At 34.0% G+C, this 288358-nt stretch overlaps 1 protein-coding gene across 1 annotated transcript; it reads left to right on the forward strand.

Annotated features, from left to right (window-relative positions):
* The first annotated feature begins 17030 nt into the window (after positions 1 to 17030).
* Positions 17031 to 237481, forward strand: EFHC2 (EF-hand domain containing 2). Its single transcript, XM_051984989.1, has 15 exons — positions 17031 to 17208; positions 80617 to 80805; positions 98815 to 98965; positions 125330 to 125553; positions 132526 to 132777; positions 134776 to 134886; positions 135267 to 135405; positions 155642 to 155807; positions 160673 to 160815; positions 163323 to 163519; positions 166005 to 166138; positions 198409 to 198606; positions 199821 to 199913; positions 220960 to 221062; positions 237156 to 237481. The coding sequence occupies exons 1-15, from the start codon at positions 17167 to 17169 to the stop codon at positions 237255 to 237257; spliced, it is 2244 nt and encodes a 747-aa protein (XP_051840949.1). The 5' UTR covers positions 17031 to 17166; the 3' UTR covers positions 237258 to 237481.
* Positions 237482 to 288358: the final 50877 nt, after the last annotated feature.

Genomic DNA, 288358 nt, shown 5'->3' on the forward strand with positions numbered 1-288358 from the left:
GGACTAAAGCTCAGACCATTGACATGATTTCCTGGGAACCAAGTACAAAAGCTCAGCATACAAGAGTTTCAGAAGCTGACTTCATCAAGAAATTCTGCCTCTGTTGCAAAATGTAATTAGTTTGTTGGTCAAACATTAAGGAAAATAATACTATAATATGTACTTGGGGACATATAGTAATGATTAATAGTAATCTCTCTGTTTTTGTAAGGCTCAATTTATCTTTGACTTCCATAATCTTGGGCATAGGGATGTCTGAGAGAGAAAAAGGAAAGGACTCAGAAAGCATTTCCAAAGATGTAAAATAATTAGTGACTTTGTGACAAAGGATCTTGATTGCCTAAGTTTTTTGGTATATCCTGAGATTTCTAATGACATAGTACAGTACAACCCATGAGACTCCTTTCGAACATACATACAACAGAAGAGAACATTGACACAAGATAATGCAGTAGAAAGTATTTGGATTTGGGTTCATATTTTGAACTACTCAAATAGTCTGAAGTAAGGTATTTGACCTCTTTAGGCCTCAGTTTTCTCATCTATAAAATGAGGGAGTCTGAATAGATAGTCTTTTAGGTGCTTTGAACTCGTAACTATTCATTATGTTACCTTTTCATGTAGAGCAATTTAGTGCTAAAAAAGGCATAAATGGTCTTTTTACATAGATAAAAAAAATTTAAACAAACTATTAAGGATTTAAGATGTTACTGTTATTATTTTGATGCCTGAAGAAAGTGAAAAATGACCTTTGTTTTAATAAAAACTGCTAATATATGTATATGAAAAAACTTTGCTTTCAAATGGAAGTTGAACAGAGAATGAATTACAGTATAAATATAAAGCTTCAAATCATTTTGTATAGAATATAGGATAATGGCGCATTCAAATATGAATAATTATATGGTTTAAAGGTGCAGAGGGAAAATAGCCTTTTTTCCCCCAAAAAAACTAGTGAAATGTATATGCAAAGAAACAAGTTCAAGGCTATAAGAAGTGATATTGACCATGTTGAGAACTTAAGAGATTCAGGACATTGTATTTCCTTAGTTTATATCCACATAATTGTTTTATGACTTAAGAATATAAAACTAAACCAAAAAAAAAAAAGAGAGAGAGAGAGAAATTCTATAAATAAATATTTGTAGACTAAGTAAGGATTAGAAAAGATAGGGAAAATTTGTGAGTTGTTAAGTGAAAGGTGAGTCACTGAGATAGAGGAGGGCTCTGCCTTGTGCTACTGATAGAGGTATAGAAAGTGAAACAGATGGTCAAGACTGAAGAACCTGGTAGAAGAGAAAAGAAACAGCAGCAGGCTAGGAAAAAACATGTCTGTTAGACCTATGTCTTTGAAGAAATCAATAGAAGAAATCAAGAATAGAATACCAGGCCTGGAGTTAGGAAGACTCATCTCCCTAAGTTCAAATTTGAACTCAGACACTTACCCAAGTGTGTGTCCCTGGGAAAATCACATAACTCTGTTTGCCTCAGTTTCCTCATTAATGAAAATGAACTGGAGAAGGAAGTGGCAAACCATTCCAGTTGCTTTGCCAAGAAAACCTCAGATGGGTCCACAAAGAGTTGGACACAACTGAAAAGTAACTCAGCAACAACAAAACCTCCCATAAATATTGATTGCTTAGAAAGAAGTTCAATCTAATCGAACAAGGACTTTACTTCCAGACATTGCTCCTCAGTTTTAAAAGCAATGAATGGAGTTACTTAGAAGTGTATGTTACTCTTTGATGCCTTGCTTTGGTTTGATAAAGAAAAGAACAAAGGGATATACAGGTGTTGTGTCGCTTTTGTCCTCTAAGAAGGGTTAGAAAGGATGGTGTGGTGCCTTGACTAAGAAGGTAATCTTTACTGTTTAGACTGTGCTATATTTTGGATAATGAAGCATCCAGCTAAGTAAAGAGTTGGTCTGTATAGCCCAGAGATAGCCAATCTGATGAACTTTGACAGTTGTCTGACTTAAAGGAAACTACTATTTAAATTAATAGCTAACATCTTCTAAATACTCCCCATTTAAAGATGATTTTAAGTTGAAAGAACCATTAAATACTATTTTTGAATACAGAGTAGAAAAGATCTGTCCAATTGGACATCAGTGAGGATCAATAGATAAATAATTATTGGAGATGTAGTTTTGTGCAGTGCAAATGGCTATGAATGAACCAATGACATAAAATTCTGAAGTTCAGAGTTGTAAAACAAATTGAGTCTATGCATTTTCTCTTCTCATGTGCTTTCTTGTTAGTGTGAGACCTGTAATCATATGGCTACTCTGTTTCATAAATACTGGGCACAATGGTGGGAGAATATGACCTAAGATTATGTGTAGATTGTGATTTGCATTTTTTTATTTCTTTGATATGAATAACTACAAATTTATTATTTTTCTGCTTTATTGCTAAGTAAATGGCTATTAATATTTTAAAGCATCTTTATTGGGAATGACTAATTTGTGTATTCAGAAATACATTGGTGGGGCTTGAGAAGGAATGGTGAATAGAAACAATGTATTCCCCTTAAACGAGATAATATAGTATATCCTGTGAGAATTTAAGTGTAACCAAATAGTGATGAAATATCTCTGGAAAACTAGATCTGTGAATGTGAGAATGATTTGGAATGAGCAAACTGACTAGACACAGAATTGGATTTGGATATCCAAATATGGTGAAGATGATGACACTACCGTTGTTCTACAGGGACATGCAGAGATACAAAAAGCCTGGCAATTTAAAGAGTTCACATATATAGCTGCTCTTCTCTGCTACATAGAATATTATTCTTTGGTTCTCAGTTCTGATGGTATGATCAACCCTATAGAAGAAAGTATAGTTAAAAACTATCAGCCCCAAAGCCTGAGCTTTTTTAGAAAGGTGGTTTAGGAATCTTAACTTCCACAGAGTAGCTATTAATATTCTCTAAGAAAGAAAGAATAATCAGTGTTCTTGTCAGGTTTATTGCCAGCAACTCTTCTTTTATTGCTTTACAGAGCAGTTGTCTTGTCTTCCAAATTTTGACAACACTCTTAAGGAATCCAGTGGATTGTTTCTCAACCCACCTGCCTGTAAACTGGCACCAAATTGAAACAATTTCTTTTTTAATCAGTCTGCAAAACTAACTTCTAATTCAATTTCTGCCTAAAAGTGTTGGCTTTCTAAAGCCCGCAAGTTAGGATGCCAAAACATACTATGCTTTCTAGAGCCTCACGTTGGGCGCCAAATGTTGTGTGTTTTCTAGAGCCCCCAAGTTGGGGGTACCAAAATGTACTATGCTTTCTAGAAATCCATGCTGGGGTGCCAAAATATACCATTTTAGTGGAGGAGTGATGAGGCAGAAGACCCATGAGGATGATAGAAATATGGAGTCTGTTTTTTCCAAGTTCTTTCACCCTTATATACCCTAACACCCTTATATAACCAAAGCAATACTGTACATATACTGCACATGGGACCACATTAAATAACTTGCAATTGTATGTTGATGACTCTTTGCTACCTGGTATCACTCTGCTTCAATCACAACACAGGTTGTCATTGCCTCCTGACTTCTCAAGAAAGCAAGTTCCCTCTGAGCTGAAGGATCTTATACCTCATCTAAAGTTCCCCCATTATCTCTGGCCCTCTACATAAAAGGAAAAAAAATGGCTTTTGACCAAATGTACATGATGCTTCAAAAGTCCTAGGACCTTCTCAAACATTAGTAGCTTAAGTAGCTTTGTCTTATTTTGACCTATATCAGAGGAGAGATTGACAAGACTACATTTGAAATGTTATGTCAAATACAATTGTGAAGGCAACAAAACTTTCTTGATTTATGAAGACAAAGACCAGAATTTAAAAAAAAATTAAAATAAAACTATTAGATTTTTGATAGAGAATTTCAAGAAGTAAAGTGCCCAAAGAATTATTTTAAAAAGTGTTTATTAATTGAAAAATCACTTGTGAAATTTTCATTTTTAAGTTGCTTTTAATTGCTTTTAGAAAGAAATCATTTTGGCAATAACAAACTCAATACAAAGATCTAAGAGGTGTCAGATTCTACTCTATGTCTTATGAACACATATTTAATTCTAAGGTGGGTGAGTAAGTGGATTTAATGAGAAAAAAAGAACAACAATTATACTCATTTTCTATTTCTAAATTGTAAATTATCCATATTTTATATGAAAATTTTGTATCTAACCTTTAAATATAATAGTAGGGGAAAAATAGTCTCAAGTCCACACTTGAAACAATATGCAGGGATAGTTGAGGCGTAAATTAGCTTAGATAGTGGCACTGATAGTAATTACTAGTCCTTATCATAGATCAGGGTTGTCTGTAAGAGAGTTAAGAATTCATAAGTCTCTAAAAGACAGATTCCTTCTCTTATGGCCTTGGTACATTTTTGAGATTTGAATCATATAATGATGATGATGATAACACTTACATAATACTTTAATTTTTATCTAATTTTATTGTTTATTTAATTTTATTTTGTCTGCCCCCCCTTGGAGGTAGCCACTACTATTATTTCAACTATTTTCAGATGAGGAAACTGAGGCTGAGTGAGGTTAAATCACTTGCTCAGGGTCACATAGCTAGAAAGTATCTGAGGCCAGATTTAAACTTAGACCTTCTCTAACAAAACTTCTTCCTCAGGATGCTGGGATTTTGATTGTTGCACCGAGTCCCCCTTCTCCTGCCCCAGCCCAAACCCCACCAAAATCCTTCAACACTTGATGACAGATGCAGATCTACATGGTCTGTAACCACATCATCCATCTGGTTTAGACATTAAACATATCACAGAAATCAGCTAATACTAAGAAAGTGGTACCAACAGGATGTAAAACAGGACATTGAATCCCAAACCTCAATAAATCTCCTCACATGGCTCCTATCCTGCACACTATCCCTTTTTTTTTTTTTTAACTGTCCTTCCAGTGAACTGTTGATGAAGTTAGGCTAATATTAATAAAAAATATTATTACCAAACATTAATATTTCTCTGAGTGATCTTTTTTGTATGTACTTTTGGTAATCACATGCACAATTCCATCAAGGCTTTGGGACCTTCCTATATTAGCAAGCTATTCCTGTAGTCTCAAAATCTTTTTATCTTTTGATATAAACAGATTCTATAATTTTTGTCTTGCTTTGCTCCTTTTTGCTTTGGTAGCTCTTTAAAGGAACACAACCCACTCTCAGTTTGTAATTCTCAATAAATCGTAATAAATGTCCTTACTTGATTTGGAGGCACCTGAGTCCTGAATTCTTTTAGATGTTACTGCAGATCCAACAAGGATCTTGAATGTAATGCCCAATATTTTCCACTTAGAGAACTCTGTTTAAGGAATGGCTTCTGTAAGTATTAGGCCCCATTGGACTGACACTAAATTTGTTAAGGAATACCTTTCTTCCAGTTAAATTCACATTCACCATATATATAGAGGCAGTTTCATTCCCCTCCACTCCCCATGTCATAAGAAAGCAAGGTACCTCCCAACAATTCTACATCATGGTCTTCCAAGCTTTTTTTCTGGAAAGGAATTGTTTGAACCATCCTAGAGGGAGAAAAGACATACTAGTTGAGGAAAACTGAATCCCAGTTCATCCTCTCTTGTCTTTCCTTATTCTACTCTCTGTGTTAAGTTACCAGGGATTCAAGGTCCCTGACCTCTCAAGGGCTCCATATACACTAAGGAAATAGGTTTGATTCTCCTCAACTGTGAATTTCTATCTTATTTCAATGATTTAAAAACTAAATTTCAAAAATTGGAACAATTTTTCACTATTTATTAATTTGAGATATTATATACCTATCTAATTTTAGCATTCCATGGTTAACAATACATTGATTTATGATAGATTTCTTTAATGTTAACACATGCCATTACGCTCTATAAACAACAACAACAAAAAACATTTTTGAAGGTTAACAATTATAAACAATTTTTAAAAGTAAAGTTGAGGCTATTTGAGTTTTAATCTATTTACCCATTTCTTTTCTTTTTTTTTTTTTTTTTTTTTCCTATCTCTGAAGATCACAGATATCAAGTTCAATAATAGGGATGCATCTCTCTAGCTGAAGTGAATTCTAATCTAACCACCTGGGGGAGTTCATGAATGAGAGTAAGCACTCCTATCATTGCTGGTTTGCTATGGTAGCAACACTAGGCAACCTCACATTTATGTTTGGTTTTCTCCAGGTAGCCTACACTTGCTAAAGTCATTATCTTCTGTTCCCTCTAGAGATTAGCTTCTTTGAAATACACGTAGGAACCACTTACTGAAGAGATGGGGAATGGTTTTCTCCACCATGCTGACTTTCTGAGCTCATTATTTCTTTTGTGAAAGTATCCATTTCATAAAAAGGATATTTTAAAATATTTAGTCCCCAGATGTTTCTGTAATATTTATGACATGTAACACCACTTTCCTCACCTCAGTTCTAGCCTCCTTCTTAACTCTTGCTGAGCAAAGAACATATTCTTCTTCATGAAGCAGAGAAATTGTTCATCTTCTCTTTTATCTACTCCTGTATATTAAATAACATACATTTTGAGTCTTTTGGTGTCCCAAAGTTTTATTGTAAGATAATGACTTAATACTGAAAATAAATACCTAGATAACTAACAAGTTCCCAAATCTTGCAGCTACCTTCAGTAACAGTCTAATAGAGTGAAGTAGAAAAGGGAAAATTTTAAAAGAGAATGAATAACCTAATTTGACTATTTCTAATAGGAAAGCAGTAGAGAAGAAGAATCACTGTTTCTTCATCACAGGTTAGCTTTGTTCAGCAACTAAATTTATAGACACCTAGGATGTCTCTATAATCCTATGACCCAGGTCATCATTCTGCTCATACTGTCTCTTCCCAGTAGTCACTTGTGCCTTTTGGAGTTCTTTCACCTGAGATGACTTACTCCTTTCTACTAGCCTGGTACAGATAAAAATTAGGGAAGACTTCAGAACAAGTAATGTTGGATAAACTATCCATGCAGCAGAGGTCAGTTCCTGAGTTACTAACTTCTGAGGGCATAACCAAATACAGACTATACATAAATAGGCCTATAGGGAACCTATATGAAGAGTCAATCATAAAAATATCTATGTTCCCTGTAACAAATTGAGAGCTATCTTTGCCAAATTCATCCACTTAATTGCCTTAATATTTAACATCTTTTGTTTGTTGGGAGGTGAAGTGGGGAGCAAAGAAGTATATACCTGGTCTTTGATGAATTGATTCTCCTCCTTAACACCAACCAATTGATGTAAGAACAGAAAATAATGGGATAGATAATAGAGGCAAAGTAATATTAATATATTAATAGAGTACTAAGACATTATTACCCTATATCATTCCTTTATGAAATATAAAAAAGTTTCTCCTTGAAGGAATTATTTTAAAGAGTTTTCTTATTTTATTATGTGTTTTCAAAATGAACAGGCACAAGAAGAATATGGTAAAAGATTTATGCCAAGTGACCTGACAGGAGAATGTTATCAAAATAGGAATGTAAAAATGGAAGGCTATCTCTGAAATCTTTTATGGGTCATTGTGACTCTCCTAGCAAAAAGACACTTGTCTGGCTTCACACCCAGGTGATTCAATATAAGATACTTCTATCCTTTATTATTATTTTCAGGGTAGGAGACAGTTCTGATTTGCCAGGATAGTATAGGATTAATAAAGCTCTTTTTTTTTATTTACAAGTTATATGTATGGATAATTTTACAGCATTGACAATTGCCAAACCTTTTGTTCCAATTTTTCCCCTCCTTCCTCTCACCCCCACCCCCAGATGGCAGGTTGACCAATACATGTTAAATATGTTAACATATAAATTAAATACAATATTAGTATACATGTCCAAAAGTTATTTTGCTGTTCAAAAAGAAAAGGACTTTGAAATAGTGTACCATTAGCCTGTGAAGGAAATAAAAAATGCAGGCAGACCAAGGTAGAGGGATTGGGAATTCTATGTAGTGGTTCATAGTCATTTCCCAGAGTTCTTTCACTGGCTGTAGCTGGTTCAATTCATTACTGCTCTATTGGAGCTGATTTGGTTCATCTCATTGTTGAAGAGGGCTAGGTCCATCAGAATTGATCATCATATAGTATTGTTACTGAAGTGTATAATGATCTCCTAGTCCTGCTCATTTCACTCAGCATCAGTTCACGTAAGTCTCTCCAGGCCTTTCTGAAATCATCCTGTTGGTCATTTCTTACAGAACAATAATATTTCATAATATTCATATATCACAATTTATTCAGTCATTCTCCAATTGATGGGCATCCACTCAGTTTCCAGTTTCTGGTAAGGCTCTTATTTTGAGTGAAGTAGGACCTTCCATGGCCCTTTCCCTTAACCCAGGGTCCTACCCCTCTATCAGGGAGTCCTTCTTTAATCAGGGATAAACGAAGACAGTTTACTCTTTCTTCCCACTTCAGAATTAGGATTTCTCTTCCTTTTCTGCTTCTCTACATTTGAGACACTTAACCACTGAGCCTTAGTGAAGGGAGGAAGGGGGCATAAGGTTAGTGGGAGAGTTACATCTTTTATCCACTTGAGATAAAAGGTGATTTCTAGACAAAATGGATTTCAGTTCTAGCAGGAGACTGCTTACATCCTGACTTTCTTTTACAAAGTGAAGGCTCTTAAAAACACTGAGTTCACAAGTTATGCAACAGGAGCTAGAAGAATTGAACCACTAAAAGGAAAAGCTCTTCACTTTTTGGGAAGAAGAATTGATTTTCTCTTCCACCTTCTATAAGCCATATACATCACATAAAATAGAGTGAAGAGAAATATAGAAACAGCAAGGAAGTAACTTAAAGCAGTGAGACCCTTAACTAGAAATGGAAACTGAGAATCAAGCTTCAAAGAGAAGCAGACTTTAGGAGCTAAGCTGAGAAACCTGCCTAGAAGAGACATTGTATCTTTAGGGTGTTATATGAGGACTATACAAAAAGTTAAAGGAAATTGAGGCCCTGTATTTAATCAGTTCAATTCACCACATCTGTTTCCTACTTGGGTGCCTAAATATAATTGTATTTTAAATCTATGCCTACTTTATTTTTCATAGTAGTTGTGTATATTTGTGGGAGAGTGTATTCCAGACTTATGGAAGAGAAGGCTAATTTTTTATAGTTATTGCTATTAAACTTCAAGTTATTTGTGTCAATTGGCTACTCTTAAGGAGAAACTCACCAATGGGGGTTCATAAACTATGGGTTTAGCAATAGAAAGTCATAGGTATCCTACAACCTGAAAATAGCAGCTGCTCTTTGGGGACTCAAGGTTAGAGTACAAGTTAGAGAATAGCCAAGAAAATGAGTGTAATACTGGAATTTGCTAACTACCTTGAAATTTTGATTTTGGTTTCTCAATTCCACTTTGAGCCTTTTAACATTATAGCTCTGTGATCTGTGTCCTGGTTATTAACCTATTAGTTGTTTTTGTTTATTTGTTTGTTGTTTTGATATGTTTCTAGTTCCTATGTGTTTAGGTGTCAGATTCTGGGGATACCAGCAATAAGCAAGCAATGCCAAGGCTATGTAGTTGGGTATACAACTGATTACAGATATCAATAATCCCCAGGAGCCTTTACAAAGATTAAAGGATTCTTTTGATGTTAATGATGAAATAGACATCGTAGCACAGAATTGCCCTGAGTGTGATATCAAGAGTATGACTTATTCTCTTTAAATTTATTCTGTATGATGATCAACTATGAAAAAATTGGTTCTTCTCAACAGTTCAATGATCCAAGGCAATTCCAATAAATTTTGGATAGAAAACACCATCTGCACCCAGAGAGAGAACTATGGAGAATGAATGTAAATCAACACATTTTATGTTCACGGTTTTTTCCCTCTCTCATGTTTTTTTCCTTTTTGTTCTAATTTTTTTCTCCCAACATGATTCATAAAAAAATTAATGCACATATATAACCAGAAAAAACAATAAAAATTTGTTTAAAATAAATGTATTCTGTATGCACTTAATTACATACTAGTTCGTCTCCCCATAAAAATGTAAATTCCTTGCAAGTAAGCATAACCTAAGAGTTTGCTGTATCAGATTAGAGGTCTGATGAGACAAATTTAAAGGGCTCCCAATTCATAGTAATACTGTCCATGGAAGAAGTGTAAGTATAAAATTTAATAGATTGCAAGATTCCTGATTAGACTGTGAACTCCCTGAGGGCAGGGATTGTCTGTTAGTTTCTTTGTACCCTCATAATTCATCACAATGCTTAGCATATTGTAGGTGGCAAACACTGTTAAGTGATCCAGGGTCACAGAGCTAATATCTGAGGTCAAATTTGAATTCAAGATCTTCCTGACTCTAAGTCTAGCACTCTATCCACTGCACCACCTATTACATCTCCAATCAAAAAATGAAAACTCTCTAAAATAGATTGGGGGAAGGAGTTTGAGAACTGAACCCTGTACCAGGAAAGGTAACTTTTCTTTTCATAACCCCCAAAACTGTCCTGAGCCTGATGTTTAGAACAAAGGGAAAATGGAGATGCAAAGGAAAGAGTCAACTAGAGGTGTCTATGAGAAATTAAGTTAGATGCAATCTTTAATGGACTAAAAACATACACTTAGAAATATATGTTAGTTGTATTTATAGTAAATAAAACAGGAGGTGACCAGGAACCACTATTTTCTCCATATCTGTTTTTTTTTTTTTTTCTTCTCTCAGTCTCCAGTCAACAGTTTAAGTAAGCATTCTTATTTTAAACCATAAATCTTTATCTTTTCCCTTTTAGTTTCTTTCACTTAGATTTGAGGAGTAGATATGCTGATGTCACCACATCACACTGTTGTTCCTTATTGCAAAGAATACAATCCCACAACCTCTTTTCTCTCTGCATATTCTTTTTCAGAACTAAAACTTTCAAGGTAGGGGAAAAACCTCTACTCTCTAGTCCTAATCTTGAGTTAGCTTCTTCTCTTCCCAAACTACAAGAAATGTAATAAAGATCTTCAGTGATTTAGAGCCCTCTTGCAAGGCAGTTAGTGAAGCCTCACCAGAAGGACCATTAAATTTCTTTCTTCTTCTTTTTTTTTTTTTAACCTATCTTCTTCTTCTTTTTTATTTTTAATAACTTTTTATTGATAGAACTCATGCCAGGGTAATTTTTTACAGCATTATCCCTTGCACTCACTTCTGTTCCGATTTTTCCCCTCCCTCCATCTACCCCCTCCCCCAGATGGCAAGCAGTCCTTTACATGTTAAATAGATTACAGTATAGCCTAGATACAATATATGTGTATAGAACCGAACAGTTTTCTTGTTGCACAGGGAGAATTGGATTCAGAAGGTATAAATAACCTGGGAAGAAAAACAAAAATGCAAGCAGTTTATATTCATTTCCCAGTATTCTTTCTTTGGGTGTAGCTGCTTCTAGGACTATTAAATTTTAATTGTTTCATTCTTTATATTTGTATAGCCAGTGCCTAGCACAGGAACTGCACATAAATTTAACACATTTAAGAAATATATGAAAATATTCAATCAAAATAATGTGATTAAAGTAAATTAATATTTTAATTAAATTAAAATAAACTAATAAATTTTTGTTGATAAAGTGAATGATTAATTCTGTCATCTCTGTTTTTCTCAAACTGATAAATTGGGATAATTCTTTACTTCCCAGTAAGGTTCTCTGTCCTCTCAAAATATTTATTTTAAAAGAAGCTAAATAGTTTTTGAGCTAGTTTCAGTTAAACCTACTTCTTCACAATCACAAAATTGAATAACCAAGATAATTTATCACAAGAGTAGCAGTGATTTGAATAGGAAAGTGGGATATATACTGGACTACTTGCTCGAGAATTTTTATCTGTTATTATTGAATAATTTAGATTTTTTAGAAGCAAGTCCTTGAGTGGCTTCTTTTTTTTAAGTTTGTAGTTTTAATAACACTCACACCAGTGGTATTATATATATATATATATATATATATATATATATGTGTGTGTGTGTGTGTGTGTGTGTGTGTGTGTGTGTGTGTGTAGCTAACAGCGTGATGAGTAAAAATATATATATATATCTAATCTTTTGCTAAAGTTGTGAATTATTTCTAACAGCTTTTTAGTAGAATCTCTGGGGTTCTCTAAGTATACCATCATATCATCTGCAAAGAGTGATAATTTGGTTTCCTCATTACCTACTCTAATTCCTTTAATCTCTTTCTCAACTCTTATTGCCAAGGCTAGGGTTTCTAATACAATATTGAATAATAATGGTGATAGTGGGCAATCTTGTTTCACTCCTGATCTTACTGGGAATGGTTGCAGTTTATCCCCATTACATATGATGCTTATTGATGGTTTTAAATAGATGCTCCTGACTATTTTGAGGAAAAGTCCATTTATTCCTATACTCTCAAGTGTTTTTATTAGGAATGGATGTTGGATTTTATCAAATGCTTTTTCTGCATCTATTGAGATAATCATTTTTTTTAATTTGGTTATTGATATAGTCAATTATGCTAATAGTTTTCCTAATATTGAACCAGCCCTGCATTCCTGGTATAAATCCTACTTGGTCATGATGTTTTATCCTGGGGATGATTTTCTGTAATCTTTTTGCTAATATTTTATTCCAGATTTTAGCATCAATATTCATTAGGGAGATTGGTCCATAATTTTCTTTCTCTGTTTTCAACCTACCTGGTTTAGATATCGTACCATGTCTGTGTCATAAAAGGAATTTGGTAGAACTCCTTCAATCCCTATTTTTCCAAATAGTTTATATAGCATTGGAGTTAATTGTTCTTTAAATGTTTGGTAGAATTCACATGTATATCCATCTGGTCCTGGGGATTTTTTCTTATGGAGTTGATTAAAAACTTATTCTATTTCTTTTCTAAGATGGGACTGTTTAACCAATTTTCTTCTTCCTCTGTTAATCTGGGCAAGCTATATTTTTGAAGGTATTCTTCTATTTCATTTAACTTATCAACTTTATTGGTGTAAAGTTGGGCAAAGTAACTCCTAATTATTGCTCTAATTTCCTCTTCATTAGTGGTGAGTTCTCCCTTTTCATTTTTAAGACTAACAATTTGATTTTCCTTTTTCCTTTTTTTAATCAGTTTTACTACGGGTTTATCTATTTTTTTTTTTTTTTTTACTTTCAATTTTATTAAAGCCTAGCTTCTTAAACTGTGGTTCCTGACCCTAGATGAGATGTCACAACTGAATGTGGGGATGGTAATCTTAAAAATTTCTTGGGTAAAAATGGACTACAAGTGGAAAAAGTTTAAGAAGTTCTGGTCTAGAACATACATGGTGAGAAGTTAAGTGATTTGCTTGGGATCACCAAGCTATTACACATCAGAAACAGGCTTGAATCCAGGTTTTCCTGGTTCTAAAGTTAATTTTATCCACTCTGCCACATTGTGATTTAAATAGTCATTATTATTTGCATGATAAATTTAAATTCAGATACATTATAGAACTAATAAAAGAAAAAAGGTAGTTTTAAAAACCTAGCCACTGAGCTTAAATAATTATTTATTACTCTTTAATTCTAGAGTTCTTTCAAACCTAATTTGTGAATTTATCTTGACATTTCCTAAAAAGTGTTGCTCTAGATTCAAAAAAGTTTTTATCTTATTTTTATTGATATCTTCTTTGGTTTTGATATCATATTTGCTTCCAAATATATCTCTCTCCCCTATCCAGAGATCTATTCCTAAAACAAAGATTTTCAAAGAAAAAAAAAAAAACAAGCATTCAACACAACTAACCAATACTTTTATTCTATCTGATAATATATGCAATATTCCACATCCACAGTCTTCAACTCTGCAAAGAGGAGAGAGAAATATATCTTCTCAACTCTCTGAGGTTAAAATTGGACATTATAATGATATAATTTTCATTTTTTCTTTTTTGTTATTTTTGTTTACATTATTATATCATTGTGTATATTGTTCTGCTTACTTTCTCTTTTAGCATGAAGTTCATATGTCATCCTATTTTTCGATGAATTCTTCATATTATCATCTTACAATGCAATGATACTCTATTATGTTAATATATGACAATTTTTTCAGTCATTTTGTTCCTATCATTTGACCATTGATTCATTGGGTAAATGAGTTTTGGTTTTATATATTTATATTAATTCCTTATATAGCTTGACTATCAAATGCTCATTATAGTTATTGCCTCTTAGCAATCTAAATGAATTTTAGATCCATCTCCCTATATGTGCTTTTCTTTCTATAGTCCAAAGAGAACAATTTCTTCCTGAGCATTTTTATCCTGGATAGTTAAGAGGAAAAACACAAAGAACCTGGTGTCATATGCTATATCATTTCCATGACTATCTCATGATGGAAAATTTATTTCAGCACCTTAGCAGCCCAACAACAGTGCTATGGTCATTTGAAGTCACATGTCATCTCCCTTCTTGATACATGAATTTTTGGCCTAGACCTGAGTTTTTATTAATCCTGCAAGAGCATTTTATAACTCTGGCTTGCATCTTTTACACATTCTTTTACACACACACACAAAACAAGCCTTTTTTCCTGTTGAACATTTGGCACATAGTAAAACAGTTTAAAACAGGATATATGGTGGTTTTGTTACAGGACATCATGTCATCATTACCTAACAAATATCACACCCACACACCCACACACACACACCATCTTTTTGTAAGAAGTATTAGGAAACTTTTGATTCTCATTCCACTTGTCTGTTTTCTCTTTCTGATTTCCCTAAGTGGAAGTGAGTTTTCCTAAAAAACATTTCTTAACATTTTGTACTTTAAATTTACTTTATTCTATATTCTATATAGTATTTATTTCTTTCACATATATTTAGAGATAGCAATAGGGAAAGATTGATTGAGTGAATCAACCAAATCATTCAATCCCACTTAAAAGTGATAAGATGGTATGCTAGACTATCTTGAAAGTCTTTGAAAATTATTAAATGAGTTAGAATGACACTGACAGAAATATTTTTTTAATGACTTAATCTATTTGAGCATACATACCCTAGTGAGCTTGTATAAAAAACCAGAAACTAATTCAGAACCCTAGAGATTTGTCTTTTAGCATCTTTGGTTCAAAATTCAGTTCAAAAACTACCTTATACAGTAATAGCTCTGCTTGTTTTCCTCTGTTTCTAGTACTTCCTAGAGAAATTATTTTTGCATATTATATTATTTTGAACATGTTTTATATGTGTAAATATTGTTATACCTATTAGGATACAGGCTTCTTAAGGATAGGGCTTATTTCATTTTTTGTCTCAGCAAATGCCTCAGTAACCTCAATGCCACAGTAACTGGTTTATGGTACTGTGTTTCCCCAATAATAAGACCTATCCCGAAAATAAGCCCTTCCCTTACTGTGTAAGATTCTTCTAAAATAAGCCCTTCCCCGAAAATAAGCCCTATTGAGATTGCTACTGTAGTGAAGGTGATCCCCTGCGCTAAATGCTACATTACAGTACCCCTCTGTATGCATCGCCCCCCTTCCCTCCCTTCCCTCCCTTCCCCCCCCCCCCCGTGACATGCACATGGCGCTCTGAGCTGCATCCAATCAGAGCTGCAGCAGTGAGCCCATCATCCTGTTCTTCCCCAGTGATTTGCTTGCTGGCGCCATTGAGAGCAGTGCTGCAGAGGAGAGCTGAGGCAGGACAACATAAAAACCTGGTATGTAAGCAGGTTACCTGGACAAGACATGTTCATTTAAAGAGAGCTATATTGCTGGACATGACAGATTGGGTCCACTTCTTCTGAAGGAAATAGAGGCGCAAGACATCCAGGACGGAATTCAGGGTATGGACACTTATGATGATGTTGTTGAAGAAGATGACATGATCATTATTGAATAAAGGTACTTTTCTTTGTTCACATTTACCTGTTTATTAAAATTGCTGTCAATGTTCATTAAAATAAGCCTCTGGTGTTTTTCTCTCCAAAAAAATTAATAAGACAGTGTCATTATCGGGGAAACACGGTAGGAGTTTAATAAATGTGAATTGATCAATCAGGGAACAATTAAAATAGTCTAGGTGAAAGGTAATGATGGATTGAACTATGGTAGTGAGTATATGGAAGGAGAGAAAGGGAATGCTTCAAAATCATGGCATTTGGAAACTGATGAGATATAGGAGAGGAAGGGGAGGGAATGTGAAGAGTCAAAGAAGATTCTGAGCTAATTTAGAAAGAGGGATGGGATTTATGGGAAATATAAATTCTGTTTAGTAATATTTTCAGTTCAGTTTGAGCTGCCTATGGGAGCTCCAGTGGAAAGAATTCAATAGTTGGCACTGGAACTCAGAAATGCCCAGAACTGGATTTATTAGATATGCAGCACTTTTGTGTATGTGAAAGATGAAACTCTTGTGATCACATGACATGTATCTATGCAAGTGGAAGTTGGGGATCTTTTTATACATACAGAGGTTATATATATGTGATTAAAGTCAGTCAATAAACTTTAAAACTACAACAACCTACTATGTATCAAGCAATGTGCTCAAGTCCTTGATCAAAGAAGGGCATAAAGCAACCCATGCTCAATGAACCATGCACAATGGAAGAGAGAACATGCAAGAAATTATGTACAATCAAGCTATCTTCAGAATAAACTGGAGATAATTAATAGAAAGGCCTCAGTGAGCATTTATTAAGAGCTTTTACTACAGTGCACACGCATATAGATAGATACAAGGCCTGAATGTGTTTGCAAATTTTGGAAGTGTTACTGGAATGAATAAAATGAGAAGATAATGGCATAAATGAACACATTTACACATCATGTGAGGCATTAACATTTACACATTTATAATAACATTTACATATTTTAAGGTTTACAATAAGTACACTAAGGTGTATTTCTATGGAAACATTTGTGAACATGGATAAAGCAGACAGCTGTGAAAGTGAGTTGCGGAGTGAACGCGGAGTGAACATTTGAGCCATGCAGTAAGAACAGTCTCATGAATTCATCCGCGCCCTGCCAGTCTTCGGGATTAAGGGATCAATCTCTCAGAATAGGCGACGCCCCTTCCTTCCTGGTGACGTCAGATTTAGTTTCTAGGCAACGGGACGCCAACCACCCCGGGCCTCTTGGGGATCCTCTTTGCAATCTCCTCCCGGCCCTGCTCTGACCCGGCGCCATGTCCCTTCCGCAGCTGCCGGGGTACAACTTGAACAAGAACGTGAGTAAAGCTGGCGGGGGACGAAGGGGCAAGACGGGCCGGGCAGGCTGCGAACTGGAGCCGGGAGGAGCGAGGGCGTAACTGGAGGGCGGCGAGGAGTCGCCCCCCGCAACCATGCCTGCGAGGACCGCGGGCGTCTTACGGCTGCTACTTAACTCCCGTGCCCGGGAACGGTTAATTGCTTGGGGATGACATTCACTCAGGTCCTGCAGCTGGCCCGCTTTTCAGGACCAGGCGCATTTATTGGAGTGCGTTTTAAAAGGGGCGTGTTGCCTGTTTTTTAAAAGATCTTTCAGTTTCCTCCTCTCTCCCAACGCCGCAGCGCCCCTCCAGGCACAGGGGAAAACATAATTTATGTGCGGAAGGCGAAGAGAAAATGTGGAAGGGGGATACCTGGTGTTCCCGGTCTCCAAAATCTGCGTCACCTTTATGTTGGTGTGGTCCCTGATACCCAAGCAGCACCATCTCTCCCACCTCTCGGAATACATTAAAATAAGAGGGGAAAAAACTACTTTGTCTTACTTTCTCCCCCCCTTTCTTTTTTTCTTCCCTCCCTCCTTCCTTCCTTCCTTCCTTCCCCTTTCCTTCCTTCCTTCCTTCCTTCCTCCCTCCTTCCTTCCTTCCTTCCTTCCTTCCTTCCTTCCTTCCTCCTTCCTTCCTTCCTTCCTTCCTTCCTTCCTTCCTTCCTTCCTTCCTTCCTTCCTCCTTTTCTCCTTTCTTCCTTTCCTCCTTTTCTCCTTTCTTCCTTTCCTCCTTCCATCCTTTCTTCCTTCTTTCCTTCCTTCCTTCCTTCCTTCTTTCCTTCCCTCCTTTCTTCTTTCCTTCCTTCCTTCCTCCCTCCCTTTCTTCCGTCTTTACTTCCTTTCTCCTTCTCTTCCCCTTCCTCTCACTCTTCTTCCTTCCTTCCTTCTTTATTTCCTTCCTCTTTCCCTCCTTCCTTCCTCTCACTTTTCCTTCTTCCTTCTTTGCTTCTTTCCTCCTTTCCTTCCTCCTTCCCTCCCTCCTTCCTTCCTTCCTTCCTTCCTCCTTTTCATTCTCCTTCCTTCCTTTTATCTCTTCTTCCTTTTCTTCCTCCCTCCTTCCTTCCTTCCCCTTTCCTTCCTTCCTTCCTTCCTTCCTTCCTCCTTCCTTCCTTCCTTCCTTCCTTCTTCCTTCCTTCCTTCCTTCCTTCCTTCCTTCCTTCCTTCCTTCCTTCCTCCTTCCTTCCTCCTTCCTTCCTTCCTTCCTTCCTTCCTCCATTTTCTCCCTTTCCTCCTTTTCTCCTTTCTTCCTTTCCTCCTTCCATCCTTTCTTCCTTCTTTCCTTCCTTCCTTCCTTCCTTCTTTCCTTCCTCCTTTCTTCTTTCCTTCCTTCCCTTCCTCCCTCCCTTTCTTCCGTCTTTACTTCCTTTCTCCTTCTCTTCCCCTTCCTCTCACTCTTCTTCCTTCCTTCCTTCTTTATTTCCTTCCTCTTTCCCTCCTTCCTTCCTCTCACTTTTCCTTCTTCCTTCTTTGCTTCTTTCCTCCTTTCCTTCCTCCTTCCCACCCACTTTCTTTCCTTCCTCCCTCTCTTTCTCCTTCCTTCCTTTTATCTCTTCTTCCTTTTCTTCCTCCCTCCCACACATTTTCTTCCTTCTCTTCCTTCCTTCCTTCCTCCTTTCCTTCCCTTCCTCCTTTTCATTCTCCTTCCTTCCTCCCTCCCACCCTTCTTCCTTCCTTCCATCTTTCTTCTTAACTCCTTTCTTCCCTCCCTTCCTTCTTTTTCTTTCTCCCACCCACTTTCCTTCCCTTCCTCTATTCTTTCCCTTCCTCCCTTCCTCTTTCTATCTTCTCTCCCTCCTCCCACCCATTTTCCTTCCTTCCCTTCCTTCCTTTCCTTCCTCCCTTCATTCCCTCCCTCCTTCCTCTCATGCTTTCCTTCCTTTCTTCCTTCTTCCTTTTTTCCTCTTTTCCTCACTCCCTTCCTTTTCTTCCTCCTTCCTATCTACTTTCTTTCCCTCCCTCCTTCCTTCTTTATTTTCCTCCCTCCCTCTCTCTCCTTCTTTTTCTCCCTCCCTCCCACTCATTTTCCTTCCTTCCTTCCTTCCCACCTTCCTTCTTTCTTCCCTTCCTCCCTTTCTTTCCTTTCTCCCTCCCACCCATTTTCCTTTCCTCCCTTCCTTCTTCCTTCCTCCCTCCCTCTCTCTCTCCTTCCTTTTCTCCCTCCCTCCCACTCATTTTCTTTCCTTCCTTCCCCTTTTCATTCCCTCCCTCATTCCTCTCTCCTTCCTTCTTTCCTTCCCTGTCACCTTCCTTCCTTCCCTCCCTCCCCCTCTCTCTCCTTCTCTCCCTCCTTTTTTCTCTCCCTCCCACCCATTTTCCTTCCTTCCTTCCTCCTTCCCTCTTTACCTTCCTTCCTTCCTTCTTTCCTTCTCTCCCTTCCTTCCTTCCTTCCTCTCACTCTCCTTCCTTCCCTTCCCTCCCTTCCTCCTTCCCTCCCTCTCTCCATCCCTCCTTTCCTTCCTTCCTCCTTCCCTCCAACCCTCTTTTCCTTCCTTCTTCCTTCCCTCCTTTCCTTCCTTCCTCTTTCCCTCCTTCCCTCCTTTCCTTCCTTCCTCCTTCCCTCCTTCCCTCCTTTCTTTCCTCCTTCCCTCCCTCCTTCCTGCCCTCTTTCCTTTCTTCCTTCCTTCCTTTTCTCCTTTCTTCCTTCCTTCCTTCCTTCCTTTCTTCCTTCCTTCCTTCTTTCCTTCCTTCCTTCCTTCCTTCCTTCCTTCCTTCCTTCCTTCCTTCCTTTCCTTGCTCCCCATTTCATCTTTTCTCTCTTTTACTTTCCCTAGCTTCTTTCCCTCTTTTCCCTCTTCCACTCTTCCATCCCTTCTACTTCTCCATCTTCTTTTCCACCTCTTTTCTATCCTCTTCCCACTCCTTTCTCTTTATTCTTATGGCCAGGGGTAAAAGGCCTATATAAACCACTAATCTCTATAAAAACTCACGTTAGAAAGATTTCAACTTGAAACATTAAGATTTATGGTTTATGGGAAATGTGTTGTAGCTCTTGGGTATACCAATACTTGCTTTAATACAGTTATCTGGTTCTGTCCTATAATTCATTGTCCTCTTCAAACCTCTGTGTATATAAAATGACATCCTGGAAACTTCATGAGCCTTCATTTAAGCTTAATTAAAACATCCATTTCAATAATAAGAACCCAGAGCATGAAAATAGATATTGGGTCTAAAATGTCATTTTAATAAAAAATGAAAACACTTTCCTTCAATGATAATAACATGAAGTTATTATAGATATCCTCCAGGTCTGTTCTAGCCTTTAGAGATGTTAAAATATATGGAAAGGCAAAGTGTTGTTGGCCAAGATTAAAATTAAAAATAAAATCTGCAAGCCTTTAGTAAATTTGATTTTTTAAAAAGGCATTACTTTTTTTGCTTAAGGCTAGTAGGGTTTTATTGTGGGCCTTGGAAATGGGAGACTACTTCTCAGATGTTTGGGGGAATTAATCATAAAATATAGTCAAGCAGTCAACAAACATTTATTTAAGTACATACCTCCTAATTCCCAGGAACTATAGTAAGTGCTGGGAATGCAAAAAGAGGCAAAAGACAGTCCCTATCCTTAAGGAGTTTACAATCTAACATATTTGTTAACTACCCATTATTTGAATGTATTTGAATATTTATTTCTCTATCCTATTATTAAATATATTACTATATACCTTTTTATATCTTTGGTAGTATTTATAAAATTTCTATTATGATTAAAGTGACTATGTGACTTAGTAGAAAGAATATTGAATTTGGAATGATGATCTCTGGTTCCTGCCTTAGATACTTATTAGCTAGTGGTTTTCCTGGTTTTTCTTCATCTATAAAAGAGGGGGAAATAACATTTAATATTAAAGATGAATTACTAAGGTATAGAAGTAAGCCTTCATCATATAATGGCTAGGAGATTAAGGCTTTTTATTATTATCAGTAAATGAAAAGCCTATGGCCTCCTTTATGCAGCATCATTCTGATGTATGGGTTTAAAATTAGAAACAATGCCAATATATAAAGCTTGTTATTTTTAGGAGAGGTAAAAAACAAAACAAAACAAAACAAAAAACCTCTGTGATTTCATCAATGTGAGAAATGTCCTTCAATTCTATAAGTGATTTAGCATGGTGAAATGATCAGAGAGCTGAATCTGGAGTTGAGAGACTGAGTCTGGGTCTCGGCTTCCTCAGTCTCTCCTATTTTTTCAGAGTTTTGTGGAGCAATCAGAAGTGAAATGTTTAAAGTCACACAAGCAGTGTATGCCAGATGATTATTTGAACCCAGGTTTTCTTGACCACAGGGTCTGTTCTGTATCCATTACTGCCTTCTAAAAATAGTAATGCTAGCAAGAATGTATATAGCACTGAATATCTGCAGAATGCTTTATAGATATTATGTTACTTGATCCTCACCACAACCCCTTGAGGTAGGTATAATTAATTATCCTTATTTCATAAATGAAAGAAACTGAGGGAGAAACACAGTAAGTCACTTTCTCAGGGTCACATTGATAGCAAAGAGTCTGAACTGGGTAGAGCTGGAACTCAGTTCTTTTTTGTTCCCAAATCCAGCCCTGTACCCACAGTACCATATAACATGTATATGATGATGAATTTTTTGCCAGTATGCGCATAGAGATTCAATGATAAAATTTTGGTCCTAGAAATATTTTACCCTCTGAAAAATTCATTATACCATTGGAAATGTCCCTGGGTATTTGAAGGCTGTCAGTAGAGTACAAGTTCTAATAGATTTTACCAAGCTGGAAAATACTTTTTGTATTTTATTTTTTTAAAAATAATATTTTATTCTGCCATTACATATTAAAACAGTTTAAAACATTTTTAAAAAAAAGTTTTAAGTTCCAAATTCTGTTTCTCTCTCTGTCAACTCCCCCCTCCCCTGAGATGGTAAGCAATCTGATATAGATTATACATGTGCAGTCATGCCAAACATTTCCTTGTCAGTCATTTTATACAAGAGGATTTGAACCAAAACAAAAGGAAGGAAGGAAAGAAAGAAGGGAGGGAGGGAGGAAAAGAGGGGGGAAGGAAGGAAGGGAGGGAGGGAAAGAGGAAGGAAGAAAGGGAGGAGGAGAGGAAGAAGGGAGGGAGGAAAATGAAGAGGGAAGGAATGAAGGAAGTCTCTCTATTCAGACAATATTAGTTTTTTTCTTTGGAGGCAGCATTTTTTTTTTTTAACATGAGTTCTTGGAGTTTATTTTAGATCATTGCATTGCTACAAATAGCTAAGTCATTCACAGTTGATCATCATCATGCAACAGTGCTATTACTGTGTACAAAATTTTTTTGGTTCTGTTCACTTCACTTTGTATCAACTCATGTAAGTCCAGGTTTTCTGAAAGCACCGTTTGTCATTTCTTATAACACAATATTATTTCATCACAATGCTATACCACAATTTATTCAGCCATTCCCCGCTTGGTGGAAAATCCCTCAATTTCTAATTCTTAGCCACAACAAAAAGAATTCAAACTGGAATTCCCCCCCCCCCCCCCCCCCCCCCCGAGGCAAGGGGTTAAGTGACTTGCCTAGGGTCACACAGCTAGGAAGTGTTAAATGTCAGAAACCAGATTTGAACTCAGCTCCTCCTGACTTCAGGACTGGTTCTCTATCCACTTCACCACCTAGCTGCCCCAAAACTGGAAAATTTTTAATTAATGGCCTAACATACTTAGGATGAGCCAAGCTAAGTTCGGAGAGCCTCCTCACCAGACAACTTATAGGAGAGATACTGTACCTAAGGAGAGCTACCAATACATACTGTAGACTCTACTGTAAAGTCAGTATAGGTGGAAAGCATATCTTTGGGGGGGGGGGGGGAGGCTTTTTAAAAAATTTCTTAATAATTTTTTTTATTTTCAAAATATATGCCAAGATATTTTTCAGCATTCTCCTTTGCAAAACCTTATGTTCCAATATTTTCTCCTTTCCTTCTTCCCACTCCCCTCCCTTAGATATGTTAAATATGTGCAATTCTTCCATATGTATTTCCACATTTACCAAAGCATACCATATACAAAACATATCATTATTTTTTCCCTCTAGATGATGCTTTATTGATCAGACAGGTTCATTAAAATATATTTTATTCTGCCATTATATATTAAAACAATTTAAAACATTTTAAAAAAAATTTTAAGTTCCAAATTCTATCCCTCCCTCTGTCAACTCCCCCCTCCCCTGAGATGATAAGCAATCTGATATAGATTATACATGTGCAATCATGCCAAACATTTCCTTATCAGTCATTTTCCCAACCCACCCAACAAGTTGAACACGGAAGAGAAAGGACTTGTCTGTCCTTCCCTTTTATCATACTTCCTTCTGTACAGAGCAAGGAAAAAAAGAGTTCCTAGTACCAGTCCTATCACTGATAAATCAATAGGGATGCTATAAAGGGGAGGGAGGAGAATTAAATATAAAAGACAAAGAGATATATTAGGAAGTCACTAGGTTCAGAAAGAAAAAAAGATTAGATTTTTGCAAGTTAGAGATGGGAAAGACATTCTCCAAGAAGGAATGTCAGTTATGCCTGAAATATTGAAGTTAGTACAATATAGAAAATTGTATGTTTCAGAAATACTTATTGCATATGTCAATTTTCCAATATTAGGAAAATAACAGGCTTAATTTTCTCCATTTGGCTTCAAATGATTTCTGTTTATGTCTTGATATTGTATATCCTTAGACTCTTTGAACCAGCATTTATGGGTTCTGTTTATCATTTATTATTGCAAGCTCTACAGTTTTTCTGTGGTGGTAGTTTGGGATACCAAACTAAAGAATTTCCACCCCTGACACACAACCATATATTCTAATATGAATTATCATTTATGTTGCTTTGATTGTACTGCTAATGACATTTTATAAATAAAATTTGGTATGTATTAATAAAGATACTAATATATAAGTCTGACTACTCTCTAAGCAACCTCATCAGTTGCTATGGGTTCCATCATCATTTTTATGTACATGACTTCCAGATTTGTATGCCCAGCCTTCATTTTTCTTTTGAGCCCTAGAAATCCATCATTAGCAACGATTTTTTGAACTTTTCAAACTGGAAGCCTCATAAGCATCTCATCAACATGTCTAAAATAGTTTTGATTATCTTTTCCCCAATACACTTTCCTCTGAACTTCCCTCTTTTTGTGGAGGATACCACTTAACCAGAGGCACAACTTCAGAGTCGTCCTTCCCATCCCTTGTCACTTAGTTTTCCATAGTTCAATTATTTGCTGTTCTCTTTGTTGCTAGAGTGATGACCCAATTGACTGACCTCTTGTTTGAGCAAGAAGATTGCTTGAGCAATCTTGCCCCATAATCTCATTATTATGAATTGGATTGAGGAATTTCTTCACCCCTCCTAGAGGAACTAAGAAGTTTAAACGTCTTTGTTTCCTTCATATATCACGTTTATATCATACAGTCTTTTTGTCCATTAGAACGCAAAATTGAAGACCTGGCCTGCTTTTTTTGTTTCTCTTCAGAGACCATCCAAATGCCTGGAGGCAGCTATTTTATACGTGCAAGTTGATGGATCCTTTATTTGAATTCTGCTTGTAGAAACAAAAAATTTTATTCATACCAGCTTAATAAGTATTAGCCACGTCATGAGGCTGCTTTATTTACTAAACTAAACAGATATATTTTTTGTGTTGTTGTTGTTTAGTTATTTCAAGCCTGAATCTTTATGACCCCATTTGGAGTTTTCTTGGCAAAGATTTTGGAGTCTTTGTCTCCTCTAGCTCATTTTACAGATGAGGCAACTGAGGCAAATAGAATGAAGTGACTTGCCCACTTGGTCAGTGAGGCCAGATTTAAGCTCAAAAATCTTCTTGACTTCAAGCACAGCACTTTTATCAATTGTACTACTTATCTACTATCCCCATGTTTTTATAAGACCAAACTTTTTAAACAGATATATTATAAATGGGCTATCACCTAAATCCATGGTAAAACAAACATAGCATATTCAACAGTAAGATGGGAATTCTTTTTCTTTGTACTTGCAAAGTAAAATTAAAGTTCCAGATCTTATTTTCTTCTCATTTACCCCCAACTACTCCTTGAAAATAAATGTAAGTTCCATGTTTTTGACCACAAGATAGTTGCAGCTTTGATGATTGTGCCATCTCTGTCTTCATCTCAAGTCATAAATAAAGGTGATATACAACACAGGACCAAGCACAGAATACTTGAGGTGCTCTAATGGAAACCTATTGCCATTAAAATCTGTTCTTTAAATCTTAGCTATCCAATCAGTTTTGAATTTGTCTAATTCTGATATAATTCATCTAATACCATCTCATCCATACCTGTCTTTCCCACAAGAATAGTATAGGCATTTTATCCAAAACCTTGCTAAAATATAAGTGGTCTGAAATGTTCTTGATGAAGGCATGGTGACTCAGGGTACTCACCACTTTCTGTTCTAGCCAGTCATCTTTTTAGTGACCTGTTACTAGAATTTTGCAAGGAATCCAATTCAAACTCACTAGTTCATAGTTGGCACATTCTTTTTTTTTTTTTTTTTAATTGGAATAACAATCTTGTAGTTCCTTTCCCATTTCCCACAATCTTTCTGTTATTACTTTAAGTGCCTCAGCAATCATTTCCCATTTGGGCAATAATTGACATACATCAGGTGACCTGAATTGATTGAGGTTAGTGAAGTACTCTTAGCATCTTCTCCTTACTTATCTTGGGGATCAATTTCCCCTTGGCCATTTTTGTACTTTTCTTTTCCTAGGGTAAGTGTCATTCTCTTTGACATAGAAAACAAGTAAAATAAGGTTTGAACAGCTTTTTCTTCACTCTGTTGTTATCAAACCATCCACCTTGAGCTTTGCTTCTGTCCTCCCATCAGTTTCCCCTCTTTTTTCCCAGGATAGCTTTAGAAAATATCATTTTTTGTTTTCTTTCATTTCCTTTGTTAACTGCAGCTTATTTCTCAGCTTTAGCATTTTTGATGCTGTTTTTAATAGGACCACACTTTTATATCCATCATTTCTTACCTGATCTCACCTCTGCTTTTTGTATATTAAGAAGCAAAAACAAAAACTGAAAACAAAACAAAACAAAACAACCCCCCAAACTTAAAGTTGACACTAAACTGGGTATAATAGCTAATAATTAGAAATTCAAAAGGGATAAATATAAATTCCACATTTGGGTTCAAAAAGTCAACTTCACAAGATGAGAGAGGTATGGTTAGATTGCAATTTTTCTGAACAAAGATCTAAGTTATAGTGGACTTTGAGCCCAGTTAAAATAAGCATTGGAATACTACAGCCAACAGAACCTGGGGAATATGATTCTATTGAGAAAGCCATAGCTTCCAGGACTAAGTAGGTTAGAGATCCTTTGAACTTTGATCTTGTGTGATCTTTTCTGGAGTAATATGTCAAGTTGTGGGAAGCATAGCTTAAATAGGACATTGATGGGATGAGGAAAGTCCAGAGAGGGGCAACAAAGCCTGAAATCCATGTCATAGGAGTTTTAGCTAAAAGAACTAGGGATATTTATATCCTGGAAGAGATAAATCAAGGTGAGGAAAGGGCATAATTATTGTTGCTCTTGTTCAGTTAAGTCAAACTCTTTGTGACCCTATTTGGGATCTTCTTGGCAAAGATACTGGAATAGTTTACCGTTTCCTTTTCCAGCTCATTTTAGGGATGAAGAAACTGAGGCAAACAGAGTTCAAGGACTTGTTCAGAGTGACACAGCTAGTAAATATCTGAGGTCAGATGGAACTCAGAGAGAGGAGTCTTTCTGACTCTAAGCCTGCTACTCTATCCATTGAGCTACTTACCTGCATGATAATTATATGAAGTTTTTGAAGAGGCATGGTATATAAGAGGGATTAATTGGCTTTCTACTATTTAATTTCTAAAAACAGAACAATGGGAAATATCTAAGAAGCAAATTTAGATTTGATGTCAGGAAAAACTTCCTAGTTAAGAGTCCTCGGAAATTGAATGTGCTTCTTCAAGAGCATAAAATGAGTTAATATTTTTTAAAGTGCCTTGTACAATGCCTGGACATAGTAAGTGTCATATAAATATCATTCCTTCCCTCCTGAAAGAGTTAGTGGGTTTCCCTTTTTTGGAGGTCTTCAACTGAATGGTAATTGACTCCTTGTCAGGTAAGCTATAGTAAATTTTGTTCTTTCATGTTTGGATTGGATGACGTTCTGGCTGAGTTCCCTGTCAATTCTCAAAATTCTGTGATGCTGTGAAGATGAATTACTGCCTGCAATCCCCAGTTACTAATTTTTTTCAAGAGACAAAATATGTAATTATGAAAAATAGTTTAATTAGACCTTTATATAAGATCCTTCATTATAAATGCTATTTATATATGTAGACAAATCACTGAATGTGAGAAATATATAAATTAAAAGTTGGCTTTACCATGTGCTTTGTGGAGTAGCTCACCTTTGATTTTGTTTGACTAAAAATTATAGTATAATTATAGAGTTGTCAGTCATCATATAATGAGACCTTCATTCTAGGAGAAATCTCCTTATCGGAAATTCTGCCTTTAAATCACTAGTTTATATTTTTACTAGAAAATATAGTAAAATTGCCCATTAAATTGAGACCCAAATGGGAATGGTTATTCAAAGTGCCTTAAGCTGCTTCTTGAGCCATTCAAAAAAAAAATTAATTTTCTGAAGGGCAGAGACTGTTTTTTGCCTTTGTCTCTCCAAAGTTTTAGCAAGACATTTACTAAATTCTTGTTGAATTCGATTAAATTGAAATTTCTCAAATTGGCAATCAATACTTTATATCATTTGGCTCCATTATTTTTCTTCTTTAAAAAAAAAAAATCTAACCTTATATTCCACTGGCCTCCATGCTATTCTTTGCACTATATAATTCACGTCCTGACTTGGGACATTTTCTCTGGTTTTTCCCACAGCCTCTTTTTTCCCCCTGCTTCCCACCTGCCTGAAATATTTTCTTTTTTCAATTCTACCTTCAGGCTTCCTGCCTTCCTTCAAGTTCCAATTAAAATCCTTATCTCTGCAAGATGCATTTCCCATTCATTATTAATTTTAGTGTCTTCCTTCTGAGGTTATCTTCAGTATATCCTCTGTACATCTTGTGCATAATTCTTTACATGTTGTCTCCTCAATTAAACTGTGAACTTTTTGAGAGCAAGGTTTTGGTTTTGGTTTTCGTTGTACTCTCAGCACTATATATATATATTTAGCTTGGCATATAATAAGTATTAAGTTCTTATTGACTCCTTCCAGAATCCTCTACTCTTTCTTGAACCCTTTATTGGTTATACCAATCTCTTCACTGTCCCTCCACATTTGCAAAGCTCATTTCTTTTCTTTATCTTTGTTTCTGGTGTTTCTGGTGATCTTTCTAAAACTTTGACCCCTTTCTCTTCCTCCTTCTCCCCCCCCCCCCTCGTTTTCAGAAGCTTTTCTCTCAGAATTTCTAAAGCAATTTCTAAAGCATTTACAATCTAATACAAGTTAGCATTTGAATAGTACGCAATCTTAAAAATCAGAGGACTTGGACCTATATTTGCATATGTATTACAAATAGAAAAATGACATATTTGCTGCTCTTCAGGAGCCCCCATTCTAATTAGAAAAGATGAATTTAAAGGGCTATTGATCATTTTCATTTGTCTTGCATTTGAAAACTCTTTGTGCTGGTTCTTTCAAATTACAATGTATTCTTTGAGAGTAGAGACTCTAGCTCTGCCCTGCCCCCCTTTTTTTGTATTTCTGATACTTAGCTCAGCTCATAGAAAGTGATAGATATTTTTTTTTCATTAATTCATTCACTTAGTCAATGAAATTTTTCCTTCTTGGATCATCATCTTGTGTCATCTACAGGTAGGTACACCTTGTCAGACTTAGGCTCCCTTCCCCCATCCCTGTTTGATATCATCCTATTTTTTCTCTGTTTTGTGGCTAAATTTCATGAAAAAAAAATCAACTATAATGGGTACTTTCACTTTCTTTCCTCTCACCCTCTTCTTAACCCCTTCCAATCCAGCTTCTATTTTCATTTTTCCACCAAACTTCTCTCCAAAGTTACCAGTGATCTCTTAATTGCTAATTTTAATGGCCTTTTCTCAATCCTTATTTCACTCAACTGCTCTGTGCTCTTTGGCTTTGCTGGTCACTCTTTCTTCTCTCTTTTCCCCCCTAGATTTTCAAAACATCACTCTCTCCTGGTTATTCTGCTATCCATCAGACCACTCGTTTTTGGCCTCCTCATCCAGATCACTTCCACTAATCATAGATGCCATGTCTCACATTGTTTTGTCTTTGACCCTTTTTTTCTTCTCTCTCTTCATTGCTACTCTTGATGATATCACCAGCTTCCTATGCTGATGACTCTCAAATCTAACTTTCCAGGCCTAGTTTCTATGTTGACATCTCTAACTGGATGTCCAATAGACATCTTAAACTCAATGTGTCCAAAACAGAACTATTATCTTTCTCTTTGAACCCTTTCCCTCCCGATCCTTCAGGTTTATAACCCAGAAGTTATCCTTGACTTTATACTAAATCTTTCATTCTCCACATCCAATCTGTTGCCAAGACCTGTCAATCAGTTTCATCTTTGCAATATCTCATGAATTGATTCCCTTCTCTCATCTGACATTGCTATACTCTAGTGTAGACCCTCATTACTTCGTGGCTCAATCATGGCAATAGTCAGCCTGTCTTTACACTCTGACCACTGCAATTCATTTTCCATCCAGTTACCTTCTATCAAGAGTTATCTCATCCTCTGAAATAATTAGTGGTTTTATGCTATTCCTTATTTGAACTTATTTTCCCCAATACAGCTTTTTGTAGTTTCCTTGTAAATCTTAGTTCATTTTGAGCATTGGCACTCCTGTTATTTTTTTAAATACTAGGCCATATTTTTTTGGATGTATTCTCTGTTACCTGACTTTGCTTTCATCTTCTGTACATAATTTTTTGAAATCTAAATTTCTTAAGATCTTCATGTATCTGCATCAATATGTTTGTAACTCATTCCAGAATTTCTTTTCATCACTTTTCTTTTCAGAATTTCATTTTTGAGAATTTTTACATTGCTTCTGGACTGACTTTGTAGTGTTTTAGTTGACAGAATTTTATCTAATTCATGAGATATCTCTTGTAACAAGAGATTAATTTTATGATCTTATGACTGTTTAGAACAATATTCTTATTTAAACAACAGTGAATTGTATGCCTCAGGATTTTGAGAATGAAAAACATTTTTTCCTGTTCTCCATAAACTTGTAGTTATGACAACAGACATGTAATCTTTTCCCTCCATCTTTTTATTTCTCTTCCTCTTTTCCTCTTCTCCTCCCTTGTCTTATCTAAAGCTCCTTTTCTCTCTCTCTTTTAACTCACCAGAAGAAGGCATTTCACATTAACCAACAAGGTGATTTCCATAAACTTTAGTATTGTAAAGCTTTTATGTTTCCAAGGAAATGGTTTTATATGAAGAAAATGGGAGTTTACCTCAGTCATAAAGCATGAGGGTGAACAAAGCTAAATATTTTTTAAGAAGCTACCTATAGCATTTGGAAGTAGAAGAAAAGAGTTACATGAGTTTTATAATACCTGGGTACCTACATGGCTACCATTTAGTATTCTAAATGCTATATTTTGAAGTAAGCATTACCAAACTATTAATGTATTAGCTGGGGCTAGGATACTCTCACTTTACCTTTTAAGGAACCTATAGTTCTTGACCCAAATATATAGATGGGATTCAGTGTGCTGGGGTGGGAGGCTGAGCTCTTAAAGATAGGGATTCAACCTTTCTTGATCTCTTTGCCTTTTTATACCACTAGCTCAGACCTATTTAAAACTTAAATTTGGCTTTTGTTGAGGGTTGCCTTAAGCAAGGCATTCATATACAGTGTAAATCCATTGTAGAACATCTATTTTTATCCTCTCTATGTAAGATATTCTAAAAACAAAGTCACAAGTACACATTGGCAAAAAACTGCAGCAGTAAGACTGGAGCAACTAGGTGGTATAGTAGATAGACTACCAAGCTTCAAATCAGGAAGACTCACCTCAGATACTGGAGATTACTGTATGATTCTGGGCAAGTCACTTCACCATGCTTGCCTTAATTTCCTCACCTGTAAAATGAGCCGGAGAAGGAAATATCAAACTATCTTTGCCAAGAAAATCCCAAATGAGGTCACAAAGAGTCAGATGTGACTGAAATAACTGAACAACAGTCAAAGTGTGGGCCCTGAGCAAGAGCATTAAGAGTTAGGGATTGTTTTTCTCTGCCATTAATTCATCCATTTGGGGCCTTATTGGTACCTTGTCCTGTGGAGACAATTTCAATCGCTTTACCTCTTATACTTAATTTTCACATTGGAGAGTTTTGATCATTATAAATAAATACATGATATATTTTTTGCAGAAGTATTGAATTGGTATTTCACTTTTACCTCTGCATTATACTATTCAAACTGTTCCCTTGAAGGTGATAGCTTCTGGCAAGCCAGGTCAGGAATTAGGGCTTAACCTCTGGCTATTGGTTTTCTCCAAGAGACCTTCTAGTAGCTGTTTAAGGCTCCGCTCAGGAGTTCATTTGATAACATTTGAGGTGCCACACTGGCACCCAGATTTCTAATACATCTAGAAATGTAGCATTTATCCTCATGAAAGAAACAGAATAGCAAAAGCAGCCCCAAGACTCGGAATCAATATTGTATAGACAGGGCATATGTTTTCTGCTGTGTGCTCACATCCTTCATATCGCCAAGGTTGAAGGACAAAGATTTTCTGTCATTGGAAATCCCAAATAGGTATGCTTTCATGCTATTTGTTCTGGGAAAAGGAAGGAAAAGAGAGTGTTCCCACTTTAAAAGATTACTGGAGTGAGTAGCTCTTCCTGCACCAGGGACCAATCTGTTTAATGCAGACCTTCCTTCATTATCTTAAAGTGCTTGACTACATTCAACCACCTGGAAGTAGCCAGAGTAGTTCAGGGTGTGTTCCATGGGGATTTCCTTTCAGTCCCATCTCCACACATAAGTATCAAATTTATACCAATTCAGTCCTCATTACGTTGGTATGGGCTGCTACTGTGTAAAAAGCCTACCAACTTGATTAGAGGAATACTGAGATCATTTTCCTTCCTAGCAATAGTTGTAGCATTCCCCCAATAGAGTTATTATTACAACCATGTTTTTTGTTTTTGTTTTGGGTCTATATTGGCTTCAATTTAATCTGGTTCCTCACTTAAACAAGTCTGGTATCTTAAAACATATTTATTTTAGATTGAGTTAGAGTTAATCTATTTTATTGGCTACATGGAATCACTTCTATCTCATTTAAATATAGTTTTGTCTTTTTTTCTCATTCATTTTTCATGTGAAAATAATAAAAACAAATATAAAATAAATAATGATAATAATCTATAAAATAATTGGGATGGAATTAAATAAATAGATTAGTCGGTAAAATTGACTTTTTTTTTATTATATTGGCTTTACCAGCCCATGAACAATAGTTATTATTCCAAGTACTTAAATCTGACTTGACTTGAATAAAATGTAGTTTATGTTTATATTCATGTAATTCTTATGTCTGTTTTGGTAGGAATACTCTTAAGTATGTTATAGTATGTAATTATTTTAAATGGTCTAAAACAATGTTGACTAATATTGGTGATGGTATAATTTCCCTATTTTAAAAATTAAATCTACTTTGATTTTAACTTTGTATGAAATCATGAGTATTATCCTAGCCATTTATTTTATCCTTGTATCTTTCATTTTATTATTTCCTGGAAGCAATATATTACTAAATTCAGATTTTTAATCTGCTGTTCTTTTTCATTTTATGTGTTAATTCATTCCATTCATATTTTAAGCTATAATTACTGGTTGTATATTTCCCTTCTTCACTGTCCTTATCATCTTATTTACCCTGTCTCTCCTCACTCCTCTAATTTACTTTTATCTACTATCTTACCATTCTATTGCTTAACTTATCCACCCCGTAAAAGTTCCATCCTTATCTTCTCCCCCAACCCTATAACCTCACCCTCTTATTCTTTCTAAATTTAGAAGACTTTTATACCCTTTTACATATATGTTGTTTCTTCTTTAATCCATTTCTGATGAAAGTAAGGTTCCAGCACTACCTACCCTTTCCTTCCCCACTTGCTTCCTGCCATGCATTTGTATGAGACACTCCTTTTTATTTCTCCCTGCAGTTTTTTTTTTTTTTAGAACCCATCATAAATTGCTTAGCCTGAGCTTTTCTTTCAAACTACTCAAATAAAATGACAGTCCTGACTATTAATAATTTATATCTATATCTATCTGTATCTATAATAATTCATATCTATCTGTATTTGTGTATATTTATATTTCCATATATATGACATAATATAACAATATAATAGAACATATAAACTATTTAATCTTATTGAATCCCTTTTAATTGACCTTTAATGTTTACCTTATATTCCTCCTGGATCTTATATGTCAAATTTTTCATTAATTTCTTATGTTTTTGTCACAAAAAAGACTGAAAGTCTTTCAGTTTGTTGTGTTCATTTTTTCCCTCATTTAGGATTATTCTTAACTTTGCTGGGTAAATATATCTTGGTCATAATTCCAGCTCTTTTACTCTATGAAATATAGTGTTTCAAGATCTATTATTCTTCAACATAGGAACTGCTAGGTCTTATATAATCCTTATTAATATTCCATGATGTTTAAATTGTATTTTTCTTGTTGCTTGCAATATTTTCTTCTCATGCTGGAAGCTTTGAAACTTGGCTATGATATTCCTGTAATTTTTCTTCCTTGGATTTCTTTCAGGTAGTGATCAGTGGATTTTTTTTTTTTTTATTTCTGCTTTACCTACTTGTTCTAGAACTTCAGGGCAATTTTCCTTCATAATTTCTTGTAATACTGTATCAAGATTCTTTTTTAAATCATACCTTTCAGGTAGCCCAACTATTCCTATATTTTCTCTTCTTGATCTGTTCTCCGGATCAGTTGTTTTTTCTGATGATATGTTTCACATTCTATTCTATTTTTTTGTTTTGATTTTATTTTACTAATTATTGGTGTCTTATAATGTCCTTAGCTCCTTCTTGCCTATTTCTAGTTTTCAAGAAATTATTTTATTAAGTTCTTGATTCTCAATTTCTAGTTGGTTAGCTTTATTTTCATAATTTTCTTGATTTTCTTGGGTTGCTCATATATATATGTGCATATACACAACACACACACATTTATATAAATAATTTCCCCTCAATCTCTGTTATTTTATTCTAAAGTCCTTTTAAAATTTTTCCATAAAGTCTTTTAGGGCTTGTGATCATTTGATGTTTCTCACTGATGAAGGAGTGGCTTTTTAAAAATTTCACTATCTTTTTCTGAATATGAACCCAGATCTTCTCTATACCCATAGTAGCTATTTACTGTTGAATTCTTTCTTCTTGGCTTACTCATTTTTATTTTTATTTTATTTTTAGTAGTTATTTTATTTATTTATTTATTTATCTGCTAAGGCAGTTGGGGTTAAGTGACTTGCCCAGGATCACACAGCCAGGAAGTATTAAGTGTTTGAGGCCAGATTTGAACTCAGGTCCTCCTGATTTGAGGGCTGGTACTCTATCCACTACACCAACTAGTTGCCCCTAGTAATTATTGTAATCAAGTTCTAATCCTGAGGTGTAGGGAATGATGCCCTAAGCCACAGATCCTTCTTACTTATGTTCTTTGAGCTCTGTGCTGGGGGACCAACCTTGGATACTTCTCTCCACCCTGAAGCCATACTGTCCATCCTCCTGTAGTGCCTCTAGTGGTTGTAAATTTCATTGTCCTTTCTGTCCTTAATGTAAAACTAAGAATTTTGTTTTCCTGCAAATTTCCTCTTTCCTATCACACTTAGTAGGCAGGTGCTAGCTTCTTTTCCCCCACAGCCACAGCCTGAGACCCCATCTGTTCAACACAGCTGTCCTTGTATCTATCAACAGTGATAAGTCCTTCCCAGCTGTCTGACTTCCACACTTTCTGTGAGGTGAAAATTCCCAAGACTGAGGTTTCCTCCAAACCAGCTGTCCCCAGGACTTGTTTATTGATTCCACAGAGTCAATCTGGAGATGCTTGTACATCATTCAGACTGAACTTTTGTCCACGGAGTTTGAGTCTTTCCTGAGATCTCCTCAAGTTGTCTTAGGAGGACAACTGCTCTTCTACATTCACTTTTAGGGGATATTCTGTGTGTGTGTGTGTGTGTGTGTGTGTGTGTGTGTGTGTGGAAGAAATGTAGAGAACCAAAAGCTTTCTAACCTACTCTTCCATTTTCTCACATGTATCTAGCTCCAACTTCAGTAAGCTGGTCTTTATTTTTCACTCAGAAATGTGATTAAACAGAAAACTTAATCTAAAAACAAGGACTCAAGCATAGAAGGGTAAACAGGGGGAAAATCTATATTATTTAAAGGTTAAACTGTTTATATCCCTAGCTGTGAAAATGATGTCTATAACTCTTGAGAATTGTATCTGTCACAGGGCTAGACAAAGCGGGGAGGGGCATCACATGGAATGAAGATGTGATTGTGAATGGACTCTGATGTGATGACATCAAAGAAAAAGATATTAAGGAGTGGAAAAAGATCTGTACTGGAAAAAGAGGAAATGGGAGGTATAATGGGAGGACAATTAGGTCACATGAAGAAGCACAAAAGACCTATTAACAATTAAGGGAAAGAAGGGAGGGAGATGAGCACTGTGAAACTTTATCTCATCAATTTTGGTCTAAGAGGGAATAACTTAGGTTACTCAGTTGGGTATAGAAATTTATTTAACGCTATAAAGAAGTAGGAGGAGAAAGAGGAAAGAAAAGGCAAGGACAGGATAGATGGGAGAGCAGAAACACTAGGAAAAAATATAAGGAGGAAAAGATTGATAGAAAATAAAGTAGTGGGTGGAATGGTTTAAACAAAACACTTCTAAGAGAAGGAGGAGGAATGATAGGAGATAAAGTAGTGGATGTGGTGGGTAAAAAAACTACTATTAAAAGAAGGGGAGGAGTGGTACAAAATAATGTAGTGGTTGAGATGGGTAAAAAAACCCAACAAAATAAAACACGATTAGGATAAGGTGGAAAGAGAGAACAAAAGTATATACAAGGGAGAAAATAGCATGGAGGAAAATACAGAGCTGGTAATCATAACGGTGAATGGGAATGGATGAATTCTCTCATAAAACAGAAGCAAATAGCAAAGTGGATTAAAAAACACAATCCTACAATATGTTGTTTACAAGAAACACATTTGATACAGAGAGACACATGCAGAGTAAAGGTAAAAGGCTGGAATAGAAGTTTTTTGCTTCACCTGAAGTGAAAAAAGCCGGGGTAGCAATTCTGATCTCAGATAAAACAAAAGTAAAAATAGATCTAATTAAAAGAGAAAAGGAAAGAAAGTACATCTAGATGAGAAGGGTACCATAAACAATAAAGTAGTAATGATACAAAATGTGTATGCACCAAGTGATAAAGCAGGTAAATTCCTAAAGAAGATTTTGAGCCCCCTTTATAGAAAGAAATAGACAGCAAAACTATATTAGATGGGACCTCAACCTTAGAATCAAACAAATCTAACCACAAAATAAACAGGAAAGAAACCAGGGAGATTAATAAAATCCTAAAAAAACTAGATATGATAGACCTTTGGAGAAAATTGAATAGGGACAGAAAGGAATACCCTTTTTTTCCAGCAATATGTGACACCTACATAAAAATTGATCATGTATTATGGCAGAAAAACCTTATAATCAAATGCTGAAAGGCAGAAATAGTAAATGCTTCTTTTTCAGACCACAATCAAATAAAAATTATATTCTATAAAGGGACAGGGAAAGATGCACTAAAATCCAATTGGAAATTAAATAATCTAATTCTAAAAAATGAGTGAGTCAAACAATAAATCACAGAAACAATTCATAATTTCATACAAGGGAATGACAATAATGAGATGCAGCCAAAGCTGTTAATAGGGGGAATTTTATATCCTCAAATAGCTACATGAATAAAATAGAAAAAGAGAAGATCAATGAATTGGGCATGTAACTAAAAAAGCTAAAAAAAATAACAAATTAAAACCCCCTAAATAAATATCAAATTAGAAATTCTGAAACTCAAAAGGAGAGATTAACAAAATTGAAACTAAGAAAACTATTGAACTAATAAATAAAACTAAGAGTTGGTTTTATGGTAAGAACCAACAAAATAAAACACGATTAGGATAAGGTGGAAAGAGAGAACAAAAGTATATACAAGGGAGAAAATAGCATGGAGGAAAATACAGAGCTGGTAATCATAACGGTGAATGGGAATGGATGAATTCTCTCATAAAACAGAAGCAAATAGCAAAGTGGATTAAAAAACACAATCCTACAATATGTTGTTTACAAGAAACACATTTGATACAGAGAGACACATGCAGAGTAAAGGTAAAAGGCTGGAATAGAAGTTTTTTGCTTCACCTGAAGTGAAAAAAGCCGGGGTAGCAATTCTGATCTCAGATAAAACAAAAGTAAAAATAGATCTAATTAAAAGAGAAAAGGAAAGAAAGTACATCTAGATGAGAAGGGTACCATAGAAAATAAAGTAGTAATGATACAAAATGTGTATGCACCAAGTGAGAGCAGGTAAAGTCCTAAAGAAGATTTTGAGCCCCCTTTATAGAAAGAAATAGACAGCAAAACTATATTAGATGGGACCTCAACCTTAGAATCAAACAAATCTAACCACAAAATAAACAGGAAAGAAACCAGGGAGATTAATAAAATCCTAAAAAAACTAGATATGATAGACCTTTGGAGAAAATTGAATAGGGACAGAAAGGAATACCCTTTTTTTCCAGCAATATGTGACACCTACATAAAAATTGATCATGTATTATGGCAGAAAAACCTTATAATCAAATGCTGAAAGGCAGAAATAGTAAATGCTTCTTTTTCAGACCACAATGAAATAAAAATTATATTCTATAAAGGGACAGGGAAAGATGCACTAAAATCCAATTGGAAATTAAATAATCTAATTCTAAAAAATGAGTGAGTCAAACAATAAATCACAGAAACAATTCATAATTTCATACAAGGGAATGACAATAATGAGATGCAGCCAAAGCTGTTAATAGGGGGAAATTTTATATCCTCAAATAGCTACATGAATAAAATAGAAAAAGAGAAGATCAATGAATTGGGCATGTAACTAAAAAAGCTAAAAATTTCTAATGCATGAAACAATAATCAAGTCCTGTAGTCTAGTATTTGAAAAAACCCAAACTCCAGCTTCTGGAATAAGAACTCATTATTTGACAAAAATTACTGGAAAAATTGGAAAATAATATGTCAGAAACTCATTATAGACTTATATCTCATATCCCAATCCAAAATAAGGTCAAAATGGATATATGATTTGGGCATAAAGCATGATACCATAAACAAATTAGGAAAATAAGGGATAATTTACCTATCAGATGTTTGGAGAAGGGAGAAATTTATGACCAAAGAAGAACTAGAGAATATTATGAAAAGCAAAAGGGACAACTTCGATTTCTTTAAATTAAACAGTTTTTGCACAAACAAAACCAACAGAAACAAGATTAAAAAGGAAGTACAATGCTGGGGAAAAATTTTTACAGCCAGTGTTTCTGATAAAGTTCTCATTTCTAAAATATATAAAGAACTGTGTAAAATGTGTAAGGGTACAAGTCATTCTCCAATTGATAAATGGTCTAAAGATATAAAAAGACTATAGTTATATGAAAAAAAGTTCTAAATCACTATTGATTAGAGAAATGCAAATTAAAACAACTCTGAGATACCACCTTACACCTCCCAGATTGGTTTAAGATGATAGGAAAAGATAATGATAAATATTGGAGGGATTGTGGGAAGAGTAGGACACTAATGCATTGTTGGTAGAGTTGTGAATTGATCCAACCAATTTGGAGAGCAATCTGGAACTCTGCCCAAAAGGCTATAAAACTGAATTTATCCTTCGACCCAGTAATGGCACTGGGTCTGTATCCCAAGGAAATCATGAAGGAGGGAAAAGGGCTCACATGTGCAAAAATGTTTGTAGCAGTTCTTTTTGTGGTAACAAAAGCAGTAGATGCCCATCAATTGGGAATGGCTGAATAAAACATGGTACGTGAAGGTAATGGAATATTATTGTTTTATAAAAAATGATGAACAAGCTGGTTATAGAAAGTCCTGGAGAGATTTACATGAACCAAGGCAGAGTGAAACAAGCAGCACCAAGAATATATTGCACACAATAACAGCAAGAATGTGTGATGATCAATTATGAAAGGCTTGATTCTTTTCAATAATTTCCAATAGACTTGGCACAAAAAATGTCATCTGCATCCAGAAAAAGAACTGTGGAGATTGACTGTAAATCAACATATGCTATGTTCACTTCTGTTTTCTGTTTTTTTTCCTTTCCTGTGGTTTTTCTCTTTTGTTCTGATTTTTCTTCCCAACATGATTCATATTAAAAATAAATAAATTTACTAGAAGAGTAAAAAGAAAAAAGAGAGTGGAGGGAGATGAAATGCAGTCACCTATTGTAGATTAAAGAAATTATTCATGATATGCTGACATTTGATTTCTATGTAATTGTTCTATATATACATAAATATACATATTAATAAATATAAATATATAATATATACTACACAATTACACTATATTGTTATCTATTATAATTCTATATGATCACATTTCCTTGTGTATTTTTGACATATTATGATGAAGCCATTAATGTATAAATTAATTTGATAGAAAAAAAAAAAGAATGATACTCTGACACTTTGCCAGATACCAGAGGAGTGAAACAGGGCTGTGTTCTTGCTCCTTTGGTTTTTTAGCATGAAGTTTTCAGAAATGTTGTCAGATGCCTTTAATGAAAATGGTTAATCAAGGTTAGCTGATGGTAAACAAGTTAACTTGAAAAGACTAGAAGCCAAGAGTAAATTAGAGGAGAGTGGCTGTATGAAGTTTTGTTTACTGATTATTGTGTGCTCAGTGGAGCTTCTTGAGACTTAGATGCAAGAGATTATCAATCAGTTCTCTATAATTGGTGCTAATTTTGGCCTGAAAATTAATACCAAAAAAGAAAAAAAAAGAAAAAGTTCTTCAACAAGCAGCACCACACTACCTATGTTGTGAGAACCTTTGGTTATATAGCACATGGAAAAAATTTGAATGCTATGGACAGTATTCTTTCCAGGGAATGTCCACAAAGATGATAAGGTTGATGCACACATTGCCAGAACTAGCTCAGGGTCCCCAAGTGTGGGAGAAAAGAGATTTTAGGCTGTGTACCAAACTGAAGGTCTACAGAACTATTGTGCTGACTTCACTGTGAAACCTGGACAGTATACCAGCACTATGCCAGAAAATTGAACTGCTTCCATTTGAATTGTCTAAGGAAGATTCTGAGTATTACCTGGCAAGATAAGGTACCTGACATTGAAGTCCTTTCTCAAACTGAATTGTCAAGCATTCAAACTTTGTTGCAGAAAACACAATTCCATTGGGCTGATTGTATATAGTCTGGATATCAAACATATATTTACCTGAAAGAATTTATTTACAGAAAACTTGTACAAGGTAAGCACTCAGAGGTGAGAAGTGACAAAATGATACTGTAAAGGCCTCTCTGAAGAATTTTAGTATCAATTGTGAGACATAGGAAATGCTGGCAAAGGGTCATGCAGCCTGTTTCAAAGAAGATGCTGTGCTCCTTTGCTGAGCAAAGCAGAGTCATAGAACAAAAGAAATGTAAAATGAGCAAATCTAGAGATATCTCCATTTCAGATATTTAAATGAACTATTTGTGCCTGATTTGTGATAGAACCTTTGGATCAGCCATAGTCAAACTTCCTGTATCTTGACCCCAATATTGTGATATCATTTGTCCTCTTCAAAGGATGAACAACTTGTACCTGTATAATATATCCATATATAGATGATAGATAGCTTTTTTCTTCCCCTATCTTTTCAGTTTAAATTCCTTTGTGTGTACATATGCACATATTTCTCCATCTACATAAATATGTGTATGTATATATTTATATACCATAGGTAGATGGATTTTTATTTACCTATACCATTTTGGTTTAAAGCCCTCTGGATTGGATTGGCAAGATTTGGGACAAATCCATTTTTGTTATGTGCACTCCATCCATGGCCAAGAGTCTGTTCTTGTAGTTTAGTATGCACACCAGAAATTCAAGATATCACCTTTTTAACAAGATATTTGTATTCTAATTTTACTTTTCTCATCTGAAGCTTTTGCCTTCAATTGTGGTATAGGCTCTTCTCTGAATCCTCTTGGATTAGGTTCACTGTTGCTTTGAAACAGGTAAACATATGTTTTATATTCATTCTATACAGCCAGTCCATTGGAATTGTGTTTTCTGCAACAAAGTTTGCAGGCTCACCAATTCAGCTTGAGAAAGGATTTTTAGGTACCTTATCTTGCTAGGTAATACTCAGAATCTTCCTAAGCCAATTCAAATGGAAGCAATTCAATTTTCTGGCATAGTGCTGGTATACTGTCACAGTAAAGTAAGCACAATGGCTTTGTGTCCATAAATCATTAAATATTTAATAAATGAAGTTTACTTTCAAACCCTAACACAGCAAGAATATGCAATGAGTGGCCCTTAGCTTCTCTTGAAGTGATTTTTCCTCTACCCCTCCCATTCAGGAAATATGTGTGGTCAACAAATCATCAGAATTTTGTACCTTGCATGGTCTTAGGCACCCACCAAGTCTGAAAGGTCCACACTCCAAATGGTTGGGACATTTGACTGCTTTAGGTAACTAGGAAGCTATATCAATGAGGGCAAAATCAATCAGACTGATTTTCTTGGGCCTTCTCCATATGGGCTGAGGAGCTGGTGAAAGAAGCCATATTTGGGAAGCTGAGACCAATCAGGTCCTATTTGCAGTTTTGTCCCATAACGGATTGGGAGCAATGAGAAAGCCACAATATGTGTCTCTAATTTCTTCAATTTCTTGCTAAAGACTTCATATTCCCTTGAGCGTCCTTCTAGAACATCATTTAGGGCCATATGAATGTCGAGAAATTATTTGTAGCTCAGGATGCCTGTATGCAGCTCTCATAAAAATGAAATTCAATTTATTTCACCAAACATTTTTTAAGGCTTATTATGTCCAAGGCATTGCGTGAGGTGTGCAAAAATAAAAATGAAATCTACCCTTCCCTGAAGGAACTCACATTCTATTGGAAGGATATATTCCTATATAAGCAAATATAAAATATATATCTAGTAAATACAATTGATTCCTTTTCAGGGGAAGGGACTTTGGAGGCTGTTTGAGCCACAAAAATTATCAGCTCCTCTCAAAACTCTGTTTTTTTGTTTCTTGATATATTACTGACCTCTTCATTTAAGTTGCTCTGGCAACCATCTACCATCTTCCCTTTTCCATTTTCATTAATCCCTTAGATCTTGGACTTCTAAATAAACTCACTTGGCCTTTTGGTTTGTGCTTCCTTGTGTCGCTCTCCCTGAACCAGAGGGAGTGTCCTATCCCACCTAGATCATTGGTGGTAGTAATCTCTAGTCCTCCTTCTTGGGAGCAATTTTATCTCAAGGACATGAATAAGAATGGGGTTGAGGTGAGATAAGCATATCCTCTGAGTGAATGTTTGGTTTTCTTTCTCTCTCCCTTCCTTCCTTCCTTCCTTCCTTCCTTCCTTCCTTCCTTCCTTCCTTCCTTCCTTCCTTCCTTCCTTCTTTATTTCCTTCATTCCTTCCTTCCTCCTTCCTTCCTCCTTCCTTCCTTCCTTCCTTCATTCCTTCCTTCCTTCCTTACTTCCTTTCTTCCTTCCTTCCTTCCTTCCTTCCTTCCTTCCTTCCTTCCTTCCTTCCTTCCCTCCTTCCTCCCTCCCTCCTTCCTCCCTTCCTACCTTCCTTCTTCCCTCCTTCCCTTCCTCCCTTCCTGCCTTCCTTCCTCCCTTCCTGCCTCCCTTCCTCCCTCCCTTCCTTCTTTCCTTCCTCCCTTCCTTCCTCTTCCTCCCTTCCTTCCCCTTCCTTCTTTCCTAATCTCTAGTCCTCCCTCTTGGGAGCAATTTTATCTCAAGGACATGAATAAGAATGGGGTTGAGGTGAGATAAGCATATCCTCTGAGTGAATGTTTGGTTTTCTTTCTCTTTCTTTCTTTCTTCCTTTCTTCCTTCCTTCCTTCCTTCCTTCCTTCCTTCCTTCCTTCCTTCCTTCCTTCCTTCCTTCCTTCCTTCCTTCCTTCCTTCCTTCCTTCCTTCCTTCCTTCCTTTCTTCCTTCCTTCTTTCCTGCTTATTTATTGTTCTGTTTGAGGTAACTCCACCTTCCCAACAATGTACCAGGATTTATAACTGACTCTTTGAAAATATTTTGTATTTTAAAAATTGATTGGTATTATGAATTGAATTATTTGGAGGGGGAAAAAAGGCAAGCCTTTCAGAGAAAAGGTTGCCTATAATATAACTTTTATTGTTTTACATTTTTCTTTCAGTTTTACTGATTTAAATATATTATTAGATATATTAAATTATTCTACTATTATGATTGTGCTGATGGATGAAAACTGTATGTAATTGTCCTGTATTAGATTTGGAAAGAAAAGGAAACTAGCTGAAAAAAAATCACATTCATGAAGAGAATTTGGGAAGGCTATTCTATTTACTTATTTTAGTTTACTTTTCAAATAACTTCACTTCATTAGTAAGTAATAATAACTTTCATGCTCTTGTGATCTTAAACATCGAAGTCTCATATTGTTTTAGGCGATTTCTTCTGTCATTTTCTCTGGTGGCTGACAATACTTTAACAGTTTTAAAGGAAAGAAAACTGACAATACTTTAACAATTTTAAAGTAAAGAAAATGAATTTCTCAAATACATTTAATACCTAGGGAAAAAAATATTCAAGACACAAAATGATTCTGATCACAAACTTGAATTGGCAGCAGTATCTCATAGTGATTACTTGGGATAATTTTATATTCAACTTGCTATTTTCCCCCAAAAAGTAATTTTTTGAAAGATGAATTATTAAAGTGTAATGTCTATTCCTCACAGAAAAAGCACAGTAGTATATATGTTGGTTTAGCTATTAAAATGCATTTTAGTACTTTTTCCCCCCAAGGATCTGTCATTTCCTTGTTATACATCTCCTTTTCATTGATTCAAACTGCAATTCTTTATGTCTTAGTAAACAATATTCAGGAGCCTTTATGGCTGAAAATGTCCTACCCTGAAATCAACTTGATCAGATTCTCTGAATTTTGCCTCTTGTACTCCTAAAACATGAGACATGTAGTATTTTGCTGGGTTCATACTCAGAGTCTTCCTAGCTTGATTGGTTGGTAGTACTGTTGATACAGCCCTTGGGAGCCCAAGGTTGGCTTGATGAAGTATCATAGGAAGATTGGATTTGGAACCAGAGAGCTGGGTTCAAGTTCCATGATCTTGAGGAAATCAGTTTTTTTGGAGTCTTGAGTAATTTTCTCAAATGGGGAGAATCTACCTCATAGTATCTACCTCACAGTTGTGAGGATCCAAGATGTCAGAAATGGTTTCCACATTTATGAAAATAAAATTGGAGGAATGAAAATTAAATTAGAAAATTAAAACTTACAGGTATATTGGTGGGTGGTCAGGCTGAAAGTTACTCCCCCAAAAGTATGTAAGAATGTAAGCTCCTTAGGGAGTGGGTTTTGTAATCAGAAGATTTGAAAATAATCTTTTATTTTTTGCCTTCCCCTTCTAGAATGGAAGTTCCTTGGGAACAGGGACTGCTGGATTGAGCGGGAAACACCCTGTCTTATTAAACATTTGGTAGCCTCAGACTTTTTAAACTCATATTTTTAGAAACTGCATTTTGAAAATGCCAGCCAGTGGATAAAGGAGCCAGGGGTTTGGGGAGGGGAGCTCACATTAGGAAATAAAAAGGAACTGCCCCTTTACTTATGTGTGGATGTGTGTTTCTCAAACCATACTTTTCCTGAACTCATACTTGGACTTCTGATTATTTTAGTGGCTGCTACTGTCCCACACAAATATATGGAAAGTGCTCTTCAATCTTTAAATATACTGTTACATGTACCAAACATTCTATCTCCTACCTGTTTGCCTTTTTACTCATATGCTATTCCTGCAGACCTCTCTTTTGGAATCCCAAGCATCCTTTAAAGTTTATTTTATGGATAACCTCCTAGAAGTCTTTTTTTATTTTAGTAGTAATTATGGTCAGTATCCCCTCTACCAGGCATTATGTATTTATTTTCCACATATAATATGCTTTTCTGTGAAAAATAACACATTGTTCTAGTGCAAAGTGTCTTAAACTGTGGGTTGCTGAAATAGCGATAAAGGTGCCAGAAGTGGTAAATATATTTGGGAGAGCACAATTGTAAAAGAATATTATAAAAATAATACAACAGAGATTCAGTTTCAGCATAAGGAAATTGTCATAGGCATCTGTCATAGATTACAAAGGTTTGCTTTTTTATTTTATGTGTATAACACATGGGCTCAAACAAATACAATTAGGCAAGGTAGTCATACTGAATAATCAGCTAAATTTTGGGGAACAACTTTTAAAGTCTCAGAGAAGCAGAAGTAGGATCTAGAGAGTAAGGGGAGGAACCAGGGAGGATAAAGGTGGGATCAAGGAAGAACCAGGTGGAATTCCAAACCTGTCTAAGATATTCCAGTCAAGATGGCAAAAGTTGATTGACTGTCTTTAAAGATGCTAACTTAGACAGTCTTAGTGGTTGGAGTTCTAAACAATGGAAAAATGGATGACTTTACACAAACTAGACAATCTGGAAGAACTGGCCTGATTATGAGAAATTCCTGAGAATAAGTTAGATAAGATTTCACAATATCATGACCCCATATGAGATCATGTAACTGATTTCATGAAATCATGAAATTATGATTTATTTTCAATAAATATTTCATTTGTATTATAATGATTTCATAAAACTTGAATTGTATAAAAATTTCTTGGGCAAAAAGAGCTCACAAGTAGAAATAGTTAAGAAGCTCTGTAAAAAGGATTATTACTTTTTTCTATAATCTCAGCAGTATCTAGCACATAGTGTGTGCTTAATATTTGTTACTTGATTGAGCAGAATGAAGACATAACTATTAAACTCTTAATCTGCTTTTGTTTTCTCTACTAAGAAGAATGATATTTAGAATAGGAAGGTTATTACAAAAAGACTTATGAGAGAAATGATTATTTCTCTCTTAAATAATTATTTACTATTGGGGAAATCCAGAATTTTTTGCCTTCCTGTTTCCTAGTTCTGTGTTTGGTCAAATCAGTTCCTAAAGAATAGGTTTGATAATGAGATTGGATTTAATAGTTATCCTCAATCTTGTTTAGATCCTGATTGTGTTCTACTCAGGCTTGGATGGAGGTAGGGGAGCAGCTGAGATCCTTTGTCTAGATTACCTGAGGATGAGAGTAGTCTGGGAATAAAAGTGACATTATCAAAGACACATCTTTCCAACCTCTCATTAGCCTAGGTCCATTTATCATTCTTAATTGTAAATCAATCAGAGTTGATTGCCACCTGTCAGGAATGCCCAATCCTCCAAGGGCATATAGACATTAATAGGCTACCATCTTTGATTCATGAGAGATGGCCAAATGACCAATCCTTCTATTAATCATTCTCTCACCATAATTAATAAAATAATTAGTTACTCAGAAATTATGTATCAACCATTTTATACATCATATTTAGTAGGAAATTGAAATCCAAGATAAGTGAGGACCTAGTAAGAGAGACCTGTCTGCCCGCAAGGAGTTCAGATAAATAGTCTAGAAAAAATTTAATTCCAGATCATGACTGTCATTGCTGAGCCACTGACAACAATCTTTTGAAGAATAGAAAAAGGTATTAGGACCAATAAAAAGCAAATGTCTTGTTTTTCAGAAAAGGATTTTTTTTTTCATCAAAGCCAATGAGCTTGATTTTGATTCCCATTATGATTCCAGAGCATTTTAATTTGGTAGTTTGTGAACATTTACAAAGAGATGCCATCTAGTCTTATCAATGTCTTTTTATATTAGTAATACCTAGAACCATGCATGCTTTGAACATAATAGATACTTAAATTCTTAGAGGTATGCTTCTTTTATGACAGTGTTATTTAGTTATGGATATACTATAGAGAAAGCATATCTGGATTTAAGCAATGTTTTTGAGAAAGTCTCATCCCGTCCTTGTTGAAAACTATGAAAAGTAGATTTGGAAGTGGTTGTATAGTTAACCCAAAGAATAATCAATAGGCTAACAAAAACTTGTAGATAGATCTCAAATGGAGTTTCAAGGTTCTGTCCTTAGATTATGTTATTAGGCATTTTTGTCAGTGAGTTTCATGACTGCATGCTTCCTAAATTTGCAGGTGATACAGATTAAGAGGGAGAGTTACATAATGGAATGAGTTTCAGTCAAGTCAGGAATTGAAAAGTTCTTGACTTTTAGAATGGTGGGACAAATCAAATAAAAGAAATTTAATTGAGATTCATTACATTTGGATTAAAAAATCAATCACATATATTTAGGATGAGGAGGGCGAAGGAATGCTTAGACAATAACCGATATGAAAAAAACAGAAACAAAAACTGGGGATTTTAGTGGATTGCAAGCCCAATATGAGTCAAATATATATATGAGCTTTTTATTAGTCCTACAATACCTTTTTCTATTAAAAAGATTGTTGTCAGTGGCTCAGCAATGACAGTCATGATCTGGGATTAAATTTTTTCTAGACTGTTTATCTGAACTCCTTAAAGGCAGACAGATCTCTCTTACTATGTCCTCACTTATCTTGGATTTCAATTTCCTACTAAGTATGATGTAAAATGGTTAATATCATCTTAGCTCATGTTAAGATTTGAATGTCTAAAACAAGACAAATAGTGTTTTCACTTTCTGTTAACTTTCTGGTTAGGCAGTATGTGAAGGATTGTGTTCACTTTTGGATGCTAAAAAACAGCTTTGCTAAGTTTGAGCATATTGAGAAGAAAACTAGATTTTTGAGGGGGGTTGGAGATCCTCTACTAAAAGGATCATTTAAAGCAACTGGGCACGTGTAATTTATAAAATTTAAGTCTTTTGGGGGACAAAATTGCTTATTTTTATTTTTGTATCCTTTTACACATCACAGTTGTTTAAATGAATGTGAGATGAATTGAGGGGAAAACTTATGGGGGCTATAATAACTATCTTCAAATATTTGAAAGCCAGTAATAGAGAAAAAAAATAGATTCGGCCTCCTTGGCCCTGAAAGACAGAATATTATGATCATCATGTGAGAATTTTAGAGATAGATGTTGGCTCAATGTCAGGAAAAACATCTTAATAATTAGAATGAGTAGACAAACTTAGAAGTCAGTGGCTACTTTAAAGTGGGGATTAGTTGATCAATCTGGGACTATTAAAGATGCTAATTCCTGTTCAGATTGGATTAGATTAGGTAACACTTAAATTACCTTCAAATTTATATATTCCATGAGTCTGTGGAAGAGGTAGCTGTACCTTGCAAAGCTTAATATAACTTGGTTGTATGCATGTAGAAATAGAGTGGGCAATATGGCAGCAAGACAAAGGGAAGTGAGAGCAGCTAAGTATAAGCTTGGAATTTATTTCAGGATGGGGAGAGATGATCTTTGTTGCCATTACATGATATTCTGTATTGTATCCTTTAGGTATCATCCTTATTCTTTTCTTCCTTTTGTTGTCATATTTTGGAAATCTACATTTTTTTTTCCATTTCTTCAGTTTTCACTAAATTCTTAATTATACTTCACTCCCTCATCAACTGAAACTGCCCTTTTGTTGGCCACCAAATCCAGTGGCTTTTTACTAATCTTTACCCTCATTGATCAATTGCATTTGACCTTAGTGATAATTTCCTCCTCATTTTCCTTTGCTGGATCATGAACTATATTCTATCCATGTGTTTTATTTCTGGGACCGGTCCTGGATCCTCTTTTTCTTGCTATACACTCTGATTTTCTCAGCTCCCTTGGGTTCAATTATTAATCTCCATGCAGATTTACATATCCAGTCCTAATTTATTTCTCCTAATCTCAATTTTTACATAATTTAAGATCAGCTGCATACCCCTTTAATTTGCCCACTGCCACTTGAAATTCAGCATGTCCAAAACTGAAGATATTTTCTTTCCCCTAGAAACCTACCCCAGCTTTCTAACTTCCCTAGTTCTATTCATATTGTATTATATCTTACATTATGACGTTCAGATTTTTTGACTTATGCTTTTCTGGAAGATTTATCATCCTTAATCGTCTCTTTACACCTTGTCTTTAATATCAATTTATTTTGCTTGTAGACAGATCATATGTTCTTTTGATGTATTGCCTATTGCTTTTTTTTTTCCACATTGTCTCCTTCATTTCTATATATTTGTATTCCTAGTCACTTATGCTCTAGTTTGCTTCTTTGGAGAGACCATTGTGGATTTAAGTTTTTCAATTCTAAAAATTATATCTTCTCTGTAGTCCATGAATTCTGCCATTTGCTTCCTTCTAACTTTTTCTGTCAAGATTTTATTTTTCTCTTGAATTATTCTGAAAGATTCTGATGTAGTTCCATATTGTCTTGGGAACTTACAGTGTTCTTTGCATCATTAGGTCTTGGTTGATTACTACTGTTTTGAACATTTAGAGGTGTTTGGATTAATTTAGATATTTTAATAGCCATCTTTTCTTCTACTTCAGTGTCTTCCCTGTTGTTTTTATCATCATATTTTCTAGTTTAGGTTCTGAGATCCTTAATAATTTTAATTTTTTCCCTCACTTTCTGACTCTTTGTTCTTTGAAGACAAATACTTTGAGGCTTGGATCCCTACTTCTTTCTGTGTTGTGGAATTCATTTTTTGGGGGGCTTCTGTCCCTGACCTATTTGACTTCTGGGTGGATGGGGAAAGAGATAGAATTGGTCCCAGGAAAATGTCATTCTCTTTCTTTCAGGTCTTATCCTCTCCAAGTACTGTCACCTTGCTTCAGTTCCTTCTTTTACAGTTTTCTGGGTTAGTATTGCTGCTGCATTACACTACCAATCCAAGCAGAACATTGGTTATTTTTTCTGTACCTTTTTCTCTTCTCCAAGGGGAATGGGCTAAATTGAGATCTGCTTCTTCTTGCCACAGAATGATGGGGAGATGTTAGGGGAAGGTATGCAGGCAAAGACTGACACATCAGCAAAGAAATCACTGAGTGTGTACCAGAGAACAAGTTAGTGAATTCAGGTTGTATCACTCTGTTGCAGTGTGGGGGCTACTAAGAGAGGGGATACTGAATGAGAGCATGAAAGATTAGGCATTATCTTTGTCATTAATTCATCCATTTTTTGACTTATTAGGGTTTTTGCTGCCTTACTCTGTGGACACAACTGTTATTGCTTTATCACTTGTACATGATTCTCATATTAGGGAGTTTGTGAGGGCTAGAGAAAATAATAATCTTGGTCTTGTCAACCAACTCAATTAATTTGTTATTTGACTCAAGTTCTCTCTGTATACTGTCATATATTCTTTGTAAAAAGCAATAATTATCTTTTCTATTTGCCTATGTTTATTTCCTCGATTTCTTTTATTGCTATAGCTAGTATTTCTAACACTAGTGATTGTGGATCTCTTTGCTTTATTTCTAATCTTATTAGAAGAGTCTTTAAGCTTATTTCATGACATATAATGCTGGCTCTTGGTCTCAGATGGGCATTACCCATCATATTAAGGAAAGGTCCATTCTCAATAATCTTTTAATTTCGTTATTTATCTTTAGTCTCTGCTGCCTTTTATACATTAATTTTAGATTATTCTTCCTTAAACATCACTTTCACAATGTTTCATCCTTCTCACTTGAATTCCTATAGTGCTTGCTTTTAAATACTGCTCCTACTTTTGATTATAATGCATTTCTGCTAACTATATATAAGGTGAATTTTTGTTTTTTCCAAAATAATAATGGAGGTTGTGATCTTGACCAAAGATTCAGCCCTGAATAAATCATTGATATGATTAACAGTGTCATAAGAGCAAAAAATGTAACCAGAAACTTTAACAATCATCTAAAATGATAAAATCATGTTCTAAGTGTTGTAATATGGTCTTACATGGACTATACATATTGACAATAGCATACTGCAAGTGCAATTAAGTGTACATATAGCAAATAAAATTCTGCTCTGTCATAAGTGTTACTTTTAAGAAGAATAGAATCGTTACAGCATGTGTTATATGACGGAATAGATAAAGCATTGGATTTAAAGTCAAGATGAATTAATTGAGTTTGAATCTCACCTCTGATATTGTGTGAACATGTTCAGGAGATTTAACCTTTCCAAGTTCCAGTTTTCTCATCTGAAAAATAAGATAATAATGTCATAGTACTTTTTCACTGAGTTATAATGAGGTTTAAATGAGAAAAAATATATAAAAATTTTGTAAATTGTTATTTCATTAAAAGTAATTTTATTTAGTTCCTTATATTGTGGGTATGAGCTCACAAGCTCCCATATGTGGTTCTTTTTCACTAGCCAAGTAGAAAAAACATTAATTCTAAATTAAGGGCATTAAATTGTAACATGTATGTTATCTTCTCACTTTCTAAGTACCAGATGAATGTCTCTTTTCTCTGCTGTTGGTTCAGGTCTCCACCAGCTTTGTTCTTTTCCCCAAATATTTAGGGGTGATGTAACCACACCTCAGTTTTATTTGCCCACCTAACTTCTATTGAATTTTACAACAAAATGTTTACTTCAGAATTGTAATAGGAACAAATAAATGCTCAAAATTTTTTTCAACCACAAGGACATAATTCCCCCAATATTACTTAAGTCTCTGCAAGGCAGGAAGGAGGAGGATTAGGCTCAAAATAAAAACAAAATCAAACATTTTTAAAAAGACTTTATTCAGTTCCTACATAACATTGGTTCCTTCCAATTTCATATTGAAAGAAAGCGTTACTCCTGGATGAGTCCTTCCTTCCTAAAAGTCACTTCTGAATATTATTACTCTTTGTTCTTTGGGGCATCCATGGCTTATACAGGCTACAGAACCCATCCTGAATTCTGATTCAATTCACATGACTTGCTCTTCTGACCTGAAATTCCTAAGATTGGAGACTTTATTCTGAACACTCAGAATAGAAAAAAAAAAAATTTTAAGGCCAGAGAGGCCTCATTTCTTAGGGATCTTTGGTCTTTTTATTTGCTCTTGATGCAGAAAGTAGAATATCTGGCTAGGTCAGTCTGACAGCCACAGCTACAGGGATATAGAGTTCAGAAGCTAGGAGGGATGTCTTTACCAGTCAGGCATTAAGGCTTCAAGGAACAAGGATTCAGCATTTTGGACATTAACTTGGTGGAGTTTTGAGCATGATTTGTAACAAGCCTAATATTCCCCTCTACTGAGGTATGGTATATGGGGGAATTATGCAAAAAAAAAAAATTAGGGACCTCTACTTTAGGCTTCCTCATCTCTTGGTCCTAGCTAGCTTATATGTTTAGTCCTTGTATTAGCAGTAGAATTTTGAAAAGCTGCCAAGTTTCTGTGAAGATTCTTTGCAACACCTGAACTTTTGTGGTGACCCCCTATCCCTTCCTATTTCAAATCCTGTAAGTAACCCAAGTTCATTTCTTGAACAATATTGCCAACTCACAAGTTGTTTTCAGAGCCATTAAACATACCCAAAATCTTACCTAGAGAATCTTATTTAATATAGTCAAGCATCTCTTGTCTCAGTGTATCAGCTTTGTTGAAGAAAAAAGGGGAAAAATATATATACAAACTTTTTATTATTTCCTGATACTTAATTTTACCCCCAAAGTATGCATCTATTGATGTAGTGCTTACAACTCAGAGTGAGCCCCTTGGACAAGATGCTTAATGATGGTTGTTTACTCAGGCATTCCCAAGGGCTTGATCTTCCAGAATCCTATCATTTTGTTGTTGTTGTTCAGTTATTACATTCACATTCGACTCCTTGTAATGCCATTTGGGATTTTCGTGGCAAAGATGCTAAAGTGGTTTGCTATATCTTTCTCCAGCTCATTTTAGAGATGAGGAACTGAGGTAAATAGAGTTAAATCCAGAATCCAGAGGTAGTAAACTATAATTGTCTGAGGCCAGATTTACTCCTGAAGATGAGTCTTCCTGACTTTAGAACTGGCACTTTATCCATTGCATCACCTAGCAGACCCAGTATTAATTTTATGAGGTCAAAAATACTCTGTGTGTGTGTGTGTGTGTGTGTGTGTGTGTGTGTGTGTAGAATGCCTAGCATGATTCCTAAAGTGAATAGATAATTTTTGTGCACTCCTTTGTTTGAGGAATAATGAGAGAGTATGTCCTGATTATATGGATGGGAACATTCATGCTTTGTAAGCACAAACTGGTCACACCAGCTCTTTTCCTCAAGAAATGGCTTCCTCAGAATCCCTGGTGGTTCTATGAGACCTGTGACAGAAACCCTTCATTGAATAGGTAAAAGATACTAGACATGAAGTAGAGTTATCAGTCAGCATTGAGTAAACAGAACGGGAAAATGGGAAGTATTTTGAAAAAAAAAATCATTCATTCTCTAGTCATTTACTGGAAAGAACACTGATTTGGAATCAAAAGACCTGGTTTCATTTCCAAGTTTAACATTTGCTAACAGTATGACTCTGGGCAAATTCAATTAAGCTCTTCCAGCCTTTGTTTCCTCATCTATAAAATGGGGTTTATAAAGTATCCCACAAGGTTGTTGCTACTTTTAAATGTAAATTTTATTTGAGCCTCCACTGATAAGTTTAGATATTCATATGAAGATGAAAGTATAAAAACAAGCAAAGAAAATTTTTTTAAAATTGTGAGTTGAAACAAAAACAAAACCCAAGCGATGATTACATATATATATATACATATATACACATACACATATATTTGTTTCTGTTTCCTAATAGTTAATTTTACCCCAAAATATATGTTGATGTGGCACTCACAACTCAGAGTGAGCCCCTCAGACAAAGTTACCACAGGTTCAAGGTACTCTTTGAGTCTGCATTCACTTAAAACTCCAGAATGCATATCTTAGGCAACATTTAAGGAGACACACATAAAGGGCATATCCTGGTGGCCAAGGTACATGTGTAGAGAGTCACATATTATTGGGAATGCATGTTCTCAAGTCATATATGCAGAGGGGCAATTTCTTTTTGATACTCCAGGGGGTTAGGTCTTCTGTTAAAGTCATACATTTCTCCTGTTGGTTTGGTCATAGATGACATCTAGTTTCTAGTGGGCATATATAATCTCTAGTGTGTATTTATTGGCTGGTTATTTAATTACTTTTTTCTTACTGCCTGATGAGTATGAAATTAGCTAGCTCCTTTCTGTTTCTAGATTCTGATTTTGGTAGAGATATTGATTACTGTATTGATAGTTAAATTATCTATGGTGCCTTTGATTTAGGTTTAATGTAGTTTCACTGTTTATTTCTTTTAACAGTGTCTATTTTCTGAACTCATGTATGTCATACTATTTTGGTTTCAACTAATAATGGATTCTACTTTATCTTTCTTATTTAACTTTGTGAATCAATATGTCTTAGGAGTGTTTCTTTCTTAGAAAGGATTTGTTGTTAGATTTTGTTTTCTAAATGTAATTTTAAACAGGTTCTGCTACTCTCTTCTGTTTGATGGCTGGGTCCATCTTATTCACATTCATGATTATCTTTGTTAAAGTATTTTTCCTCCATTATATCTTATTCTAATTTTTCCAACTTAACTTCTTTCTATTTTTTCTTTTTATGTAATCTTTTTTTTTGTTTTAAATTTAAAACATCAACACCTCCCACAAGTTTGTACACACAAAACAAAAAAGAACTCTATAAATTTGTGATTTTACATTTCATGCTTCCTTTTTATTAAAAAAGAACATAATACATCATTTCAAAATTTTCTTGTTTTTGCTTCCTTCTGAAATTTCTCTGTTTTATGCACTTTTTGAAAAAAAATTTATAATAACTTTTTATTGACAGAACCCATGCCAGGGTAATTTTTTACAGCATTATCCCTTGCACTCTCTTCTGTTCTGATTTTTCTCTCCCTCCCTCCCCCCTCCCCTAGAAGGCAAACAGTCCTATATATGTTAAATATGTTGCAGTATATCCTAGATACAATATATGTATGCAGAACCGAACAGTTCTCTTGTTGCACAGGGAGAATTGGATTCAGAAGGTAAAAATAACCCAGGAAGAAAAACAAAAATGCAAATAGTTTACATTCATTTCCCAGTGTTCTTTCTTTAGGTGTAGCTGTTTCTGTCTATCATTGATCAATTGAAACTGAGTTAGGTCTCTTTGTCAAAGAAATCCACTTTCATCAGAATACATCCTCATACAGTATCGTTGTTAAAGTATATAATGATCTCCTGGTTCTGCTTATTTCACTTAGCATCAGTTCATGTAAGTCTCTCCAAGCTTCTCTATATTCATCCTGCTGGTCATTTTTTACAGAACAATAATATTCCATAATATTCATATACCATGTTTTGTGCACTTTCAAAAGTGTTTTAGTACTTTCCCTTTTGGGCATCAATATTGCTAATCCTCCTTCTTCCTTCGCCCTCCCTCCCCCATTAAGAAAAAGAAAATAGAAAAAGTCCCTGCCTTGTAAAAATTAGGAAAGTCAAACAAAATGAATCCACATAGTGGCCACAGTCCAAAATGTATGACTGCACTTTATATCCATCACCTTTCTTATTATATCAGGGTCATGTGCTTCATCATAGTTTTTTTGGAGATATGGATAGCCTTTTTCCCTCCTAATTTTCCCCCATTTTTAAATATGCTAGAACCAAACTGGCTTGTTCCTTGCAGCACTGATAAGAATTAAATCTTTCAAAAGTTGTCTTTCTTTGCAATGTTGCTGTCTTTGTACAAATTGTTCTGCTGATTTCATCTAGCCTCAGTTCATATTGCCCATTATTCTCTGAAATAATTTCTTTTGTCATTTTCATAATGTTTTCCCCTATAATAATGTTATGGCACAATAATGTTGCTTTACTTTCATATGTCAGTTTGTTTGACCACTCACTAGTTGTTTGCAGCAAATTTAAAACATTCTCTTAAATTCTAGTGTTTTTTTTCTTTCTGTTTTCCCTTTCATTAATGACCTTATTTAGGATCAGAAAATTTCTTTTGCTTATTGCTATTCTGCCCCCGGTTTTATTTCTCCTTTAACTCTTCCCTTTCATCCAGAACTTTTGCTTGTTTCCTTATTGAATTTTATATATTTCCATGCCAAACAGTTGGCCATATGTGCAATCATCCTTTGTCTTCTTCAGATTTTACTTTGATTAATCTGATGTCCATTTTCCTTATTCCTTCCTCCATTTTATCTATTCTTTTTATGTATCCATTTCCAAGAAACAATAAGTTCTACTTTTGCTTTCTTCATTTGCATACCAGTGTATTTCTCATTTTACTCTTCCTTCTTTTTTCACTATTGACAGAAGAAATTCATGCCCACGACTTGTGTTTTTCTATTTAGTTTCTTAATACCTTTGTGGACATTAAGGTTCCAAAGGGACACTTCTCCCCAATAATAATCCTAACATTATATCATCATATAATTCCTATAAGTTGCTCAAAGAAATTTATTTTGCTAGGTTTTTTTGTACTCTTACTTTTATGTAAAAATTCTATTCAGCTTTTTTTAAAATCAGAAATCCTTTAACATACTCTGTCCCATTAAAAATCCTTACAAATTTTCTGTAGGATTATACTCATCTTTGAATGGTAAATATTCTTATTATCAGCCCATATATTTTGATTTTTAGTTATTGTTGTTCATCATTCTTGAAATGGACCAATTGACATTACAAGGGTGATGTCTTGACTTGTGCATGAATTGGATTTAAGTGCATCAGAGATGTGCAAAGTCATAAACTTCACTCTCTCCTCCAGAGTCATTGGGATCCACTGGTAAGACAGAAATCAGGATGACTACTGATGACACAGAATGAAGTGCGTAACCTTGGTCTTTCTAAATTAAGATATATCTCTGTCTAAAGCAACCTGTTCAGTGCTAAGGATTAAGAAAGAGACAAAAGGTCCTTAGTCCACCAGTCATAAAAGGATCAGCCTTGGAGGTGAAAACCCTCAGAGAAAGGAACAGGTAGAGGTAGAGGAGAGGGAGAAGGAAATGATCTATGGATATCTTGGGTCAAAGATATTCAAGCAGAAATAATGGTAAACATCTCAAAATGTGACACTAAATCTCAGAATAGGAGTAAATGGGATAGATTTAGGAGACATCTGAATAGAAATGACAGCTAATCCCATGTGAGTAAGAAACTCTCCAAGGGAAAGAACACAAAAGAGAAAATAAATAACATAAACACACATATGGATCAATTCTGTGGTGACCTAGGTTAAATATTTTGCTGAGAATAAGAAAAAAATCTACTTTTTAATTTTTTTCAGAGTAGCAATAGATGAAATCAGTCCTTCCTAATCTAATTAAAGTCAACAGAATTTTCTGTGTGCTTAGAATTATGCGAAGCACATACAAAGAAAGGCAAAAATAATCCCTGCCCTCAAGGAACTTACATTCCAAAAAGGGAGACAATATGAAAATAATTATATAATAAATACAATATGTAATATATAACAAATAGTACACAAAATATATTTATATAAATTTACATAGTTGTAATGTATATTATAAGAATATATAATACTAATACATAAAATATAAATTATAATAGACACAATATGTAATGTACTGTAAATAATGTTTATTCATTTTATATTTGTATTATATATTATATTTTTAAATGTAAATACTATATTTTCTGTTAACAATATAATCATGATATTTTATATGTAATTATATATTTGTATTATATATTACAAGGATATATACGTAATACAAACAAATAAATAAATACATAATATATAATAAATCCGCTATTCTGGGTAAATTGGAAGTAGTTTTAGAAGGAAGGCACTAATATTGAGAGGGATAGGGAAGGGGAGAGATAGCTAGAACAGAGTATTTGGGAGGAGAGAAGAAAAAAAGGAAGGTGCCAGGCTATAAAGAACTTTAAAACCAAATAGGATTTTCTGTTTGATCACACAGGATTTTGTTGAGTAGAGGAGTGACATGGGCAGACTTGTGTTGGAAGATAGTCTCTCTGGCAACTAAGTGGAGCGTGGATGGGAATGGGAGAAACTAAGACCCAATCAGAAATCTCTACCAATAGTCCAGGTGTGTGATGAGGGTCTGCACCAGGATGGTGGCTGTCATGGAAAACAAGATTGTGTAAACGAGAGATAGTCTGATTGACAGGACTTGGCTCACAGACAATACATACTCATGTGTCTCCATTCCATTATCTCCATTCTCCAGCCACACTCCTGACTCTTTCCAGGGCTTTGTCTAAGTTGGTAGCATTAGGTAAAGTTCTTTGCTTTTTAGAATATTGCATCCAAGGCCTATTTCTGAAGCTGCAAGGCTTTGTGTGATTCTGACTAATTTTTTGGTACTAGAACTGTTTCTTTTTGATGGTTGCATCCAAATGCAGTATTCTTTGACCTGGGAATATTTCTCCTTTGAGAACTTCTTTTGGGAAGTGATTAGTAGATTCTATTTTATGTTGGCCCTCTGGTTCTCATTGCCCCGGGGCAGTTTTCATTTATGATTTTGTGAAACATTGTATCCAGGTTTTTTTTCTTTATGATGGTTTTAAGGAAATTTAATGGCTTTTAAATTCTCTCTCCTTGATATGTCTTCTGGGTCAGTTATTTTTAGTTATCAGATATTGTGTGTGTATGCACAAACATATATATATATATATGTGTGTGTGTATATATTATATAAATATACACATATGTGTGTGTGTGTGTGTCTTTTGAGCCTGTTTTACTATTTCTTGGTATCATATGGAATCACTGATTTTTGTTTGGTTCATTTCATTTTGAGTTTTAGGGTATATATTTCTTAGGTAAGATTTGCCCTTTCCTTTCCTTCTAATTTTTTTCTCTAGAGCTTTTATTTCACTTTTTAGCTCTTAATTTATTCCACATACTTATGTGCTCTCTGTGAAAAAACAAAATATTTTCCCTTTGAAACTCTTTGAGTCTGCTTTCAATTATGTATAGTTATATTTTCAATAATCGTATATAGTAGTCAGGATTTTTTTTCCCAATTTCCTTATCTCTCCGAGTTTAGTTTCTAAATTAAGTTTTTGTACCTGTGGTAAGTTTCACCTCTTGCAATTGTGAATGGTGTGATAGTCTCTGCTTGATCTTGCCCTGAGTTTTCATGCTAATCATCTCCAGGGGTGAAACTGCTCTGGATGTTTGAGGTTTGAAGTGTTGCATCTTTGAGATCCTTCTTGGCATCTCCGGACAAAGAGGTAGGATTTTAGAGCCCTTGAGTTCAGGCTGTCTGGGTCTCAGTATTGTGGCACTATGCTGTTCAAACCCAATGCTGCTCCCTTGGACTTTCAAAGTCCCTACCTTTGGGCTTTGTGTTCACCTTGGGGCTTTCTCAGGGAAGTCAAGTCTGCTCTTGGTGTGGGCTGTATGTGCCTTGTCTTTGTCTCACTGACACTTAATTTGCTTATGCAGGGGTAGGGGAGGAGCAGGGGGGTGTCAGGAGGGGGAGGTGGTGGTGGTGGTGGTGGTGGGAGACCAGGGCCCTTTTCTATTATTAACTATAGACTTTTGGATACTTTTTGTACAGATACATAGTAGAAGAAGTCACTTATAGATTCTCATTGGATTTTTTGATCCTTATTTTGATCTGGTTCAAACTTCGGGGTTTTGCTGGAGTAGGTAGAGGGAAACTGGGAAGCCTGTCTCCTAGCCATCTTGGCAAGAAATTCACTTTTCCCTTTAGAGAAAAGGGAAGAAAGTGTAATGCCGGAGAAACTGAGGCAGGAGAGAGATTAGGAAGTTTTTAATATTTTATTAATGGGAGAGTAAAATTGACTGGACAGGACTCTCGTCTCAAATTATTCAGTCAGACAGAGATAAAGATATACTGGGACCAAGGAATCCATGTTGGTCCCAGGACTGGAGGAGACTGTCATCCCAAAGAATCCAGCGTCCAGCATCCACCGCCAGCCGCCATTCTCCAGCAATGAATGGAAGAACCCCAACTTCTTAAATATCTTTTCTCTAAACAAAGGAAGGGGTAAGAAGTGAGGGAAAACCTCTATCAAGATGGGGGAGGCCACAAATTCTAAGAACCCAGAGACAGGATGTCTGAATACAAAGAAATAAAGATATCAATGAGATATCTTGGAGTATTTTAGAGGGATATTGTAAATCCTTGAAGACAGAAAAGAGTCAGGAGGTCTATTCTCTTGTTTATCTTGCTAATTTATAACCTTAGAGCAAATAATCCTCAGTCTTACTGGGTCAGAGGGGGATTTACAACTAAAGAGATTGAGACAGAACAGTTAAGGAAACTGAGACAAGGGAAACTCGTACAGGGAAACTGAGTCAGGACAGTTAAAGAGAACTGTGGCATAACAGCAGAAAGAAGGAAATGAGACCAAAATTGGAGTGGCCTGAATTTAGTCTTTTCTGTTTCATCTTTTCATCCACTCTAGCCCAATATCTTACCATTTATCTCTCAATCTCCTCTTTATAATGATACCTTTATAGCTGAAGTTTGTTTTGCTTATCAAACCTCCTCTTCACTTTCTCTGTCCTTGACCACTTCCCTTTTTATTTTACTCCATTTCTACACTAAATATATGTATGCGTCTGTGTATTCAAGCTTCTTTGCCCAGTTCAGATAAGAATGAATTTCATGAGTTTTCTATTCCATCTTCATTCTCATGTTAGAATAATCTTCTTCTGATAGTTCCCACTTATAACAAATAAAGAATTCTTTCCTCTTCTTCCCTATTGTGTTCTTTGCCCCCTTTCCTTTACCCTTTTAAAACAAATGAAACAAGAGAACCATTTCCTCAATTTGTTTTTTTTTTAATTTCTTTTTGTGACCTTTGAAAACAGTGATATTCTGAAGAGAAAATGGTCATTTCTTCCCTTAATGATTTGACCATTATTTAGCTACTTTAAATAGCTTAAATGCATTTCCCTTTCTAGGTTTCTCCGGTCTCATGTTTGAATTTCAAAGATTTTGCCCACCTCTGGTTTTCTCAGTAGGAATGCTTGAAAGTCATTTTGTCTGTTAAAGGTCAGTTTTCCCCATGTGGGATTATATTCAGTTTTGTAGAGAAAACTATTCTTGGTAATATGCCACTTTTTAAAAAAATATATATTATCTTCTAGTAATCACTGCATAATCTTCTGTGAATCCTGACTCTGTTACCTTGGTGCTTAATATCTTCTTTCTTTGTTCCTTCTGACATTTTCTTTTCTTTTGATTTTGAAATTCTGAATTTTTTTTCTATAACATTTCCATGTGTATTTGAGGTTTCTTTTCTAATGTTGATTTATGTATTCTTTTCATATTTTCTTTGTCTTCTGGTTCTAAAAGTTCTTAGATGTTTTCTTTTATTCTTTTTGAAATATGATTTTTTAATTACTATTATTACTTTTTAGTAGTATCATGGTTTTCAAGGATTCCAATGATTCTTTAACTAAGTCCCCTCAGCCTACTTTTCCAGGTCAAATGTTTTTAGTAGTAAATTCCTCTCATATCCTAATTTTTCAAAGTTTGATTTTTTTCTAATATTTCTAGCTGTATTCTTGAACTTCAAAGTTCTGTTTTCTCCTTTTTGTTTTTCAAACTGCCTACTGCTTGGATAACATCATCTGCCTTCTGCTCTAAGCTATTTACTTTTCTTCCAAATGCCCTAATTTTACTTATTGTTTCTTATTTCAGCTCTTTGTTCTATTTTCCCATTTGCTCTTAGAGTCTTTATGTCAATTTATTTTCTTCCCTCTATCCCCTTATCCTCAAGGTTCTACTTGTAGCCATTGCAGAAATATTTTTTCTTTTGAAATTTTGTCCTGAAATTCTCTTAATACTTAGTACTTATTTCCATTAATTAGGAGTATTTTTTTCCTGTCTACTTGTTTCTTTAATCTCAGATTCTTTATTGGAACTTTGTGCTAGATGAGATTTTTGCCTTCACTTGTACTCTTAGATAAAGTTGGCTAGAACCAAGGCTTAACTGCCATTGTATTTCTGGAGTGAGAGAAGTCTGTATCTCAAGATCAAGTCTGCTTTCCATTACAATGCTTAATACTATTGCTCTAACAAAGTTCTAGAAAATATTTGAGTACTTCTACTACCTCTCATTCTGTAGCCCCTGGTTGGGAAGTGTCCTTGGGCCATATTCTGCCTTCTTTAGCCTTTAATTGGAACTCCAGAGCTGAGTCTAGTTCCTTTTCACTGCTACAGTCTGTAGTTTTATTCCCAGACCCACTTCCAACTGGCCTTGACCTATTTTCTATTGAAGTCCAGATTGGAGCCCTGTGCAAGTTTCAGGCATTGTGCTTCCCCACTCAATCCCCCACCCAATCAGGTGTCTTCTGTTTCCTGGAGACCTATAGGTTTCAGAATGTCTCCTCATGCCCTTCTATAATGTAAGAAAAGGCTTTCTCATGTTTCCTTTTATTTTTGTTGTATCTTTGTTTCATCTGGCATTTAACATTTATAAGGTAGTTCTTTGGGGAGCTTTTTCTAGCTGGAAACTTTTCTGTTGCCACCTTTGTCAGAAATCCATCTGTAGCATTTTCTCTATTCACACTATCACAACCTTACTTCATCTCTCCTTCTCATTAGTCTTACTGATTCTCATCTCTCACCATTTTAATCCAGCATTCTAAACAACTGCCAAAATAATCTTTGTAAAGCACAGGTTGGAGCATAGCATTCCTCTTCTTAAAAACAAAAACAAACCACACCAACAACAAAAAACAAACTTTGTTACAAAAAGCTTTCTGCCATCAGGTTCCAGCTTATCTTTTGCAAACTTAGTTCATCTTATAATTCCCCTCATGCACACACTATATTCCATCCAAATTGGTACATTAATTGTTTCCCAAACACAACATTCCATCTGTCTTCTCTGTAGCTTTATTCATGTGGTTTCCTCATATTTGAAATTCACTCTCTTCTCACTGCCACCTGTTAGAATGCTTAGCTTTCATCTCTAATTACAAGTATTTCCTGATACTTCCACACTCCCAGTCATTAATGTTTTCTCCATGCTCAAAATTACCTCATGTTTATCTACATGTTTCATTCCCCCCAGTAGAGTGTAAACTATTTGAAGATTGGCTCTATTTATCTTTTTGGTTTTTCAAGTGCCTCCCACCTTGCACAAAGTAGAATTGAACAGAATACTTTGCTATGCATACCATGTGGATCTGTTGCTTATATTATTGTCTTTAACTACTGAGTTATAATTACTGTGCATAATTTCAACCACCAGGTGGTTTTGGTAGCCACTAATTGATTCCCATTGGGCAAGATTCAATTTCTGGGCTTATGCCATGCTTACCTTAATGGCTTGGCATATATTTGTAATCTAAAGGACCAAAATAGTGAACAAGTGATGGGTCTTTATGGATCTTGGAGAATCAATAACTTGTTATCACTCAGTTTTGCTTTTTTTTTTTTTTTTTTTTTTTGGTGAGGCACTCAGGATTATTTGACTTGCTCAGTGTCACAAAGCAAGTAAAATTCTAGTATCTGAGGATGAATTTGAACTCAGGTTCTTCTGACTACAGGGCCACTGCTCTATCCATTATGCCACCTAATTGCTCCTTGCTCTGCCTATTTTGAGGGTCAATTTGCTATCCAGGAGCAAGTGAGTTTGTGAATATACCCAACTGGAATAGCTCTTGAGCTCCTCCTCCATTTCCTTGACCCCAATATATTTCATGGAACTATAGTCATGTAGCTTTGCCATAATTTTCCATAGAAGCAGACAAATTTGCACTGTATACAGCATTTAATTTTAGCAAAAGAGCAATAAAAGCAATTAACAATGCATGGCAAGAACAACAATGCATTAAAAAAAAAATCCACTGAGCAGCAACAAGCCCACTGCTCTCAGGGACCAGAAGTATTTCAGACTTTAGAAGTTGGGGCCAGTATACTTTACATAATAATATTATGTATTGAATTAGAAAACTACATACTCATATTATCTTTGTCTTGCTGTATTTTAAAAAATAAATTTAATGTTTCCCAATTTAATTTTAATCCGAATTGGATTCTACTCAAGAACATTGTGGGTTGCATATCATTCACCTCTCTAAAACCAATAAGTTCCCAGATTGATGCAAATTAATGAACAATCAAACTCTCAATGGCATTGTACTAGGTCTTTCGATTATAAATACAAAAATGAGATAAACAGTTACTGTCCTCAGGGGGCTTATACATCCTGCTAGAGGGAGGCAATACATTCAAAGGCAAATAGTGGATATATCCACAAGAAATTTTGGTGAGACATATATAACTGGAAGAATTAGGAAAGGCCTGTTGAAAAGGGATTCTCTTCCCAGGGTGTCCTCATTGTCTTTTCATTTCATTCCATCAAGTTTTATTATGGAACTTTTTTATATCTCCTAAAGAAACAAAGAAGGGCAAATACTTCTTTGCATTTCCTTTATAGAATTTTTTTTTCTGAACATTTTTAGGAAGTGCTTTCCTTAAACTAACCAATATGTGGGACGTCTTATTATTTGCAATTTATAGATGATGAAATTGAAATTCAGAAAAGTTAAATGATTTTTCTACAGTCATACAGCCTCTTATGTATGCATATTTGGATACAGATTTCCTGACTCCAAATTTCAGATCTTCTCTATTACATCATGCTTTTTTTGTGGGAATCTCTCTTCTTCCCTAACATTTTATTCTATTCTGTAGAATAGAATGTATGTATATATGTATGTACATGTTTGTGTATACATATATGCATATTTGTATGTATCTGACTTTGATTAACATGCAAATATATTTGAATGTATGTTTAATAAAGTCAGATTTGAAACAATTTTTATACTATCACTTTATTATAGTTCTGCCCTTAACGTATAGACATGATTTATCTGAACTGTTTTCCTTTCTAAATGGTTTTTGTAAGAATCATTGCAGGCCAAATTTTTATTGTTAGCCAAGGACTGGGTAACAAAGCTATAGACTCTTCATGGGGAATTCTTCTTTGGGACTTTGGGAATCAGATTTTTAAAGTGATTTGCTTGGTATCAAACACCAGGGAGTTAACTTGAAAATACTTTTTCCCCATGGTGGAACCCAAACCATAAAGAGCTATATGGATAAAAGTCTACACTTGGATCTCTGCCAGCATGCTGGCACAAGATACTGTAGGCTAATTTACAAAGATGTTACATTCTCTGTTTCAGGATCTATTTGGCCCTGGAGTTGATAAGTTTGCTTTTCTGTGGTTAGATCAGAACTGAGTCAGCCTTCTCAGATGATTGTAAGGAGGAAATGTAGAGAGAAATACACACACAGAGCTTATTTTCTCCTCTGCTCTTTCAAACCTACACTAAACAATGTTACTTCACTATCCTTAATGAAGCTGAGATGTTTGTGAGGAGAATGACTAGCCAATTGACTCATTATAATGAGATGTCAGTATCTTGACATGATTACCACCAACTAACTTATAGAGAAACATTTATGAGGCTCTAGCTTTATGTTAAATATTGGAGATACAAAGTACAAAATGAAAAACCTTGCCTTCAAGGAGGTTACCTTCTGTTGGGGGATAATATTTTTCCATATTCTGATCCTTAGTTTTGCAGGTTCAGGAACTTTTTTTTTTGTGGCAGTTTGCCCGTGATTTATATCTGGAGAATTTATTCATAATAACAAGCTTACAAGGGACTTCAGTCCCACCAAGAATATTGGATACCAGTGATGACTAGTCAGAGCATTCTCTACCCTAAAGTAATATAGATTTGAGTACCGAACATTATAGATCCAAATGATCTATAGCTGAACTGAATAATCTTCATGATGGCAGTATCAAATCTATTTGTAAGCATTTTTCAGCATCTTATTTCTGATTATTAATTTCCTATTCAAAAATCTTCAATGTCTTCCTATTGCCGTGGAATAAATAAAATAAAATACAGAATCTTCAGTGTGGCCCCAGATACTTACTAGCAGGGAGAACTCAGAAAGGTTACTTAATCCTGATTTCTTTCCCCAAAATGTTGTCTCATCTTGCTTCCCCCAAAATGTTGTTTCATCTCTCTGCTTTGCACAAGTGATCCCTCAGGTCTCTAATCTATTTCTTCTTTATCTCTATCTCTTAGAATCCCTTACTTCCTTCAAAGCTCAGATTTCATCTTCCTATGGAAGATTTTCCTCATCTCCTTGTTTTTAGTACTTTTTCCCTCTTGAAATTATGTGGTATAAACTTGTTTATATTGTTTACATTATATAAATACATATTACAAATATGTTTGTAGTTTATCTTTATGTATTTATATATATTATATATATTTGCCTATCTATCTGTGTACATGATTTATTCTGCCTCCTTTCCTCTCTATTAGAATGTAAGCTCCTTCAGAACAGGAACAATTTAGTTTTATGTATTTATGAGCAGTGCCTAACATAGAACCTTGAACATATTCCATGTATATATTTGTTGAACATTGAGTTCAATTTTCATTGTCCATCCCTCTCTGAGGTTTGGGAAAGGCTCGGATATCAAGGATGTAGCTGCCGTGAGCCTTGTGACACAATGTTGTCACTTTCAAACACCTTGGTACATTTTGTGCCTTACAAACTTTAACAGTTTACAGTGTGCCTACTGTATAAGGCTCTCCCCAGGGACACACATATACATGCAGACACAGAGGGAAAGCCTCCTAGGCAACCAGACTCCCCTGGGCTGCCCTGTTCTGTCACAATGAGATTGCAACTGACTTTTGTTATCCTGAAGAGTCAGAAAACATTCTGTCAACACATTGAGCTTTAAGTTCACAATATAAGTGTTAGAAGAGGGAACAAAAGGCCAGAGGTCTGGTCTGTTTTTTATTTATTTAAACAAACAATAAAAAACAACCTGTTTATTGTTAAGGTTATTGGTAGCAGTTACTGTCTTTCTCTTAAAAAAATTTACATTTTTTATTGATGTCTTTTGCTTTTTTAAAATTTTACAAGTATTTCCAAGTGTATCCCTTCCTTCTCTACCATCCAGAGAGCTGAATAAAAAAGACAATAAGAAAGAAAAAAATAGTTTAGAAAAACTAACCAATATGTGAAATAAAATCTGATATATTTTATGATTATAGTTCCCTACCTTTGCAAAGAAGCAAGAGTTATTTTCATATCATTTGGACAAACTTGTCCATTATAATTTTGTAATATTCAGTTTTGATTGTTTTGTTGTTCTTTTCTATCTGTTGTAGGCATTCTCTCTGTTTATCTCTCTCTCTCTCTCTCTCTCTCTGGTTCTGGGTGGTGCAAAGTTGTGTTTAGAGTGAGGAAAATCTGAATTCAAATTTGACCCCAGACCTTAACTAGCAATGTGATTGTGGACAAATCATTTAAGTTTTATTTGCCTCACTCTTTTCATCTGTATAATAATATCAAGGTTGTTATGAGAGTCAAATGAGATGTCTCTCTCTCTCATTCTATCTTTCTGTCTCTCTTCCCCCTTCTTCCCCCATTCCCTTCTTCCTTCTTTCCCCGCTTCCTTCCCCTTTCCTTTCCTCTCCCCGTCTCTTCTCCTTCCATTCCCCTTGCCCTTGTCCTTCCCCTCTCCTACTCTCTCCCCCTCCCTTCCTTCCCCTTTTTTTCCCTCCCTCCTTTCCTTTTCCTTCCCCTTCCTCTCCCCCTCCCCCTCCTCCCTCTTTCCCCCTCTCATCCTTTCTTTCCCTCCCACTTTCCCTCTCTTCTTCCTTTCTCCCTCCCCTATTCCCCCCTTACCCTTATGTTACATTGAATCACTTCCTTTAAGTCTTCCCATGTGGCATAAAAGCAATATTTCCTACAGCTTTGCTATGTAAACTAGGCTAGCCATTTTTTAAGTCATTCAGGTCAGGATAGTTCTTTTTCTTAAAAGTTTTTTAAACAGTTGTTGAGTCTTGATTGGGCCCTAAGGCTTGGGTTGCTGATGTAGCTTTTCTTGGTCCAAAGTCAAAGGAACTCCAATACCCTGTCTTGGATTTCTGATTATGGACCAAAATCATGACGAACAGCAGGAAGCTATGTTCAGCTGAATCAGTTGTAGTATCCTCAGTGAATATCTTTTCCCTGTTATTGCTAAGTACATTCCCTTTTGTTAACTGTTAGATGGATTATGAATGTCTTATTTTATTTCAGAGTAAGACCAAAACTACCAGTCCTGAATCAAATCTCTACTACTACTGACAAGGTCCTGGGTAATTGGGTGGGGTTGGTAGAGAAAGCTTGAAGTACTGATAAGATTATAACATTCTGGATCTAACATGAATTTCAACATATTTAACATGTATTGGACTACCTGTCAGATGGGAGAGGGGAGGGGAAAAAGGGGAAAATTTGCAACAAAAAGTTATGCAAGGGTCAATGTTGGAAAAATTACCCATGCATATGCTTTGTAAATAAAAAGCTTTAATTAATAAAAATTTTTAAAAAAGATCAAGTAGGGAAAGACAATGATGGGGATCAGTTCAGCCTTATAATCTCATACCTGGGGAGGTCTTGAGAAACCCCACCTTACTGTATCCAATCAGAAAGTCGTTATGATGTCAAACCAAGGTTAAATTTCCCTTATAAATCTGCCCATGGCAGATTTATTTTTGCTAAATCCCTTTTGGGGTTTCTTCTCACCTCTTCCCCCATGCTTTATGGTGTTTTTCTCCTTTTTATAACAAACTTTTTTAGGGTGCTAAACACTTATATGGATTTATTTAGTCTACCAATTAATGGCATACTCCCACCTAATGGTATATTCCCTTTGTCCTGATTAATTGTGAGTTTCACTAGGAAACTTGTCTTTTCCATTGTTAGTTGTTTAAAACTCCTTTCCTTGCTAACTATAATTTTTTTAATGCTCTTTCTATATTATGTCATATTTATTACTTCTCACGTCTATTTTACATTTTCATTTTGTCTGTAACCTCTTCTCATAAATAAAGGTACCTTTTGGCAAAGAGAATGCCATTGTAAATTCTTCACATGTGCCTTGTGCCTTGTGCCTCATATTCAAACTAGGAATTACTATTCTGACCTTATCACCACCAACCCCAGGCTTCTATGTTCTCTGCAGCACTGATAAAGTGAAGTTGGTAAATAGGATTATTCATTTACTCCAATTTGCCCCCAGGGGGGTATGCTAAGCAAGATCTAGCACCTCTGGTGTGATGGTTTGCCAAGCCCTTTTCTGGGCTACTTATTCACCATGAGTATTTGCCTTTCACCAATTTCTACCTGTGGCTTAATGAAGCTATAGCATGCCTGGTGGCCGTACTCCATAAAACTAACTTGGCAGAAAAGCTAAACCAATTTGAGGGTAAGGTCTCAAATCCATTGATGAGTTGCGGGATCTTTACACCAAAAGTGTGAAGATTTGCCCGGATGGAAGAGGTGGATGAGAAGAAATTGTTCCAATCATCAAGAAGGTTGAAGCAGGTGTTTGGAGTGCTTAGAGTTTGATCAGGCATTGCAAATGCCAAAATCATGCACTGCATCCTAGGCATTTGACTGTGCCTTGTTATTGGACTCCTATGACTGAAAGAGAGAGTAACACTGACCACTTGGTATAACTGCTTCACTTGATTCCAATTCACACAAATCAAGTCATTACATCCCATGATGTCATTGGTCCTTTCCAAAAATGAAAGACAAACAAGAACATTTGTCCTCATTAGTCTAAATTTGATTTATTGCCTAGGTAAGATAATAAATGTTTTTTTTCTTCAAGGATATAGTAACAAAAACATTTATGGTTCTTTCTCCTTCACTCTGAACCCCCTGTCAGAGATCTTATTATGACAAAACATTCCAGTATTAACTCTTCTTCTTCATGGATGCTTCATTTCCCCCATTGCCTCCTTCCAGGTGAATTCTTAAATTCAGATTACAAATCTGTGATCAACAATATTTATGAGGATAAAGGAAGCTTTTTTTCTTTTCCTTTGCTTCAGACTTTCATATAAGTCCAAATGGATGGATACAGGAAATTATGGAAACTACCTTAGGTTCCATGAAAGAATGTATCTGTGCATGCATACACATGGATAGAGAGAGGGGGAAGATCAGCTAATGTTTCAGCAGCACAATATATGTCCTGTTCAAGTGATCAGAAAAAGATATCTTTGAGTTTACAGGCAAGTACAATGCTGAAAACTCAAATTACTCTGACTTTTTTTGATTTTCCAACAATAGATGCCAGTTAAAGCCTACATGGTCATTGTTTGGGCCCAGATTAGATCCGAGTGAATATAAATGTCAATCACTTCTATTTTGGCCAGAAATGCTAAGGGTCTTCCCAGTCCCCACTGTTTATCTATATCTACAAGTCTATATCTATTTTAGATATATAGAGATATCTATATCTATGACTAGGTAAAACAGGCCATTCATTGACTCATTTCTTACCTATTTTTAATTACTAATTGACCATTGCCTCAGTTGAACTGAGACCTGTTAATGACCTTAGTTTAAAAAGACCATGATCTCCTACTGCATCAGGAGCCATCTCCAGTCATCCTGATTTATATTTTGCCACTGGATCCAGATGGCTCTAGAGAAGTAAGTGAACACAGTCTTCCCACACATCAGTCCAATTCAGTTGCATGTCATAGTATATCACTTCCCTGATGTTGACAACAGGTCCTGTTGGATCCCATACCTTGCTCCTAGAGTCCTGGTTCTGTAATGCTGGAGAAACTGAGGCAAGATAGAGATTAGAGAGTTTTTAATATTTTATTTAGAGGAAGAGATTGCTTGTCTCAAAGTATGCAGCAACCAGCAATTAATTCCAGAGACTTTTATAGGGCTCCAGTGATCAGGGAAATAGAAGTAGGGAGAGGGTGAGCACTGATGAGGAGGAACTTCCAGAAATGGACCATAAATTCGGTTCTGACAGATTGGGGGTAAGAAAGGATCATAAATTCTGATAAGTTGGGAGGATTAGGAGTCACTGAGTCTGAGATAGGAGATATACCTCCATCTGCATTTTATGACTCTTTGAAATGCTAGGGTAGCCAAGATTCATAGCCCTAATTATCTCAGTTCTAATGGTCAGGAAGAGGAGTTGCCATCAGGAAGATTGAGGCAGAACAATTCAGGGAAAATGAAGACCTATTCAAGGAAACTGAGGTAGAACAGTTCCTTTGTGATAGATACTACTTTTTATAGATCTATTTTAGATCTATTCCTTAGTTGAGCTATAGTCTTTCAGAAAGAATAAGGAATCCATAATTTAGAACTGGTAGAAGTTCTTTTTCTATAGAACTGATAGAGTACAGCTTCTAGGGGAAATATAGCAGTGATCCTGAGGTCTTCTGACTTTAGAGTGTTATTGTTCAACAATCTGTCTGTCAATGATTCTAAAGCCTTCTGACCTTGGCAATATAATAATATAGTTATATATCTCTTCCCCTAGACTTTAGGGAAGATATAGCAGTGATCTTGAAGTCCTCTGACCTTAAAATACTTCTAATAATCAAAAGTCTTCTGTTCTTAGGATAGTCCTACAAACATTTCCAGCTGTCAGATAGATAATCTGCTGGTCAATAATAACCAAGTTCCTGAGACAACACTGAATATGTTGAGGTTGAGAAGGGAGAACCCCAAAAGTCCCAGACTGATGTCACAAGGTCTCAAAAGAATTTGCAGGTTTGAACCCATTTTTAGTCAAGGGACAAAGTTTACTAAAAGTAATATGACGCCATTACCAAATGGACTGAATTCTAAGAGTATCCAGTAAAGAAATAGAACCAAGGAGAGTCATTTTATACAGCTTCTACTATAGATATATTAATTCTGTGGCTCAAGATAGGAAGGAATGGTTTCCAGAAGGAGTGGTTCTCAGTTGATCAGATTATTGCTGACAAGATTACCAGGCAGCAATGTATTGAAGAGTGGTCTTATTCATTATTGTCTTGGGAGTTTGATCTGTAGGAGATTTCTGAAGCCAGAAGCTATCTGGTTAAGGAGTGATCAGAATCAGATAGATTGGGTGTGATCAATTTCCTGAGGCAGATTCCAAAGCCAGAAGACCCAGGACTACTGACCCATTGGAACAGAATCAGCAAGGTCAGGGGACCACCAAAATCACATTACATCAAATAGGCCACCCTTCAAACCTACCTGTAAGCCATAAAATGATCAAATAAGTAACATGAAGCTTTGGTCTCTCTTTGTCCTATAAATTTATCTTCTTTCTCCTGGTTCTTTGTTAAATACTTTTGGAACTTAGCCTGCTTTAATTGGCCTTATAATAAATTACTATAAATTTGGCCCTTGACTTGGAGATAAGCTCAAGTTTGCAGATTCTTTTGAGATATCTTGTAACACCGTTCTGCAATCCTAACCTTTTGAGGTCTCCTTTTGAAGCTCAACAGAACCTCAGTTCTAAAGCTGTCTTCTAGGTTGGAGGTAGGAGATAGGAGATAGGAGGCAAGAGAAAAGGATGGTAGATTTGTCTTTACAAGCTAAAGCTCTTTAGAATCAAGTGTTCTATCAGCAATTCTTGGCTTAAGGTTAGATCCCTCCTAGTGAAAGACCTCATCCTAATTTATGGTGACTAATCAAGTATATTCCCCAAATTTTAATTTATGCAAGATAGCCTAATCAAGCAATGGCCAATTTAGCTAATAATCACCAATAGTCTGAGGGATTCAGAAATCTTCAGTTTTTAAAAATTCTTAAGTTTTTCTTCTGGGTACATGCAAATGACTGGGTTTGGAAAAGGGATGGAGGCAATTTGCCCTGTGGGCATAATTATCTCTCTTTTTTGACCAGCTGCTTTCCTAGCTTTTCATATGCAGATTAGCTACTCAAAGCTTTACTGCCCTTTAAACCATTCAAATTAGCCTACTGAAAGTTTTAATCCTTTATGAAATGTGAAATAATCTAGCAAATCTGTAAGGGGCTCACCCTTTCCATTGTATTCATCATGTTTTATTTCATTATATTTATGTGCTATGCTTTTTAGCCATTCCCTAATTGATGGGCAATTACTTTATTTCCTATTCTTTGTTACAATGGAAAGGTTATATCTTGGTGTATGTGTGATCTTTTTTTGTCATTTTTTTGTCACTAAGGTATACTTCTTAATAAAGAGTATAGTTTTAGTCACTTTCTAATTTAAGTACTGTGTTAAGTCCTAGGAATACAAATACAAAGAAGTCAAGACAATAAAAATTATTATATATTTAACGATAAGAAAAAGTCCTTTTTTCTAAAGAAGATCGCATTTTAAAAAGAGGCGATAATGCATATAGAGTAGTGGTGTCCAGGAAAGGGTATTTTGGTTTGGAGAATCAAAAGAATGGTAAATTGAAGAAATCCTTTCCAGTAGCAATAGTCCTTTGGCTAGGAGTACAGTGTTTTAAGCAAGGAGGTGGTAAGGATGAAGGCTGAGGTTGGAAAACTAGATGGAGTATGATCTGTCCATATAAATGTAAATATAAATGTTATAAATATAGCTGTAGATAGGCAGTTAATAGATATAATAGGCAAGGTAAGTTTAATTTGCACTTATTCAATTAGGGAATTCCAAAGATGAGTAGATTAATTTTCCTAGAGACAAAGATTATGGATTTGGAAGATACAGATTATGACTGTCCATGTGGATAGGTTGAAAGTAGTAGAGTATTTGACAAATGCCAATTTAGCCCATATGACTAGATGGGAGTAAGGGAAGCCTGTGCTTTTGGTGACTATATAGTCCTTAGTAATTGTATTCTTATGGATTTGGTCTGGGCTTACCTATTATTTTATATATAGATGGCACAAATGGCAAGGAACCAACTTAATTTGGAGTATTTTGCTGAAAAACAAAGGTTTAGAATTCAGAATTTATAGTTCAAATTGAAGGCCTCCAACTTTTTTTGGATTCTAGAAAAAAGTTATTTTATGTTAAATATGTCTCTCCCTCTCCCCCCAAGTTTCCTATTATAAAATGGTTAAAAGAATGTCTTATTACCCTAGGATAGAACATCATTAGGAATAGTGAAAAGAGAAATATTTCAAGACACCTAGTGTTCAATGAGTTCTGCCTAAATGTAAGTTCTAGGAAAGCTTGATCATAGAAGATATCTGAGTGATGAGAGAAAAGGGAATTAGCTCTTGGTGAATGGCTTGAATTTTAATGATTGCTTAATGACAATCATGATTAATGAGGATGATGATTCATAAATTAAGATAAGTACTAGAGAACTTTTTTGATAGAGTGATTAATTCTTGGTAGTAACTTTGAATCATACACTTTTCAACAAATGAATAATGGATGTTCAGTTTTGAGGCAACAATTTGTTAATCACCTCTTTGGCTGTAGTGTAGAGAACGTTGATGAGAGGAATCTCTGGATTCACTTTTCACACACCATCTCAGTCAACAATCATCAAAAGCTATTGCCTTTGGCAAATAAGGCATTGTCAGAGATACAACTGAAAAAATAAAAACAGATACATATATACACAAACATGAGTATCCCTTAAAGATAAAAATACTCAAGAAAGACTAACAAGCACATAAAACATAAGGAAAAATCAAACCTAAAAATTCAGGTATCTATTTTGATAGAATACAGAATTAGATTATAAATATCTTTTTTTTTAGTTGATAAATTTTGTTTTGACGTGGCAGACAAAACTAAAGAAATACACAAATAGACTATCAACAATCTGTATTTTCCTCTAAATAGCTAAGCATTGTAGTGCAAAAGAGTTTATTGTGACTGGTAGTTCATGTGTAGCAGGCATGCAGAAATTTTCATTAAAACATTTCTCAATCCATCTGACTATACTAACATTTAGCACATCTCTTCAACTTGTCCAAGCATATAATAAGAAACTTAGTCAGATGTGTTGCTAAAATACTCATAACTACATTTCCCTTTTTACAAGTGAAAGCAGGAAATGCAGTTATTATGAAATTACTTATTTTTTATGAAGCCGGGCAGTTTTAAAATGATTGCTGTTTTATTTTCTCATATACTGTTCATTTAATCATGCATATTAAAGAGTTTTGCTTAGGATTTTTAGTAAGTTTACTACTTTATGGTGGTTATAGTCTTTCTTCCCCTTTGTAAAAATTGAGGGCAACATTTTCTGGTTTCTAGTTCTGGGTGATCCTAATTTCAAAGATTTTTCACAGATTATTATAAATGGCTCTCTAATAAATTCCACAAGTATCTTGGGAAATACTTCTATTGATGATTTGAATTCATTGGGAGCAATTGAATACTGCCTAATGCATCTCCTCAGATAATATTGATTTTTTATTTCTTGAATTTTTCTTCCTATACTTCCTAAGATGAAAGTCATTCTTCTTATTTAAGAAGAGGTAGCAGGTCTTCCAGTAAATTGGTAAAACAAGAGGTCACAAGAAGAATGAAGTGAAAAGAGAATGGGACTGAATGTTAAAAGATATATGTTTTGTCTCTGTTGTCATTTTGAAAACTCAGTTAACCTTTGCAGGCTTGTTATCATTATAAAATGACTGGATTGGACTAGATGATTTTTATAACTCTTGAATTTTAAAATCTGTGATATTATGATGTCTAGGTTATTCTCAGTAAAAATAATTTTTTAAATTAACTGATAAACCAAAAGCTAATGACAAATTTAAAAATCACCAGAATTAGAGCTAACTTAGCAAAATAGAAAACAAATGAATAAATAAAACTAAAGAACTTGTCCTTGCAAAGAAATAAAAATCATTAGCAAATAAAAAAGCTTAGAATAAAAAACCCACTAAAACCGAAATGGGAAAGGGAAGATACTAAAGATAAAAAAGTCTTTTATACTTCTGTCAAGAAAACAGAATAGACAATAAATGAACGAACATTTATAACAATATTCATATTGACAACATAGGGAATAAATAACCTAAATAAACCAATATCAGAGTGAGAAATAGAACAGATCGGTGTTGATTTTCCATGTTAAAAGATACCAAGACTAAGAGGCTTGACAAGTAAATTCAATTAAGCATTCAAAATGCAAATAACTTCTACTATAGTGGTACTCCATTAAAAAAAATGATAACCTTATTTACATAAAAATCTCATGGACCCTTACCTACTTGAGAAAAATATATGATGATAAGAATTCAGTAATTTAGTTTTGAATGAGTTTGTATTTTACTAATTACAATAGCATTTAATATACATATGAAAAATGGTAATATATGTGAGTGCATACTGTTTTTTTCCATTTACTCCCTCATCTGATACAGAAATATTAAAAAAAAAAAACTTTTTTTTACTTATATTAAGTTTTACTATGTTGTTTTAAGAGAAAAGGGTAATTCTGACTTATAATTTAATTGAAATATCCCCCTCTGATTCTGTTGTTGATCTGTCATGTCCAACTCATCATCACCTTACTTGGGATTTTCTTGGAAAAGATACAGAGGTGGTTTGCATTTTCTTCTCTAGCTCATTTTATGGATGAGGAAACTGAGGCAAATAGGGTTAAGTGACTCACCCAGTATCACACAGCTAATAATTGTCTGAGGCCAGATTTGAAATCAGAAAGATGTCTTCCTGACTATAGGTTTGGTACTCTGCACTACAGTGCCACCTCATTGCGTCCCTCTCCCCCCCATAATTCAGCAACCTTTCAATAACTTCAAAGTCTTACAGTTGCCTGGAAAAACTGAGATTGTGACTTGTTTATTGTCACATAACTAGTAAATTTAAGAGGTACAATTTGAGCCTGGATGTTTCTGACTCTATGGCTGTTCCTGTTTCCATTATGCTGTTTCTCTCCTCGTATTTGATTGGAGCTAAATACAAATCAATCTAATAATGCTTGGCATGTATATATGTTTATACACACATGTATATATACATACATATATACATACATGCAAACATACATACGTATGTATTTTTAAGTCTCCCAGCTCCATAGAGCTTCACAATTGGTGGCCAGGGCAAATTGGTCTCAACTATTTTCTACATACATATTTTATTTCCAGGTCTCAAATAATTCTGTCAAACAATAATTATTAGAAATTACTGGTATTTTCGTTCCAACAAAAAATGGAAATAAATAATTGAAACACATATAAATTGATATAATTGACTAGCATTTGATAAATAAATTATCACAAATAATTGGAATATATTAAAAATTACTCATTAAATCAAAATATTAGGAAAATTAAATGACAATATGATAAAAATGGAATTAGATCTTATCTCACAGCATATACTACAATAAATATTACATGAAGATTCTGAGCAGAAAGTTATTATAAATGAAAAGATAATGGAATGTTAACATTTTTATAATTAGAGAGTTTTTAAAAAATAGCTATCCAAAAAGCCAAAGAAATTATAAGAGAAGAGCTATATAAAATTAATTATTTAAAATAAAGTAAAAAGGTTTTGTGTAACAGAAGACTGAATAAAAAAGGGAGAGTGGGGGAAAACTTTTATAATAAATATTTCTGTTAAATTTCAACATCTCAAACATCTAAAGAAGTATCATACATTTATAAATAAGATCCATTTTTCATTAGATAAAGAGTCAATATGAGCAAACAGTGCTCAAAAGAATATACATTATCAATCACTTGGAAGATTTCAAACTTTCTGGTTGTCATATAAAATAAAACAACTTTAAGTTATCACTTTACACCTAGCAAAATGACAATAATAGTGTAAGGTAATAAAATCGAATGCTGACATACTTATGAAAAAGCAGGCATATTATTATTCTATTTATAAATTGGTGCAACAGAATGCCAACAGAAATATCCAAATCCTTTGATCCATTTTTAAGGTGCCCTAAGGTTGTTATTGGGTAGGAGGGAAAGGATCTATTTGTAGAAAAATTTTCCTAGGGCTAACATTTACAATAACAAAACAAACAAAAGCTAGAAATATTCTATGTATTCTTCAGCCAGGCAACTTGACTGAAGAAATTATGGTATAAATTTGTAATTAAATAATATTATGCCATGGAATATTTATGATGTTTCAGTTATGAAGAAGTGAAAGAGCTGTAGGAAGACTTTTATGAAATAATGCAGAACAATATAGAAATAGAACCAAAGTGAAGATATGTACACTTGATGAGGTTTGATGCAGGGCAGAGAGTTGGCACAGATCCTTCGAAAAAGAATTTATGAACCCGAAAAGTTAGACTGGGAAAAAGAAGTTTATTGTTGGAACTGAGAAGTCAGCTTTTGCTGGGAGGCTAACTTCTGAGTGACAAAGTCCTGGCAGAGAGGTAAACAAAGGGTGTAGAGAAATCCTGTCAGAGAGATAAACAGGTGTGTGTTAACACTGAAAAGGGGGAGGGAGGGGGTCTCTTCTCAGCAGTCAGGGTCCTGGCAAGCAGCTATGCCAAGGAGAGAGAGGGGTTCCTTGACAAGGCATGGTCTTGCTTTGGGCCTCTGCCAGGTCCTATTAGGGAAATGGAGGCTGACGCTGAGAGGAGAATGCCTTCTCAGTGGGCAGGATTCTAGAAGCAGCAAGCTCCTTTGGACTTTCTGCAAAGAAAGGAGTTTAAAGTGGCCATTCTTATAAGGAAATCTGAGACAGAAGTTTCAACGGAATGAGATTCCCTCAATGCTGTCACTGCCCCCAGGCTTAGATGAGACCACTTACTAGGAGTAGTCCTGAGCCAATTTTCAGCTCAATAGGGGTCAATAGAAATCTAGATCTCCAGCTAAATGAGACTACTTAAGTTTGAGCTAAGTAGGGAGTGGTTCTCAGCTAGTCCCACCAAGATAACAGAATGAAACTACTTTATCTTAATTCCTGGGATGGTTTTTTCCCAGAGGAGAGTTTCAAGGAGAGTTTCTCAAGCATTTCCCCCAATGTCAGAGGAAAGCTTCAGGGTTCCCCTATCACACTGACTAGTTTACCAATAACCATAGTAGTGTCATTTAAAGCTGAAATTATACACAGAAAACAATTTTTGGAGCCTTTTCAAAATTACAGTATGATTAAAAAATTAAAACAGTGTATTAATTACATAACTCTAAAGGTTTATAATGCAGTTATTTATAATTCATTTTTGTTTGTGTAGTTAAATATTTTTGTTAACATTAAAGAAAATATAATTATATATTATATGTATATCTATTTTTATGTGTGTGTATATGTGTGTGTGTGTTTCTTTGTTGGGTTGGGGGAGAGAGAAAAAATAGAGGGAGTAGGAGTTGAGTAGTTTTGCTTGCTTTCTTTATCTTTATTCCAGTAATTAATCAACAAATTTTTATTTCTGGTTTTTACACTTATTTAGGAAATAAGGACCTCATCATTTAAAGGATCTATGATCTTATTGATGGGGATAATACTTTCACTCATATTGTGTGGGATGGGTGCTAAACCCCCTTTCCCAAATTAGCTAATCTGAGACATTTTTAGGTACAAAGAGAAAGCATTTATTTAATGCTTTTATTTAAGGCACAACTGGGAGCCATCCTAACTCCCACCTAACTCCCAGCCAGCTGGAAGTAGAACCAGTTAAATAGGAAAAGACCCAAGCCTTTTCTTTGGATAGACTAAAAGGACCTAATCATTCTTGACCAATGGTCAGCAATGTTGTTACTTCCTGTAACTTCACTAACTTCCTGCATTGCAGGGTTCAAGACTGAGAATAGGGATCATGTGACTTCCTGAAACCTGAGGCCCAAGATCTCATTTTCTTCCTGCTCTGGGAAGAGGGATCATGTGACTTAGGCCTACTCTCACTACTGAGAAATACTTCAATCAGTCCCATTCATCCCTCACTAGGAAGTTTTAATGAGTTGTTGTGGCCAAAACATTTTCATTCTGAGGTGATCAGTCTCCTAGGCATGAACCTCTCTTAATTTAGATAGTTTGGTACCCAGATGACAAACAGTAGAATCTTCCATAGCTTAAGCGATAGCTTCGGAAAAACCAACATTTCTGCTATGTCACAGGCAGGCATTTAAGAAAGAATCTAGTAGGTGAAGAAATAAAAAAATTAGCAATCCATTTAGATATAACAAATGTTTATTATATTTTCCAGGAATTTTGAAGTGGGGAAACTAATGTTAAAAAAATTTACATTAAAAATGAAAAAAAAAATAAAAAAAATCAAATGCTCAACTCTGGGTATATTGTTTTTTATATTCACAGCTTGGGAAAGAAAAGTTCCATAAATCTCAGCACTGGGGCTTTTGCAACTCTATTGGTATGCTAACAAATGAAGATAAGCCTGGAATAGGTGGTGAACCTCTGGATGGACGCTGTCAAAAATCCAAATTTAGCATTTATCCTCGAGGAATAGGGAGTGAAGTACCATCGTGGGTAGCATTTGACAAACAGGTATGCTATTGATCTTATTAGAAATACAGTTGTAAACACTTAAAAAAAATGCAGTTATTTTGGCACGAGGACAAGCAGCAACAATTATGGGAGGAATAGGAAAAGCTTCAGGTCAGAGACTGAATTTGAATGCATTTGGGAAAATGGTTATGGTGTTCTTCTTTTCTATAGTATATGATGGTTCTCTGGGAGCAGGTTTCTTGGGGAGGTTTTCTGGAGGCAGCCTTAGTTTCAATTGAAAGTAATAATCACCCAAAATGCAGCCAGCTGATTAAATCCAAATGTTTATTTTCTCCTTGTCTCTTTCCTTGGGCCTGGTTAGCTTTCTTAGAGGCCTCTCTCCCTCCTTGGTTCCAAGAGCTCTTGCAGCTTGTCTTTTTGCTCTTCCAGCTTCTGCCTCTGGCTCAATTGTGACTTGTGGCTTCTCAATCTCCAACTGATTGACTGACTGAAGCTCTAAGAGCTTCTAATATATGATCTTTTAAAGGTGTGAACCCAAAGGTTGACTCCTCCTCTGAGAGAGTGGGATTGTGGGTTTCTGACTTGTGAATCTCCCGAACTTGTGAACTCCAATGTGTTTGCTAATGTGTGAACTCTCAAAGGTGTTAACTTAAGCATTGTTTCTATCAATACTAGTGACTTAACACCTTGTAAGGATTTGCTCTAATGTGTGAACCAATAAGCATTGTATCAATTCCATTGAGTTAACACTAGGATTCTAACAAATGGTGGTAAGAGTAGGCTGGAACAATTATTTGTTAAGAGCTTTTCCCCAAAATAAATAAATATAGACTGGCCTTAAGAAAATAGATTCTTTTTATTTCCTTTTGCCTTTGGGTGTAAAAAGATCTGATAGTTTTATTTCAAGATTCATTGAAATATAATGTTTAGGCACTTCTTTTTTATTTTTGTTTTTGTTTTTGTTTTTTTTTCCAGTCATGGTGTTCAAATAGTCTAAGATTCTTAAATATTTTTCTCCTCAATCCCTTTTCCAGGTCAATTGGTTTTGCTATGAAATAGATAACTTGAATTTTCTTCTATTTTCCTCTCTCCCTCTTCCCCAGGCCTTTTGACTTTTTTTAAGCCTTCTTGTCTCCTGGAGTGATTTGCTTCTATTTGGTCCATTTAGATTTTCAAGGGGTTTATTGGTCTTGTAGTTCTTGTGCAAGCTATTAATTCCCTTTCTTATTCTTTCATAGTTCTCATTTATTTTCTATTTTTCTCAAAAACTTTCATTCCATTTATTAAAAAAACAAAAAACAAACAAAAAAACCCTCTTCTTAACTTTTTCTTTTAATTCTTCCTTCAAATTTCTTAGCAATTCTAGTTGAGATTATGCTTTTGTAGGAAATACTTGTAGATGTTTTAGAGTCATTCTTTTTTTTTGGGGGGGGGGTTGGAGAGGAGAGGCGGTATGTATAAAAGTAAGATTCCTGATAGATTCAATCCATATCAGCCAAGTGGGAAGTTCTTTTGGTTCAGAGTAAAAGAACTGTAGGTTCCCCTTTGATGGGGGATTCTTGCAGAATAGGCTAGACTTTGGGAGTGAAACTCTGCTCACTGCTATTGCTATTACCACTGGTTTCTCAACTTTCTCTTTTCAGAGTACTCTGCCCTGGGGTCTCTGTTCCTGTTCCCCTAGGCAGGTCTTCTAGTCTGTTTGCCCTGGCTCTGTGATTTGGAACTCCATAGTGGATGGCAAAGCTTCTATTTGACTGCTATCTCTGTCACAGTGCCCTGGTATGGGTTCTGAGATGCTTTCTTAAGGGGCTGGAACTCCTCTTACATTCATGTTCAGCTTGGATGCTGGAGTGTTTGTAGTGGAATATGGAGATTGATGTCTCTGTTTACCTATAAATGTGCCAGTCACCTGGACAAATGATGCATTGTGACTATATCAGGATTTCACCATCAAAATCAGTTTGATGCATTTTCTAAATCACTTTGGAGAACATCATGGAACTGAATTCATTGTACTGCTTCCTACCACTCTGCAATCTTGTCTTCTCTCTCCTCTTCTCTCCTCGCCTTCCCTCCTTGTGTCCTTTTAGGTCAAATAGGATGCATTAATTCACCACAAGATTATATGGATTTTATTAGAGAATCCATTCCCTAATCAAGTTTTCCTTTAGAAGTCATGGGCTCGTTTTTTTTTTTTTTTTTTTTTTTTTTTTTTCTTCAATTTCATTGTTCTAAAGGCACAATTGGTATTATTCTATGAGCCCTGAACTAACCCCCTTCCCCCCAAACAAAACAAAACAAAACCCAAAAAAACAAAACCAAAAAAACAAGGTTTAGGTCAATCACCTTAAATACTTGTTCTTATAGGTATGGGAAGAGATAATATTGTTTAGTTACCTTAGTCTTGGGATTTACAGTAGAAATGTCTTATCATATATTCCACATGTAATGAAAGCAGATATATTTGTGTGCATCTTGAGAAGGAATTGCTCTCTTTCACTTTTCACCTTTATTCCATTAATCAACATTGATTGAATAAATTGAAACATATAATTTTATCCTAGAGAGAATTCTACTAGCCAATTTATGATCTAATATAAAATCCTAGATTGGTGCATGGACCCCTATTTTTTTCCTTTTTTTTCCCTTTTTTTTATTATAGCTTTTTATTTACAAGATATATGCATGGGTAATTTTTTTAGCATTGACAATTGCAAAACCTTTTGTTGCAATTTTTCCCCTCCTTCCCCCCACCTCCTCCCCCAGATGGCAGGTTGACCAATACATGTTAAATATGTTAAAGTATATGTTAAATACAATATATGTATACATACATGGATACATATCCATACAGTTATTTTGCTGCACATTTTGCGGACTTTGAAATAGTGTACAATTAACCTGTGAAGGAAATAAAAAATGTAGGTGGACAAAAATAGAGGGATTGGGAATTCTATATAGTGGTTCACACTCATTTCCCAGAGTTCTTTTGCTGGGTGTAGCTGGTTCAATTCATTACTGCTCTATTGGAACTGATTTGGTTCATCTCATTGTTGAAGATGGCCAGGTCCATCAGAATTGATCATCATAGAGTAATGTTGTTGCGGTATATAATGACCTTCTGGTCCTGCTCATTTCACTCAGCATCAGTTCATGTAAGTCTCTCCAGGCCTTTCTGAAATCATCCTGCTGGTCATTTCTTACAGAACAATAATATTCCATAATATTCATATATCACAATTTATTCACCCATTCTCTGATTGATGGGCATCCTCTCTATTTCCAGTTTCTGGCCACTACAAAAGGGCTGCCAAAAACATTCTTATACATACAGGTCCCTTTCCCTTCTTTAAGATCTCTTTGGAATATAAGCCCAGTGGTAACACTGCTAGATCAAAGGATATGCACAGTTTGACAGCCCTTTGAGCATAGTTCCAAATCGCTCTCCAGAATGTCTGCATGTATTCACAATTCCAAATCAGTGATGGATCCCTATTTTTAACAAATTATTTGTGTGCCTTATGTAGATTATAGATTCCCCCCCCCCTTTTTTCTTTTCTAGTTTTGTTACCTACAGTAGGATTCATAATAAAAGCCCAATAAATACATGGTTTTAAAAATATATATGTTTAGGTAGCTTTGTATAATTCTTTTCTATTGCCCACCTCCCCAAAGGTAGCTTTGTGCTATGGTTTCCAGTAAACAAATTGTGAAGGGCCCAGGAATAACAGATTCTCTTTTTTGTCCTGGCTTTATAAGGCAGTGGTGACAGCATTTGAGGCAGCACATTCTATTGAATAGTTAAATGCTGCTCCAAGTATATTAAACTATTTTCTTACCTTTTTTTCAAGTTGCAAGTTATATTTTAAAAATATTTAATTTATAATTTTGAAACCATATTTTATAGTCTTTTAGTTGGTTATAAAATTATGTAGAATATTTTATGAGGCTGGTATAATTTTAGCTTCAGACTATTTAAGAAGCTGCTTTAGTAGCTTAGAGACTCCAGTTCTGACTAAATGGAACATAATTCCTTCAGGTTTTTGCTGTTGTTGTTGGTCAGCTTCTATTAAATATTCATTAAGTTTGAGATCAGATACTAAGGCTATGAAATATTTACTTGCTTTAATGAGGCTATGAACCACATACTGCATCTTAGTTAATACCCAGGACAAATATTTAGGCACTTTCTAAATTAGGAGGTCCATAAACAAATCAAGACCTGTTAATTGTGTTCTTTTTGAAATTAGCCTTACCCCAATTCTTACATGGGGAATATATAAGCTTTCAGGTGATAGCATCATATTTAAAATTATTGACATAGTTATAAAATACAATATCTTAACATGAAGTAACATCCTTCTCCCATTTTTCAGTAGATCTGAAAATCTCCATTATAATGCATGGTTCAGAGTACAGATTCCCAGATAGTATGTAGTTGCAAGGAACCTGGAGAGTAACAGTAGATTTCTTTTATCAGTTTAAGTTTATGGTTTGGCACTTTATGATTTTTGGTTGCTGGAGTCACATATAACCAGTTACAGAATCATACATTTAGAGCTGAAATGTAACCTTAGAGATCATTTAGTCAGTTAACTTACTTTATAGAGGAGAAAACTGATTAGAGAAATTCAGTGACTTGTTCCATTTCAGGCCCTCATGCTGCTTCCATAACCATTTGCTATCTCTGGAGAAATAATCTGGAAACATATATAATAGAATTATGTAGAATGTCATTAGCTTATGTTTTTCTTTTCTTTTGCAACTTATAGCATTTGCCCTAATTTGGTTTGCTATTTTATATAAATAGCTTTAATAAGCGGGAGAGAAAAGGCAAATGTTACTGTATGCAATATTATTGTAATGTTATACAGTGTATGTAATGCAGTGTGATTGTATTGTTAATATTTGTAATGGCAAAGATTGATAGCTTGCTAAAAATTTTATAGCTCCTAAGTATTTAGAATTAATGCATGGTTGTTTTGCATTATTATTATTATTATTTATATTTTTATTATTTCTTTTAAGTAATTCTTTTAATTATTCTGAATTTGAGAAATGTATAACAAAATGAAGACTAATATAATCCAATCATTGTAATCCCTACAAATTATAGGGATTAGTTTCTATTTGAGATTGAACCCACTAATGTAGTTGTATCCCCTCCATTTAAGAGAACCATGGATTTAAAATTAAAAAGGATTTTGGAGGCCATCTCATGCAGTCTTCTCATTTTACAGAGAAGGAAAATGAGACCCAGGGAGCTTTAAATGATGTGACAAACATGCTGATTGTTTGTCACTCTTCCAAGGCCATTCATGGTTAATAATAAAGCTGGTCCTAACTACAGTTAGTAACAGAAGCAGAGTCCTCTGCCTCCAAGTTGTATGTCCTTTGAACCACAATATCTTATGAGAATGGTGAAATTATGATCTAAGATGTATATTTATTTTTTTCTCAATGGTATGCAAGCTATGTAGGTTAAATATGTGCCATTCTTTTAAATAAATTTCCATATTTTTCATATTGTGCAAGAAAAATCAGATCAAAAGGGGAAAAAACCCATAAGAAAGAAAACAAATAAAAACAAACAAGAAAAGGTGAAAATGCTATGCTTCAATTTACATTCAGTCTCTATCATTCTCTCTCTGGATGTGATTGGCATTTCCCATCCCTTGGAATTGCCTTGAATCACTGCATTGTTGAGAAGAGCCAAGTCCGTCACAGTTGATCATCACATAAAAGATGTATTTATAAAGAGAATAAGAACAGTATGACTAAGCTAAATGTTTAAACTAAAAATATGTACTGCTTTTGAGTGTTTTCTTCAAAGTAGGGACAAACTCCAACAGTCCTTCACCTTTCGATTGCATTTTTCATTCCCTTCAAGGTGATTAAAAAAAAAAATTGTATGGATATGGATATTTTAGTCATTTTTCTTTGCATGATTTTCAAATTACTTTCCAGATTCTATAGCTTTCTCTCTTTGAAAGGCTAGTTTTTCAACAAAAAGAAAAACATCTATCCAGAGTCTAAGATCGAGTAGGAAAAAAGACTCATATCATAGTAATGTTTAACATTTTTAGTTTTATGCATTAATCAGAATATAAAGTAGTATTTTTTAAATTAAGATGTTATGGATATCTTGCTTTTATGTCACCTATATTTCACATTGGATTTCTCTCTCAGCCCACATTCAGAAAGGCATCATTTATCACAATGAATTTAAGAAAAGGTAGGGGGAAAAGTTCAGGAAAACTAATCAATTTACTAGCATATTCTGATTATATATGAAATATTTCATACCCATTGTTCCTCATCTCTGCAAGAATGGGAGCAAAGGAAGATATTTTCTTCTATCTCTGCTTTGGGCCAATCTTGTTCATTATAATTTCATTGCATTTGGTTTCAGTTGTTTTTGTTAATAATAATAATAATGATAATGATAGTAATAATAATAATAAATCAGATTTCCATAGTATGTGTGAGGCACTGAACTAAATGTTTCACAGAGATTATTAGTTTGATCTGCACAATAACTTTCTTTTGAGAAAACTGAAGTAAACCAAGGTTAAGTAATTTGGCCAAATTTACACAGCTTTTAAATGTAGAAGACTGCATTTGAATCCAGCTCTTCCTGACTCCAGGCCCAGGACTTTTATCCACTGAGTAAAGGTTTTTTTTAATATAAATGAATTGTTGTATATATTATTTTTCTGGTTCTCACTTCATAAGTTCATAAAAGTTTTTGTATGATCACATTTATAATTTCTTTTATTTCACTAATATTGCATTCATGTGCCCCAGTTTGTTTAGCCATTCCCAGGTCAATGACCAGCTACTTTGCCATTCTTTTATAATTCAAAAATGTTGCTATAAATATTTCTGTGTATATGAGACTTTTTTTGTTTTATTTTGTTTTGTTTTGTTTTTCCATTTATCTTTTTCTTAAATTTGTTTAGCTATAGAATCTCTGGGTCAAAGGATATCTAGATTTCATTTACTTTCTTAATGTAGTTTCAAATTATTTTCCAGTGACAATATTAATTTACAGCTCTGTCAATAATACATTATTAATGTGTCTATTTTTTTTCAACTTCTCCAACTATGACTCATTCCCATCTTCTGTCGTTTTTGGTAGCTTGCTGAATGTGAGATGAAACAACAGTTTTGTTTGGATTTACATTTCTTTTATTTCAAAAAAAGGGGCTTTCTTTCTTATAGCTGTTAATAATTTGCAATTCTTATTTTGAGAATTGCTTATATCCTCTATTTAGTTATCTTTTAAGAAATGCCTTTTAATCATAAATATTTTTTGTTGATTGTTTATTTAACTTAGAAATCAGACCTTAATGAGTGATATATATATATAGATACAGATTATACATATGATTCTAATTTAGCCACTTCCCTTCTTATCTTAGTTGTTTTGATTTTGTTTGTGCAAAAGTTTTACAATTTTACACAATTATCTAGTTTAACTTTTGTAATTACCTTTATGCCTTGTTTGGTTAAAAAAAAAACATTCCTTAGCTATAAGGTATGAAAGGCTTGTGATCTATTTATATGCTCTTTTTTTTTTTTTTTGTGATATCTTTAACATTCAGTCCATATATAGTTGTTAGGGTATATATTTAAAGATAGTGGTCTAAATACAAATTCTCACAGACTCTTTTCCAATTTCTCATGAATTCTTGTTAAAGGTTCTTTCTTAGGTCAATCAGTCAGAAATCAATAATTTTTTAAAGTTCTTATTCTCTACTAGTTACTGTGCTATGAATACAAAGAAAGGCAAAAATATTAACTTATAATCTAATAGGAGAGATAACATGTAAAAAATTGGTACAGCTAGCCAAAGAAAAAATAAATGGAAGATAAACTTAGAGGTGGATATCTAGTAGCTGGGGAAACTGGGAAAGGATTTCTGTAAGTGATGTTTGAACTGAGTCTCGAAGGAACCCAGGGATTTGAAGAGCTAGAGAAGAGTATCCCAGACATGGGGGACTGCCAGTATAAAGTCCCAGAAATAGTAGATACTATCTCATCTTTGAAGAATAGCAGGATTGTAGAGAATATAGAGGGAATAAAGTATGAGAAGATGGGAAAGGTAGGGAAAAAAGGTTGTAAACAACCTTAAATACCCTCCAGATAGTATATTTAGTCCTAGAGGTAAGGGATTGCCATTGGAATTTGTTGACTAGGCGTAGAGTTGTCGTGATGGGGTAGCATGTTCAGATTTGTGCTTCAGGAACAATCACTTTGGCAGAGTGGGAAATGTATTGGCTTGGGGAGAGACAAGAGACAAAGAAAGAAACCAATTTGAAGGCTACTATAGTGTTCCAGGCAAGAGGAGATAAAGATCTGATCTATGTAATAGCTATGTGAATAAAAAGAGGGAACATGAGAAATGCTATAATGCTGTAATGAGACCAAGGTTGGGTGACTAGGAAGATGTTAGTGCCATCAGTAGTAATAAAATTGAAAGCATCTATGGGAGAGTCCAACTATTAGGCAGTCCTTTTTGACTTCTTTGATAGAGTCCCATAGGTTTTGCTTTAAGGACAGGGATTAGGTAAGGGATGAACTGCTTTGTTATGTATGTTCACGATCCTAGCTACCTATGTTGTTAACAATAAAGGGTCAAAGATTAAAGTGATGTGGATTAGAATAGTGTGGTTAGTATAAACACTTATGAGTTTACTTCCCATATGCCAATAAAAAATGCTTAGACCTTTGTGAGCAAAGGACCTATGGAACAGATCTGGAGGAGTTTGAGTTAACCTTTTCCCTAGCTGGATTGATCATATACCTAATTGTGAGTCTTTTGGGCAAGAAAGTTTTTAGACTTTGGTAAGTCTCTCTTGAGACGCTATGGAAACTCCTTGGCAGCTGCTGCTTTTAATTTCCTTGCCAATGACTTTTTTGTTTTTCCTTTCCTGAACTATTAATTACCCTTCACACTGCTTTTATCTGGGAACATTTTAATATGTTTTTTATTAAAGGGAATATTTACTTGAATGCCCAGGCATTCATTGATTCTATTACTTCAGATCCAGAATTAAAACAATGACAGTTATATAGAAATGCTATTTTTTGAGGAGTGGAGGTGGGAATGGAGTTACTTTCTTATGCTGCAATTTTACTGAAGCTGTTATCTTAGTCTTTTTTTTTTTTTTTTTTGCTTAAATCATCATTTCATCATCAACTAGGAATAGATTTTTCATCTCCTTTTGCCCAATTCTATGCCTTTATTTCTCTTTTTGGTATCACTAGCATTTCTAGAATTGTATCAAATAATAGTAGGGAAAAGAGACATCCTTGATTTTCTCCCCTATTTACTAGAAAAACTTGTGTTTCTCTGTTGCCTTTAATTATAGCTTTTGCTTTAGATAGATTATTTTTTATTATAATAAAAAAACAGATTCTTCAACACATATACTTTATAATTTTTTAAAAGCAAAAATGAAATTCATACTTTATCAGAACTTTTTATTCATTTATTATTCCCTCTTTTCTCATGCATTTTCCTCATTCCTTATTTTCCTCATTTCCTCATACTCTGTTTTTCATTCTTACTCACTGAATTTTCATTCCCTCTACCCCTTAGCTCTTTCCTATGTCAACAATCCTATACTGGCTACATTATCTTCCTTTATTTATCTCAATCCCTTGGAAACTTGTTCAACTCTATCCTATCTTACATTCTCAAATCCTTTTCTCTTTGTCCTATCACCTTACCAAATACTAATTTTATTCAGTCTTGTTTACTCCTATCCATATGCTTTTGAATGGATCTGAAAAAAGTCATAAGACTGCCATGTGGGTCTGCCATGGATTTATGTTATCTAATCTCAATTGAATTTTTACTGCAGCAAGTCAGTCTTTCCTTCACTTTTACTCCTGTTTCTGATAAAGAGATGATTCTTCTTACCAAAACCTATTTTTCTACATTTACACCCTTCTGTGTAATCCTATACCTTCCTCTCTACTTCAGCAGATTTTTCCCAACTCTCTAATCTTCATTCTCTCCCTAGCTGTTTGTACTTTAGCTGCTGCCCATGATGATAATGATGATAATAACATTTTATATAGTGCTTTAAAATTTATCAAATATTTTAGAAATATCTCATTTTCACAACAGCTCTGGTGTTATTATTCTCATTTCACAGATGAGGAAGCATAAATATACCTCTATTTCCTACATCTTTAACGAACCCTCACTTCATCCAACCATCTTCACTATCTAATGATGTATCTCATCTCCTTTCTTTCTGCACTAAACTCCTTGAGAAATCCATTTATGATTTCCTTTAAATTTTCAATTTTTGCTCTCCTCCCTTTGTTCTAAATTTTTATTTATGTTTTTTTCTGAGAACATAATTGTAACTCTTGTTTTTTGGACTTAACTGATGTATGGTGAATGTTGTTCTAACCTCACAATTTGAATCCATGTTTCTTTGATTTTTAGATGTATTTTTTATATAAACAGCAAATTGTGAAGTTTCCTTTTCTTATTCTTTCCAACACTTTCATTTTATTTATGGATTATTTAGTCCATTCACATTTTAAATCATTTTAAATTATGAAAGTTCTGATTATTTGTCCTTCCATTTATCTTTACTATATTTAGATTCTTTTAATATCCCTTCCTTGGTGTTAATATTTTGTTGTAATCTCCTTGCTAATATTTTATTTAAAATTTTTTGTATCTATTCATTAGAGACATTGGTCTATATATTTTTTTTTCTGGGTTTTGGCTCTTCCTGGTTTAGTAGGTATCAGCATTATATTTGTGTTAGAGAAGGAATTTGATAGGACTCCTTCTTTGTCTGTTTTTCCAAATAGTTTATATAGTATCAGAATGGTTGAAGTCATTTTTCTGTCTTGTGTTTCCCTATTGTTTGAGATGTTGCAAGTTAAATTATCTGTTTATATCTAGTTTTTGTTTGTTGAAATCCTTCAGTGCCTCTCTTTTATTGAATATGCAAGTTTTTTCATTGATAGGGTCAGAAAAAGCAAAAACACTGTACCCAATAACAAGTTTTTGTGATGATCAACTGTGATGGACTAGGCTCTTGTCAGTAAGATGGTGATTCAAGGCAATTCCAATAAATTTGGGATGCAAAATGCCATCTGCATTTCACAGAGATGATAATGGACACCATGGATAACCACATGGTATTTTCACCTTCATTGTTATTGTTTGTTTTTTTCTTTCTTGTATTTTTTTCCCTTTTGATCTGATTTTTCTTGTACAACATGACAAAAATGGAAATATGTTTAAAAGAACTGTACATATTTAACCTTTATCAGATTGCTTGCTATCTTGGGGAGGAAAGGTAAAAAAGAGGGGAGAAAAATTTGGAATACAAAGTTAAGTTTTACAAAAAATGAATGTTGATAGCTCAGATTTTCGGGGCACATTATTTTGGGTTGCATCTTCAGCTCCTTGCTTTTCTGAATATAGTATGCCATTTCCTTCTGTTTATGGTGGGTACAGAATATTCTTTTGTTACCTTAAGTTTATTCTTCTTTATATTTAAAGGTTTCTTGAAGAATTTGTTGCTTGTCATTGAAATTTTGATATATAGCTACTTAATGTGTTGGAGTTTTGTTGTGCCCCAGTTCCCTTTTAATGACCTGACCCAGTTTCTCTAATTGTCCTACCTCACTTACTCTGCCCCAAGACCTCAGGTTACAACATTCCCTCTTAATGTTTGATAGGATAAAGGTCTTATATCTTAGACATCATTAGACTATCAGGAGCCTCTCCGGTACCTTTCTCTATTATGTCATCTTAGGTGCCTCCCCCTCTTAGGTTATTCCCATTTCAGGTACTTCTCCCATTATGTCATTGTTCTTGTTACCTTATAAAAGAATCTTGTATCCGACATTTGCTGCTGGATTCTTGGAGATGATAGTGTCAGCCTGGGCCCAAACCATGGATCCATTTAGTCCCAGTAAATCTCTCCCTTTCAAATAAAATATTAATAACTCTCTAATCTCTATCTTGCCTTAGTTTCTCCAGCATTACATTTTGGAGGCCCCAACAAGGTATTAGAAAATGAGAGCAGGATTAGATATTAGGGACCTTCGGGTCTCCACCTTGGGCCTCAAAACTCAGAGATCTGAGTTCTTGGCCTGGAGAGGCTAGCCCTCTGGATTTTTTTTCAGAGTCTCCAGGAAAGAATGCGGTTTTCAGTTGCAGCCACACCTGATGGTGATCAGCCATGTGAGAGTAAGTCTGAATGTCTGTTTTAGGATATAATCTGATCTGTTTACCTGTTCTGTCTGTGCTAGCATCTGGATTCTCAGAATAATAAGATGTTGATGGGCATTAAATTCTGGGAAGGGTATCATTTCAGGACGCTGGATGATCCCTCTGGTTTTGTGTCTTCTAAGATACATCTGGTCTGATCTTATTCTGAGTGCTTTTTTTGGGCACTCTCTGGCTATATGTATTAAATGTTTTGTTTAATGTTGTAACTGTGCAGTCTATGTCTGTGTGATCTATGTTCTACATGATTTGTTTATCTGTTCTGTTGGTTCAGAACTCTGCTAAAGTTTTAAGAACAATGATTAAGAAATTTGGGAATTGGTTATTACAGTGTTGCAACTGTACTTAGTATAAAATTTGCTTGTGATTTTAAACTTTTAACTTGTTGCACTAATTTGTGAATTTTTTTTTAAACTGGCTGACAGTTTTTCCCTTTGGAACAGATTTTCAAAGCCTACTAGAGTAAAGGGCAACAAAACCTTATATGATTGAAACTCAGGCAGGAGAAAACATTTGATAAGAAATTTTAGGATGATTTTGAAATTGTGGGAAATAATTTTACTATTGTATGCCAGATTTGTTCTTAGTATTCTTTTGAGCAGTTTTAAAATTGTGGGAAATAATTTTACTGTTGCCTATGCAGTCTAGATTTGGTTATCTTTAAGTATAAGATAAGAACAGTGGTTTGTTAAAGTGAAGCTCTGTTAACTTGCCTGAAAGGGGTCACGTGCCTCTAATTACGTAAAGTATGTTACCTTCTGAAACTTATATAATTACTTTGGGTAACATTATAAATTATGCTTTAAATCCAGCTCTGTAGGACATGTGGGTTTTATGGAATCTTCCCCTTCTACCCTCACCCCCACTGCTTTCTGCTACTTTAAAAGTTGGGTGAGGTAGGGATCTTTTGTCTTCAAAGGTGAAGATTAAACTCACCTGCACTGCTCTCTGCTATTTCAGCTATGGAACATCTAGTTAGCTTAGCCTGGGGCGTAGTTTAGCTCACCTTCCCTCCCTCCTTCCTCTTTGGAGGTGGAGGGTGGGGGGGAAGGGTGGCCATGGGAAATCCTTTCCTTCCTTCGCCCTACTAAGTGTATTTCAGCAGCTTTCTGTAGAGGTTTTGGCAAATGATTTCAAGAGATAGGCCCAGTTTTTAAGTTAATTGACTGAATATTTGTTTCTTTTGATACTTAATGGTTTCTTTGGTTAAGGAATATGGTCATAAATATGATTTATAATTTGGTAGAGTTTTTCTAAAAGTTTAATTGATATTTTAAAGAACCTTTCAGATTCTTTTATGTGGATGGAATTGGGTATTTTGTATTAGTTTTACTTGATTGTATTGCTTGTATCCTGAGGTTATGCCCATCATTTAAAGGGCTTCTGAAAATAATAATTTTTCTTTGTCCTTTTGAAAATGTTTCTGTTAAATATGAAAGATAACTTGTGAACTTACTGAGATATTCTTACTATTATAAATATAAGGTTATGATAAATATATGTATAGGATTTATCCGAAACATTGGTTAATGTGATTTGTTATTGGAGGTAAAATTTCTTGGGCTTGTATTTAATATCATTTGGGAGTTTTAAAGCTCCATTGGGACAATTATCTGGAGTAAACTGAGTTAAAGCAGCTATTTATCCTGTATGAGCTTAGGGCTTAGTTTTGATTGCTTATGTTATGTTATAGTTATGTCCCTGAATTGTTTCTTCCTTTGAGTGATTTTTATGATCAGAGCAATGGTCAATAAGAAACTGTTAATGCAATTCAATTATGTCATACCTTGCTGTTTTCAATCTGGTTATTTGTAATCATTATATCCTAAATACTTGGGCAAAAAAGTACTTAGTCTGTCATCTATCTATTACTGGATATTGTATCTGGATGTTCAAAAAAAATTTTTTTTTTTTTTAAGGTTTCTAACTAATGAGAGGACAAAAGCCTAACTGCTTTTTTATCTATTGGGATTATAGATGACAGCTGTTTGCCTGTCCTGTGAAGAAAACCTGTTAAGCCGCTGGCCAATCTATTTTTGCCTCTCCACATCTTGTAACAGTCCTTGTGGACCAGTCTTTCTATCTCAGACTGTTCTAACCTTTCTTAGTTAGATTTGTGTTTTTTTGTTTCTAGATTTGGTCAAATTAAGATATATTGACTTCTGGGACCTAGATCAGCTTGAACTGTTAGCATACCACACCACACCCGTCCCCCTCCCTGGACTGAGCATCTCCACCCAAGTTCAGCAGGAAGAAGTTTTTGAGAAGACCATCGCCCCTGCTCCTGATGTAATTTGGACTGATATGGGGAGTGGAAAAGTGGTTGAATTATTGTTAAAATTTTAACTGCATTACTGTGTTTAAGATTTGGGATTGAAATTGTTAAATTTGTGTAACAATTGCTGTTATGTCTGAAGGATTTTTAGTCTGTTATGTAAATCCCAAGAGTGAATCATATACATTATATGATTCACTCTTGGGATTTACATGTGGGATGGTTATTTGAAAATTCCTTTCCATGAGAAAAAAGGAAGGAAGAAATAGGAAATTGGGGAAACTGGTATATTTTTCTCGAATGGGAACTCCTAGTTCCTATTCATGTTGCCATAGGCACTTCTTCCCCCCCCCCCCACCTCCCCCTCTATTTCACTGCTCAGATTGAATACGAAGTCCTTTTCGTTTTTACTCCTTGCTTAAAGTTACTGGACTATGCTTTGCTGGTTATGTTTTAACTTTGAAATCCTTTATTCTGTTGGCATTGTCCTTGCAGACTCAGTTTTTGGGATTAGTTTTTTTAGAAACAACCAGAAATCAGACACCTGTTTTGGGACTGGCAGTCTCTCTGATCTGTTTCTCCACTTTTGTAACCCTAGTACCTAAATTAGTATTTCAGCATTCTCAAAGGACCTTGCAGTTTTGTATAAGGCCTCTAAGAGTTTGGGATTGCTAGCTCGGAAATCTGGATCCCAGTAGCAGCTCCTGTTCTATTGAGAGGGGAGAGGTGGAGCTACTCTAGGCCACTTTTTCCCTGCTTTGGATCCCTGACAGATTTGGGGTGCCCCTCTTAGGATGGTCAGCAGGACTGTCTTGAGAACTGCTACTCAGCAGAGGCTGAGTTAAATGTACAAATGACCACAGACCTAATTCACAGTGAACTGTCCATCTCAAACTAGATTCTCTGGCTGAGAAGCTCCCCAACTGCAGAGGATCTGACATGCTAGCAACATGGAGCCTTTGTACTGCTGTTAACTCTGGGATTATCAGGGAGAGACTTGTCCTCTCCATAAGTCCTTGAATTTTTCTAGTTTTATTTTGGTTTATTTCACATAGGGTTGGTCAAAATTATGATGCTAAGACTTTCTAGAGGAAGATAAATCAATGATTTTAATAGTCAAAAGAGTGTGGAATGTTGTGCCACAGTTCCTTTTTAATGTCCTGACCCAGTTTCTCTAATTGTCCTACCTCAGTTACTCTGCCCCAAGACCTCAGGCTATAATCATTCCCTCTTAATGTTAGGATAAAGGTCTTACATCTTAGACATTATTAGAATATCAGAAGCCTCTTCAGTACCTCCCTCCATTATGTCATCCTAGGTACTCCCTCCATTAGATCATCCTCATCCAGGTGCTTCCCCCATTAGGTTCCTTCTGAGATTTTTGGTAATTTGTCTTTCTCCTTTTATATTCTCCTGTCACTTATTTTCTGATTCCTTTTCTTTTATTGTTATGTTTAAATATGGGGTTAGACTTATCTCCCACTTTGGGAAATTAACTTTTTATTGGCATAGATTTTGAAAATAATTTCACTTTCCCAAATAATTTCCCTTTCCTTCAGATCTTGTACAACTGTACAAACCAGGGTCCCTGCTACAGTTTTTTCTGTTCTTCATTTCTCTATGAGGAGTCAGTATCTGACACTTTTTGCATATTTGAAGGAGGTAGATTTTCTGCCATTCTGATATTCCCTAACTAGAGGGCTAACCTGAGCACAGAACAGTTTTCTACCTGTTATGTGTCTCACCTCATTATTATCTTCATATGGTTGGTCAGAGATGAAATTCATTGCTTGTTGTAACACAATGCTGGGGATGAAGGCAAGGGTTGGAATGTGCTGGCAGAGACTGTAGTATCAGGGATATTGCTGAGTGGATCCCAGAATGTGAGTTAGATGATTTGAGTTATTGATCCTGACTCCGAGTGTAGTGAAGGGTTGCTGTCTAACACTAAAGATTAGATTTCTCTACAGTTTATTTATAAAATAAGCCTAAAATAATAATAAGCCCCAAAAGGCTTTTTGCTTTCATATAGAGACAGTTACAATTGTTTTGCCTTTAGCGCACAATACTTTTTCTTTTTTTTTGAGTTTTTTTTGGGGAGGATGGGGGCAGGGAGACTTAGTGGGAACTGAAGAAACTTTTTAGTCTTCATCATGAGATTGAGAATCTTCTAATGGGCTTTAAATACCAAACAAAATGTATCCTAAATCATTGATGCAACAGTTAACATGAAAATTTATCGAGTAGGTGAGTGACATGGTCAGACCTGTGCTTTAGCAATTGTGGGGAGAATGACTTAGAGTGAGAAAAGACTTGAGGGATGTCACTGGAATGGTATAGTTCAGAAGAGGGATGGATTTTGAAGGAAAGATATTGAGTGCTGTTTTTGACATATTGAGTCTGAATTGCCTGTGACATAACATAACATAACAATCTGTTGAATACTTTCTTAGGCTATATTATTAGGTTTGCAGTTGGTGACACTCTAGAGTAAAGTGCTGACCCTGAAGTCAGGAGGACCAAATTCAAATCCATCCTCAAACACTAACTAGTTGTGTGAGCCTGGGATTAACCTATTTAACCCTGTTTGCTTCAGTTTCCTCAACTGTAAAACGGGAATAATAATAGCCTGCCTGTTGTTAAAAACATCAAATGAATTAATAGTTGTAAAGTGCTTAGCATGATGCTTGGAACATAGTAGTTTCTATTTAAATGATAGCCATCATCATCATCATCACTATCTTCATCACCATCATCATCATCTGGTTTTGGGTAAGGATGTAGTAAAAAATCTTTTGGGGGTATTGTGTGAGAATAATCGATCTATATTTCTTCCTGGAGTTCATCTCAATTCAAGGAATTCCTCTTTTATATTTGTTTTCTTTCTCTCTTCCTTTCTTCTTTTTCTTCAGTCAATGAACCATTCTATCAACAGAGATTTTTTTGACCACTAGTGATTTCTCTCCTCTCTAAACCAGTACTGTAGGGATCTGGGAGAAATGTAAGATGCAGTATTTACCTTGAAAGAACTTCGGTTTAGTTGGAAGAAAAATGTAATTCTACCTCTTTAAAATGCCTTGGGAAATGGGACTGTGGTCTCTCAAGCTACATGAATATTTACCTAAAACCAAGATATTTTGTAATTATTGTTGTCATTCATTGTGGGAGATGATAGCAGTGATGTTCATACACCAAGGATTTCTTAACTTCCAGGAAGAAGCATATTATCTGTAAAATATGATGCTAATGGCAATCCACTATGACCTCTATCTTGTTAGGTTTATGGCACTTTTGAATGACTATCTCACTGCTTTAATGACTTTTTCTTATACTTACCAGTTGATGATGAAAGTAAATAATATTCACATAGTATAATTTTTATTCTATATCTATAATTATAGGTGATATTGCTAAAAGGTACCTATTTAGAAATACATACACTTATCTTAAATATATATATATTTACTGAACTTTTAAATTTACATTTATTTCACAGGTATTATGTTTTGATGCCTATTTTGAAGATGAAGTACCAGATAAAGATAAAGAATTATATAGAATAAGACATTGTAAAATCTACTTCTACCTTGAAGATGACACAATTCAAGTACTTGAGCCACAGCTGAAAAATAGTGGAATGCCACAAGGTATCTATTTAAATTGGCTGCTAAATTGTATATCTTTATTCCCTTTTTGTCTTCATGAAAGCCTTCAAGACTATTGAGCACTAGCATTACTATTTTGTTTATATAGCTACTTGTGAATGAGAAGAATGATTTTCATATATATATAATCGTATATTATATATGTATATATGTATATACACAAACAAAGATATTTATGTATGTGTACATATATAAATATATATGTGACATTCTAGATTACTTTGGAAAAATTAGACTTTTATTTCCTGACCAACTTCATAAAACTAGTCTCAACTAGTGGATATTTATGTGTGTGTACATATATGAATATATATGTGACATTCTAGATTACACTGGAAAAATTAATCTTTTATTTCCTGACCAACTTCATAAAACTAGTCAGGTTTTTGGTGTAGATTTTTCTAGGGAATGTGTTTCCAGAAGTAAATGAGACACTGGGGAAAAGAGGAAAAGGAAATGAAGGAAAGAGAATAAGCATTTATTTTTGTTGCTATTCAGTCATTTTCAGTTGTGTTTGGCTCTTTGTGATCCCATTTGGGGTTTTCTTGGCAAAAATACTGGAGCAGTTTGCCATTTCCTTCCTCAGCTTATTTTATGGATGAGGAAACTGAGGCAAACAGGATGAAGTGACTTGTCCAGGGTCATATAGGTAGTTAGTGTCTGAGGTTAGATTTGAATTCAGGAAGCTGAGTCTTCCTGATTCAAGGCCTGGAACTTTATCCACTGTGCTGGCCAGCTTCCCAAGCATTTATATGGTGTCTGCTATATGCCTAGCACACATTACAGTTGTGTGTATCAACATGTATAGTTATGGTTATTGTTTTTCTATCAAGATCACAGATATAGAATTTTAAAGTATTCTAGAGTCCATTCAATCAACCACATTTTTTTATTAATGTTTATTAATTAATTATTAATTAATATACATCAATAACTTAAAATCCAGAATAGTAAAAGTGACTTTCTTAGAAATAGTATCAGTGGCATAAATGGAAATAATGACTCTTCCCCTTCTTCCATGTTCTCTAAACCTAGTGCTTTTGTTATCACATCACTGTTATTCTTATTTATCACTTTCTTCCCCTCTTCCCCTTCCCTTTCCCCTTTCAACCCCCTTAAATACAGAAACATTTTCTTTAGTGGGAAATAGCTTCACTGGAAGTCAGGTGACTTAGATTATAGTTTAGGCATAGCTATTTACTAGTTGGGTATCCTTCAGATACTCACTTCACCTTTCTCTGTTTTGCATTTTCCTCATCTACAAAGTGGTATTGTTGATACTTGTACTACTTACTTCACAGGATTGTGGTGAGGATTATATGGCATAACAGATACTCAGTGTAAATAATCAGAAGATAAGTCATCTGCTTTTAATGTGACTGATTAGATTAATTGTGTGTAGAATGCGCTGTTTTTGTATTCCTGACCAATTTTATTTGCCAAATGCCCTGATCAGTGCTCTAAGTTTGACTATTAGAGTGTGGTTCAATTGAAGAATGGTAAGAAGAGCCATTTAAACACTTTCTTACAATTCTTAAAGCTCTAAATATTGGTACTTTGTTGAAATATCTCCCTTTCTTTATCTAAATGGATTTTGGAATATCCTTTCTAAATGAGTGGAATAAGACACTTCTGAATCCTTGACTATTCTGCAGAGTTCAAATGTTCTGAGTGAGTCTTTTTCTGGTTTTAATTTTTTTTTTAAAAGGTATGTTATATTTAACAGATGCCTTTCATCTAGGGGAGGAGGTAGAGGGAGGGAAGGGAAAAGTCGGAACAGAAGTGAGTGCAAGGGATAATGTTGTAAAAAATTACCCATACATATGTATTGTCAATAAAAAGTTATTTAAAACAAAGTATATTAGCAATATTCCTTTCTGCTTTGGAAATAGAACAGAAGTCTATGTCGGGCACATAAACAAAACAAAATTTTGTTGATTTGTTTTTAGGGTGACAAGCATTTTTTTTTTTAATTTATGAGTAAATATATAAGATTTTTGAAGAAAATTTTAAATACAGAAAGAGAAAGATTTTAAATCTTCTGAATTCTATAATGAATATATTGTACTGATTAGGAATGTCTGCCTAGCTGCTAAACATTATTTGAATAAATAAATATGTTCTCGTGATACTATTTGAAGAATTTTGAAATGAGATTCTTTACTCAAATTTCACAAGCACACATCTTTAAGCACACCAGTCCTTACCAGAATCAGTATCATTAAGATGATACATTTGAGGTCAGTAGGTTCTAGGAAAGAGTCTGTAGAACTACTATAATAATTATGTTTCCTCATCTTTTACTTGCTCTATCTTCTCCTTATTTTCTTTTTCCTTCTCCCTTTTCTCTTTCTCTTACTCCCCCCCCCCCATTTTCTCCTACCTCTCCTTTCTTTCCTCATCTTCCTCCTCTTTTTTTTTTGGGGGGGGGATGTCTAACAATTCTGCTTTTCATTACTTTCCTTTTAGACCATTGATCTCTGGCCAGTGAAAATATTTTGGAAAAATTAAGAAGTATTTTATGCATGAGTTTTAAAATTAAAGGAAAAGTATTTTAATAGTACTCAAACTTCTACATTACATCACCATTCCAAAAAACAGTGAGGAAATCCATAGTCTTCTGACCATGGGCATGGAGCTAGGAGTTTGCAGAGCTCACCCTGGATTGTCCTAGGGATTCAGGAAATCAGCAGCATCTGACCTGAGATGCTTCCCAGGGCCTTGGAGATTATAGTGCTGAGAACCTGGACAGTTGAGGCAACTCTGAAATCTTCTACCTCTCTGAGTACAGATATCAGGGAAAGCAGAAGCCAGGGCTGCATCAAAAGTCAGGAATCCAGGCAATCAAAAGCGGGACCCAACAGTCTGACTACCCCGGCTAGTAAAACTATACTAGAGTTTGGCAGATTTCCAAATCAAGAACTGAGGCTGAAATTTGAATAAACAGAAAACATTGAATACTATGAATAAATATTGTGTATCCAAAGATGCTCAAGAGACCAACTCAGAAGAGAATAACTACAAAACAAAGTTTTAGGGAGAGAGGGAGGGGAGGATGACTTTGCTACAAAGATTGCTACAAAGTTCCTTGAAGAATGAAGCAAGAGATATTTTGTAGGACTGATATCTGTGTTTTGCACAATGACACTGTTATTCTGCCTACTCTGCTACTGTTCCTGTCTTATTCCCTTCTCACCTCCTCTTCCAAGTCCCAAACTCTCCCTTTGCCATTCTCCATATTAATCCCATCCAATGCCATACATACCAGGGGATGAATATGATGTTGTTGACGCTAGGGTGGTCCTTTAAAGGAAAGGCTGTAGGACTTTTGATTTCTTTGGCTCTAAGAAACTCATATGGCTTAGATGGGAGTTATTGCTATCAGAGGTTTTACTGGTGCTCCTGCTGCATCTCTTGTGACTGACTGGGCCCATATTCTTGTAATGAATATATAGAGCTAAAAGACTTTTTATCTATATTCTTTTTCAGCGTAGAAATTTTTTCTATCTCTTATTGAAATAGTTTGTCTACTTTTATTTTATCTCACCGAACTGGCCTAGGTTAGTTCTGATCCAGAACATTTGGTATTGTTGGCAGGTTAAATTAATTTTCTTAGGTGGCAGAATAGTATTGGGCCCTGTGCGATGAAGAAGCCCAGATACCAGGTTTTAGTTTTCTGTTGTAATAATATTTGGGGTTTATGTGGAATACCTTCTTAGTGGAATAAGGAGAAAATTTCCAATTGTCCTATGAGATTGGCATGATGGATATTTGAAGAGGAATAATGGAAATATTCTCTGACTTTTATTTACAACTTTTTAGAGGCTGTATTGCTATGAAGAGGATAATGAAGTTAAATTATCTATTTATATTAGAGGCAAAGGGTAATGGGAAGGGAATAAAGCATCCATATTGTACCTATTATATGCCAGGTAGGTACTGTGCTTTATAAATATCATCTCATTTGATACCCTCACTCTGCAAAAGTATTTTCGTTTTTATCTTCATTTTACTGTTGAGGAAATTGAGGCAAATGAGCTTTTGAACATGCCTTAGGCAGTGGAGTGGTTAATGGAATCAGCTATAACATGGGTGAAAAGAGAAATGCTAATGGAGGTGAGGACTAATAGAATCCAAGTGGAATGCATTCTCCAGACTTCTCTGTTAATATACTAAAGCTTGCCAAGATTAGGGTTGTAAAGGAATAGGTGCAGGAGTGATGATGAATAACTATGAAAGGAAGAAATAAGAACACTTTGAATTAATCCTGTTGATACACCTTAGCAAACTACTTCCTGGGTAGTTACTTCCTCTATAAGAGTGTTAGAATATAGATATGCTTTCCCTACTGAGGAACTGATGTGGTTAAAAGAAAAATTAAAACATCAAACTAATTAACCATTCAAATAGAGGCTAATGAGAGTGTGGTCTAATGGGGGAAATTTAAACATTTTATCAATTAAAGAGTTCCATCATCTGGGATAGCTTAGAGAGAATTTGCTCTTGCAAGTCAAACAAATCATTTGGAAGATCCAGATGAGGATGGTCCTTTATCAGGTAGATAAAATAGAAAATTCATTACTTGGCTCCAAAAAAATGAATTCTCTCAGGGGTAGATAGGTGGTGCAGTTAGAGCACCAGCCCTGAAGTCAGGAGGACCTCAGTTCAAATCTAGTCTCAGATACTTAATATTTCCTGGCTGTGTGACCCAGGACAAGTCACTTAATCCCAATTTACTCAGCTTAAAAAAAAGCAAAAAAAAAAAAAAAAATCTCTCTACAGCTGATTCCTTCATGGAGGAAAGAAAGGGAAAAGGTTGAAATTTTAAGTTGAAAGGCATTGGGGTATAGCATTTATGTCCCTTTCCCATGACATGTCATTACTCATTACTGGCAAGTTTAGGCTGTAATTAGATGCTGTATTTTGGGCAGAACCATAGCTGCTGAAGCAAAAGGCTTTAGATATGGTGTGGATCTTTCTTGCTAGATTACATTGCTAGTTTAGGCAGATTAAGCAGTGATATTTGAGCAAGGAATGAAACAGCCTAGTCATCTGTGTCAGGGCAAATAATGTTGTTCACACTAGAAATGTAATCCCAAGATGAAAGGAGAAGGGACTTTGTTGTCACATGAAGTGGGTAAAAGATAATGGGCTCTTTTCTGTAAGGATCTTTAGGTCTGACTTTCAAAACAACTTAAGATTGCGGGTCAGCCTCCCAGGGAAGGCTTTCCCTCCCAGATTAATTCACTTATTTATTTATTCACTCATCCATTTAAATATTTAGCTATTCATTCATCATTCATCTATCTATCTATTTATTTATTTATTTTTTGATTAACCTAATTGTTTTCTGGCTTTAATCACTGAATGAATGCACCCAGAGACCTGTGGAAGACTTTAGCTTAAAAGGCAAGGTCTCCCATTTCATCCAGGGCCATCTCAAGTCGTCCTGATCTCTTATTTTGCCACTATGTTAAGATGGTCCTGGAGGGAAAAGTGAGGCAAGTAACCTTGCATAGCCCTTAAATCCAACTCACTTGCATGTCATGCCATCATTTCCCTGATGTCATGGTCCTCTTTGAGAATGAAAGACAAGCAATAAACTGTGTCAGGACTTTGGAGACCAGGATAAAAAAGGTTTTTTTTACTTTAGCAGAATTTAGGATATCTCTGAAATACTCCCAGAATCCTAGATTAGAGCAGTTAGGTGACAGTGGATAGAATTTCAGGCAACAAGTCAGGAAGACTACCTTCATGAGTTCAGCTTCAGATACTTACTAGTTATGTGACTCTGGGCAAATCACTTAATCCTGTTTGCTTCAGTTCTTCATCTGTAAAATGAACTGGAAAAGGAGATGGCAAACAATTCCAGTATCTTTGTCAAGAAAACTCCAAATAGGGTGGTGACAGTTCTGAAAAATAACTGTTCAGCAACAAGAAGAAGACTACTTCTGGAATCAGTCTCTCTGAGTTGGCTATTCATTATGCCACTTTTGAAGAACAATTGCTTGTCTATTAATGGACTCTAGTTGACTGGAGTTATCAATTATGACCTGGATAATGTAAGATGGATGCTCTAATAATATAGATATGGTACAGTAAGTTTATATTTTTCATTGGAAATGAAATATCCAAACTGGGTGCTCTACATCCCCCTAAGGTTTTAGTGCCTTAACTGTGATTTACCTTTTCCATTAGCCCATTGAATCCCTGCCTATATGAACATAACACACACACACTCTCTCTCTCTCTCTTTTTACTGAGGCAATTGGAGTTAAGTGACTTGCCCAGGTTCACACAGCTAAGACATATTAAGTATGAACATAACTCTTAAGAAACATTGTTTAACTTATTAAATTAATAGTTCTCTATGATATGAAATGTATATACAACTGGATCTTTGTGGCCATTAATCAAGAAATAAGAGATACCCTGAGAAAAGGGTTGCAGGCAGTGCTATATCCTGAGAACTACATTATTGATATTAGAGATCCTTGAGAGACATGGTAGACAAGATGCTAATTTATTATAATTTCTGGGAGTAGCCATGGTTTTGGCTGAGTAGTCAAATGCCTGATGAGACCAGAATTATACAACTAAATGCTCGTCTACTTTGTAGTCAGGAATTTGTTTATGTCTTCCATCAAATAAAGATTCTAGGCCATGTTAGTACCCACATCATATGACTTCTACTGAACTGGATAACTGAGTTGATGCTCTCACCAGAAGAACAGAGATTGAGGATTAGGTTTTACATAAGTCTGGATGTGGCTATATTACAATGACTATAGGACTGTATGATTCTCTTAGCTAAGGGATAATACAGCTGTGCTCCTCTTACTAATCAAATATACATCTTTCAGGGATCGCTATGGCATATCATATTATTCTCAATCCATTTGTGAATGACAAATTGATTATATTGGCCTTCTTCCTTCTCAGGCTCTCACTACAGATAATATTTATTTATAATATAGTATGGCAGCAACATAGATAGGTAGTCAATACCAGATCCCTGCCAGAACATATCCTTATTCCTTATGGGTTCTTTCTATGCTGATCAGGACCTATTTTATTGAGAAGAAGATTTGAGATTAGGCTCTTTACCACATATTCACTGGGTTTTTTGTCTTCTGTGCCATACTCAGGCATCTAATTTTATGGAAATGCTGGAATGGACTTTTAAAACAATAGCTTCATCTTATCCTTGATTATACATACTAGGTATTTGTTGAAGTAATGGATCTAAGGCCAACACCATATTAGTTTAGTATTGGAATGAAATGAAGCACTTGCAAGACACTGAATATTTAATAATGGAAATTTGTTTTGCCTTTACACAGTTAAGAATATACAATGAAGATATAATGACCCCCCACTTCTCTAGCTGTGATCCCTCCTTGTTTCCATCTGAAAAATTGTCTAGTCAGTTAGTCATCAGGTAAAGGCAACTGGCATGGTCTCAGGCACCCACGAAGTCTGAGAGGCCCAAATTGCATGGATGGGATTTTTTTATTTGTTTGTTTTTCTCTAGATCAGGAAGTTACATCAGGAAAGCTGAATACCAATCAGGTTATGGGGGGAAGGAAGAGGGGAAGAAGTTGTGTCAGGAAAACTGGGACCAAAGATAGTTGCATTAGAAAAATGCTGGTCCTGTCACAATGTCCTGAATTCCAGAGGCAGCATCTTTGATAAATCAATGCTATCCCAAGAATGGGTACATCCTATATATTCCAGCAATTTCTTGGAATCAGCCTTTGGGAAGACAAACCTCAAGATGGACTTCTTTTGTTCATAGACTTAAATGACACTCTCTGGCTCTGCCCTTATTCTTTTCTCCATGTGGAAGCATCTAGATATTGAGGTTTCTTTAGGGAACATTCTAGATATTCCCTATAGCTTAATTAAATATTATTCCAGAATTTCATTCCCAAGCATCTCCCATCCCTCCTTCTTTGAAGTACTGTGAAAGGTAGTAAGAGTGATAACTCTTGTACCATTTGTACCATTAATGCTTCTGTTCATTGTCAAGCATATTCTGTGGCTGCTTTGGGAAGACCCATGCAGGACCATTTCTAAGGAGAACCAGCAAACTGACTACCCCTTACCAAAGACTGAACTATGTCCACATGCTAATGTAACCTTGGCTGGAACCTTCTTCTCCACTTCTCCCTTCTATCACCACTCTCTTGATTTTTTTTTCCCTTCCTCATTGTTGGACCTTTCTAGTATTTTCCCAACCAAATAAAGGCTCTGGTGTCTTAAAGTCTGGTTTATTTCTTTAATGGTTAGAGAGGCCATTTGGCTTCCTGCCTGCCTGAAGCAAAGAAGGTCCAGTTTAGGGGAGAATTTTTATCAGAGCTCATATTATCCTCTGGGGACTGCTTTCCCAAGCAATTATTATGTGATAGCTATGAAGGAAGAGGGGAGTATCATCTTATCTAATTTTAGAAATTATATTATTTTAATGTTTTGTCAATGTAGCTTGTGTTGTTGTTATTGTTATTTCGTGACAACTTATCACTTGATTCATGAGTCTGGTTTAGGTGATTTGGCTTGACCAAGAATAAGATTAAGAAAAATTTTAAAATCAGTAAAATAAGTTCAATTGGGGAAAGAATTGGAAGGATAATAAACAGCTTAGAAAGGAAATAGAAAATCCTGTATGAGTATTGAACTGATAAAAACCAAAGTGGATGAAAGAGAATTTAGTGACTCAGTAATGCAACAAGAAATATTAGAACAAAATCAAAGTATAGTTATTCCTTCCACATTATGGTAGTTAGAGACAGAGAGATCCCCATGATTTGGAAAATGTTTTGTAAATTTGTATAAATTTTTTTGACCCTTCCTCAATACCAGAGAAGTCTGAATTTTTTCTTTTTTTTTTTTTATGGGGTGTTTACAGCATCTTGTTGCAAAATGTAGTAGGTTCTGTATCATCTGCTTACTTTTATGTGTTGTCAAACAGCTTTAGCAAAACTCTTCCATTCCAAGTTTCCATTTAATTTCTTATACTAATATGCACCATATTGCAACCACAATGGGGAAGATTGCAATGTGCAAGGCATAACTGTATTGAAAAGTAGGAAAACTAAGGCTAAAGCCTTTCTAGGCTAAAATGAAATAAAACAAAATCCCAAAATAACAAATTGAGAAAACAAGTAATATAAGACTTTTTAGACTCCCAGAAAATTATCAACAACCACAACATCATCAATGAAGACATTCGAGGTCTAATTAGAATTACTGGGGAAAGTTAAAAATAGAAACAAAAGTCATCTACTAAACTAAATCCCAAACTCATGTAACTATGGTAGCTAAAGAGTTTTCAAGTCAAAGAAAAAAGAAACTTCAAGAAATTAAAAAAGAATGAGTTTTAAGTACCAGGAAACTCTTGTTAAGAATATATAACACTTTGGAAGAACTATCATAAAGGAGAGGAAATTTTGTAATTTGTTATTCCAAAAGGCAAAAATAAAAAGCTTATAACTAAGAATAATTCACCTTACAAGACAGACAGGATATAATTTTTATAATAAAGAATGGTGGATTGTCGATGAAAAATAGAATTTCCATTAATTCTTGATTGAAAAAATTTGAGTAGAAATTTTGATTTGCAAACACAAAACAGAAATCTAGAAAGGTTTAAGCACCTGGAACAAACTAAATGGTGATGAAGGATAAGAGGGAAAGAAACAAGTCTTTTGTTAAGATCTTAATGTCTTCAAGGGTAACAATGAATTAGATATAAACAAAACTATGGTAAGTTTTTTTAAGTTTTTTTTTTTATTTTTTTCTGTCTTGATGGTATTAAGAGAAGAAAGAAAAGGAAATATATGCTAAGAAATGAGGGAAAAAAAGCTAGAACTTACTATTTCTCATAATCAGACTCCACCAAAAGGTATGCAAACATAGAGGAAGGTATGGGGAGAGAAGGCATCACATGAACTTTACTTTCACCCGAATTGAACAAAAGAGTTGAACAGAGGAGCACACATATGCCCATATACAAATACACACACAATTTAGTGTAGAAATACATTAAACCCAACAGGGAAACAAATGAGAGGAGGGAAGGGTTTAAGTAAGAAGGAGAAAAAGGTTAAGGAAGAATTAGTCACAAGCAAAACCTTCAGTTTGGGAGTTTGAATTGTGTAGAAAAGATAAAGAAAGAAAAGGAGGAAGGAAGAAAGGAAGGAAAGTAGGAAGAAATAAAAAAGAAAGAAAGAGAAAGGAAGGAAATAAGAGAGGGAGGAAAGAAGGAAGGAAGGGAGGGAGGAAGGAAGGAAGAAAGAGGAAAAAAGAAGGGAAGGAATAGCGCCAATGATTTTGGACTGAGTCATGAAATAACAACAACAACAACAAAAGCCCCATTGACAAAACATTAAAATAATATAATTTCTAAAATTAGATAAGATGATACTCCCCTCTTCCTTCATAGCTATCACATAATAATTGCTTGGGAAAGCAGTCCCCAGAGGATAATATGAGCTCTGATAAAAATTCTCCCCTAAACTGGACCTTCTTTGCTTCAGGCAGGCAGGAAGCCAAATGGCCTCTCTAACCATTAAAGAAATAAACCAAACTTTAAGACACCAGAGCCTTTATTTGGTTGGGAAAATACTAGAAAGGTCCAACAATGAGGAAGGGAAAAAAAAATCAAGAGAGTGGTGATAGAAGGGAGAAGTGGAGAAGAAGGTTCCAGCCAAGGTTACATTAGCATGTGGACATAGTTCAGTCTTTGGTAAGGGGTAGTCAGTTTGCTGGTTCTCCTTAGAAATGGTCCTGCATGGGTCTTCCCAAAGCAGCCACAGAATATGCTTGACAATGAACAGAAGCATTAATGGTACAAATGGTACAAGAGTTATCACTCTTACTACCTTTCACAGTACTTCAAAGAAGGAGGGATGGGAGATGCTTGGGAATGAAATTCTGGAATAATATTTAATTAAGCTATAGGGAATATCTAGAATGTTCCCTAAAGAAACCTCAATATCTAGATGCTTCCACATGGAAAAAAGAATAAGGGCAGAGCCAGAGAGTGTCATTTAAGTCTATGAACAAAAGAAGTCCATCTTGAGGTTTGTCTTCCCAAAGGCTGATTCCAAGAAATTGCTGGAATATATAGGATGTACCCATTCTTGGGATAGCATTGATTTATCAAAGATGCTGCCTCTGGAATTCAGGACATTGTGACAGGACCAGCATTTTTCTAATGCAACTATCTTTGGTCCCAGTTTTCCTGACACAACTTCTTCCCCTCTTCCTTCCCCCCATAACCTGATTGGTATTCAGCTTTCCTGATGTAACTTCCTGATCTAGAGAAAAACAAACAAATAAAAAAATCCCATCCATGCAATTTGGGCCTCTCAGACTTCGTGGGTGCCTGAGACCATGCCAGTTGCCTTTACCTGATGACTAACTGACTAGACAATTTTTCAGATGGAGACAAGGAGGGATCACAGCTAGAGAAGTGGGGGGTCATTATATCTTTTTGTATATTCTTAACTGTGTAAAGGCAAAACAAATTTCCATTATTAAATATTCAGGAGGTTCAGTAGAATCGAAACAGATTTCTTAATTATAAATCACCACCACCTTCTTTGTAGTACATGACTATGATGGAATACTATTGTGCTATAAAAAAATGATGAACAGGATACTCTCAGAAAAAATCTGGAAAGACTTATATGAACTGATGCATAGTGAAGTGAGCAGGACAAGGAGAATATTGTATACAGTAACAACAATATTGTGTGATGATCAATTGTGAATTACACTCTCCTCTAGGAGAGAGAGAGAGTCAGGAGATCATTAGCACCAAATATAAGATAATATGATGGAGATCACAATTAATTATAACTGTGAACATAAATGGAATGAACTCAGTTACAAATTAAAAAAGAAAAAGAAAAGCAAAAAAAAAAAAAAAAAAGAAAAAGATTCCAAACGGAATTTCTTTTGTTTTAAATAATATTTTTTCTCCCACTTAACATATAAAAATATTTTTTAGCATTCTTTTTTTTTTAAATTTTGAGTTAAAAATTCTCTCACTTTCCTTTTCCTTCTTACTCATTGAGAAGGCAAGCAACTTGATGTAAGCTATGCATGTACAGCCATGTCACACATTTTTCCGTATTAATCATGTTGTGGAAAAAAAGACCCAAAACAATAAAAAAATTTTTTTTTAAAACGTATACTTGATACTTCTTCAATTCTTTTTTCATTGTAAGGTCTGAGGAATTTCCTTGTATTGCTGAAAATAACTAAGTCATTCACAATTGATCATCACACAATATTGTTGTTACTGTATACAATATTCTCCTTGTCCTGCTCACTTCACTATGCATCAGTTCATATAAGTCTTTCCAGATTTTTTCTGAGAGTATCCTGTTCATCATTTTTTTATAGCACAATAGTATTCCATCATAGTCATGTACTACAATGTATCCAGCCATTCTCCAATTGATGGGTATTCCCCCAATTTTCAATTCTTTGTCACTTTTACAAGAGCTGCTATATTTTTTTTTCCTTATAGGTCCTTTCCCTTTTGTATCTCTTTGGGATACAGACCTGGTAGTAAATTTGCTGGCTCAAAGGTTATGCATGATTTTATAGTCCTTTGCACATAGTTTCAGATCAGTCTTTAGGATGTTAGTTCACAATTCTATCAACAATGCATTAGTGTCACAATTTTCCCATATCCCCTCCAAACTTTGTCATTTTCCTTTTCTGTCATATTAACCAATCTGATAGGTGGTACCTCAGAATTGGTTTAATTTTCATTTCTTCAATCAATAGTGATTTAGATAATTTTTTCATATGACTATAGATAGCTTTGATTCCTTCATCTGAAAACTTCCTATTCATATCCTTTGACCATTTATCAATTGGAGAATGACTCCTTTTTTGTTTTTGTTATTAATTTGACTCAGTTCTCTATATATTTGGAAATGGAGCCTTTGTCAGAGAAGTTTGCTGTAAATTTTTTCAGTTATGATTATTAATTATGTATTTTCTTCCATCCTATTTCCCCATTTATCCTAGTCTGTGTCTCCTTTTACTTTTACTTCAAAAGTATTTTGTTTCAAACTACAGCTTTCACCAATCTGTCCTTCCTTCTATTAGATGTCATTCTCCCTAAAACTTTTCTTATCTCTTTCTCCATCTATTTTTCTGTAGGTAAAGATAGATTGCTATACGCATAAATACATTTCCATGAAAAACACTTGAATCATAAACATTCATAGAAAATTTAAATGAAGATTTGAAGCAGAATTAATTATGCTATAGGCAAATTTAAAAGAACAGAGGTAGTCGTCACAGTCTTAGGCATAATAGCAAGGTGATGACACTTTTAGTAGTAAGTCTATATTATGTTCAAAGTCATATTAGATAATAAAATAATAAATTCTTTACATATGTACATGCAACAAATAGCATGTTCTAAATTCTTGAAGCAAAAATTATATTGAATTATAGGGAGAAATAAACAGCAAAATTACTAACAAAAGTAGGGAAATCAGTGTGCCCCTCTCAGATCTGGGTTAATCTTACAAAAATATAAGCAAAAAAACCTAAGGCTGTATATAGAAATTTAGAAAAGTTGAATATTATATCGGGTAATTATTGAATTGGATTAGAATGAAATATCATTCATGTACTCTAATCATGTACTATGATATCAAAAAATGTTGAGAATTATAACTTAAACATAAAGGTTACTGACTAAAATTTGTGGAAGACAGTGCAATAACAATAGATAAATGGTCAAAGTATATAAATAGACAGTTTTTGAAGGAGGAAATCTAAACTATCAACAACCACATAAAAATTCTTTAAATCATTAATAATTAGAAATGTTCAAATTAGTTCCAATGTTTTATCTTATGACAGACTGAGAAAGATGAGAAAAGGAAAAAAAATAACAAATGTTAAAGATACTGGAACTAAAAGGTGTTCTAAGATACTATTGATAGAGCTGTAAATTTTTTTGCACCTATTTTTCTTTTTTTTTTTATCTCTTTATAATATAGTCCCAGTCATGATATTATTGGAGCACTTTTTTAGGACGATTGGATTATATTCCAGTTCCAAATTGCTTTCCAGGTTAACTTTTATGTCAACATAAAGAGAAAAACAATTTTGAAAGACTTTATAGTTCTGATCCATGCAATCTTAAATCATGAATACAGAGGACTGAAGATGAAACATTCAACCTCCTACCAGAGAAATGACTTCCAATGCAGACTGTTACATACATTTTTGTCGGAATTTGGATTTTACTTTTATTTTTTGGATTGTACATATATGTAATAAGAGGTTTTTTTTTTTTTTTTGAATTTTCTATTTGGAAGGAGAGAGTGAGAATGAGACCACAAATGATTGTAAAAATAAATGAGTTAAAAACATATTTCTTACCGATACAATGCAATAAAATATATAATAAAGAACCTAAATTACCAATACCAAAAATGAAAAAAGTAGAATTCACAACAATGAAGCTATAAAGAGAATTATTAGAAAATGCATTTCTCGATTTTCTTTTCCAAACTGATAACTGAAAGTCAAATATCTATACAAATATCAAATATTGAGATTAATAGAACAAATAATTTTTAAAAATTGAATAATCTATTCTCAAAAAACCAAAACAAATGAATTCTCCAATTAAGTGTAAATGGGTGGAACCACAGAATCAGATGGCTTTACAATTTAATTCCATCAAACATTCAAAGAACAATTTAATTTCAATATTTCTCAAATTGTTTGCACAAATAAGAAAATAAGACATCCTACCAAATTTCTTCTGCAACAGAAATATGTTCTTAAAACCAAAAGTGGGGAAAAAACAGAGAAAGAAAAACTACAGACTAACATCCCCAATAAATATCAATATAAAATTTTGGCAGAGAGTCTGGAGTTATGTATTTTTAAAAATTTAATTATTAGATTGGATTTATACCATGAATAGAGAGTTGGTTCTGTTTTTAGAAAAACAATAAAGATTAGTAACTATATCAGTTACAAAAATGATCTCAGGATTTCTCAAAAGATGTAATAAAAAGTTCTGACAAAATACAATATCCATTTCTATTAAAAACACTAATAAGCTTAAAAATAAATGGACATTTTAAAATATGCTAAATAATATTTAAAACTAAGAACTAGAATTATTGGAAATGGATTATGTTAAAAATCTTTAAAACAAGATTAGGGTAAAGCAAAGCTGTTTGTTACCATTGCTGTTATTTTATATAATTCTAGAAGTGCTAGTTACATTAATAAGCCAAGAAAAAATGAGCTAATTTAAAGCATTCTAAAAAGAGGAAACAAAATTTCTCCCTTTTTCAGTTTATATGGGTAGCACAGAGAACCCTAGAAATTCAATGAAAAAATAATCTGATATGATGGTATACCTAGAGAACCCCAGAGATTCTACTAAAAAACTATTAGAAATAATTCATAATTTTATTTATTTTTTTTTATTTTCTTTTTTTTATATTTTTTTTTAATTTTTTTTATTTAATAATTACATTATATTTACACTCATTTCTGTTCCGATTTTTTTTTTCCCCTCCCTCCCTCCACCCCCTCCCCTAGATGGCAAGCAGTCTTTTATATGTTGGATATGTTGCAGTATATCCTAGATACAATATATGTTTGCAGAACCGAACAGTTCTCTTGTTGCATAGGGAGAATTGGATTCAGAAGGTATAAATAATCCGGGAAGAAAAACAAAAATGCAGATAGTTCACATTCGTTTCCCAGTGTTCTTTCTTTGGGTGTAGCTGCTTTTGTCCGTCATTTATCAATTGAAACTCAGGTCTCTTTGTCAAAGAAATCCACTTCCATCAAAATATGTCCTCATACAATATCGTTGTCGAAGTGTATAATGATCTCCTGGTTCTGCTCATTTCACTTAGCATCAGTTCATGTAGGTCTCTCCAAGCCTCTCTGTATTCATCCTGCTGGTCATTTCTTACAGAACAATAATATTCCATAACATTCATATACCACAATTTACCCAGCCATTCTCCAATTGATGGGCATCCATTCATTTTCCAGTTTCTAGCCACTACAAACAGGGCTGCTACAAACATTTTGGCACATACAGGTCCCTTTCCCTTCTTTAGTATTTCTTTGGGATATAAGCCCAATAGAAACACTGCTGGATCAAAGGATATGCACATTTTGATAATTTTTTGGGCATAATTCCAGATTGCTCTCCAAATGGTTGGATTCGTTCACAACTCCACCAACAATGCATTAGTGTCCCAGTTTTCCCGCATCCCCTCCAACATTCATCATTATTTTTTCCTGTCATCTTAGCCAATCTGACAGGTGTGTAGTGGTATCTCAGAGTTGTCTTAATTTGCATTTCTCTGATCAATAATGATTTGGAACACTCTTTCATATGAGTGGTAATAGTTTCAATCTCATCCTCTGAAAATTGTCTGTTCATATCCTTTGACCATTTATCAATTGGAGAATGGCATAATTCATAATTTTAGCAAAGTAGCAGGATACAAAATAAATCCCCATAAATCCTCAGCATTTTTATACATCACTAACAAAATCCAACAGCAAGAGATATAAAGAGAAATTCCATTCAAAATAACTGTTGATAGCATAAAATATTTGGGAATCTATCTACCAAAGGAAAGTCAGGAATTATATGAGCAAAATTACAAAAAACTTCCCACACAAATTAAGTCAGACTTAAATAATTGGAAAAATATTAAGTGCTCTTGGATAGGCCGAGCGAATATAATAAAGATGACAATACTCCCTAAACTAATCTATTTATTTAGTACTATACTAATCAGACTTCCAAGAAAACATTTTAATGCTCTAGAAAAAATAACAACAAAATTCATATGGAACAATAAAAAGTCGAGAATCTCAAGGGAATTAATGAAAAAAAAAATCAAATGAAGGTGGCCTCGCTGTACCTGATCTAAAATTATATTATAAAGCAGCAGTCACCAAAACCATTTGGTATTGGCTAAGAAATAGATTAGTTGATCAGTGGAAAAGGTTAGGTTCACAAGACAGAATAGTCAACTATAGCAATCTAGTGTTTGACAAACTCAAAGATCCTAACTTTTGGGATAAGAATTCATTATTTGATAAAAACTGCTGGGATAACTGGAAATTAGTATGGCAGAAATTAGGCATGGACCCACACTTAACACCGTATACCAAGATAAGATCAAAATGGGTCCATGACTTAGGCATAAAGAATGAAATTATAAATAAATTAGAGGAACATAGGATAGTTTATCTCTCAGACTTGTGGAGGAGAAAGAAATTTGTGACCAAAGATGAACTAGAGACCATTACTGATCACAAAATGGAAAATTTTGATTATATCAAATTAAAAAGCTTTTGTACAAACAAAACTAATGCAAACAAGATTAGAAGGGAAGCAACAAACTGGGAAAACATCTTCACAGTTAAAAGTTCTGATAAAGGCCTCATTTCCAAAATATATAGAGAACTGACTCAAATTTATAAGAAATCAAGCCATTTTCCAATTGATAAATGGTCAAAGGATATGAACAGATAATTTTCAGATGATGAAATTGAAACTATTACCACTCATATGAAAGAGTGTTCCAAATTACTATTGATCAGAGAAATGCAAATTAAGACAACTCTGAGATACCACTACACACCTGTCAGATTGGCTAAGATGACAGGAAAAAATAATGATGAATGTTGGAGGGGATGCGGGAAAACTGGGACACTGATGCATTGTTGGTGGAGTTGTGAATACATCCAGCCATTCTGGAGAGCAATTTGGAACTATGCTCAAAAAGATATCAAACTGTACTACCTTTTGATCCAGCAATGCTACTACTGGACTTATACCCCAAAGAGAAGGGAAAGGGAAAAATGCCAAAATGTTTGTGGCAGCCATGTTTGTAGTGGCTAGAAACTGGAAAATGAATGGATGCCCATCAATTGGAGAATGGCTGGGTAAATTGTGGTATATGAATGTTATGGAATATTATTGTTCTGTAAGAAATGTCCAGCAGGATGAATACAGAGAGGACTGGAGAGACTTACATGAACTGATGCTAAGTGAAATGAGCAGAACCAGGAGATCATTATATACTTCAACAACGACACTGTACGAGGATGTATTCTAATGGAAGTGGATTTCTTTGACAAAGAGACCTAACTCAGTTTCAATTGATAAATGATGGACAGAAGCAGCTACATCCAAAGAAAGGACACTGGGAAATGAATGTGAACTATTTGCATTTTTGTTTTTCTTCCCGGGTTATTTTTACCTTCTGAATCCAATTCTCCCCGTGTAACAAGAGAACTGTTTGGTTCTGCAAACATATATTGTATCTAGGATATGCTGCAACATATCTAATATCTATAGGACTGCTTGCCATCTAGGGGAGGGGGTGGAGGGAGAGAGGGGAAAAATCGGAACAGAAGCAAGTGCAAGGGATAATGTTATAAAAAAATTACCCTGGTACGGATTCTGTCAATATAAAGTTATTATAAAATAAAATTTAAAAAATATATATATCAAAGAAAAAATAATCTGAAACAATAATTTTAGCAAAAGTATGGGAAATAAACATCACTGTGTGCAACACCATATTATGCATACATTACCTACAAAACTCAGCAAGAAAAGATAGGAAAAGAAAATCCATTCAAAATAAAGACAAAATGTATAAAATACTTGAGAGTTCATCTAACAAGACACATAGAATAATTATACATATATAGAGATACAACTACAAAATATTTTTACAGAAATGAAGATGACAAATATTTAGAAAAGTATTAATTATTCTTAGTTTGATTGGGTTTGTCAATATAATCACAATGGTTATACTATCCATATTTATTTATTAAATGCCATACCAAAGAAATAAAAACTCTCTACCAAAGAATAGAGATCTAGGAAAAAAGAGAGCTAGAAAAACAAGAGTAGCAATAGCAATTCATCTGGAATAGTAAAAAGTCTAGATTTTGTCAAAGAAATCCAGAAGGGAGAGATCTTAGCAGAACTAGACCCCAATCTTTGCTGCCTTACAGGAGCACAGTATCAAATTTCACTTGATCCTGTGATAATAGAAAAGTTGATCAATAGAATGGATTAAATACACCACATAGAAACCAATAAACATTGCAAAGAACCAATTGCATAGTGTTTGATAAACAAAAGAATAAAGTTATTGGGAGAAAGATCCCATTAAAAAAAATAAAAACTTATGGAAAAACTAGAAAGTACCTAGCAAAAGTTAATTTTAGACAGGCATCTCATCATATATCACAATAAACTCCAAACAGATGTATGACCTAGATATAAAAGGCTCATTATGAAGAAACTGCAATAGTAGGAATCCTACCTTTCACAGCTAAGGACTTGCATGCAAATTCCTCTGGAAACATATAAGATGATCTGGTACTCCCATCTCTTTGAGGACTTGCCATATTTGATTTTGATCACACCATCAAAAGCTTTAGAGTAGTCAATGAAGCAGAAGTAGATATTTGGAATTTCTTGATTTCTCCATAATCCCACAAATGTTGGCAATTTGGTCTCTTGGTCCTCTCTCTACCTCTTTGAAAACCAGTCAGTTCTTCTGGTAATTCTTAGTTTGCATATTGCTGAAGCCTAGCTTGCTGAATTTTGAGCACAATCTTGCTGACATCTCAAAATGAACAAAATTTTCAGTAACTTGAACATTCTTTAGCATTATCCTTCTTTAGGTTTGGGACATAAACTGATTTTTTCCAATCCTGTGGCCACTGCTGAGTTTTCCAAATTTGCTGGCATATTGAGTGCAGTATTTTAACAGCATCATCTTTTAAGATTTTGAATAACTCAATTCAAATTCTGTTACCTTCACTAGCCTTATTGTTATCCATTTTTTCTAAAGACCACTTGGCTTCATTCTCTAGGATGTTTGGCTCTAAATTAATAACCACACCATTGTAGTTATTGGTGATGTTAAGCTCTTTCTTATACAATTCTTCCATATATCCTTGCCACCTCTTTATCTATTTCTGTTAAATCACTACCATTTTTGTCTGTATCATGCCCATTCTAGCATGAGACATTCCCTGGACATCTCTACTTTTCTTAAAGAGATTTTTTTATTTTTCCCATTACATTGTTTCTTTGTATTTTGTAGCATTGCTTATTTAAGAGCACTCTTTTACCCTTTTTTGCTAGTCTCTGGAATTCTTCATTCATTTGGATTTATCTTTCCCTTTCTCCTTTACTTTTCCCTTTCTTTCTTTTCTCAACTATTTGTAAAGCCTCATCAGATAGCCATTTTACTTTCTTGCTCTTGTTTTTCTTTAGAATGTTTTTAAATTGTTGCTTCTTGTACAATATTGTGAATCTTGTTCCATAATTGTATTCTATCTATCAGATAAAATTCTTTCAATCTTGATATCACTTTCACTTTATATATTATTTCAGTTTTACTTATGTGGTCCTATTTCCTTCAATTTAAATTTGAATTATTCAATAAGTACCTCATGATCTTAGCTACAGTCATCTTCAGGTCTTATTTTAACCAACTGCATCAAACTTCTTCATCTTTGGATGCAAAGAATCTGATTTTGATATTGAGCATCTGGTGATGTCCATGTGCATAGTTATCTTTTGTGTTGTGAAAAAGAATCATTGTTATAATCAATCAGTTATCTTGATAAAACTCTGTAAGTCTCTGCCCTGCTTCATTTTTGTATTCCAAAGCCAAATTTGCCTGTAGTTTCAATTATTTTTTGATTTCCTACTTTAGCATTCTAATTCCCTAAGATGAATGTGATTTTTTTTTTTGGGGGGGAGCTTCATAGAACTGATCAACTTTGACCTCTTCAGTATCAGTGACTGATGTATAGATTTATATTTTTTGTGTTGTTGAATAGTTTGCTTTGTTTTTGAACAGATATCATTGTCATTTTTGAGATTATACCTTAGTACTGCTTTTCTCACTCTTTTATAGATTATGGGAGTTATCAATTTTTTCTAAGACATTCTTACAGTATTATATATAATGATCACTTGAATTAAGTTCACTTGTTCCCATCCATTTAAGTTCACTGGTATCCAAGATTTTGATATTTAATCTTTCCATCTTCTGTTTGATCACATTCAGCTTGCCTTGGTTCCTAGATTTTAGTAATCTTTATAGCATCAGACTGTCTTTTTTGTCACTAGAAACATCCACAGCTGAGTTTCCTTTCAGTTTTGACTCATTTTCCAATCTTATAGGCTCATTTTCCAGTGTCATTTCTCTTATCATTTTGATATTGTCAAGATTCCTTGGCAAAAATTCTGAAGTGTTTTGTCATTTCTTTCTCCAGTGAATTACTTTTTTTTTGTAGGAGTTCTGTAAGATGTGTCCCATCCATCTTGGGTAACCTTGTATAGCATTCATAGTTTCATTGAGTTATGCAAGCCTCTCTGCCATGGCAAGGCATTGATCCAAGAGAGGATTTATATAATAGCAATAATGTTGTCAACAATGACAGTAATATTGCAAAAATAAATTAATTTGAAAGATGTAAGAACTATGATGAATGCAGGAACCAATCATGATTTTAGAGGACCAGTAAGGAAGCATGCTAAACACCTCTGGAAGTGCTGGAATAAAGATGTAAATGAGACATATCGTTTTTTGGACATGATGAATCCATGACTGTTTTGCTTGTCTTTTTGCAACGATGATTCTTCTCCTTTTCTTCCTGATAGATTTGTGGGAAGAAAGGGCTAGTTACAGTATTACATTCCAAACAAACAAAAACCAAACAAAAAGAAAGCCCTAAAATCTAAGAAAATAGTTATTGAAGCACTTTAGAAGGAAATACATAAACAATAAGAGAAGCAAGTTCAGAGTGAGATATATATATATATATATATATATGCAGTCTAGCTTTGAAATTGTCTTTTTTATTTTAATTTTTTGAAATTCTCATGTTAAATTGGTTATATACTTAAAATATATACATGAAATGTAATAGACATTTGTGGTTTTAAATCACGTTCTTTTTCATTTTTCTTTAAAATTTAAATAAGTAATGGTTACATGAATAAACAGATATCTAAAAAGAAACAGTTGGAAGAAGGTACCTCCCATAGACTCAAGAGAGTTGCTTGGAGGATCATTATTAGTTGAGATATGGCTCTCTTTTTTTCCTTTTTTATTATGTACTGTTCCCTTCCCTGAAAACTCCCATGGTTAAAGATGATAAATCCTCAAATGGTTCCTGATTAAAACATTTATCAGGTTTATACATCTTTGCTCCTTTGCTGAAATACTGCCTTGTTGCCTCACTATAGTATTTAAGGGAAATTGGGATCTTAAAATTTGTGTCTGCAAAGCTTGTAAGATCTAGCATGTTCTAAAAAAAACTAGTATATCCTTTTTAAAAATTTATATATCCCATGCTTTCTACCCTTTCCCTTACTTCCAATAGAGTATAAGATATCCAAAAAGTCTTAGTGTAGTCTTAAGCTTTAATAACTTTAAATTGCATTAAGACTTTTGGGACATCTTGTGCCAAGTTATAAAGGGCAGAGATTTTTTTATTTGTTTGATGTTTTATGGATCTAGAAAAGAGCTTGTACATAGTACATATTAAGTCTTTGTGGGTTGGATTGGGTATGTTTTAGGTCAGTGATGAGACACAGCAGTGGTGGTAAATACTGAAGCAGCAGACTTAGCAGATGTGGCTTTTCCAGACATATGCCAACAGAAGTAGGATGAAGTGTATTTCTGAATAGCTCCTGCTACCACCTCAATCTCATTTTGATAGTGACTGCAGGCTCTTCTAACCTACATAATTTATCTTTCGCATTTTGTTGTTTGCTTTTTCTTGGCCCAAACAATATGTTCACCAGGCATCTGCGAGAGAATGTTTGGCTGGAAGCTTGAATAGAAGTTATTTCTAATAGAGGGATACATGTAGTTCATCCCTTTTTATAGTACAAAGCACTCAGAAAGCAATAGCTTTGTTATTTGAATTTTATTAACATAGTACTTGTTGAAGATAGCTAAAAAATCTGAAGACACCTCATTATATATATTTCCAAAACTGTCAAAATATGTGGTTTCCTTTTTACTAGTAGTATAAATGGTTCCTGAAAATACCTGAAGTGCCCATCTTTTTTCTAAATAGTTAAATATGCAATTTGTTTTAAATACTGATCTTCAACGATTAAATAATTTGCACATTTCAGTACATGAATTGAGGACTAATAAAAGCAGATTTTTGCAGTGAAATTATATCTTTTATGTAAATTTTAAATATCCCAGGATGATTCTAATTTTGTGGCTTTATTACTTCAATGTAATGTACCAAGTAATTTAAAAATGTTACAACCAGGTAATTTAAAAGCATGTTGCAAGGGGGAAAAAAGGAAAATTATTTTATTTATAACACCAGCAACAAACAGAAATATCTATGTTAGTTATGGAAGAAATGTTTAGTGAGCCATTGTAGCATTCTCAAATTTTATAACCAGCTTGACCTATGACTTTCTTTGTGATTTTAAGATAGAACACTATTGTCAGTTTTCTAAAAAAAAAAAAAAAAAAACTAATCGACATGTCAAAGAGTTTGTAAATCAGTTAGTAATGATTCTTTGATTCTTGTTTTTTCAATTTTTTAATGGGATGGATTTTCATAATTAGTCAGTTATGGTTTTAGCCTTGTGTGTGTAGTAGATCTATGACATGAGTCAATAGATATGTAAAATAATTAAGCAGGATTCTTTGATCATCAAAATCTTGCCATGTTGATTCTGAGTAGGAAATACAACAAAGCCATGGAAGGAACGAGAAAGGAATAAGCATTTATATAAGACCTATATGTGGCAGAAACTCTGTTAACAGAGTTAAGTAACTTGCCCAGAATCATAAACTAGTAAGTATCTGAGGCCAGATCTGAAGTATTCCTGATTTCAGGTGTGCTATTTTACCTACTGCCTATGAATTGCAGTCATGGAAAAGGTTGAGAATGAGGGAATACTACAGGATAGTATTCAAACTAGGACTAAGTTAAAACAGCATGACAAGAAACTCCAAAGAAGTTTAAAATTGCTATTCCCTGGTGACTTGCTTGAGTTTGGGAGTTCTGAGCTGAAGTAGGGCTAAAACTGATTGGATGACAGGATCAGATCCAGCACCAATGTGGTAAACCTCTGGGAAAGGAGTAGAAGAGGAACCAGGCTGCCTAAGAAAGGGAGAACTGACCCCAAAATGGAGCAGGTCAAAGCATTCATGCTGATGACCAGGAGGAGCAGGTCATTCTGGGTACAAAAAGTAGAGAGGAAAGTATCACTGACCTAATCTTGACAGGTGGCTCTTTATATTTTTCAAGGATACTTAAAAAAAAATCTCCTTTGGTCTACATAGTTTTCAAATTAATGTCATGAATCCTGTTTTGTTGTTGTTGCTGTTGTTAGTTAGTTTTTAACAAATGCCTGTGGAAACAATGAACATTTATAGGTTGGGCCTACACAAGGGAAACAAATGCTGGTGATAATATATACAGTAATGATTGCCATATGTCATCTTTCACATATGTGTAATCCATATTGGTTTTAAAAAATTACACTGAGATTGCAGAAGTATTTCTTCTGCCACATTCCCCTTCTTTTTACCCCTGCCTGCTCCTCCAGTTCCTTACCCCTCTGCTACTCAACAATACAAAGCAAAAAGCCATCAAATGAAAACAGAGCTTTCTAACATACACTTTTAAATTAATGTAAAGACACTCCCAAAGATACTAGTGGCTAGAAAGATTTAGGTCCACTGTCATTAGTGATACAATTAATAGAAATTTTTCTTATCATAGTTTATAGGCAACATGAACTGGAAACTACTTTTACCAGAGAAAGTCCATATTGTGTTTAGTGATCAGATCTACTATAAACATATTTTATTTGTTATATTAAACAGTTATTTGGAGGACAGTTCTGCCAAGTGTCAATAGGTACAAAAAATATGGAACAATGATTTTGAAAAAGAAAGAGAAATGTCACATATTTAACATAGTAATTACAACTTAGCTCCAGGGTGAAATGTAAGTATTATAAATTATGATAATCCCAACAATAACCAAATTATGGAAATTGATCTACCTGTATCTGGTAATATATTCTCCATATTTTTTGATATTTTATAGTGTAGGCTGATATTTGCATTTGTGCCATTTAGTTTTAGTAATAATGAGTTTAGTAATTTCAGGCCTTATTTAATTTCAATTATTTATGAGTTCAATATGTAAATATTTTGCTTGTTGCTTTGCTTGTTTGCTTCTTGAAAACTGTGGTGTTTATGATATTATTATTCTCCTACCACAATAAACACATACATCTAAAAACATGCCAGTCCCTAAAATTAAGCCATCAATCCCCTCAGTAAAAATTCAGGTAGCTAGTAGCTCTTCCATTTTTTCATCCACCCATTCCCCCAAAAATCTGGTTAGGTGCAGATACAGAATGGATTGGCATAAATATATATGTTTCTTTTGTTGTTCATTCAATCGTTTTTGACTCTTTGTGACCCTTTTGGGGTTTTCTTGCCAAAGATGCTAGAGTGGTTTGCCATTTCCTTCTCTATATCACTTTATACATGAGGAAACTTAAGTAGACAGGGTTAGATGGCTTACTGATTTCAAGTCTGGCACTCTTTATCTACTGTACCACCTAGCTAGTCTGGATATGTTTATGGTCAACCTTTATTGGTCTAATAGACCAATACAAAATGGTCAACAAATGTTTTTTAAGTCTCCAGGTGATTACACCTTTATTTTATTTTATTTCATTTTCCTTTCCTATTTTTATTATTTCTAAAGCTGTTCTTGCAGCTTCAATGGTATTTTCTCTTTGTATTCTTTGTCCCCTAATGTTTTAAGAATTTTTCAGTACAAAACCCTGGAAGGTTGTAACAGAAAACAGTGTTGCATTTTTCTCCTTCCAATTCCAGTTAAAAGTGCATATTCTATCTCTTCTTCACTAGTTAAATAAGGTTCTTTAGGTTGGAATCTAATGCTCAAAGGTCTAACAGGATTCTGTAACATCCTCCTTTATTTAATCTCTAGAAAGTGAATTTTTATCTTTTCAATAAAAAGAGAAAGCATTGCATGGCATAAATTTGGAGTTAGTAAGGCTTGGATTTGAGTATATTTTTGACACTAACTGTGAACTTTCTGAGCTTCATTTTCTTCATTTCCTTCATTTTGTGAGTTAAATGAGATGCTCTATGTAAAATTGTTTTGCTGATTTTAATATAAATGTCAGCTTTCATAATCATTAAAAAGATTTACTTTTATTTTATCCTATAGGAACTTTTCTCCGACGTCATCGGATTCCACTCCCACCACCTAATGAGGATAAATTTTATACAATACAGGATTTCAATGTTAACATAGACATTGTCCTTTATTCCCGAGTGTTCAAGATTTATGACTGTGATCCGTTCACAAGAAATTTTCTGAGGAAAATGGGTATCGCGGTAAATCCCCCAGGAACTTGTCCAGATGATCCTTATATGAAAGAGCGGAAAAAGGTCAGAGTTGACAAAGTTTTGACTTGTATTAAAATTGAAAACCTTCTCCCCTCATTGGATTAATAAAAACAATGTATATTTATTATTAAAAAATATAGCAAATCCTGAGACAAATTGGAAAACATAATGTTAGATTAAATGCTCCTTGAATGTAATCTCCCTTTTGTTCATGAAGCTGTTGTTTGGATGTCCTACTAAATGGACAAAAGAGTTAAGCTATCTCATTTTCTACACTGAAAATTTCTGCTTCAGTAACTCTCCAGTGGGCATCTTGGGGTTGAGAAAATTTATAGCAATTTAAACTTGATTTGATGGGACAGAAAGATTCAGAATTTGTCCTGACATATATTTTTTTTCCTATAATAGGTGTAGATCAGGTTGACACTGGCTGATTAAGGGATCCCTTTCATCTCCACTCAGTTGTTTGGCAATACTAATTATAATGCAGATTATGCTTGTCTGGTTTTTATGATTTCAGAGCTGAGTACCCTTTATACATTGGACTGGTCTGGGCTTCCATAGAGACTTGAAATAGAGGACTGAGTCTTCCTTTCTGACTATGTCAGGACTAAAATTGAAAAAAGATATTAACTGCAGAAGAAAAGAGTTAGAAGATCACAGTATTCAAACCATGCATTGTGATGCCTTCTGGACACCTTAACAAACTTACATGGAGAACAGGAAGAGTTTGCAGTATACTGAGGACAGTATTGCTTTTTCTGACACAGCCAACTCAAATTAGGGTTGAAAAACTCTGCTTTGTTGGACTAGGGCATCTTCAATGGCATTACCTTTCTTTGATTTCCATGATCACAGGTCAGCAACTTTCAGTCCTAAGAAATGGATGTCTCTAGCTTGGCAATTTCCTTTTGGGTTCAAGAGATCCTGAGTCAGGTGCTGAATATCCATTAGGAAGAGATTTCCTTAACAGTATGCTGCTTCTACTTTTTCTGATTATTTGTATTTTTATTTTCTCCCACTTATGTTTAAAACAATTTTTTTACATGTGTTTTTAAACTCTCTCCTTTATCCTCACCCCAACTTCCATTAAAAAGCACATGTGAAGTTACGGAAAACATTTTCATAAAAGTCATGTTGTGAAAGAAAACATAGATCTTCCACTTCAAAAAAACAAAACAAAAACAAAACTCTGAAGAAAAATAAAGAGGAGAGAGAGAGAAAAGGAAATAGAGAGACAGAAAGAGAGAAAATGCTGCAGACACAATCAGTTCTTTCCCTGGATATGGTTAGGATTTTTCTTTATAAGTCTTTCAGAGTGTTCGTGGATCAGTGTATTGCTGAGAATAGCGAAGTTATTCACAGCTGATCATCCCAGAACATTACTATTACTTTGTACATAGTATATTTCAACTTTGCTTGAGTTCATAGATAACTTTCCAAGTTTTTAACAATATGCTTCTTGCAGGAGAACACAACCACTAGCAAAATCATCCCATAACTATAGTGAGGCTAATCAGGATATTTGGACTTTGTGAATTTCTTATACATTGAAATTTTTGTTCAGTCTCACAAAATTGTCTTTATGTTATAAGGAGAAATATAATGACTAGAAAATGGCTATTGGAGATGTTTTGTTTTCTGTATTTGTTAATGTGTGGCTGTGAGTCTTTTGCATCTTAAGATTTTTCTGTAAAGCAAAAGTTATTCTATAATTGATACTCATAAGTTGAATATCTTTTTCGAAGAAGCCCTGTTGCCTACATTTTAGGGAAGCCTAAGACAAGATCCATACCTAAGCTTTATTTTAGGAATTTTTCTAGAGAAACTTCATGTAGTGGAGTAGAGAAGGATACAAAACCTAATCTACTGTGGGATGGAATCTAAGTCCGTGTAGCTTTGGAACCCCTTGTTGTGTCTCTGTGGGCCATGCCACTGAAGTCATAATTATCTGTACTTGGAGCATGAAATGGTCTTTTCTCTCTGGGGGAAAAAATAAGCTCAAGAGGTAACAATCCAAGAATTGCACATGTATATGTGAATTGCACAGATTGCTTACTGTCTTGGGGAGGGGGAGAAGGAAGGAGAGGGAGAAAAATTTAGAACACAAGGTCTTACAAAGGTGAATGTTGAAAACTATCTTTGCATATATTTGGAAAAATAAAATACTATTTAAAAAAGAAGTACCTTTACATCCTGATTATGTAATGTTCTTTAAAAATGTAGAAGGGCTTCACAGTGCCTGTTACACATTAGAAGCTTAATGTTTGTTGAATGAATAAATTGTAAAAATCAAAAAAAGAAAATAGATCTGAAGAGGACAAAGGGTCTGATAACTTGTATCAGGAGAGTAGAGCCTAGAAGAATGTGACACAGAAGAAATAGAAGAATAGAAATAGAATACTTTCTGAATAGGAGAGAGATGGATATTCTGATATGAAAACTAATGCCTGTCCTCCAAAAATTCATACTAGAAGCATAAGTACATTATGTGAGAGATCATATGGTATATATAACAGAATGAAGAGCTGAATAGTGCTGTCCTTATAGTGTGTACCTGAAATTAGCAATAGAAATATGTTTAAGCTTTCTAACTCATGTTTCCAGGCTGTGATGAGAACTCTCACAATTGATGCCTTATTAGCTACTTTTTTGTTGATCTATGTGAGTACAAATGCCACTACTGGAATTAATCTGGAAAACATGCTAAGGATGAAAAAGTTTTAGATGAGAATATGAGAATCTTACTGAATGATATTTTCATCATTGCAACTGAATTCAGAAAAGATTCAAAAGAGAAAGCTGCAGGTGGGGAGCAAACAGCCTATTAATAAAATCTGGATTTCTTGGACCATAGATTAAGAAATAGGTATGACAGACTCTTGAGATATCACTGAGATTTGGGAAGATAGGATCCATGACTGGAACATGCCTCCTTGTTAAAAAAAAATTAGGATTGGTCAAATCTAAGGAGAAGTGATATTGCATTTTATATTAAGACTTAGGTGAGGGAATCCTAATAGGGAAGCATGGTGAAAAGCAGTGTAGAAAAAAACAGAGGCAATATGCATTCAAACACCTGATGAAGGGTTTGGGAAACACTTTTCAGGGAGCAAATTTGAGACATAGCGGAATGAAATCCATCTAAATGTTTCTCAGTCATGGTCCTCCATTACTTGCATTTCTGCCTTAGTATAGCAGGAAGGTTGTCTTCTATTCCTAGCATTCGACTTTCTCCTCATTGCCATCTCTTAAACTCCCTAAATTCCTTCAGGGTATATTTTAAACCCCATATTTGATTTTCTGTCTCTGCAGCTAACACCATCTTCTCCAATTACCCTGTATCTAGTTTGTATATGCCAGTATATGTTCATATTATCCCCACTGGCTAGACTAAGTTTCTTGAGGAATAATATTCTTTTGTTTTTGTATGCTTACTATCTCATATATTTCTTGGTATACAGTAGGCACATAAATCCTTGATTGGTTGACATCTGGAAGGGCAAATTATCTTAAAGATAGATAAAAGGAGTAGATCAATGATACGACATTGAACATTAAGAGGATATAATTATAAGGGGAATGATTAATAGGGTATTGGAATCCAGGATAAGTAGAGAGATAGAGAGCATCTATAGCAAGTCAAATAATAAGATGTAGATGACTTATATTTTATAGTACTGAAATAAGTATTAGATATAATTATTGAACCATAATTAGTCATCTTTTAAAATGAAGATTTTTGTTGTTGTTGTTGTTGCTTTTTGCTAAGGCAATTGAGGTTAAGTGACTTGCCCAAAGTCATACAGCTAGGAAGTGTTAAGTGACTGAGACCAGATTTGAACTTAGGTCATCCTGATTTCAGGTTTGATGCTCTATCCACTGCACTACTTAGCTGCTCCCAAATTGCTATATTTTGCTTTTGCTTTTATATTGCCTAGATTTTCTTCTGTCTCTTGTCTCCTATTCCAAGAGCCTGAAAAGATAGAAGAGAACAAAAGAATTCAATGAAATTGATCAATACTCTAAAAGAAATGAACAAAAAACTGAACCCTCACTTTATATAGAATCTTCCATACCTTTGGACAGCTCTCCACACCTCCTTGCAAGGGATCAGATGCCATCTTCTCTCTCTTTTTCTGAGACCAAATTGGTTCTTGGGTGTACTGGCTATTTCTTATTTGATTTATATAAACGAGATTTAAATATTGTTTCATCTCTGACTTGAGTTATTTCCTCAAGTTGCATTTGAAAGTTGAGTCACTAAGTGGTGACTGATAACACCCAAGGTATACTAGTAGGTAATCTTGTTGGGCTATCTTTGTACTCAGAAGTACAAATCCATCTATCCTCAGTGTATTCTTTTCACATTCTGAGATCTATGCCCTTCTTTCTATTCTCTCCCGAGGAAGGCTTAATCAACATTTTCTGTAAAACAACCCTTCATAGATAGGAATAAATTTCCAGAAATTTCTTTTTACAGCCTGCAATTTGTTCTATTTCTCAGAAGTTTTATTTATTTGTCAACTCTATATTTGTCTCCTTAGCTCTTTTCTTTAATTGTCATGTCCAGATCTGACACTGTTTTAGTCTGACCAGTGCTGAATAAAATGAGATTAAATCAAAGTTCTTATATAATATATATTTTATACATTGTAGCAACTTAAAAAAATTCATTGTTGATTCATGTTAATGCCTACCCAGGTGTGTGCTAGTAAATATTTAAAGACTGTCTTAGGGAGGTGGGGGAGGGAATATATACAGGACATATTTTTAAGTTTCAACTTCATCACTAACATTTTCTCTAACAGTTTCTCAAGACAATCATCAAAATCACAAAGTCTGATTTACACTATTGGTTGATTTGAGGTATAAATGCTCATCCTGAAAATTTAGCAATCAGCTTTCAATATAAATGTACTTATACTTAATAAATGACTCCTTTTGGTGACTGAGAACCAGTTAGTAGAGAGAGATTTGCATATTTAACCAGTCAAAAAGCAGCTTGTAAAGTGTCTGCATCTAATGATACTTTGTGTAGGTCCTTTTCTAACCTGTTGTTTTGAGGTGCTGGCTTTTACTTTTTCCTTATCTCTCTCTCTCTCTCTCTCTCTCTCTCTCTCTCTCTCTCTCTCTCTCTCTCTCTCTCTTTTGAAACTTAGGAAATAATGAAACAAATCCTTTTAAAAATTTGAAGCTAATAGTCATCATGTGGGGCAGGGGAGAAAGAGTGGGAATTTATTAGAGTGAAAGATCTAGTGTGCTGTCCAGAAGTAGTTGGGTAGCCCATTGCTGGATTAGCATCAGGAAAATCTGAGTTCATATCCTGTCTTAGATACTTCCTAGTTGTGTGCCTCTTGGGCCTTCATCACTTAACTTTTCTCAGCCTTAGTTTTCCTATCTGTAACATGAAGGTAATAAGAGCACCTCTCTCTCACAAGGGTTTTGGGGATCAAATGAAGTAACATATAGAGAGCTTTTTTAACCTTAAAAAGAACTTTTGTAGAGGATTACATTTGAGGCTATCTATTTCACCTAAGGCATAGGAATGTCAGAGGTGATGTTTCGATGACCTAGGCAAAAAAGCAGGGGTAGAGCTAGGAAGTAAGTGTGAGATTTCCCTGCACTCTTCTTAGGTCCATAAAGTTCCCTTATGTCTAAGCTGGGGGCAGGACATATCTCTGATGTCTTACAGGGGAAGCCCAGACAGACTACTTGGCAAGACATTTTCTGAGATAGGCTAAATGTCTTTCTAGGTCAAGGGTTCTTAGCTTTTTATGTGTCATATGCCCCTCTGACTGTATAGTGAATTAGTGAACCTTTTCTCAGAAAAGTGTTTTAAAATTCATACTATAAAATGCATAGGATTACAAAGAAAACCAATCATATTGAAAGACTATCTATCTCTCTAATCTATCTGCCTATATTTTACCTATATTTTAAAGTTCATAAACTCAGGTAAGAACTCTTGCTTTAGAGAGGGAACTTACAAATAAAGTATAAGGTTTATGTCCAAAAGACTATCTTTACTTCAATATTTTTCTGAAGGAAATTTTGCTAAGGGAATTGAAGAATTAGTAATATTCCATTTCTCTAAGTTGATTTGCTTTGTCTGCATTGTTTCTCCCAGTTCTGTTATAGAGAACAACTGAAGAGTTCCTATGGCACTGATTAAAGCCTTCCTGTTTCAGGGAGCTAGTAGAGGATGGGGGGAAAGTTGAGCAATAGATTTGGCATCCAGGAAGTCCTTGTGCAGACATGCACAAGGATGAATGAACTGTTGGTGGAGTGGTCACTAATGGGTAAGTAAGGGTGAAAAGTGATGACAGAAGCAGGATTCAAATCAGGAAATATCACAAAGTTCAAGGCAGCTAAAGGAGAAGCAAAAGCCAGGCTTTGGGCTTCATATGGTATTGGATTTGACAAAAAGTTTTCTCAGTTTATTCAACTTGTATATTCTGTATGTATATTGTATATGCCCAGCAACCTATGCTCAGCTCCATCATCCATTTTCCATTGAATTTTTTTCATTGCTTTCCCTACTGCCTTTCCCTGCCTTTACTCCTATTCTCTATATTATTATCCATTACAATAACCATGGAATTATGGTGGCAGATGCAAGTGAAACTCCAACAGATAAATAACCCAAAGTATTATTTTTAAGAAGGAAAAACATTGAATGTTTTCATTTTTCTCCAAGAGTTATTGTCTTTATGATTTCTTTGGGATAAATAAAGATTAGAATGTTCTTTTGCCAAAGGACAAATAAGAATTATTTAAAGTCTTAGAAATTTGTCTTTTTTTAAAATGTTGCAGAAGTTTATTTCAAAGAACTTTCAACAACAGACACTTCAAAAGCATGCCTGCTTTTTATGAGGAGTTTGTTGGTTTTTTAGGTGAGGTAAAGTTATTTAAAATTCCTTAGAACATTCTAGGGGAGAAGATGTATTTGTGTGCTTGCAGTTCAGGATAAACTATAAAGACCATGTTTATTCATCTCTTCTTGCCTTATAGACTTTAGACCGAATGAACCCCCTCCGTCCTTATGAACGCTTTGATACCCTGAGACAATTTCTGGAGCATGATGGTCATGTTTTGCGTTTTTACTGCTTGTGGGATGACTCAGAATCAATGTTTGGTGACCCCAGAGAACTTGTTCTTCATTACTTTTTATCTGATGATACCATTGAAGTTAAAGAAGTGATACCTGCCAACTCAGGCAGGGATGCTATTTCATTGTTCCTTAATAGAAGAAAGCTACCTAAGGTAAAAATAAATAAATAAATCATGCAAAATTGGAATTTGCTTTTCCACCTTAAAGACTTGACTCATTATTTCAATTGTCATTCGTTAGGAACATGATGACAGTTACCATGCATTAGCCAGAGTGTTGAAATCACTGTAATTGTGTGAACTTCATTCCACATTCATCTTTGCATATAATACAGGGTACAAAGAATATGAAAAATTGGAATCTGAAAATGCTGAGTTTAAAGGGCAGCAAGGAAAGAATTCAGGTCGAAGGGAATTTTTAGAGTCTTTATTATTTATTTATTTACTATACAGCTTCTTTTACACAGGTTTATATAACAAGTAGAATTTAAAGGTATTTTCTCAAGCCATAGTAATTTAAATTCAATTTATGATTCAATAACATTTATCTGCATTTGACATTTACAGTTTTTCTGTAGAGATGAGGTGACATCATCCATGTAGGCTCTGTGTACATATATAAATAGATTTAACCATTTTTGGCCTATTACTATTTAGTTATTAATAAAGATTTTTAGTTGACTATTGAGGACAAAAGTGGTATTGGACACTCAATTCAATCAAAATGACAACTAATTTGTGCATGAAAATAGAGTTCTAGAAGGTTTGTCATTATACTTCTAAAACCTGGGTAATTTTATTTCTTATTTGAGGTTTACCTTTTAGCACTAGTGACAACTACTTGTAGCAATAACCACATGTTTTAAAATCCATCAGAAACAAAAACTTGTCTGTTTTTCTATAAGAACTTCTGAGCTGAGAGCCTCCAGTCACATGGGTAATTTTCATTATTTTTCAGTAGGAAGGAAGATTGCTTTCTTCCTTCAACAGTATTTTATTTTTCCAAATACACATAGAGATAATATTCAACATTCATTTTTATAAAATTATGTGTTCCAAATTTTTCTCCCTTCCTCCCTTCTGATCCCACCCCACAGGATAGCAAGCAATATGATGTAGGTTAAATATGCACAATTTCCATATTTGGCATGTTGTGCAAGAAAAATCAGAATTAAAGGGAAAAAAACCTATCAGAAAGAAAAAGCAAGCGAACAAAGGTGAAAATACTATGCTTTGAGATACATTCAGTCTTCATAGTTTTCTCTCTGGGTATGGATGGCATTTTCTATCCCAAGTGTATTAGAATTGGGAGACTTGGCTTTTGACATAGACTCTTAGCCACATGCAGCACTTTTGTACTTGGGACACCACTATATATGCCAGTGCACCTTACTCTAAAAATAGCTGGAGGCAGGGGGAAAATCTATCTATCTATCTATACATACACACATATATATGTATATTGTACATATTATATATATTTACACATATATATTTACACAATATACACATACACACACACACGTGTATATCCAAGAATTATACAATCTCAGGTAAAAGAGGTAGGTCTAGAAACCAGGATTTCCAAAGTCCAAGGCCAGCTCTGCCATGCTGTTTCTTTGTTTTGTTTTGTTTTTAATATAATGATCTAAAAAATATTTGTTTCCCCTGTGCCTAGGGAATAAATGCTTGTTGATTGCTGAATTGATTGATAATGTCATAAATAAACAAATAAATAAGTAAAAGAATTAATACCAGCCTTTGGGATCCTAAACTTCTAAAAGTTCTAAGTGTGACTAGAGTTCCAAGAAGGGAAGGATCCAAAAAAGACTATGGGGATAAGGGTTGGGGGGAGGGGAAGGGGAAGGTTTTATCAAAGATGGAGGATTTGGAAGGGGAGCAGGATTTAAAGAATGAAGGCAAAATAGGAAAGGGGGAACAGAGAAAGAGACTCAATTGAAGAGAAGGCATAGAAATGGAACCATTTTACAAAATGCCTACCTCCTCCTTGTTTACAAAGAAAAAGCAATTCAAAGCACATTTTCTACTTGTAGTAAGTGGGCTACCTTACATTTACCATCTTTATATTCTGAGGCCAACACATCTTTAGTATCTCTTCTTACTCAGTTTTCTACTTTTCTTTCTTGTTAGTTTGCTCCAACTGGAGTGTATAATCCTGGCCAAATAACAGATCGAACAATTCTTAATGTTTTTGGAGGATTAGTAGGAAATCGAGGCCGCTATCTACTGGATAATTGTAAGGTGAGAAAATTACAGAATTTATTTTCCTGTAAAACTGTAGAACTGATAAAATTTATTGATGTTTTCTTATAATGATTTTCTGGAATCTGATATTGATAGTGAAATATTAGCAGAAAATATATTTTGTCATTTTGTTAAATTTTATATAGGGTTAAATGTTAGAGTAATGGAATCTTATTGCTAAATAAATTGCATTTGAAAGTATCAATCACTATCAGTTTTTAGAGATGTTTCTAAATGCCCTACTTAATGTTACACATAATTTTGGTTTGAAATTGGATATATTGATTTATATAACTTATTTTTTTCTTTAGGAAGCTGCCATGTTATCTTGATGTTTCTGGTTGGTACCTTACTTTGTTTTATTTATTTATTTTTAGACAGGAGCATTGGATCAGGAATTTTATAAAGACAAAGACCTGAAAATCGGTGCAGTAATTAATATTTGGGGGAGAAAAGTACTTCTTTGTGATTGTGATGAATTTACAAAGCAATATTATAAGACAAAGTATGGAATTGGTAAGTGACAAATATATAATGTGTTTTTTCCAATGGTAAATATCTGAAAAATCATTTTTCTAGAGAAGATTTTCCTTTGTGAGTTTAAAATTCTGAATGTGCAAGCTAAGGTATTATGTTGAGATAAATTGAGACAGAAAGCTAAGTACAGTTGTTTTCACTGACTGTCTTGCATCTCATTGTGAATGTGATGATTGGAATTTAATATGTAGTTTACTTTCTTCTGTCTGTGTTCGTGACAGCAAACATGTCCTTTTCTAAGTTTCCATTAAAAAACCAAACTTGTCTTAAAGGTATGCAATTTTAAAAAATGTTTAATGATATCTACTGCCATTTCCAAATTAAAATGTTATTAAGTGAAATCATATATTCTTTACATTGAGCAATAGAAAATGTTAAGACTTAAGCTTTACCTGTAAAGAACAAAAAGACATGGAGATGTATGTGTGCCAGCTTTTTGATTAATTTCCTCAGAATAGAAGAGAAGAGCAATAGAAAACCTGGATCACAGTCCTGGCTATACCATTTTCCCACTTGTAATAATAATAATAATAATAATAATAACATAAGCAAATTACTTCACTCCTCTGGCTTCAGTTAGCTTGAACACATATTTTTAAATAAAATTTTCTATAGAAGGAGGTGAGCATTATCTCATGGGTCTCATAAACTTTGTGGCTATCTTGAAAATAGAAACAATATATATATACCTTTACTTTTTTTTTTTTGGTAGAGGGGGGGAAAGAGGAAAAGATAAATCAGTCAATCAACAAGCATTTTGAAAGTACTTACTGTATGTCAGACATTGGGGATACAATTAGGAAAATAAGAATCCCTTTTCTCATACTCTCTGCTTTCTATTTTCTGACCATGTCTAAGATTATAGTGGAAGGATAGAACTATTGCAGCCATTCTTGGTATCCCACATAGCTCTTCACATACCTGACATAAATCATATTTATTCTAAACCTTCTCTCCAAGCTAAACATCCCTTCTTTCAACACATCCTCATATGGCAATAATTTATGGTCCCCTCAGGATCATGGCTGCTCTACTTTGGGCACACCAGAACTTTTTAATATCCTACCTCAAATGTGTTGTACTAAAATGAACACAGTAATCCAAATATGATCTAATCAGGAGATAGAATATCATGTCATTTGGTTAGTGCATTAGAGCTTTTATTTGGTTAGTTTGATTCAAATTCAAGTTGTAATCCATTAAAGTAAAGCTTCTTAAACTGTGGGTCATGATTCCATGTGGGGTTGTGTAAATAAATGTGGGGTTTGCAAAATTGTGATTTATCATCAGTAAAGTTTGATTTGTATACCTATTTTATATAGCTTTATATCTGAGGTTGTGTAAAAATTTCTCTGCTGAAAAGAAGTCATGAATGGAAAGAAAAGATTTAAGAAGTCCTGCATTAAAGGCCCTTGATCTTTTCCCCATAAGAATGACTGTCTATCAATATCTCTCCTACCTAACTGATTCTGTGGACCCAAGGGTAGGGCTTTCAATTTATTTTTATTAAACGTAATTTTATTGAATCTGGCCCATCATGTTAACTTTCTGAAAACTTTTTGGACATTAGGTGTTTTATTTAGCTACTCCTTCCAGGTTTGAGTCAACACGCAGATTTGATGAATGTGACATTTTTGTCCATATTCATGTCACTGAAAATGGACAGCAAATGGACAAGGATGCATGCCTGGGGAATAGTGCTAGAGATCTTCCCCCAAGTTGATATTGACCCATTTTCACTGCTTCATGAATTTTTTCATTTATCCTGTTTGAATTCCATCATCATCTAACCTATTTATTTTTTGTCTTGTCCATGACAATAATAAGAAATACTTTTTCAAATGCTTTGGTGAAGATGTAGTATGCTATAGTCATATACAAGTTAACTGGATTGAAGTAATATGTTGCTCTACAATAAACCTTATAACCTTTTCTATCTTAAAAACCTTAATATTTAATATGCTTTTATTTAATTTTTTTAATTTTTAGAAAATAATTCATTTTTATTTTCAGTTCTGTATTCTCTCTCCTTCTATCTGTCTCCCTTCCATTTAGAAGACAGGAAATATGATACCTATAAAGCACATACAATCAAGAAAAATATTTCCACATTAGTCAAGCATGTTCTGGGGGAAAATGTAAAATAAAGAAAGGGGAAAAATATGCTTCAAGTTTTCCATCAGAATGTGAACAATATTTTATATTTATGTTGTAAGTCCTTTGGAATTGTGGTAGCTCATTGTGTTGATCAGATACTAAGTAAAGTTGATTATCCTTACGATGTCGATGTTACTGTTACTATGTAGATTGCCCTTCTGGGTCTACTCACTTCACTTTTCATCAGTTCATCTAATACTTACCAGGTTTTTCTAACATTTCTCACAGCATAACATTTCTGGTATTAATGTGGCCCTATTTTCCCCAGTCATTTGCTTTGTATGATTTAGCATTGATTTCACAATATTTTGACACATATTCTTTAATTCTTTGTCATGAAACCACAATATAACATTAGATATTAAGAACTTTTGCAAGCATAATCTTAATTATTATAGCCATAGGTTTTTAGTGGGGTTTAAATCAGGCAAGTTTGCAGACCAATCAAGCCTATTGATCTCCATATCTTGGATAAATTTCTTCGTGTGTGTGTGTGTCTGTGTCTGTGTGTGTGCGCGTGCATGTGTGTAATATGAAGCCTGGCACAAGTTCATGCAACATTCCATCACCATTTGAGAATTATTATAATTCCAGACCAATTCTTTGTGTCAGTATGTTTATCAGAATTTATAACTTCCACATGTGATCAAGATTTCCTGGCTTACTGAAAGTAAAAAAAAAAATCCCTATAGAAATTTTGGGTGCATGCAGATGAGAGCATCCAGATATTACAGGCTCAGCTATATACTTCTTTTGACATAGATTTTGGTATATTTTTGAATGAAAAAAATAAATTTTATCATTAAAATTACCTTTTCCCATTCTTAAGAACTTTCATCTTTATATTTTATTTTTTATCAATGAAAAGTTTTTTATTTTTCATGATGTGTTTGCTTTTTTTTAAGCCTTCAACTTTTTTCATGCCACATGATGAAGGAAACAGTATCAATTCCTTCAGCTAAATAATTCCTTCTGAATGTTTGCTTCTTTTCTGAGAATTTGTTTCTTTTTTTGAGAAACATAGCTGTTTTAAGCATTTGTTTCCAATACTTTAAATACTATTATTTGCTTTAAACTTGGGTGTAATTGATTTTAGTTCACTGTGGGCTTGAATGATTCTCTCTCTATGTACATATATATGTGATATATTTATGAACATATATACATGCCACATATATTTATATATATTTAATATTTTATTTTTCCCCAGCTACGTATAAGACAATTTTTTTAACATTTGTTTTTATGACTTTGAGTTCCAAATTCTCTCCCTTCCTCCCCACCCCCAGCCCTCTTTAAGATGGTACATTTGGAGTTAAGTAAAATGTTTTTATAAAAGTAATGTTGTGGGAAAAAACCATAGCTCACCCTCCAAAAAAATCCTCAAGAAAAAAAGATTATGCTTCATTCTGTATTCAGACACAATCAGTTGTTTTTATGGGTATGGATGTCAATTTTCATCATAAACCCTTCAAAGTAGTTGAGCATTGCAATGAAATAGCAAAGTTATTCATAGCTCATCATACCACAACGTTGCTATTACTTTGCTTAAGTTTATGGAGGACTTCCCCATTTTTTTAAAAAGAGCATCCTGCTCATCATTTCCCATAGAACAATAATATTCCTTCATAACGATATACCACAATTTATTCAATTATTTCCCAATTGATAGGCATCTCTTAATTTCCAATTCTTTGCTCTAAGAAGAGAGCTACTATAAATATTTTTGTCCAAATAGACCTTTTTGCCTTAAAAAAATTTTTTTTGAAATTCATGCCTAGTAGAGATATTGTTAAATAAAAAAATATGCATGATTTTATAGCCCTTTGGATGTAATTCATAGTTTTTGATCATTTATCAATTGTTGAATAGGTTTTCTTTTGTAAATTTGACTGTTTTATATACATTTGAGAAATGAAGCTCTCATCAGAAAAACTTGCTTAAAGTTTGTTTCACACTTAACTATTGCTAACTGTATCCCTCATTTAGTCTATTCTCTCTTTCCTTTCACCCTGTTACAATTATCATCATCCCCTGTGGAAATGCAAATAGATAAATCTTAAGTCCCTTATAATATTCCTTTCCTTATGCTTCTCCTGAGTCCTGTATTGGAAAACTAATTCTCTATTCTATCTTTTCATCATGCTTTAAAGTCCTCTATTTCATTGAATATCCATCTTTCTCCCTAAAATTTTGCTGGGTAGATGAATCCTGTTTGTAATCCTGGATATTCTCTGGAATATCATATTCTAAGCCCTCTGATCCTTTAATGTAGAAGCCTCCAAGTCTTGTGTTATTTGACTGTGGCTCCACTATTGAATTATTTCTTTTTAGATGCTTGCAAAATTTTCTCCTTGACTTGGGAGTTCTGGAATTTGGCTATAATATTCCTATGAGTTTTCATTTTGGGATCTCTTTCAGGAGGTGATCAGTTTAGTCTTTCAATTTTTATTTTATCCTTTGGTTCTAGAATATCAAGACAATTTTCCCTGATAATTTCTGGAAAGATGATATCTAGGCTCTTTTTTCTATCATGGTTTTCAGGTGAATGAATAATTTTTAAATTATTTCTCTAGGATCTATTTTCCATTCCAGTTATTTTTACAACCATTTCACATTGTTTTCTATTTTTTCATTCTTTTGCTTGTGTTTTATTGTTTCTTGATTTCTCATAAAATCACTAGATTCCATGTGCTTAATTCTAATTTTCAAGGAATTATTTTCCTCAGTTTTGTATCTCCTTTCCCATTTGTCAAATTTTACTTTTTAAGGCATTTCTCTTCTCATTACCTTTTTAAATTTCCTTTTGTACCACTCTCAATTCACTCCTCAATTTTTTTTCTTTATCTCTCTTACTTGATTTGAAGAGCTTTTTGAGCTCTTCCATGGCCAGAAACCAATTTTAATTTTTCTTGGAGATTTTGGATGTAGGAGTTTGACTTTGTTATCACCTTCTGAGTGTGTATTTTGATCTTTCTTGTCACCAGAGTAACTTTCTATGGTCAGAATCTTTTTCTGTAGTCTGCTCATTTTCCCAGCCCATTACTCAGCTTTTAAATCTTTGTTAAAGTAAGGCTCTACTACCTGCATTCAGAAAAAGGATTATGGGGAATGTATGTGGATCACAACATAGTATTTTTATTTTTTTTGTTGTTGTTTGCTTGTTTTTTGTTTTCTTTTTAATTTTTTAATTCTTTTTTTGATCTGATTTTTCTTGTGCAACATGATAATTGTGGAAATATGGATAAAAGAATTTCAAGTGTTTAACATATATTGGATTACTTGATGTCTAGGAGAGATGAGGGGAAGGGAGGGGGAAAAATTTTGGAACACATAGTTTTGCAAAGGTGAATGTTAAAAACTATCTTTGCATATATTTCAAAAATAAAAAGCTATTTTAAAAAACCCAACAAATAGGGCTTTGTTTCCAGGATGGAGGGTGCACTGTCTCAAACTATTTTCAGAGATTCTTGTAGAGGATCACAAGCACTCTTTTCTGCTCTGGAATTGTCAAGAGTGTACCTGCCTCACTGTAGCTGTAAGCTCTAGTGTGCTAAAGCAACAGTCTTTCCTCAATGCTAGCTAATAAAGAGATTTTCTATAGGATGAGGTCTCTGGAAGCTGCAGCCACCACTGCCATCTAGGCTCACTCCTTATTTTCTGGTTTTTCAAGGCCCTCTCATCTTACTGACAAACCATTTCTGTCGACTTTCCAAGTCATCTTTGGTGTCTCTAGGCTGAGAGGCCAGTGCTGCTGCTGATTCAGATGCCTGTTCTTGCTTTGTTAGTATTGGGGCTGTGACTATAGCTGAGGTTAGGGCTGCACCAAAACTGTGCACTTGGAATGTGCTTTGGACTCTTACCCCGATGGATCTTTCTTGCTGATCTTCTAAATTGTCATTGATTAGAAAATTACTATGTCTTTTTGTGGTTTTTGACACTCCAAAATTTGTTAGAGTTATTATTTAAAGGAATTTGGAGCACTCTGGGGATAGAGCTCAGTGAATCTTCCCCTCCCCCCCTTTGCTGTGCCATGTTGGCTCTGCCCCTCCTTGAATGATTTTTAAAATATTTGATTTTAATCACTCCAGTGCCTGTTGCAATATCTCTAGCAGTCACTGGAGTATATTCCTTAAGAGCTTCAATTTTTGCATGTTTCTTCTGGTAATAACTGTTCTTAAAAACTACAGAATTCAAAATATAACAAAAGAGAGCAATGAAGCATATTTTTAACATGAAATCTCTCACTCACCTAACACTTAACTTAAAATATGGAAATCAACTAGTTGCCTCAATGGTCTGGAATCAGGAAGATCTGCATTCAAATCCAACTTTAGACATTTCCCAGCTATGTATGTTTGCATTAATTACTTAACCTTTGTTTCCTTAATCTAGTTGCCTCATTTGTAAAATGGGGATGGTTATAAGCACCTACTTTCCAGAGTTGTTGGGAAAAACAAGTGAGATATTTGTGAAGTGCTTAGCTCAGTAGCTGGCACATATCAAGCACTATATAAATGCTGTCTATTATTCTTATTACTAATATAATTTTACCTAAAGTGAGATATTTTAATTCAGTAGAAGAGCACATGGATTATTATGCTATTACAAAATGAAATTGATTCAAAGTTAATCCTTTTTCCAAATAATTTGCACTTTGCCCTTATGCCATTCCCTTGAATTTATCACTATAGTCAGTAATTGTTAAAAAAAAAAAAAAAAGAAATGAAGTCATTTTTTGTGAAAGTTAAACTGCTTTTTAATGATCATCATTTTCCACTGGAAATGCCCATGAATCATTCTTTTAATAATACATTTCAGAATTTTGTCAAGGACTGAAGTCAGGATTGTTTTTTTCTTCTCTTTCTTTTTCTTCTCTTCCTCTTTCTTTCTTCTCTTTCTTCTCTTTCTTCTCCTCTTCCTTTTCCTCTTTCTTGTCATTCTCCTTTTTCTCCTCCTTCTTTCTCCTCCACCTTCTTCTTTTTTTCCTTCCCCTCCTTCCCCCTTCCTTCCCTCCTTCCTTCCTTTCCTTTCTTCCTTCCACTTTTCCCCTTGCCCCCTTCCCATTTTCCCCCTTTTTCCCTTTCCCCCTTCCTCCCCCTTTGTCTCCTTCCTTCCTTCCTTCCCCTCTTCTCCCCTTCCCCCTTCCCATTTCCCCCCTTCCTTCCTCTCTTCCTCTCCTCCTCCCCTCCTTCCTTCTTTCCTTCCTCTCTCCTTCCTTCCTCCCTTCTTTCCTTCCTTCCTTCCCCCTTCTCCACTTCCCCTTTTTCCCTCCTTCTGCCCTTCCTTTCTTCTTTTCCCCCTTCCCCCTTCTTCTTTTCCCCTTCTCCCCTTTCTCCTTTCCCCCTTCCCCCTTCCTTTCTTCCTCCCCCACTTCTCTCCTTTCCCGTTTCCTTCCTTCCTTCCTTCCTTCCTTCTTTCCTTCCTTCCTTCCTTCCTTCCTTCCTTCCTTCCTTCCTTCCTTCCTTCCTTCCTTCCTTCCTTCCTTCCTTCCTCCCTCCCTCCTCCCTCCCTCCCTCCCTCCTTCCTTCCTTCCTTAAGGAACATGATCATATGTCCAAGGGAAAAACTATGGAGAGTAAAAAGAAAGAATATCTATGATAATATCTTAGGAAAAGCCCTACTTGATAGGGATATTTGGAAAAAAGAATGAGTAAATAAAAGAGATTTAGAATGGTCAGAGAGGAGCAAAACTAAGCAAGAACAATATCATGGAACACAAAGGAGAGCTTATCTTGAGAATAGGCAATAGTGTTCAAAGTGGCAAAAAGGTTATTTTAACCCATATTATATGCAATTGTGCATAGAAAATGAAAAACAAGATTTTAATTATTACCTTTGTCCTTGAGCCTTATCAATTACTGGTCTTCTTGACTGATCCACTGGATTACTTACAATTATCCATTGTATCCATTATAGCAGATTTATATGGGTAGTTTTTTCCCCACCTCTCCATCTGTTTTCAGCATAAAGCCTTCTAAATCAGATTCTCAAGTTTTCAAGCCCTCTTTTGGTTCAATCTATCTTTTTCTAAAGGATCATCATTCCTGTATTTAAAACTGTGGTCCAGAAACTAACTCCTATTCTCAGATACCACCCTTTAACCATATGTTCTCTTAACTAACTAAATTCAGGGGAAAACTAGCTATTTATTGTTATTTAAATGAATATCTTTATCTTTGCATTATTTTGAATATGCTAAGTAGAATTTAAGTTTTCATAATTTTATTTATGGATAAAACTTTTTTAAATTGACCTCAGCACAGACTTAAAAACTGATTCAACTCTTTGTATAGATTATGTTCCTAAAAATAAAGCTCATCATCATTGCAGAATAGGTCCTTGACATAGGGCTACAATTTGAAAAAGCCACATTGAATCTTTATGTTAAATTACTAATTTGGTATAAAGTGTCCATTTTTATAATTTAGAGTTTTATTGGGAATTAAAAAATTAGTATTTGGGTTACCTTTAAGATATATATTACATATTAATTATTACATAAATATATGTACAAATTTTATATAAACTCTATATATTCATATGTAAATCATATCTATACATATGTAATTATTGGATTAAGGTATCAAACTAAAAGTCTCTATACATTTAAATGTGAACATTAGAGTGTAATTTCTTGCTAAATTTTCTTTCTTTTCATATAAAATTTAATTTTTCACAAAAGACAATATAGCTTAAAGATCATGAACACGAACCAAAAATGAAAAAAAAGTGTATCTTGTAGTTACTTTGACTATCTTACATTTCAGATAACATGAAAATATCACACTTAATGGTTTCTATAATTAATAGAAAATATTACATATATTAGAAGTAAAAAATTTTTATCTGGAAATTTTGTTTCCTTTCCTTAGTTTATGATATGGTTAAATTAATAAAGTCATTGATTGTTAATTATATATTTTTTCTGACATTCTTATTTTCCATGTAACTTTTAGTAGAGTTACTCATTTGGTCCTGATCAGTTCAGAACTGACAAATTTTATTGCTTCTCTTCAGTTCTCTTCAGGTCCAAACTAGTCTGCAGATAATCTCCCTGCCACTTTCTACTACCTCATGCTCCTTATCTCAATGGAATCCTGATTCTCTTTCATCACTCCTATCTAGCACCACAGGAAATAGCATTTCCTGTCAATCATTAGAGGAAGAAGTCAACACAAATGCAGACAGCCAGCACTATTCAGTGCTTTTCCAATATGGTACAGGAGCAATATTTAAGAATGCTAATAAGAACACCATCCATTCATTTTTTAAAATTCATTTATTGAATGAGCATTTAGTAAGCCCCTGTGAAGGAATGTTAGTTTTGTGATATCTTGAAATATTCCCCCCACACATTTTTGTTGGTAGTAGTGTTGAGAAAAGATAGAAAAAATGAAAAGGAAGAAAAATTCAAAAGGAGATTGGAAATAGGAAAAAGAGAAATCTATGACACAGAAATATAGAAGAAGTCAGAGATTATAGAATAGATACATTTAATCATTCAGTTGAAAATCTACTACATTTTAAAAGATTCCCATAGTAGAAAATTATACGGCTTTATCCTTTCCCTTACCATAGTATCCTAGTCTAGTATTTAACAGACTCTATTGTTAAGACATCTTCCCTTTTATCTACCCCTCAGTCTCATGCTATATTATAGGTCCTAGAATAGGTCTAGTGGTTCTCAAACTTTTGTTTTCAGTATCTTTATCCTATTAAAAATTATTGAGGATCTCTCCAAAGCGTTTTTGTTTATCTGGATTATATTTATAGACATTTACCATATTGGAAATAAAAACCATTCTTGAATTTGTAGACCCTCTAAAAGGGTTTCAGAGATCCCCAGGATTCTCTAGACCATACTTTGAGAACCACTGTAAATCTAGGACATTTTTTCCCTCCCTCCCTCCTTCCTTCCCTTCCTTCCTTTTTTCCTTCCTTCTTTTTTTTCTTCCTTACTTCCTTCCTTTCTTTCTTCCAATTCTCTGAGTATGGTTGGAAAACCTGCAGTGGCTTTAAGTATGTGGAGTCAAGAGAAGAAAGAAAAGGATTAACTATCTTGTTAAATGATTAATCTAAAATGATTCAAGTAGTATAGTAAATATTCTTTGCAATCAAAACAAAAGGGATCTTAGTTAAAATAGTCTACTCATAAATGCTGAACAAATTCTGATCTATGATTGTGATGGAATACTATTGTACTATAAGGAATGACAAGCAGAATGCTTTTAGAAAAATCTGAAAAAAAAAAACTTACATGAACTGATGCAAAATGAATTGAGCTGAACCAGGAAAATATCATACAAAGTAACAGCAATATTGCATGATAATCAACTGGGTTAGGTATTTTCAACAGTGTAATAACCTGAGACAGTTCCGAAGGATTCATGATGAGAAGTAATATTTGCCTTCAGAGAAAGAATTGACGTACTCTGAATGCAAATCAAAGCATATTTTTTAAACTTTATTCTTCTTGAGGATTTTTGTCTGTTTTTTTCCCACAACATGATTAATAAGTTTTTGATGACTGCACACCCACAATCTATATCAAATTGCTTGCTTCCTCAGTGAAGAAATAATATCAAAAAATTTACATGTAATGGGGATAGAATAAAATGTTTTAAAATTCAAACAAAAGAAAAAAAAACAGTCTAAAATTTTCTATTTTTTGAAGTTAACTCCTCAATTCTTAGAGTTTAGCACAGTATCTGGCACAAAGTAAAGCATTAAATAAATGTTTATTAACCACCTTGACTGATGTGGCTTTCTTACTCAACTCATATATTCAAATGGGCTTAACTAATAAGAAAACTGTTCATGCTGATTTCATAAATGTTTGAATAGTTCAGTTAAATAGAATTGAATGGAACATATGGAAATAATTATAGTAATATCTAAGCTCCTCATGCTGGAAGCAAGAAATGTAGGATAATATGTTCAGATATAGGTTGGACTAAATCAGAGTTTCTTGACCTGGGGTCCATGATTAGATTTTAGGGGATCCATGGAATTGGATTGGAAAAAATTACATCTTTATTTCAATATTCTTGCATTCTATGTATTTCAAAAATGTTTTGAGAAATCTAGAGAATTTTTACTTTGATCAAATAATTTATACAAGAGAAATAGTATAAAAGACATAGATAATCAGAAAAAATATAGACTGGTCATGGAGCAAAAAGAAAGAGAAAAGGACAACTAGTCCAAAAGGCACATTGAGTTCTTGGAAAATTTCAGAAGAATCAGAGGTAGGCCTCCAGTGTATTGGATGGATTTTTCATGAGGGATTAATGGAAAAGAATCACAGAGAAAATAAAGGTTTAGAGAGGGGAGCATGCTAAAATAGTAAAGCAAGTAGTCATATCTAAAAAGCCATGAATTCATCAAATAGTCAAATATCAATGTCTAGTAAAAATATTCCTTAACAGGCATTCTTGAATTCTACTTTCAATAGTCTTATCAATTGATACAAATTCTCTAACCTCTCAGGATATCAATTTACTCATCTGTAAAATGGGAGATTTAGATTTGATAATCTGTAAGGTCCCTTTCAGTTATAAAGTTCTATGATTATTTGTTCCAAAAGAAGATTATAAAATATTTTATCATGGAGAATCAAGATGGCACAACACAGGCAGCAACCCAGCTGAATTTTCCCAACATTCTCCTCCAAATGTTAGTTATAACATAGCTTCTTAAATAGAAGTTTGGAGTGACACAGCAGTAAAAGTTCTGAGTGAGATATTTTTAACAGCCTCAGACAATGTAGGAGGTTGAAAAACAAATCTGTAACATCCTAGGGTGTGGGATAGTCCATAGTTCAACAGGATCAAAAGTGGATAGAATTTAAAGTTTCCCATGACAATGACATTAGTAACAGTAGATTCAGGAGATCTCAGCCAGAGACAGGAAAGGAGTCAAATAACTGGTCAGAAAGAAATTATAGAGGACTGTAAAATCCAAGCTAGCTCCCTTGAGGCCTCAAGAATAGCCGGAGTCAGAATAAGCAAAAGTCTTTGGTCTTCAGGGGGAGAAGTGAAGGAGATGGACAAAACTGCTAGGAGTTTTGACAAGGATTCCTTCTTGATTCTAGAGTCCAGAATCTCCACACTTTTCTCCTTCTCCTCCTGCAGCCAAGTGAAGTTCTCTTGCCTCTCTCACTCCACCCCTAATCATTATCTACAATTCTCTTAACCCCAACCATTGAATGAGCATTAACTGAGAGAAGAGAAATTCCAAACATATGCTAATAGAGTTATTGTGCAATAGGTAATTAGCCTTAAGTGCTCAGTTGTCTGATTAAAGCACACCTTTTAAGAGTTTCAGCCCTTTATAGAGGACCTTTGCTAGCACTAGCTGTAGCTGGCACTGGTTATCCCATCTATTGACTTTTAAGCAGTTCTAGAGTGGAGAGAAACACTTGTAGTTGATCACAACGGAGCAGGGATCCTGACTGCAGTTCCAAGGCAAACAGGAGCAGTAGCATTTGTAGCTACAGGAGAGCAGGGGACTTGGTCACAGTTTCAGAGCCAAGAAAAGCACTAGTGTTTGTAGTCATAGGGAAGCAGAGGCCTTTCCTGAGTAAATACCACAGACAGATCAAGAGAAAAGTGATCATATTTCTTAAAAGGTCACATTATCTTAAAAGCACCAAAATCTTTAAGACTTAAAGAACTAGTTCTGAAAATGTCAGCATAAAAAAGCCTGAAGCTTGGAACAGTGCCTCCCACTCCCAAGGTGAATCAAGACTAACTTTAACAAAAATTCAAAATTGATAGGCTGAAAAAATGAGCCAACAACAAAAAAAGAACTTGACCATAAAAAAAAGTTACTGTGGTGAGAGGGAAAACTAAGATATAAACTCAGAACATGTCAACAATATGAAAACAGCTAAAAGCAAAGCTCCCTTCCCCCCAAGAAAATTGCTAATTGGACACAAGTCCAACTAGAATTCCTAGAAAAGTTAAAGAGAGAGATAAGGGTGGTAGAGGAAAAATTGGGAAAAAAACCCTAGTAATGCACAAAAAATATGAAAAAAATTAACTGGTAAAAAGGCCTCCAAAAAATAAAGAAAAGAATACCTTGAAAAATGGAATTGGCCTAATAATAAAAGAGGAACAAAAACTCACCGAAAATTCTTAATTTCTTAAAAATTAGATTTGGACAAGTGGAAGCTAATGTCTCCACATATCAAGAAACAATAAAACAAAGGCAAAAGAAAAAAATAGGAAAAAAATGTGAAATATATGAAAAACAAATGACATGGAAAATAGATCAAAGAGAGATAATTTAAGAATTATTGGAAAAAAAAGAATTATTGGACTATCTGACAGCCTTGATTAAAAAAAAAAAAAAAGGAGCCTAAACATTATATTTCAAAAAATTATAAAGGGAAATTGCCCTGATATTTTAGATGCAGAGGCTTCTACAAGATTTTGCAGCTTCATGTTAAAAGAATAGAGGACTTGAGATATGATACTCTGAAAGGCAAAGGAAATGGAATTGCAACCAAGAATAACCTACCCATCAAAACTGAGTATAATCCTTTCTGACAAAAATGGATATTTAATAAAATAAAAGACTTTCAGACATTCTTGATGAAAAGATTAGAGTTAAATAGAAAATTTGACATTCAAACAAAATTTAAGAGCGGCATAAAAAGTAAACATGAAAGAGTAATCACAAAAGCCTCCATTAAACTATTTATATTCCTTTATGGGAAAATAATACATGTAACTTCTAAGAACTTTAACATTATTGGGGCAGTTCAAATGATTCTACAAAAACAAAAGGCCCGAGTCTAATTTAATTATGCTGGGATGATATTTAAAAAATGAAGGGATGAAAAAGAGGAATGCACTGGGGAGAAGGGGACAGGGAGAACAGTTTTCTGGGGAACAGTTTTCTCATGTAAAAGATGTACAAACAGAAGAATTTTTATAAATGAGAGGGAAATGGGGGAGGTGGCAAATGCTTAAGTATCAGTTTCATTGGAATTGGTTCAGAATTGGTGTGTGTGTGTGTGTGTGTGTGTGTGTGTGTGTGTGGTAAATATTACACACACAAAATCAGTTGTGTACAGAAATCTATCTTACCCAATAGGAAAATAGGAAGGGAAGGGGATAAAAGATGGAAGAAAGGTGACAAAAGGGAGGGCAGATTAAGAAGGCAGTGATCAGAAGTAAAACTAGATTTTTGAGAAGGAACAGGAAAGAATATAGAGAGAAGAATAACAGACAAAATACCATGGAGGGAATATACTATTAATAATTCTAACAGTGAATGTAACTGGGATGAACTTACCCATAAAATGGAAGCAGATGGCAGAATGGATTAGAAACCAGAATCCAACAATATGTTGTTTACAAGAGAAATATTTGAAACAGACACAGAGTTAAAATAAAACTCTAGAATAGAATCAATTATACATTAATGAAAGCAAAAAAGGCAGGAGTTGCAATCATCTCAGACAAAATAAAAGCCAAAATAGACCTAATTTAAAAAGATAATTAGGGAAAGGACATCTTGATAAAAGATGCCATAGGCAAAGAAATGGTTTCAAAATTTTTTTTACAATGAGTTTCTCTGATAAAAGCCTCATTTTTCAAAAATATAGAGAGAACTGAGTCAATTATTAAAAAATATGAGCCATTTCCTAATTGGTAAACCATTCAGGGATTTGAACAAGCAGTTTTCAAAAGAATGAATTAAAGATTTCTATTGTTATATTAAAAAGTCCTCAGAATCACTATTGATTAGAGAAATGCAAATTAAAATAACTCTGAGGCACCACTCCACACTTAATCAGAAATGATAAACACTGGAAGGGATGAGGAAAAATAAAGACTGAAAAAATAGACTGCTGGTGGAGTTATGAATAGTTCGAACCTGGAGAACAATTTGGAACTATGCCAAAAGACTAAAATTGGGACTCATTTTGTGTCAGTGGTGATCCTTTGTCTCAACAAGATCTGTCTACATGTGAAAAATATTTTTAGCTGCTCTTTATTGTGGTGGCAAAGAACTGGAAATTGAGGGAAACTCATCAGTTTTGGAATGGCTGAACAACCTATGGCACATGATTGTGATGGAATATTATTGTGCCATAAGAAATGATAAGGTAGAATTGTTTCACAAAAAAATATGGCAGGATATCTATAAACTCATTAAAAGTAAAGTTAGAAGCACTAGGAGATCATTTTGCATAATAACAGCAATGTTGTAATGATGATCAGCTGTGAAGTACTTGGCAACTTTAATTAATACAATAATCTAAGATAGGCCCAATGGACTCATGTTGAAAAAGTGCTGTCCACTTCCAGAGAGAAAACTGATGAACTTTGAGTGCAAATTGAATATAATTTTCTCAATTTAATTTTTTCTATGTGACTAGTATGGAAATATGTATTATATGATTTCATATGTATAATTGATAACATTTTGATTGTCCTCTCAGTGAGTAGTGAGTGCTAAAAGGGAGAAAGAGAATTTAGATTTCAATTTAAAAAGAAAAGAAAGTTTAGAATAAATAATTAGTATTAAAAATAAAGAAGAAAAAGAAAAACATTTTTATTATAGTTCCACATTAGATATTTGTTGAATTCTGAAAGCATTTCCTACCAGCTATCCCTGATTGGGAAGCCACAGATTATTGGGAAAAAAAATTTAGACTTATATCTAGTTTGAAATTATTTTTGGAAAAAGATTTAGTAAATATGTAAAGATATCTTTAACTTTAAAAAGTTCTTATTAAAATCTCCATAAGTGTGGATGAAATATTGGAGGTATTAAATCATTTAGAATTCCAGAATCCAGTAGAATTTTGCTCCAGTAAGATGATTGTAAGGGAAAATTAGGGAATTGTGGATGCTGAAATTGTATTTGGAAGGTTAAAGTGCCAAAGCTTGAAAACTTGAATTTTATGGCAATTCAAAATGGAATCTTAGTTGTTCATTTGAACTCCCATGGCTTCGTGAATTTATTAGAATTTCTTAGGAAAATACAGGTTAAGACTGCACTCTTTGGGTCAAAAATGTTAAAATAGAAATATGATATTGAGAAATCAGAATAGTAAAATGAAACCCTTCCTCATTGTGAGGGCACTAGGTGGCACTGTTGGAGTGCAAGAAAGTACCAAACAATGTTTTTTCGGTTGAATAAATGCTGCTACGAAGAAATTGTAGTTGAGAAAATGACCTGTTAACAAAACTCATTATTCTTTTGGAGTTATAAAATGTATGTTTGATTAGGTTGCAGTTCAGCCCACAACTGTCCCAGAGTTTCGAATGGTGTGTTTTGTGTTGAAGAATATACCTTCAGTTATTATCGAGGACTTTTTTTTTTTTTTTTTTTTTTTTTTTTGTAGTTGTTACTCATTTCCTACGAACCATGATGCATTTCTAGCCGTCTCTCCATCCCCCATTCTAAAGGTGGTCTCCGAGAAATAATGGTTCAAAACAACACTCCTGTGTGTATGTATGTGAGAGAGAGAGAGGCAGAGAGACAGAAAGACAGACAGAGAATTAGTAGGAATTCTTGCTGTAGTGATTGATGATTTTTAACACAAATAATCTTCTGTAATTACATAAGCAGAATTTTTTTTTTTTAACTTCCCTGGTGGCTCAAAATACAACAACAAACAGCAGGTCAAATTACAAGGTTTTTCCTTGATGCAGTTTTGAACATCGAATCCTCCTCCCCAATCTCCCCTATGCCTTAATATTTCATAGAACTGGGGCAGTTAGGTGGCACAGTGGATAGAGCACCAGCCCTGAAGTCAGGAGGACCGGAGTTCAAATTTGTTCTCAGCCACTCAACACTTCCTAGCTAACACCTAACATTCATGTGACCCTGGGTAAGTCGCTTAACCCCAATTGCCTCAGGGGGGAAAATTTCATAATACTTTCCCTCAAATGCTAACAATTCACTTGTATAAATTTTTTTTCTTTCATTTTCAAAGTTCTAACACACATAGTAAAAATTTAACACATGCTTGTATAAAAGGGAAACTGACAGCTCCATTGTTTTTACTTGGAATAATCTGACTCTCTTAATAGTTAAGGACAGATCAAAAGCCTTTCTTTTTATACCTTTCCAACTTTTCCCGCAAAAAAACCTAAATTGTATTTGAGACTTAAAAATCACATTTACCATATGCTAGCTAAAGAGGAAATTCTTTGCCTTAATTGCTGTCTAGCTTTAATCATTTGAATGGGTACAGCCTCAGTCAAACTGAGACCTGAAGACTTTAGCTTAAAAAGGTCAAGGTTTTCCACTGCATCCCGGGCCATCCCCAGTTGTCTCGATCTATGTTTTGCCACAGATGGCTCTGGAGGGAAAGTGAGCCACGTGACCTTGCTCAGCCCTTCCTCACTTAAATCCAACTCACTTGTAGGTCTTGCCTTCACCGCCCTGAGGTCTTGATCCTCTTTGAGAATGAAGGTCAAATAACAACAACAAGAAATTACATTAGTTAATTGTCCCTGTTGGTAGCTCTGTGTAGGGAGAAATAATAGATGGTTCTTTCTTGAGAATGTTTTCTTCCCTCTAGTATTTCTTCTATGAACAATTTCTGTTAATGAAAGGATGGGGGACCAGGCTCTTACATAAAAATGTATAAAAAGATTTCAAACACAGGACACTGGCATGATCCAAACAGAGATAGAAGTTGAAAAAAAATCTGTACCAAAATTATAAATGACCCCCAAATTGTAGGCTTTTGAGCTGTAGTGACAGATCTATTAAAAGATAAAAAAAAGAAAGTATCCACTTTTTAGAAATATGTGTTTAAATTTTATTATTCTCTGTCAGAACTTTGACAAAGAAAGAAGAAATATGTACATGAACGGATCCCCTCTCATTAATTCATTAATCGTTGCAGGAAAGAATTATAAAGTATAAAGGTTTAGAATAAGCAATGCTTTGAAGAATAGTATGCCAGTCATCATTCTGTGGTAGGCATAATAATGTAGATAAAACACAATAGGCAACCCTATTTTGCCACTTTGCCACTTAATAGTGCTATAACTGTGGTCATTTGTAAGCCATAGTTTCTCATCTGTAACATGAGGAATCATATTTGCACTGCCTACCTCCTATGGTGGTTGTGAGAAAAGCTTTTGTAAAACATAAAAGTGCTATGTGAACATGCACAGTATTATTACCTTCTATTTATTTAAATAAGCATTTACTTTTTAGACATGCTGTGCAGATAATTGCCTAAAAGTTGTCTGACCATAAAAAAAATTATTACCAATTCACTCCCTTCTTCTTTCTGCTCATTCCTTCCCTCTCCCACAGACTAAGAACAAATAAATGAAAGCAACATTATATACCACTCAAAACAAACTCATTTCTTTTGAGAGAGCAAACAGCTGGCAATTTTCAAACTTAAAAAAATCCATAACATCTTAGTTGAATTGCAGTACAATTTTAAAATCATTTTAATTTTTAAGGTAATTTTAAGGAGGAATCTAGTGTAGCAATTCACATAAAGAAAGTGGTCTTTTAATTAAGGGAGTGAAATGAAATGGTAAATTGAGACATTTTTTCTTGCAAACTTCCCCTATTACTGTCTTCTCTAATAATATATTAAATAATTTAATAATAATTCTCTAATAAGCATTTATATATAAATATGTTATGAATATAAGATAAATAATATAATTTTCACATACACACAAACATACTGTCCAGACTGACATAGTTGGTGTTAGTAACCTTGAGCCTTCACCCTCACTTTCTTGACATTGTCAATCAGTTGCCAAATCTTATTGTTTTCTGTATCCACACATTTCTCATGTATGATCTCTCTCCTCTCCATTCATATAGTCACTTCCTTAGTTCATGCTGTCATCACCTCTTACTCTGGGCTGTTGCAATAACCTAATTGGTCCCTTGCCTCATCTTTCCCCACTGGAATCCATCATCCACATGGTTGCCAAAATGATTTTTCCCAATTATAGGACTGACTATATCCAAGTTCCTCCAAACTCAAAAAATTTACTGGTTCTCTATTTTAGGATCATATATTTAGCATTGTAATTTCTGACATTTAGACAACTTTTCACCTAGCCCTTTCCTACCTTTCCAAAATTATTGCAAAACTATTTTTACCCCCCTATATTTCAGCCCTATCGGCTTACATGTTGTTTCTCATATACCATCTCCTCCTTTGTCCCTGTTTTTGTACTGGATGTCCTCCAGACTGGAAAACTCCCCCTCTTCACTTCTGACTTTCAGAATCCTTGGCTTCCTTTAAAATTTTGCTCAAATGCTGCTGTCTACAGGATGTCTTTCTCAGGCCCCCAGCTGCTCTTGCCTTCCCTTCTAACTTTACCTTCTTATCTGATATATATGCTTGTTGTGTTTCCCTTTGTAAGCTCCTTGAGGGCAGGGGGCTGTTTTCCCTTTCTTCTCCTTTCTTATCCGAAGGGCTTGGCACAGTGCCTGACCTTGTTGATTGATTGATTGATGTGGCTTTTTAAGAAGTTCAAGTAATATATGGAAAAAGAGATGGGAAAGGAAAGATTGAAAGCAAACTGAGTCTATTCCTTTTTTTGAATGGAATTCTGTTAGTGAATGATTTTAAATCTATATAGTAGTTCTGGTTGAATGCAGAAGAAGGATAAAATTACAGGTTAAAACTGTAGATATGGGTGATAAATTTTCTACATTTTTTAGTACATTTTCATATGTACTGAGACATATCTCTCAGTAAATTAGAGGAAAAACAACTAGATAAAAAGGATCTTATCTAAATATCAGCATGTGATGACAAAGTATAAATGCTTATTTTACTTTTTTGCTGTTTAGACCTTTTCTCCTTATTTGAATATATAGACAACTTTGTGAATTTTGTGGTTTTTACAAACATTATTGAAACATATCATCCCAGGGCTTTGTTATATTTTAAAATAATCTACAAAGATCTTCATGTTCATCCTAAAACATAGCAGATCCTTCAAAATGACCATAATCAGAGGAGTGAAAACTTTTAGGCAATTATCTGCACAGCATGTCTAAAAATGCTTTCTTTTCCTATGTTTTGTCATAGTGGACTTCACTCCAATTCCTTACAAGAATCCCCCTCTTCCAAAAGTTGAAAGGATATTTCCACCCTACCATGGATATGGCTCTGAAGAAGATTCTCTGTGTTCCTGCTTAGGACTTATGCCCAAACCACCGCAGAAAGATTTCAAGAAATTTATGGAAAAAGATAGGTATCTGAACATAAGTTCCCTGCCCTTCCGTCACAAATCATTTTTAAATTTTTTCCTTGGGATTTAGGATATACATGATGTACTAAAGACAAACACTCTGTTTATCTAATTTAGAGTCCAATGAAATGTTGCTGTGATAATAGCCCAAATTAACTTTTTCTTGCATGAGTCCCGATTTTTAACATGTCAGTTAAAGTCCCATAAAGTAAGTCAATGTTCTCTCTAACTTAGATGGTATTTTCTCATATATAACACATAAGATAGAAACTCCCTAGAAAATGTTATAGGGAAATTTGATTGATTTAGAAGTGTTATTTAGTATCAGAAAATTTTTTGATTGAGTTCAATGATCCAGAAATTGTTTATACTCCCAAATTCTTTTAAAAATAGTCTATATGTTAAGAACTCATTTCTAAAATTCATGGAAAAATCAGCCCCCAAAGTTATATATACTGAATGTTTTCCATTGCCTCTCTGGTTTGTTCTTCTACAAGGACAGAAGGCATTATAGAAAAAAAGTATATAATCATAGGTTAGTGAGGAATAGTACTCATCCTGAAGATTATAATGTCCTATATGTGGGAAAATTGTGTTAAAAAAAGAGAGAGAGAGAGAGAGAGAGAGGGAGAGAGAGAAAAGAAATGTGGGAAGGGATTGGAAGAAAGAAAAGTCCACTTTTGGAATCAGACCTGAATTCAAGTATTTCTTTGGACAGATATTGGCTAGGTAATCTTAGATATGTCCAATTTCTTCTATTAAACAACTCTAAAACTTTTAAGTTGTAGAACAGATGCTCTGTATACAGTTGTATGCACTTAATTAAAGTTTGGGTTCATTTTGTTAAGGCTGACACAATCCATGAATACTGCTTTCCAATATTTTGAGGTACATATGACAAAAAGATGTGTGCATAGTGATTGATATCTTTTTGGTTAACAATTGCTGTAAATTGACACAAATTGTCTAGATATGAAGATAAGCAATTACATAAGCATTCTTGTCTTGAACTCTTTTTCAATTTTAATCTCTTATACAAAGGAACAAGGTATTTTATTATAAATTCTATTCTATACTTTTTTGGTGATATAATGACTTGTTTAGAAAAATTCTCTTGCTTCGTAATGAGAATTGTACTTTTGATATATTAGTTGATTACTGTTCTTAGGGATGGTCACCTGACATAGTTTGAGGAATAAATTGTTCCTATTGTAAAATGAAAGTTGAAAAAATTAATTCTCCTTGGTGAATTAGTTGGTTTTGGATTTCAGGGAAATAGATTTTTTTTTTTAAATTTAAGGCATTCTTTTTTTCATTTTGTTTGTACTATACCAAAACTATTTAAAGAATTCTGATTATAAATAGCATAATTCTTTTTTTTATAATTCCACACATGGTCATGAAAACCACATTTATGACTTAACAGATTAATGTTATTCTATCACTTGTATTTGTCCTTTAGGTACAGACATTTCTAATTTTGCTTCATTCTGTCCACAATCACTGTGTCCAGAATATGCTCCCATCAAGCTCCACCCAAACCTATGACCCTGTTTCTATAGTTACTAGTACAATTCAGCAAAAAGTCCTATGCATAAACTAGAATAAACTAAACTTTTAAAACAGTAAAAACCTAAGAAACAGAAGCTCTAACAAAAGAAGAACAAAGGTGTGAATGGATGAATCAAACTTAAAAAATATATATATACTTTTGGATATAAGATTATACGATGAGATCCTATGTTGCTTTACCATGAATTAGAGAATAAATCACTTAAAGTTTTAATTGTTGTTTGGAGAGAAATAAAATTGAAGGAAATAGCATTTTAGTTGGACATAAAGTAGGGTTTCTTGAGGAAGATCTACTGCTGAGGGTAATCATAGAATCTTTTGAGTTGGAAGAAATCTTGGGAGATCAACTAGTTCAACTCATATCAGTAAACCGATATGGAAACAGATTCATGAAGATGAATTTATCATCTTCATGGGATAGGGGAAGGGGATAAAGAAAGATCTCCATTTCCTTTACATTTCTCACAAAATATCTTTTTTCCCACTCAGAATTCTAGCTAAACTCTTTAGCTGCTTAGAATATTTTTAAAAAAACTCTCATATTTTGCTCCATTAGCTTTGCCTCTTCAGTCCCCTTAGAGGCTTTGAGGAGGGAAGTTGACTATCAGTGTTGAAATGGCTACTACTCTATGTGGTAAGGGAGAAATCCTGTCATCCTCTTTCTTCTATGTGTTCCTTCTGGAGAACTTTTAAAAACTTTTGCTTTGGAGAAAAACTCCATCTCAAGAAAACTTATCAAGATGGGAAGTAATACAGTCCCAGTTCTTAAGCAAACTTAAGTTTCTTCACAAAGCAGTCAGTCCAAACCTTGCCAAAAGTACTTTTGCTTTTTTTTTTTTTTTTAATAAGGATAAATATGGTTCCAGACCCTAAGGAACAGGAATTGAGCTAAAACAAATGTATATGGTAGACTAGCAAACAATATGAAAGTATTTACAAACATTTTTGTTGTTTTATTCAGTCATTTTCGGATGCATTTGACTCTTTGTGACCCCATTTTGGAGTTTTCTTAGTAGAGGTAATGGAATAAGTTGCCATTTTCTTCTCCAGCTTATTTTGCAGATGAGGAAACTGAGGCAAACAAAGTTAAGTGATTTGCCAAGGGGGTTATAGCTATTAATTGTCTGGCAGTAGATTTGAAGAAAGGAAGATGACCCTTGCTGACTCCAGACTTTACACTCTATCCATTATGTCCCATAGTTGACCTAGCTGATAGTGCTAAATTAAATGGTAGTATCTGAGTACTAGAGAAATCAGAAGATACATAAAGGTACAGTCATACAAGGTGTAACAGAATGGGTAGGACTTGATCTGGACTTTGAAAGTCAGGTGGGATTTGGGATATGCAAAAAGGGAGAGTGATGAGATATTGCAGATAGAAGCAATAAGGGCAGTCAGAGATATGAATGTGCATGATTAAGAAGAGTAAGCTATTTGGCCTGATAAAAATGGGGGGGGGGGTCTCTTTTGGAAAAACAGTGGAAAGAAAATGAAGATAGGGAGGAATTTAGCCAAGTTATAGAGGGCTATTAAAGCTAGGTGGAGAGAAGTTCTATGTGGTAGAAGATAGTCATTTAATGATTTATAGCAGAATGAGCATTGGAGTTGCATTCCAAAACCTGAATTATTTTTGTTCTATCTTCCTCTGAGCTATAGGTTGCTATACACATTGCTTAAAAAATATACGTCAGTGCCATTAGAGTTAGATTTTCATTATTAAAGACCTCCTATGATTGAGTCATTAGTAATGAAACTGAATATTCACTTTCCTTAAACACTTCTCATTAGTTGATGCCAACAAATATACTTCTGCAGATAAATCCTAGATTAGTTTTCTTAGGAACTAGACAGTTGTGTTTTGGAGTCATTGCTTAATTTTAACTCTTGGTCCAATTTTGGAAAATAATAGAACTTAATTTAGAGACTTTATTATAATCTATAGATTTATTTATTAATTATTACTTTGGATTGTGAAATTTGATAAACATTTATTGAGCAAGTTATATTCAGGATTCTTGGTGATACAGAGATAAATATAAGGTGATTTTCATCCTTAAAAACTTAAAATCTGAGGCATATCTGTATATGTGGGAAATGCTACATAAGAAATATACATTATGAAATGTCAGAGGCACAAAATGTCATGGATGTTAAGTACTAAGTGAGAAGTCTCTTTACTTGGGAGCTGGGTATGGATACACATATAAATAAGATGTTATTTTTGAATCTGTGATGAGACCAAAGGCTGGCTAGAGAAGGAGAAATAACTATCTACAGATTTGGTTAGTGCATCACAGATATGTAAATCTAGATTGTGTTTTAGTGGAAAAAATATTTTGAAATTAAGGTCAAATTAACTTCAAAATCCTACATTTATGACTTTAGTCATAAAAGCCTCCATTCCCTCATCTGTAAAGGTAAGATATTGTATTAGATATCCTCTAAGTCCTATCTAGTTTTAGATTTATGACTCCTTGTTGTATGGGAAAAGATTTATGGTTTTTCATCATAGGGACTGCCTGGTATGAAAACCTCCAATATTAGTGCACTTCACAACTAATTTATGGCTTAATAAGTAAGTCTTAAGAGTTGCTTAGGATTGAGAAAAGTTAAAAGATTAGCCCAGAATGACACAGATAATAACTATTAGAAGAAGAATTTGAATCCAGGTCTTTTTTACTCTAAGCTTTCCAGCCTCTCCACTATTCCATGTTACCTCTCTGATTTAGGTGACATTATTTTATTGGTGGGCAGCTAGACACTGCAGGGAAAAGATTACTGAGCCTGAAGTTAGAAGGTTCTGAGTTCAAATATGTCCTCAGAAATTTACTAATTGTGTGATCTTGGGCGAGTCACTTAACCCTGTTTGACTCAGTTTACTCACCTGTAAAATGATTTGGAGAAGGAAATGGCAAACCACTCCAGTATCTTTGTCAAGAAACTTCTGGATAGAGTCATGAAAAGTCGAGCACAACTGAAATGAATTGAATAGCAACAATCATTTATTGGTACTAATATCCATAGTCTCAGGTACATGACAACAATATGTGTTTTTATATGTTGGGAGAAAGTCTCCTGGAAAATCTAGAACCTTATTAAAAACCTTCCCATTTTAGTATTTTCTTGTTTACTTTGGAGAATTTACTTTGCATTTTAAAATTGCAAGATTATCTTTTATCACGTTCAGATACAACTAAATATTTTATAATGGAAAGAGTTTAAGTACATCTAAGAGAAGAAAAAAAGTAAAAATGTTGGAAACCTTCATTTTGTCTTCCTTTCCCCTTCCTGTTTAGTTTTGGTCTTGAGAGTCATGTGCTTCGGTTTCTTGCAAAACTTGACACAGAAGATTGTATTGATAAGGATCGGAGATTCATCATTTCGTATTATCTCAGTGATGATACCCTTTCAGTGTATGAGCTTCGAATGAGAAACTCAGGTAAGAGACTGGATTTAGAACTAGAAAAACCTGAAAAATTATCTAGTCTAACCCATGCATTTTATAATGGAAAAACAGAGGGGCAGATAGATAGCACAATGAATAGAGTACTGGCCCTGGAGGCAGGAGAACCTAAGTTCAAATATGGCCTCAGACACTCACTAGCTGTTTGACCCTGGGCAAGTCACCAACAATTGCCGCCAAAGAAAGAAATAAGGAAAGAAAAGGAAAGAAAATAGTGGTTCAAAATGGTGCCATCCAGAGAAGAGTAGTAACTGACAAAGCTGGCCCTTGAAATCCAGGGATCTAAGACTGACAAGTCTTTTAGTAACATTTGATGAGACATTTTCTAAAATATAGGAAGGCTGATCAATATGCCTGATTTGTATCCTCTAGATGTCAGCATGTGATCTTGACATTTTTTTCTTTTTTTTCTTCTTCTTAGCATTTATTTTCTTTCTAATATGCTTTGTAAATATTTTCCCTCACTTTCTGAGACATTTTAAGAAATTTTATGTTTAGGTAAATATTCTGGCTTCTAGGATAGAGAGTAACCTTTTGTATCATTTTTTAAATTTGAATTTTATTTTATTTTATACATTTAACAGTATTTTATTTTTCCAAATACATGCAAAAATAATTTTCAACATTCACTTTTGTAAAATTTTGTGTTCCAAATTTTTCTCACTCTCTTGCCCCTCTCCCCATTCCCTAGACAGCAAGCAATCCAATATAGGTTAAATATGTGCAATTCTTCTAAATATATTTCCATATTCAGCATTGCATCAAATGTTTAACTCTCCTCTTTGGCATCTAAAGCATTTTACATTTAGTCTCTTTCTACTTTTCCAGGTTTTTTAAACATCATTCCATTCCTTGCACTTTATGGTAGCTCTTCCCTCCATGCACCATCTCCCGCTTTTCTTCTTACTTAGAAGACTATACTTGTTCTTCTCTGATTATCAGACTGTGACTTTTCAAGATTCAGCTCAAGACTTTGTACAGAAAGTCTTTTTAAGTCCTCTGGGCTGCTAGAGCCTTCTCTGTATCGATGTTACATATTATTTCCTGATTAAATTTTGAGGTCCTTGAGTATGACAGCCATTATACCTTTTTCTTTTTTTTCTCCAGTACTTGGCACAGTGTCTGGCATATAGTAAGCTCTTAATGAATGTTTGCTAGTTAAACAAGGTGGAGGGGGCCTTTCATCTTTCTTGACCTAGAAAGACATATGTTTGCACCATTCTGAGTAGGAGTGCATGAAATCTATCTTAGGGCAGGCTACCAACTGTTGCTTTCTCCCTCAGTTTGATTTCTTCAGTAAGGGAAGAATGTACCAAGACAAATCTTGAGGCAAATTTGTGTATATCATTAACAAAAACAAAAAAAGTTGCTAATCTTGAAGCAATTGGTCACAAAAATGAATCTATTTGGGAGAGGGTAGACAGAGAGGATCTGGACACTGGTATGGCGCTCATAGCATGGAAACTCTCTTTACCGATTGTCAGTTCCTTTTAAACAACTATTTCTAGAGATTGATCTGGGACACTAAGAGATTGAATTGCTCTTGGTAATAAATTAATTTAGGTAGTGTGGTCATTTGTATTGTATTGTCTTGTCCTACCCATGAGCAATATATTTTTCCAATTATTTAGGTCAGAAATACAACATAAATCTCGTTCTTCCTGATTCTTTCTGGTTCTTTATTTACCATAGCATATTACCTCTTCCTACCAACCACTGGTCTTAAGGCAAATCCTTATAAATTCAAAATAATTTTCCATGTCTTATCTACTCTTGGACTTTTAGCTGCTAAGATAGTTAAAGCTGTGAACACATAAGCCAGTAACAAGAAGCACAGTAGCATGTCAGTACATATCAGTGGTCATTGTATTGCGTAAAGTCTTAACAACTTTCAGTTATTTGTTTTTCTGTGCATACCCTTTGATCCAGCAGTGTCTCTACTGGTTCTGTATCCCAAAGAGATCATAAAAAAGTGAAAAGACCCCACATGTGTAAAAATGTTTGTGGCAGTCCTTTTTGTAGTGGCAAGGAACTGGAAACTGAGTGGATGCCCATCATTTGGGAAAAGGCTGAATAGGGTATGGTATATGAATGTTATGCAATATTACTGTTCTATATGAAATGATGAGCAGGATGACTTCAGAAAAACCTGAAAAAATTTACATGAACTGATATTGAGTAAAGTGAGCAGAACCGAGAGATCACTGTACACAGCAACAAGAAGATTATGTGCTGATCAGTTGTAATGGACATGGTTCTTTTCAACAGTGAGGTGCTTCAAGGCAAATTCTACCAGTATTATCTTATCTGGTCTTAAATAAAAGCTAATTACTCTGTCTTTCTCAAAGATGTATTGAGTCAATCTTTTGGTCTTTTGGAAGATGCTATAGAAATGTGAGGTACTTTTTACAAAAGCAAGGCATAAGCTTTTTGTTTGTTTTAGAGCAAAAACTAATCATTTGTCATTCATTATCTTTCTCTAGGGATACTTGGTGGGAAATTCTTGGAAAGAGATCGTGTTAAGAAACCTGGACAGTTACTTTTTAAGAGTGAGCCTTCTGAATTCTTCAAGGCTTGGGATCTGTTTGTTGGTGCCCATGTTTGCTTCAATGGTCACAACTTTATTTTGTTGAACTGTGATGAATATGCATTCTCCTACATGGAACAGCATGCAAATGAGGTGAATAGGTATTCCATTCTCAGTTTCTTGTTTTGCCTTTCAGCAAATTGAATTCTTTCCCCCTTATCCCACAGCATCCTTATTCCTCTCCCACCCCTTCATTTTAACACCAGTTTTATATAAGAACCTGGCATATATAACAGAACTCCATAACTTAGTGATAGATCTTGTTTACTTTGTCTGTGTCTGTTTATTCCTCTGAGTATCATTAATGCAGATCATATTTGCAATACAAACCACACAGTTCAAACAAATTTCCTGGTTTTTATGTTGATACTGACACTGTTTCACAAAGAGATTCAACAACTTTAGAAAAGCAAAACAATTTTTCAGCATATATTGTGCGATTTTGCTTATACTAATAATAAAAAAAATTAGATATTAACCAAACAGAAGTCATATTGGAATTTGATAGTTGTTATGGCTGCAACGTCTTACAGCAAGGGTCACCTGGAGCATTAGCAAAAATATGAATCCAAGAAGAGATTAGTGCTATCTGTTTAGAAAGAATTAGAGGAAGGTTGCTATGGGGAAAGCAAAAGAAAGAGACAGGAATGTGACTGCTTTTAGTTTATTATAGAATTTCTAAGTAATGATAATTTTAAAATTGAGTTCATATAATATCTTTTCATTGAAGAATTCAGCATGCAAGTATACACGAAAAGTTAAGGAACTCTTTGCCAATTTATCTTAATATAAAATTTTATTATCATCTATTTAGTAGAATAATGATTATAATTTCTTCATGTTGTTGAGTCATTTCAGTCATGTTCAACTCTTCATGACTCCATTTGGGGTTTTCTTGGCAAAGATCATGGAGTGGTATATTTCCCTTTCAATTCATTTTACAGATGAATAAACAGGGTTAAGTGACTTGCCGAGGATCACACAACTAGTTGTTGGCTGGATTTGTACTCAGGCCAGCACTATATCCACTGTGCCACCTAGTGGCCTGATGACAATTTTACATGAGTCCAATAATATTCCTGTAGCATTTTGATGCAAATTCTTCCAGTATTATCTCATCTGGTCTTAAAATGTTCCACTGGGATAAGTTGCTAAAATAAATCTCAGCAAATTAAATCTTTTTGTCAGCAATATTTAGACTGCAAATTATAGAAAAATATCATATTGCATATATATAAACATACATAAACATGTAAACATGTATATATACAGTTTAGACTGTGATTTTGAGAGCTGATATTTGAGCTTGGTATTCCTTTCTTTTCTTTTCAAGTCACTGAGGTCTCAGTTTTCTAAATGGCAAGGATACTCAGTAGGAAAAAAAAGATACAAATACTTTTAAATGATTATACAACATCTTAAAATGCATGCTTTTCAAAATTTCAGTATATGAAAGAGAAATTTAGTATATTATTGTGCAGATTTTTATGCCTACTATTCTAGATTCCTTAGCCAGTCTTGCAAATAACTCAAAAACATGTATAAACATATAATGTAATTATCTTATATCTTATAGACATAAGACATTTTTAATAGTAATTATTCATCTACCTGTCAAATTTGTATTATCTCATTTATTCTATAGATCCCTTGCAAAGAATCACACACAGAAACACAAACATAAATCAAGACATGCACTGGGATGTTTTGCAGGAGTGATGAAGGAAGTGGGGGAAGGAAGGCTGATTCCTGTTTTATTAAAATTCTTCCATTGGACACTCTCTGGTTTCATTCAGGCATGGGGTCTCTAACATAGTTAATTGCAATAGTTGTCCTACTCTGCTGAGTAATTAGATAATAAGCCATATGTTTATCATGCTCAAATCTATAGTAAGACAAATTATTTACTTTAGGAGCTTATCAAAAAAAGGGGCCTTTGACTTTGTGGGGGAAAAGAAGAGGCTCAATATATGTCATTGAACTTTATGCTAAAGACAACAAAGTATCTAGTGGAACAAATTAAAAGAGCTATATTTTAAATTTTGAGTAGCTGTGTAAGGTGATGTTTTGAAGACTTTTTAAGTTAAAGTTCACTGAAGTGGGTTTTACTCATGAAGTACTTCATACCAGTGGCAGCAGTCAACAACAACTTGAATATACAGATTCAATTAGCCCTCAATTAAACTAGTCTGCTTTGTACCTTAGTTTAAAATAATCTTATCTTCTATATTAGTGTTACCATGACCAAATGCTTTATACTTTCCCCCCTTATTTTTCAATGTAAAGTTTATATTTTAAGAAAAAAATCATGTTATTAGTTTTTTTTAATATCTTATAAGAAACTTTATGATTTTAAAGAATTGACTAGAATAATGATTTTTATTTTACAGATTTATTGTTTTAGAAAATTCTGACTGTATTAACCATTGTGATTTATCTGTTTATTGTAATAATCTAGAAGGTCTACAGTCACAGAAAAGAATAGGTATTTTATTTGCTTAACATCAGCAGAAGAATTGGCCTAAGTTTTTTTTCTTTACATTTAAATACACGTATAATATTTTTTTTTCTTTTTTAGTTTCCTATGAGCAACATTGAGCTTATCCTAAAAAAGTTGAAAGCTATTGGGAGCCCTAGTGCCAGAGACATCAAGCTGGTCTTTGCAGCCACTGATCCTAAGCACACAAAAGTGCTGGATTATGAAACATTCAGGTAAGAATGTGGGAGACCATATTCTTTTTTGCTTTTCCTTCAAGATTTCCTAGAATGCATTAACAATACACTATTTCCTGGAGTCTGTATATATTTTATGGAGACATTTCATTTCTTTTCTTTTTACATATGTGGTCTATTTTTCATATAAGATATACCTGATATATATATATATATATACACACACACACACACACATATATATGTGATATAATCAGATATTGGACTGTGAGACAGAAGCTGCCATTTTTCATATTTGTGTTCTCAATACCATACAAAATACCTTTCACACTATAGGTATTTAAGAAAGTTGATTGAATTGCATGTGAAAAAAATTCATATAGAGACACAGGAAATAACAAGCTGGCAACAGCTTCTTCTAAGTCATGGCATTGAAGCAACAGAAAAACATCAGAGATCACCGAAGTAAAGGTGGGAAAATTATATATATATGAAAAACTAAAGCAAAAAAGTCTTTCAAATCAAGTCATGAATTTTTTATTTTATTTTATTTATTTATTTATTTATTTATTTTTACTGGAATTGAGATTAAGATCAAATAAATAATTGAAAATAAAAATAAAAGCTTTCCTGATTCCTGGAGAAATGAAGTGACCTATCCATCTATCCATCTATCTATCCATCTATCTGCCTAGCTAGCTAGCTACTTGTTTGCCTACCTTGAATATCTTATCAGTTATCTATCTAATCAATCAGTTGTATCTATCTAACTAACTTGGGAAGGACATATTAATATAGGAATATAAAGAAAGAAGAGATTGCATTAATCACAGATTTTCAACAAGTACTGGCCAAATATGGTAAGGATGAATTTCCAGGACAATTTTCTAAATGGTAATGTGGCCTTTTGTATTATCATGATTTGAAATATTTGTTCAGTTAAGGAATAAAAGTTGCCTTCTCTGAAACTTACCCTTGAAAGAAAGGCATTGTCATTCTAATATAGTCACTTCTTTGCTTTTCCTCTCACTGAGTTTGACCTCCTCTCAGATCACTATCAACCCTGTTTCTATATAATAAACTCTCATAGGGGAGAAGAGATAAACAATAAAGAAGAACAATGGAGTCTCCAACCTGAAAACGATTGACTCATTTTTAAATTTATTTTTTATTTTTTGTTTTTTGCTGAGGCATTTGGGATTAAGTGACTTGCCCAGGGTCACACAGCCAAGAAGTGCTAAGAAGTGTTAAGTGTCTGAGGTCACATTTGAACCCAGGTCCTCCTTACTTCAGGGCTGGTGCTCCATCCACTGTGCCACCTAGCTGCCTCTCATTTTTTTTTGCATAAGAGTAAAACCACTGGATTCAGCTTTACCCAATTTGGGACACTGATTGAAATGCAATATCATCCTATCGCATATTTCCCAAGCACCTAGTCAATATCCAAATTTATCAATGATTCAATTTCATCTACATATTAAAGGAAGTCAATATTTCTTTTTTTTTTCAATACCCTCTCACAAATTTTGAAATACACAACAGCAATTATCACTAATCATTTATTTTTATCTAGAGCCTGCAAACTTTTAAGATAAGAATATTAAGGAATTATGAACACATGTAAAAAAAACAAAACAAAAAAGCCCCATGAATTAGATTTCTATCTCTTAGGCAGAAGGATGAAGGAGAAGGGGGAAGAAGGGGCCTGTCATCTATATGAATTATCTATCAGTGAGAATTTACTATGTGCTGAACAAACCTCTCATTTGCCAGACTCAATTATGACATCTATCCTCTTTGGATGAAGATGGCAATAACTGAATTGGAGCTCAGTCATACACAATGACAGTCACATATACTTGCTCCTCTTTACTCTTATCTCCTGCATCTATTTTTTTGTTTCTAACTCTTATTTGACTGATTCTAATCAAATATTATCTAATCAAACTTTTTTTTCTAACCTTATGCAACTTTGATATATTTCATTGTGCTATGTCCTCCTCAATGTTTTTCTTGCATTGTAGAGAAATATCATATAAATTATTCCCATTTGAGAGGCAACTAAGTGGCACAGTGGATAGAGCACCAGCCCTGAAGACAGGATGACTTGAGTTCAATTCTGGTCTCAGGCACTTAATACTTCCTAACTGTGTTACTCTGAGCAAGTCACTTAACAACAATTGCCTCAGCAAAAAGCAAACAAAACAAAACAAAAAATTAAAACTAAAAAAAAAAAAAACCCATTTGGGCAAAGCCAAGATGGTGGAATAGCATAGAGAGAGTTATAGTGATCCCATCCGCCTTCTCTCCACAAAATATTTCTCCATACAAAGCACCCCACATCAAATCCTGATCAGAAAATCCAAGAAAAAGTTATAGTAATTTTTCCAGCCCATTTTAGCATAAGGAGACTAAAAGCAAAAGGCCCTCGGACACTGGAGATGGTATCTGGCTAGAAATACATGGAGTAGTCTGTTGGTGAGGGACTTAAAGGGTACCTAGATTGAGGTTATAGTTAAGATGAGGTCTTAGAATCATACTGGGGCACCACAGTCTTGTATAGGATATGGACTTAGGTACCAGTTGGTCACTATCCAGTTCTGGATTATAGACCCTGGGCAGACATAGGACTTTAGTCTAGGAGTAGCATTCTGGAGTAAGAAGCAGTTGCCAGTCCTAAATTCTGTACTAAATAAGTTCAGAAGTAAGCAGTAGTTATATGACTTTGACCTGGGAGTGGAGTGCTAATTTCTTGCTTAGTCTTATGGCCTAAGAGTAATAACCAGAGGAAGAATGTCAGACCAAAGGGAAGTGTACAGTTCTATCACTCTGAAGAGCTTCTCAGCTGGCTGGTAGTGGCTAAGCCTAGTCTTTTATTGCTCAGACCCAAACCCAGGTCAGGAACCTGTAGAGCTCAGGCCAGGTGGGCAGTGATTAGACTTTTCTCTGGATCTGAAAGCTTACAGGTCTGCAGTCTGAGCTGTCCCTGAGATTCTAGAATAACATAACATTTAGTACTCTAAGAAAGCAGCAACAAGACCATCACAGAACTTCCCTCCAAAAAGATACAGAATCTGACTATAAGCATAAACTTCCCACAGTGAGAACATTGCCTGGAAGAATGAGCCAATGAACAAACAAAAAGAATCCCACCATAGAAAATTGTTATAGTAACAAGGATGCTCAAGGCATAAACCCAGAAAAAAAGAATGATTCTAGATTATCTACATTCAAAGCCTCAGGGGCTAGTAGAGGATAAGATGGAAAATTATGCCATGAGAATAAGGATCATGAGTTTGCGAAGACTTTGGAAGATAGTGGATAAACAGTCCTAGTAAGCTATCATCCATGGGATCATGAAGAGTTGAATACAACTGAACAACTGAAAAAACACATAATTAAAATTCATGAAAGAAATTAGGCAAGAGTTGCTTTATTTTTTGTTATATTATTAGAATGCTAAAGGAAATTTTGGAAAGAAATAAGATCTAGGGAAGAAAGAATTGGAAAAATAATTTGATACACCAAATCTTGCCCAAGAGATAAAACTCCCTGAAAATTTGAATAGGTCCAATAGAAGCCAATGACTCCACAAGACATTAAGAAATATTAAAACAAAGCTAAAAGACTGAAAATATGGAAGAAATTATAAGGTATGTTATCAGCAAAAAGAATTGATCTAGAAAACAGATCTAAAAGAAAAAAAGAATAATTGGATAACCTGAAAATCATGACCAAAAAACCAGTCTAAATATCACATTTCAAGAAATCTTAAGGAAAATTTCCCAGACATCTTAGAACCAGAAAACAAAGTGGAAATAGAATTTATCATTCATCTCCTGAAAAGAAAAACTGCAAAATAAAAATTCATACATACATCATAGGTAAAATCCAGTTTCCAGATCAAATAAAAAAATACTGCAAGCAAGTGGAAAGAAAGAATTTAAGTGAACTGAAGAGCCACAGTCAGGATCACACATGATTTGATAGCCTCCATTCTAAAGGAGCGAGAGATCCTAGAATGTGATAATCTCTAAGGCAAAGTATTAGGTTTACAGCAAAGAACAACCTATCTAGCAAAATTGAGTATAAATTGAGAGGTGGAGGGGAAATGAACTTTTTAATGAAATAGAGGAATTCCAAGATGATGAAAAAGTCAAAGCTATATAGAAACTGATGGTCAAATATAGGAATTAAGGGAAACATAAACAGGTAAGCTAAAAATTCATGAGACTAAGTAAGGATAAACTACTGAAATTTTAGTAAGGAGAGATGAAAAATGTGTTCCTATTATCCTAAATCCTATCAAGTCACAGGAGTCTAGATAGAAGCCTGAGAGTGGTTCTGTTGTTTTGATGATCTTAAAAGAAGACTGGAAAAGAAGGGGAAAAGAAATACTCATTCAAACAAGAAAGCAAAAGTGAAACAATAACATCAGAAGTGTATTATTGGCATGTCTTGTGGAAATCCCAGGCATTCATCTATTGCTGACATTTGCTTGTAGTCCAGCTCCATGGATGTTATATAACACTTTATTCTTTCCTTAGATATTACCACAGTTTCAGTGTCACATGACCTTTGAGAAAAAAAGGTCACTATATACACATCATTTTCTTTGGAGGGAATTGAATACTGAATTCATAGTTGGTTAGTGTAATTAGCCATCTCTGGAAATCAGGATCTAATTTGGCAATGATTAAAATATATTAGTGTATTGTTATCCTACATTTAAAACCATTCCATATACATAAGCTTTATAATTCTCAGTGATAATCTACTTCACATTCAGTCAGTGTGAATTAAGTGCTTACTATATGCCAGGTACTGTGCTAAGTGCTAGGAATAAAACAAAACAAATCAATCACTATTATTGACTATTCTAGACTCTCCTAACTCTTACTTTCATTCAAGATTCTTATACTGTTCTTAGGTCCATATCAAAAGCCTAGTCCAAATATCAGAAATCCCTTGTGAATGTCAAAAATCTATTAATTAACACTACTTTTCCAGAGTTGCGTTCATGTTTTAACGTTTTAACATTTAGCATCATGTTTTAAAATTGATCCACAATATCAATTTTTAACCAATTGCTAAAGGAAAATTGTACTAACTGGCCAATCTTAAATGGTATAGAAACCAATAAATGGTCTAGTAAGACAGCTGACGTATATAATACCATTTGCTATCTCTCTAAATTGTAGAATAGGCTAACTATATTCATTTCATTTTATTCTCTTTATCACCTTCCTCATAACCAGTCAAGTATGGCTTTTTCTTTGGTCACTGCCCTTTATTCTCTGTTTCCACTCTTTCATATCTGATGCTAAAGATTTAATCAGTCACAAACTTTTACAATTAGTTTATTTCTATTCTATTGACAGTATCATAGCCCTTAAGTCCATGTGGTCCTTTTTTTTTTTTTTTTTAAGTTTTACAGAGTTTATATCTAATGAAAAGCCATTCATAACAATTCCACTTAAGCCATTTCCTAACATTCAGACAGAGGTTTAGCTCTCTATCCTAATTTATATTTTGTATATTGCCAGCTAATTCCTGACTTGAAGCATTTTCCTTTTTCAGCACAGATTAAACATATAGATATGTAATGTAAGCTTGTATGAATCAACTATGGAGTTTTATGTGACACAAAGTCAGGATTTAAAAGAGGTACATTTGCTATCAGAGGCATAGGAAACTGAGGTTGTATAAAATATGTGTCTTTTGAAACTTCCTTCAGTCTTTGAAGAAGAGATAACTAGTCACTTCAGTCTAGAATTCTTTGTTCCAAGATAGTTGCAGAGACAGGTGGCCCACTATCATTTCTTTTCTCTCCGCTATGGCTCTGTTCTCCCTTTCCAGTCTCTTATCTCTCCAGCTTAACTCATTAAGTTCTGATCACAGCTGAGAACCCAATCTGCCTCACAATCTCTGTTGCTTAGCTTATGGAATCTGATCCATTTTCTCTCACCCTGCTCTCTCACAGACTTTACATCTTTTCACCTAGCTCAAAGATTGTGAATAAGAGTCCAAATCTCTTTTCAAGGCTAGTCTTTTCAAATCCCAAAATGTTGCTGGTTCTCAAAACCCAGTTACATATGAAATGGGTGTTACAAAGGTGTAAATCAGTAGCAATAAGAGCAGTAGCTCTTAGCATATCGATAAGCAATTACATAAGTTAAGTTTATATGCTGTCAAATCAATGAACCAAACAGCAAGCTTTATTAAGCTCTTACTTTCTACCATGCTTTCAGCTAAGTGCTAAGGATACAAAAAAAGAAAGCTCAGGAAGATTACATTCTATTTGGAAAGACAAGATATGTGTCAGAAATGTATGATAAATACAGAGTAGAAAAAAAAGAAAAATAGTTAAGAAGAATAAAACTGAAAAATAGTGATAAAGATAAAGATAAAAAGATAAGATAAAAAATCTAGCAAAGGGAAAGGGAAGAAAAGTAAAATAGCATTAAAGAAAAAAACTGTTAAAAGAAAAAATTGTAGGTATCAGAATTTTAAAAGCCCAACATAGAAAAATAGTATTTCTCTCCAAAACACACACACACACACACACACACACACACACACACACACACACACAATAATAATGAAATAACATAAATCCTATAAATAAAAATTTAGGAATCAGAAACAAAATTTAAATGTTTGTTGTTATCTTTAATGTATGCAAGAAGGAATTAAAACAGATCTAAACTCCCAAAGTAGAAAAGTTTAAAAAAAAAAAAAATCCCATGGAAAAACCACCCATGTGTTGCACCCAGGTTGTCAGGATTTGCATGTCTGTTGGAAGATTAAAAATGGAAAAAAAAATAAAAAAAAAGAAGAAGGTATTTATTGTCTCTTCTGTCTTTTGTTTTGAAATGAGGGCATTATTTGGCCTGCTCCTCCCACCAGGCCTAACTCTAGTCTCTGACATAAATGCTACGCCTACAGAGAATTCTCCCAGAAGACTTGGGGAGATGGGGCAAAAAATGGAGAAGGCAATATGACCTGACAACCTATCATCCTTCCAGACAGCAAAACCAATTGACTCACTTTCCCCTAAGGGCAAAAGCCCTCAGTTAAGCTTTATCTACTTTGGGATGTTTATTAAAATTAATAAATCAATGTCATTCTTTTCTCACATCAATTTTAAGCCTCCATTTAGCATATAGATGTACTTACAATTAAGGCAATGTTCCTTCCTTTTATAACTTCTCATTCAATAGTAATGAAATGCAAAATTCAAGAGCAATTGTGATTGATCATAGTTTATAAAGAATATTTAGGTATTAAAGTATGAATCAAATCAGGAATTAAAAAAAAACACAACAAAGAACAGAAAAACTTTGGATTTAAAATCCACCTCTCAGACAGAAGGGAAAAGAGGATTACTAGATTCTTGGACAGTGGATAATTCTCCACTTGAAACATGCATCTAGCCAAGCCTTAACTATGCCCCTCTGGCTTTGTTGGGTAAAAGTTGTAGTGGTCCTAATCACTCTCTACTTCAGCCATAGCAAATCATTCTCATTTTATTTGATTTCTCCAGCATCCATCATCTTGCTGCTCATTCTCAGTGGACCAATTGCATCTTCCATTCAGCCTCTTCTTAGCCCTTTGTATCCATATGTGTGACTGCCATGGTAGCATCAATATTGAGCCTGGCAACCTTGTATCTCAACATCTTCATACTATCTTGCTTGTATTATAGAAAATTCTTCTTCAAACTCACTGACTTTCATAATGGTTTCTGCTTCAAGCAAGGGAAATAATGCTTTCTCTTTTGAGAATGAGCCCCTCTTTAATATATAGGTCACAATAAGCAAAAAAAAATTCCATTCTGGCCAGCAGAACTTTTATTCCACTTCTGTACATGCCTGGGAAGGAAAGGAGGGAGTGGCAGAGAGAAAATGAGCTACAGTAAAAATGGGAAAATTTAAATTTAAGGTCAGCTGAAAGATTTCTTATCCTACCGACAATGTGAATGAATGAGTTGAGGAGTATGTAAATTAAATTAAAGCTAGAAGACAAAGAAGGCTTTCAATTCAGACTGAGGGTTTTGACTTTTGAAAGCTATATGGGAGGAAGCCAAGCCTGATGGAGTAAAGACATGGAGTTAGAAATCAGAAAATAAGCTTATAAAAATGCTGAAGTGACTATGTTCTGTTATTGTTTCTTCAGTTGCCCATGGCAATGTTGACTGGTAACCCAGATACCTATTAGAAGTTTAAAATATTGGAAAACTTAACTTTCTGTTTTATATAAGCATCAGTGTGTCTCCAAAATGTAGAATCATAAAAGTCTAGAAGATTAGAACTAGAAGAATGCTTAGAGATGTTTCCCATTTCAAATTGTGCTGCCTAGGAGGGAAATATCTACATTCTCTACTGCAGATCATTCTATCCCCAATTGCCAACTCAGGCAGCTGAGTTCAAATTGAACCAGGGAGAAGGAGGCAGTGTCAGGGATATAAAAGAAGCAGGATATGGAAGAGGAAATCCTTTTTATAAAAAGGAATATTTTAAGAACTAAGGATCTTTGGTGATAAAAATTTTGTGGACTCGTTGGAAAACCTGGATTTATTCCAACAATTACAGTTTATAGATAAAGCAAAGAGATTCAGAGGGATTTCTAAAGTATCTTATTCCAAGGTCACAAAGCTAATTAACACTTGACACAAACAACGAGAAAGAAAGAAAAAAAAGAAAGAAACAAACAAATAGTTATATCTTATTTAGAATTTCCAACTTTTTTTTTAACATCAAGAATTTGTCATTTCTTTGCATTATATATATGCATATATACTTATCTACATATCTATATTATGGTAGTATAATTTTTGAAATTTAATTCAACATGGACATTTATTATGTAAAAGCAATTCTCCATTCAGACCTTTAACATAGCCACACATAGTAAGATTTTAATGTGTCACATAACCAGGAATTGTTAAGTGTCTGAGGCTGGATTTGAACTCAGGTCCTCCTGACTTCAGGGCTGGTGCTCTACCCACTGAGCCATCTCCTCCCCTTTATATATTAATAGATTATGGTCCAATTACTATTTAGCCTCATGTGCTTGGGACCTCAGTGCATCAACTCAAGCCTCAGCCCATTACATCCCCCTACCCCCTCTCCTAGATGACAGGTAGTACAAGATATGTTAAATATGTTAAAGTATATGTTAAATACAGTATTTGTATACATATTTATACAGTTATCTTGCTGCACAAGAAAAAGCAGATCTAGAAAGAAAGAAAAAAAAAAACCTGAGAGGGCAAACAAAAAAGCAAGCAAACAATAACCGAAAGAGTGGAAATGCTATGTTGTGGAACACACACATTTCCCATGGTTCTTTCTCTGGGTGTAGCTGATTCTTTTCATTACTGAATAATTGGAACTTGTTTGAATCATCTCATTATTGAAGGGAACCACGACCATCAGAGTTGATCCTCATTGAACTGTAAAATGATCTCCTGGTTCTGCTCATTTCACTCAGCATCAGCATGTAGGTCTCTCCAGGCCTCTCTGTATTCATCCTGCTGGTCATTTCTTACAGAACAATAATGTTCCATAACATTCATATACCACAATTTTTTCAGCCATTCTCCTTCCAATTGATGGGCATCCACTCAGTTTCCAATTTCTGGCCACTACAAACAGGGCTGCCACAAACATTTTTGCACATATGAGTCCCTTTCCCTTCTTTGAGATCTCTTTGGGATATAAGCCTTAGAAATTACACTGCTGGGTCAAAGGGTATGCACATAAACGTCCTTTTTTCATTTCAGATAAAAGTTCCTCTCATGCTCACTACTGCCACCCATCTCTGCCTCCATGTTTGTATGCTTCTCAAGTGCTTCATTGATGAAAAATAACAAGTTCCAAACCCTTCTTCTTCCTTTCTATACTTGTGTGATTCCTTTTATCTTTTCTTCTTCAGGCCTTCACAACAACCCTACATCGCTCCTTCCTATGGCTTCTGCTTTTATCATATAACTTTGTCAATATCCTTTTAATACATTAAGGTTTGAAGGGACACTTATATCTTCTTTTATGAAGATGCCAGCACTACATTTTAGTCCTTTCTCCCTGCCCCCTCCCGTAGTCGCTAATTAATTTATATATCTAGGTTTTTCTGAACTTCTCTGTTTGGATTTTAAAGTCTTTAAACTCTGGTCTTTTCAACAAAAATGCTCAAAATCCCTCCATTTCATTAAAAGGGTATTTTCTCCCTTCCTCTATCTCTTCCCCCTAAATATTATACTTAGCTTTGCAGTATATTCTTTTTTTTTAAATTTTTTTAATTTTATTTTATTTAATAATAACTTTGTATTGACAGAATCCATGCCAGGATAATTTTTATACAACATTATCCCTTGCAATCGCTTATGTTTCGTTTTTTTCCCTCTCTCCCTCCACCGCCCCCCCCAAGATGGCAAGCAGTCCTATATATGTTAAAGATGTTTTTGCAGTATATTCTTTGTTGTAAGCTGATATTTTTTTGTTTTGGACTACTATATTCTAGGATTTTTTATCTTATTTTTATTTATTTAGATATTTTTTATTTTCAGTAGTGGCTATAAAATCCTGTGGTATACCAATTATTATTCTTTGATATTTGAATTTATTTCTGGATTCTTGCATTCAGGATTTTTCTTTAACATGGGAACTTTGATTTTCCTAGAATTTTTTCTTTTGGAGTTTTCCCCCCCCCCCCAAGAAGTGATTGATTAACTCTTATCTTGTCTTTGCCTCCTCGTTCTAATAGATCTGAGAAATTTATTTTGTTATTTCTTGAAATATAGTGTCCAGGCTTTTTTGTTTGTTTCTTTGTGGATTTCAGGGAGTCCAATGTTTCTTAAATCATCTCTTCTTGATCTGTTTTACAAGGTAGTTGTTTTTGTTATTAGATATCTTATATTTCATTTTTCAATCTTTTATATCTATTTTAATTTTCTTGCTTTTTTCACAGACTTATTGATTTCTATTTAGTGTATCCTAGGTTTCAGGGAGTCCTGTCACTTGTGTAAGTTACACCACTTTTTCTTTGAAGCTGTTGATTATCCTTTCAGTTCTTTCTTCCTGAACTTCATTTCTTCTAAATATTCATGTAGTGCCTTAATCTGAAGCCATAAACTAAATTGAATTGTCCACAACTGAACTCATTCCCTCCCCCATCTTTAAAATAATCTTTTTTTTCTAATGTCTCAGTTACTGTCGAGGAAACCATTATCCTTCTAGTCACCTCCATTTACATCCTGAGTGTTAACTTTGAGTTCTCATATCTGTTTCCCATATCCAATCTGTTTCAAGGATGTCAATTACAGCTTCACATATCTTTTCTCTCTCCTTTGACATTTCTACCACCCTGGGTCAGACCCCTATCATTTCATTTCAAGTTTATTTCATAGCTTTCTGCTTGATCTACCTGCTTTAAGTCTCTCCCTACTCCAGTCTATCTTCTACCCATTTTTTCCTTTGTAACCATTTGTTTTTTATTTTATTTTATGCATTTAAAACATTATTTTGAGAAAGTCTTTAGATTTTATCAAGCTGTGAAGAATTCCTTGATAAACAAAAAAGAAGTTAAGAAACCATGATCTAGAGACCAAAACAATAATTACAGGAATTTCCAATATGCCCTTATACATTTAGAATAATACAAGCAAAATGTAAATAAGAAAGAACTGAAAAATTAGAACAACCTTCATTCATTTGCTAATATAATCTTAGTTTTATCTGCCTCAGTTTTCTCATCTATAAAATAGGGAGAATATCATCTATCCCTCAATGTTTCTCTGAAGAAAAAAAATGAGATATTTCTAAACTAAGTATTATATAAATGCTTGTTGTTGTTGTTGTTCTTCTTCTTTTTTACCTATTTCATTTAATTTTCTCTTACCTTCTTTCCTCTGTAGGTTATAAAATTATTTCAACATTAACTTCTATGTATGTTTGTGTGTGTGTATGTGTGTGTGTGTGTGTATGTGTACCACTTCTTTTGCCCAGTTCAGGAGATACATCCAAATTATAAGAGATAGCAAGTTCCTTTTTCTTCTTTTTCATTCATCACTCATAAAATCTTTTTTCTTATTCCATTGTCTTTTAAAGCAAACAAAAAAGTTTAAAATCAAACTACTGCTTCAGGGTTTGATCCTTTTTTCTTTAGTTGTTCTTACTTTATCAGTTAAAGAAATATTCTGTTTCTTTTCCCTATGTTAGTTTGCAAGCTGCTGATCATTGTTTAGTCCTTTGAAATGGCTCAAAATAATTTACCTTTTTAGATTTTTGTCACTTATATTTGTAATTCAAATAGTCTTCCCAGCTCTCCTTACCCCCCAGCAACATCCTCAGCTATAGAATTATAATCTTTTGCAGTTGCCCACTTTTCTTTCTTTCTTTTTTTCTTTTGTGTATTTTAATTCAAGTTTTTCCTTGATGGTTTTGATTGATCCCAGTTGGACTTATCTTATTTTTTATGGATACTTGTAGTATTTTTCTTTGAGCTATAAACTCAGATTGTATTTTATTTTGCCCTCTGATTCTTATAGTCTAGGATATATTAAAAAAAGATTTCTTAAATATTGTGTCCAGGGATTTTAATTGTTTTTTTTTTTTTAAAAGAAGCCCAGTGATTCTTTTGATATTTCTCTTTATTTTGTTTTTCAAGTTCATTGTTTCTTATAAGGAGATATTTTATTCATTCTTCTAATTAATCTTTCCCTTTTTTGATTATTTTGAATGTAACAAATGTGAGCATAAAATTTCCATGTAGAAAGAGGAACATAAAAAAAAGGTTGTATATGAAATTGTAAATCTGTTCATTACCTGGAGGGAACCCAATGTAGTTGATCACTGGGGAAAGGGGGGCAGAGGGGATTATCATGGTTAGCCTTACATTTCGAAAAATTTGCAGCTGAGTGGATGATGAACTAGCGTGGGAAAATAGTTGTGGCATGAAACCAGCCCAGGAGACTATTGCAATAGTGCAAGTCTGGGGTAATGAAGGCCTGAATTAGAGTGGTGACAGAGTAGAAGGAGAGAGGGATGTAATGAAAACAAACTTAACAGGACTTGTCAGTATTGGATCTTAGGAATGAGAGACTGAGGTGTTGATGATGGTGCTTATTTTTTGAACTTGGGTAGCTGAGAAGATGCTGCTGCCCTCAACAGTAATTATGAAGCTTGGAAAGGAAAAAAAAAAGTGCTTTTTGGGTTTCAGACATCTACTGGATGTCCATTTTGAGATGTCTAATTGGCAGTTGTAAATGTAAGTCTAAAGATTAGGAGACATATTCGGGCCAGATAAGTAGATTTGAAAATTATCAGCACATAGATAATAATTGAATCTATTAGAGCTGATCATATTACCAAGTACATAGTACAGAAGGAAAAAGGAAGAGGGCCTAGGATAGTCATGGAGGGGGCACCCATAGTTACCAAGTGTGACCTGGATGAAGATAGCAAAGGAACCTGAGGATCAATCAGGCAGTTAGTAAGACCACCCAGAAAAAATAATGTCCCTAAAACCTAGAAAGATGAAAGTTTAAAGAAGAAATGGGTGATCAATAGTGTTTAAAGCTTCAGAGAGGTCAAGGAGAATGAGGATTAAAAAATGGTTTTTAGATTTTGCAATTAAGAGATCATTAATAACTTTGGAGAGATCAGTTTTTATTGAATGATGAGGTAACAAGACTGTAGGGGTAAGAAGAGAGTGAGAAGAAAAAAGAGAAGGAACTTAGCCACTTAAAGGAGGAAAGATACAGGACAATAGCTAATGGGATGAATATGATGAGAGTCTAGTGGTCTCTAGAGATGTGAGAATTGGGATGGGCACTCCCCTCTGGCCAGCATAGATCCAATGTGAAAGAATTCATAAAATCCGAAATCTGAATGGCAGAAAAGAGAAGTTTATTGGCACTGTGAAGCCAGCTTTGCGAGGAAGACAGACTCCTCAGTGGCAAGGTCCTGTCAGAAAAATAACAAAAGGTTATCACTGAGAAGAGCATATCTTCACAGCAGGCAAGAATCTTGGCAGGCAGCTGTGCCAAGAAGAGAGGTTCCTTGGCAAGGTATAATCCTGCTTCAGACTTCTGCAGAGATTTGGAGTTTAAAATTGTCTTTTTATAAGAAGTCTTAGGTTGGGGCTTCTATTTAATGTCTCAGACCTAGATTTCCACTTGAAAAGAGAATACTTATCTTGGAGTTTCAAGCTACTCCATAAGAATATCAGGCCCAGATTTACAACTGAATGAGACCTCTTAAGTTTGAGCTACTGGGAGTAGTCCTGGAATAATCTTCAACTCAACAGAGGGTGCAGCTAGTCCCTGCCAAGATTTCCAATAGAATGAAACCACTTAACTGCCCTGAAGGGTGGGTCTCTGTCAGAGGAGAGTTTCAGAGTTCACTCCCAAAAGTCAGAGGGACATAATTGGCATCAAATAGATCAAGTCAAGGTTTCTTGAAAGTAGGGAAAATATGAGCATGGTTATGGCCATTACAGAAGCATCCAGTAGACAGGTAGAGAAGACAAGTGAAAGAATTGTAATGCCGGAGAAACTGAGGCAGGAGAGAGATTAGAGAGTTTTAATATTTTATTAATGGGAGAGTAAGATTGACTGGGCAGGACTCTCGTCTCAGATTATCCAGTCAGACAGAGATAAGTATACTGGGACCAAAGAATCCATATTGGTCCCAGGGCTGGAGGACCCAAAGAATCCAGCGTCCAGCATACAGCTGCCAGCCGCCATTCTCCAGCAATGAATGGAAGAATCCCAACTTCTTAAATACCTTTTTGGAGACACAGAAGAGAAAGGGAGGGAAAGTTTTTTTTATCAGGGAGGGGAAGCCATAAAACCTAAAAATTCCAGAGACAAAGAAGTAAAGATATCATGGGTTGATCTTGGAATATTCTAAAGGATATTGTAAATCCATAAAAGAATCAGGAGATCTACTCTTTTATCTTGCTAATTTATAACCCAAGAGCGAATAATCCTTAGTTTTACTGGGTCAGAGACAGAACAGTTAAGGAAACTGAGACAATGAAACTGAGTCAGGACAGTTAAAGAAAACTGTGGCATAACATTCCACACTCTTTCTCCTAAATATTCAAACCTTTGAATCTTAGCACCTTCCTCTAGGTATCCAGGAGGTCTTTGACCCACCCTATGTAAAGCAAACGGGCAAAAATAAAACTAGAAAAAATGTAAGGACTCATATGGCAAGAGCAAGTCTCTCCCTGATAACCCCAGAGTTAACAGCTGTACAAAGGCTCCCTTGTTGCAAGCATGTCAGGTCCTTTCCAGTTCTGGAGCACCACCTCAGCCAGAGAATCCAGTTTGAGATGGACAGTTAGGTCTGTGGTCATTTGTGCATTTAACTCAGTCTCTGCTTACAAAGCAGCAGGGTCCAAGGCCCATTCAGAGAGGCAGCCCTCTCCATGGGGGAAGGATGAGGCTTGTAGTAGCTCCACCCGTCCCCACCCAGAGAAACAGGCAGGGCTGCTACTAGAATACAGATTTCTGAGCAGATTACGCACAGTTAGACCATCAAGGCAGGCAAACTCCAAACTTTTTAGGTGCCTCAAGCCAAACTTCAAGGTCCTTTGAAATGCTGAAATATTTAATAAACTGGGATTGCAGGACTGAAGAAAAAATAGATCAGAGAGACTGCCAGTCCCAGGACAGGTGTCTGAGTTGTAGAACTTTTCTAAAAAAAAATAATCCCCAAAACTGAGTCTGCCAGGGAAATTTTAACAAAATAAAGGATTCCAAAGCTAAAACATCCAAATTCAATCTGAACTAGTGAGAAAGGGAGTGGGGCAGAGATGCCTAAGGCAGAGTGAATAGGAGCTAGGGGTTCCCATTCTTTCAGGTATTTTGAAAAAAATATACCAGTTCCCCTATGTTCTACCAGGTTCCCCAATGTTCTATCTCTACCTCCCCTTTTTTTTCTCACGGAAAGGAATTATCAAATGACCATTCCCCATATAAATCCCAAGAGCAAATCAAAATCCCTATACATAACAGACTAATACAGTAGCATTTCCTTAAAAACCCTCAAACATAATAATTACACAGTTTTAACAAATCCCATCCCAAGTCTTAAACACACAGTAATAGATGATCTAGGCAAGGTTTAACAGTCAGTCATCAACCATTCCCAAGGTCCCTCATATCAGTCCAAAGTACACTCGATGCAGGGTCCAGTCCATGGTCTCATTTTTAAAACTGCTGCTTCAGGCTATGAAATGACAGGAGGCTCTCATTCCTTGCAGAGTGGGTGCGTCATGCTGACAGTCAAGGTTGATCAAAACTGATCCAGGTTCCAGAAGCAAGCCAATATCTGTAATTTGACCAAAATCTAGAACAAAAACACAAATCTAACACATAAAGATTGGATCAGTCTCAGATAGAAAGACTCAGTTCACCAAACTGTTGCAAAACATGAGGAGGCCAAAATAAATTGGCCAGCAGTTTCCTATGTGAAGAGACGAGTTTGCTTTACAGGCCAAGCAAATGGGTGCAGTCTTACAGACTCCTGTCAATTGTCCAGTTATCATGTAGAAACCTTAAAGGAACAAAACACAAATATCCAGTAACAGACAGATGACCAGGCGAAATAGTTGCCCAAGCATTTAGGATACAATGATTACATATAACCAGACTGAAAATAGCAAGGCATGACATAATTGAATTGCATTAACAATTCTATTGACCATTGCTCTGATCAGAGAGAGATCAGTTACAGAAGGAAAAATTCAAGAACAAACATAAGCAGTTGAGTTTTAACAGCTTATCAATCAATTGTCCCAGTAACTGTCACAGGGTGGAGCTTTAAAACTCCCAAATAGCATTAGCTAATTTAAGCCCAAAAACTTTTACCTCCAATAACAAATGTCATTAATCAAATTTCTGATAAATCTTAAATATCCTTATAAGTCATGACAGAAAGAAATTGTCTCAGTAAGTTCACAACTTAGAACAATTATCATATCTAGGTAGATGTTAAATGAGTGAACATTATACATACAAATCAGTTTGCTTTTAAAATACCCAATACATAGAAAAATATCCCAAATTGCATATTGTCCATAACAGAAACATTTTCAAAAGGACAAAGAAAAAACTTATGTTCAGAGGCCCTTTAAATAACCTCAGGATGACCCAATACAATCAATTTAAACTTATACAAAACAACCCAATTCCACATAAAAGAATTCAAGAAGGTTTTTTTTTTTTTTTTTTTAACATAGCAATTAAACTAGAAATACTCAGACCAAAGTATGGATCACATTTATGACCATATCTCTTAACCAAGAAAACCTTTATGAAGAAACAAATATTTAATCAATTAACCTAAAAATAAGCATGTCCTTAAAAATCTTTTTTGCTGCACTGCCGCAATCAGATAAGAAAAAAGGCGGCAGGAACATACTTAGAGAGGAGAGAGGAGGAGAGGATTCCACGTGGCCACCCTTCCCCCACTCCTGACCCCTTGGAAAAAAATTTCCCTCAGCTTCCCCACTCAATTTCCTACATGGGGATCCTTTTCAAGATTTAGCCCATCAGTTTCCCAATACCAGGTTTCTTCCCAAATCCACCCATTTCCAACTTTCTCTTTCCCCCTGACTACATACTTAATCAATCTCCTTAAAGAACTTTCCTTCCCAGATGCTCCTTTGGTAAAGTAGCAGAAGGCAGTGGGGGTGGGTGACTCCTTCCCCCACCTCTTCACCTATTCCCAAAAGTCTTTCTTTCACCTTCCTAACACCATGCGAACCTTTAATTTCCCTTACAAATCAGTCCTTCCTAAATCACCTGCATTCCTCTTTCCTTTTCCCTTCAAAAACCTTAAGATTCACCCTGTAGTGAATAACCCAAACCTCCACAAAACCCACACATGTCCAGCAGAACTGGATTTAAAGTATAACTTATGTTAACAAATAACTCAATATATTTCAGACGGTAACAAACTGAATCAAACTAATACAGCTGTTTTTAAAAGTTTTTTCTTCTACCACATTTCTTCTAACAGCTATTAGCATCTTATCTCCAGAGCTTTTTATTGCCCAGGCCAGGGTAAGCTTGAATTTTATTGCTCTTTACTCTAGTAGGCTTTTCCTAAAAAAAATTTAAATCACAAGCAAATTTTCCTTAATCATTGTTCTTAAAATTTAACAAAGCTTTTAAATCAGCAAAAACAGACTAGGGGCTTTTTCCAGGATTCCCCACCCTCAGAGAGAAGTTTGTTTCACCTTGAATTCCCTTTTCCCATTTCAGAATCCAAAGGGGCTTCTGTGAACTTCCAAGGAAGCCCATTTAGTGCTTTTCTCTGCCTTCACAGAGAATGCCTAGATATTCTATTCAAACTTCTTTCCTTTAAAATGTTAGCATACTGCTGTATATTAACTTTCCAAACTTTCAAATCCCTTTCAATCTATTTTTTTTTCCTTTTTTTTTTCTTCCTTTCCCTTTTCTCCCTTTTTCTCACAGGCTGCTGCAGTCAGCCAGAGACAGAGAGAGAGAGAGAGAGAAAGATTTTTCAAACTTCTTGATATTTTCTAAGCCTGCAACACAGAGGCTGAATCCTTATCTCTTACAAGGTTCCTAAATTTTAACACAGACACACACAAACAAACATGGAGCTCCAATTTACTATGCACAGTTGCAACGTTGTTTTCCAACCAACAACATAACAGACAAACCACACAGAACATAGAACATATATCACACAGACTACACAGTTACAACATTAAGCAAACATACCCAGAGGATATTCTCCAGCGTCCCAGAAAATACCCGTCTCAGAATTTTTAAACCCGTCGGCATTTATTCTGAGACCACAGGTTGCTAGCAACAGAACAGACCAGAACCAGAACCAAAACCAGACATACTTACTCTCCCAAATGCTGAATCAAATGCCAAATCAAATGCCGAATCGATTTCGTTGTCCACTGTAGGCTGGATTGAGGCTGAAGAACCACTTAGCCAGAATGCTGGTCTTTTCTCAAGGAACAGACTCAGGTCCTGAGCCCCCCTCAGGCCTAGGTGGAGACCGAGAGATCTCTAATCTCTAATCCAGTTCTCAGTTTCTATTATCTCGGCGGGACCTCCAAATTGTAATGCCGGAGAAACTGAGGCAGGAGAGAGATTAGAGAGTTTTAATATTTTATTAATGGGAGAGTAAGATTGACTGGGCAGGACTCTCGTCTCAGATTATCCAGTTAGACAGAGATAAGTATACTGGGACCAAAGAATCCATATTGGTCCCAGGGCTGGAGGACCCAAAGAATCCAGCGTCCAGCATACAGCTGCCAGCCGCCATTCTCCAGCAATGAATGGAAGAACCCCAACTTCTTAAATACCTTTTTGGAGACACAGAAGAGAAAGGGAGGGAAAGTTTTTTTATCAGGGAGGGGAAGCCATAAAACCTAAAAATTCCAGAGACAAAGAAGTAAAGATATCATGGGTTGATCTTGGAATATTCTAAAGGATATTGTAAATCCATAAAAGAATCAGGAGATCTACTCTTTTATCTTGCTAATTTATAACCCAAGAGCGAATAATCCTTAGTTTTACTGGGTCAGAGACAGAACAGTTAAGTAAACTGAGACAATGAAACTGAGTCAGGACAGTTAAAGAAAACTGTGGCATAACAAATAATGATTATGGAGAGGAGAATCTAGTAGAAAATAGGGGGTGGAATGGAATTACTTGTGTAGATAGATAGGTTTGCCTATTTTATGTGAGACAGGCATAAAGATAGAAATAGTGGTAGAAGGCATCATGATCTTTGAGAAGGAATGAGAAGATGGAACTTTCTGTGATGAAATTATTTTTTTCAGTTATTTCAGCTGAAAGGGTATGGAAAAGGAAACCATGGAAGCTTTGAGAAACCCTACAAAGGTTAGAAAACCTGCTATAGTTAATTAGATAATCAATAAATTTGAGAGATATTTTGCAGTAATGAGGGTCCACTTCATATTATGTAGCATAAATTTACAATGGATTGGTCAATCTAGTTTGGTCATTTTCTTCACCTTTGTTGAAAAGCTTGTGGGTAGGAATGAAGACAATGAGTAGTCCTCAATGCAAGCCTAGGACTTTGCACGAGAAGATTAAAAGAAAGAGAAGGGGCCAAAATACTAAAAAGGACAGTACAGAATTGACTGTTTTCCCAGAGTCAAGATGGAAAAGAGAGAGGGTGGAGTTAATTGAAAGATGATGCCTTGGAAAAGAATATAACAATTTCATTGATTATTATTCATTGTTGAACATCTCCTTACTTTCCAGTTGTTTGCTATCACAAGAAGTGCTTACATAAATTTCTTGTACTTATGATGCCTTTTCCTCTTTCTTTCTTATTTTCAAGATATAGGCTTATTAGTAGTGTTGCTAGGTCAAAGTATATGCAATTTTGTGACTTTTGGTATATTGCCAAATTGCTTTCCAGAATGACTATACCAATTCACAACTCTACCACAACTGCATTAGTGTTCCTGTCCTCTCATAACCCTTAAATAACTGACATTTTATATTTGTTGTTTTCACCATTCTGATTAGATAAAGGTAGAACTTTGAAGCTAATTTAACTCAATTTTACTTCATTATTTGAACTTTGGAGTTTTCTTCATGTTGTTATTGATAGCTCTAATTTCTTCCCTTGTGGATTTCTAATCATATTTTTTCATGATTTATTTATCAGGAAATGACTCTTTTTAAAAATATTAGAATCTAATCCTAATATAACTTGGGTATCTGACCCTTATCAAAGAAATTTGTTGCAATAGTTTTCTCCTCAATTAACCACTTTTTCCTTATAATTTTAACTTCATTGATTTCATTTGTGCAAAATCTTTTTTTAATGTGATCAAACTTATTCTTTTCATCTCTCCTCTCTTTCTATTCTCTTTATCTCTTCTCTCCTTATTTCATCAAGAATTTTTCCTCCATCTAAAGTTGCAAAAGGTCATTCCTTCTCCAATCCTCTAAGTTTTTTTTTTTTTTGATTTGACCTTTTTTTGTAGATTATTTATCCATTTGGAGCTATTGTGGTATATGGTATGAGATGATCTATTTGCAACTTCTTGAAAATAATACCTGATCTTATGGACTCTATTCTTTAATATACTGTCTTCTCTCATTGTTGACATATAATGTTTCTAGCTTTTTTCAAAATTTCTTCCCTCTTATCCTTTACTTACTCCTCCCATTCCTTACTAACTCTACTCCCTCCACTAGTATCTTCTCTGCTATCTCTGTATATTTCTGGCTGACTACATGCTGGCTTCCCTATTATAATGTGCATTTCTTATGGCAGGACTATTTTTGCTTTTCTTTGCTTCTTTATTGTTTGGGAGAGTGCCTGGCACATACTAAGTGCTTAAAAACTTTGTTTACTATTGACTGTTATAATAAAGATTCCTTTCTTGTATGGGTTGGACTAGATATTTCCAACTCCCTTCCCACTCCCAAATTCAGTGATCCTTGTTTTCCTGGATTTCTTTCTTTTCTTTTCTTTCTTTCTTTCTTTCTTTCTTTCTTTCTTTCTTTCTTTCTTTCTTTCTTTCTTTTCTTTCTTTCTTTCTTTCTTTCTTTCTTCTTTCTTTCTTTCTTTCTTTCTTTCTTTCTTTCTTTCTTTCTTTTTTAAAGTTTTTTGTTCTTTTACTTTATTTGGTAAAATCTTGACATTTTAAAATGATTTTGAGCTGGATTGAGACATGACCATCTTGATGGAATATCTCATTCATTCATTCTTGACCAAATGTTTATTAGATACCTATTCCTTGCAGAAGGCATTTGCTTTAAGAGAGATCAATACAACTTAATATTGTTCTCAAGGAGTTTATAGTCTAGTTGAGATAAGATATAATAAGTAACATAAAATACATTAAGTACATAAAAGAGTTATGAAGACAGCACAGTGAGTATTATAGAAGAAATTAGTACTGACTGGCAGAATCAGGAAAAACATCATGAAAGAGGGGCCATTTGTATTGGACTTGGAAGGTAGCAATGAGCAGTGGAAATGAGAGCATTCTATAGTTAATGGCATAAACAAGATATATAAATTGGACTCATATTGCAGTATGTAGCTCTAGACATAAAATATATATATATGATGCATTTAGAAATTTATATACATAGATATCTCTATCTTATCTATCTGTCTGTCTATTATATCTGAAGTTAGACACTGTGGGGAATATAAAGAATATGAGTCTAATGTATGTATCTTTGTTCATACCATTCTTTATAAAATGTCCTCCTACCCACTGCCCATTGCTAACATCAAAGCATCAATTTTCTAGAATTAATATGAGAACCCTCCAAACTATCATTTCAAGTTAGCAACGACATAAAGGATTATTGCCTTAGCTCATTAAATGCATATTGTAGCAGCCTGTGCCAGACTTGTAAGGCATTTTAAACAGTTTCATAGAAAATTGCTTTGTAAATGGTCTCTTTGTGAAGAGCTTGTTTCATAATGTTCTACAAGGATTTGTAACTACTAGAGTTTCCTATTACATTTAGATATACTGACTAATGGAACCATGAAACAATACTGAAGGTATACAAACACACAATGCAATTTTAAAAGCTTTGCATTGAAATTAGCATGGACATTCCATTAGGTGTACAAGGGGTAAAGGTTTTATTATTTGCTATGAATGAAATTAGCTGCTAAAATAGAATGCTAAAAGCTGTTTATATACAATTGGGATTACAAAACAAGGTCTACAGCTCAGAATATAAATAGTACCCAACTCTTAAGAAACAAATGAATTTACAAAGCAGATCAATTAGGTAATGATTTTTGCATTATGAAAATATGATTTTTCTCTTTTCTAAAGGATTCATTGCAGAATTATGTGAACTTTTACAGGTTCTCCTGAAGTATTTGTTTTCCCTTATATCTTTGATTAGTTGGTAGAAAGGCAGAACAATTTAAAACTATTATCTTCAGTATCACTGCCAGTAGAAAATAAATCAGAAGATGAAATATCTTCATAAATGATAGTAATATAAAAGAATTGGGAAAATAAGTCTTGATTTCTAAACATTAGACTTACATCCTTATGTTGATTCTGTTACCTTCAATTCAGCACCTGGTTTGCAGCCACAGCAGGACCCTAGTCTTCATAGAAAATTTCATCAACTGTTTAGAATGGGGACCCTAGCCAATTAAGTCTCATCAGACCTGTCCCATCAATTGGCTCAGCTGATACCTCATCTTTCCCCCATCTCCTTGAATTATCATGGAACATTCAGCCTTCTCAAGAACAACAACAAAAAAATCTCACCAAAAACAAATCATGTTTATGTTTATAGAGAAAAAAATCCTAAAAATTTGAAAGGCAGAGAGTATTCGTACTGTATTTTCAGACTAAAATTCAATAAAATAATTTGGGAACAAGATAAAGTTACATGGAAACTAAAGGTAGCATTTTACAATGATTGGTTTTAAAATGAATTAAGAAAAACGTTAACATGCTACTCTACATATCAAAATCTATGACTAAAAAAAAACTCTTAGAGACAAAATTGGCATTATAGATACATATTTATAAATGTAAAAAGTAAAATAAATGGAGTAAGCCTGCATCTAACAACACCAAAAATAAAAAAAAAAAGCAGAAATAATCTAAAGGATGCTTTATTTAAAAAAAGACAATAAAGTTATGAATAAAAATGAAACAACAATCAAGTTGACAAGATCAAGTACTGTTTTATGAAAAAGACTAATAAAATTGAGGTGCTTTTTAAAACTACTAAAAGGAACAAAAATACAAATGAAATTAAGAAGAAGAAATCACAATAAACATAAAATAATTGAAAACTTTTAGCACATATTAAAATAATTATGTGGTAATAAATTATAGAACTTAAAGTAAAATGGATGGCTATTTACAAATAAAATGCCAAATGGGACACAACAGGAAATCAATAATTTTTGGAATTACTCTTCAAAAATATCAGTAACAAATGGATTCTAAAAGAAATTTTTTTAACTTGAAAAGAACAAATAATTTCTGCATTATATAGGTCTTCATAAACATAAGAAAGATGAAATACTGCCCCTCTATACTTCATGGGGTAAATATGATATTGATTTTCAAACTTGGCAAAGAGAACATTTAAAAATTATAGATTGATTACTCTTAAGAAAATAGATGTAGAAATAAAAAAAATTTTAACAGAATGCACTAATATATTTTTAAAAGTTTTCATTGTAGCCAACCAATATACTAGAAACATAAGACTAACTTAACATCAGAAAAACGTTTAGAAGATATGAACAAAAACCCTTGTAAAATATGGTTATAATGATAAATAATGAGACCTGCCAAGCTACATTCTGCTCACCTAACCTTCCAAGATCTCTACACCACATGAGGCATCAGAACAGGGCTTCAGAAGAATGATTTTTCTAGCATAATTTCAAAAAGGGCAAAAAAAAAAAATCTGCTATTTATTTCTAATAAAGTGATTTAGATGTGAAGTTTCCTGCTGTCTTGGCATTAACTTTGAATGTATATTCTAGCACATGGCATTTTAAAAAATTCCATTTATCTTTCTCATCAAACAAAACTAGCAAACATTTCAAAGATTTCATATGTGTGTAATTATGTCTGGAGAACAAAGAGTACCTTTTATTGGGATTTTGATTGCATGTCTCCAGAGTTTAGACAAATTTCAGTTTCAGCTCACATTTAAATGAAAAATTATAGAACCTAAATGATAGCAAATTGATTTTAATTTAGTTATAATTTTTAGCTATTTTGGAAAAGGTGCACAAACATAACAGTAAACTTTATAACTACGTCTCCATTAGTGCAATAGAGAATCCTCTGAAATGAGTGTGTATTCAGATCCATATTATTTGAAATTAAAGTTGTATTAAATATAATAATTGATTCAAATTCAATGTAAATATACAGTGAGAATTTGAATAATGAGACTACATCAGAGCATTCTTTATTTGAACTAATTGGGACATGGTGGTATATATATCTTGAATTCATATAGTCCCATCACCTGTCAGAAAGGGGGGCTTGTTTTGGTTGGCCAGAGAACAAAACAAACCACAGGGAGGAGACTTAATATAAATAATAAGAGCTCCCTAGAAATCAAATGCACCCATCATAAAAGATAGTGTGTTCTCCCTCGTTAGAAAAATCTTTAAAGAAAAGCTAGAAGACCACTTTGTCACAAAAGAAATTCTTATATGGGTAGAATTGTATTAGATTATTTCTAAGGGTCCTTGATTGTTGAGATTTTAAACAGCAAAAAATTATGATTGAAAAAAGAAACTAAAAATATATATTTATAAACACAAAGATATAAATTATATATAATTATAACAATAAAACAAAGAAGAGAGAAATATAATATTTGTGGAAAATATGATAGATCAAAAATTTAACATTAACATTTATAATTTGCTATTGAAAAATTCAAAAACAAAAGAGAGGCTCAGGCAGAGTCAAAAGACCCTAAGTCAGGAGGACCTAAGTTCAAATTCAGCCTCAGACACTTAACATTTAACTAGCTGTGTAACCCTGGGCAAATCATTTAACCCCAATTGCCTCACTGAAAAAAAAAAGGAAAAAAAGAAAGAAAAATATATAATAAGATATATAAAAAGATATGAACAGAGAATTTAAATGTCAGTTTATCCTCACTAACCATCTGAGTAATGAAAATTAAAGCAAATTTGAGATACCACCTCACAAGTTGAATTGGTAAAAAATTATTTTAAGGAAATAATTAGTTTAGATGAAATCAGTTTAGAGGGATGGAATAAGTGATGCATACAGATCTATATTATTTAAGAGTTGAAAAGAACTCACATTTTTATAATATCACCAGCAATTGGTGATGCAGACTTTTATTTAAGATCTTTTATTTATTTAAGAGGGAATTCAATATTTCCTGAGATAGTTTATTCCACTTTTTAGGTTTTTCCTTACAAAAAACCTAAATTCATTTTTGCTGCAACTTGCAAGGAAAATAAACACAAAGGAATGCTCAGCAAAATTCTGAGTAGAGAAGCTTAATAAGAGGTGACTTAGAACTTTTTCCTCTCCCATACAAAAAAGTGAAAATGCTATGTTGTGTGATCCACATTCAGTCCCATAATTATTCTTCTGGATGCAGATGGCTCTCTCCATCACAAGATCATTGAAAGTGGCCTCAATCATCTCATTGTTGGAAAGAGCCACATCCATCAGAATTGGTCATTGTATAATCTTGTTGCTGTGTACAATGTTCTCTTGGTTCTATTCACTTCACTTAACATCAGTTTGTGTAAGTCTCTCTAGGCCTCTCTGAAATCATCCTGTGGATCTTTTCTTATAGAACAATAATATTCCATATTTTCTTGTATTCTTAAATTTATGAGGGGATGGGCTTTGAAAAGAACCTCTGGGTCATTCTTCCTGCTCATTCTCAGGTCTTGCCATTTGCTTTGTAATTAAACTTTGTTCTATGTGTTGTCTTTCCCAGTAAGAATGTAGACACCTTGAGAGCAGGAATTGTCTCATTTTTTCTATTTATTTCTCTACTATTTGACACAAGTGACATATTTTAAATGCTTAATAAATACTCTTTTCATTCATTTAGTAATACAAGGACCTCTCAAAGACTACCTTTGGCAGTGTCCCAAGGTCACTTTCATAGCTTGAGGCCATACTACTGATATAATGCTAATCATATGAGAGAACACAGACCAGATAACAACTGCTTGGGAGGACCCAAAAGATCGGCATGTGTAATAGAAGGGATTTGGCTATAAGAAGTCTGTCTATAGGAAAGACAACATTGACAGAGCAATAAGTTTACTGACAAAGAGGGATGAACTCCGACTAATTGAGGAGGAGAAATGAAAAAGCATTCCTCAATGAATGACAAAGGAACAAAATAAATTGAATTAATATCTCTTTAGGTAAAAATATTATTAAAAATTCTTCAACCTCCCTGAAATTACAGTGGTGCAAACTGCAAAAATCTCCAAAGATTTCAGAACAATAAAAGCAATAAAAAGCAAAAATATTAAAGGAATAAGAACAAAACAATAGAGAACAGAATTTAGAACAAAACAAGAGATACAGTCCAAAAAAGTTGCTTCTCTAAAAGAATTGTAATGCAAAAATATAGATGCAGAAGTAAAATTCATTGAACAGAATCAAAAGATAATAAAATTGGAAGAATAGCTGAGACCTCTGTAAAATCATACAGATCATAGAACTAGAAATAAAAACAACTTCAGAAACCATGTATTCTATTCCCTTTATTTTACAAAGGAAGATATGGAAGTCAAGTATCCCATTAAGGGCCATATGAGCAGTGAATATCAAATACATGATTTGGACTGAAAGTCTTTTAGATTCTAGAGCCAGTGAGCTTTTGTCTGCACTACTTTGAGGGCTCAAAGACAGGAGGAAGGTAAGATAATAATCTGAGGAAGATGAATCAGAAAAAAATGGTGAAACTAAAGCCACAATGCAGGAAATTATACAAGAGAATTGTTCAGATACATTGGAAGCAGAGAGCAAAATACAAACCAAGAGAATGCACAGAAAACCAATAGAAAAGAAAAAACCTGGAGCTTAATTCTCTTTCAAAAATTAGATTTCAGTGCTACATCAAACACTAAATTTTGTAGGCAGCAAGGGGAAAAATCTTTCTTATTCCAAGGACAATCAGACAGGATAATACAGGACTGTTTATTTTTTACTTACAAGAAATTGAAGAAAAAATTGCAATAGGATATTCACAAAACAAACACTGATTTGCACCCTAAAACCACATACTTTGCAAAACTGAGACTATGCCTAAGAAATGGATATTCCAAAATAAGAATAATTCAAATCATGACTTTAAGACAATCCAGAAATGAAAAAATCATTCAATTTAATTTTTAAAAAGAAAGTTATACACTTTCAAATAGTTATGAAAACCTACAAAATGAAATGTTGGTGGCCAGAGTAACACAAAGCCATGTGAGATGATGCAGTTGTTTTGTTTTGAGTTTTATTTTTTGCTTTTCTTTTTTAAAAAAACATCTTGCATTGTCTGAAATAGAATAAGAAGGAAAAGAACATTCCTGGTTAAAAAATTTAGGAGAAAAACATATAAGGGAAAGAATTAGGGGAAAGTGAATTAACATTTTGTGGGCAAAAAAGTATTATCTTTTCATTAGCAAATCAGTATTTTTGGTGGCGTGATAATACTGAAGAATTCTTCCTGGACAGAGAGAGGAAAAGGTGAGATGGTGATTAGCCAGTGAGGGCTCAAGAGGGGAGATAGGCAAGAGAATCTTAATTTGGGATAGTAGGTAAAATGCATAAAGAATAGGATGGAAATGGATCTTGAAAGTTTTTTTAGTCAGTCAAGTATTAAGCACTTTCAATTCCAAGTACTAATGTTTATCCTTCATTCTTATTATAGCTTTTTATTTACAAGTTATATGCATGGGTAATTTTACAGCATTGACAATTGCCAAACTTTTTGTTCCAATTTTTCCCCTCCTTCTCCCCATCCTCTCCTCCTGATGGCAGGTTGACCAATACATGTTAAGTATGCTGAAGTATAATTTATCTTTCATTCTTGAAGAGAACCATGACATAAGGGAGATGATGCTATGACATGCAAGTGAATTGGGATTTAAGTGAGGGAGGGCTGGGCAGGAGCACCTGCCTCATTTTCCCCTCCAGAATCATCTGGGTCCAATGGCAAGATGTAGATCAAGACAACAGGAGATAGCCCTGGATACAGTGTTGGGTCTTGGTCAATCACTGTGCTAAATTCTGGCAATAGAAAGAAAGGCATTGTTTTATATTCAAGGGACTCACATTTTAATGGAGAAGACAATTAATGACTGAAGTGATCCCATAGGCTGGTAAGAAGGTAAGATAAGTCGTCTGCCTGCCTTCCTTCTTTCCTTCCTTCCTTCCTTTCTTCCTTCCTTCCTTCCTTCCTTCCTTCCTTCCTTCCTTCCTCCTTCCTTCCTTCCTTCCTCCTTCCTTCCTCCTTCTTTCCTCCTTCCTTCCTTCCTTCCTTTCTTCCTTCTTTCTTTCCTTGTTTCCTTCCTTCCTTCCTTCCTTCCTTCCTTCCTTCCTCTCTTTCTCTCTTTCTCTCTTCTTCTTTTTTCTTTATCCAGCATTTTAGAGTAATTCAATGTAGGATAACTTCTTTACCCCTCAACAATATCCAAAAATACTGCTCGTTGTTCAATTAATGAGTCCTATCCTTCTGTTGTAATGCAGTGGACAGCCATTTCCTTCTCCAGTGGATTAAAATAATGAATTAAGTGATTTGCCAAGGGTCACACAAGTATTAAGTGTTTGAGTCTGAGCTGAACTCAAGTCTTCTGACTACAGGTCCAGCACTTCATCCATGCTAACTATCCTCTAACTACCCATGCATATATAATAATTGATATCCATAAATATAACTTTTAGTACCAAGAAAAAGCCAAATTATAATCTATGTTTAATAATAAAGAAAGACATATAATAAAGGTAAGAAAAATTTTCCATATACTTTAGACAACTTGAATAGAAAGAGGAATTAGATAAGAAACTTAGCATTAAATTCTGATGTTTTGATGACAGAAAACTTGATTATCCACATATTTTCTGGAAATTTCTTTGACTTCTACTTTTTTTATGCCTATCAAGTTCTTTTTGTAATTTGTTTAGTACCTTTGATTCCATTGAAACGTTCTCTTCTTGATTAATAAAGTTTCTTTAAGTTCAGTGGAGTGATTGGTTGATTTAGTCAATCCCTACCCTAAGAAAAGAAAGGATAGGACCATGTCTTGGATGATGAAAAACATCTCTATTCATTAATTCTTTTTAAAAAAATTAAATTAAAAATTTTAAAATACACATTGCTTTATGAATCATGTTGGGAGAGAAAAATCAGAACAAAAGGGAAAAAAAAACATGGAAGAGGAAAAAAAAACAAAAAAGAAGTGAATACAGCATGTTGATTTATACTCAATCTCCATAGTTCTTTTTTTTTTTTTTTTTTTTTTGAATGCAGATGGTGTTTTCTATTCAAAGTTTATTGGCATGGCCTTGGATATTCCTCAACTCTTACTTTGTTTTTTTCTTCTCAATTTTTAGATTGGGAATGGTAGAAATGCTTTTAAAGAGGGTTAAAATTGAAGATTAGTAAGGATGTTATAAGAAAACACTTTTTTATTTTCAGTGAATTTGAATCATGAGACCCAAATGAACTGCACTCTAGATTATTAAAGGAAATGATTAATGTAATTTTTGAACCAGTGCTTCTTTAAACTATTAAGAGTATAGGATAGGTAAAGAGTATACATTACAATTTTCTGAAATGGTCAGAAAGTGAATCATAACCTCTTTTTGACTTGGTTTACTTATGCATAAAATGGAGATCATAATAATACTTACCTCTTTTAGAGCTGTTGCAAAGATCAAATGAATTGATAATTGTATAAAATGCTTAGCATAGTACATGAAACATTGTGAGAGCTATGTAGTTGTTAAATATTATTATTATTATTAATACTAAAACTTGGTGACCTTGACTTTTATTCTATAACCTATATAAAAGAGGTGGTTTGTGACTATTTAAAAAGACAAGCATCCATTACAAAACCACCATGCTTTATTATTTTTTCAATTAAGAACAAGTCACCAAACTAACCGAGTAACTTTGTTTTTGTTTGTTTTGTTTTGTTTTTGGAAAAAACTAGTAGATGAGAAATGCTACAGACATAATAAACTTTAACAAATTATTTGACAGAATCTCTTTCACTTTGTGGACAAAATGGATATAAAGAATTAAACACCCAATTAATTTTTAAATAGTTAAATAACTAGATCCAAAGAGTAGTTGTTAATGGATTGATATAAAGTGAAATCTAGTGAAGTATCCCCAGGTTTCTGTCCTTGGCTTTGTAATCATCAAATGATTTGTTAATTTTTTTAAAATTTTATTTTATTTAATAATAACTTTATATTGACAGAATCCATGCCAGGGTAATTTTTTACAACATTATCCCTTGTACTCAGTTCTGTTTCGATTTTTCCCCTCCCTCCCTCCACCCCCTCCCCTAGATGGCAAGCAGTCCTATATATGTTAGATATGTTGCAGTATATCCTAGATACAATATATGTTTGCAGAACCTAACAGTTCTCTTCTTGCACAGGGAGAATTGGATTCAGAAGGTAAAAATAACCCGGAAGAAAAACAAAAATGCAAATAGTTCACATTCGTTTCCCAGTGTTCTTTCTTTGGTGTAGTTGCTTCTGTCCATCATTTATCAATTGAAACTCAGTTAGGTCTCTTTGTCAAAGAAATCCACTTCCATCAGAATACATTCTCACACAATATCGTTGTTGAAGTGTATAATGATCTCCTGGTTCTGCTCATTTCACTTAGCATCCGTTCATGTAAGTCTCTCCAAGCCTCTCTGTATTCATCCTTCTGGTCATTTCTTATAGAACAGTAATATTCCATAACATTCATATACCACAATTTACCCAGCCACTCTCCAATTGATGGGTATCCATTCATTTTCCAGTTTCTAGCCACTACAAATAGGGCTGCTACAAACATTTTGGCACATACAGGTCCCTTTCCCTTCTTTAGTATCTCTTTGGGGTATAAGCCCAGTAGATACACTGCTGGATCAAAGGGTATGCACATTTTGATATTGCTCTCCAGAATGGTTGGATTCGTTCACAACTCCACCAACAATGCATCAGTGTCCCAGTTTTCCCACATCCCTTCCAACATTCATCATTATTTTTTCCTGTCATCTTAGCCAATCTGACAGGTGTGTAGTGGTATCTCAGAGTTGTCTTAATTTGCATTTCTCTGATCAATAGTGATTTGGAACACTCTTTCATATGAGTGGAAATAGTTTCAATTCATCATCTGAAAATTGTCTGTTCATATCCTTTGACCATTTATCAATTGGAGAATGGCATGGTTTCTTATAAATTAGAGTCAGTTCTCTATATGTTTTGGAAATGAGGCCTTTATCAGAACCTTTAACTGTGAAGATATTTTCCCAGTTTGTTGCTTCCCTTCTAATCTTGTTTGTATTAGTTCTGTTTGTACATGATTTGTTAAATTTTAACAAAACTTAAGTTTGTTTAATTTTCTGACCATTTCAAGGACTTCCAATACTCCAAAATCCGGAGCTTTGTTGTCTCTAAGAAATGAAGTCAAACATCTGATGAAAAACAAATAGTAGGTAAAAGTAGTGGTTTTTAAAATTTTTTTTCCCTGAATATATTTGCAATTTTCTTTACAGAGAAGTAATGTTGAATATAACAAATGACAGACTCACAGAGCATGAGATTATGACAGTTGCACGCTACTACAGTGTGAGAGAAGATTCTGATTCTGATATGACTTTCCTTATTGCACTGGCCCAAGAACAGTTGAAAAAATATAACTTTGAGATTTTTGACAAAGTGACTGATATGTGTACATACAAGGATCAGGCCAAGTAAGTCATTGGATAGTTTATCCATTTTAATAGATATTTTAAGTTTTTCTAAACCAGAATGAAAAATATTTTTTACATTTTTAACAAAGAATACAAAGCCCCAATCTGCAAAGTGTCGCTTAAACCGATCACAAAGATATTTTTATTAAGAGTTTTATTCTTTCATCAGATTCGTGATTTTGTGATTGCCAATAAAATACTTTGACTTCAAGGGAAACTTGCTTTTATCCTTGAATTTTCTCATTATCCACTGCTAACACTCTTAAAATTAATTAGTGAGCTAAGACTTCAGCAAGATTAAGCAGCATGATATTTGCCACCTTTAATATTATTTTATGCTATAATGACCAGCTATTTTGACCTCTATCATAAAAATAACACTTAGCCAAATCAAGGCCAAATCAAGAGTTTATGTTTCTGAATTTGAATTTAATAAAATTTTAGTATAATTCAATTCCTAAGAAATGTTGTATTCAAGTCATCTAAGAATATTAAAAAACTTTGAGGTAAATAAAATAAAATTAACTTTTTCTTTACAAAATTTGAAAATTTTTTTTTTTTATTATCTTCTATCTCAGATTATTAGTTAACCAATAAAGGTTTTTTTTTTTTTTTAATTCCTCATTGGCTTCACTTTTGCCATTTGCTGGCAAAAAAGGCATAGAGTGGTCTATGGTCTTTTCTACTACTTGTCATTTTAATAGAAATTGATCAGTTTCATTGGCTAAGCCCTCTGAAAAAAATCTGATGAGCATTAAAGGCCCAATTGTAGTTCCCTGATTTTGTGGGGTCGGATCCAAAGAAAATGCTAGGAAAAAAAACTTTGGGTCATTTTGTGCTATATTTTTATGTGCTTAACTGATTGTCAGATTTTTAAATAGTTTCATATACATCATATATCTACTTGACTGTTTAAGAGGGAAGATTACAGAGTTGTGTTTGCAACTTTAGTAATCTGTCCTGCTAATAACAAAGAATGCCAAACACGGAAGGAAAAACCACCATGAGTTTAGAATTCAGCTATTTTTTAGTGGAAACATTTGTTGAAATGCAATATGATTATTTTTCACTTTATTAATTCCTAATTCCAGTTTTTGTAAGACTACTTCAAAAAGCTTATTTTAGGACATATGCATATTTTATCATTTTTATTATTTAGTTGTTACAAAAATAAAACAAAGATACATTTTCCATTTTATTTCTGTTTGCTGCAGAACTGGATTATTGCCTAGTCCAGCTATCAGGATTCTCTGCAAATCTTTTAGGATGCCTCTGCCAGATGATCTTCTGAGAGCATTACTATCCAAGTAAGTGATAAATCAAATGATATATATTTTTAAATATATATTCCAAAAGCATATTTGCAGTTGTATAAGTTCTTTTTAAAGTAACATTAATCAATGTATCTTTAAATATCTGTGATTCTGTGCAATTATACTTAGATAATATTTTGACTTCATGATGGTACATATCCATCTGAATATTCAGTGGAAAAGTTGGACCCACTGACATGGGACAGAAGGTGAGGTTTGGCTTATTTTAGGGTTTTTGTGAGAAACTAATCCACAGGAGATATAGACAGAATAAGCAAGGGGATAAAAAAGGAACTAGGAATACTAAACCTAAAACTGCAAAGAATAGCTTAAATTAATCATAAGACAAATTGAACAAAATACAGAATATAGAGAGTGGTATAGCACACAGATCAGGATGAATAAAAACCAAAGAGACTGAATAGGACAATAAGATCATATATGATCATAGCTCTAGAGCTAGAAAGAACCCCAGAGACCATTAAATTCATTCTTTCTCCTCTCATTTCCCTTCCCGAAGGGGAATGTACCATGTACTTTTTGCTAAAAGACAAGTTATAATCTATAGTGCCCAAAGCTCAACTGTCTCTTCTCTCTTCTCTTTTTCTCCAAAAAAGCTTTTATTTAAGAGAAATTCAGAATTGCAATATAATTTTAAGTGTTTATAAATTAAATAAAAGATTAGAAAGGGATGCAAAATGTTTACTTTGACTATCATATACATGTTTATTTACACACATAGCTGAAACCACTTTGTCTAATTTTATATACATACAAAAAAAATCATTTTTTGATTAAAAGTGGTCCTAGTCTAATAAAGTCAATATTGTAACTGACAATTGTAGGACTCTTTCCCTTTGTCATAACTAAACTATTTTACATTTAATTCTCAACAGATAATTAAATTCCCATGCTAAGTGTAATCTGTACTGGAATTAAAAAAAAAAATTTACTAAAACATGCCTAAAACCTAGTTCTTCCTTCTAAATATCAAGCAATACCAATCTAATTCTTCTTACATGTGACACTTTTTTAAAACTCAGAAACAGAAATTCTCTCCCTCCCAAGTCTTCTCTCTTCCCCAGGCTAAACATCCCCAAATATCTTCATCCAGTTAGTATCTCTAGGAATACTGAATATTTCTTAAACTTATGTTTGAGAAAAGTGCTATGTAAATTCTAAGGGTTTTATATAAGTGTGAATTATCATTAGAATAATAAGTCATCATTGTCTCAACATGATTTTCTTTCTTCCTTTGCCTTAAGGCAGAAAGAATTTTATGAAATTGGGGCAAGTCACTAGAACTTAGATAATGTCTGTTTTGGTTGTAGGTGGCTAGCTCCACAATGGCTAAATTATGTACTTGTAAACATCTTTTGTTAGTGTGGATCAATCGCCTGATTTTCTTGTCAGGATAAAATACAGATTAGCTGGATTTGAAAGATATTACTTTCTTAGAGAGCTGCCATGACATGGGGTCACATGCCTGATGGATTCTATCATCTGAGCAGATTCTTTTATTCCTTTGAAAGACTCTCAACTCCTAATGGAACAATCAGCCCATGTCTTGAATTTATATAGTTAATTCTTATTGTCCCTAAAGTCTTCATAGCACCTTACAAACTTTCTGGCCAAAGTTGGAATTTTCAGGCCATTCTTAAGGAATCCTTCATATTTTGAATCCCTTTCTAAGTATGTGGTTTTTAATAAAAGTCACATGTATGGAGTTAGATGAGAATTTATTCAGTACCAATTATAACCTGGAGGCAATGTTAGACACCTCCCAAGATAAAGCAGGGGCAGTTGCTTAACAGCTGCACAGAAATGCTACATAAATTGAGAAGAGGAAGTGAAACATAAATCAAATAAAAATGTCTTGATGTGGTAGAACTTTCTCCATGTGATTGCTACTCACATATTTTTCTTGACTTTGTATTTAGATATTTAAATTTCCTACAATTTGATTTAAGTTCTTTCTCAATATAGTAAGATTCATCTCTTAGACATTTGTTACTATAAGCTAAGATGGAATAAGGCCATATAAGTTTTTATTCCTGGTTACTTCCTATCATCCCCTTAGAATAAGGTCACTTCCCTTGATAAACAAATTCATTTCACTATGCACTTTCCAAGTGATCTCTGGGATGGTAGTAATTCTATATCAGTTACAAGAATAAAACTTATATTGACATTATGTCAGAACTCCAGGATAATTTACAAATGCTTGAACCAATCACCAAACTAGATGATGGTACATATCCTTCTTTCCTTTTTGTTTTTCAAATCTTGATTGCCAAGGCTCAACTTTTTAGACTAATGCTCTTTGTAGGTACCACTATTACTGCTTCCCTTCTGCTTCCTGACATATGGACACCATCAGAGGAAGTCTTAAGGATAAACTATTAGTTCATTAGCTCTTTCCTTCACTGAGCACTAAAGGATATTTAATTTAATGAACATTGTCAGTGATAAAGTCAGTTAAAGCATTTGATTGTTAAAAATATTGGCCCAAATAGAAGAAACCTTATTTTTCAAAGAGAAATTTTTGAAAATATGAAAATGTATATCCTGTAGTAGGAAAAAACAAATATTGAGGATGAAGAACACTCTACTATTATAACAAACAAAAAAAAATCGCAAGCTCTCCTTGAATTTCTAGTCTGTAGTTCAACAGCCAGTACTTATTAAGTGACTACCAGGTGTCAAGCACTGTGTTAAGTAACTTGTGGAAACAGACAATCCACTGAACAATCTCTTTTCTTTACCATTTTGCTTTTCTAAGGCAAGCACTTTGGTTACTCACCCTTTAGATACCACTGTTCCCCTAGCAACCTCCTCCCAGCCCGTGTTTTTCTAACTAGGTGAGTTCTATCAGCAGAGCTTGCTTTGTAAAAGGAAATGACTCCTCTAGATCAAAGCATTCCATAATGGAAACGTTAATATGACTTTAACTAGATTTAACATGGTTACTCCAAGCTCTCTCAAACCTTACCACCTGCCTCCTCTCAAAGCTCTTTCTTGCTCCTCTTCCCTCTTGGGAGGTATCTCACAACAGCACGACACAAGGTATATTGGGAGCTGTTGCTATGGAAATGAGCAGTCATCATCACAGAGGAAGCTTTGAAAACTCTCAAGTGCCTTAGGTTCTCAAAACTCTTACATCTCCCCTATATACCATGATCACAAATAGAAGATGAACACTATTTTATTATTTTCTTGCTAAAAGAAACAACAACAACTCAAATCACATCTTATATTTGAACCAGTGTAGTATTTTATTCTCTCTGCGTTCCTTATTTGGTGGTTTTGGTCTACTTTGCCATTGAAATTTGTGTGGAAAGTTGTTAAGATTCAGAACTCTGTAGCTCCTTGCTTTGGGGTATTTTGAGAACAGAGCCTTTTATGTAACCAAATTTAACTTGGCAATTTTGATAATGCATCTTGGCAATCCTTAGTTTCTGTGCTTAGCTATTCAGGCTTTACAGGGAGAGGGGCTGGAATAGATTTCTTTCCAATTCTGTCATTCTATGATTCAATGGCCATGGTTCACAATCTCCACTCTTCATTTGTAGTTAAGCTTCATGCATTTTACTGGATGGTTCAGTGTGTACCCCACATTATTAGTTAAGTGTGCCAAAAGAGGCCAAAACACATTTAGAAAAGTAATTCTAAGTTTATGTGCATGCTATCTTCATTCTTTGAATCATGTATCCTGGGCCATTCCCTTAATTAAAGAAATCAGACTGGTTGCAGGGCTCTCTTTTTGGAGCTAGGTTATCAGTCCCTTCACTGCTTGCCAGCCAGAATATAATTCTGTCCAGCCACCCCAAACCTAATCCTCCACCCCTACACATAAAACAAAACTTTTATTTTGGTTTCTACTAAAAGGTAACCTCCTTTAAGGCAGGGACATATTTCATTTTTATATTTGCATAATGTAGTATAAGTTCAATAAATGCTTTTTCAAGCATCCATGGTACCCTTCCTCCTCAAAATAGGTCCCAAGGATAGCTACCTCAGACTTCAGGTACTCTATGGATCCAGATCCACTCATAATGATAGATATTATCATATTGACTTTTTCTCAATTTAGCCAGAAGATAAAATTAGTTCAAAGCATGTAATGAAATGACCAGCTAGATGCACAGTAGATAGAGTGTAGGGGCTAGAATGAGGAAGATCTGAGTCAGATATTCAGTTACTTATTAGCTTTGTGACTCTGGGCAAATCAGTTAACCCTGTCACCCTCAGTTTCCTCCTCTGTAAAATGAATTGGAGGAGGAAATGGCAAACTACTCCATTTTTGTCAAGAAAATTCCAAATGGGTTCACAAAGAGTTGTACATTATTCAAACAACTGAACAGCAGCAACAATTTAATGAATTAGCATAGAAAGATTTGCAACAGACCATTCTCCCTATAGATGTAGGGTATAGTCTCCCACCAAACTATGTTCCATCAGAAGGAGAGTGAGCATAAATAGGGATCTCATATATCTGACACTGCCAGAACCCTAATTTCTTTTGGCTATGTCATTGTGCCATTTATCCAGAGCCAGCTTCTTCCTGGGCTCAGCATCTCTTCTGAGTGCAAGCTCTGTCTCTGCTGGTGCATTGCTTTGTTGGTTTTGGTACCTTTTCTGGGCATTATTCCATTCTATTGTCTTCAGGGCTCATTTCTTTAGGGCTAAGAAAGCCATATCAGCTTCTGTCTGCTGCAATATAGTAGCACTATCACTGATAAGAGTGGATAATTCTTTGATCATCGTCACCAAATCTTCTCTCCCCTGGGGAAAAAAAAAAAAGTGAACTGAGTGACAGGTCCCAGGTCAAAGTTAGGTCTTTCTTTTTTGTGATACCTCTATCCAAGTAGAGACCAAAGATTATATTATATTTAACTATTTAATTTAGGGTTCCTTCATTTTTACCAAGATACTCTCAGGATTAGTTACAAAAAGCTTGAGCCAGAAGAAAAGCTAGATTAAGGAGCTAGTCAGTGTCTTCTAGCTTCCAGGCCCCAAATTATGCTTTTTATTGTGCATATCTATTAGTAGAAAAGCTACTACTTTTCTATTTGATGTTATATTTTAGCCTGCAAAAAACTCAGTGTTCATATAAAAGAATTTGAAACAATACCCAATGACAAGAATATTGATAGTTTGTATAGTTACTAAGCCATTTATCACTTTTTGGTAGGTGGACCATGAATTACTTCAATGTCACATTAAAGTGACTTCTTTTGAAAACTCCTACCAAGCTCAACAGCAAAGGGAACATTTTTGGGATAATTATTATTTGGAATAGAACAAGAGAAATTGCCTTTATCTCCTTTCTTATGATGTGCCAAAATTTAATAATAGTGTCAAACATAAAAGAATTTAGGTTTTATTAAGATGTTTTGGATGATACAAACTGTGACATTATAAAGAACTGATACTAATTTTTAAAATAAATGTCAAAAATTATGTAGAAATATAATTTATACATACAAATTTCATAAATAGCAATGATAATTGACATTTATTTATATAGCACTTTTCATATTACAAAGTGTTTCATACACATAATCTTGTTTGTTCTTTACAACAACCCTATAAATTAGCCACTATATATATTTTCATGCCCATTTGAGAGATTAGAAAATTGAGGCTCAGAGAGTTTACATAACATCTCTAGGGTCACTTGCAGAGATAGTAAAGGACTGGGGTGTTGAAAAACAAATATTTCTTGATGCTAGGCCTAGAATTCTTTCCACTATACCACATTCTGCCTAAGTGTAGTCATGAGAACTACAGTCATTTTAATGATGTTCAGAGCAGTTTGGGATGGTTTTGGATTGCTTCCAGAGTCTGTATTTTGTTCTTTGGAATATATTCACTAACAGCAAATCTATAGTCCTTGAAGGTGGATTTGAATTTTGGAGATAGTCAAAAAATTCACCCTAAAATAAATGGTGAAGGAGGAATATAAAATCAGTCTAATGTGAGCTGTAAGGTTTGTTTGTGTAAGTAACAATACTAGTTTTTCCTATAAGACAAATAAGATGGCTGCTCAAACTTTATCAGAACTTCCTGTAAACAGATTAAGCCATTCAATTTTCTTGTGCTCCAGTAAATGAGAGACATATTTCCCTAGTGTCAATAGAATGTCAAGAGTGGCGAACGTGGACAGGAGCTGTACAGAATGGAAAGGATGGATGGATTGTGATTTTCATTATCATTATCATATGTGTAAACGTGTGTGTATATACACACACAAGAAAAACACACATATAGACACATGTGCATATATATATATATATATAATAGGTAGGTAGATAGTATTCATATAGCAATTTAAGGTTTGCAAAGCATTTAAAAATATTAATTCTTTTTATCCTCACAATAGCATGGGAACGTAGGTGCTATTATTATCCTCATTTTTTTCAGATAAGACACTGAGGTAGACAGTGTCCAAGGTCACGTAGCTAGGAAGTGTCTGAGACAGTATGAATCAGTCTTCCTATTCCAGGTTCAGGGGTCTATCTGCTACATTACCTCTCTGCCACAGAGACGAGAAGACAGATCCATTGAAATATATGTGTGTGTATGTGTGTGTGTGTGTGTGTGTGTGTTTGTGTGTGTGTATGTGGCAATTGATAAATAAGTTGCCCAGGGTCGGTCACACAGTTAGGAAATATTAAATATCTGAGATTGGATCTATCTATTACACCATCGAACTGCCCCTCCATTGAAATATATTAAAGGAATAAGGTGGTGCTCATAGTGGAGACACAAAAGTAGAAGAGGGCTGCAGTGTTAAGAGTTCCTGCTGAACTTGCTAAAACAAGATGCTACTTATAAATCTCATGCAAATGTAATGAGGTACAACTTCCCATTCTGTTGCCTCCAAAACAAAAAGGTGTGAAATTCCACAGACAAGGTCAGTTTTTCAACAAGATATAAATTGCCCTGAACCTTTGTTGTCACTTTGATAAGGATTATACTCTTGAATTGATTCTGTCCTCTTGACAGATATGAATTTAACTTGTGGATATTTATTGCCCCATTGACATCATTGCTGGTGAAATAATTATCAATTTCTGACTTATTTAATCACCCTCAGATGTACTCTTGAAAAGGGAATTAAATGTTTAATATATATTAGATTACTTGCCATTTAGGAGAGGGGGTGGGGAGGAGAGGGAGGAAATTTTTTTTTTTTGCAAGTTTTTGCAAAGGGTCAGTGTTAAAAAATAATTCATGCATATGTTTTGAAAATAAAAAGTTTTAAAATGTTTGTAGCAGCCCTGTTTGTAGTGCCTAGAAACTGGAAAATGAATGGATGCCCATCAATTGGAGAATGGCTCGGTAAATTGTGGTATATGAATGTTATGGAATATTATTGCTCTGTAAGGAATGACCAGCAGGATGAATACAGAGAGGACTGGCGAGACTTACATGAACTGATGCTAAATGAAATGAGCAGAACCAGGAGATCATTATACACTTCGACAACGATATTGTATGAGGATGTATTCTGATGGAAGTGGATTTCTATGACAAAGAGACCTAACTGAGTTTCAATGGATAAATGATGGACAGAAACAGCTGCACCCAAAGAAGGAACACTGGGAAACGAATGTGAACTATTTGCATTTTTGATTTTCTTCCCGAGTTATTTTTACCTTCTGAATCCAATTCTCCCTGTGCAACAGGAGAACTGTTCGGTTCTGCAAATATGTATTGTATCTAGGATATACTGCAACATATTTAACATATATAGGACTGCTTGCCATCTTGGGGGGGGGTGGAGGGAGGGAGGGGAAAAAACGAAACATAAGCGAGTACAAGGGATAATGTTGTAAAAAATTACCCTGGCATGGATTCTGTCAATACAAAGTTATTATTAAATAAAATAAAATTAAAAAAATAATAATAAAATAAAAAAAGAAAGAAAATAAAAAGCTTTAATAAAAAAAAGAAACAGAAAAGAGGTTTAAACTTGAGTTCCACAGGGAGGAGGATCTGGGCCAGAGATAGAGAAGAAAGGATATATATACAGATTTGAATTCAGCTCCCTAAAGGGAGTTTTGCATACTTACATGGTCTCTACAAGATACTGGCATTAAATAATGAGACCAAGCAGAGAAATTTCTGTACAAAACCAGAGATAGAGTCAAGGGAAGAACCACAATGTAGAAGTGAAAAGATGAACTTTGTTCTTCATTGGTATTGTGAGTTAGGTGGACTGTGCAGATCCAGGAAAGAAGGCAGACTCAGTTACTATTCTTTTTGGTCCTAAATACTTCCCCTTTGGAGGGCTCTATTTTGAGTGCTATTATCAATCTGGAGGATTGCATAGATCTCCAGTGAAATGATGATCATCAAAGTGAAGAGTTACTAAACTCTCTTCATAGAAGGGAGACCATCCAGACTGGATGCTGGATGCTCTTGGAAGAATGTTTTCTACCCCTGGGATATAAATATTTAAGATAGGGAGTTGGGCTACTTGCTAGTAGCCATTACAGGTCTTTTTTTTTTTTTTTGGTCAGGTTAAAGCTTTCCATGTATTGAATGTTTTCTTGTTCTAGATACTTGTGTGGGAGCCAAGGCTCCTTTCCTTTTGTTGCATTTGTGGAGAGTCAAACATGAACCAAATTGCTATCAAGACAAGTACGGATAAAGTCAAAATGAGCAAAATTTGTTGCTTTAAATAAAAACCTCTTGAGTTGAGGAGAAAAGAGAAATTGCTGAGAAATCTCCAAGATTAATCCTGGTAGCAATAAGCCCAATTTCTTATTTCCAGATGAAAGGTTATATATTATTGGTCTACACTACTGCAGTTCCAGTGGTTCAAACATTTTTGTTCTGAGAATAAGAAAGTGAAATATTTTCCTTTTTTTTTTTTTTTTGGTTAAAGTTTGGTCATCACTGGCTGGTAGATTTCATAAGATGAATACCAAATAAAATGGACAGAAAATCCTCATACTCTTATTACCTTTAGCTGTGACCATCATTAAGTCACTGCATCCATCTGTGTGGCTCTTTAGCTCTTTTTCTTTTAGAATCCTAGCCTCAGAATTTCCAGGTTAGTGCTTTGCTTACTGAGTCTAAGTCCCTGAAGTGAAATTAATTTGGCTTCACCATGCAACAAACTGTGGCAAGTTGAATTTTCCATTAAAAAAAAATTAGTTGGCAACTTCAGTGGAAAGGGAAGTGTGTATACTAGTGGCATTTGTTAAGTGTCAGGTTATTTTTCTAAATTAAAGCATGGTACAGATTTTTAAATGCGTTTTAATTCAATGTACACAAAGACATTTACTCTCAAGCTTCTTACTACAAAGAAATATTGTTATTAAAAAAAGTAATTAATTGTTTCCTTACTATTCCTCCAACCTTCCAGTTGTAGCCATTGGTACTACACATGACCACCATTTCTTGAGTATTTATCAGTTTGCCTGGTTTTTGCTAGGGTTTATCATTGGATCTTCTTTTAATCACCTAAGCATGCCAAGTATGATCAACTTCCTGAATACACACATCACCTGCATTTTCTGTATTTTTACACTTTTGGTCTTTTTGGATATAAAGGCCCTTCCTCTAGGATCTAATTCAACATGACTTTGAGCATTAACTGACTTCTTGAAAAACATTTTTTACTTTGTTCTTTGTTTTCAGAAGGTAATCTCATTTCCTCTTGTGACTATACCTTCCCCAGCTTTCTTTTCAGGGAGGTCTCAAACAATCATTTTACATTACTTATTTCATCTTTTCTTCATCACTGGCTCCTCTCTTCTATCTAACCTCCCAATCCCTTTAACCACTGATTTTTAAAAAATGAGTCACATTATAGTACCATTCAAAGCTGTGCAATAGAGGTCTTCCTGGTGTAAATATGACTACACTCACCCCTAAATTTCACTTATCCTTGAGGGTTTTTTACTCCTCCCCCCAATCGGTATCTAGTCTCTCATTGGCTCCAGCCTCCACCACTTGTGTTCCCCCAATCATAAGTTTCCCTATACTTCAGTTGCATTAATTCATTCAAATTAGATTTGCTTTTACAAAGAAATATTTGCTTTAAAGGAATAACACAAATACATATATGAACATCCCTACCCAACACACAAGGTATAATACTTCCCTGCATCATCTTAGTCTCTGCAGAGAGGAGAAGGTTTAGACTCTTAGCTTAATTCAGTTTCTGTATAGCTTGGTCCTACCAAGTTCCAAGTCCAATGCAACTAAATCCACCTTGGGTATGAGCATGAGACACTCTGGCTTTATAAGACTTCCCTGTTGAGACTAGCAAGGACATCCAGCCTGGACTTCTATTAAGGTCACCATAGCTCAAGTTCTCAGATCTAGAGTCTTCTGCTTACATCAAAACTGGGAAGGACAAAACACCTGATCCTTAAAACCATAAACCCTAAAATAGGAGGGGGGAACATGAAAGGAACCTTTCTCCCATCCAGCTCAGATCATGATATCATTTCTATGGGTGAATTATACTTTCATGTCCTCTGAATACTACCAAGTAGTATTCAAAGAAAGCCTATCCCTATTTGATGGGATTAAAAGTGCAGACTGTTCCAGCTATGTAGCCAGTGAATGGAGCCCAAGTGGTAGGTGAGCTCAAAACGTCTTCTCCCAGAAGCAGATTCCTGGAGAATCCCACACAAGTCCTTCTATCTTATAGGATTCATTATTCGCTTTTATATTGAAAGAACTTACCAATCTTAGTTTAATGAAGATAAATCCTCAGAGCTTGCTAAGAATATTTATCAGAATAGCCTTTGCCAAATGGTAGAATTTATGGCTAGAATTGTAGAAACTATCTCTTTTCCATTTAGTATAAAGTGTCTTTTGCTCTCTTAGGGAAAAGGAAGCATTTAGTGTGGCAGCAATTCCTGGGGGAACCAGTTCTGCCTTTCCTCTCCAATGTTTCTAATCCTTCTTAAGTTTTATCAATGCTTCAACCAGTTTTCTGGTTGATCTCTCTTGCAAGTGGGACTACAGCATTAATTGAAAGAGAATATAAGAATGCATGTGTTTATCCCCAACTTTCAAAAGACTTGATGAGAGATATTGATAATGACAAAAATTAGGCCAACTGATAGTCAATAATTGATCATATGTAGTTCTAGTTTCTGAGACGGTGAAGAGGTAAAATGAATGTTGTTAACTGAGCTAGGAATAAGGCCTGTGGACTTTCCATTTTGAGAAACAGATTAGAGAATTCTATTTTTTTTTTTAATTTAAACATTTTTTTTTAATTTTAATAGCCTTTTGTTTACAGGTTATATGTATGGGTAACTTTACAGCATTGACAATTGCCAAACCTCTTGTTCCAATTTTTCCCCTCCTTCCCCCCACCCCCTCCCCCACATAGCAGGATGACCAGTAGATGTTAAATATATTAAAATATAAATTAGGTACACAATAAATATACATGACCAAACCATTATTTTGCTGTACAAAAAGAATCGGACTCTGAAATATTGTACAATTAGCCTGTGAAGGAACTCAAAAATGCAGGTGGGCAAAAATATAGAGATTGGGAATTCAATGTAATGGTTCTTAGTCATCTCCCAGAGTTCTTTTGCTGGGCATAGCTGGTTCAGTTCATAACTGCTCCATTGGAACTGATTTGGTTCATCTCATTGCTGAGGATGGCCAGGTCCATCAGAATTGGTCATCATATAGTATTGGTGTTGAAGTATATATATAATGATCTCCTGGTTCTGCTCGTTTCACTCAGAAGCAGTTCGTGTAAGTCATATTAGAGAATTCTAACAGATGCCTGAATGACCCTTTTGTGTATGGAGTGGAAGACTAATGAGAAGGGGTATTAATTAGTGTGAAACTTAGGTCTAGGCAAAGCATTTCTCTGATACAGAAGCAGTGGTTTGGAAGTAGAAAACAAAGCAGAATTCTATTAGATGGCACCTACAAAGCCTAAAAAACAGTAACAATGCAGTAAAGAAAGGGAGAAGGTAGCAATAAAAGGTGGAAATTTATTGATTTCTTCAAGATTAGTACAGAAGCAGAATGATGATCTTCCCAGCTTTACTGATCATGAATATAAGGTAGAGTCTAGAGGCCTTGGAGGCCAAGACCAAGCAACAAGAAGTAGAATCACAAAGGTTCTCTTAGTCAGTCAGTTAAGATTTATTAAGCATCCAACATATACTAGGCACTGGAAATATAAGGAAAAGCAAAAAAAAAAAAATTACTTTCTTCTCTCAAGGATAGTACAGTCTGTTAGGGGAGACAATATGCAAACAACTATGTACAAAGAAGATATATAAAAATAAATTGAAAATTAATCAATTGAAGGAAGGCATTGGTATTATAAGGGAACAGGAAAAAAAAAAACTTCCTGTAGATGAGATTTTAGCTGAGATTTGATGGAAGTTGAAGAAACCAGGAGATAGATAATGGGAAGGAGAGAATTCCAGGTACGGAGGATAACCAACAAAGTTATACAGAATCTATAGACATGGAGAACATTGTGAGAACAACAACAAAGATATTAATGTCACTGGATTGCAGTAGGGTGGCATTAGGAATGGAAATAAGGTATAAGAAGACTAGAAAAGTAGAAGGGTTATGGGGGTTATGGAGGGTTTTGAATACAAAAGAGAGGGTTTTTATACTTGATCTTAAAGATGATAGTCACTGAAGTTTATTGAATGGTAGGGATATGTGTGTGTGTGTGTGTGTGTGTGTGTGTGTGTGTGTGTGTGGTGTGTGTGTGTGTGTGTGTGTGATAGAAAGATGGATCAAGAAGAGAAAAGAGTGAGAGAACGAGAGAGAGAGAATGAGAGAGAGAGAAATGTGTATTTCAGGAAGATTAATTTGAGATCAATCAGCAGATTATTGCAGCACTATAGACATGAGATGGTGATCAGGCTTGTGATAGACTCAGAGGAGAGAAGGGCACATATGTGAGAAATATTATAAAAGAATAATCAACAAACCTTGGTAGTATATTGGATATGAGAGGGCGTGAGTTAATATGACATCTAGTTTGTAAACCTGGTTTTTCTTTCTCTCTCCCAATAGTATTTTTTCCCAATTACTTATAAAGGTAGTTTGAGTTCTAATTTTTTTTCTCCTTTCTATCCAGTGCAGTCTTTATCAACAGGGAACCATAAATAGAATAATCAAGTATATATTTGGGATAGAGTAGCAAACTAAATAACAGGAGTCAAGTAATGGAATCATCCTCAGTTTCCTTCTCTAGTTCCCCTTCCTCTCATGTACAAAGGAATAGAATATGCTTGTGATTTCTTGGGTCTCTCTGTTCTCCGTCTGCCAATGCTTTTAAGAGGCCTGCTTTTTGGCCATTTTCTGTATTCAGTGCTATCATCTATACAAATGCTGCCTTCTGCTCTTGGCCTCTGTTGTAAAAGCACTAACCTCCCAACCTTTGCCTACTTCTAGCTGCCTTTTATCTTTGTTCCTACCAGAGCAGATGTAGTTTCTGCTAAATTGCTTTCTAATTTTCCCAGCATTTTTTGTCAATAACTATTTCCAAACTTTAGATTTTGGAGTTTATCAGACATTAGATTCTCCATGGTTACCATGATGTTACCATGATGTATTATATACTGAATCTATTCCATTGATTTACTACTCTTATTTCTTAACCATTACCAGGTTTTTTTTTTTTTATGATTATTACTTTGTAATATAGTTTGAAATCTGGTACAGCTAGATAGTCTTTCTTAACATTTTTTCCCCATTGATTCCCTTGATATTCTTGACCTTTGTTCTTCCAAATGAATTATTTTTTCTAGCTCTAATTTTTTTTTTGGTAGTTTGATTGGTATGACACTGAATAAGTAAACTAATTTAGGTATTTTTATTATATTGGCTTGGCCTACCCATGAGCAGTTAATATTTTTTCCAATTGGTTATGTCTATTTCTTTTGTTTATTTGTTTGAAATGTATTTTATAATTGTATTCATGTAGTTCCTGAGTTTGTCTTGGTAGGTAGATTCTCAGGTATTTTATATTGTCTTCAGTTATTTAAAATGGAATTTTTCTTTCTATCTCTTTCTGCTGGACTTTGTTGGTAATACATAAAAATGCTGTTGTTGCATTATATTGATTTATTTTATACTCTGCAACTTCAGTAAAGTTGTTATACCCATTTGCTTTTTAAGATTATGGCACTTCACAAACCATGCTTCAAGTTCTTTATTCTTATTTTGTGAAGGAACCTTAAGAAAGACCATTTTAAAAAGCCATTATATGACTCAACCTAAACTTTTATTTCTTTTGTTATTATACCTATTGGCCTTGTCCCCACTTATTTAATTGTTCAGAACTATCACTGGATTCTGATATAGAATCACAAACAGAGCCCTTTGTAATTTTGCCAAGTTTATCAAAATTTATCTCTGACAGTAGCTATAACATAAAATATTTCTAATTTTTCTTTTGAAAGAATATTGTCATATTGTTTATAAATTGTCATATCTGCACATCTATATCTATATATATGTATATTATTTTTCCATGGCAATTGTCAGGATTATTGACTACTGTCAGATGTATCTTAGAAACTTCCAGAGCTTTTTAAGTTTAATTTGATACGATACTAAAGTAGTAAAGATATTCCCTAAATGACTGAAATTTTAAAATTCTGTCCTATATTTTTAGGTTGCATCTACCATCTCCACTATGTGGTTAATATGGCTTTTTTTCCCTATGATTCTTAAATCTGAGGCCATGTATCATTTCCTGTGCTACAGAATGATCAACTTGGGAATGTATCAAATGTGCTTGTCTATAATTTTCTGTAAGCAGTTTTATCAAAGATGCACAACATTTGAATCTACATTGAGAGAGCTGTTCTCATTAACATTCCTGCTGGGGATTTTGATGAAGAGTTACATTAAAAGAAACATATAGGAGTTATATAATATCCAGGAGAATCCTGAATCTTACTGTGACCATGGGAAGTGGTGTTAGATTATTTAATCTGATAGCAATTTACTAACAATTGATAGAAATTGATGAAGAAACAATAAACACACAAGTGTAGTAGATAGTCATACCTATGGAATTTCTTTCCAAGTATTCATGCAAAAATGAAGTTTCTTACAAAATACCTTTTATATATGGTGTGCTTCAGTTTTTCACAGGAAGGAAGGAAGGCAGGAAGGAAAAAGAGGGAGTGGGAAAGAGGGAAGAAAAGAAAAGAAGAGAAATGAAGACAGAAAAGTAAGGTAGAGAGAAAGACAGTAGGAGACAGAAAAGAAAGAAATAAAGAAAGGAAAAGGAAAAAAAGGAAAGAAAAATGAAAGAAAGGAAAAAGAAATGTGCCAGCATTTTGGCTACAAATGTTTCCATAAACAGAACACATCTATTAAATGACTTTGTATGTGTTAGCATGATTTCTGTGCCAAAATCCAGTGAATAAACAGTGGTTAGAAGCAAATGAAGGCAAAATCCCAGAAACTTCAATTAACCAGATGATGAATAAAAGATTTCAGGGTGTTCTATTTCCCTCCTACTGGTTTAATCGACCACCACTTTCTTTTAATTGCTTTTTCAATATGACTTCATTTTGTTATATTTCTCTTTAATATTGATAACTTTTATTATTTCCTCAATGATTCTTTCTGTGTTCTGTTTTCTAAAAAAATAAAGAAAAGGCTTTAGGTTGTGAGTTAACTTGTTTTTTCATGGTTTGCTTTTTATAAGGTTTCTTTTAAAAGGTTTTCCCCAATGAATTTTTTTTTAATAGAAAACCCAACAGCCCTCTTGCTGAAGGTGTGGATCATGATACTCTGGGGGGAGTTGCTAGGAAGCTCTGAGAAGGTTGCATAGACTGCAGCTGTCTTGCTTGAAGCTTAATTAAAAAGAATATCAGCACCTTTTGGGGCTGAGAAATCTGTAGAATTTAGTCAGCCAAATAAATAATCAGCATTTATTAAGTACCATTATTAAATGTCTACTATGTGCTAAGCACTAAAGATATAAAAAAAGGCAAAAGACAATCCCTTCTTTTAAGAAGCTCACAATCTAATGCAACAAATAAACAAGCTATACGCAATATAAATAAGAAATAATTGTGAGGGAAGACACTAGAATTATTGAAAAGTATTATACCAAAATTAAGAGAGCAGGAAAAAACTTCCTATAAAAGACAGGATTTTATTTGGGTCTAAAAAGAAATCAGGGAAGGCAGTAGGTAGTGATGAGAAGGGAGAGTATTCTAAGCTTGGGAGAGAAAATGTCTATGGCCAAGAGATGGAGTGCCCAGTTCATTGACCAGCTAGGAAGCCCACATCTTTGGTTCAAAGAGTATTTAGCAGGAAGTAAAATGTAAGAACTTTGGAAATGTAGGAGGGAGTTGGGTTATTAAGGGCCTTGAACTTCAAATAGGTGATTTTGTATTTGATCTGGAGGTGATAGGAAGCCATTGGAGTTTCTTGAGTGGGGTGGTAGATGTTGGTGATGTGATTGGACTTGTGCTTTAGGAAAATCACTTGTTGGCTGAATGGAGGATGGATTTCAGAGGGGAGAGACTTGAAGCCATCAGATCCATCATCAGACTATTGCTATAACCAAGGCATAAGGTCTTGTATCAAAGTAGAGTAGAAAAGTATCATTTTCCCCCCAAGGACTTCTGATTAAGATAGCAACTTGAAAGGTTATAGAAAGCCAATTCTGTCCTTTAAACCCCAATAAATATATAAAAATTTCATATGAAGAAAACTGAAAAGAAACAATAGTAAGCTTCTTTATCACTCCAGACATGGAAAAAGTATTTGAGAAGGGAAAAGGTATCATGCTAAGGAACTCAGTGTAAACTCAGTAAATATGGAAGTTAATAGAAATGAGGAGAGAAATTGAGTTGAGGAAACCAGTGAAAATACCTTATAAATAGTTCTGAAGCTAGTCGGCTCTTTGAATTGGAGTGGGAAGGGAGGGGGATGGCACAAGTCAACATGAGCTCCAATTATCCCTGCGATCTTGAAGCCAAATCCTGCGCTTGGCCTGGCAAACTAAAAATGGAAAATGGAACCAGCTTCCTTGTTTTGCTGTGGAAGGACAAAGGATCTGACTGTGCACTCCTCAGAGAAATGAGAATTATAGTAGAGTCAATTCAACACCTAGGGTCAGCATGGCAGCAGAGGAAAGATGAGGGATTTTGTAGAATGATTTTCAACATCCCCTGGGGATCTGACAAGATTACAGCAGTAGACACAAACTCTCATTTGGGGATTGTGCAAGAAAAACAACAACAAAAAAAAAAAAAAAGAAAAACGACTGGCCAAAGCAAGAATCAACAGAAGACCATTGGAACCCTGACACAGAAATCAGGAATTGAGAAAAGGAGTCTTAATCCCATCTAGTCCACCCAGTTTATAGTGGCAGTAGCATCCAGAACTAAACAAAGCTCCCCTAAGAGTCACAAAAAGAACTGTTCTCAAAGCACAATCACAATAGAAGATTCGATGCTAAAAATATGAGTAAATAGAAGAAAGTAACAAAGATAATAAAGAAATGTTATATATTAAGACCTTCCCAACAAAGCTACAGTATGCTTAAATACATCATAATTAAAGAAATACTATTAGTATTTGGGAATTTAATTTTTCTAATTACATGTAAAGTTTTTTAAACATTTAAAAAAACTTTTGAGTTCCACATGCTCTTCTTTTATCTTTTTCCTCCCCACTTTCTGACAAGTCAGACAATTTGATACAAGATGTTTTTGTACAGTGCTATAAAACATATTTCCATATTAGTCATGTTGTGAAAAAAACACAGATTTAAAAAATCCAAGAAAAATAAAGTTTAAAAAAAATATGGTTTGATTTGCGTTCAGAAGCAGTTTTTTGTCTGGGGATGGGTGTAATTTTTCATAAGTCTTTAGAATCATTTTACATCATTGAATTGCTGAAAGTAGCAAAATATGCATTTGATTATCATACATATATTGTTTTTAGTATGCACAATATTTTTCTAGTTCTGCTTACTTCTTTCTGCATCAATTCATGTAAATCTTTCCAGATTTTTCTGGAAGCACTCTGCTTATCATTTCTTATAGCACAATAATATTCCACTACAATCATATACTATAACTTGTTCAGCCATTCTCCAATTGACGAGTATCCCCTCAATTTCCATTTTTTTTTTGCTAGAACAAAAAGAATTGTTATAAATGTGTACTTCTTTTTTGTAGCTTATTTTCTTCATTCTTTTGGTATCTTTGGGATACAGACAAAATGGTGGTATTTCTTGGTGAAAGGGTTATGTATAATTCTGTAGTTCTTTGTGCATGGTTCCAAATTGCTCTCCAGAATGGTTGGATCAATTTGCAATTCCACCAACATTGCATTAATAATCCAACTTTCTCCCATTTTCTCTAATATTTGTTCATTTTTTTGGCATATTAATCAATCTGACAGAAACAAAGTGGTACTTAAGAGTTTTTTTTAAAATAATTTTCATTTCTCTAATCAATAGTGACTTAGAGGTTTTTTTCTCATGATTACAGAGAAATTTGATTTCATCTGAAAACAGGCTATCCATTTTCTTTGATAGCTAATTGGGAATTTCCTAATTGGGAAATGACATTTCCTTATCCCCATGATATCTAGTATACCAAACAAATAGTTTAATGAAAGAATAAACTAGTGTCCTTTAGTGTCTTAGTCTAGAAGTCAAATCTTTTTTGTTTGTTTGATTAAATAATTTTCTTTTCTCTAATTCTGTTGCTCGTATTTCCAATGTGTGAATTTCAGGGCTGGAGTAAGTATTTAAGATAAAGAGCCAGGGTATGGCAATAGAAGTCTAGCATGCATCCACAGGTGGATAATATCCTTCTCTTGGTTACATGCTACAACATAGTTGGTTTTTTTTTCTTTGAAAGAGCGTTCCCCTATTTCCTCTCCTATTTACCTGAATAATCCTTCCCAGTTTTCTTTGCACGATTATTATCTATGTTATGGCCCCATATGTGAGCAATCTCCTGTTTTCTTCCCTTTTTGCAATCATTCTCTTGTCATTTTCATCATTTTATATGGTTTCAATTATAATTTCTAAGAAGATGACTTCCAAATATAGGAATGCAACTCTACTCTCTTTCCTGAGTGCCAGCTCCATTTCTTCATTGCTTGATGGTCATTCCCATGCCATTGTCCCTTAGCAATCTCAAACTCATCATAAAACATAACTTATCTGTTCCTTAAATCCCACTCCTTCTTCCCACTTTCTAGGTCCTACCATAATTCTTCTAGTTGCTCAAGTTTTCCAACCTTAGACACATTCTCTATTCTTCATTTTTACCCAGTCCCCATACCCAAATAGATGTCCAGCTTTATTGGTTATACTAGCATAGCATTTCCTTCACTCATCCCCATCTTGCTACTTGAATGAATGCCAACCTGGTTCAGAACTTCATCTACACTCACCTGGAATATTACAATAGCCTCCTATACATCCTCCCTAACTCCTAGAGTCTTCCTCCATGCAATCCACATAATTATCAGAGGCCATTTAAACTGATAACCTGTTTTTTTTTAGAGCATAATGCCCAGGAAGACAAAGTGAAAAGTTTGAAGTCCCACATCAATTATCAAAAAAAGGCAAGATGTGAACCTACATCCCTGGCTCAAGAATATGGTATTTCATGTAACTCCACACAAACTCCTCTGTTTAATATTTAAAGCCTCTCACAAGTGAGCTCTAGCCAATATATCCAGGGCAGCTAGATGGCACAATGAATAGAATGCAGGGCCTAGAGTTAGGAAGGCTCATCTTCCTGAGTTCAATTTTTTTCAGACATTTGCTAGCTGTGTGACACTGGGCAAGTCACTTAACCCTGTTTGTCTCAGCGTTTATAAAATTACCTGGAGATCTGGAGAAAGAAATGACAACATAGCTCCAACTTCCAAATGGAATTGCAAAGAATCAAATATAATTGAAACAAGTGAACTACTATTATATTTCTGGGTTCATTATGTACACTCTGTATTTCAACTGAATTAGTCTATTTGATCTTTCCTTTTTGCATTGGCCATCCCCAATCCCTGGAATACATTCTCTCTTCTCTTTCCTATCTCTTTTCCTATGGGTATAACCCATAGGGTCTTTCATGGCTCAGTTTTATTTTATTCTTATAATTTTCAACTCCTAAAACAGTTCTTAGCACTTAGTAGGCCTTTGATAAATTTCTGGTGAATTGAATTAAGCCATAAATTACCATCCTTTAGATAAAATATAACAGTGATATAGAGGCTGAATGCAAAAAATTGAAAATCATTCAGTTCACAAATATTTATTAAGGGCCTTCGTTTGTGCTGGGGATACAAAGAAAGACTTACAGCACCTGCTTTCAAGGGATTCATAGTCTAATGGAGGAAACAGCTTGCAAATAACCATATCCAGACAAGACCTATAAGAATAAATGGAAAATCAAGTAGAATTATTTATGTTGTATTTGTATGCATAGTGGATTCCATTTGATCACCCTCAATAAGTTTGTGAAAATATTAGTGTTGTCATCTCTAGACTTCTTTAATTTGTTTCTTAAACTGTGGAAAAATGAGGTTAAAAAAGTAGTCTTTCATTTGTTGTTTTTTAAACATGAAATTGGAAATGCTTTGAAGAATTATTTAGAGGAAAGCATTGAATTAAAAGTTTTGTAGGTGTTGAAGAATGTCTGTTATATATATATGTATACACACATACATATATATGTATATATATACACATACATGTATCCATAAAATGAAATACTTTTAGATAAGATTAGATTTCTTTGGCTAGTATATAACTTTACTTAAACAATATATTTTTATTTATAATAAATATTTTATAGTTTAGCAAATATATTTATATTTATGTATTTTCTACATTTAAGCAAATATATTCTATTTACATAAATATATTTATATATTTTATACATTTAAACAAATATATGAATATATTTATATCTTTAAGCAATATATTTTAAAAATAAAATTAACAATGACATTTAATTCAGTTCTGACTATGGAATTAATTTGTGTATCAAATTTGTGTTTTTAGGTTTGAAAACAGCCAGGAACAAATCAACTATCAGCGATTTTTCAGTGCCATAAACTGGAGAGTCAACATGGTTCCTCCTTTCCAGGATATACCCTATTCAAAAGTAAAAATTAATTCCTATTTCTAAAGTTATCTTTAATATCTCTAATCTTCTAGGCGTTTTAAAAAAATTGTCTTTGGTAGCCTTAATCTTAGAAATGTTGTCATAAAACAGACAGCTGTAAGCATTCCTTCTGAAGGATTCTGGTAACATAAAAAACTGCAAGATCAAAGTTCAAATGATAATATTATATTGGCTTTATCCCCAAGCACATATGACACTATGTTCATAGTTTCATGTACTACAGTGCATGGATACATATTTCAAGCCTGAGACATATGATTTTTAAAAAATATATAATAGAAAATTGTTTAGAGAATTTTTTTAGAATTGTTAGAGAATTGTTTAGAGAAAACAAAGGATGTGGAACTAGACAATTCTTTGGAAATTTGCAGGTTTGTCTGAATTCTCATCTGAGAATTTCAATGAACCATTAAGATTTCAATGTACTATGTATTTTTAGACTATTGCATTTAAATAATTTTTAATTTTCTAAAAATCAGAATTTCTGTATAATAGTACTAAAGTAGAAGAAACATATATAAAACTCTAGAAAATAGAATTTTATTCTATTTTTACATACATGCACAAAATATTATAATTGAAAAGAATACAAGTTCAGAATATAAATATTTGAAACTTTGCATAAAAATGATGATGGACATTTATGAGCAATGCCATCTTATGAAGCAGAAAGAAAAAAGGGCATATAACTGTTTAAAAAAGAAAGTTTGGTAAAGTTCAACTAATAAAATCCATACTGAGAGCATTCAAGGATGAAAATGAAAAATAGACAGTAACAGAAGAAAAATAAAAGACATTTGCAAAAAACATTTGAGCAAATTATTTTCTTCATCTTTGATAAAGGAACCATCACATATGGATTGTAATTTTGAGATTCTTTTAGAGGAGAGAGAGAGAGAGAGAGAGAGAGAGAGAGACAGACAGAGACAGACAGAGAGAAAGAGAGAGAGAGAGAGAGAGAGAGAGAGAGAGAGAGAGAGAGTCCCCTAAAAAGGAAAAAAAAAAGAAATACTACTTTCTCTTATTTCTCCTCCAACTTATCTGATCTTTCTCACTATCCTTTGCTTCATCTTTATCCAGGTCATACATGCTATTCATGGCACTCTGTTGACAGAGTTTTCTCCTGGGCTTTCTTCTCTTCCCTTTCTATATACTATTTTACTTTGTGATCTCATCAGCTCCCAAGATATTCCATACTGGGCATCCTATGTATATCTTAAACTCAGCATGTCCAAAATGGAACTAATCTTCTTTGTCCCCAAACCCTCATTCCTTCTGAATTTTTACTATTACTATAAAGTTTTATAAAGTATAAAAATTGTCCCTCCAGTCACTCAGGTTTACACCCTAACTGTCATATTTAATTTTTCACTCTTCCCCTACCACATAACCAATGTGTTGTCAGGCTTGTCAATTTTACCTTTAGAATATCTCTTCTGTACATCCCCTTCTCTTCTCTTACTCAGCAGGCACGTTTCATCCCACACCTGAACTATTGCAATAGCTATGTGGCTTCTACCTCAAGCCTCTCCCCTTTTCAGTCCACCTTCAGCTGTCTCCCTAAAGTGCAGGTTTGTTATGTCACACACACTCTTCTGCCTTGTTTTCAGTAAACTCCATTGGCTTCTATTTATCTCCAGCATCAAATTTAAATTCCTCACTTTAGTGTCCAAAGCCCTTCATTACCTGGCATTTTCCTGCCTTCTTACACTTTATAACATCCCCATTCTTCCACTTTGTGATCCAATTTCACTGGCCTCACAAGGATGCCCTTCTAACTCCATGAATTTTCTTTCTCCTCTTCTTTTAGTTTTTTTTTGAATATATTATTTTTTCCCAATCATATGTAAAAACAATTTAAAATATTTCCTTTCCCCAGTGCATCCCTTTTTCTCACTCCTTAATTTTATTTTTTTGGATATCATCTCATCATAGTCAACTCATACCTGTGCTTTGCCCTTTATCAATGTATATTCCTAACTGCCCTGATTCATATAAAATTGTTTAACCTTATTGAATAGCCTGTTATTTCCTTTTTCTATTTACGTATTTATACTTGAGTCTTATGTTTAAATATCATAATTTTCTATTTATTTCTGATCTTTTCATCAGGAATACTTGAAAATATTTTATTTCATTAAATATCCATTTCCCTTAAATTATCTGATAGACTTGTAGATTATTCAATAGATAATGAAGGAGGTCATACTAGGAGAAGGATATTCAGTGAAGTTAGACATTTATTCAGTTGTGTTATTTAGTTATTCAAAGTTGTGCATCTTTCTTCACCAGTCAAGATTCAGAAAGTTTTCTGAGTTTTGGGTAGTTGCTTTGTATATGGGTGACTAGGAAATGATGTCAATAGTTAAGCCTATTTGTCCCCTCAGGCAGTCTACTTATAGTATACAATAATGAATGATTTTAACATCTCTTAAGGAAAAATTAGACTAAATATGCACAGTAGAATAGATGAGGATAATATACCTAATGTAATTACGATCTGCTTTATTGTAGGGAACTAAAATTAATGAATACCAAGTATTTGAGATGATATCAAGGATTATGATTGCTTTTTATTGCATTGATATCTCCACTAAATTATTTATCCATAACTCTGAAATATTCACAGAAAAGGTTTAAAAAGTTATCCTGATATTTTTAAAACAATACCAGAGAATCACTTAGATACCATAGGTAAAGAACTTTGTAAAACTTAATGCAGTATATATGCTAATTGTTAATTATTATTATTATTATATGTTTTAGTTATTATCTGTAATTTTATAGGTATCTAGATGATTAAATATTTTACTTTTCATTCAAATGTTTTGGCATCATGACACAAGCTGTGTAGTACATAAATAAGTAGGTTAGATCTTACATGATTAGCAGCTATAGGCATTGAATATAACTATTTTTGAGAAGGAAGAAGATTAAGTAAATTCATCCAGCTATAGGCTACTAGACAGAGTTTCCAGTGGCAGTCAACTATTACTGTTTATTTTTGTACTCTATAAAAAAGAAACACAGTTAATCCTTCAGACAAATCTACCCTTCTTGTTAGACCATAATACCATATAATTGAATCCTCTTGCTTTAAGAATAAACAACTGCCTGAATGGGCTGAAACTTTGTTCTAGGCCAGTTGGCTGTTCCCTGGAGGTGTTAAGGCCTAAAATCTTTCTTGGTATTAGCCAATTGTTCATCTACTTAAAAAATAATTCATTTAGGATGGGGTCAGGGAGGCTTTATTTTGAATGCTGGTGGGATTTATTTGACCAGTAGCAGTCTCTTCCAAACCCAGAATTCCATACTCACGAAATAATTCATTTTGTTTTATTAGGAATATTAAAAGCATCTTGCTGTACTAAAAACATCAAGAACAGCAATACTATTTCTTAACAAGTCAATCATCCTTATGTTTCATTATGTTTAATTCATTTGTTGTTTCAGCATGGTAAAGAGGAAGGGCATTGTACTGGCACAGTGATATATCATTCTGAATTCTAGTCTTCCCTCCACACTTATTAGCTGCATGGCCTCATGCAAGTCATATAACTTAGCTGACCTCTAGTTGCATATAAGGAATATATTACATATACTAAATAGTAATAAGATATTAGTGGTCTTAAATCAGGGGAATTAAGTACATCTAATAATGCTGCTTTTTGAAACTTCCTTTTCAGTTCTAAGATTTTTTAAAATTTTATTTCTGAAAAGTGAGTCTTAGCAGACCAACAACTATGTGCAATGGATTATATTTGAGATGAAATAACTAATAGGAATAGAATATCATGGAGTGGCTATGTTCAAGATATGAATGAAATATTTTCTCAGAAAGTGATATTAGACTGTTATTCATTAGGAATAGTAGAGCTTTGTCCAAAGAGTGTTCCAACAAACGTAATTTTGAGATGATCACTTCTAGTGAAGATGCCTATTGTGATGAATTCATTTTTAAGCTACTTATAAAAGGAAGTCAAATGTGAAATGAAAGGACTGAATTAAATGATGAGAATTTAAAACAAACAAAAACAAAAAGACTTATAAGACTTATAAGAAGTCCTGGAAAGAAAAAAAATACTTTCAGTTTGGGGTTAGAAAAATAATTCTCAGAAGAAAAAATGATTTTTTATGGAATAGTAAGTATATTTACTGAATATGAGCATAATTATCTAGTGCTCATATCGATGAGGCAGTAAAATTACAGAGGCTGGGTAATAAGTAGTTCAACTTTTATAAATATGGATCCAAAGATGCTTCTGCTCAGAACTTTCCTAACTAACTATTTTGATTTTGATCATTTGATCTCAGAATTTCACCTGGTTTACCATAGCTGGACCTCTACCAGCAGGTCTCCCTTGTCTGGGAGGATAGCCTCTGATTCACCCCTCTTTTCCAGATGACATGAATTGTTCTTTTCTATAGTTACTTGAAAACTGGAAAGTGAAACAAATAAAGCTTTCCTGAGGAAATGCTGGGAATTCTTGTTCACATGGAGTATTAGAAATTTAAAGTTGAAACTCATGAAATGGCCCATGCATGAATCTCTCCACATACTTGATGACATATGTTCTTTAGCTTTTACATGACATACTTAGATTATATAACTAAGAGACTAATTTCCCCTTGAGGCATCCAGGTGTCATGAAATAGAAAGATTCCTCTTCCTGAGTTCAAATCTGGCCCCACTCTCTTCTGCCTCAGTTTCTTTATCTGTAAAATAATCCAGAGAAGGAATGGCAAACTACTCCAGTATCTTATGCTAAAAAAAATGGGGTCATGAAGTCATACATGACTGAAAAATGACTGAACAACAAAGTTTCTCCTACTTTCCTCAGCCTTGTCTCTAGTTAAATTTTTAATACTGTAGATCATCTTTGGCTTTATTTTATATTATGCTTTGGCTTCTTAAGGGCAGAAACTTTTATTTATCTACCTATCTATCTATCTATTTCTCTGTAGCGGTCATCTTTGTATTTCTATCATCTGATATATAGTTGATGCTTAATCAGTTACTGATTTCTTATCTATCATAGCATAGCCCAATAGTAGCTTAGTTAATAATTACAGATGTGAATTATATTTCCCTGCTTTGTGTGAATATCTCTGATTCCAAATATATTGCAAACTTACTGTCTTATGTTTTGGAGATGTCACTTCCATTTTGTAGTGATTATTCACAGATGGTAGCTATAAAACTGATAAAAATAGGTACCTTTGGTAATAAGCCTGACTGATTAATCTCCAAATTAAAATTAAACACACACACAAACACCCCTCCTCTCCCAAACAGGTACTCATGGAAAGTTTTCAATTTTTCCAAGACTGGCATCTTATCTTTTGACATTTCAGAGGCCAGTTCCAAACACAACTGGAAGAAGTGGTCTTTTAATTGCTGCAACATAAAATAGCCTATATTAATGTGTGATCTCATTCCTGTCATTGTTCTCTGACATGTGGGTCTTACAGAAAGATATTTGTGATGTCTTGGGGCATGCCTTTCAGGAATATGTCTTATCATTTGCTTCTTTTCTGCTTGTATATTCCTGATTTTAGAGACTGTATGTAAAAAAATTAATTAATTGCCTCTTGGAATATCAGAAAAAGAGAATAATTTCATTCTAGCTTAGAATTCTAGCAAGTTGTTTCTGCATACAGCAGACACATATGATGAATTAATGTTGCTTTTAGATAATAATACAATTCTTTCAAACCATAGTCTTTACATTTTGGAAAAGGGTAGATAGATTTGGTAGAGTGGTATTAAGGGACCAAAAGTTTTATTCTCACAGATTTCTAAGATTTTTTTTTTCACTCTTCAATATCTCACATAGTTTGAGTCTTTCACTTGTCATTCTCCCATGTCCTCCATCTTCAGTCTCTTTATCCACTACCTCCTTTCCTTGTTGGCCTATAAATATGTCCAGGTCTTCTCAGTTCTTAAAAAAAAATTTTCACTTTACCCTTTCTGTCTCTTCAAACTATAGTCCTATACCTCTTCTCTATGTCACATTTAAATTCTTAGAAGGGATTGTTTATATTAATTGCTTCTATTTCCTTACTTGCAGGTCAATCTTTTATCAACTTGCTTTTGACCTCACCACTCAGTTGAGACTGTTCTTTTTAAGATTACCAGCAGTCCCTTAACTGATCACTCCCCATACTTATTATCAGATCCCATTCTACTTGACCTATAGCTTTCAAATCGATTTACCACCCTCATATTAATCAGCCCATCCCTCTACTTCTCCTCCCGTGTTTGATGTTTCTCAATTTCCATTGCTGGTGTATTCAAATTGTATTTTGTTCTGTTGCCCTTGACCACTACCCCCTTTCTTGCCTGTATAGTACTTTTTAAATAGCCACTATAAAAGAATAATAGCAGGGAATAAGATTGTAAAGAAGTCAGGTAGAAGAAGACAGTCCCAAAGATCAAAAAAGCATAATTTGTAATATCACATATTAACCAAAAGTCATATCCTGGTTATATGCTTAAATCGGAAGAAGCCATCTGGGTTTTGCTGTCATAGCCTTTTGGTCCTATGATATGTATATAAATCTCAGATATTTCCAGACAGCCACAGTAAGGCCAGCAGAACCTCTGAGATGATGTGAATATGTTAAACTTTTACTGACAACTTTGACATTATTTGCATGTGTTAATGAACTAGCCCCTAGGTTAGTCTGTCCCATCTGAAAACTATAAAAATGAGATCTTAAACTCCTACTCCAAGTACTCTTACATCTTCATCTGTTTCTATGATGTTTAGTGCTCCCAACTGTAATCTATATTTGTGGCTTTTTCTCCATGTTTCTCCTCATTCTCATTCTCTTCACTTCTGTCTGCCTTCTTTCTCCACCTTCTCCCTGTCTCCATGCCATCTGCTTGTATATCCCTCCTCTGTAATTTTTGTGCCATTTATTCCTATAACCTCTTATTAAAATGTGATAGTGACTTCACTTCTTGCTACCATCATGGTCTTTCCTAGTGAGTACCCAAAGAAATGAGCATACTACTACATTTCAAAATTCCATAAACTAATTAGCAGTTCAACTGGATTATCATTCTTTTTCCACCCAGTAAATGTAGACATCCCTCAATCTTTTGTCATAGGCTCTTTTCTTTATTTTTATTTCATTCTCTTCCTTGATAATATCGTCAGTTCCCATGGCTCATTTAATATCATTTTTCAGAGGACTATAAAATCCATGCAACCAAACCTTTCCTAGCCCATGCATCCTAGCTCTCCTGTATTTCTAAGTGCTTGCTGCACATCTCTATTTGTATGTATCAAATTTGTATATTTCAAGCTTGACATTTCCAAAACAGGCTTCTACTTCCCACCTTCGCAAACATATGTCTCTCCCAGAATGGCTTCTTGATTTCTATTGATAGCACCATCATACTTTGTCACCTAGATTCACAACCTGGGACTTATTCTTGATCTTCCTTCTACCTCATCTTTCCCCACCTCCATTCAATATAATCAATCATTACATCTTGCCCATCCTACCTTTTTTAAATCTGTGCCATTCTAATTTCACTCATATAATCTATAGAGTAGTTTAGTGTCCATCACATCTTGCTTAGACTATCAAAATAGACTATTAATTGATCTCTCTGTCTCCAGTTTTTCCCTTCATTATCCTCCACATATCTGCTAAGTCAATGTTTCTAAAATAAAGATATGACCTGTCATTATCTCATAAATCTTCTATGGCTTCCTATTGCCTCTAGAATTAAAAATAAACTCATTAAAAAAAAAAAGAATTTAAAGCTCTCCACAGTCCAGCTTCTTGCATTTGCAATCTTGTTTCAAATGATTCTCCTTTGCTTGTTCTTTAGTCCAGTCAGTTTGGTGCTCCCATATATAGAAAAAGTATTTTGCTTCTTCCTCAGATAATCTCCAGTTTCTATGAAATCTCAACTCAGGTGCCACCTTCTGTACAAGACCTTCTCTGGTGTCTGTTCTGCTAATCCAATGCTTCTAAGTGATAACTTATTTGTCTCTTGAAAATCCTTTTAAAAAATAATTTTATGTTTGCCACTTGGTTATGTGTTGCATTCTTCCAGAAGAACATAAGTTTCATTAGGATAGAGGCTATGTAAGTTTTTTCCTTGTATTTCTGGTACCTAGCACATAGTAGGCACTTTAAATAGCTGTTCAATTGAATTGCATTATGTTTATTTATAGAGATATTGTATTCATCAGCTAACTCCTTGTATATTCCTTGAAGGCAGCTACTATTTAGTTTTTGTCTTTGAGTCTCTTAGCATCTAACAGATTTGTGTTGGCAACTTTGGAGGAGGACTTTATGGCAGGTTAAAAAATAAAGAAACAAAAACTCCAGCAAATATAGACTTTTACCATAGTTGTAGCTTCCTTTCCATCATGGCTCAAATTTATCTGCAGTAAAGTAATTAAGAAGTTATTATTCTTTTTGAATACAACCTAAACTGAGGTTGATACTGAGATGCTTTTTGTATTACCATTTATTCAGTTGCCTGATGTATCCGCCAGAAGTTTCCTAGCCCTGGAATTCTTAAGCTTAGAGTGGACATAGCAATTATTTTCTCTTTTTAGAGACTTCCACTGAAGGATGAAGAAGTGATTTATTTTGTGGAAAGTACCATGTTTGAAATCTGAGTTTAGATCTTAACTCTTCCATTTACCTTTGGAAAATCATATAACCTATTTAAAGTCAGTGATTATTATTATAAAGCACATACAATGCCAGGCACTCTGTGTATACAGGCAGATTCAATGTAGATTCTGACCTCAATTAACTTATGACTCAGAAATATTAATTCACTTTTCCATAGAAAGAGTTAGAAAAACCTTCATAAAGGAAGTGGAACCTAAATGGAAGAAAGCCCAGCCTTGAAAAAAGGAGTGCCTTTAATAGAGAGATAAAACCATTCAAAGAAGGTGACCATATGAACAAAGGCACAGAAATAACAGAGCAAAAGAGAAATGGGGAAATGGATTGTAGCTCACTTTGCCTAGCAGTTAAAGTGTGCACAAGCTAATATTTTCAAAGCAAAACTAATTTTCTTTAAATTTAACCTATTTGTCATTTCCTCAGTTTGCTATCCTCCTTTTAAGAAGCTAACCTTCCATTAAATTGTGAGGTTTCCCTAGATCAAATGGTGTGTTTCATTTGCCCTTTGTTTCTTGTCTTATAGGTAATATTAGAATCTCCATAATATCTACTCAACTGAAGTGAATTGAATTGTCATATTTGTCATGAAAGCAAAACCATAGTCATCATGTTTCCTATCACTTGGTAACTGTGCCTTAAAATGGCCCTTAGACCGTCCTTTTCTTGAAGCTCTCTTTAAATTCCTCCAGCTAAATTTGCTTTCTCTCTCTTCAGATGTCTCCTATCTCTTTTTTCCCTTTTGAACTTCTTTACATTCATCACATTCTCTCTGTCCAAGCCATTTGTCATTGTTTCTTATCTTTAATTCCGTTGAATTGTTACAGACAGCTAGGTATCTTGGCACCCCCAGTGCCTAGCACAGTGCCTCACATGTTGGAAAAAATGCTTGTTTAATTGAATTGTTTTGTGGGTACTAATAGGGAGGAATCAAGTAACATGTCTATTGCCCTTGGAGATAACGATCAACTCTTTTTTTAATTAGTCATTTAATTGGCCTCTGTTATTTTGTTGTTTTCCTCTCGCATCTGGCTGCTGCACTACAGTGGAAAAATTTTAAAATAGAATTAGATATAATCCAATTAAGCTGTCTTTTAAAAATGTCAGAGCAGATAAATCCAAAGCCTCTTAACTCACACATAGCTTTGCTAGTCGTTCTCAGCTACTGATATTGAATGTGTTTCCATGCAGCCTCATTGTCTGCTTCCTGTTTCAAAAGTTATGGGTCCATTATTCTTCAGATCTGCTTTTTTTCACCACTTATCTATTTACTTGACTTTTTGAGGGACTTCCCTCTTAACTCATTTGAGCAGTTTGTTGGTTGGTCTTTCTGACATTCATTTTCCTTTTTTATGTAGGTGACACTAATTATTCCGTTGTGATTTTATCATACATCTCTTAGTTTCTCCTCCCTCCAAAAAGTGTTTTGTGCCATATAATACTTACTCAATTAAAACAAAGAAAATTTAATTTTGTTTTGATAAGATGGAAACCTTTTGGTGGTATCACAAAACCAAGACTGGGAAACCCTCAGAGGCTTTACAGAAAATAGTGAACATGGAATTTGAAGTTAGAAAACTGATGTCCAAATCCTTGCTTGACCATTTGCTGCTTGTGTGACCTTATAAAAAGGTTGCTGGTCCTTGTTTGTAAAATGAGGGGACTGGCATAAGTGACTTTTTTAGTCTCTTCCAATTTTAAGACTATAATCTTTTTAATCTTGTGTGATGTACTGGGGAGTGGTTTTTTTTTTTTCCTCCTCTAGTGCTATATTCAGGATTATATTTTCTAAATTCAAAGATGATTATGAAGAATTCCCTTTTTTTTGGGGGGGGGAGTTTATTAACCTGTAAAAACAAAATCACATAGACTTAGATTTTAATGAAGCATGTTGCTTGTCAGAATGAGATGTGGTTTTTCCTAAACTACAAGCAAAATTCTGCCTTACTTGTAATAGAAGTTGACAAGTTTTATCTTCATAAATCCTTACTGTGTGTTTGCTAGTATGCATTTTCTACTTGTATGAATGTACATACTTTAACATATCATGTGATTTATTTTTTTGCTTTCAAAGGAGTAAAGTCCAGACACTAGTAAATGCAGAAAATGTTTTTGACTGTACACTGCCTTAGAGATACTCTACCTTAAGAGACATCCAGTGCAGTGTAGGTAAAATTTGGATCCACCAAAAAGATAAATTGGAGAATGATTATTTACTTCATGGTAGAACATTTTTACTTTATTTATTGTAATTTTCCCTTGTAAAAAGCTAGCTGTAAAATAATATGAATCTTTTTGCCACTCCATGTAGTCCTCTCTTCTGGCTCTTTTCCCCTCCAGAAGTCAGGTTCTATGCCTTTTTAATATTGCTAGTGTAATCTTCCTGACAAAGCAAGTGAATAGCTATTAAGTGTCTATTCTCTGACAGGCAATGAAATATAAACACAAAAGTAACATAATTCAGTGCCCCTAAAGGAGCTTCTCAAGTCTGAGGTCTTCAGACCTCATCAGGAGTGTCTATGAAAAGATTCCCTTTCCCATTGGAGGAGAATTTCCTCCGTCCCAGTTCCTGAGGAGATAGAATTTCCTTTAGGTCCCTGCCCTCAAAGAGTCTGGTATTTATTTGAAGAGATAAACACTCCGGAGAAAATTTAGAAGTTATAAAAAGCATAATAAAGTAATCATTAGCAGTACAATTACTGCCTATGAACATAATTAAAAGACCAATAAATGGAGGAGGTAGGTAGAAAAGATTATGTGTAGGAAATCTACCTTGATTTTGGATCTCAAAATATGGGCAGAATTTTAATAGATGGAATATCTTTTTTCATTTTAGTAATTATTACATACACAACTAAGTAGTTCCATTTAGCCAAGTGCCATTCATTTCAGATCTCTTTCATTTTCATCCTTAGGGCAAATCTCAAGTCTATCATTACTGTAACACAATTTATATTATTTTTATTTTACTGTTAGAATTTATTCATGAGTCCTCATTATTTCTACAATGTATATCATGAAGATTCTTTATTATCATAAGAGAATTAGTAAATACATTTCCCAAATGTGATTTTCTTCATTATTGGTGTCAAGTAAATGAATCACATTTTAATATTACTGTATTCCTCTGTATTAAAATATTGCATGAAAAATGATAGAAAAATTGTTTACAAGCACATATAGATATGCATGTGTGTATCTGATACATATCTAGGTGTATATGTATATATAAATATATACAAGCACATATATGCAAGAGGCAGCATTTCTAATACATGTGTATATGTGTACATACACATAGATACCATAATGCATAGAGTGCCTAGTTTGGGGATTTTTCCTGGGTTCAAATCTGGCAACTTACTAGCTATGTGATCCTGGGTTTTAGTTTCCTGATCTTTAAAGTGAGCTAGAGAAGGAAATAGCAAGCTACTCTTGTACCTTTGCCAAGAAAACTCCAAATGGGGTCACAAGAATTGGATCCATCTGAGGACAACGGAATATACACACATGCATGTATATTTTTATATATGCACATACACATATATAATACCCATTTAGTTACACTTATATACCAATGTATACATATACTCACACACCTGTATATATGCATCAAAATGGCATTTAATAAATGTCTATTGAATGGCTGTGTATATAAATGTAAATGCACACATATACATATACAACACATGTGTATGTATACACACATGCATATATGTATCTTATTAAAGATGTTAAAACTACCCTGAGATTTTGGAGATGTCCTCTATAATTTTGCTGTATATAAAACACTGTTCATAGAAATTCTATAAAGTAGATATTCTAAGTAATATTAATTTATAAAAACAACAAAAGTGAAACAACTCTGAGATGTTGTGACATTCTCTAAAGTCACATGGCTAGTAAGGGCTTGGCACCTATGGGACTGTTGTGTTCCTTGGATTTCCTCACCTGTTAGACAAAGAAATTGGCCTGGATGGCTTCTGTGATTCCTATCAGGTCTGTCTCCATGGATGATCATAAAAGTCTACAGGTAGATCTTTTCATTCTGACTCCATTCTCTTTACACAACATCAAGCTTTCTTGCTACAATTTTTATTTGTACTATTTCACAATATTAAATCAAGAAAATAATTGGTTAATATGTAATTTAATTATATAGCTGTTTTAAAATTGATAAGGAAACAGATATAATTGTAAGACATTAGTGTAGAGTTGAATAGCTCATAACCCCTATTGATCAAAATGCACCTTTATCCTGTAGCTGTCCAAAATAATAGACATTTAATATCAGTCAGTTAGTCTATGAGTAATAAGGATTTATACCTAGGTATACACTAAAATAAAATCATGGAGAGTTCATGTCCTAATGACCGAAACAAAATGCTAGCAGTTATATTCAAGACATATATATATAGGCAGTCTCAGAGGGAGGAGATTTGGGAGGGAGAGAAAGTTACCTCCTGCAGAAGTTAAGATTTGATGGATTCTTGAAGGAAACAAAATAAGTTAGGACAAAGAAAGGAAGAAGGAGAGCATTCTCCTTACAACAGCTGTTGTAAATGCATGGAGTCATGAGTATCTTGTATGAGGAATAGCAAGTTGACCAGTGTTGATAAATTATGGAATATGTGAAGGTGCAAAGTATGGTTGGGTGGGGTGTAAAGAAAGGTGACCAAATAAAAGAAAACTGAAAAGGCAGAAAAAAACCAAATTATGAAGAACTTTAAATGCCAAATAAAAGACTTTACATTTAATTCTGAAGGTAATAAAGAGCCATTGGAGTTTTTTGGGTAGCCAGGATGACATGTTAGCCCTGTACTTTAGGAAAATCACTTTGGACCAGGAGATCATTATATACTTCAACAACAATACTATATGATCATCAATTCTAATGGACGCGGCCATCTCCAACAATGAGATGAACCAAGTCAGCTCCAATAGAGCAGTAATGAATTGAACCAGCTATACCCAGGGAAAGAACTCTAAGAGAGAGAATTCCCAATCCCTCTATTTTTGTCCACCTGCATGTTTGATTTCCTTCACAGGCTAATTGTACACTATTTTAAAGTCCGATTCTTTTTGTACAGCAAAATAACTGTATGGACATGTATATGTATATTGTATTTAACTTATATTTTAACATATTTAACATGTATTGGTCAACCTGCCATCTGGGAGAAGGAGGGGAAAAGTTGGAACAAAAGGTCTTGCAATTATCAATACTGAAAAATTACCCATGCATATATCTTGTAAATAAAAAGCTATAATTAAAAAAAAGAAAAAAAATCACCTTGGCAACTAAATGGGGGATAGATTGGAGTGGGAAGACACTTAAGGCAGGAATATCAAAGTTTTAGAAATTCCATAGTCAAAAGATGATGAGAAACTGAAATATGGTGGTAACTCTCTGAATGGAGAAAAGGCATATATGAAAAATGCTCCAAAGGTAAAAGCAACAGGATTTGGCAAAGTATTGGATATATGTAGTGAGTGCCAGTGACAAATCAAGGGAAATGCCATTATTTCTAGCCTTGGAGACTGGGAGGGTGATAGTACCCATGTGAGTAGGAAGGAAGTTGGAAAAAAGATTGATTTTAAAGGGAAAAATAATGTTTTATTTTAAATACAATGAGTTTGAGATGTCTATGAGACACCCAGTTTGAATGCTGAAACACTACCTGGGAATCTTGTGATTTAAAGCCCTTAGAGAGACAATGTTAGCCCCCACTACATCTCTATAGCATTCAATTATGTAAATAGAATTACATGGTTTGACAACTTATGGGTCTTTTATCTGCATAAGCTTTTTTATTTTAAAATAGACTATTGATTGGATTGTGGGAAAACAAGTTTCACTTATATACTTGGAGTTGGAGATGGCAATTGATCTAGTCATTCTGGACTAGAACATTTGGAGTTATCCTTCCATATTACTTAATTGTAAATAACCTTTGACCCATTAATACGAGCATAGGTCTGTTTTCAAAGGAGCTCAAAAAAAATCTCCCATATGAATAAAAATATTTATAAAAGTATTCTTGTAATGGCAAAAATCACAGGGTACACATCAATTGGGGAATGATAAAGTTATAGTATATAAATGAAATGGAATACTTATTGTGCTATAGGAAAATTATGGAAGGGGATAGTTTCAGAGAAATTTGGAGAGACTTGTATAAACTGATGCAGAATGAAATGAACAAAACAGGAAAACAATTTATACAATGACAACACTGTAAAGACAACTTTGAAAAGGTTAAGGACCACGATCAGTGTAATGAAACATGCTACTCATCTTCTGGCAGAGAGATTAAGACAAACTCAAGCTACAGAATCAGATGTACATTTTTGGACATGATTAATATGGAATTTTGGTTATTTTGACTATAAATAGTTGTTACAAGTTTATATTTTTCCCTAATTGAAATGTGAAAGAAATAGATAATAAATGCTTATTAATTGAAAAAATTATTTTTTATAAAATTCTTTTAGTGACTTCAATGTCATGCTCATGGCATTAATGAAAAGCCTCTTAAATATTGCTAGAATTGCCTTATTGTCTTGCCTAAAGACAATTTGTCATTTGTCAATGTAAGATCATATATTTAGAACTAAAAGAGAACAGAGATCATCTATTATAGCCACCTAATTTTATAGCCAAAAACCCTGAGAATTTAAAAAGGTAAAGTGATTTTCCTAAAGTTAAAATGTTAGCAGAGTAGCTGTCATCTTTCTCACATGGTTCCTATATGGCACATAGGCTTCTTTAGTGTCCATGATTGAAAGAGTAATTCAATTCATGAATTATTATACTTTTTATACTTTTATCATTAAAGTAAATAATTTGTTAAAGTAAGGTATAGCTTTGTCTTGGTTAAAGATCCAAGCCCGTGAATATCCTGATCAAAGTGTTCAGACCTTGTGATAAAACAAAATGCTTAGAGATATCCAAAACATTTCTCTTTTCTCATAGGCATTTAATCAATATATTCTGGGGCAAATTATTATTTAGCTATTGACAAGAGAACTATAATAATTTAATTTTCTCAAAAAAAAAGTATTCGATCTTTTTGATCATATAGAAAATATCCTATCCAGGATTATAAGAATAACAGAGAGTGACAGAGCCATAAACCAGAACCCAAATCCCCTGACTACTTTTTGTTTTAACCCTTTTTATAATATACATCATGGCGAACCATAGCACTCTTATGATGGTCAGTTCAGATTTTTCTTTTCTAATATTGAAGAAATTAGACTCATAAGAATATTAATTGTCATATGAAGTGGATTGTAGCAAGATCCAGTTTAAAAAAATTTCTTTTGTTTCCTAAATAGCTTTCATGTAAACCTTGAGTGACTTTTGCTGCAAATTTTAAATATGTTCTGTTGTTTTTCTTGTCAGAATGAAGATTCCTGGAATTATGTTGCTCCTCCTCTTCCAGTGAAATCCGTCAGATATTTGCCACTCCTGGAGGATGTATTTGGCCTTGAAGATGAATCATGATGTCAGTATAGATTACTTGCTTTAAAATTAGTGTTTTTGTTTCATCAGGGTTACCTGGATGGTAACAATTTCCTTTACAATTAGAAAACATATTATCTTGAACTTAAATTCTGAATTCTATTATAAAAGTATAGTTAATCTATTTTTATCATTTCTGAACTTTAAGATGTTATGTTTCTGTAAACTAGAACTAATAAAAGCATCATTTAAAGACATCCTAATAATTTTCATTATGTGTATGACATTAATATTCCATTAGTTTGAATCTTTGAAGTGGGATGGAAAGGATACTGGGTTTCTGAAGACAAGCGAATTGGATGGCCTGGTAGCTCCTTCCAAGTTGGAACAGGCTATAGATCTGTGGAGAAATTGACTTTCAATAGGAAATTGCTAGATTGCCAGCAGAGCCATTTGAACCAGCTAAATACATGTTAATTAAGAAAAGAGGGAAACCTTCTCCTTAGGGGAGTCACCAATTAATCTAAAGCTTTTAGTCAATCTGCTATTATAGAATATGGACAATTATTTAGAGAAAACTGAAGGAACCATTTCATGGCATGCAAGCATACTCGTTGTTGTATTGATTGAGTATCAGAGACTAAAACTATCTCCAGATGAATGACCCACTCTGTGGACTTTAAAAGTGATCTGTAAGACCAGCGTGGCTCTTTCTCTCTCATTCTTCATAAATATTTTACTTTGATCCTCCCCACCAACCAGAGCATAGTAGTTATTACTTTCTCTATTTTATAGTAAAAGAACCTTAGACAAATAGAAGTGGCTTATCCAGAGTCATATCCAGAACTCTATCCACTAAATCACATACCTGTCTCTAACTAGGCAACAGTAATAAAAGGCTGAGTACCTTCTAGCAGGTTTGAGGGTCAAAGGGAATTTTGCAGTATGCACAATATATCTTTTCTTAGCTGAGAATAGCTAAGCCTCTCTAGAAGGCAAAGAAGTTTAAGAAAGGTACCTCTATTTTCTAATTTTTCTAAGTGAATGAAGCATTTCTTTTAAAATTAGAAAAACAGACAAGGTAAAAACAAGAATCAAGAGTCTAAATGACATGGGGGAAATTACCTTTATGAGGATGGTAAGTAGAAGACTGTGTCACAGAGGAGTAAGGGAAGGAAAAGCACTAAATACTTGGAACTAAGTAATGAATGGGAAACCACAAAAGGCTAAAACATTCTATATTGAGTAGCTAGTTACTGTCTAGAGAACAATGATGCCACTAGGAAGAACCAGAGAAGTAAGAGATTAGCAAGAATGATCCCTCTTTTTATTAGATTATACTGAGACTCTTTTTTAAAAAATTGACATAAACTATAGAAATTTTTGCTGACTTCCTAAGGCATGAATCCCGAACATGATGCCATGTTTTAAAAACTGTCAATTCTGACAATTACTGTTCACATTTGGTAATTTATGTAGGGGCATATTTGACAACAAGAATACATTATTAGTGATTACAAAGTTTAGGGGAAAGGAAATGAAGGCATTAATGGCATGAGATTTGCACACACCCCGCAAAAAAAATCCTGTCCCCTCCCCCCCCCCCCCCAACCAAAAAGAAGGCAAGAACTTTTAGAGAACTGTGGTTGGGAAATGAACAGGCAATTAAGAAGATAGTATCCTGGGGGGTGAAATTAGGGTTCCCAGGTAACAAAGTGGAGGAAAAATGAGTTCTTGTTAGGGATGGAGTGCAGCTAACTTAGACTGGTAAAAGTACATTTGCCCAAAGACTTGATAATCTAATAAAAAGAGAGTGGGAGAGGGCAGATCCAAGATGGCAGAAACTAGACATGTTTCTCTCTGAGCTCTACTGAGCTTTCCTGAAATCAACAGCAGATTAAGCCTCTGAACTGGTTTTGGAGTGACAGAACTCACAAATATTTGGAGTACAACAAATTTCTGGGAGAAGATACTTTGCAAGAACTTCAGAAACGGTATATTTCAATCAGGCAGGGGGAGAGGTTGCTGAGCCCACACCATAGTATAGGACATCCAGGGCAAGGAACTGGGATAGAAAGCCAGAGTGTTGCAATGTCCAGCACACTGGGGAATCTACTGTGAGGCTCTTAGGCTACTCTGTTCTTGTTACAATACAGTTGTAAAGCAGATTTGCTGTGAGACACTCAAAGCAACTACAAAAGGCAAATTATGAGCCTCTGAACTCAAGAACCCCAGAACAGGACCTGGCCATGTTTACCAGTGTCCAATGCAAACAGCTTCAATGTAATTGCCAGATGATGAGGAAAAATCCAAAAGTAGTAAATAGAAGGGAGTTAGATAGATTAACTGCTTGAGGAAGAAGGTTTGCTTGTATCTCTACAGATGGAGAAGGAATCAGATAGGTGCCAATGAACCGTATTTGCCTTGTCCATCAGAGAGAAACAGAAAAAGAGAAAAACCTCAAAACAAAGGAGAAGATTTAAGAAACATCTGACACTGAAAGAGCATGGCTGACAACTGGCCCCAGGACAAACTAAAGTGGTTGTTGCTCCTTTTCTTTAAAAGTAATGAGCAAAAAAAAAAAAAAAAAAGCAAAAATAGTAAAAAGAACTCTGACCATAGACAGCTTATATATAGAGAAAGAGAAGAACAGATCTCAAACTCTGAGGATCCTAAAGGCAAATCATCTCCATATGAAGCCCCAAAGACTGGTCCCCATTTCACAAGGCTCTCTTGGAAAATTCAAAAAGGATCTTAGAAGAGAGAAGAAGAATGGGAAAAGGAAATGAGATCTTTGCAAGAAGGTATGGAAAAAGAAAAACAGAAATTATCTGAAGAAAACTCCTTAAAAATAGATGTAATGAAAAGGAAAAAGCATACAACTCCCCACAATGTAGATTTGACAAAATGGAAAAGGCAAATAACTCCTCACAAAATAGATCTGAAGAAGTGGAAAAAGCATATAACTCTTTACAAAATAGATATGAAAAAGAAACCTATTCATTGAAAAACAGAATTTTGTGAAACGGAAAAAAAATGAACTTAACAAAACGCCCCGTTTAATAGTTCAATTGGCCAAATGCAAAAGGAGGTTAAAAAAAAAAAACTAGTTGAAGAAAATAATTCACTAAAAATTAGAATTGAACAAATGGAAGTGAATGACTCAATGAGACTCCCAAATCAATCAAAATCAAAAAAAAAGAAAAAAAATGCAAAATACCTCATTGGAAAAACAACTGACCTAGAAAATAGATCTAGGAGAGACAATGTAAGAATTATTGGACTTCCTGAAAACCATAATGAAAAAAAGAGGCTAGACATCATCTTTTGGGAAAACATCAAGGAAAACCTGTCCAGGTTTTTTTTTTTTTTTTTTTTAGAATCACAGGGTAAAATAGCCATTGAAAGAATTCACTAATCACCTTCTGAAAGAGACCCCAAAATTAAAACTCCAAGGAACATCATAACTAAATTTCAGAATTATCAAATCAAGGAGAAAATATTGCAAGCAGCCATAAGGAAACAATTCAAATATTGATGAATTTCATCTGTTTCTGATGAAAAGACCAAAACTGAATAGAAAATTTGATCTTCAAATACAGAACTCAAGAGAAGCATAAAAGGGTAAAAAGGAAAGGAAAAAAAAAACACCTTTCTTTAAAAAGCTTATGTCTCTATATGGGAAGATGATAAGTTTAACTCTTGAGATCTCTATCTCTGTTATGCATTTACTTAGAGGGTACAGGTGTAATTTATTTTATTGTGATGATTTAAAAAAGAAACTGAAGGAGGAAAGGTGATTCTACTGGAAAAAAGAGGAAAAAAAGACTTAAAATGGGTAGACTTTTTTTCATGAGGAGGCAAAAAATACCTATTGCAATTGAGGGAAAGAGGAAAAGAGAATGAGCATTGTGTGAATCTTACTCTCACAGTGTTTGGCTCAAAGAGAAAATATCAGACATATTTAGCTTCCCAGAGAAGCTTGTCTCACCCTATAGGGAAGTAGTAGGGGAAGGGGAAAAGGAAAAGGGGAGACTAATACAAGGGAAAACAGAAGTAGAAGGAAAAAGTTATAAGAAAGCGGAGGGGCTGCAAAAAAGGAGGTACTGTTTGAGGTGGGGAGTGTCAGTAACAAAATACTAGGTCGGAGGGAAAGAGGGAAAAGGAAAGAAAAAAGTATAACTGGGTGTAAACAAGAGGGTAGGAAATATTGAGCTAGTAATTTTATCTGTGAATATGAATAGGATCAACTCTCCTATAAAACAGAAGTGGATAGAAGACTGGATCAAAAACCAGAATTCTACAATTTGTTTTTTTACAAGAAACTCATTTAAAGCAGAGTGATACATTTAGAGTAAAGATAAAAGGCTGAAGCAGAATGTATCATGCTTCAGTTGAGGTAAAAAAAAAATAACAGGGGTAGCTGGTCTGGTCGCAGATCAAGCAAAAGAAAAAATAGATCTAATTAAAAGAGATAAGGAAACTACATCCTACTTAAAGGTACCATATATAATGAAGTAATATCAATGCTAAACATATGTGCACTAAGTAGTATAGCATCCAGATTCCTAGAGGAGAAGTTAAGAGAGAGGCAAGATGGATTAGACAGCAAAACTCTACTAGTGGGGGATCTCAACCTTGCTCTTTTGGAACTAGATAAATCAAACCACAAAATAAATAAGAAAGAAGTTAAGGAGGTAAATAGAATCCTAGCAAAGTTAGGTATCATAGACCTTTGGAGAAAATTGAATGAAAACAAAAAATATACCTTTTTTTTTGGCAGTACATGGAACCTATACAAAAAAAAAATGATCACGTATTAGAGCATAAAAACCTCAAAATCAAATGCAGAAAGGCAGAAATAGTAAATGTATGTTTTTTAGATCATGAGGCAATAAAAATTATAAGCAATAAAAGGCTAGGGAAGAACAAAATAAAACAAAGTAGAACAAAAATTAATTAGAAAACTAAATAATCAAATCTTAACGAATAGGTGAAACTATTAGCATAATTATCTATATCAATAATCAAACTAATAAAAATAATATGATTATCTCAATAAATGTAGAAAAAGCATTGGATAGAATCCAACAAGCATTCCTATTAAAAACACCAGAGAGTATAGGAATAAATGGACTTTTCCTTAAAATCATCAGTAGCATCTATTTAAAACCATCAGCAAGCATCATATGTAATGGAGATAAACTGCAACCATTCTCAATAAGATCAGGGGTGAAACAAAGTTGCCCACTATCACCATTACTATTCAATATTGTATTAGAAATGTTAGCTTTGGCAATAGGAGAAGAAAAAGAGATTAAATTAATTAGAGCAGGTAATGAGAAAACCAATAATCACTCTCTGAAGATGATGTGATGGTATTCTTAGAGAATCCTAGAAAATAAAAAAAAAACTAGTAGAAACACTTCACAACTTTAACAAAGTTGCAGCTACAAAATAAATCCACATAAATCATCAGCATTTTCATATATTACCAGCAAAGTCCAATAGCAAGAGATACAAAGAAAAATTACATTTAAAATAACTGTAGATAATATAAAATATTTGGGAATCTATCTGCCAAGGCAAAGTACAGAATTATTAAATACAACTACAAAACACTTTCCACACAAATAAAGTCAAATTTAATCAATTGGAAAAATAACAAGTACTCATATGTAGGCTGAGCGAATATAATAAAAATGGCAATACTATCTAAATTAACTTATTCTGTGCCATAACAATCAAACTCCCAAGAAATTATTTTACAGATCTAGAAAAAATAATAACTAAGTTCATCTGGAAGACAAAAGGTCAAGAATTTCAAGGGAATTAATGAAAAATAATGCAAATAAAGGCATCTTAGCTGTGCCAGACCTAAAACTATATTATAGAGCAGCAGTACCATTTGTACTGGCTTAGAAATAGAGCAGTAGATCAGTAGAATAGATTAGGATCACAGGACAAAATAGGGAATAACTGTAGTAATCTAGTATTTGACAAACCTAAAGGCCCCAGCTTTTGGGATAAGAATTCATTGTTTGATAAAACCTTGTAGGAAAATTGGAAACTAATATGACATAAACTAGGCATTGACCCACACATAACACCGTATAACAAAATAAGGTTGAAATGGGTTCATTATTTAGACATAAAGAGTGATATTATAAGCACATCAGAAGAATAAAGAATAGTTTACTTCTCAGATCTGTGGAGAAGGAAGGAATTTGTGGCCAAAAGAGAACTGAATTACATTATGAAATGCAAAATGGATAATTTCGATTATATTAAATTAAAAAGTTTTTTGTACAAACAAAATAATTTATTTTGATTATATTAAGTTAAAAAGTTTTTATACAAACAAAAACTAATGCAGACAAGATTAGAAGGGAAGCAATAAACTGGCAAAACATTTTTACATTAAAGATTCTAATAAAGGCCTCATTTCTAAAATATATAATTGACTCAAATTTATAAAAATTCAAGCCATTCTGCAATTGATAAATGGTCAAAGGATATGAACAATTTTCAAATGAAAAAATTGAAACCATTCTAGTCATATGAAAAGGTGCTCTAAATCACCATTGATCAGAGAAATGCAAACAACTCTGAGGTACCACTACACACCTCTCAGATTGGCTTAAGATGACAAGAAAAGATAATGATGAATGTTAGAGGGGATGTGGGAAAACTGGGACACTCATACATTGCTGCTGGAGTTGTGAACTGATCCAACCATTCTGGAAAGCAATTTAGAACTATGTCCAAAAGGCTAACAAAATGTGCAAACCCTTTGATCCAGCACTATTTCTGCTGGGCTTATATCCCAAAGAAATACTAAAGAAGGGAAAAGGACCCAAATGTGCAAAAATGTTTATGGCATTCCTTTTTTGTAGTGCAAGAAATTGGAAACTGAGTGGATGCCCATCAGTTGGATAATGGCTGAATAAGTTATGGTATATGAATGTTATGGAATATTATTGTTCTGTAAGAAATGATCAACAGGATGATTTCAGAGATGCTTGAAGAGACTTACATGAACTGATGCTCAGTGAGATGAGCAGAACCAGGAGACCGGCAACTACAAGATTATACAATGATCAATTCTGATGAACATGGCTTTTTTTCAATAATGAGATGATTCAGGCCAATTTCAATGATCTTGTGATTAAAAAGAACCATTTATACCCAGAAAGAGGACAATGGGAGCTGAGTATGGATCACAACATAGCATTTTCACTCTTTTTGTTGTTGTTTACTTGCATTTTATTTTCTTTCTCATTTTTTCCTTTTTGATCTGATTTTTCTTGTGCAGCAAGATAATTGTATAAATATGTATGCATATTTTGGATTTAACATATTTTTTATCATGTTTAACATGTATTGGTTTATTGCCATCTAGGGGAGGGGATGGGGCAAAAGAGGAGAAAACTTGGGACACAAGGTTTTGCAAGTATCAATGTTGAAAAATTATCCATGCATATGTATTGAAAATAATATTCTTTATAAAAAAAGAGGATAGGAGAGGCATCCATTAAATATATATCATAAAAGAATCTATGTTATAGGAAGAAGAGTTTTAGGAGAAGATTATTAGTTCACAGAAATAAAAATACAGGAAAAAAGCCAGCAATTAATTCTTTGTTCTAAGATGTCTATATGCAAACATCTCAAAAATATGTAATAAGTGAACTAGAAATCCTAATGGAAGGAAATTTGACCTCAGAAGATGTGACAGATTTTGTGAGATGAAAGCCTTAAATGAAATAAGGCATTTATATATAAATATATATTTGTATATGTATGTATATATACATATATACATACACATATATATGTATATACATATGCATATATGTGTGATTATATATATATATGGTGTTTAAATATAAAGGACTTCTGAAATCTGGATTTCTATGTACCCAAGGGTAGAAAGTCTGGAATACTCTTGTGGAAGGCTCCACAGCAGCCTTCTGACCCCAAACATGATAATGAGAGTTCAGAAAGCTGAAATCTGAATTGCACTTGTCAGTCTGGGATACCAAGGGGCTCTAAAAATTTGAAGCATACAGATCTATAGAGTTCTTCAGAGCCTTGTAATATGCATAGTCTACACCTGGAGAAGTGAACCTGAAATGCCTGCATTCTGGGCTCAGATACACCAGGGGAAGTGAAAGACAGATGCAACAGCTCATATACTATAGATCAACCTAACATGTCCCTAAAGTCTCATCTAATAGCACAAATGGACTCAGAATCTAAATGTAATACAAATTACTAATTTAAAAAGCAAGGATGGAAATATTTGTAAATGGAAGAAGAGGAACAATAAAGAATGTATGGCTCCAAGAACACATAAGACTTTCACTCAGAAGAAGAGAATAATTCTATAAGAAGTTATGGTAGAAAAAAACCAAGAGATTTTCTAAAAAATGAAATAACATTGGATCAAATAATTGGATGAAGAAAAACAAGTTTAATATAGAAAGTAGAAAACCTTATCCAAGTAATAGACTTCCTCAAAATCAGAATATAGCCAACAAATATAAATGTCTCCATGAAAAAAAATTCTAGAATAGTAAAAAAAGAAAAATGAAAAAAAGAAAATATACAAGAAAATGCAGACTATCAAAAAATAGATTAGGAAAAGTAAATCAAAGATAATTGAAGAATCACCACCAACCCTCACCAAAAAATGAACAAAACCCTACAACATGGATACTTTAAAGAAATCCTAAGTGAATAGAATCCTATTCTCCAGACCTATTAAAACCAGACAGCAAAGTGAAAATAGAATTCACTAATTATCTTTTGAAAGAATCTTCAAAATAAAAAGAACCAGGAATACGATATTAAAAATCCAGATATTTCAGATTAAAGAAAATATATTAGCATTAATAAAAGCAAGACTTCAAGTACCAGTCAGATACATAAGACTTATTAGCTATGATTATAAATAATAACAAGCCTTGGAAAATGATCTTCCAAAAGCCAAAATATAAAGGCTTAAATAAACCTTACTCTGCAAAACAAAATAATTCTACAAAGGAGAAAATGTACTCTTTATGAAATAGAAGAAATAGAAAGACTTGTGTTGAGTTAAAAGCATGAAAACTTAAGCAGCAAGAGAAAGCTAGAAAGATAAATCAATTAGAATAATTAGAAGGAGTTATAGGATGCTAATATATTGCATTATAATGAGGGGCAAAAAGTATTTCTTCTAAACCCTAATGACTTTAAGAGTCACAAATAGAATTGAATAAGACAAACAGAGAACTTAGGTATTATTTTATTCCTTTTTGATGCTCTTGAGGGGAAAGGGTTGGGAGAATGGAATTTGGGAAAACCTTAGAGAAGAAAGGATAAAGATGGAGGCAACACATATCACATATAAACAGAAGACATGAGAAGAAGGGTATATAAATATGAAGGAAGGGGTTTGGGAAGAATATATTACATGAATTTCATTTTTATCTAAACCAATGAAAGGAGGGTTATGACACTGTGTATAAACTCATTAGGGAAATGGACAAGGATAATGAGAAGGGAGAGAAGAGTTTAAAAAAGTGGGTAGAATTGGAGAGAAATTAGTCATAAATCAAAGAAACTCTAACTTTGGAAGGTGAACCATGAAAAAAAGGATTAAAAGTAAGTAAAGAGTAAAAACTTTTGATTTGTGATTTGAACTAGCAAGGGCAGAAAAGTAGAAGTGAATTGCTTTAGTTCCTTTTTTCTACTTTTCTTTTCCTTTTTTTTTTTTTTGTAAAGATATTCAAAGGCAATGAGAAGAAAAAATTAAAGATCACAATTGTAAATAGAAATGGAAAGAACTCACCAATAAAATGGAAGCACATAGAGCTATTAGAAAAAAGAATCAAATAAGATGATGTTTACAGGAAAAGTATCTGTTGACACAAACAAATTCATAAAGAACTGGAGCACATTTTAGAGTGTTTCAGATGAATTTTAATATGATGAAAAAAAAACAGGGTAGCAATCATGATCTCAGAAAAAGAAATGGTAACTTAAAGAGATAAGCATGGAAACTATGGTTAAGCTTACCATACACAATGGATCAGTAATAATTATATATGATATATACACATGTATTATATATGTATATAGACATAGGTACATATACATATGTAATGCATATTTATATCATATGTATATATACATAAATGTGCACTGCATGGTATAGCACCGAGATGCTTAAAGGAAAAGTTATTTAAATTATTTAGAGAAAAAATAAAACCATGATAATTGAGAACTTTAATATACTATACTTCTTTGGCTTAGACAAATCTAACAAAAAAGATAAACAAGGAAAAAGTTAATATATCTGAATAAAATTTAGAAAGTTAGATATGATAGATCTCTGGTAACTGTAAAATTGGAATTAAAAGAATCTACCTGTTTCTCATCTATGCATGGGCATCTTTAAAAACCTGATCATATGTTGGGGCCAAGAAAGCTCATAAATGAATGCAAAAAATTAATTATAATTGATATAATGAAATAATTCATAGCATATTATATATAATATGTCATTATATAATTAAAGAGAATATAATCAAATATTAATTATATTAATTAATATGATATAAATTAAAATAATTTTAGATTTAGACATTACCATAGAATGTTTAATTATATTATTGAATATTGTTTTAATTATTATTAGTAAAATGTATTGAACAGCCTTTATTGGCTGTAATGCAATAAAATTATATTTAAGAAATTACATTGACATTTAATTAGAGAGAAAATAATCTAATCATAACAATTCTTGGGCTAAAACATCATAAAACAACACATTAAAGAAAATGATCACAATATGACAACACACAAAAATGTATGGGATATACCTAAAATAATCTTTAAAGGGAATTAGTTGTATATCATTAAAAAATGTCATCAACAAAAGAGAAAGAATATTGTAATGAATTAGACATGCAAATAAAAAATTATAAAATCCAAGAATGAAAAAAAACCCCAACTGAACACTAAAATAGAAAATCTAAAAATCAAAGAGATTATCAAAAAGCACCAAAATATTGAATTGATAAGTAAAATTAGAAGCAATTAAAAAACAAAAACTAGTAAGACAATGTTGCTGCTGCTGAGGCAATTGGGGTAAAGTGTCTTGCTCAGGGTCACGTAGCTAGAAAGTGTTAAGTGTTTGAGGCCAGATATAAACTCAGGTCCTCCTGATTTCAGGGCTGGTGCCCTAACCACTGCACCATCTAGCTGCCCCAAGGAAAAAAAAAGTTTTGACAGAATACAATATCTATTTCCATTAAAAAACACACAAGGCATAGAAATAAAAGGACCTTTCCTTATTATAGTAATTCACATTTTTAAAATATTTAAAAATATTTAAAATTTATTTAAAAAATAACAGTCATTATAAGAATAATTGCTAGAGGGTTTTCCAATAAGCTATAGGGAAAAGTAAGAAAATCTAATATTACTATTATTTGTTAATTAAAATTTAATTAAAACAATAACCAGCAATATAGAAGAATATAGAATCAATAGAAAATAAATTGTGGAGTTGTGTTTGAAGAGTTGCACAAGTTTGAACTATCTTGGATTGGTTGCTAACTGCATGGAGAGCACAGGAGAAAAATGTAGAACACAAGGTTTTACAAGGATGAGTGTTGAAAACTATCTTTGCATGTATTTTGAAAAATGAAAAGCTATTATTTTTAAAAAGCCTGTTGGAATTGCCTTGAACCACCTCATTGTTGAAAACAATCAAGTCTATCATGGTTGATCATCACTTAATCTTGCTGTATACAATGTTTTCTTGGTTCTATTCACTTCACTTAGCATCAGTCCATGCAAATCTTTCCAGGCTTTTCTGAAGTCAGCTTGCTCATCATTTCTTGTAGAACAATAATATTCCATTACATTCATATACCATAACTTATTTAGCCATTCCCCAACTGGTGGACATTGACTCATTTTCCAGTTCCTTGCCTCTACAAAAAGGGTTGCTACAAACATTTTTGCACATATGGGTCCTTTTCCATTTTTTATGATCTCTTTGGGTTTACAGACCCAATAGAGACATTGCTGGATCAATGGTATACACAGTTTGATATCTCTTTGGGCATAATTCCAAATTGTTGCGAATACGAGAGCCACCTGCCAGTTGCTGCTGGAGGTCTAACAGACCTGTAGAATGGTTCTCTTCATATAAGAGGATGATGATGATACAAGGAAACAGAGGCAGTTGCATTCTTTGACTTCTCTCCTCTTCCCTCTTGCCTCCAATTTATTTCATTCCCAATCCACAAGGAACATTTGCTTTAGTAAAGGCTGCTTTGCAACTCCTTCAAGTGTTACAATTCACAGCTGTAGAGATCCTCAGAGAACTGACCTGCTCCTTCAGTTAGGCATGGTCCTTAACACCAAATTGTTTTCCAGAATGATTGTATTAGTTCATATTAATACAATTCACAACTCCATCAACAATACATTATTGTTCCAGTTTTTCTTTATTCTCTCTAACATTTATTATTATTCTTTCCTATCATCATCATTCTGAGAGATTTGAAATCATTATTTAGACTTGTTTTAATTTTTATTTTTCTAGTCAATTATGATTCAGAACATTTTTTCATATGACTAGAAATGATTTTAATTTCATACTATTTTCCAGTTTTTCCAACAATTTTATCAAATAGTGAATTCTTATTTTGGAAATTGGAGTCTTTGGATTCATCAAACACTAGATTACTTTAATCATTGACTATTGTGCCTTGTGAATCTATCTTATTCCTTTGAACGTATTTCTTAGCCAGGACTAAATGGTTTTGATGACTGCCACTTTATAATATAGTTTTATGTCTGGAACAACTAGGCTTTCTTTTTTTTTTTTTTCAATTTCCTTGAAATTTTTGATTGTTTTATTTTTCCAGATAAATTTTGTTTTTATTTTTTTTAATTCTATAAAGTAATTTTTTGACAGTTTGGTATGGCATTAAATAAATAGATTAATTTAGGTGGAATTGTTATTTTTATTATATTACCTTGGTCTGCTAATGAGCACTTGATATTCTTCAGTTGTTTAGATCTAACCTTATTTATGTGTAAAGTGTTTTGAAATTGTGCTCATACAGTTCCTGGTTTTGTCTTGGCAGGTAGACTCTCAAATATTGTATATTATCTGCAGTTATTTTAAATGGGATTTCACTTTGTATCTCTTGCTGCTAGACTTTTTTATTTTATAATATAGAGACATGCTGATGATTTATGTGAATTTATTTTTTATTTGGCAACTTTGCTAAAGTTGTTAATTATTTCTAGTAGATTTTTAGTTGATTCCCTAGGATTCTGTAAGTATACCATCGTATTATCTGCAAAGAGTGACAATTTTGTTTTGTTACCTACTCTAATTTCTTTTTTCTTATTGCTAAAGCTAACATTTATTTTTAAATTTTTTAATAAATTTTTTATTTTCAAAATATATGCAAAGATAGTTTTCAACATCTATCCTTTCAAAACCTTGTATTTTTAAATATTTAAATATGTGCAAATGCTCTCTATATATTTCTACAATTATCATGCTGCTCAAGAAAAATCAGATCAGAAAGGAAAAAATGAGAAAGAAAACAAAAAGCAAGCAAACAACAACAAAAAAGGTGAAAATACTACCTTGTGCTCCACATTCATTCTCCACATTCCTCTTTCTGGATGAAGATGGCTCTCTCCATCTCAAATCTATTGGAATTGGTCTGAATCATGGACTATGTTCTCTTGATTCTGCTCATTTCATTTTGTGTCAGTTAATGGAAGTCTATTCAGGCTTTTCTGAAATCATTCTGCTTGTCATTTCTTATAAAACAATAATATTCCCTAATATTGATATAACATATTTTATTCAGCTATTCCTTAACTGCTGATCATCCACTCAATTTCTAGTTCCTTGCCCTACAAAAAGGGCTGCTACAAACATTTTTGCACGTGTAAGTCCTTTTCTCTTTTTTATGATCTCTTTAGGATACAGGTTTAGGATACAGCTTGTATTATGACTAATATGTAGTCATTTATTTTTCTTGAAAATGCTTATATTTTTCAAAGAAGAGATAAAAAATTATTTTGGGGGGTTGGAATGAGTAGATTTGGGGTGGCAGTGATAATGAAATAGATAGAAAATTTCATTTAATGCTTTAAATCATTATTGATTAGAGAATGCAAATTAAGGCAACTCTGAGATTCCATTTCATACCTCTTGGATTGGTAAAGATGACAAGAAAAGATAATGATAAATGTTGGAAGAGATATTTGAAAACTGGCTCACTAATGCATTGTTGGTGGAGTTGTGAACTAATCCAACCACTCTGGAGAGCAATTTGGAACTATACCTAAAGGGAAATCAAATTGTACATATCCTTTGATAAAGCAGTATCTCTACTGAGTCTGTATCCCCAAGAGATCAAAAAAAGAGAAAAGGACCCACATGTACAAAAATGTTTGTAGCAGCCCTTTTTGTAGTGGCAAGGAACTGGAAATTGAATGGAGGCCCATCAGATGGGTAATGGCTGAACACCAGTTGAGGAATAACTGAATAAGTTATAGTATATAATGTAATGCAATTTTATTGTTCTATAAGAAATGACAAGCAGGCTGATTTCAGAAAATCTTGAAAAGACTTGCATGAACTGATGCTAAGTGAAGTGAATAGAACCAAAAGAATATTGTACATAACAACAACAAAATTGTGTGATGAGCACCTCTTTTCAATAATGAGGTGATTCAAGGCAATAGACTTGTAATGAAAAGAGCCACACACATCCAGAGAGAACAATGGAGACTGAACACAGATCAAAGCATAATATTTTCACCTTTTTTTGGTGTATATTTTTCTTTCTTGTGTTTTTTTCCCCTTTTGTTCTGATTTTTCTTGTGCAGCATGATGAATATGGAAATATGTTTAGAAGAATTGTACGTATTTAACTTATAGTAGATTGCTAAATTTTTGGAACACAAGGTTTTGCAAAGATGAATGTTAAAAACTATCTTTGTATGTATTTGGGAAAATAAAAGTCATTATTTTAAAAATATGTACACAGAAAAGAATGGCAGGAAGTTTCAAGGGAGTCCATGATAAACAATTCAGTTTTTAGACTAATATGTTGAATTTTTTTCCTTTTTTTTTTTTTTAAAGTCAAGCTATTTCTAATAGATATTTACATGCAATCTTTTTTTTTCCCCCTGTTCTTTTCCTATGGAGACATTAATGTTCATTAATACATTAAATTCAGAATAACACAATATTATTATTTTTTAAAAGTGCAAGAACCAGAATGGGGAATATGATAGGTAATGCTTATCAACCAATCAATCAACCAATCAACAAGTATCTATTAAATGTCTACTATGTTCTAGGGTTAGGGATTTAAGTCCATAGAATAAAACATTCCCTACTTATAATGAATTTGAATTTGAATAGAGGAGAAAACAAGTACATGTGAAAGAAACAGAAACAGAGACAGAGTTAAAGACCATAAATATGAAACTAATAAATAGAAATATATACCAAGTAGATAAGTCCAAGATAACCTGGAAAATGAGGGTTCTAGTCGTCAAAGGGATTGGGAAAGGTTTTATCACAAGATGTTACTTGAGATGTATCTTAAAGGCAGGGAAAGACTCTGGAACAGAGATAAGAAAGGAATGCATTGCAGGCTTGGGGGATAGCTAGATGATCAGATTACAAGATTTACCAGCAGGCACAATATTAAAATGATATGAGGACTTTAATTATTTTATCTTCTTCTTGGCTTCTGACCTAGTTAATAATTTCTTGTCTTAATGATAAAGTCTAGGAGTTATTTAGAGGAACAACAGTTCTGGAAACTGACCATTAAAGAAGAAATGATAGAACTTGTGGAAAAATTCACTTTATCTAGATTTGGAGTGTGAGAGTCACTGAACATTGTTTCATAAATGCTCTAAATTGTTAGAGATCAACTAGAAAAACGTTCAGAGATTCTGGGAAATCTATGTATATTCCATAGCCTATCATTTTAAAAGAAATTGATCCTAAGACAGGTAATCAGACACTATCAAGGATAAAATTCTTTTTCCCCCCTGAGGCAATTGAGGTTAAGTGACTTACCCAATGTCACACAACTAGGCAGTTGTTAAGTGTCTGAGACCAAATTTGAACACAGGTCCTCCTGATGTCAGGGCTGGTGCTCTATCCACTGAGACACCTAGCTGCCTCGAATAAAATTCTTAAAATAAAATAAAAACAAGTTCAATGAGGAGAGAAAGGGATAATTGTCAAAAGATGTCAATTTGATAATAAAGGAAATTTATAAAGCAATTTAGATTTTTTTTTTAAATTCAGAACATGGATAACAATGTAAATACAAAAGCTGGATATGATCCTATGAAAATAGTGTCATATAATAGGGACGATAAAATTTATTATGAGCCAAGTCTAATTAAGAGGAACATCAAGGACAATAACAAAAATTTATTTTTAACTACATTGAGAAAAAGAAGATCAAATAAGGATTAGGCCCTCTGCCAGATGTAGATGAGATGATTGCAATGACTACCAAATGGAGGCATCAACTCTGATTTTGCTTCCATTATCTCTTTTTAGGAAAAAAATTCTTGTGTTATAAAAGACAAATAAAAAATTCAGCATGGAGTTGAAATCTGAGAGAAGTAAGGATATAAAAGAGTACCTAGATGTCCTTGAGGAATGAAAATCATAGTTATAGTTTGCTGAACAAATGGAAGATATGATGGTTGCAGCATTGTCTTCAAAAGACTACAAAGAATAGAAATTCTGCAGAATATAATAGCAAATATCATGATTTTTCCAAACAGTGAAAATTATTATGTAAAGTATAGGTTATTGAAATTGATTGATTCCAGTTTAAAAACATTTTAAAGTGTAGTTAGTGAGCAACTAGTAAAGAAAATGGTACCCACTAAGTTAAGATGGTTTTATCAAGCACCAGTCATGACAGACTAATCTGTTACTTTTTTGACAGTTATTGGACTGGTAGATCACTGGAATGTTGAAGATATACTTGAATTGGAGAAAAAAAATTATAACATGATAAATATGGAAATATGTTTAAAAGAACTGCACACATTTAACCTATATTTGATAGTTTACTGTCTTGGGGAGGGGAGAGGTAAGGGTGGGAAGGAGAAAAATTTAGAACACAAAGTTTTACCAAAATGAAAGTTGAAAATTATCTTTACATGTACTTGGAAAAAACAAATTACTATTGGGGAAAAATAAAATAAAAAATGCATCAATAAAACATGTTTATTCTAAAAAAAATGATAGTCTCTCATACTACTCTCTCAGATGAGGTAGTGCCCTATTTATTTAATTTTGAGTAAGGGCGTTGGCTAGCTGTTCTTCACTTCTCTCCACTTTTTGACTTTCAAGCTTTTAGCACCATACTCTTGCACATATACTTTCTTCCTCTCATTTTTCCTACCTTTCAGTACTTTTAAATGAGTCACCTTTTGCTGTTAAGAGTGTAAGCTCTATATTATGTCCAAAGAGCAATAAAACTGTGTGTACCTTTTGAGTCAGCAATATCTCTTCTGAATTTGTATCCCAAAGAGATCCTTAAAAAGGGAAAAGGCCCTACATATGCAAAAATGTTTGTAGCAACCCTTTTCATAGTGACAAGGAACTGGAAACTTGAGTGGATGCCCATCCATTGGAAATAGAAGAATAAAATATGAATGTTATGGAATATTATTATTCTATAAGAAATGATCAGCAGGATGATTAAAAAAGGCCTGGAGAGACTTAGATGAACTGATGCTAAGTAGAGTTAAGTAGTACCAAGAGAACATCATACACAGCAACGACAAGATTATGTCATGATCAATTTTGAAAAAAAATTAAGAAAGAAAGAAAGAGAACATATGCTTCACTCTGCACTCTGAGTCCATTAATTCTCCATCTAGAGGTGAATAATACATTTCTTTACAAATCCTTTGGAATTGTGGTTGGTCATTATAGTGAACATAATTACTAAGTCTTCAGTGTTGATTATCTTTACACTATTGATATTACTATATAAACTGTTCTCCTGGTTCTGCTTACTTTATTTTGCATCAATTCATACAAATCTCAAGTTTTTCAGACAAGTCATCATTTCTTACAGCACAATAGGATTTCATCAGATTTATGTACCGTAACTTATTCAGCCATTCTTCAACTGAAAGGCATCCCTTCAGTTTTCATTTTCTGTCCAATACACACACACACACACACACACACACACACACACACAGAGCTGATATAAATATTTTTGTACACATGGTTACTTTTCTATCTTTGAATGCTCCTTACCTCCGCACTAATACCAACACTCGGTATCTCTGCCCCAAACCCACCTTGGTGTCTGCAGGTCTTTCTATCTCTTTTCCTAAGCTTTCCTGGGTTGGAAAAGTGAATCACTATGACTCCTTGATTTTCCCCAAACAGAATTCAGTTTGCTTTGTTTTGTAGATTGTTGCAAAAACTGTGTGCTAGGTGAACTAGACAAAAAATGTTTCCTTTAACTCCCCCATCTTGACTCAACCAGTCAAGTGACTATTTTTTTTTTCCTATTCCTCATACATGACCCTACATCTCTCTCTATGCCTAGAATATTTTCCTTCATCTCTTCCACTTTTTAGAATCTTCTATTCCTTTTCAAGTTCAGTTCAAATGCAATCTTTTATAAGAAGTTCTTCTTGATGCTCAAGCTATTACTGCATGCTTTCCCACAATTATTTCCAATTATTTTATGCCTATTTATATAGATAGATACATGTATGTATGAAGTTCCTCAAGTCCAATCAATTAATAGACAGAGTTATAAAGATGTCAACAAGATAGTTCACGTCCTGTGATCTCTTTATGAGGCATGAATCTCTTTAATTGAGCTAGAAAAGAAAGGAATTATATTAACTTTTCATATCACTCAAGATAGATAATCATAGGTAAGTAATACATATTGAGACTATGTATGAAATATCAGGCTGTCGTGAGTTGATTTTAAAAGGGTCTATCACAGAGATGAAATTCTTAAATTCTGGAGTTCAGGATTACAATTTCAGCCAAGCCCCTCAAAGTAAAATGTGGGGACAGAGTTCCTCTCTTTCCTTTTTCCTATCAACTTCCATTTACAACTATATCAGAAAGAAGGGACTGACAGGAGATAGTATACTCAATATGGAGAAGAGAAAAATGCAACAAGGTCAAATAGATAAATCTAAAAGCAGAAAGATGTAGAGAAATAGCCACCTGAGGGAGGAAACAGCTTCAAAGTTGATGACCCCTTGAACCAGATAAGAATGTCAGCTATAGACCAAAGTTAATTCCAGTAACCTGGAGTTATGACTTCACTCTTTGCTTTTCTCTACACATTTGTGCATCATTATATTCTCAGTTTAAGCCTGATTTTCCTCTGAACTCTGTACAAGTATATACAGTATATACAGAGTAAGCCTCATGCTTTTTTGGGGAAATCTTTTATGACAACTTCTTACTATATCACCTTGGTAAATATCTATTGTTATTATTTTAAAATCTATTTAAGCTACTGGCTGATAATCAATAAGTAACTCATTAATGGAGTTTCATAAGTGACAGTACCAGAAACTACCTCCACCCCAATACTCTTGGTTTCCCCTGGAGTCCTGAAGGAGAAATAATCAGATGCCCTCTGTGGACCCAACCTTCCAATTCCAGGGGAAATTGGTTAAATAGTCTAGATGATGTATTATTTATTTATCTATCTGTCTGTCTGAAAAATATACATTCACACATAAAGTTCTCTCTCTATATGTTATATTATTCTGATTAATAGTATATGTAATATATACACGAACATAGTAGATGTTCAATAATTGCTTGTTGATTGATACATTGATATGAGCTAGTGGTTTTGAAAGTGATTGAATGGCTAGGATAAGGGGAATGGAATAGACTACTTTTGGAGGTAGGGATTCTCTCTGATTAGAGGCCATTAAACGAAGATTTGCTGGGATGTTTTAGAGGAGATTTTTTTTGCTCAGGTATAATTTGAATTACTAGGTTGCCTATAAGGTCCTTTTCATATTAAGATTCTGTATTTATTTCCTGAGAACTCACTAAGCTAGATTCAGTTCTTGTCAAATTTAACTTCAAGGACCTTAATTTCCATCCAGAGCAACTCTAAAAAACTATCTCCTAAGACAAAGTTTCTTAAACTTTTTACACTTGCAACTCCTTTTCACCCGAGAAATTTTTATATAGATAGGTATATATAACAGGTATACAAATCAAACTGTGACTGGTAATAAATCATAAGTAAAATGATTTTAAAACAATTTTTTGATGTATATATAATTTAAGCATTTATTAAAGACAAAAGTTAATTTGCATACTAATGAGATGGATATGCTTGTTTAACCTAAAGAATTAAATCTTGGTGGAATATTTGATATCTTATACTGTTGTCAATTTTTTTGTGACCCTCATATTCAGTTATGTGCCCCTCTGTGGGGTTATGATCCCACAGTTTAAGAAGTTTTGTTCTAAAACACAGAGGGATTGTAATCTGTTTCAATCAAGAGATCATTCACCTTGATGAAATCTTTGAAGAATGGACAATAATTTGTGGTAAGTATTATATTGAACAAATCATGATATCTTCCAAATTGAAAAAGAAAATCTATTCCTTTACAATCATACAAACCAAATAATAACACAATAATGATAGTTAATATTTCCTAAATGCTTTTTAACATAAGTTTTTTATAGATAGAATTTTATGGTAGATCTTTAATTAAAACGTTATTATTTAATTAACGTTATTAAAACGTTATTAAACGTTTTTAACGTTATTAACGTTATTAAAACGTTATTATTTAATTAAAACGTTATTTATAGTCTACTTGTAATATTTTCATAAATGCTGAAATATTTGAAATAAAAATTTCAAAATGCCTTTAGAAGAAAGAGGATGTATTGGGGGAGGAAGAGGATTAGGGAGAGAAAGAAGTTGAAATGTAAAAGACATTGACCTTGACCTTGAAGCCAAGGCAACTTGAGTTCAAGTCTCACCTTTGACATTTGGCTATGGGATATTGAATATATCCCAACTTCTCAATGCCTCAGACAACTCTCAGACTGTAAGTTGTAGATCACTTGCTTATGTATATTAGTAAAGGAAGTGTTTTCACTAAGAGCTCTCTACCAAAGAAATCACAGAGCCAGACCAAACAGAAAAAAAAAATTCAAATATATATATGTATACACACACACACACACACACACACACACAGTATAAAATGCATGCATAGAATTTATACTTTTTTAATGCTTTTAAAGTCACTTAGTTTAAGAGCATAAATACGTATGGCATACTAATTTTGTCTTTAGAAACACATTAAATATATTATCATGAATTTAGAGTGAAGACCTAGAAGGGAAAAAAATGGAGAATTTTTGTTTCCTTTTTTCTCTTGCCTCTTTTTTAGGAATGCTCTACTCTCCAAACCCAAAAGGATTCAGCTTTTTTTTTTTTTTTTCCTGGACTTTGCTTTTCTTCCCCTACCTGCCTTCACAACTCCACACACTCTCCAAGTGATCTAAGATAAATGCCATCCCCACTCTATCAGTATTCTCAACCCAAGAAATAAATTTTGTTTTTCTATGTTGCGATCTGAAGAGATCAAACCCTTCCAAAAAGGGAAAGAACTTTGCATTTACTAGGGGATATTAGGAGTATTATTTCACAGAAATACTTAGGGAGGGAGGACCTCTTGGAGATCCTTTCAGTCCTAAGGACTGACCAGCAATGATGAGTCTACACATCTTAAGAGTAATACCACATATGAAAATGGTTATCATTTCCATTTCAATTCAGGTTGATTAATAAGTGATCTCTATTTATAAACATAGAATGTTTATGAAAATATTACTGTCAGAGTTAAAGTCTTTCAAAGATCCATTTAGTAACAATTGCTATTTGTTATTAGAACTATGAACAGAAAAATGATTTAATTTTTCTTCTTGGGTTTTTGCTTAATGTTTAATTCTGATAAAGGAAAGTGACAAGTAATTTTGTTACTTAGGAATATTTCATTCTTCAGATTGCAAGCTGTTAAGGGATGATAATTCCCCATTGCATTTCAAGGTTGATGGCTTTGTCTTTCATCCTCTGACTCAACTCTTTTTTTCAAAATGTGAGACTTGTAGATAATAGTATAGTACCAGAACTCATAGATACAATACAATGAGATTCATTTGAGAAGTGAGAAAAAAAAGGTGGAAATAACTGCTGGGCTTTGTGTATGTTCAAGCTATGATATCCATATGCCTTACTGGATAAAGCTCAAGTTTTTCTCATCACAAGTTAACAATTCGCAATTAAATTCTCATTATGGGAATCATGCTGATAAACATAATACATTGCAGCTATATAGGGACTTTAAATAATTATTTCTCTTATAACTAACCCATATTCTGCAGGAGATTTATAATTTAGAGATAATATCCCCATTAGCAAAATTTATGACTCAGTAAACAGCTCCCAATAGGTAATAAATGCCAGAGTCATAAACACGAGGACTATTAATGCAGTGCAATTTCTATGTCTCCTTCTTTTGCTGGTGGTCTTGAGGCACTAAGGGGAAATGCTATTTTGAAAAAAAAATTATCCTGCTTATGTAAATATCAATGAATTGTCTTAAAACCCATCTGGAAATATCCCAGCCTTCTTCTGTCCCAGGTGGTCTAGAAATGCTGATGCATTCTACTTAGGTTTCCGTGTAGCAGATAACTCTTTGGTTTTCTGTAAAAATAAACTATGCATTTCAAATACAGGGCTGGAATTTCCACCATTTCTTTTCCCTCTGGGAAAGAGGTGAGAAAAAAATACCATCTGTTACCATTATTTGTGGATATTCATACATTTTTTAAAAAAAATTTAAAAATCTTTACATACATTTTACTGTTCAGCTGCTAATATTTTCTTATTTGGATAGAAAAATGAATACTGCCTTTGTATATCTATGGCATTGGAAGGTTGATATGGGCAAACCTTTTGTACTATGAATTACATCTTATATATGCTTAGAACTGGGGTGGGGAGAGGGGAATATGATTAATGAAGCCATTGTAAAAGTTCAAATCAGATCTTTTCTTTTCATAAGAAACGGATTCAAAGTTCTTGAAGTTCATGTAGAAATGTTGCTGAAGATCTTTTATCAAGCATTGAGACAGTTGGCAGAGAAATAACAATGTGTAATATCTTTCATTTCCTTATCTCTTTTGCTAAAGGTACATTCTTCTTGGAACAAAGAATAGGTTTAAGTGTGTGGGTTGATTTTTTTTTTTTAGTTGATATGGTTAGGAAAGAAAGATCACTAATAAAGAAAATACATATAAAGATAAAAATCTTTTTTCTTGTTTTATGTATGTGTCAACTAATATTACACTTACAATTTCTTTTTCATTATAGACTATCTGATACGGTTACAAAGAGGAAAGGATAGAATTGAGATTCATAGTACCTCTGACATCTTCCTGGGACATGCCAAGTGGTACAGTGGATAGAGTGCCAGACTTGGAGTCAGGAAAACTTATATTTCTAAGTTCAAATGTGGTTTCAAACACAAGTGTCAATGTGTGATTCTGGTCAAATAACTTGTTCCTCTTTGCCTTAGTTTCTTCATCTGTAAATGAGCTGGAAAAGGAAATGGCAAATCATTCCAGTATCTATGCCAAGAAAACTCCAAATGAGGTCACAGTGAGTCAGACACAATTGAACAACAACAGGATATCTGTCTTATACGTAACAGAGGTTTTGGCCTTTTTCCGTGCAGAGAGCCACAAATCATTGTTTATAAATGAAATCACTCAAGAACTCAAATAAAAAAGAATAATGCCCTTTTTCTTTTTTTTTTCTTCTTCAGATTATATGTTCTTGTCTTATTTTGAATTATTCCCTTTTCGACGTCCCACTTTCTATGCCATTTTGTTAGTCAATTTTGTTTCAGTTATGGGTTTATGAAAAGGTGGTTCAACATAAAACTTTGAATATGGAATACACAATATTGAATTTCAGGTCTTCAGTTTTTTTCCCTTTAAAATGTGGGGATTCTTACTTTTATATGAAAGCTTAGCTTATATTATATACAATGCCTCTGGAAACACAATATGCCATAGTAAAGTTAAACACAAGCCAGGGTGGAGAAATTTTTACCCTAATATTTGTTGGTATGAGATAAAATCCTCAAGATTAGTATCTAGATTAAGGCTTTTTGGGTTGCTAGTCTTCTTAATAGCTATTTCAGAAACATTGTGTTTTTCAATTATATGTAAAGCTATATTTTGAGAGAGAGTGGCAGAGAGGAACAGAGAGAAACAGAGACAGAGAGAAAGAAAGACAGAAAGAAACAAAAGAAAACAGGGAGTAAGGGAGGAAGAAAGGAAAGAAGGAAGGAAAAAGAAGAAGAAAAGAAAAAAGGAAAGAAGAAGAAAGGAAGGAAGATGGAAATGGAGGGAAAGAGAGAGGAAGAATGAGAGAGAAGGAGTAAAGGGAGGAAGGAAGGAGAGAAAGAAAAAGAAAGAGAGGCAGAGCAGAAGGAAAGAAGGAAAGAAAAAAAGAATCCATTGAATCAAGGTCAACATCCCTATTTAGAAAAGTTGTTAAAATTTTTTATAGCAAACATTTATCACACAGGGCAAAGCTGTCTGGGCAATTAATTTAAGAGAAACAAACAATCATTTGCTTCCACTTCCACTAGCTAGCAGGTTACATACTAGTTTAAATATGAATGATCTCTTTAAGATAATTACATTCGGTTAAAATTGAAACTTTCTGAGACACCTTTGTCAATAGAGCAGCTAGAATCATAATTGCCATTCATGTATTTGCATTTGTTCTTGATCATCAGTGAAATACTTCCAAGGGGTTTGTAAAGCCCTTCAGTACAGAAACCCCAGGGTCAACATTAACTGCTCTGAACCAACCAGTGAGGAGTAAAACATGTGATAGATTAAAAAAAAAAAAAAACCTCCATGGTAGCTCTGTAAGAAGAGAATTAATGACTGGCCAGAATCAGTAGGAGTCTTTACTTCTAGATACTCATTAGCTTAAGCAGTGAGGCATGATGTTATCTGAATTACAGAAGGAAAAGCTTCCTCCCCCCTTTCCACCCTTTCTTCATTTTCCATTTCTAACAAAATGTGTACATTTATCTCAAAGTATAAATGGTTCAAATGCATGAGGCCAGTTGTCTGGCAACCTTCCATCTGTCCAATGCAGACTCTGTATCTGTACCAAACTAACAATTGGGAAAATGTATATTGTGGCCATTACATTATTACACTCCAAAGGGATGAAAACATTTAATGTTTCCCTGTATCAGAAGCAGTTTTTCCAGGGTCATGTATGGCCTCTCTGCTTTTCTTTTCCAATTCAAAGGACATCAGACTCAAAAGAACTTTTTCCAGAAGAATTTTCATTTTGCCCCTGCTGTTATCCCTCCACCTGGCACTGCAGCCTTCCCTTATTTATCTAAGACCACCCATTAGATAAACAAGAATTGATAAATGCTATAGAAACCAATTGTTTCAATACAAAGCAAATGTTTTGAGTAGTCAGAATGAAGAAAGATAATATAAAAATTGAAGAATCAGGAAGGGAAATTTCTTTCATCTTATATTAGTAAGCTACTATCTACTGATTCACTAAAATTCTCTTAGAAAGGTTATTGTCTGAACTGACTCATTTACCACCCATGGCTTCTTCTTGTCTCCCCCTGTGAGTCTCCAGAGTACCATATTTTATTGTGGCTCAGAAAGTCATTTGGGTATTTATTTAAAAGACTATTCAGAACAAATTTTCAAAGCCTTTTAATAGGTCATAATAGTTCTAAAAAAATCTCAATCTAATTATATTGTATTTGCAAATTATATTCTATATGTGCTTATTTTGTATGTTCTTATTTTTGTACATGTGTTCTCCCATGCTAGAATGTTACTTACTTACCAGAGGGTAAAAACTATTTCTTTTTTTTTTTTTCTTTGCATTTACCATTGCCTGGCACAGTGTCTAGCATATAGGTACTTAATAAATATTTGTTAATTGATTTATTGAATTGCTGCATTGAAAATGTTGAAAGAAACTATTAAAAATGCCAGATCATGATGATCACCTTTCAATCAAATGCTAAGGAAAAAAAAGCAATTTGAATCAAGTCAACAAATATTTGTAGTATTATCTATCTAGCAGAGGTCACTATGGAGGGCAGTTTGGATTAAGAACACATTTCACCAACTTTCCATCAAGGAAAGTGGGCAAAAATTGTCTGCATTTGTCTCAACCCTCTAAGACTCAGTCACATCATCACCTTCTATTAAGGTCTCTACTCCTCCACTTCTGCTTTCACCTCAGAAGTGGAGGAAAGATTCCATGTGTAAAGTAACCTTTATTCTTATTGACAATGATTTTAATTTATGAATTTAGATCCTAGAGAAAAAGTCTCAGTTCCATGTGGTTCCTTTCTCTGCAAAGCTAAAACAAATAAACAAACAAGAAAAGAATCATTCAAAAATGTAAGCTTTAAATAAACTGATGAAATAATCTAAGACTCAGAGCAATCTGTTAATTACCAAGATAAGAGGGTAGTCACTCAGTGAACTGAATTTGGCTAATCAATTATTCACAGTTCTCCTTTCCCTTTCCATTTTTTTATGGTAAAACAAAAATTCAAAATGCAGTTAAGATTGTCTTACCTCTATCTAATAAATCATTGCTTTGAAAAATGTAAACTACTAATAAATAAATTTTAAAATAGCAAAGAAATAGTAATAAATCCAGCCTCCTATTGTTTGTGGCAATAAACAGAATGGAAAAACAGAATAGAACAGATTCACCTTTGTTCCAAGGGTTTCTCAGAGTAGTCATGATTCAGTTTCTACTGATTAGATTTGTTGATAAGCCAAGCTACAATAGGAAAAGAATCCAGATACTACAAGTCTTTGAGTCAATCTTCTGGAAAGTATTGTCTATTTGTTTCTGCTGTGCTATGGTATCTCTCTCCCCAATTTCATCCTCACTCTTTCCTAAATCCTTAAAAATGTCTTTGTAGGAAAAGACTCTCTCCTTCAGATCTGAGACCCATATAATTTCCTCTTTTTCCTGGGGTGGGAATAAATAAATAGGATCTTTAATGATATAGGGCATAGCTTTGCTTGAAGAATTGTTATATTCCTCTCCTGGGTTTGGAATTTTATAGCCCCTTGCAAAACAAACTTGTCCTTTATCATTATATAATATCACAATACAAAAAAGTCCTTAACAACATGGATGATTAATCTAGGGTTCTATCTTAGGGTGTCATAAGCAATATATGTAATGGATATGTCATAATGTAAAGAATCAGTTGACAGACTGTCTCTGTAAATGACAACACTAAATTACATAAGAAATTACATGTATATATACATACACATCCATTTAATATAAGTAAATGAATAACAATAAATAAAAAGCAGCAATATCAGGAATAAGTCAACAAAATAACAAAATATGCAAAATAGCAACATATGTACAAAGAAACAAACAGAAAAATTAAGCAGAGTTAACAGATTCATGTGGCTACAATACTATGAATCAATATACATATTTATTATATGTTTACTTGGGTAAATATTACATCATCATCTACTTATATGTGTAACCTTTTCATCTATTTTACTTGGGATATTATGTTTGCATAGTTCCTGGTCAAATAATCCCAGTTCTCTTTGGACCTACTCTCCCATCAGCCTCTATATTTGTGCTAGTTGTGATCATGGTATCTTATTTAAACCTAAGTTTAGCTCTCTAGTAATGTTATTATGCTATGAGGGGATGTGTCTATAGTGTAGGAGTTTATCCTGTTCAGGTACTAGGCACAAATGGTACTGCTTCTAGTTTCAGTCTGCTTCCATAATTTGACATTTTTCTTCACTTTGAAATGTTTATTTTTGAGGTATGATCCGGGTCAAAAAGTTTTTGCATGATTGGCAGGTCATCTATTTTACTTAGAATGGGCCAACAGGAGTGTCCATCAATCTCAGCCTGTTCATCATCAAATCAATTATTTTATCAGCAATATTTCATCAATAATAAGTGATTGTGCTGGGTTTTCTTTGCAAGAAAACCACAAGTCTCTGGAGATATTTTGTAAATGGGCATCTCCATAACTAGGTATGGAGGAGCTTTCAACTTTTTCTGCTAACTTCTGCTACTTTCTGCTAAGTTGTCTAAACCAAATTTGTCAAAATTGCTCAGCAAAACTCAGCATGTTGAAAGTCTTGGAAATCATCTTAGTCATCATAGTGAGTTCTGAACTGAGATTGTAAATAGGTAGTAAATCTCCTTTTGCTTCTTACTGAGATGAGGGATAAGCTCTTTTTAAATGAATACAGGTTCTCAATCCTCCAAAATTCCAAAATACTAGCCCATAGACAAGAGTGGGTCCTGCCTAAACAACAGTAGATTGTGTATAAAGCTAGCAGTCTCCTGAGAAGCAACAGTGAGAACCAAACAAGAACAACTGATTGATTTAAGATTGGGAAGAGATTACGACAAGGCTATATATTGTGATCTTATTTATTTAACTTATATCTAGAGAACAAAATGTGAAATGTCAGTCTGGGTAAATCAAAAGCTAGAATCATGTTGCCAGGAGAAATATCAACAATCTCATAAATATAAAAATAATACCATATTGATGACAGAAAGTGAAGATGAGGGTGATGAGGGTGAAAGAGGGTAGTACAAATGCTGTCTTGGAGATTAATAATAATAAAAAAACTAAGATCTTGGCAACTGATCTCATTACTTCCTAGAAAATAGGAGAAGAAATAGAGATGTGTCAGATTTTATATTCTTGGGTTCAAAGGTCAGTGCAAATGGCAACTGCAGTTGTGAAATTAAAATATGGTTGTTTCTTGAGAAGGAAAGCTATGGTAAATCTGGACAGCATACTAAAAAGCAAAGATATTACTTTGTCAACAAGGGTCTATAAAGTCAAAGCTATGTTTTTTTTTTTTTTCAGTAGCTATATATAGCTGTAAGAGACTATACAGGCTGATTTCAGAAAAGTCTGGAAAGACTTACATGATCTGATGCTAAGTGAAGTGTGTAGAACCAATTCAAAACTGTACACAGTAACAACAACTGTGATAGATTTGACTTTTCAACAATGAGATGATTCAAGGTAATTCCCATAGAATTGTGATGGAAAGAGCCATCTGCACCCAGAGAGAGGATTTTGGAGACTGAATGTGGATCACAACATAGTGTTTTCACCTTTTGTTGTTGTTGTTTACTTGCTTGCTTTTTTTCTTTTCAATTTTTTATATTTTGATCTGATTTTTCTTTTTTTGATCTGATTTTTCTTGTGCAACGTGATAAATGTGAAAATATATTTAGAAGAATTGCATATGTTTAACCCATATTGGATTAGTCACTTCTAGGGAGGGGAGAAGAGAGGGAGAAAAATTTGGAACACAAAGTTTTGCAAGGGTAGATGTTGAAAACTGTCTTTGTATTGTATGTATTTTTGAAAACTAAAAAGCTATTATAAAAAAAGAATGAGACTATAAGTAAAGATGAGCACATTTTGAATTGTGGTTGGGGAGAAGACTTTTGGGAATCCCTTGGACAGCAAGGAGATCAAATCAGTCAATACTTAAAGAAATTAATTTAGGCTATCAACTTTAAGGTAAAATATTGAAGCTGAAGCTAGATAATGTAATGTTAGATAATGTTAGATAATGTAATGGAAACAACAAACATGAACTTGGACATACTTTCAGAGATAGTGGAAGGTAGAAGAGCCTGGCATGCTATAGACAGTGGAGTCACAAAGAGTCAAACACAAATGAACAAAAATAAAATCATTTTTGGTGAAATTGTATGCATACCCTAAGAAATTTCCTTCTCCCTCTCCCTCTCCTTCACCTTTTCCCTATTCCCCCCCTCCTTTTGCTTCTTCCTTCTCTCTCTTCCTCCCTTTCTCCTTTTTTGTATTTCCCTTCCTCCCTCCTCCCTCCCTCTCTGTCTCTCCCTTCTTCTCTCTCTCTCCCTCCCCTCCCCCGACTCCATTTTGAGGGTTTTTATTTTCACTGGGGCGGGGGGGGGGGGGAGAGGGGGGAAGGAGGGAATCTATGTTTTCTTTCACAACTATGACTTTTATGGAAATGTTTTGCATAACTTCACATGTGGTTTCTTGATTGTGGATGGGTATAAAAGAGAGAATCTAGCATTTAAAAAATTTAAAAACAAATGTAAAAATATTTGTTTTAAATGTAACTGGGGAAAATATTGAATAAATAAATTAAATACCAAAAAGAGAAAGAAACAAATGGATAAAAACTACAAATTAGAGCTTGGCTAATTGTTTTATTGATTATCTAAATTGAAGTGATAGAGTACATGTTAATAATTTTTTAAAAATTATATACAATGGTTTGTTCAGCCATTCCCCAATTGATGGATATGGCATCAATTTCTAATTCTTTGCCTCCCCCAAAAGAACAGCTATAATTATTTTTGCACATATAAGTCTTTTGCTTTTACTCTTATCTCTGTTAGATATAGAACTTGTAGTATTGTTGGGCCAAAGAGAATGCACAGTTTGATAACCCTTTATTGTTTTCCAAAATGGTTGGAACAGTTTGCAATTGTGCCAATAGTACATTGGTGTCTCAGTTTTTCCACATTTCCTCCAATATTTTATCATTTCCCTTTTCTTTTATGTTAGTCACTCTGATAGCAGTGAGATAGTACTTCAGAATTGTTTTAATTTGACTTTTTCTAATATAGTGATAATAGACTATTGATGCCTTTGATTTCTTCTGAAAAACTGTTTGTTCATAATCTTTGACCACTGGGGACCATCAATTGTGGAATGGCTTTTTTTTCTAAATAAATTTTATTCATTTCCTTATATATTTAAGAAATGAAGCCTTTATCAGAAATGTTTATTGTAAACCTCCTATCCCATTTTCCATCTTTATTCCCTTAATTTTTACATCACAGTTTTTGTTTGTACAAAAACTTTTAAATTTCATATAATCAAAATTAGGTTTAAATATTACCTTGATACATGCAAAGTATGGGATCTTGGGCAAGTCATCAGATTTTTTTTAGTTGTAATTTCCTTATTTACAAAATGAGGTTAATCTTTTTGGAGGTCACTACATTTTAGATGGTTGTTTGTGAGTCTCATATGAGACATTCTAGTAAAATACTTTGCAAATCTTAAAGTATTACTTGTTTTTATTTGTATCCTCTCTCTCCTAGAACTTGGGTAGCAGGTAGGTTAGTACTCTCTGTGGCTATAGAGTCTCAGGAGAAGCACCTCATTCTCTCCCAAAAGTCATCACGATTTTCCTAGGCATCTAGTTGATAGGAGAGTATTGAATTTTAGACTTTTCCCAAAATTTTCAGAACAGTAACTGAGACTGGCAAACAGTTCCTATAGTTCTTCAGGAGCACAGAAACAGCAGAACTTAGCACTTACTTTCCAAGAATAATTGGTTAAAATAGGTAACTACCAGATGGTAAACTTGGACGAGCTCTTCCTTTTCTGTGCTTATAAATATTGGTCCTTTATTCTTGAAGAGAACTAATGACATCTTAAAACGTCTTGATTTGACTTGGTTCAGATTTAAGTGACATAAAGCTGTGCAAAGCCTTACTTCTAACTTATCCTACAGGGTGGCTCACCCATACTTATCAAAGGTTCCAAACAAAAACTACTTTTCCTCTGATACCTGATTATATCGAATTTATCAAAGGAACTCTCTCGATCAACTCTCTTTATAGTTATTAAAAATCTAGAGCCAAGAATTATTTCCTTGACTATTTTAATGATTTAGAAAAAATAACAACAAAATTCATATGGAACAATAAAAAGTCGAGAATCTCAAGGGAATTAATGAAAAAAAAATCAAATGAAGGTGGTCTAGCTGTACCTGATCTAAAATTATATTATAAAGCAGCAGTCACCAAAACCATCTGGTATTGGCTTAGAAATAGATTAGTTGATCAGTGGAAAAGGTTAGGTTCACAAGACAGAATAGTCAACTATAGCAATCTAGTGTTTGACAAACCCAAAGATTCTAAATTTTGGGATAAGATTTCATTATTTGATAAAAACTGCTGGGATAACTGGAAATTAGTATGGCAGAAATTAGGCAAGGACCCACACTTAACACCACATACCAAGATAAGATCAAAATGGGTCCATGACCTAGGCATAAAGAACGAGATTATAAATAAATTAGAGGAACATAGGATAGTTTATCTCTCAGACTTGTGGAGGAGAAAGAAATTTGTGACCAAAGATGAACTAGAGACCATTACCAATCACAAAATAGAAAATTTTGATTATATCAAATTAAAAAGCCTTTGTACAAACAGAACGAATGCAAACAAGATTAGTAGGGAAGTAACAAACTGGGAAAACATCTTTACAATTAAAGGTTCTGATAAAGGCCTCATTTCCAAAATATATAGAGAACTGACTCAAATTTATAAAAAATCAAGCCATTCTCCAATTGATAAATGGTCAAAGGATATGAACAGACAATTTTCAGATGAAGAAATTGAAACTATTACCACTCACATGAAAGAGTGTTCCAAATCACTATTGATCAGAGAAATGCAAATTAAGACAACTCTGAGATATCACTACACACCTGTCAGATTGGCTAAGATGACAGGAAAAAATAATGATGAATGTTGGAGGGGATGCGGGAAAACTGGGACACTAATGCATTGTTGGTGGAGTTGTGAACGAATCCAACCATTCTGGAGAGCAATCTGGAATTATGCCCAAAAAATTATTAAATTGTGCATATCCTTTGATCCAGCAGTGTTCCTATTGGGCTTATACCCCAAAGAGATACTAAAAAAGGGAAGGGGACCTGTATGTGCCAAAATGTTTGTAGCAGCCCTGTTTGTAGTGGCTAGAAACTGGAAAATGAATGGATGCCCATCAATTGGAGAATGGCTGGGTAAATTGTGGTATATGAATGTTATGGAATATTATTGCTCTGTAAGGAATGACCAGCAGGATGAATACAGAGAGGCTTGGAGAGACCTACATGGACTGATGCTGAGTGAAATGAGCAGAACCAGGAGATCATTATACACTTCGACAACGATATTGTGTGAGGATGTATTCTGATGGAAGTGGATTTCTCTGACAAAGAGACTTAACTGAGTTTCATTGGAGAAATGATGGACAGAAACAGCTACACCCAAAGAAGGAATACTGGGAAATGAATGTGAACTATTTGCATTTTTGATTTTCTTCCCGAGTTATTTTTACCTTCTGAATCCAATTCTCCCTGTGCAACAAGAGAACTGTTCGGTTCTGCAAATATGTATTGTATCTAGATATACTGCAACATATTTAACATATCTAGGACTGCTTGCCATCCTGGGGGGGGGGGAGGAGGGAGGGAGGGGAAAAAACGAAACATAAGTGATTGCAAAGGATAATGTCGTGTAAAAATTATCCTGGCATGGATTCTGTCAATACAAAGTTATTATTAAATAAAATAAAATTAAAAAAAAAAGAAAAGAAAAAAAAAGAGTTATTTCCTTGGCAACAGCTTTGCATTGGTGTCCCCAAAGCTGGAATTGTACAGTTAAATTTTCTCATTTCTGCTAGGAGAGATTCCAGGATCACGATAGCTGGAAATTCAAAATCTTCACTACCAGGAGATTGGGATTAAAGAAAATTGTCAGTGAAATCCCACACCTAAACATACCACATAGGATCACATGTCAACTTCTGTCCTTTGCTTCAGCAGGAACTTTTTTTATTTTTTAATTATAACTTTTTATATACAAGATATATATGCATGGGTAATTTTTCAGCATTGACAATTGCAAAATCTTTTGTTCCAACTTTTCCCTTCCTTCCTCCCACCCCTTCCCCCAATACATGTTAAATATGTTAAAGTATAAATTAAATACTATATATATATATATATATACATACATACATACATGCAGGAACTTTTTTTTAAAGACTCCATTGTTGCTCAGATACTGTTGCTATTTCTTAGGTTGAGAAAGTTTGCTCTCAACCACCTGTGTTCCAGTTTCTGATCTGTGCTCAGAGAAAAATTGAAAGGTAGAAGATGACTAAGAATTCAAAGTCCATGAAATCCTCTCCTTAGGGTATCTGAAAGAAAGCACAGACAGATTGCCACCAGCTTCCATTGAAACACAGCTTTTAGCCACTCCTAATAATGGAAAGGGAAAATTCCTCTCCTGTTTCCCTATTCTTCCTCACAGGAAGAAGAGTGAAAAGGAAAGGTGGAAAAGGTATTAAAGGCAAAGGGGAATGAGACTTGTTTGTTGGCTTTCTTGTAGAACAGATTCCCTCACTAAAAATCTTACTTATTAGTTCTTGTTGCTGTTCATTCATGACCCTATTTGGCATTTTCTTGACAAAAGATACTGGAGTTGTTTGTCATTTTCTTCTTCAATTTATTTTGCATTTGAAGAAACTGAAGCAAACAGTGTTATGTTATTTGTCTAGTGACACACAATGTCTAAGGCAACTTACTAGAAGAAGCTTCCCAACTCCAGATTTGACGCCTATCTATTGTCCCATTTAACTACCATGTTCTTACAAGAGTCCTAGCCAACCAAATCATCATGAAGGCAGACTTTATCACTAAAACTTCTCTGATAGGAAGTGTTAGGAAATGAGGCAAACTAGCTAATTCATCTTGGGGCAGCCTAAATTTCTGAGAACTAATCAGGAAGAACCTATGTGCTATGAACATTTTCTATATGGAAAAGTTTCTATCAAATATTAAAAACAAAGGGTAATTTCCATGCAATATTGTCATGTTAAACTCATTAAGAGCACTTCCCTGATCAACTGAAAGTAAGTAAAGACTCTGGGACCATGTGTAACTTCTGACACTACTACAAACTGAAAGAAAAAAAAGATGTAGTTTCTGCTATATATGTATTAAAATCAATTGCTTTAAATATAAATTTATCTTCTTTTTTCTTTTCAAAAAATTTCCATTCATGTTTTCAGAATAGTTGGGAGGAGATTCTTCTTCTTCTTCTCTTCTTTTCTTCATCTTTTCTTCTTTTTTCTTCTTTTCTTTCTCCTCCTCCTCCTCTTCCTCTTCCTCCTTGTCTTTCTTTTCCTCTTTTTCCTCCTCCTCCTCTTCTTCTTCCTGCTCCTCCTTCTCCTTTGGGGCCATGTTACCCAATTCATTTTTTTTAAGCTATGGAAACTTTAGAAATAGTTTTTTCCTAAATCTAGAGTGTTTAATGACACTATGTAGGGTTCTTTTTCTTTTGCATCAGGGATTTTAAGAGGCAATGTCACTTCTCAATGTTCTCCTTCAGCAATCAGTTCCTTTCTCATTGAGCCTCATATCTTTGAATGGCAGATTCCATTGTGACTTTTTCCTGCCTTTGAATAATGAAATTTATTTTGAGACAAGTCATGGATTTTTCAGCAGCTATACTTTTGCCAGAGGTAAAACATTAGTTGTCAGAGTCATTGAATTTCCCTGTTTCATATATACATATACATGTATGGATATATGTATATATCTTTAAATATATGTGTGTGTGTATATGTATGGATATATGTGTATATATTTAAATATATGTATGTATATATTTTTATTATATATGTATATCAAATAAATCAAATCAATTCAGGTATATGTGTATTATGCACATATGACACACACATGTATATATACACATATACATATGATGCATTTGTGTATGCCAGGTTTTTAATATTTCCTAATCTCATCTATTTCTTCTTTCTAACTGGGTGATCTGTAAGTAAACTCCTATTATAATATCATTTCTATTTTTACTTCCATAGATTAACATTGAAATTCTTTCTACATGAATCTCCATTTCTGTTTCCTTTAATTAACTGATTATATCTTCTTCATATACATCTCTTAATATATATAATACATACATACATATATATATATATAATGATCCTCTGTTGTCTCTTTTTAAATTTTAAAAATATTTATGTATATATGTGTATATATACATACATACATAAACACCCATGCACACACATATTTTACTATACATACATACACATAATTATATAAATATGTGTATATATAAGTTCTGGTCATAAATTCTACCCTAGCAGGTTTTGTTAAATCATCTTAGTTTGTGAAACCACCAGATCAGATACATTCTGATGCTTAAGATGATCAACTTATATTTTAAGTATTTATACTAGCCATAGCCATTTCACCATTAATACTCTCTCTATGCAATTAAAAGTATATAGTAAGTAACATTTAAAATGGAAGTTTTATTTAACTAGAGAAGGCCAAATTCAAAATCCTATCTAACACAACAAATAAACACCTTAAAGGAATGGCAGGAAAAATTATTTACATGATTTGTAAGCTCACATAAAGACAATTAGGTGATTCAGTGGATACAGCTCTGGGCCTGAACTAGAGAAGGCCAAATTCAAAATCCTATCTAACACAACAAATAAACACCTTAAAGGAATGGCAGGAAAAATTTTTTACATGATTTGTAAGCTCACATAAAGACAATTAGGTGATTCAGTGGATACAGCTCTGGGCCTGAAGTCAAAAAGGCTTTAGTTCAAATCTAGCATCAAATGCTTTCTAACTATGAGACTATGGCTAAATCACTTGACCTCAGTTAAGTTGTCTCAGTATCCTCATCTGTAAAATAAGCTGGAAAAGAAAATGGCAAACCAGTCTAATATCTTGGCAAGAGAACACCATGAACAGTATTTGTGTGCTATGGCTCATAGCCTAATGAAGAATCAGATACGATTGGGTAACTAAACAGTAATAAGAAGCACTTACCATCTTAGAGAGAAAAAAAATTAAAGGAGATTTAAAACTTTAGCTGTTTTTCTGTAGTTCCTAAGGGATAGTAAACACCTCCCCAAACCTCTAACCAGATACAATCTGAATTCTTTGTTCCATAAAGCAGATAATGCCTAAAGAGACATGTCAGCTTGCTTTGCTGAGTTCATAGTCCCGGGTGATACTACTGTGTCTCTTCCTCTGCTCTGCTTAATGCCTCTCTTAGACAGATTGCTCTCTATTTGGTCCTTTGCAGGATAATTGTGGCAGAAACTCTTCCTTCCAATTCAAAATTCTCCGGAGTTCATTCTCTCACAAGTCTGGAAAGATGGCGAATGTTAGAAGTGCCTGTAGATGTTCTGAAATCTCTGCCTGATCTAAGTTGCATTCCTCCTTGGGATTTGAAATTTTGCAGTGCCTTGGTACAACACTGGTGATAAAGTTGATACACACAATTATAGCATGCAAATTAATATATTTACTTTAAATAGATGAATGATTAGACCAGTATTATAGAGCATCACCTTTGGATACCATTCAAAGAAAATATACATTGACAATATATTCAATAGATACAATATAAAGTATCACTGGATCATGTATCTCTATTGCTTAGTCTCTCCCCAGTGCAGGAAGACTACAAATTCCATAATTTTATGAAATGGTTTTGAAATCTCTTCTTGATCTGTAGGAACTTATCCCAATATAAGGCTACACTTGGCACAGATAGAAATATAAAAATTTTATACTTAGAGGTTGTTCAAAAAAATTGCTTTTCATATTTAGGCACAATCCTCAATTATCTAATTTTCAGCTAACTCTTTTAGCTAAATGTCATAGCAAATTACTCATTTTTTGCTCTTGTTCACTGTACTTGTGACATTTGAGTGAGGTCTAGCTTATAAAGGGCTCCAGTCTCACAATAGAGTATTTCTTTACTGAATTACGCTTGTGTAGTTTTAAGCATCCCTACATTTTATATTAGATAATTTTTATTTATATTTATATTAGATAATTATAATTAAATATATTTGCATATTATATATAATTTTGTGTGTATACCTACATATATAGATATCTGTATACGTGTGTGTACACACATATATATATAGTTGTTGCCTTTATCTGTCAAGCAGAAATTTACTTTCTGGCCATTTTCACTTTTTCCTAATTGTTCAGACTTTAGACATATCCTCCAATTATGCAACTGTTTATTGTCTTTCATAGGTATATACCAGTTATACTAAAGAAACCATTCTTTGCCTCATTTTTATCTAGGCTCAATCATTGAATGGACATTGCCTCAGACAAAACTGAAACTTGGGAAAGGGCTCAACTTAAAAAGGTATGCATACAGGGCTATCTCTAGTCATCCTGATTTGTATTTTGGCACTGTATCCAACTGGCTAGAGAGAGAGGCTGGTGACCTTGTGTAGCCCTCCCTAACTAATATCCAATTCACTTGCTAGACATGACTTCTCTTTCTTGATGTCTTGATCTTCTTTGAGAACACAAGACAAACAACAGTGACCATTCATACCACTTAAAATGGTTTTCATTGGTTTGTAGTCATACCAATGTTCTATTCTAAGAAATTCTTTATTATAATGCAAATATTTTTAAAAGGATTATCACTTAAGGCATTATTCATATTTTAATGTGAATTTATTTATCAGTCACTAAGACTAGTCAGTTGTTCAATAGACAATAAGGAAATTGGACAAAAAAAAAAAAAACAGGTAAATTTTGTTCAGAACAGGGAAGAAGGAAGGATACATCTAAAACAGATAAGATGGCCTTAAGAAAAATAGGTTGAATTGTATTCTAGGATCTACTGAAAGGAGAGATGTTTGAAAAAAGGGAAGAATGGTCAAAAAAGGGTGATGAGAAATATTGAAAATAACTTTTTTCTACTTCACATTTCTGCCTATACTGTATCTAGACAAGGCTTGGTAGCTATATCTTCTGTCGTCTCCTTTGCAAAATCATAAACCTTCTATCTTATATAATATGGGGACTTCCATTGCCTTCTGGATCAAATTTAAATTTTAAGCACTTTCTTTCAAGAACAGCCAGTATCCACTTCACTGGTTCATTACATAAATAGTAATCAAAACCAATTAGTGTCTGCAATTTCTCTGTTTCTAAATAATGTGGTTGAGTGATGCTTAGATTCTCTTAGATTCTTTTTGTTTTTCTCGCCCTCAGGAAAAAAAAATCCATGTAAGGTAAATTACATTTTCTCATGCCTAGCTAACTTCAGACATCACTTTAGTAATGCCTGACAGAAAAGAGGGATTTCACAGGGTATGTTATTCTAGTGTTTCACGTAAAATGATGCTTGAAGCAGCTACCTCTCAAACTCTGAAGAATAAGATTGGTCTTGGTAATGAGATTTTCTCAGAAAATATTATTCCTACATTTTTTTTTGAGATGGAGGGAGAGCACAGATCTTTATTTTATGTAGCAAAAACTATAATCATATAACATATAATGGATTCTTGTTTATTATTTCTGTCTCATTCAACTACCCAGTAGTGCCAACTTCATGCACAATGGCAGTTTTGAACCTATTTAAGTGGTGCCTAAATCTGCACTCTCAAGTTCTGGATGAACAGGACATTAAGGAAAATAATTCATAGTATATCATGTTAGTAAAGACTTCTACACTGGGGATATTCAAGAAATTGATCTTATAATTCTGAAGGTATACTTTTTGAGTGAGGAAAACATTTCTTGTATGGATTAACCCTTTTGAAGGAAGAAAAAACAATTTAAGCTTACTGAGTTTCAGCAGCTTCAGGATATGTGAGTGGGTGAAATTGTCCATTGCAAATGATTACTTAGGCCTTGATTTCACAAAAACAGAGATGAAACATCTCTTCCTATGAAAGAGTTTGCTTTCTATTGTGGGACTTAGAATATAAATACAGATAGAGAAAGTTAAAAATTTGATGAAGTAGAGATCACTAACAAGTAGGAAGATAAAAATGCCTTCATGGAATAGTACTACTCATGCAGAACCTTGAAGGAATATAAAGATTCAGAGAAATTGACTGGGAAAATAGTGCATTAGAAAGCAAGAGCAAGTTCACTACAGTAGGAAAAGGAATGGTGAGTTTAGTGAAGAACAACATTTCTTGTTTAACTAGAAAATGGAGTGCTTGAAAGAGAATGATGTGAAATTAATCTGGAAAGGGAAATTGGAAACAGATTTTGGAAGGACTTAAATGTCAAATCAGGGAATCAGATTTTATCCTGAAGGCAATAAAGAAGCACTGAAAAAAAATTTTAAAGCAAGGTAGTGAGATCTGATTTGTTCTTAAAAAGATCATTTCCACAGTTTTATGGAGAATGAATTCACGGGAGATAAGACTGGCTACTAGGGAACCAGCTAGGCAGTTATTACAATAGTCTAGAGAAGGATTGATGAGAATCTTATTTGAAATACTAACTATGAGAATGAAGACAAGAGGCTCTATGTGAATGGAGACAAAGGGCCAAAATTATTGAGCTAAAATTATAGAATTTGGTACTTGAGTATAGAGGTGAATTCATGGAAAGAGTTGAGGCTGTTCAAATCATACCCCTTTGTGGTTGTTCAATTTTAGTTTTGTACAACTCTTTGTGACTAATCTGAGATTTTCTTGTTAAAGATACTGGAATGATTTGCCATTTCTTTCTCCACCTCATTTTATAAATGAGGAAACTAAAAAAAAATAGGATTAAGTGAATTGCCTAGGATCACATAGGTAGTAAGTATCTGGGGCCACATTTGAACTCAGGTCTTCCTGACTCCAAGACATCTTGCTGTGTAACTTGGCAAGTTATTTAACTTCTCTCAATCTAGATGTCCTTGTCTGCAAAATGGAAATAATAATAGCATTTCTCTCACAGTATGGAGATCAATGTATGTAAAATGATTTACAAATCTTAAATCATGACGTAAATATTATCAATTGTTGTTATTTTTCTGCTATTTTGAATCAAGAATAGGAGTACTTCAAATAATATTAAGGAAATTTTAAGAATGAGAAAATTTGGGTAGAGAGCTATAAAAGATGAATTTAGTTTAAGACATATTGAATTTGAGGGACTAATGTTTAGTAGATAGATATGTAGACAGAAATATGAATAGACAATTAAAGCATTTATTCTCCATTTAATATGTGCTAGATAATTGTGCTAAGAATACAAGATAATCTTTGCTCTCAAGGAGTTAAATTTCATTTAGGGGAAGACAAGACTTTGGAAAGGTTGAGGTGAGAGGGAATGGTATAAAGGTCTGGCTTCTGGTCAGATAAAGCATAAACTCACTTGTCAGAAATAGGAGAATCAGGGTCAGAGTTCAATTTTCTTATGGGAAGGAGAGAAAAAAGATGATTGTGGAGCAGGAGTCATGATGTGGAAACTGTTTAAAGGAGATTTCCAATAAACAGTTGGAGATACATGGTAGAAAACTTGAGTTGAAAATATAGATTTGAGAGTCATTAGCACAGACAGTCAATCAATTAAATGAACATTTATTAAGTGTCAGTTTGATATCAAGTGTTGGAGGTATAAAAAAAGATTGCACAAAATGATTGTTAAATTATGGAAGTAAATGATATTATCAAGGTAGAGTTTATATGGAGAGGAGAAGATGGAGCAGCATAGAATCTTTGGGTTTACCCATTCAATATCACCAGAAGAAAACACATTTTGAAATCATGAATCTTTGTACTGGATAGAAGTTTGGGTTGTTAAAAGCACCATGAAATTTCTGAAATGTAATCAGCCTCATTCTTTCCCTTCTATTCAGTTTTAGCTTCAATGCTTATCTGTCTCTAGTGTTCAATACAAGATTTATTCAGTGATGCTCCAACTCAGTAGATTGGCTATCCAACTGCCTGTAATATTCTCTATGACAGACATTTTTCATCCCTTAGGATTTTTTGCATGTAGTTTATTAGATCATTCTTTTTGCTTTAATTGTGTATCTTATTGAGGAAATTATATATTTGAGTCTGATTGATATTTTATGCAATATCAAACAAATAGGAGTAGTTAGAACATGCTAGCATATTTAGAAAATCTCTCTTCCATTTGGAATTTGCAGAAGACATGGTAACACTAGTGAAACCTTTGGCAAAGATACATAGCCTTGTTTTGTGCTTTGTTTAATGTTCACAATCAATTTGATATGTAGAATTAGGACAATATTTTATTTAATAAAGAAACTTTTATGATCTTTACAAATCCCATAGAATTTCATTGTTGGAGGAAAGCTTTTAAATTCCTATTTGGGATATTGAGTCAAATATTTTATTTTAACAAAAAATAAAAAAAGACACTCTTTTATTCTTTATACATTTCAGTCAGTTGTACAATCATAAAGATAATGACTGACTATGGAAAATTATCTGTGAAAGTCTACCTATTCATTCTCATCCTTTTTATAGAAAATAATGACAGATTCATTCCATTTATATTTATTTGTTCTTTTGAGTGACTCCATTTGGTTTCATGCTAAGCTTTCCATAAATTCACTTTACATCTACCACTTGGATCTTTGTACCCCTCTACTAATTTCACTCCTAACATTTTGCAAACATATTTATATTCTAAATAGTTATTGTGTTAGGATCCACATCTCTCTGCTTGGCAAGGTGAGTCACTGTTTCTGAGTAAAGAAGTTTCAAAGCTTTTTTGGCTTCCTTGCTATATTGACTGTTTTACATTGATGACACTTTTTTTTCCCAGGAAATATTGATAATCACATATAAAAACAAGAAAAGAAAAACCTGGAGCATATATATATATATATATATGGTAGGAAAGAACAGTGAATGCTTTTGAAAGGAGATAGGATAGAAAGGAAGGCTAGAGGAATCAAAAGAGTGAAAAAATATTCCAAAACCAATTAATTTTGGGGGTGAGTGGAGGGAAGCCTTGATAACATGCATTCCTTTGATGTCCCCTATAAATTAGTTAATACAGTTTTTTGTACCTAGAGCAAGCTAAATAAATCCCTGTAATTAATGATTTTCAATTCAAATGAACCTGAAAGCCTCCTTTTCCATTAACAGGAGTGCCTAGATAACACAGTACATGTTGCCAATGGATGCCACTATTTTGCTTCCTTCTAATAGCTGTTGTCATGTCCAGATGGCAGCGGAGAGCTTCAGCAAAGAATTCCATGCCTCAGTACTAGAGACAAAGGTTTCCCTCAGTGAGCTAACACTACTGGAAAATTTGCTGTCTCTTCCTGTTGTGACCACATGGATTACATGGAAAAGGTCCAAGATTCACAATAAATCTAAAAGTGTAAACTCCATAAATTCAACAATAAAATCTTTTAAAATAAAACTGATTTTGCAACAATGTGTGGAAAACTTTAGGGAATGGGAATTGAGATTAAAAAATAAACAAACCACCTAAGCATTTTAAATTCCCCTCAAAAGTTTAATTATTAGATATCACAGTTATTGTGTATTGCTATTAAGAGACTATTCAAAATAAATTTTTCTTTTTTCATTTTTAATGTTAATTTGTCTAGGTTATCATTCTCTTCTGAGCAATGTAATACTCCAATTACTCAAGGCATTAGAATTTCACACTGATATAGTGTTTTGCACAGAATAGGTGCAAATGTTTATTGATTAATGGTACAACCACTATTATTACCTGGTATCTTTAGTAAAGTGCCTCCCCTCTCCATAATAATAATAATAGCTGCCAAATAAAGGACTTTACACACACTATATCATTTGATTCTCATAACAAAGCTAGGAAGTAGTTTTAATTAATTACCATAATGTTTAATTTAATCAATAGTATTGCTATTAGTAATAGAAATAACAGTAATGCTTCCAAATGGTGATTATTATCATCATTACCATTTTATAGATGGAATAACAGGGCACAGTGAACTAAGGTGACTTGCTCAAAATCAAACAGCCAATAGTGGCAGAGTTGGGATTTGAACTTCTATCCATGGATGAAACCATCAAGATAACAAAAAAATGTAAAATAGAATGAATTCATCATTATTCTCAATGTTCTTATTGTTTTCATCAGACTCTAAATTCAGTGTCCTTGACACTGCTACACAGCTGCCTCTACTATCTTGGGCATTAGCATTCAGAATTTTAGGTTCCTCCCCAGAATGTTCTTTACAAAAAAACAGAAAGCAGGAGAAGTAGCTTTGTGAGATGGGTTGGGTGGGCACACTGGGTACATTCTGCTACCCATTTGGTTGGGGCACCAGTCACTAGAACAACAGTTCCTTTGACTGAATTCATTCATATGAAACTTACAGGAAGTCTCTGAGCCAAAGGGAACAGTTGGGAGGGTGTTTTTGTAGGCAGGTTTCAGAGCCACAGAGTTGGAACTAGACTGTAGCAAAGTTGAAAGAAATCTGGCAGAGAAAGAAAAGAACCTTCTTCCTAATAGCTGCATAAACCTGCCGTGACTCAGAAGGACCTATATAGTGAAGATGCATTTGTGATTAGCAAAGTTAGAACTAGCTTCATAATGTTCTTGGCTTTGCTAATGAGATAGGGGCCACCAGTATATTTGTACATTGCAACCTATTGAGGTAGACCAGGATAAAATCATTGCTGTCCCATTTGTCTCTGACCATGAAAAAAGCAAGGTCTTGCCATTAAAAAAAATTAAACAAGGGCAGTCTTTTGTAATTGTCAGAATTGAAAAGGACATCAAATATCCTTATAGGCAAAACAAATTGAATTATTTATTGAGCTATGTTGCATAAAATTAATATAAAAAGGAATGCATGCATATTCAAAAATACTGGGCATATGGTTATTACTAAAATTTGAAGTGAAGCAATTAATTTAAACAGCGAATCTGCTTTTTGCTGAGGAACTTTCAAATTCACTGGTACTATTTTTTCAGCTAAAAAGCAGCTATAAAAGTTGATGATAAGTGAACCTCTCCTCAGTGTCGGAAAATGGACATGCTTTGGTGGATGTCTAGAGAGGCTGCATTAGTGGTTGACCTTAATTAGATTCCTCCTACTTTCAGATTGTCCACTCATTCATCCAACCATCCACTCATCCATTCATTCACTGACTATTAAGGCAGTATAACATGTAATTTGTTCAAAAGGTAGTGCTAAGACTAAGTCACCTATCAAATTGTCAGCATGTATCTAAGGAATCTACAAGTACTCCCCTGATGATTATGGGCACTTTGACCCCAGATTTATCAGAGATCTATACATATATATGTGCATATATACATATGTATTATACACATACGTGTGTGTATTTAATTGTACCACCTATAACTCTAAAGTATGCATGCTCATGTGGGAATTTTGTAGCTCTCCATCAATGGACTTCATTCATAAAACTTTGGCAATTGATTTTTCAGTAGCTACATGGTTAATTAAAACACACACACATACACACACAAAAAAACTACAAAGGTGCTACAAAGTGAATGGAATGTTTCACCCCAACCAAACCCTCTCTTTCATGACTGCTGGTTATGTGAATGTTTCATATTTGGGATCTGCCAGAATGGACTCTGTAAACAATGGGGAAAGAAGGAAGAGCCAGTGGTTGGGACTGGTTTTTCTTCACAAACTCACCAGCTGCTGAGATTTCATAGAGGTTGCTTACTCAGTACTGGTTTCCAGTCTGTTTTGTTAATATAATGTATTGATCTCATCACTTCCTCAAATTCTCTGCTTTTGAAGTAGTAGTCTTTAGACTTTGTCCTAACTCATCCTTTGATGCTCACAGCTGGTTTATAGGAATTCCGTGAAAGAGCAGCAAGAGAGAAATGTCAGGAGCCACAAAACATTAGTAGTTGTTCTTTTCTTCTCTGAAATTTGTCACATGAAATGGGATGGAATGGAATTGATTGTTGGTCTATCAGTACCTTTACAGACTGGAAGGAAAGCACAAATAATAGATGTATATTATTAGTATGCATTAGATGAAAAGATTAATGTCACCTAGGGAAATGTAGATGTCAAATAAAAAAAGCCAAATTTTAAAAATTGGTCATATTTGAGAACCTCTACTGTATTCAACTAAGCTTTAACTAACTCTGTTTATCTAACCATCATATTGCTGAAGAATTGATTGGCAATCTGTCTTGTGTCTCTCAATCCATAAAGAATAGGTATCAATTCAATTATTTATATCTGCTTTATGAACAAATTGAATAAATATTGTAGTGATGATACTTATTCTTTAGTGTTCATTGATCCATGATCAATCAGGGGATCACAGATCTAGATTAAACTAAAGAAATCATCTAGTAAAATCTGATCATTAGACAGGAGAGACTGAACCTTAGACTTGGATTTAAAATCCAATTTCATGGAACTAGTAAATGACAGAGTCAGGACACAAGCCCAATTCTCTTCATAGTGGGTCCAGAGCTTTTTTCATGACACTACAGTCCCTCTGGTAGAGCAGGCATGAGAGATTCCTTCAGGCAGCTTCTTATATTTATTCATAATGAAAAAAATATTGAAACACATTTTAATTATTTTTAAATGAAAGCTTTCTATTTTCAAAACATATACATGGATAATTTTTGACATTTACCCTTACAAAACCTTATATTCTAATTTTGTTCCCTCCCTTTTCTCAACTCCCTCCCCTAGCCAGCAAAAATAGTGAAAATACTATGTTGTGGTCCACATTCAGTTTCCACTGTTTTCTCTCGGGTGCAGATGATTTTCTTCATCACAAGACCATTGGCCTAATTTATCTCATTGCTGAAAAGAGCCATGTCCATCAAAATTGATCATCATATAATCTTGTTGTTGCTATGTACAATGATCTCCTGGTTCTGCTCATTTCACTTATTATCAGTTCATGTAAATCTCTCCAGGCCTCTCTGAAATCATCCTGCTGATCATTTCTTACAGAACAATAACATTCTATAACATTCATATACCATAACTTATTTAGCCATTATCCAACTGATGGGCATCCACTCAGTTTACAGTTTCTTGCTACTATAAAAAGGACTGCCACAAACATTTTTGCACATGGGGGTCCCTTTCCTTCCTTTATGATATCTTTAGGATACAGGCCCAGTAGAAACATTGCAGGATCAAAGGGTATACAAAGTTTGATAGTCCCTTGGGCATAGTTCCAAATTGCTCTCTAGAAATGGTTGAATCAGTTCACAACTCCACCAATAATGTATTAGTGCCCCAGTTTTCCCACATCCCCTCCAACATTTATCATCATCTTTTCCTGTCATCTTAGCCAATCTGAGAGGTGAAAACACAATTTATTTTTTAATAGACAAAAGATCTATTTGGGAAAAGGAAAAAAAAAACACTTATAGCAAAAATACACAGTCAAACAAAATAATTTCTAACATTAACCATGTTAAAAATGTTTGAGTATACATATATATGTAATATATCATTGAAATTTTTGTCTCTTTACATATATATACATGTATGTTTGTATAGAGAGAAAAGTTATAGCTTCAGAATGTAGAATTTCATTATTTTATAAATGTATATAATCACAATATACTATTACAATGCTTAACATACTATAATGACATAGATAAGTTACATATGATTGTATAATATTGTATTATGTAAGTGAATTGATGTGTATATGTAAACTATATTAATATTCTATATTCTGAGTTTATCACCTTTCTATCAGAAATATAGCTTGCTTCATCTATTAATTCCTGGAATCATGGTTGGTCATGCCATTGATCAGTTCTTAAATCTTTCAATGTTTTTGGTTTTAAATATTATTGTATATAATATTCTCTTGGATCTCTTCACTTACTTAAGTCTACATAATTTTATATGTGTCTTTCCACGTTTCTCTGAAATTATCTCATTCATCATTTCTCGAAAAACTAGTATCACTTATAGCTCTAGAGTTTCCTCATTGTGGGGAATTTTTTACCTTACCATCAAAAAATCTCACTCATAAAATCAGGCAATGGACTTTTCAGCAGTAATGGCTAATTTAAACACAAAAACGATAGTTTTTATCATCATAAATTTGAATCAGTTCCCTATATATCTTATAATAAAACCTTTATTAGAGAAACTTACTGTAAAATTGTTTTCTCTCCCATTCAAACTTTAGCTGCATTGGTTTTGTTTGTGCAAAACAGTTTTTGAATTTTATTTAATAAAAATTACTCATTTTACCTTTTGTAATACTTTCTATTTCTTATTTGATTATGAACTCTTACTCTACCTATAGATCTGACAAGCATTTTCTTCCTTCCTTCTCTAATTTGTTTATGATGACACCCTTTGTATCCAAGTGATATACCTATTTAAAGCTTTTGGTTATAAAGTAAGAGGTAATGACTTAGGTCCAATTTCTGCCAGTGTACTTTCTAGTTTTACCATCATTTTTTTTTTTTTTTTTGAATAGTAAGTTGTTGCCAAGAATCAGAATCTTTTTTTTGGGGGGGGATGGGGGTTATCAAACACTAATCTACTGTGCCTCTGTATATTATGTATTTATTTGTTTATTTATCCATTCATTTTGCTAATTCCCTTGAGGAGAAGAATTTCATCATTATTTATTTTCCTACCTCTATAAAATAGATGTAGAATCCTTTGATTTGATATCAGACTTAAGGTGGATTTGGACAACTTTAAGTTGCATTTTTTTTTTCCTGAGGCAATTGGGGTTAAGTGATTTGCCTAGCATCACATAACTAGGAAGTGTTAAATGTCTGAGATCAGATTTGAACTGAGGTCCTCTTAATTTCAGAGCTGGTGCTCTAACCACTGTGCAACCTGTATGGCCCTGCATTGTCATTTTTGCTATATTGGTTTGTTTTTACCCAAAAGAAATGCATATTTACCCATTTGTTTAGATTATGGCTACTTCTATTTGAGTTTGGCATCTTGACTGTAAATTAAATGTAATATCTTCTGTAAAAAGTGATAATTGCCTCTTTGCCCATTCATATTCCTTTAATTGTTTTCTTGTCTTTTTGCTAATCACTAGCAATCTTAGTATCATATTGATTAGCAATGGTGATAATCAACATTCTATCTTTATGTAAAGAGTATTCTGTAGTTGTGCACACATATGCACATGGCAGGGAAATTTTTACTTTTTATATATTTCCTATAGTTATTTTAAATGGAATTTCAATTTCTATCTCTTCCTGCTGGATTTTGTTGTTAATGTACCAACATGTTGATAACTTATATGAGTTCATTTTATAGCCTATAACTTTAATGAACTTGTTAATTGTTTTAATTAGCTTTTAAAATTATTCTCTAGGGTTCTCTAAGTCATGAGTCATATATATGGTTCACAGGCTGCATTACGTCCTGCAATACCACAAAGTATTGCTTGAACAAAATTAAAATTTAATTGGGTTTGATTTTTTTCAAAGTTTTTGGTTAGTCTAGGTATTCTTAAATTATATCTCTCTGATCTGTTATTTATCATCTGAGATATTTTCATATTCCCTTTTAAAAATTATATGTTTTGTTTCAATGTCTCTTTTTGAACATGATTATTAACTTACATATAGTACACTCTAATTTTTGAGGAGTCTATTATTAAAAGTTATAAGTTTTGTATTAAGCAGCTAATTAGTTTTCTTCCAAGGTTTTTTTTTTCTTAAAACTTTTCCATTTGTTTCCTCTAATGCTGTTGTTTCATTTATAAAAATTATTTTATGGAACTATGCCCAAAAGTCTATCAAACTGTGCATACCCTTTGATCTTGCAGTATTTCTATAGTTGTATCCTAAAGAAATCATAAAGGAAGGAAAGGGACTCACATGTGCAAAAATGTTCATGGCAGTCCTTTTTGTAGATATAAGAAACTGGAAATTGAGTGGATACCCATCAATTAGAGAATGGCTGAATAAATTAAAGTATAAGAATGCTATGGAATATTATTGTTCTATAAGATATGATCAGCAGGATGATTTCAGAGAGATGTGGAGAGACTTACATGAACTGATGATAAATGAAAGGAGCAGAACCAGGTACATGGCAACAGCAAGATTATATAATGATCAAATCTGATGGACATGGCTCTTTTCAGCAATAAGATCATTCAGGCTGCTTTCAATGGTCTTGTAATGAAGAAAGCATCTGTACCAGAGAGAGGATAGTGGGAATTTAATGTGGATCACAGCATAGTATTTTCACTATTTTTGTTGTAGTTTACTTGCATTTTGTTTTCTTTCTCATCTTTTTCCCTTTTTGATATGGTTTTTTTTTTTTTTTTGTGCAGCATGATATTTGTGGAAATGTGCACAGGAGAATTGCACATGTTTAACATATATTGGATCACTTGCCATCTAGGTGAGAGAATGGAGGAAAGGGAGGGAAAAATTAGAATGCAAGGTTTTATAAGGTGAATGTTGAAAATTATCCATGTATGTATTTTGAAAATAAAAAGCTTCAATTAAAAAAAGAACCAAAAGAAAATAAAAAATTATTTTAATTCTAAAAAACTGTCTTGCATTATTTTTTGCCAACAATTCTATTTAAAGTTATACCTAACTGCATTTTTCTTTGAAGGTTTACTTGAAGATTTTGAGGAGTCACTTTCTTTTTCTCTGTTTGTATATTAACTACCTCTGTCACCATAATGATTTTTTGTCGGGGTATTCTTTTTTAAATTCAGTATTCAGAATTTATACCTGGAATTGGAACTTTGTCTTGAGGTCAATTTTTATGCACTTCTGCAGAGGATATTTGGGATTTTCTTTGCCCAGTTTTGTATTATTTTGTTTCTGGGTTTTCTACTTTGGTTTGGTCTGTGACTTTTTAAATCTTTGTGTGAATAATTGTAGAGAAGTGAACTACACTGCTTTCTCCTATTCTATCATCTTTATTGACTTCTCCTGAAGTACACGTTATGTGTTCAATGAATAGTTTTAGGGATTTGAAAATTTTTTTCAATGTCCCAAAGCTTCTCCCAGAAACAAAAGCCATTCATTTAATAAAGATTCTTTTGGTAATATTATGTCACTCCATTTTGGAGAGTGGTGGACAGCCTCAAAAGATAACTTTGAATATTTCTTAAATCGCAATGGAGAGAATCATAGTAGGTATGATCAGATTGCAACATATTATAAAAAAGGAATAATGAATGAGAAGCAACATAAAGGTTATCACCAATAAATGCATGACAAAAAATAAAAGCAGGTTGTTTATGTAGAAGGAATGAGATAAAGCTATAATAGCTTCTGTAGCCAGTCCATGGCTTCA

This window comes from Antechinus flavipes, chromosome 3 (genome assembly GCF_016432865.1).
Source record: "Antechinus flavipes isolate AdamAnt ecotype Samford, QLD, Australia chromosome 3, AdamAnt_v2, whole genome shotgun sequence".
Taxonomy (NCBI): domain Eukaryota; kingdom Metazoa; phylum Chordata; class Mammalia; order Dasyuromorphia; family Dasyuridae; genus Antechinus; species Antechinus flavipes.

Excerpts from the sequence above, each read along its gene's own strand:
- EFHC2 (XM_051984989.1), top strand. The coding sequence starts at position 17,167 with ATGTCCCTTCCGCAGCTGCCGGGGTACAACTTGAACAAGAAC. Across the intron at positions 132,778-134,775 it reads ATAGAAGAAAGCTACCTAAG|TTTGCTCCAACTGGAGTGTA; the intron begins GTAAAAATAAAT and ends CTTTCTTGTTAG. Across the intron at positions 155,808-160,672 it reads AAATTTATGGAAAAAGATAG|TTTTGGTCTTGAGAGTCATG; the intron begins GTATCTGAACAT and ends CTTCCTGTTTAG.